The sequence below is a fragment of the Acinonyx jubatus genome, chromosome D3 (assembly GCF_027475565.1).
Source record: "Acinonyx jubatus isolate Ajub_Pintada_27869175 chromosome D3, VMU_Ajub_asm_v1.0, whole genome shotgun sequence".
NCBI lineage: Eukaryota > Metazoa > Chordata > Mammalia > Carnivora > Felidae > Acinonyx > Acinonyx jubatus.
The window spans coordinates 47,011,993-47,300,350 of record NC_069392.1 but is presented as its reverse complement, the minus strand read 5'-3'; the positions used below and the strand labels follow the sequence as shown (position 1 = coordinate 47,300,350).

At 36.9% G+C, this 288,358-nt stretch overlaps 3 protein-coding genes and 2 pseudogenes across 9 annotated transcripts in view; 2 read left to right on the top strand and 3 right to left on the bottom strand.

The window, feature by feature from the left end:
- The window catches only part of TAF4B (TATA-box binding protein associated factor 4b), a 162,156-nt gene extending 81,660 nt beyond the window's left edge, over positions 1-80,496 (bottom strand). Inside the window, exons 1-14 of one of the 3 annotated variants that reach the window (XM_053206431.1) lie at positions 79,717-79,855; positions 67,738-67,872; positions 66,350-66,495; positions 64,152-64,259; positions 60,159-60,323; positions 59,934-60,056; positions 56,628-56,717; positions 52,254-52,868; positions 41,087-41,222; positions 40,317-40,422; positions 20,677-20,846; positions 15,794-15,924; positions 10,828-10,953; positions 4,155-4,211 (exon numbers count right to left, since the gene is read on the bottom strand). In XM_053206431.1, coding sequence (XP_053062406.1) covers positions 4,155-4,211; positions 10,828-10,953; positions 15,794-15,924; positions 20,677-20,846; positions 40,317-40,422; positions 41,087-41,222; positions 52,254-52,868; positions 56,628-56,717; positions 59,934-60,056; positions 60,159-60,323; positions 64,152-64,259; positions 66,350-66,460 — 1,938 coding nt within the window. In that variant the 5' untranslated portion in view covers positions 66,461-66,495; positions 67,738-67,872; positions 79,717-79,855. Of the gene's footprint in view, positions 1-4,154; positions 4,212-10,827; positions 10,954-15,793; positions 15,925-20,676; positions 20,847-40,316; positions 40,423-41,086; positions 41,223-52,253; positions 52,869-56,627; positions 56,718-59,933; positions 60,057-60,158; positions 60,324-64,151; positions 64,260-66,349; positions 66,496-67,737; positions 67,873-79,716 lie in introns of all 3 variants that reach the window. The other 2 variants (XR_008291818.1, XM_027068680.2) reach the window with 2 other exon arrangements.
- A 26,266-nt stretch (positions 80,497-106,762) lies between these two features.
- On the bottom strand, positions 106,763-155,794 carry PSMA8 (proteasome 20S subunit alpha 8). Its single transcript, XM_015076158.3, has 7 exons — positions 155,594-155,794; positions 141,492-141,618; positions 122,233-122,357; positions 119,503-119,625; positions 110,930-111,049; positions 110,754-110,816; positions 106,763-107,224 (listed from the first exon to the last, which is right to left on the bottom strand). Exons 1-7 carry the CDS (start codon positions 155,693-155,695, stop codon positions 107,132-107,134), a joined length of 753 nt encoding a protein of 250 aa, XP_014931644.3. The 5' UTR covers positions 155,696-155,794; the 3' UTR covers positions 106,763-107,131.
- Positions 137,679-139,893, top strand: LOC106978461 (protein FAM178B-like; annotated as a pseudogene).
- Positions 155,795-173,632: 17,838 nt separating the features above from the next.
- SS18 (SS18 subunit of BAF chromatin remodeling complex) lies at positions 173,633-261,105 on the top strand. Of its 5 annotated transcripts, none has more exons than XM_027068676.2 (11): positions 173,633-173,805; positions 176,913-176,989; positions 185,237-185,321; positions 213,358-213,511; positions 217,339-217,560; positions 232,923-233,090; positions 233,753-233,857; positions 236,660-236,752; positions 237,465-237,587; positions 240,384-240,517; positions 259,330-261,105. In XM_027068676.2, the coding sequence occupies exons 2-11, from the start codon at positions 176,913-176,915 to the stop codon at positions 259,354-259,356; spliced, it is 1,188 nt and encodes a 395-aa protein (XP_026924477.1). In that variant the 5' UTR covers positions 173,633-173,805; the 3' UTR covers positions 259,357-261,105. The 5 variants fall into 5 exon arrangements, with proteins under 5 accessions (XP_026924477.1, XP_014931633.1, XP_014931635.1 ...); XM_015076147.3 differs by lacking the exon at positions 173,633-173,805 and adding an exon at positions 174,016-174,313; XM_053206385.1 differs by lacking the exon at positions 173,633-173,805 and adding an exon at positions 174,854-175,098.
- Positions 261,106-283,696: 22,591 nt separating this feature from the next.
- Positions 283,697-284,625, bottom strand: LOC106978468 (ferritin light chain-like; annotated as a pseudogene).
- Positions 284,626-288,358: the final 3,733 nt, after the last annotated feature.

Here is a 288,358-nt window from a genome sequence, read left to right as displayed (position 1 = left end):
TTACAACTTGTCATTTTACAAATGTCTTCTCCATACTAAATTAACTGGATTGCTAAAATAGATTCTTAATGACCAAAAAAAATGTATATGTACACACACACACACACACACACACATATTTAAAATGACAAGTTTCATTTTGTCCTGTCCAGTGTTCCATGAGTTTTCACTCATGCAGACCTAGGATAAGTTTAAACACAAATTGCTATAATTTAACAGCCTTAACTATCACATTTCACAGATGCCGTATCTTTAAATTTTTCATCTAATGGGGCTTCCTGGGTGGCTCAATTGATGAAGTGTCGGACCCTTGGTTTTGACTCAGGTCATGATCTCAGTTTGTGGGATCTAGCCCCGTATCGGGCTCTGTGCTGACAGCACAGAGCCTGCTTGGGATTCTCTCCCTCTCTGTCCTTTTTCTGCTCAAGTGCAAGCACTTTCTTGCAATAAATAAACATAGAAAAAATTAAAAAAAAAAAAATCTTTTGTATTTTTCATACCAAAATAACAGTTTCTACTGGTTGCACTGTGAAGCTAAGTGCCAGCAGGTACAGGTCTTGCATTCCTTTTTCTTTCCTCTATTGTCTGGTAACAAATGAAAGTGGGAATGCTAGGAGTTGTTAAAAGGAAGTAAATGAATTCTTTGTCTCATTCTGCACAGATGTGCTGAATTCACATTTCCCAAAGGAGAAAAAGGATATATTCAAAAGGAAAGAAGGGTCACAGTATATATAACAAATGTTTAAGGAATCAGGATGTATGAACTCCAAGGTCGGGTGGCTTGCTCCTCAGAATTCTGGATGATGTGGTAAGAACGGAAAACATCGAAGGCTAGATGATAATCTAGGACACACAGCACGTATTTCAACAAGCCTACAGCTGCATTAAACAAAGATGTACCTACCTGCTTGAAGTTAGAATTTGGCAATTAGTAATCCATCTAAAACTTTTCACAAATAGAGGGTAAAATATAAGAATGTCAGTACTTCGATTTTAGGAAACATACGTAGGAAAAAATTTTTAAACCAGAATTTAAAAGTATTGATATTTAAAATGTAAAGTTACAATAGAGTGCTTACTCTCTAAAATATTGTTGGTTTTTTCCTCAGGCAAAAATAGAAAAAGGGAGGAGGGGGGCAGGAAACAGCCCCAAAGTTGAGACTAAGATGTCTGAATTACAAGGATATCCATAGACATTTTAGCCAGACAACAATAAGGTTTTCAAACAGACAGATAACCTGTCAGGTCAATAAGAACAGTATGCAGAAGGAGCCACTTCAATGGACTGAGACTAGAATGGAGGCAAATCCCAAGGGCAGCCTATTTTTTTTAAGCTCCAAATAAGAATGTCAAAATTGGAAGTCGATGGGAAGGATGAAAAAAAAAATTATTAGACACGTTTATAAAAACCTGCCTGATTTACCACAGTTTGTCCTTATACCCAGAATGCAAGAAAGGAATGAACAGACTCAAAAATGGTATTAATAGAGAAGAAAACACCCAGGAGAAATGATCAAGATCAAAACTCTATCCTTAACGGTTGAAACCACCATAGATTATAAAATTATGTATGAAGGGGATTCAAGTTATTTAATATTTACGTGAGAAACATTGCTGAAACATTTCTCAGGATCAACAAAGCCTACAACTTCTCTAAATAGTTATCTGGAGTTCTGCATTCATAAGGTATTCTCCTTAATCTACTTCCTATGACTAGATTGGTAGGTAGCTAGTTACCTGGAAAAAGAAAGCAAACAAATTTTAAATTGAGCAACTGAAAGGAATCCATACTAATTTTCACAGTTGAACAAAGAAAACTTCCCAGACAGACCAAATACCAAAAAATCACAAATGAAAGCTTTATAGTTTATACTAGTGTGATAACAATTAGCACATCCCAAGTGATAACCTTACAAATTACCACACAAGAGAACAGTTCAACTATATTAAGATAGAGTCAATGACTTTTGCAACGAAACACAATATGGTATCCCTGTGAGTTTGATTCTAAATTAGAGGCCCTTAGAATACTAAAGTTATTAAAAGCTCTAGGGGGCAAAGGAAATGTCACAAAAATGACAATATTGCAGTTTCATCAAACGTTTGCAACTAATACAAAGTGGCTCTGTTCTTGGAATGAGGCCAGTGTATTTGATTTTTTTTTTTTTAATTGAAAGATTTAGGATAGTATGCAACTAGAAAACTTTCAAAATATTTTGGAAAGAAATTATACAGTCCTTTAAATCTTGGTAGGAAAAAAAATAAATGGAGGTGCAAAAAGAGGGGAAAAAACAGGTTTGCTACCACCTGCTCTCATAAGAGGTACTTTTTTTTTCTTTTTTTTTTTGCATATTTACTTTTACAATTTTCTTTGAAAAAGACTGTCCACCTATTCATCCCTCAGGGAACAATTAAACACAATATTAAAAGAAAAACCAACCAAACAAAACCATCCCATACAAACCTGAAGGAAAAATTAATCAATCCAGATGTTAATGAAGGTTTTTGAAAAAGGAAAAGATGGGATAAGATTTTTAAAGATAAAAGGGCAAGCTTTCTGATATGTGTTTTCCCAAAAGGGGGTGGAATCACAAGAAAGTAAGATAAGCATCTAATCGGTCCTTAATTGAAACAAAGAGGAATGCTTGTGTTTCAGAACAATAGGTTGTCCATTCCCAAATACCTATGAAGCCAGGCTTGCTTAAAGAGGGTAATGGGTATAGTTCTCATACTAATTTTTTCAGATAGCATCTTTAGATAAATTTTCTGCTGAACAGAAATGAGTATTAGAAGTGTTCTGTTGTTGAAATGTGTCTGACTTCAATCCTTTCTAATGTTCTCCCTTTCCAGTTCTCCTCATCTCAATCCAGAAGAAACCTCTCCATCCAGAGTTCATGCATTTTCCTTCTCTATTTTAGTGAAAACATACCACACTGATTGTAAGAATCTTACTAGATTTCCATTTGTTTTGCCTCAGCTCCTACATTAATCCAAACAATAAGGGCCTTGAAAACATTCATAAATAACCTGCTGCTGCTGGCACCTAGGAGCCGAGTGCTGCAATGTTAAGCAACAACAAATTTCATAGTTCAAGAGGCACAGTTAAGGAAAAAGGTTGCTCAGGAAATCACTCTTATTTAGCACAAAGATCCTTAAAAATTGCATGAAATCAGTCAAGTAACTATAGAAACCAATTTCTTCAGCTCCATATCACACGTCTCACACCTCAATTGTCTTTATTATCGTCTGCTGTCAGATCCTTAATCAGAAATGTGAACAGGCTTGATGATTTATTCAGCAGGGAAAAGAATCTGTAGGTCAAGTGAAAAATTTCACACACACCCAAACACACACCACATCTTCAACCTTAGGTACTTTCATTTCCTTCTGTTCTCAGCAGCTCTGGGGGCAACTCCAGTGAGATCCAATATTAAGGCTCAATTAAAATAAGCTCCAATTAGTGGAGCTTTTTTCTCTGGGGCTAGAAAAGTCAGGAAATGGATATTGGGAAATGTAAAAAGTCAGCTACTGAGAGGAGGCTGCAGACATAAATGAACTTATTTGTTGATTTCTACAGTTGCTATGCAGAGGCCTCTGGGAGTAAAAGCTTAACCAGTCTAAGCTATAAACTAAAACCCCTGCAGCTAAACATGAACTGTGTGAAACAAGGGCTCCATTCCAGAACAGAAAACTGCTGGGCCCAGAAAATTAAAAGCCAGAGGCGTTTTCCATTTAAAACTAAATCCCAGTACCACCTCCCAGCCAAAGAATTATAAGCAGTATCAGATTTACAAAACGAACAATTACCCTGGAAAAATGTAGCCTATTGTACAGTCCCAGATGCTAAATCTCAGAAGTTTCTTTTTTTTTTTTCTTTTTTTAATCCCACATTATATTCCTCCAAGTACACCACTGTAGTTTACAAAGAGCCATTTCTAGACAGGCCTAAGCCTTGAAAATAAATTTTAAAAAGAGAGCACATAACTCATTGACCTCATTTGAAGTACTGCCCTTGCCTTGAGCAGTTCCTGTCCTTCCCCAAGGCTTCTGCAAATGGTATGCAACAGCAAAATAAACCCTGACCTAATTGCCAGGAGAGAGCTGCCAACCTTCCCTCCAACACAAAGACAAGCATGGTAACTTGAAAGTCCTACCTCTTTGGCTTTCTGCTTTAATCTCAGCTGTTCTGGATCTTCTTTATTGGAACGACTCTATCAAAGGAAAAGAAAATTTTAATAGAAATTACTAGCATCTAAACACCATAGTTGCCGTTAAATATTTAATAAATGACAATTTTCTCTTGTGATTGAAAACCTTAGCTCCGGGGGAAAATGCCTCAATCCAGTCTGGTGCACTCCCTCCGTTACGCCCCCTCCCTCCCATCATCTGGGCCGGCTGCTGCGGCTCTAGCCCCAAGGAAGCTTATACTGAAAATGATGCTAACGATGTCAGTCAGGTCCAGTTGAGGCATGACGCTGTTCTTGTTAGAACACTAAAAATTAAAAAACGGATGGTACAGATGAAGGAAAAGAATAGAAGGATAATTGTTGGCTCAAATGAAGGAAAGCAATCAACACTGGCTAATCTTCAGGTGAAGCCATTTTGGAAAAACCTATGGTATTTCAAGGACTATTAAAACCAAGACTATTAAAATCAATGTATAAAACTGTTGAATCAGTATACCGGATGCCTGATTAACTGGCATATAACTTAATATTAACACTGTATGCTAATTAATTGGAATTAAAATAAAAACTTAAAAATAAATCACATAAAATCAGGAACCTGATGGACTTTGAACCAAATCACTATCTCTTTCAAAGTAGAATTTTAAAAAATTAAGTAGGAAATACACCCCAGTGTTTTCATTAGAGTATCTTGTCATCTCTGGGTCCTCCAAAGCACTTACTTGAATGCTGTGCACAATTAAATGCCCAATAAATGTTTATTAAATATTGCTTTCCATACTGATTCAGTTCAACATTCCAAAAATGAATAATCTTACAGGATTGCTGTAAGGAGAAAACTATCTTCTGTATGCAATACTATGATGAAACCAACAGTAGGGAACTTCATTTCTGAAACTATGAACATTTGTCCACTGAAAAATATGCTGCAGAGTATTCTTTTTTCTGTAACAAAGTTATCTAACTCCTTATAAATATGTGTTCTATGAAATGAAACATCAGCTACCTAAAGGTAGCTAACAAAATAAAAGCTAAAGGTATTTTCTTATTTACTAAATTTACTGGATACATTTTACTGATTTATTGGTATTTTTGTTAAGGAAAGAAAGAAACCGTTTAGATTTAAAAGTGCCTTGTAATTTTAAACACTTTAATTAAATACCTACATAAGACTCCACCAAAGCTAATAATTTTCTTCTTCATTTTGTCCCCTTTCTATTAAACTTTTTAAAAAATGATTATATATTTTTGAGAGACAGAGACAGTATATGAGCAGAAGGGCAGAGAGAGAGAGGGAGACACAGAATCTGAAGCAGGCTCCAGGCTCTGAGCTGTCAGCACAGAACCCATTGAGGGGCCCGAACCCATGCACTATGAGATCATGACCTGATCTGAAGTCAGACGCCCAACCGACTGAGCTACCCAGGCACCCCGTCCCCTATCTGTTAAAGCAACTTCACTTCAGCCCAAACTAAGATAAAATCCTTATTATTCCACTTATATTAAGAGACAAGCAGTGAGTATATATGCACTTATATAAAAATGTGTGTCTGTACATATATATGTGTATATATATTTGTGAGTATATAATTTTTGCCCCAGTATGAAATGGGTACATTTGAGTAGCAAGTCTTTGTCAGTCAAACAGTATTTAATGATTATTCATAGTATAAATTCTACTCTATGTGCCTATTTTGAGCCTGGAGATACAGAAATGAAATAACAAGATGAAGTCCTGCTTTCAAGAGACTTATATTTTAAGAAAATAATAAAACAATAAATTTTATAAAAATTAAATACAGTTATGATTTGTAAAGCATTTATGATGGGGAAAATAAAAAAACAATTACTGATAGTGATAAGTTATAGTAAAGAAAATAAAATTGGGGGCACCTGCACAGCTCAGTCAGGTGGGCATCCAACTCTTGATTTTGGCTCAGGTCATGATCCCAGGGTCATGGGGTCAAGTTCTGCATCAGGCTCTGTGATGAGCATGGAGCCTGCTTAACATTCTCTCTCTCCCCCACCTCCTCTACCCTGCCCTCTCTCTCAAATAAAAATAAAAATAAAATAAAATATGTAATAGAGGAAGGAGTATGTGTGGGGGGGTAGTACTTCTTTAGCTAGGAAGGGAGAAAAGACATCTGAAAGAAGTGATATTTGAGTAGAGATCTGAATGACAAGAAGGAGGCGGCCATGCAAAGATATGGGGGAAGAATACGCCAAGCAAAAGGCACAGTCATTGCAAAAGACTTAAAATGGAATAAGCTTGGTGAAAGAGGAGTGCCTGGGTGGCTCAGTCAGTTGAGCATCCGACTCTTGATTTTGTCTCAGGTCATGATCTCATGAGCTCTATGTCAGGCTTAGAGCTGACAATGTGGAGCCTGCTTGAGATTCCCTCTCTCCCTCTCTCTGCCCCTCCCCTACTCACAAACTCGTGCATTGTGTGCTCTCTTTCTCAAAATAAATAAACAAACTTTAAAAATTAAGTAAAGAAAGAAGGCCCAGGTAGCTAGAACATAGAGAAAAGTTGAAAGAGATGGATTGGAGACCACATAGGCCATGATAAGGAGTTGGGGTTTAATTCTAGTTATAAGAAAAAGCCACTATAGGGCTTGGAGCACAGGAGTGAGATGCCACTGATACAACACCTTAGATCACTCGGGCTGCTATGCAGTGGATGCAGAACTGTAGGGACCCAAGATTGGAGGTACAGGCACACAGAACAATGGAGGAGACTACTCTAAAACAACCATTGTTTTATTTTTTTAGGTTTATTTATTTATTGAGAGAGACAGAGACTGAGGGAGTCGGGGAGGGGCAGAGAGAGAGAGAGAGAGAGAGAGAGAGAGAGAGAGAGAGAGAATCCCAAGCAGGCTCTGTGCTGATCAGCACAGAGCCCGATGTGGGGCTTGAACTCACAAAACTGTGAGATCATGACCTGAGACAAAACCAAGAGTTGGACATTCAACCAAATGAGCCACCAAGGTGCCCCTAAAACAACCATTGTTTTAGAAAAAGAGAAGGGCAGCTTGGACTAGTGTCATAACAGAGAAGATGATGATAAATGATCAGGTTGAAATATATTTGAGGCAGATTTATTGATGAACTGGATATAGGGTGTGAAGTAAAGAGAATTAAGGATGATTTCCTAGGATTCTAGTCTAAGCAACTGGAAGGGTGAGAATTCCAACTTTCTGAGAGGATGAAGACCAGAGCAGATGTAGGACACAGGAACTCAACTTTCAGGTTTAGATGCCTAATTAGCTAAGATGCACACTTGCACCCTCAAAGAAGGTCAGCAAGACTGGAGCAAAACGAGTGAAGAAGGGAGGGATAGAATGAGCTCAGAGAGGGAGGTGGGTACCTTTTAAGATCTGGTAAGAAGTTTGGATTTTATTTTAAATGCAAGAGGAAGTCACTGAGGTTTTCAAGTAATAGAGGCACACATGATTTGTTATGAAAACACTATTCTGACAAGAGTATGAAAAACGGATTGTAAAAGGAAAACAAGATCAGTTAGGAGACATTACAAAAGTCCAAGTGAAAGATGACTTAGACCAGAGAGGTGACACTGGTGATAAAGAGACGATGAAGACTACATCTGGGAAACAGAACAGGAAGTAAACTGGATGTAGGGAGAGGAAAAGGAGTTAAAGGTGATTCCTAAGTTTTCTGGTTTGAACATCAAGGAAAACAATTGTGTTGTTTACTAAGTTAGGAAAACCTATTAAGAGTAAAAGGTATTTTGAGTGCGGAGGAAAATCATAAAACCTGGGATACTCTAATATTTAGAAGTCTGGCAAAGGAAGAAAAACCAAGAGAGAATGAGACTATATTATATCCAATAATAACTAAACAAGTATTCAATAGTTTATGACTTTGTTTACAGCACAGTAATTGGAAATAAAATATGCATAAACCACCTCATCACATTGACTGTGTGCTTGCTTATAATACTTGACAGCTCAAGGAAGAGCATCTTCCTGCCCCAGCTGTCCTTCCCAGCTCAAGAGGGGTCAGCATGGGGACTGAGGCAGTGAGAAACAGCACAGTGATAAGGTTGTGGTGCACCACTTCCTTGTGAGGGTTGGGGACATGAAGTTATAGACCAGTGGCCAAGAATGCGGGGTGATGAAGGGCTGGGGAGACCGACCAAGGCATGGCCAGTGAGTATGGCTACTAATTACACAGGCAATGAAATGAAGGCAGGGGAAACAGTGGTAGCAGACAGAGAAGGCAGCCAGCATGGCTGTTTTGGAGATTAGTTACACGGAGCAAGTAAGTAAATTGAGCACATAAGAAAATAAATTGAGGATAACAAGAGTCAAGTATCTGACTAAGGAGAAAGTATTTATAAACATGGAAAGGTTTAGGCTAGAAAAAGTCCTAGGATATTGGAGTCGGAGGTATCCATATAAATTATGGTTTTAGAACATATACACACAAATAGTTACAAATGTATGTTTGTGTATATATAGATACATGGGTACATACATATACACCATACGTATGTTTCCTAGATGTGTCCACTTGACAGGGCCTACATGTGATGACACCCCATTAGCAATGAGCACACTGTAAGCTCTACTCTTGGTTTCTGGACAACATCCTCAACTAAAAAGACACAAGATTCTTTAGGGGAAATGGCTGATTCCAGGGCTGAGGAAGGACAAGCAAAAGCTGGGCCTGGAACATCTTGTGTCAGAAAGTAAGGACAAGCTCAGGGAATGATGGGAAACATGAGTAACAGAGAAAAGTGCCAGCTGGAAGGGTCTCCCACTCAGGAGGAATTTGAGCATCAAAATAATAATTAATAGTAATGGATTACAACCTGTTGAATCACACAGAAATCCAAGAGGCCATACAGATATCAATGAATGCATGCATGAATAAATGAATAAAAGAGAAAGGAAAGCTCTTCCACATAGAATGCTAATAAACGTAGAAGAGGATGAGAATTTAAAAATCACTATTTGCGTATTTATAAGTGGTGCCCATCATAGAAGTGACTGATTCAGGTAGACACCATCTGTGGGTGCTAAAGTGGATACACAGAGGTTTGATGAGGAAGGGGATACTGATATAATCCTGGAATGTCTTCCTATGAAAAACTGATTAGAAAAGGGAAAGTGGCAAATTTAAAATGAAGAGAATTGACAGGCACCCACACAACTGGGTGATCAAGGTTGCCTTTTGATATAATCAGCTGGGAAGAATGTATATATTCCTGCCAAGAATTCATGACCTAAGACATGAGGAAATATCAGATGAACCCAGGAATTATTAGTCACCCTATAGATGGTAAGGCCTATACTCCTGAAACTTGTCAAAGACATGAGGGAGAAAGTCAGAAATCTAACTGAAGGAGTCTGAAAAAGAGAGGGCAACAAATAAAACACATATTGCTGAATGGAAGAATAAACCATGGAGGAAAAGGAGAATGAGCCGAGACAGCTGGTGAAATCTGAATGGGGTCTGTGGATTACATGGCAGTGTTATATTGTTCACAGCCTGATTTGGAGGGTTATACAGCAGAATGTCCTGTTTTCACAAATACATGCTAGAATGTTTAGCAGTGATGGGACATCATGGCTGAAGCCTGCTTTCAAAAGGTTCAGAGAAAGGCTAATTAGAGATGATAATTGCACTACTTGTAAATACTAAAAAAAAAAACAAAACAAAAAAACACCTCTGAATTCAAAGAAAGAACAACAAAGGAATGAAAGAGAATAATGATAGTGTGTGTGTGTGTGTGTGTGTGTGTGTGTGTGTGCAGAAAGGATAGAGATGGAGAAAATGCGGTAAAATGTTAAAAATGGGGGGCATCTGAGAAAAGGAGAGGAGGATTCTTTGTACAGTACAGCAACTTTCCTGGTAAGTATGAAATACTTCAAAATAAATTAATTTTTAAACAGGTGATTCGTATGTGATTAGGAACAAATACTCTGATATGGGAGACTGACAATAACACTAAAAATTAAAACTAAGGTGTTTAAAACAAAAAATAAGTCTAGTGCCCAACCTTTATGACTACATGCAAAGGCCCTAGGACTACAAGGAAATGTGAAGCAACAAAATGCAAACCATGGTAGAACCAGCTTTCAGGCCATCAGGCACTAACAGTTCAGGAAAATGTTTCAATAAAGAAGAAAGGAAATAAATATAGTTATATATATTTATAAGATAAATACTTTTCTTCTTACCTGTTCTTTCATTCTCTAACCCATTTCTGCCCATGCTATATTTTGCTCCATATAATCCTAATTAATCCTAATTTTACCCATAAATTTCCAAATTTTCCTCTCTCAGATTCAACTTGGCACATATCAAATTATATCCCTAAAAAGACCTTGAGCATTTTTAAAAAACATTTTTACTTAAGGGTAGTAGGTATGATCCTAGGCACACAGGAATTGAGAATGAGGAGATAAAAGATTATATCTCATTAAGCTAAATTAGCTGACAGTCACTGTATGACACTATCCTGGCTGTGAGAGACTTTGTTAGTAATCTCATTTCAAGAAATCCTTCAGAGAAATCTCAAAGCTTAATAAAAACAAGACAGTCAACCAACAATAAAGCCAATTCTGACCTCCTTGCCAGGCCACGTTCAATCATAAATCATGGAGGCTCTTACCTTGGCTACCCTAAGTAGCATTTCTCTTTCTTCTAAATCCTTTCTCTGCTTCTCCAATTGATCTAGCTTTTCAAGAAATTTGAGCTGTGATCTGGTATCACTAGACAGGATGTAATTTTCACTTGCCTGGAAAAAAAGAAAAAAAAAGATTCCTAATGATCCTTAGGCAACACATTCTACATGAGGTTTAATAAATCAGCTAAAGACAATAATACCAACATACATAGGGAGCTAAATTTTCAAGATGTAATATTTGTATTTCTGATAATACAAACAACAACAAAAAAACCTTAATCATCCTTGAAAGTTGAGAGGTTATTAAGCATTCAAATTTCAGAGCTTTCCTAGAAAGCCACAAGGGGGAAGAAAAGAGAATTAAGCCAAGCAAATCCTAACAATAGGAAGTAGAAAGCAAGAAGTAGAAAGCATGTACCTATAATCTAAAATCTGTTTAGTTAAATTATTGTCCCATCTCTGCAGACCTTACTATGTTTAATGAAATCTCAGGCCTGTCAAAGACAAAATCAAAACCAAACAAAAAAATCCCAAACAAAAAAACAATCACTTCACTAAAAAATACATCAAAGATGAAAGTTACCACCCCCATTTCCATTGCTGGATTGGTCTAACCTTGACAAGTGAGTACAACTTCAATCAAAATAGAACATAAGATGAAATGGCAAACATTTAATATCCTAAACCTTGTTTTGAGGACTCTTTTAAGCTATGAACTTGGACAGAAACTAAAGTCAAAGAAAGTAAGTAGATAATTTATAAATGAGAGCCATAACAGAGAAGTATAATTATTTGTCTTAATTTGCTCCATAAAATGATAAAATTTACACTGCTTTATTTATTTTGATATTCTAGAGTGTAAGACAGTGCTTTCCAATCTAAATATTTTTAAAATTTTCTTCATCTATCTTTCTAATACACCTAAGATGGGGATTGGCGGATGCAATCTTCCCAATCAGCATTTAAGATATCCTGCCATCTAGTCATCTCAGTAAATCAGACACCCAAAATATGGGACAGAGCCTGTGGGAGACTGTATAACAGGAAAACTTAAAGTTTTTAAACATTTAGTGTAACAGTCAGTGCCTGGCTTGGAAATCATAGGTATAGCACCAAGCCCATCTTTGTTTTATCCCATGCTTATGGTTGATTCAATTAACTGGGACCAAGAGATTTCATATGCCCAAGATTCTTTCTAAATTAAATTTTTATTGTTGGTATTTAACTAGATCAAAAGAGTATTACCGTAGTATAACAAACAAGGATGTATTAGTGCTACTTATTTTAGTTCATGTTTAATACAAAATGAATTCTCAAATGCTTTTAAAGTTAAATAATACAAGATAGAATATGGAATACATTATAGGCCAACCATGAGGCATAAACATAATAACCAGTGGTTTCTTAAATACTTCATCTTTACCATTTGTGTGCTCAGATACTCTGGGGATAGTTTACTGACTTAATTTAATTTTAAAAGGACAACAAACACTAAATTAAAAAGAAACACAGACTTTCTAAAATTTAACCCAATCTCATCCCCATGCTAAGACCCCTTCTTCTTCTCCCAATTTAGATACAACTGCCTCTGGTTTAATGCATCCTTCCTTTATTCTTACAGATGCTAAGCAAATGAGTGTCTCCCCTATTCCTAGTGATTCCCCAAACTTATTTAAACAACAGTAACCCCATCTTACCACGTTGCTTCCTGTCTACCACACAGGCCTAACCCAAGTCTTTATGTTACGTTGAATAGGGTGGTTTAACAATGAAAATATAAGGACTCAGACCAAATGATAAAACCATTATTATTATCCCATCTAAAGGAAGCACAAAGCCCCTTTCAACTAGAAAACACTGAAGCTTCTCCATGACCACTGGCGTGCAGAAGACTATCTTCGGCTGGAAAACACCTGGCAGCAAGATCAAAAGCTCTGTGTCACATGTGTCACTTTCTACTTCTTTACTTAAATCTCAGTTTATGGACTATGATTAATTAGATAATTATATCTAAACATGTGAAAGATTACCAAAAGTAGATGGATGTCAAATGAAAAGAGATGGTGGGATTTTGCTTTTAATAAAAGTAAGCTTGTTTTTGTGAAATTCATAGGGTAAAAATTCCCACACTGTACAGATAAAAATAAATCCTATCAGGGATGAACTAAAATGTAAGGACAGAGCTAAATCTGTGACAATGATTATTATAAGATCAAAGTCTACAAAACAAATATAATTTTGAACTAGATCCAAATGTAACTAAATGATTATTACTTCTGTTTAAAGAAGGATGATAATGTAGTACAAATTCTGACAGTGGCATTAGTTGCACTAAGTAATGAGTGTGGGGAAAGGCAAGCAGGGGAAAATCAATTAGGTTATGGTTAAGGAAGTGTTAGCTTTAAGCTAAGTTACTGAGGTTCCAGGTGGGGTAGATATTATCCATTGTGCCTTGGGCAACAAAATCCTTAGAACATATGCTATTAATATACAACAGAAGAATTCTATCTGAAGACTGGAACACACAACAGTGACTTGGATGACAGAATAATAAACATTACATGGAAATATTCTATTCCATACTAAATTATACCATTATGTTTTATATAGAAACTGCCCACTATAAATAAAAGTGTACTCATATATCTCTGAAACAGTTCAGTGACTGAGGTGGGAATAGGGGATAATCCAGGCTGGAAAAATTTTGAAGACTTTTAAAAGTTACAGTAAAAAGCCAAAAAGAAAGACTATTGTCCCCACATCCCAGTATTAAAGGTAAACTGATATAGGTCAAATTAGATTATTACAAATTTAGGATGTTAATTGTAATAACGAAGGTAGCCGTCAATAAAATATCTAAAAATACATACACAACAGGAAACGAGAAGGGTATCAAAATAGTACACAACAACAACAAAAATCAAACCAAAGAGGTAGTAATAACAGATAAGGGATTTAAAAAAAGCTACAATGCACACAGAAAAATAGTCAAATATCATAAGTTCCTCCTTATGAGTAATCACTTTAAATGTAAACGGATTAAACTCCCCAATCAAAAGGTAGAGACTAACATTATCCAAACCAACAAGCTGCCTTACAAGAGATTCACTTTAGATGAAAGCATATGAACAGACTGAAAGCGAAAAGATGGAAAAAAGATTTCATGCAAATAATAACCAAAGAAAGCAGGTGTGGCTATACTGATACCAGGTAAGATAAACTTTAAGTCAACAATTGTTAAAAGACATAAACAAGGACATGATATGTTGACAAAAGAGTCAATTCATCAAGAAGATATACATACCAGACAACAGAGTCCCTAAATTTATGAAGCAAATGACAGAACTAAAAACAGAAATAGGGGTCTACAATAACAACTGAAGTCTTCAATACCTCCCTTTCAATAATGGGTAGAATTCCTAGACAAAGATCAATAAGGAAATAGAGGACTTAACATTATAAACCAACTAGATCTACCAGACATTTATGAATACTCCCCCCAAAAACAGAATACGCATTCTGCTCAAGTGTGCGTCGAATATTCTCTAAGACAGATCCTACGTTAGGCCACACAATAAGCCTAAATAAATTTTAAATGATTGACTCACACAATCTCCTCTGCCCATACGGAATGAAGCTAGAAATCAACAATAAAACAGAAATTAAAAATTTCACAAATATGTGGCAACTCAACAGCATACTCTCAAACAACCATCTGATCAAAGAAATCTCAAAGGAAATCAGAAAATACTTAGAGATAAATGAAAACAAAAACACAATGTTCCAACATTGGAACATTACACTTACAGAATGCAGTGAAAGCAGTGCTCAGAGGGAAATTTATAGCAGTAAATGCCCACATTAAAAAAAGGAAGATCTCAAACCAATAACCTATTTTATATTTTAAGGAAATAAAATTAAAAAATGAAAGTGGGATCATTACTGCTGACCTTACAGAAGTAAAAAGGATTATAAGAGAACACTATAAAAAACTATATGCTAACAAATTAGGCCCAAGAAGAAATGGACAAATTCTAAAAACACACAAAAATAGTGAAAGTGTTTTTTTTCCCCACAGCTTTTTCTCCTCGTGATCACATATTTTTAAGCCAGTCCAGCAAATTCTCACAAAGATTTATACAACTATAAATAGTTCTTCCAAAGTTCTAAATAAAGCAGAAAGGAGAGAAAATAGAATGATTCCTCCAGGGAACTTACCAGTGATGTGGTAACTGATATTTCCCTGAGCTCCTTTTAACCCATGGCAAAGACATTGTGACAATGACCATTCTCACAAACTCAAGACCTCATAAGGTAACCCACATGCTGCACAAAATCTAGCCAACATTTCTTGATATAGGAGGAAAAGGTTATCTTTTTCTTTTTCATCCGTCACCACCCAATAAATTTGCTCTCCACCAAAACCATAATGCAAATAAATCAAGTGCTTTCATCTTCATGATGGCAAGCGATTTGGTTCATACCACAAGGGACAAGACAGGCTATCCTTGCATTTAATTTGTTTAAAAAGCAGCCAATAATGATAATGAGCGGCACCAGCATTAGCACTCAATGCAATTATTTAACTTATTAAAAAGGAACAACAATGCTAGCAGATTACAGATCACTGAAGAGAACACAGCTATCCAATATTCCATTCTAACACATTCTCCCTCCTAATCAAAAGCTGTAGAAGTCTGAGGCAGAACAGATGCATATCTCAATCTACACTGACACAAAAGCTTTGGACACAATTTTAAACTCTATTTGTCATGTAAGCACATCTAAATCAGGCAAATTAGGAATGAAACTTTGTCTACCAGTATGAACTACATCTTGACCATTTCCTTTATAAAAATATACTTAGAATATGAGTCCACACCAAAAAACTATCTTTAACACAACAAAGAGGAAAGAGGAGAGTCTGTATTTCTTTAATGATTTCCTTTACCTTGTATGTTGTCATTCGATGCTGAGCAATTGTAGTCAGTTTTTCTAGAAGGCCTCGTAATCGCTCCTGTGTTGCATGGGAGATCAAGTTCACAGCATCAGAGTTAAGTTCTGTAATGTCATGCTTTTTACCTGTGGAAGCAGAGAAAATCCATTACGTGTTTTAGTAGTGGCTGATAATTGAAATAATTAGCACAGCAGGTATTCTGTTCCCCCTGGAAGTCATACCCATTATGAATAAAGGTTTGGAGATTATGATTTTCCTGGTAAAGTCACAACTTCAAAGATCTTAGACATTACATTAATAAAACCTAGCCTGAAGCCTCAGAAAATATAGACATTGTTTCACTTAGCCTCTAGAATCATTCTCCTTGCAAGGTCATTTATAGGACAAAGTTAATAAGAACACAAATCAAGTCTAGTGTTCAGGGAGGAAAATGGTAACTGCAGAAATTAGTGCCGTATTCTGTTAATTTCAGTAATTAAAAAAATAGAAAATTACATTTTGCCCTGTTTGACACTGTTAACAATTTACGACATTTATTTCAATGAATTCAGATTGTGGGTCTCTGTTACTGCCTTGTCTACAAGACATACCTACATTCCTTTTGTCCATTACCAAACATGCTTATTTTGCTTTAACTCATGTTCTGATAAACTGGCCTGGTAATTAATTTATAAGTTGAAATAGATTCAAAACCTCATCATTTCACTCCTCCATTTGAATAATTTCTCTCTCACTATATCTCATTCCATAAATAAACCAAACTTCTATTCTTCTTTCTGCTAACTAGGAAGAAAGATTCAAGAAAACAACTTGGACCACATACCCAAAGGCAGAAGGCTCATTTATAAATCAATCTTATCAGTTTTTGAGTAATAATTCCTCAGCTCAGTGAACCACCTGTATCAACAGAGACCTAATTCTAAAGATATAGCCAATTAGGTTGGCTAATTTAAATGAGTTTTTAATAGTACTATTGTGTTTATTTTTAACAAACATAAGAGTTTGCTTTTGCACTCTCATCTGAAACATACTCTTAAATACTCCCAGTGTGAATGAGTACAGCAAAATAGCAAAGATAGGCTTTAATTAAAAGCCAACAAATCTTATATTCATTCTTTAACACTATTTCATAATAAATGTTAAACTTAAACTTCACAGTATAGGCTATAGGATGTGAGGGCTACCTGGCTGTGACATCTGATCACCAGGGTGGGTGTGGCTGATCTGGCTGCCAAGGTGCAGTACCTTTCCTCTCTCAGTGTTCCTTGTTCATCCCTCCCAAAGCTACATGTTCCTTGAACTGACAGAACTGGATAGAGGAGGGCCATTCTTTGGTCAGGGGTATGTGAGTAGCTGCATTCCCTTACTAGAACCTCCAAAAAAGCGCTCAAGGTCCAAAATGCAGGCTATAGCAAAGCAGACAGGAAGAAGATATAAAACTATTTAGCCTCTCCTAAGCCAAACCTTCAAAATGTGGTTCGTTGCTATCTAGCAAAACTGAATTCATCGCCAATTTTAGATTCAAGCAGGGAAAAAACACTACAAAGCCAAAGCTACTCTACTAAAACTGTCAGCATACATAAATAGCAGAGGTCTTCTACATAAAGGACACAACTTCAAAATCATCCAATGATTAAAGTTACAACTAAACATAAGTAGATGGGTGATGACATGTCAGTTCATGACTAAGGGAAAGGAAATGAACACATAGAAATATGTAGTGTTTTGGAGGGAAACTTCAAAAATAATTTTATATGTATTTATAAAATCGTTTATCCTATGTAAAAAAAAAATTCATGTTTTAGAGTATTAGAAATAAACAAGTGAGGGGATTTGCAGACAATTCCAGGGTTTAACGAACACTCAAATGTTCTAATATCTTTACTCCACTGATAATAAAACATGACAAAGTTACCAAGTTACAACACCTGGGTGGCTCAGTTGGTTGAGCGTCCAACTCTTGATTTCAGCTCAGATCACGATCCCAGAGTTGTGGGACCGAGCCCTGTGTCAGACTCTGCACTGAGCATGTGGAGCCTTGCTTAAGATTCCCTCTCTTCCTCCCTCCCTCCCTCTCTCTCCCCCTCAACCCCTCTCCCCCACTTGTGCTCACTCTCTAAAATTAAAAAAAAAAAAAAAAAATTCCCACTTTTAAATATAACACTCTCTTTAAATCAACATAGTTGATTAAAAAAATCTAGCTGGTACTTGAAAGCTTGTTATGTGATTTTATAGAATGTCTGTAATTTAATTTAGGTAATTAACAAAAAAAGGAAAAACATTGGCATGTTTACTATCCTAACATTTAAGTAGAAAAACCTTCCAAAAAAAATTCTCTGGAACTTTGGACTATTAAGGAATAGCCCTGGTTCTGATCTGTTCTGTAAAGATGGAATTTTACTATAAATGGAAAACATTCCTAGAAATACATAATTCCACTCACTCTATAGTTTTATTGTTTTTTAAAAAGCTTAGGTAATTCAGAAGTAAGAAGTTTTGCAATTTTCTATCCTAGTAAGTGACACATTTGTGATTATTAAGGACTGAAAATACAAATAGCTGTTCCCAGAATTCTTCTTGAAAACAGAGGCTGGCAAATTAAATTTGATCTCTTTTTGTATATGAAGTTCGATAGGGATACAGTCTTGCCTATTTGTTTACATATTCTCTAAGGCTGCTCTTGCAATGTAATAGCAGAGTTGAGCAGCCGTGATACAAACCACATGGCCCACAAAGTGGCAAATATTTACTATCTGACCCTTTGTAGAGAAAAATTGCCCATCCCTGTCCTAAATGATCAAACTGTTCTTGCAATGCCAAAGACTTTCCTATCATATAATCAAAGTTTAAGTCAAATTAAAAACAAAATTTGTTAGGGGGTGGGGTGGGAACGAATAAAACTAAGTATCTACTTCTACTCTACCAAAGCTCTAGATAATTATATAGTTACATGGAGTCATTACCAGTAAGTTTCCTAAGCCATCACAGGATGGTAAAATGTGTCTTCCAAAATTAAGGAACTGGCTCCTATACCGTACACAACACTTAGGCAAAGAAGAAATTGAAACGGTAAGAAAGGAAAACGCGGCATCTGGGTGGCTCAGTCAGCTGAGTGTCGGACTCTTGATTTCAACTCAGGTCACGATCCCAGGGACATGGGATTAAGCCCTGCTTAGGTCTCTGAGCTTCACACTGAGCACTGAGCTTGGAGTACACTTAAGATTTTCTTTCTCTCTTTCTGAATCTTGCCCCCTTCCCACCTGTCTCATGCTCTGTCTCTAAAGTTAAAAAATAAATAAAAATAAAAATAAAAATAAAAATAAAGGAAAGGGAAGAAAGAAGGAAAAGGAGAAGGAGAGGGCACGGAGAAAAGTCAAACAAAATGCAAGCAAACACCAAACATTTTAACAAGAGCTCTTCTGAATTCCTATACTTTTGGACTGCTTATAAATTCTAGTTTTTCATAATAAAAGAAAGATAACATACCCAAGTTACATTAGAGATTTAAAAAAAAAGGTGCAGGAGATCAAACATTTATTATTTTGCAAAACAGATTTAAAATATGTAATAGTAATGTACTTTGTAGTCTTTAAAAATACCATGGTGGCTCAGTTGGTTGAGCATCTTTTGATTTCAGCTCAGGTCATGATCCCAGGGTCATGGGATGCAGTCCCACACTGGGCTCCGTGCTGAGCATGGAGCCTGCTTAAGATTCTCTCCCTCTCTCTCTCCCTCTTTCCTACTCGTTCTGTCTCCCTCAAAAAAAAAAAAAAAAAAAAATACCATGGGTATAATCAGAAATCTTCAGATTTTTGTGTTAGGGCTTCAATATAAAATATAAAGATTCTTGGGGTGCCTTAGTGGCTCAGTCTGTTAAGCATCCAACTTCAGCTGGGGTCATGGTCCTGCAGTTCATGGGATGGAGCCCCACCCACATCAGGCTGTCTGCTGTCAGCACAGAGCCTGCTTTGGATCCTCTGCCTCTCTCTCTCTCTTTCTCTCTCAAGTATAAACATTTAATAATTATAATAATAACAAAAATAATAATAATAAAGATTCTTACTAAAGTATACTCAAAGGTCACTAGTATTGACCTCCCAAATTTGATATGGGAGAAGGGACTCCAAAAAGTCCCAGGGTTAGGACACAAGAAATGAGATAACTCACAGGCAATATTCTCTCTCCAAACTGTCTCATTTCTCAGTCAATATGGGGAGAGTGCAGTCTCTCACATTACTACAAGTTTGGTATTAAAGAACAACAAAAAAGCTGTGTGGCTCCAGAACAAAACTGGTACATTTTTTCCACTTCCTTCTACACACTGCAGCCATCTAATAGCTACTTTTGGACCCAGAAAGACACCTAGTATTTTAATTTAGTTCTTTTAGGGCAACAAGTTTAATTTCAGGGTTGAGATTTAAAAAAAAAAAAAAAAAAAGGGACTTACTCTCAACTTCTGTATTTCTGTTCCACAATATTTGGCAGTTTCTGTATTTCATAAACATCAACTTGTAATGTATGCATGCACATGTATACATATGTACTTAAGTCCAAGCAAGAAAGGAACAGGACAGAAAAAAAATTGTATGTCATGTGTACAAATTCACATAAAAATACACACATCTTTTTCTAAGAAATATAAATAAAATATTAACTTCTATTATCTAAACCCAAAACAGTAGGTTATGATTTAAGTTACATTAGTAGTTCTTAAAATGAAACGCCTCTTTCTAGAACACCCATGAAATCCTGATTCTTTCCACAGCCTTATTTAAGCCTTAGAGTTCCAGGAACACCAACCCAGGCTGTCTCTTTTGATAATACTTTCCCTGGAACAGACAGTACTCTCAGGTCAACAATCATAAGTCTGCACTTACCAATGTCTAAAATTCTCTTTTGTAGAGCTCCAATGAAAAGAAATGGTTCATCTTTACATGACTGAACAAGTGTGCCAACCAAGTCAGAGTTTGTTGCTAAGATGCAAGCATTTTCTTCACTGAGGTTGACCCCTGCCATGGAAGCCACATCATTGATGTCATCTTCATCTCTAAGAGGAAAAAAAGATAGCTTTTTGGTGGTGGTGGTGGTTGGTGATCTGTACATGAATGATTTAAGAGAGCAAAGAATTACAGATCTTTCCTTATAACTACAGACATTAATTTCTCAATTCATCCAAGCAAGAGAACTGAACAATAGCTATCTTTCCCTGGAAGCTTTTAAAATTAATTGATATGTCTAACCATTAGTGTATATTTAATCAGAAAGATGATTCAGAAGCAACTGTGTCTCCTAGTGTCCATCTCTCTGTCTTTCAGTTTAGTCAATGAGGGACTTGGGAGTTAAACTAAGTTATCCACAAATACCCTGAAATGAAGAGACAAAGAAATGAAAACAGACTTCTTTGTTTTCATCCAAGATGATTAAATGCCCTCTGATTTCCCCAGTGTACTCTACTGTTCCACTGAGGAACAGGAGAAATCCCCTGGTCCTCAAAGGTCCGTACCCACATAAAGACCCTTGAAAAGAAGCTTTCTTGACTAACTATTCTGAAACCAAATGGTTAAAACTAGTTATGATTTTCTGCCTGAGACTTTTGGTGTGCTCCATCTGTACCAACTGAATTCATTAAACCACATCCTCGAGCAAATGGCTGCAAAGGTCTACATACAAGATATAAAATTATACACACACACACATACTAACATGACATATATATAAAACACAAAATATGTTTGAGCTCCTTGCATCGCACCAGCAAAATTAAATAGTTGTTTTTATCTAACAGGATTGCTACATGGCTACAGTGCTAAGATGAGCGTATCTGTTTAAGGGTAGAGAAGAGAGAAAAGAAATACAAAAATTCCCTCACAGCATCCTTATCACCGTATGTAATAACAAGCAGGTTACCGATCATAACTCACCTATCAACGCATAACATAATTTACACAAACATGATTATATAAAAAAGATGTTGCTTCTCTTTATTGCATGGGCCAAATGGTATATCATGTGGTCTCATGTCAATAGATTTAAATTATGAAACTCCCTGTGGTAATGCATTTGTGCATGGGAAAGGGAAATAAATTATAATTGTCAAGTACTCAAGAAATGAAGGCCTCTGGTGTTCCACTTTAAAAAGCAGTGTTTAGGGGTGAGGGGGAAAGAGACGATGCTCAAACATATATGAGAGATTAAAAAAAAAACAAAAACAAATAAATAAAAGAAAGCTAGACACGGCAGTTGAAAGTGAGAGATAGAACAATAGTCTCATAATCTGAACAGATTTAAAACCCTAACATTCAGAGGTGAGTCTTTACAAAGGGAAAAATAAAACATGCAATACAAAGAAACTATACAAAAATGCTTGCAGTCCGCCTTATCAAATGTCACAGAGGTACTGTCAGAAGTATGAATGCCAAAAATGGTTCTAAGAATTATTTTGCCACCTACATAGTGTTTCCAGAAACATCTAAACATGTAAACATCTTAAGTGTAAGAATGGCACACACCATAAACCCAAAGATGGACCAAGATCCAAATAAAAAAATAAAAGGTCTGAGTGAAAAATATTTCTAAAAACCCCAGGTCTCAAGAGGCACCTGGCTGGCTCAGTCAGTAGAGCATGTGGTTCTTGATCTTGGGGTTGTGAGTTTGAGCCTCACGTTGAGGGTAAAGATTACCTTAAAGTGCAAAAAACAAACAAAAAACCCGATATATCAAGGGAATGAAAAGACAAGCTAAACAAACTGGGAGAAAATATTTGTAAAAGGCATCAGATAAAGGACTGTTATCCAAAATACACAAAGAACTCCTAAAACTCAGCAATAATAAAACAAACCAATTAAAAAATGGGCCAAAGACCTAACAGATGCCTCACCAAAGATGTACGGATAGCAAAGAAGCATATGAAAAGATGCTCCACATCCTTTCACCAGAGAAATATACATTAAAATGAGATAACACTAAACATCTGTTTGAAAAGGCAAAATCCTAAACACTGACATCAAATGCTGGTGAGGATGTGGAGCAACAGGAACTCGCATTCACTGCTGGTGGGAATGCCAAATGGTAGTCACCCTGGAAGACAATTTGGCAGTGTATTACAGAACTAAACATACTTTTACTGTACAATCCAACAACCACACTTCTATTTACCCAAAGGAGTTGGAAACTTATGTCCACACAAAAACTTGTACACAGATGTTTAGAGCAGCTTCAAAGATAACAGATAAAACTTGGAAATAATCATGATGTCCTTCAGTAACTAAATGTATAAATAAATTGTGGCATATCCAGACAATGGAGTTTTAAGTGCTAAAAAAAAAAAAAAAAATTGAGATGTCACACCATGAAAAGACATACAGGGAAACTTAAATGCATATTACTAAGTGAAAAAAGTCAATCTGAAAAGGCTACATAATGTACGATACCAACCATATGACATTCTGGAAAAGGCAAACTAAAAAGACCGGCAGTTGCCAGAGATTTAGCGAGGAGAGAGATGAATAGCCAGAACACAGAATTTTTAGGGCAGTGAAAGTACTCTGTATGATACTATAATGTTGGATACACATCATTATACATTTGTTAAAACCCATAGGATGTACTACACCAACAGCAAACTGTAATGTAAATTTTGGACTTTGAGGGATACTGATGGCCAATGCAGGTTTGTCAACTGTGACAAATGATCACTATGGTGGGAGATGTTGATAATGAGGGAGGTGATGCATGTGTGGGATTAGGGGAATTCTCTGTATCTTCCGAACAATTTTGCTGTGAACCTAAACCTGCTTTAATAAACAATATCTATTTTTTTTAAGAAAGGCCAACTACACATTAATGAAGAGCTAGTTCACTCTAAAATTGAAACCTAACCAGTTATTTACCATCTCTAGGACTCAAATTTCCTTTAAAAATGAGTAACTTAGGGGTGCCTGGGTGGCTCAGTCGGTTGAGCATCCGACTTCAGCTCAGGTCATCATCTCACAGCTTGTGGGTTCAAGCCCCTTGTCAGGCTCTGTGCTGATGGCTCAGAACCTGGAGCCTGCTTTGGATTCTGTGTCTCCCTCTCTCTCTGCCCCTCCCCAGCTCATGCTCTGTCTCTGCCTCTGCCTCTCAAAAATAAATAAAAATTAAAAAATAAAAATTAATAAAAAAAATTTTTTTAAATGAGTAACTTAGATTAGGTGTTTTCAAAGGTCCCTCTCAGCCACTTAAAAGAATGAGGCAGTCCTCTTTGACCTGATACAGAGCAACTGCCAAGGAGTACTATGGAGCAGGAAAAAAAAAAAAAAGAGGTAGAGAAGAAACTGTCCCTTGGGAAACAAACAGACACGCAGACACACACACACACACACACACACACACACATACACATATGGGTATAACCTCACATATCTCTGGAAAGATAAATGAGAAATTCTCTGGAGAGGAAAACAGGGAAGTAGGGATAGGAAAGACTTACTTTATACCACAGTATACTCTTTTCTACCTTTTGATGCTGTACTATGTACATGAATTACCCAATAAAAATTATTAGTGATATTTAAAAAATAGTAAATAAACATGTAGGAAAAGAAACCTGGAAATAGAAAACATGAAGTTTAGACATATAACATCAATCTTCCCTTAAAAAGAAAATCAGAATTGCTTAAGGTAGGGGGGCCTGGGTGGCTCAGTCTGTTAAGCATCCAACTTCGGCTCAAGTCATGATCTCACAGTTCCTGAGTTCAAGCCCCACATCGGGCTCTGTGCTAACAGCTCAGAGTCTGGAGCCTGCTTCGGATTCTGTGTCTCCTTCTCTCCCTCTCTGCACCCCCTCCCCCCGCACACCATTCACACTGTCTCTGTCTCTCTCAAAAATAACATTTAAAAAAGTAGAATTGTTTAAGGTATATAAAACATGGTCTTTACACACATGTACACAACACCAAATGCTTACAATCTCAGATGTTTGTCAGGTACACAGGCCCTATAAACTGCAATTTGCTTCCAAGGGGTTTCTGCATACTCCCTGTTGAAATCTCACACACAGGCTGCAGAGAACAGTACCAGGCATACTTACTACCAGTACTTACTAGTACTTACTACCAGAGTACTAAAAATGAACAGAATTCATCAATGAGGAGACAGTCCCATGTTTTTAAGAATCTTCTTGCAGCCCTCCTCTGAAATAAGCAAGGAACTAACTGCCCAATAAGATTTGTTCGTGCCTGCCTTTCCTCCTCCTATTTGGCCCCAAGCTGAACACAGCTCCCTCTAGTACAGCTGTCAGTTGCTATGGTTACCGAGGGCGGCAGCAATAGAGAGGAAGACCCCTACTGAGGCAAGAGGAAAAGGTGCCACAGTAAATAGCACCCAAGCCATTTAACACTTCCTCTAAGACAGGAGGCAGACTGATGGAAAGAAAAGACAACACAATGCTGTAACAGCATTATCAATAAAGCTAAGATAGGCCAGGACAGTATTAAAGGCTTTGATGTTGAAGCAAAGTTGTGATTTCGGTTTGGTTTTAATTCTGAAGAAGAAAATGAGACTCTCTGAACTATATCTTCAAGTCTTCTGATCTAATGCAGTGTCTTTTTATGAAGGTACTATGAAAAATAATCTGTTCTGTTTTCTTTTTAAGATATGCAAAAAGGAAATTTAATAATGCCTTAATAGAAAAAGCTTTCCAATTCAAGATTCTGTGGGTTGTAATGAGTTACTATGTAAAAATTAAAGAAGCATTACCCAATTATCATTAATGTCTTGCAATCTGGCTTCTAAAACGGATCTAATTCTTTAGCTTTTGATAAAGTTATCCACTGCTTATGCCTGACTTCTTAAATCTCTTCCACCCTCTTAAGATCTATACCAGCACCAGACTGATTCTTCTAAAGTAGAGAGAATCATATTACTCTCCTGTTTAAAAATCTCTCACGCTGCCAATAACTTAACTTGATATTCAAGGTTTTCCAGGTAATGACCTTAACTTAGCACTCTTACCTCCCATTACTATCACACAGCTCATACTGATTCTGGCCTTGCTCAGAACATTCCCTACTTCCAGTTCTAGTCTTCAAACTCCTCTTTGATTATCTTTCAGTTGTCAAAAGTCTTAGCTATATCCCAGTCCTTTTCAAACGCGTAGTTTAGAAATGCCACTTTAATTTGTTTTAAACTTTTGTTTTTATGTTTTTACTTTGTTTTTATGCTAATAAAATACTAATACTGATACTTTAAAAAAAAGCATGTGCCCAATTGCTCCAACTTTTTAACTTCTGAGAGCATGTTTTGTCTCTGTTATGGTAGGTTTTACTCTGCTTCCTATTCTAAAAATCAGCATATTTCAAGGGATAACCTGTATTAAGCCCCCCCCCAACACACACACACTAATAACTTTACTGAAATGCAATACAGCACGTCCCCACTTGTCTGGGAGGGGGACTTGGATATTCCAAGGTAGTCTTTACATACTCCACCACAGCACTTACTCTACCATATTTTAAGCACTGGATTACTTGCTTATCTCCCATATTAACCTATGAATGAGGGCAGAAAGTGTCTTTCATTTCCAGGATTATGCTTCATATAGTAAATATTCAATAAATGGTAAATAAATGAACATATGGTTATTTTGTAAATACAAAAAAAATCAGCCTATTTCTCTTAAACTCCTACTAGACTAACTGTATTGATTATATTCAACAAATATATTAAGTATAATAAATATATTATTTTTATCACCTCTCTCATTCTTAGCAGAGTAGTATGTAAATGGTAAATAGTTGAGGAAACTTCCATGCATTCAGAACAGTGTGCTATTTATCTATTACAATATACTGAGAAGAACAGTGGGTAAAAATGAGAAGTCGAACTGCCCATAGTGTAATCCTCACTGCCAGTTATTATCTGTATGAAATAAAGCAAATCAATCCTTCTAGACCTGCACTGTCAGTAAAATGGAGACAATAACAATCCCTACATATTAGACTGAAGATTGAAGGAAGTAATTCATATCATGGGAAAAGGAATTAGTTTAATATACAAAGAGCTCCTACAAATAACTAAGGAAAGAACCTATGATCCAATGGAAAAATGGACAAACCACAAGAATTTTCAGTTAACAGAAAGTTTAAAATGACTCAAAAATAAGATGTTTGACTCATAAGAGAAATATAAGATATAACCTTTCACCTGTTAGACTGGCAAAAACTTGTTAATAAAGTTCATCAGAACATGTGAAAATATGCTATTGTAAGCTTTGCTGCTCAGCGTAATTTGTAAATCTAACCTCTGTGGAGATTTACTTGATATTATCTGACAATTTAAAATGAATAAGCACTTCTTTCTAGAAATTATGTGAAATGATAGCCACTGCAGCTTTGTTTTCCTAGCACAAAACACTGGAAATAGCTTAACTATCATTATTATGTAACCATCATTATGTAACTGATAAAAATCTCAAATCACAATGAATATACACTGGGATAGCACAATCTCCAAGATTTATTACTACTAAGTTGTAAAAAACAAAATGTAAAACATGATGTATTGTATACTACCATCTATTTTGAGAAAATTACATCCAGAAAAATACACAAGAATTTGCTAACAGTGGTTGGCTCTAGAATGGAAACCTGGGTAGCAGAGTGAAAAAGAAGCAAGGGAGAACCATATTTTTCCATTGTGTATCCTTTTTTCCTTTTGAATATTGTACAAAATATATATATTACTTAGTAGAATAAATTTGTTTAGAAAGTATAAAGAAAAAATTTACTTTAAGATCAAATTTTTCCCTTAGATTACTAATCTCTGGTAAAATAATTTTGCCTTCAATCCTTTTTTTTTTTTTTAACCACCCTCAAGCATAACCTCTATACCATAGCCAGCACATAAACTCACACAACACCCCATTCATTCCTCTTTCATGCCTCTGTGAAGTTATTTTTCTCATGGGAAATCCCTTTTGTCTTTCCTTTTGACTCAAATGTAGTGTAACATACTGAAGGATTTCCCAAACCTTAGTGATTTTAAGAACCACCCAGGAGTATGTTCAAAATGCAGGTCTCACAATCAAATACACACCCATTCAGCACCCACAATTCATGTTCAGTGGGTCTATTATAGAGGGGTTTTTTTTGTTTGTTTGTTTGTTTTTAAACAAACATACTTAGGTGTCTGTGAGGTACACACTCTGTGGACCACACTTGGAAAACTACGGAGTTATAAAATTAAGAGCACTGGGGCACCTGGGTGGCTCAGCCAGTAAAGCGTCCAACTCTTGATTTTGGTTAAGGTCATGATCTGACAGTCAGATTCAGAGACTGAGCCCAGTGTCAGCCTCCACGCTCCATGGAGCCTGCTTTGAGATTCTCTACCCCCCTCCCCCACCCATCTCTCCCCTGCTCTTGCTGGCTCTTGTGCTCTTTCTCAAGATAATTAATTAATTGATTAATTAATTAACTAACTAACTGTACCAGTTCTAGAGTCAGAGACCAAGGTTTCAGTCCCTGTTCTGACAGTTATTAAAAGGATGACCTTGAACAAATTTGTTCACATCTCTATTCATCAATTCCCTTATCTAGCTTGGGTGAAAACTGTAGCTGTTATAAGATTTTGAATGAAAACTGTATTAGAAACTAGAACCATATTAGAAATCAAAAATGAGTATGTAGAAGCACCTGGTTGGCTCAGCTGGTGGAACATATGACTCTTGATCCCAGGGTTGTAAGTTTGAGCCCCACATCAGGTGCAGAGATTAGTTAAAAATAAAATATTTTGGGGGGCACCTGGGTGGCTCAGTTGGTTAAGCATCCAACTCTTGATTTTGGCTCAGGTCATGATCTCACAATTTGTGGGTTCAAGCCCCACGTCAGGATCTGTGCTGACAGCGCGGAGCTTTCTTAGAATTCCCTTTCTCCCCCTCTCTCTGCCCCTCCCCTGCTCTATCTCTCTCTCTCTCTCAAAATAAATAAATAAAATCTTTTTTTTTAATGAGTATTTATTCATTGAAAAGTAATGAAACCATCACATATTAACATAAGTACCATTTTAATGCTAACAATGCCAAAATTAAAAACTAATCACTCAGAAGAACAGCATTGTGCTCTATTTTTCCAATCTCTTTAAAAATCCATTGACCCTCTTCACTTTGGATGAACCTTTAACTAATGCATGGTTTTGTAACATCATGTGTTGGTAATCTGAAAAATATTGTGTCACTGAGTTTATAAAGATCTTCCAAATTTAGATTCACCATACGCAATCCAAAATCACATGTTAATATCTGCACTAATCTTATCAGAAAATCTAAGTATTGAGAAGATGTTAAGCTCATGGTAGTGGATACAAAGTCTGCAAATTTTTAATATTTGCTTAAAAAGCTCAAACTTTATCACTGGCAAATAAATGCTGTCAGTTGTTTTCCCTGAAGTGACAGGCTCCGTTTTTTCATTTTCACAAAAATATCTGACAAATTCCCAAGTCTAAATAACCACCATTTGTTTTTCAGTTGCTCTTTGTTCTTTCAAGTAAAAGTGGTGCTCCATGAAAAGTGGTTAGTTTAGCTCACAATTGAAACACAAGCGCAAGCACTTGTCCTTGAGACAACCGTGAGACCCCCAAAATGCAGAAGAGCTTTATGCAAACCTCCTATTTTGTCACACAGAATACTAATAAAAATAATAATGCATGACATCTCATTAAAAACAAACCTAATAAAGGGTTGAGACCTAATAAAAATAATAATGCATGACATCTCATTAAAAACAAACAAACAAACAAAACACCTAGGTTCTTTTCATTTTCTGTGAGTGTGTGAGGGTAAAGAATGAATGGCTACCAGCATAGTTTTGTGTCCCTGCCTTGAATAATACTAAGGTGCCAGAGGTTTTGCCACTGTAGTTTTTGAACCACTAATCAAATAATATACTGAAAAGGGCAAATAACATTAGTAGTAGTAGTAGTAGTAGTATTAAAATTAAAATTGTTTTAACTTCACAAATTCCCTGAAAAAGTCCTCATTTTCAAAACTATTTTCTATAGATCATATTTGGAAACCTGATGGTTATACTTACAGTCCCAAACTTATAATGAGCAGCAGAAATACTATGAGGATTTTTAAAATACAGACTCTTGCCAAGGTTCAGCCTCCAGAGATTTTATTCTGGGTAAGCCCACAAATCCATAATCTCAGTAAGTTCATGGGTAGTTTTGAAATTGTTGACCTGTGCTATACTAGCAATTGTTTATTTATAAATTGTTCTGAAACTATCTACCACCCACTTCCTATATTTAATATATTTTCCATTATTAATACTGTTAAGAAATTTTTATTATAAATAATACCATACAATTGTCACTATCTCTTGGCTTTGATCCTTCTTGAGGATGCCCATGACATATAAAAGAGACATGTCCTATTTCCTGCCCATGTAACTTCGACCTTTGCTTCATCTACCTCTAATACCTTTTCTTCCAGTTCATTCTGCACCTAAGTACAAACATTTTTCCTAAACAGCATTTTACTATGACAAAATCTGGCCAAAAACTTTGAAAGACTTCATATCTTTTCTCCCAAGTCTTTATTCATATAATTTTCCTGCGAAGAATGTTTAAGAGCTTAATTTCTATTGAGATCTAGTATAAGGCAACTCCTCCAAGAAGACTGTTTTGTTGAATTTTAACTCTAGATTTAGAGCTAATCTGGGCATAGCTCACTCTGATGCTTTATCTTTCCAAGATGAGAGGTTTCTTTTGTCACTAGAGGCTCTCCAAAGTCCTGCTTTGGAAAGATTAACTATATGTATTATTTCATAGGTTATATAACAATATGTATTATGGCTATACCTGTACCTATAAGGAAAAGCAGACTCTTTAATAAATACATGATGAAAAAACTACATATGAAGCAAGGTGAACATATGTTTAATCTATATTAGAGAATCTGATTCTTACAATATAAGAAAAGAAAGGATATCCAATCTAATGAAGTAATACTGTCTATGCAAATAGCATGTAACGTGTCCTATGCTATTTTCCTAAAAGTGTCTTTTAAAGCAAAAGTTTAAAAATAACACATTAAACCCCTACTAACAGAGGTAATATGTATATGCATTATCCATCCATGAATATTTTACTATTTTTTCCTATAAGAACTCTTAAAAAAAACCTTAACCTTAAAGCATTACCATATCTTCAAAAAAATCAATAATAATTCCTTATTATCATTAAATAGCCACTCAGTTTAAGTAGGGTTAACTAAACAAACATGCAAAGGTACAGTCATATTTGTCACTTCTAATGCTGAAATAAGAATAAAACATGAATCTCTGGCTCCCTCTGGTGTTTAAGTACTGGTGTTAAGTGCCTGGTGAATAAGTTCCCTTATTCATCCCAGGTACGATGACAAGCAGAATAGAAAATAGAATTCTCTTAGTGGAAAAAGTCATGAACAAAAAAAATTTTTTATTCAGTTAAACAAGTAGTTTTGAAAAAATAGGCAGATATAATCCTATGTTATTAAACCTCATCCAGTTAAAGTCAAAACAAGATCTAATGGCATACACTATTATCTCCTCTTATTTTACAAAAGAGTCAACATCAAGGGTCTTTTTTAAGCTTCATTTTAACAACTGAAGTGACATTAAGTACCCAAAATAAACCAAACATAAGTTTAAAAAAATGTAACTTTAAAAAGATATGCATAAACCATGAATAACCCAAATTACTATAAAGCATTACACAAAACAAAAAATGTATCTTACTGCAAAAATAAAAGATATCTTTACAAATAGCTATGATTATAGAAACTTCTATTCTCTTTTCAAAATTCATTACTTCAGCAACTATTTGAATGTTTATTATGGACCAGGCCTTGTTCTAAACATGCAGTATACAATGGTAAATAAAAGTGACTATAAACACCCAGAGAGTCTAAAAGGAGTGGGAAACACAAGGAATGGTAAACAAACAGGATATTTTCTGATGAGTCCTTCACAAGACAGCAAGTGTGAATGAAGAAACTACTTTCCATTGGCTGGCTAAGCAAAGACTGTCTAAAGACTTAACTTCTAAACTAAAATGAGGACCAAGCCAAATGAAGACCGGAGGAAAGAGAGTCCAGGGAATATTACATCTACTATATGCCCACGTACAGTGGGAACATGAGTAGTGTGTCTAAAGAACAAAAAGGAAGTGAATAAGAAACCCGGGTCTCTTACACCATGCAACATTATATCTGCAATGATCTGCTTACTTTCAGTTTTCCCAAATGTAAGACAATCTTCGGTCTGACTCATGCCACTGTTTTTTAGTATGCTTGTTATCTACAGCCTTACTGAATTCCAACAAACAGAACTACAGTTCAAGATAGCTGACATCATAAAAAAATATCAATTGTTGGGCCATCTGTGTGGCTCAGTCTGTTAAGCATCCAACTTTGGCTCAGGTCACGATCTCACAGTTTTTGAGTTTGAGCCTAGCATCAGGATCTCTGCTGTCAGCACGGGCCTGCTTCAGAACCTCTGTCCCCTTCTCTCTCTACCCCTCCCCTGTTCGCGCTTGCTCTCTCTTAAAAATGAATTAAAAAACATTTTTAAAAAAGTCAATTCTGGGGCGCCTGGGTGGCTCAGTCGGTTAAGCAGCCAACTTCGGCTCAGGTCATGATCTCGCGGTCCATGAGTTCGAGCCCCGCGTTGGACTCTGTGCTGACAACTCGGAGCCTGGAGCCTGTTTCAGATTCTGTGTCTCCCTCTCTCTGACCCTCCCCCGTTCATGCTCTGTCTCTCTCTGTCTCAAAAATAAATAAACGTTAAAAAAAAATTAAAAAAAAAGTCAATTCTCCTTAAACTAATCTAATCACATGACCTCAATAAAAAATGGTTCATATATTCTAAATTTCTAAAATTCACATGCAGTAGAAAAATAAAGCAAAGATACCTTTGATAAAAAAAAGGAATAAACAGAGGATTTACCTTGTCAGATCAGATATAAAAACAAATAATGAAAGAATCATAATAGAAAATGCAAAAATGTTAACACAGAAATAAAATAAAAACACTGCACTAAAATGAAATTCTAGAAATGTGCCCTTATATAAGTGATAATTTATTATCAGGTAAAGGTGACATCTCAAGTCAGAAAGGTAAGGATAATGAATTCTTTAGTAACTACTGTTGAGACAGGCATTCCAACTGGGAAAAAGGTAATTTCTGCTGCAGACATTTACAAAGATAAAATCAAGAATTATTGAAAAGGTAAAGGTATATGTACATATACAAGATGTGTATACATATCTTGGAAGAAAATATGGAAGCACATATGAGCTTGGGATGAAGAAGGATTTCTTAGAAAATGGTAACATTCAAAAGCCATAAAGCATGAGTGATAAATCGAATATTGTGGTTTAAAATCTTCTAAAACAAAAGACACTAAAAACAAAGTTGCCAGTTAAACAAAAGACTGGGAGAAAAATATTTACAACATATGTAACAAAGAATTACTCTCCAATATATATATGTATAAGTCTAGAAAGCAATAAGCACTCAACAGATAAATGAGCAAAAGTAATAAGCTAGAAATTTCCCAGAGAAAATACTAATGGTGACATTTTTGCTTCAGGCAGTAAGTGGACTAGATTTACTGAGGAGAAATTACACTGCATTCTAACTAGACCAGCATAAGACATTTTCATTCTAATGTTGGGTGCACAGAAGTTGTCAAAAAAGTTGTCAGTAAAAATAAGCAATAACCACACTCTAACGGTAAAACTACCTCAGTGACAAATGCCTGTGGCTGGCACTAGTTCTCAGACCCCTTATAAAGTGGAGAAATTGTATCTGAGACTGCTGGGTTCAGTCAGGTTCCCTAGAACAGGTGCTAAAGTGGTCCCAAGTCAACAGTCACCCTGGTTCCTACAAGAAAGTCACAAATCCTCTCTGGAGTAAAGCAAATTCATTTTAGGTCCTCAGGTTTAATCTGATTTACACATCCAACAAGGTTTTAAATTCAGCAATTATATTTTTCACTTCTAAATGTCCTTTTTCATCACTGTATTTATTTTTTAATATTTATTTATTTTTGAAGGTGCAAGCAGGGGAGGGGTAGAGAGGGGGACAGAAGATCCGAAGCAGGCTCTGCACTGACAGCAGCAAGCTGGATGTGGGTCTCGAACTCCCGAACCATGAGATCATGACCTGAATTGAAGTCGGATGCTCAAATGACTGAGCTACCCAGGTGTCCCATATTCATTTTTTTAATAGAAAATTATTACTTGCTCATGTTTATGATTCCACATTTTGTTTTTAACCATTTTATAATAATTTCTAACAATGAATATTTGATTGTCCAATGTTTGATGTTAGTAGGGTTTCAAATGTGCTGCTGTTTCACTGTAGTTTAACTCGGTGATTTTTCCCTGTCTGTTTTACCTTTGAAAAGTGAATATATACACATACACACAAAACTATGGGAACAACATTTTTAAAGTGTTGAAAACAAAAAGTCAACCCATAATTCTAGTATCACTCCTGACATCACTTTCTACATAAATAGCCCAAAATAAACTAAAAATTATCAGAAATAAGAACTTAACAAGGCAGTTGGCATAGGATTAAAAAAAAAAAAAAAAGCAATGTGCATTCCTATGTAGTAACAGAAAAGGCAATTACCAAAAATATATTTATAATAGCAGTAAAAAAAGAGGCACCTAGGAATAAATTCAACAAACTGTGTATACCTATAGATGAAATTTAACACTTTATCGAAAGATGTTTAAGAAAGCATGCATAAATGAAGATATAAATCATGTTTATAGACAGAAGACTAAAAATTATAAAGAAATCAGCTGAAGGACAATAGACTCAAGGCCATGCCATTAAAAATTCCAGCAGACATTTCTGGTGGAATTCAAATACTTAAATTTATATGGAACAGCAAAATCCCAAGAACAGACATGAAAATCAGTAAGAGTGGAGAGGTGGGATATGAAAGTAAAGGAAGGAAAATAAATAAGGAGAGGTAGGTAGAGGAGGTACCTTAACAGATTCAAAATTTATTTTGAAGTTATGGTAAATTGAGAAGCATCCTACTGGAAATAAACAAATTAACCAAAAAGATGAAGCAGAGATGAAAAGATTAACTAAAATGGATAGACAGCCTAGAAAAGATCCATGTGTATATGACATAGGAGGCATTGCAGATCATTGAGTCTTCATTAATGTTGTTGGAACAAATGATTATGCATATGAGAAAGAGTGAAGTAGGATCCCTACCCCACGTCATAGAAACAAACAAATCCAAAATTAAACCCTTTTGGGGTGCCTGGGTGGCTAGGTTGATTAAGCATCTGACTTCAGCTCAGGTCATGATCTCATGGTTTGAGTTTGAGCCCTGTATCAGGCTCTGTGCTGACAGAGTGGAGCCTGCTTCAGATCTCTGTTTCCCTCTCTCTGCTTCTCTCTCAAAAATAAATAAACATTTAAAAAAATTCGAAATTAAACCCTGTTGACCAAGATTTAAATATGAAAAGTAAATCTTTAAAATTTTTAGAATATCATAAAGGTATCTTTATGATACCAAGGAGGGTAAGACATCAATAAGTAATTCAATATATAAGAAATTGCTAAATTCAACTACTTTAAAATACACCATAAAGTGTACTGAAAACACTAACTCCAATAGATATTTGCAATACACAAAAGTGTAAAGAATTACACTAGGACTTCTGCTTCTGCTGTAGACTATCACTTACAACAGACAAATTGTTCTGATTAAACAAAACTAACAAAGCCCATTTTTTTTTAAAGTTTCTTTGAAGGCAGATAAATGCTGGGAAAACCAGGTCTTGAGGAACCAGAATTCCAAGAGAAGAGAACCTCATGATAGGAGGTTCCTCATGATAACACAATTCTCTCCATGCTGTTTTTTCCTTTGGGCATGTGCAAATTCTTGATAGGGAATAAGACACTAAGGAGCCATGGAGAGGGCAGCTACTAAGTAGAAAAGCCAAAAGAGCATTAGGCAAACTCATGAGGATAGAGAGACAGGAAAAAGTTCAAGGCTGCCAAGGCTGCCAAGACTCAGAGTGTAGGCCATGATCCTATAAAAGAATTGGGGCACAAAGAAACAGACCTGACATTGTGTGATGATTTTTCACTTAAGGAATGGAGCACTAAAACTCTGCAAAAGGGGGCACCCGGGCGGCTCAGTTGGTCAAGCATCCAACTTCAGTTGAGATCATGATCTCAAGGCTCGTGAGCTGAGCTCTGCATTGGACTCTGTGCTAACAGTTCAGAGCCTGGAGCCTGCTTTGGATTCTGCCTGTCTCTCGCCGACCCTCTTGCCGTTCACATTCTGTCTCTCTCTCCCTCTCAAATATAAATAAACATTTTTTTAAAAATGCAATTCACTTAAAAAAAAAAAAAACTGCAAAATAAAAGTCAAAGAAGCCAGGCAAAAAGCTTTATGAAAAGCACTCTGAGAAGGATTCTGGGAGATGGCAAAAGAGCATCAGGAATCTGTCTAATGTAACTATTTTGGATCTTCTGAATCTTTTGAAGGCTTCCAACTTCCAAGGGGATGGTAAGGTAAACTGTGGTTATTTGGGTCAATTTCAGCTGTTAGTTTGGCAGAAGCTCCCCATCCCCCAGGCTGCAGCCCTGGAGCAGACAACTATGCATATGTATTGGAGCAGTCTGCACAAAGCTTGTTGCAACTAGGATGAGGAAAAAAACTGTCCTCCAAATATCAGGAGTATATGCTAGGATTACTGATTGTTGCTTCTGATCATAAAGATGTAGACAATGAAGTGAGTGGCCCATTGTTGCTGCAACTCCTCCCTCTGTTGCAAGGTCCTCACCCTCTAGCCATAGGGACAGCCAAGGCATTTAAAGGGCCAGTCTCCATTTTTCCTCATGCCCTCATTTTCCTCTTTTGGAAGCCCAACATGAAAGACTAGGACATTCAAAGGCAACAGAATGTATGGGGGCAATTAGAATGTCATCAAACATGCCTAGGGAAAAGCAAAGGCTAAAGATGATCTAAGATCTAAAGTGTATACCTCAGGTTGATCCTTCAACAACAAAACACACACAAAACAAAAAAACAGCAAGCCCTGGGGAATGCGAAGAACCTAATTTCCAGAGATGCCACATTATTAGATTTAAACGTCCAGTTTTCAACAAAAAAATCATGACACATACAAAGAAACATGAAAGTATGACCAATTAAAAGAAAAATAAAATCCACAGAAAACTATCCCTGAAAAAGACCCAGGGACAGATGTACTAGACTGAGACTTTTAAACAGCTGTTTTAAAGATGTTCAGCGGTGCCTGGGTGACTCAGTTGGTTGAGCATATGACTCTTGATTTCAGCTCAGGTTATGATCCTAGAGTCCTGGGACAGAGCCCCACATCAGGCTCCATGCTGAGCATGGAATCTGCTTAAGAGAATCTTAAGTAAGCATGGAGTCTGCTTAAGATTCTCTGTCTTTCCCTCTGCCCCTCGGCCCTCTCCCTGACTCATACTCTCCAAAAAATAAAAAAAAAAATTTAATTAAAAAATAAAAAAACAAGCATTGAAGAGAGACATAAAAAACAAAGGAATGAAAAGGAGATAAATAAAAGATCAGAGACAAAATAGTGGAAATTAAGGGAGGTAAACAGAATAAAATCCATACTACTGCATCCCCTGAAGAGTGAAACATAAAACAATGGACTAGAACTAATATTTCAAATTATAATCCAAGAAAACTTTATAGGCATCTCAAGAGAGCAGAATCTGCATATTAAACATGCCAATTGGGAACCTAGTCAGAATGGGCAATGTTTCACAGCATATCCTGATACAAAAATATTACATTTCAAAGATGAAGAATAAAATTCAAGGCCTTCAGATGAGAATATCAAATACATAAAAACAACATAAATATCAAGCAACAGTGGAGAAGCATTTTTTAAAACGCAATACAAAAATGTTACAAAAATGTTAATTTCATATCCAGCCAGATGTCCTTCATGTATCAAGGACACTGCAGCAGTTTTTTGGTTTTTTTTAACATACAAGAACTTAGGGAATTCTACACTAATCAGCCTTTCTTGAGTAGAGGAACTCAAGTAGAATTGGTTCATTCCAACGAAGAGATAACTAAGAAAACGTCAGAGAAAGGGCTGATGATGATCATTTTAATATAAAAGTAGACCTACAACTAAAATGCAGATGGAGACAAGGAAGAAAAACTACTGCAGAAATTATTTTAAATTATGACAAAGAAATAATGCAACTAAAAATGGAAGAAAGTTGAGGAAGAAGAAAATAAAATATCCACACACTAATTTTTATACAGGAAATAGGCAGGAATTTTAGAATATCAATATAAGAACAAACCTAAAATTATAATACTTCTAGAACAAAGCATAGAAGATAATCTCCGTAAGCTAGGATTACACAAATACTTCTTAGGTAAAACATGAAAAATATAATTTACAAGGAAAAATGTAATGAACTGAACTTCAGCAAAATTAAATGTTTGCTCTGTGAGAAACACTGGCAAATGATAGAACATACCATAAAGAAAATATTTCCAAATTACTTATGTGGTAAAAAGCTTAGATCTTGAATACACAAAGAACTCTAAAAACTCAACCATTAGAGGGGCTCTTGGGTGGCTCAGTTAAGCGTCTGACTCTTGGTTTCAGCTCAGGTCATGATCTCACAGTTCATGGGTTCGAGCCCCATGTTGGGCTCCACCCTGACAGTGAGGAGCCTGTTTGGGATTCTCTCTCCCTCTCCCCCACTCATGCTGGCTGTCTCTCTCTCTCTCTCTCAAAATAAATGAACCATAAAAAAAAAAAAAATCAACCATAAGAAATCAATTCAGTAAGAAAAAATGGGCAAAGGATTTGAACACACACTTCATCAAAAGAATATATGTAGATAGCAAATAAATACAAGAACAGATGTTCAATATCTTTAGTCATTAGGGAAATGCAAATTAAAACTACACAATAATAACCATAATACACCTATTAGAATGGTAAAGATCAAAAGACCTGACGATACCAAGAGGTGACAAAGTAGAAGAGCAAATCAACTCTTATTATTGCTAGCGGAAATACAAAATGGTACAGTTCCTTTGGTAAAGTTTGGCAGTTTCTTTTTTTTTTTTAACATTTATTTATTTTGGAGAGTGCGTGCGCATGGACACAAGAGGGGGAGGGGCAGAGAGAGAGGGAGACAAAATCTAAAGCTGGCTCCAGGCTCCAAGCTGTCAACACAGAGCCCGACGTGCGGCTCAAACTCATGAACCATAAGATCATGATCTGAAGTCAGTCGCTTAACCAACTGAACCACCCAGGTGGCCCAGTTTGGTAGTTTCTTTTTTTTTTTTTTTTTTTAATTTTTTTTTTTTAATGTTTTATTTACTTTTGAGACAGAGACAGAGCATGAATGGGGGGAGGGTCAGAGAGAGAGAGGGAGACACAGAATCTGAAACAGGCTCCAGGCTCTGAGCTGTCAGCACAGAGCCCGACGCAGGGCTCGAACTCACGGACCGGGAGATCATGACCTGAGCCAAAGTCGGAGGCTTAACCAACCAAGCCACCCAGGCGCCCCGGTAGTTTCTTAAATAAACACACACTCACCTACTGATCCAGCAATCAAACTCCTAGATATTTACTACAAAGAAATGAAGACCTATGTTCACATAAAAATCTGTATATAAATGTGATTTTTTTTAAATGCAGGTGCCCCTGTATATAAATGTTTATAGCAACTTTACATATTACTGTAAAAAAACTGGAAACAGCCCAATGTCCATCAACAGGAGACTACAAAGGTTATTTCTCACCAATACAAAAGAACAATCTTTTAATACTCAAAATGATATGGATGAATCTCAAAAACATGCCGAGAGGAAAAAGATGCAAAAAGGTTAATGCAATTTGTCATTTATGTAAAGTTCAAGAATAAACAAAAATGATCTGTGGGGATGGACATAAGAATAGCAGCTGCTGGGGGCGCCTGGGTGGCTCAGTCAATTAAGTGCCCAACTCTTGGTTTCGGCTCAGGTACGTGATCTTGCAGTTTGTGAGTTCAAGCCCTTCGTTGGGCTCCGCGCTGTCAGTGCAGAGCCTGCTTCTCTTTCCCTCTCTCTCTGCCCCTTACCTCTCTCTCTGGACCCCTTCCCTGGTCATGTGTGTGCGTGCACTCTCTCTCTCTCTCTCTCTAAATTTTAAAAAACAAATTAAAGAATAGAGGTTGCTGGAGGCAAGGGTTAGAAGGTAATTGATTTGAAAATAGCATGAAGGTAAAGGATATGTTCAGCATCTTGATTATACAGGCATGTATATTTATCAAAATTCATTGAACTATACACTTAAGATTTATACACTTGTTTATAAATTATACTCAATAAAGTACTGTCGGCTTTTTAAAAAGGCATCAAGATATTTATTTTATAAGTACTATTCTGCCATTTTTTGTTAATACTACTTCCTTAAACCAGACCAAATTTTAACTATTTTCTTTACCTGAAAGATGTTATTCCATTCTCTTTTACTTTATTTTTCTGAATAGGAGATGCTTGGAGGGACAGAATTTTATTTCCTGGTAGGGTAATTTGCTTTAAAATGGAAGCTATAAAACCAAAAGAAGAAAAAAGAATTTTAAAAAAATCAGTCATGCCATATTAGGAGAAATGCAGGACAGCAGCTTTTAATATACCCAGAATAACCAAAAGAAATTTCAAGCTGTCCTAGAACTATGTTTAAACTCAAAAATGACAATGAATTTATTCCCTGCATGAAATCATCTTAGAAAAATCAAAATTTCTTTTCATACAGTCTTCAGCCTATAGGATTACCAGCATTATGAAAATATGCATAAATAGTGACAAGTGATGTTAATATATCATTTATATTTGCATATTTTAAAAATACATGAAACTTCTTTTGTGTTAAGACTGATTTCCAAATGTAGAAAAAGTACATTTCAAAAAGAAATAAAGCTATAGCAATTTTTGAAAATTAAAAAAAGTGCTTTATTCACTAATACATTGTTTTATCTAATTACAAAATACCATGAGTAGTTGCTTCTTCTACTCTAAAATATATATCCCCAAAAAGTAGCTATGTATATACAAAGAATGTACTAGTGATTTTTCAGTCCTCTCTCCTAGGTCCTACTTTTAAAAGAGTACCTTTTCTTAATATAACAAATAAAAAAGAGAACACAAAACCCCATCATGTTCCAAACCCAGCATTATGGGGCCAGGGATGCGGGGGTGGGGGTTGGGGTCTACCTGGAGGAAACTGACTGGCAGGTATTGCAGTGCTCACTGGCATCTTCTTCTGTCCAGATTTCTGAATGGTCAATGCTGAGGAATGGGGAAGTGTGGTCACTTGTTTTGCAACACCTCCTGAAGGCTGCTGAACTACCTGAAACAATGAGAGTTATTAATACACTCATTCAACTAAACCTGCTTTAGGAAAGAACAAGCTTTCAGTTGTAACAGAACAAATGATTGTGCTCACCTAACTGTAAATATACCTTTATGTTAGCATAACAAGAAAGTCTACCTAAAATTTATATCTGTATGTAGCAAAATTATCTTGTTCAAAAGTGAAAAATAGGACTTTCTCACACAACGTACAGTAAAACCTTGGTTTGTGAGCATAATTCGTTCTGGAAACATTTTGCTTGTAATCCAAAGCATGTGTATATTCAAGTGAATTTCCCCATCAGAAATAGTGGGAACTCAATTTGTTCCACAACCCAAAAACATTCATATAAAAATGATTACAATACTATAATACAAAATAAAGAAAATACAGCATATAAAGAAAAATAAACAGGGGCATCTAAGTGGCTCAGTAGGTTAAGCATCCAACTTCAGCTCAGGTCCTGATCTCACCGTTTGTGAGTTCAAGTCCCACATGGGGCTCTGTGCTGACAGCTCAGAGCCTGGAGCCTGCTTTGGATTCTGTATCTCCCTCTCTCTCTGCCCCTCCCCCACTCACAATCTGTCTCTGTCTCTCAAAAATAAATAAATGTTTAAAAAAAATTTTTTTAAAAGAAAAATAAACAAATTAACCTGTACTTACCTTTGAAAACCTTTGTGGCTGGTGTGAGGGAGATAAGAGAAACGAGGATTATTGTGTAGGACGACTTGCACTATCACTAACAGAATCACTGCTATTTACTGGCTCAATGGAATCTTTTTCTTTTTGTGCAACTTTAACAAGGAACCTATCCAATGACACTTGCTTTTGCCTCCTTTTGAGGATTTTGTGGAAATGTGACGTTGCTTTGTCATTAAACAGATTCATCCCTCACACTGCTACAGCAGTATTCAGGTGGTGCTTTTCTACAAAATTTTGCAGTTTCCCACATTGTACACATCTCCCTAATCTCATTTGAAGTGGGGGACTCCTCCACCTTTTTTTCCTCCTCCTCTGCATAGGAGATCTCCTCCATAACCTCTTGTTGTTGCTCACAATGCAACAGTTGGATCCAATGGTAGGATGCCAGTTGTGGGCACCTTCCAACATTCTGAAAAATCAGATTTCTGCCAAACGCTGTGGCCTGAGACCAAGTATCTGAGTATGGGACACGATCACCCACAATCCCACATTGAAGAGAGACAGAGAAGAACCACTGGCTCAGCTGTGATCATGTGATGTTTGGCATCACATACTACTTGTATTGTAAGGCATCACTCATTGATCAGGTTAAAATTTATTAGAAATGTTTGCTCGTCTTGCAGAACACTCGCAGAACAAGATACTCGCAATCCAAGGTTTTACTGTGTTTTATTTTTAGAGTGTAATTCAAATTTACACTATCCACTGCCCAATTTAACTCTCCATTTGGATATTTTAATTTTTTTTTTTTTTTAGTTTATTTATTTTGAGAGAGTGCAAGTGGGAGAGGGGCAGAGATAGAGGGAGAAAGAGAGAATCCAACCCCACAGAACTGTGAGATCATGCCCTGAGCCAAAACCAAGAGTTAGAGGCCTGACTGGGCCACCCAGGTACCCCTTTTTTCCTTTTAATTATTTATTTCATTTATTTTGAGAGTATGCACATGAGCAGGGGAGGGGCAGAGAGAGAGGGAGGGAATCCAAAGCAGGCTGCACTGTCAGGCGCATGAGATCAGGACCCGAGCCAAAATCAAGAGTTGGACACTTAACTGACTGAGCCACCTGGAGAGTATGCACATGAGCAGGGGAGGGGCAGAGAGAGAGGGAGGGAATCCAAAGCAGGCTGCACTGTCAGGCGCATGAGATCAGGACCTGAGCCAAAATCAAGAGTTGGACACTTAACTGACTGAGCCACCTGGATGCTGTGTATTTCTTTATTATATATTTTATATATACTTTATAGGTATCTGCATTATTTGCTTTTTTATGATTAGCATATACTACATTTATAATTAGAAAAATGAAGTTGAGTTTTCAAACTAATATTACTAGAAAAATAATAAATTCTACAATGAAATATGCATTCACAGTTACATTTATGCATTCAGACTGAATCTTAACAGAAACAATCCTAACAATTCTGGCCTCTTTCCCCATTCACTCACATCTTCTTCCTTAATAACCTTTACTAAGTATCCTTTTTCAGTATTTTAATTTTGAAAAACAGTAATAAAATATTATTAGAGGGTGCCTGGGTGGCTCAGTGGTTAAGCATCTGACTTCAGCTCAGGTCATGATCTCACCTTTTGAGAGTTCAAGTCCCACATCAGGTAAGCATGAGCCCTGCTTCCGATGTAAAAACAAAACAAACAACAACAACAAAACGACAAGCCCTGCTTCCGGTGAGCTCTGCTTCTCTCTGTCCCTCGTGAGATTCTCTCTCTCTCTGTCCCTTGCTCACTTGCATCCTTCTCTTTCTTAAGGGGAAAAAAAAAAAAAATATATATATATATATATATACACATATATATATATACACACACACGTATACATATATATACATATACATACACACACACACACACACACACACACACACACACACACACACACACGTGTTTGAGTTAGTCTTCATACCATTCTGATAGGTATTCACGTAATAGCCCGAAGCTCTGTCCCTGAGGTGGATGCGGGCCCTACACAGCCTGGCTGTATGCAACTTGGACTATAAGGAGTGGAGGTGGGGCAGACAGGGATAGCACCCATGGGACCGAGGCACCACTATGTGGCCCTGACAAGAACAAGCTGGGGAAAGCAAGCCTCAGTGCCCACCTGTAGGATCCCAGGTGTGCCTGGCCCTGCCTACAGCCCCACATGGGATCAAGATCATACACGTGGGGGGAGACAAATATGCCAGTTAAAAACATATAAATATATCTTTATAAATGTTTATAATTATTATATATATTATGAATATACAAATATTTATATAAATGTATATGATACGTGGTATTTATACATATCACAAAGTTCTGAGCTGGGATTTAAATAACCCTGGATCCCTATTATTCCTCATCTTAATGATTATGACACTTGGGGCAGCATGTACAGCACACTGCACGCTTGCTGAACAAAATAAAATACAATGAGTGAGAAAGAAGAGCATTCATTAGCGTTCTTTCAAAGTACCACTTAAAACCACAATATTAGGCATCTTATGGAGATTGAGAAATTATTGCAGAGAGATGGAAATTTACCTGAAGAGAGATTTATTCCTACTTGGCAAGCAAAAGAAAGCTGTATTATATTTTTGCAAACTTAAGTCCTTTATTTAATTTCCCTCCAAAAAACCACTAGCAAGGAAAATCACTAAGTAGCACATACCTTAGCCTTTTCTCTTGGCATGTCAAATTCTGATGTTTTATTTGAATCTTAAAATAAATTAATGTTCTAATAGTTCATAGAAATATAGGTCTAGGGCTACATAACATTACTTTTTTGATTGAATTTACATTTTTTTTTAATTATGATTTTTACATTATGCTCTGGGATATGTGACAAGGAACTATTGCTTTCTCTGTATTTCAACCCTCACCTACTCCCCTATTCATAAATACACAGCAATCAAATGTTTATCTGTAAATAACTCAAGTAGTACATGCACACACAGCTACTGGATTCAATCACTTACTATCTCCTCTAATTTCTATACATTATTCAATATGTGATTACCGGAATGAACTCAGTAAGGTTGAGTTCCAGAAAATAGAAGACCCTAACTAAACAAAAGCTGCAGTATAAAAGTAAGTTAGTTAGTTGCCAACCATTTTTCAGGAACAGCTAATACATGGTTCTTGTACCACAATTCCTTACCTTCTGGGACAATGGCATACACCACTAAACACTTCTATATGCCCACATTCAGCCTCAGAATCTTAACACAGAGCTCCAGTCAAATCCTACAATGAAAGTTGAAACTTATTTGCCATGCCCAATCTAAATTAAAACTCAATCTTGGTAAACCTTTGAACATGCTGTTTCTTTAATTTAATGGGCCATCTAAACTCTTAAAAATGTGCTCAGGGGCACCTGGGTGGCTCAGTCAGTTAAGCGTCAGACTTCAGCTCCCAGTCATGATCTCGTGGTTTGTGAGTTGGAGCCCCGCATCAGGCTCTGGGCTGACAGCATGGGGCCTGCTTCACATTCTCTGTCTCCCTCTCTCTCTGCCCCTCCCCTGCTTGCTCTCTCTCTCTAAAATAAAAAAACATTTTAAAAAATGTGCTCAAATGAATTCTTAATTATGCCACCAGCTTTTATAGGAATCTGTAAATGCTGCTTAAAATTGAGAACCTATAGGGGTGACTGGGTGGCTCAGTCAGTTGAGCATCCGACTTCGGCTCATGTCATGATCTTGCAGGTCGTGAGTTTGAGCCTTGTGCCAGGCTCTGTGCTGAGAGCTCAGAGCCTGGAGTCTGCTTCAGATTCTGTGTTTTCCTTTTTCTCTGCTCCTCACCCACTCATGCTCTATCTCTCTGTCTCTCAATAATGAACATTAAAAAAAAATTTTTAATTTTTGTTAAATTTTAAATGTGCTTATCGTAAGATTTGATTCATATGAAATTCTAGAACAAGCAAAAGTAATCTGTGGGAGAAAATTATCAAAAGAGTTGTTGCTTCTGGGGATGTTGGGGTGGGGACTGAGAAGGAACACAAGGGTACTTCAAGATGATGTTAACATACTATAACTTGGTAGGGGATCTGAGTTACACAGAAGTATACGCTAACTGCCAGAACTTATCCAATGGTACATTTAAAATTTGTGTACGTTACTGTATGTAGATTTTAGCTAAAAAGAAAAAGAACAGGAAATATTGAACTGTAGTTAATAATATGCATGTTTAACTATTTAGGAAGAAGTCTTTGAAACCATCAAATAAGATGATTGAAGGCTGGATAAATACATGATAAATCAAGTATAGTAATTATAAACAGAATCTGGGTGGTTGCTATACAGGTGTTCACTATGAACTTCAACACTGCTATGTTTCAAAATTTCCATAATAAAACATTTTCTTTGATAAAGCAAAAATAAGATGACCTAATACTGTAAACACTGTTTCTAAATAGTTTATTGTCCATCAATTCTAATGTATCCTTGCCAATTAAAAGAAAAAAAACTCAAGTAAATTTAAATGAACTAGCATTAATCAATCTATATACTATTATATAAACTCTGATTAAATGTGGCATGTGGAGAATCTTCTATGCAACCCTAATTACACATGGTAAATAAAGGTACCTTACTTGAATTCAATCTCTTTCTTCACCAAAACTTTCCTCAGTCCCATTTAAGTGGGACTACAACCATCAACTGGAATTCTACCTCTCTTCTCACACTTAACAGAATGCAAAAAAAGAAAGAAAAAAATACAAACTGCTTAAATCTGGATCCTTAGGTCAGTCCAATATGAAACTGAGAGTGAACTACCTGAGCCAATAAAACAATTAATGATCCTTGTTTTGTTTTTTTCCTACTCAATTTTTACTTTAACTTCTCTAATAAATATAGTGGCCACCAGCATACTCAGAAACTAAAATTTATACCCTTGAAAATACTTCTCCATGTCCAATGAAAACTGGTCAGAGTCAGTCAGCAGAGTTACATCTCATATAGTATTTCATATAAAGATATATTTGTTTAAAATTCTTTAATGGGTCCCTTACTTCAAAATAATTAGGTACCAGAGGAAAATACAATGCAACAAGAATAAATCTTTTCTAATATTCTAGATCAATTTGTTTTAAGAAATCAGCTTTACTTCAATGGAATGAAATGGAAAATTACCACATTTAATAATGTACTAGTACTTGTTTTCATCTGAGGTCCACAAAACAGTAATATTTGGAGAATGACTATTGGACATACTTGGCCACTATTTATCAAATGTCTACAATTCTGTTAAGGAAGAAATGCAGATAAAAGAGTCATATATATGTATGTCTTGTGTGTGTGTGTATATATATGTATATATACACACACACAGAGACATATATACATATTTTCTACAGAGAGAGAGAGAAAGCGCATGCACATGCCCATGTGCAAGCAAGGGAGAGGGGACAGAGGGAGAGAGGGAGGGAATGAGGGAGGGAGAGAGAACCTTAAGTAGGTTCCATGACACAGGGCTCAATTCCATAAACCTGCGATCAGGACCTGAACCAAAATCCAGAGTCAGATGCTCAACAGACTGAGCCACCCCAGGTGCTCGGGGAAATATATATTTGAAATAAGAAAAATATCCAAGATAATATAAAAGCTTCCTGCCCTATCTCCAAGTATAAACTGTTTTTAAAGATATTGAACTAACAACATATAATACAATATTACTACTAAGAGTGGCAACATTCAGTTTGCTCTCTAAAATCATCAGCATTTTTCTTTTCCCTAAAAATACAGACCAGGAATTTTGAATTAACTTTCTCATTCGTGAATTTTATTCATACATGTTGTGGACTTTAGAGACATTGTTTAATTTTTATATGGTAAAATTAGTTATTAAAATATATCAAATTTAATTTTTAAAATGACCAAACTGAAATTAAAATTTAGTTCTCTATTAAACTACCTTTTGTTAATTAAGTTTAAATTTAATTTAAATTATACTTTAAATTAAATTTAGCTTTTGCTCAATTATGAGTAAAACAGTTTTTTCACAAATATCCTAAGAAAACTGTTTAAGTGCTGAAACTTCTGAAAGCTTCTACTTATTACGTATCCATCATCAGTAGACTATACTACGTATCATCCACTCTCTTTCACTAACTTTAAAGGTAAAAACGTTAAGCTTAACATTTAGTCAGAGTGTGTAACATCATATAACACCTGCTATGCTAGAATTAATAGATAATAACATTAACATTTATAAAAACTAGATTCTCAGATGAAATCAAAAGAACTACTGATTAGGTCCACATTTCAATAATTCAAGCATTTGAGGACTAAAATATACAAAGCAATGAACTACTGGCACAAAATGAAAAACTTACATCTATGGAAGCTGTGAACAAGTCAATTCTTCTGATGAGAACTTTAAGCAGATCCCCAGAGGTTAACATACAATAATCAATGAGATAGAAAAGATAACATATAGTAATAAATCTAAATTTAAAAAAAAAATGGGGAAGGGCCTCTTTAATCTGGGATAAAAATGTGTAATTTCATAAAGCAATAATTCTATAAAATTTAAACCCTGCAATGGGAGATTAAGAGAATTCTTATAGCTCAAAAGCATGGATATAGAAAACATCTAGAAAGCAGGAAACCTATACAATTTCCAGAAAAATTAGTAGAAATGCTAGAAACAGATAAAGTATAAAGGAATTTTAAAATTCACAATCAATTATTAAAGGGAATAAACAAATTTAAAAACTAACATTGAACAGTAATACTTGCATTCAGCTCATTTTTAATTTTTTTAACGTTTATTTATATATTTTTAAAATTTCTTTTGATGTTTAATTAATTTTTGAGAGAGAGACAGAGTGCAAACAGGGGAGGAGCAGACAGAGAGGGAGACACAAATTCCGAAGCAGGCTCTAGGCTCTGAGATATTAGTACAGAGCTTGACATGGGACTCAAACTCACGAACCATGAGATCATGACCTGAGCCAGTGTCGGACGCTTAACCGACTGAGCCACCCAGGTGCCCCTAATGTTTATTATTTTTGAGAGAAAGAGAAAGAGAAAGAGACAGAGCATGAGCATGAATATGAGAAGAGGAGGGGCAGAGAGAGAGAGACACAGAACCTGAAGAAGGCTCCAGGCTCTGCACAGTGAGCACAGAGCCTCAAGCAGGGCTCAAACTCACAAACTGTGAGATCATGACCCAAGATGAAGTCTGATGCCTAACAAACTGAGCTACCCAGGTGCCCCATTCTTCAGCTCATTTTTAGAGACTACATCCTGAGTTGCCCAGACCACAGATTTGATCCAGTATGGCAATTCTCATATCTTAAATTATTATTTGCCATCTTTCTTATAAGCTGCACTGAATACTTTCTTATGTTTCTAGCATCCTATTTTCCTTCTCACCTAACTGGGATTAAATTGGACAATGGTTTAAAATGGGCTCACCTAATACTAATAAACACTTTAGTAAATATTAATTTTCCACATTAATTTGAAAAAATATCCTAGTTCAGTCCTCTCTGTGGCATTACCATACAGAATGGCTTATCTTGTTTTGTGCCCCAGGTAAAAATGTGTTACAAAACAGATTACAATGCATCTTCAGTGTCTAGTTGCTCTAGTGTTTGTCATTTTTAAATATGAAGGTATGAATACTGACATCAAATGTGTTGAGTAAAATTAAAACAAAGGCCAAACGGGGTGCCTGGCTGGCTCAGTAGGTAGAGCATGCAACCCTCAATCTCAGGGTCCTAAGTTTAAGCCCCACCATTGGGCATGGAGCCTACTTAAAAAAAAAAAAAAATGTAAACAAACAAAGGCTAAAACAAGAAAGCAGAATTCACAAGAAAAATTAAAATACTCCACATTATACAAATGAAAGTAGTAAGTCAAAAAATCCCTAACATTTACCATTGGATTCATTCATTCTTTTTCTCTCTCTTTCTTTCTTAGATTTTGTTTTTAAGTAATCTCTGTATCCAACGTGGGGCTCCAACTCACAACCCTGAGATCCAGAGCTGCATACTCGAAGTACTGGGCTAGCCAGGCACCATCCACTGGATTTTCTGTTACATTTTTTCTTTACTGAAATTGTTCCTAATGTATAACAAGTCAAACCTACAAAACATAAATGCTATCAAGATATTATTACCACATAACTTTTCTGTTTCAGGACACTCTAAAAACCTAGAAGTTCTTGCCATGAGTACCATACTCTAATGGGAAAGACACTAGGTTCTAGTCTGAGATCCAATACTTGTTGAGTGCCAGTGGATGGGTCACTTAATGTTTCCAGAGTCTTAGTTTTCTCACTGCCTTTTCTTTATCACAAAATTATTTTAAAACCCATAGTTAATACATGACATGCTTTTAAAATTCTACATAGCTATAAAGTGTTATTTCAATTCAGGAACTAATAATAGTATAAATGTTCAATAAAGATTAGCACTGATTCAAGAATCACTTATGACCTGTAAAGAGGATTTCAATTCTGTTCAGTGCTACCAAAAACAGGCCTTTCCTTGAGGCAATTACTCTGTTTCAGTGGTTCCCAAAGCTGGCTGCTCAGACTGATGTTTAAGAATCACTGCTTCTAAAAAGGTTTCAAGTCTGAGATTAAATTCAGACAACCCAAGAGAAACCCTGCAAGGCAGGCACATTTCTTTATTTGAAAATCAGACCCTGAGTAGGAAGGGATGAAAAAAAGATTAGCACCCAGGAAATGGCTATTACTTCCTACCTACTCAGGAGTTTGATTGTCCATATTGATCTTCCTTCTTTCATCTTACACCCATTGCTACCTTCTGCCTCAAAGACAATCATCCACAGATACTAACCTCTGCTCCTGATCACACAAACAAGGCTAGTAAGTTTACTTGGATTTTATTATTCCTAGAAGCAGAATAAAAACTAAAACAAAGAGATTCAACACACAGCCTTTAACAAAAAGATTTATAAAAGAAAACAAGGGCAATTACCAAAACTATACTAGAACAGCTAGTGTAACAGGTATTACAGTATAAGGTAAGCAAAAAGAAAAATAATTTTTATTTTATTTATTTTTTTAATGTTTATTTTAGAAAGAGAGAGACATAAAGAGCATGAGTGGGGGAGGGGCAGAGAGAGAGGAGACACACAATCTGAAACAGGATCCAGGCTCTGAGCTGTCAGCACAGAGCCCAATGTGGGGCTCAAACTCACAAGCCTTGAGATCACAACCTGAGCCGAAGTCAGACGCTCAACCGGCTGAGCCACCCAGGCACCCCAAGAAACGTGATTCTTAACTCACCATGTACTATCTCCCACAGGTTATTAACAATACTCTCACCATCTGTCTTGAATCAACTAAAATGTTCTAAACACTGAAAATAAGGAGAAGCCCCATGAAAATGAGCCAGGAAGCCAAAAGGGGAACCTCTCACACCCTACAACTAGTCATCAGCTGCAGACCCCAACACAAAGAGAGGTACCTTGCATTCTGAACAGGAAGAAACCTATCCTTTACTACGACTGCAGGAGGAAGAAAGATTTTCATCTTGCCCAGCAACAGCCCAGCCGATGAGAGAGACTGTCACAACTCCGCCAAGGAGAAGCTACTACACATCGAACTGTGTTTACTCCAAAGGACTTTTGATTATAACAGCCTTTTCCAACTTCCTCCTTTCCTCTATACAAGGCCATTCTCTTCTGTTCTCTAGATATGCCTGTGATTTTGCCACAGCTTGCTTGTCCTGAATCTAATACTCTGCTCTTCCCAAATAAACTGGTAAAATAACTGACAGTTTTATTTCTAAGTGTTAACAACACTAATTGATAAATAGCTAAGGTTTCTTTCATCCAAGAACCTCCTAACCTACCAAGTTTAGGAAAAAACACAGCTTCATACTCATCTATTCCCCTCACCGTTTCCCTCCCCTCTTAGCATATTTTTCTTGAGAACTGTTACCATAACATTACCTCTGTAACAACCTTGTCAAAAAGATTTAGTCTGAATCTTAACTTGAGGAAACAATTAGACATAACAAAGGACATTCTGCAAAACAACTAGCCTGGGCACTTAAACTATTACAAGATAATGAGCAACCATGAAAGGCTGGGGAGCTGTTCTGGATTAAAGGAGCCTAAAGAGAAAAGACAGGTGAATGTAACAGGCAGTTCTCTATCAGAAAAAAAGTAGCTGTAAAGGACACTGTTGGCACAACTAGGAAAATAACTGTACCAATACTAACTTTCCACATACGGTAATAAGTGTGAGGCCAGTCAAGGATACTCAGGGGCTTGTTTTACTAGCCTTGCCAGTTTTCTGAATGTTTGAAATTTTCAAAAGAAGAAACTGAGGAAGAAATGAACTTTACTCACTAGTTGTTTGACTTTAACTGCCTGTGGAATACCAGCCGGCTGAGAAAGGACAGGGCCTGGTGGTGCAAGTTTTATCTGGACTGGAGCAATGACAGGCTTGTCAGATGTGGTCCCAGCAGAGGTCATGACAGGTTTCACAGACGGAAGACAGACAGCTGCTGCCGAAGGTTCTCCGAAAGTCACCGCAGGGAGAGCCAGCGTGACTGCTGCCCCAGAGACAGCTGGCTTCTCAGGTGGGAGGGAGACTGTTGTGACTGTGTTCTGTATAGATGTCACCAGTGGTTTTGGAGTCTGAAGCAAAACCGTTCCAGCTGCTGTTCCTCCTGGTGCAGCAGGTGGACCCAGAGAATGAAGTGTCACAACTCCTGGTTTTGCTCCCCCTGGGCCAGCAAGTGGATTCAGAGCTGGCACTGACACGGTGCTGGCTGTTGTTGTTCCAGAAACAATGATGGGTTTTTCAGGCTGGATGGAGCAAACTGTTGTTGTCACCACGGGAGAAGTGGCTGCTGTTGTGGTACAGGTAGCAATGACAACCTCACTACAGGTCTGCTGAACACACTGTTGAATAAAGCTCTGAGAGTTGGGCATGAGTTGTCGTAAGGCAATCACACTTTTCTAGCAACGGGAGAAAAAAGAACCTGATTAAATAAATCAACTGCTACTAAAACTAAAGGATTTAGTACTTCATAGCTTTGTATTTTTCATAGCTTTACAACATAAAACAAATCAAAAGTATATCAGGTGTTTCAGTTGAGGAAATCTGGTAACACTTCATATTCATATCCTGTCAAAATCCAGGATACAGTCAATTTAAAGCCCCAAAGTGCTTTATTTTTCAACAGGAAATTATCTCCCAATATTAAACTTATTTTGTATACCTCAATATCAATTTAGTAAAATAAAAACACTGTGTATACTTGTTTATATTTACCTATACCCCATAATAGATCACTAATAATCTTAGTATCTATAAGTTTGTTTTATAACAATAGAATCTATCCAAAAAAAGGTTTTGGTAAACAACTTTCAAGCTTTGGATAGACAGTCTTAAATCAAAATAAAAGTAATACAAGAAAAAACAAAAATAAAACTAATACAAACAAGGTCAATTTCCTTAATTGAGCTAGAATATTTTCATTTATTTATTTAACTATTTGTCTGTTTATTCATTTGTGTTATTTATTTGAGATAGAATGCGAGTGCATGCATGCGGGGGGGGGGGGGGGAAGCAGAGGGAGAGGGAGGGAGAGAGTCTTTTGGGGGGATGTGGGGGAGAGAGAATCTTAAGCAGGCTCCACACTCAGCATGGAGCCCAACTCAGGGCTCAATCTCATGATCTGAGCCAAAATCAAAAGTGGGACACTTAACTGACTGAGCCCCTTAGGTTCCCCAAGCTAGAATATTTTGACAGGATTTTACATTGGTGTCCCTTACACCCTTCTAAAAGAGTAAAGGGTGTTCAAACTAAAAAGTAGAACATTCTTTTTGTCCCTGGGGATTTTGTTTTTAAGAAAGAAAAAAAAAATGGAAAAGGAGGCAAGATAGTAGGTTATCTTTTGGTGAATTCAAGGGCTGTTTGGAAGGTTTCCTTGTTTTGACATTTAAATTCAGTCAGACTGCCTTTATTTAAGAAGCAAATGAGAACCATTGTTCTTCCTTTTCTTATAGTTACTTCCTTTACTTTTTTTTTTATTAAAAAGGATTGAAAAGCTCTCTGAAGGTTTTCAAATATGTATATAAATGGTAACAAAAGAAAGTAAGAAACAATCTCTCATAATCTTTTTCCAAACTTTAAAAGCAAGCTGCTTTGGAAACACATGAACAGATGAAGTGATCTGATTAAATTTAAGCTAGAATTCTAACATGAGGGGATCCTGAGAAAAACACAATTGAAAAAAAAATGTTAAAATAATGAGACTCAGGGGCACCTGGGTGGCCCAATCAGTTGAGCGTCCAACTTCAGCTCAGGTCACAATCTCACAGTTCGTGACTTGGAGCCCAGCGTCAGGCTCTGTGCCTGGACAGCTCAGAGCCTGGAGCCTGCTTCAGATTCTGTCTCCCTCTCTCTGCCCCTCCCCCACTCATGCTCTGTCTCGGAAAACTGAATAAACATTAAAAAAAATTTTTTTAATAAATAAATTAATTAATGAGACTCAAAGAGATAATAAAAATATATGTCTAAATTATCTCTTGATCAGCTGGCCAGAGTTAAGTTTAAATGTGGCATCTCTATGCCACATTCAATGTCCAAAAGCTTTCAAAAATGAGAAAAAAATTCTCACCAAAAAAAAAAAAAAAAAAATCACAAAGCTTAATAGATCCTTAAAAAACACATAAAGGGATGCCTGGGTGATTCAATTGGTTAAGCTTCTGGCCCTTGATTTCAGCTCAGGTCCCAATCTCACCGTTTGTGAGATTGAGTCCCATGCTGGGCTCTGTGCTGACAGCATGGAGCCTTCTTGTGGTTCTGTCTCCCTCTCTCTCTCTGCCCTTCCCTCTGCTCATGCACACACATGCACATGCTCACACTCTCTCTCTGTCAAAAATAAATAAACTTGGGGCGCCTGGGTGGCTCAGTCAGTTGGGCGTCCAACTTCCGCTCAGGTCATGACCTCGCGGTCCGTGAGTTCGAGCCCCCCCTCGGGCTGTGTGCTGACAGCTCAGAGCCTGGAGCCTGTTTCAGATTCTGTGTCTCCCTCTCTCTCTCTGACCCTCCCCCGTTTGTCCTCTGTCTCTCTCTGAATCAAAAATAAAAAATAAGTGTTAAAAAAAATTTTTTTTAATAAATAAATAAACTTAAAAAAAATACATACAAAGCACAAATACTTCCTAGTGTAACATTTGGCAACTTAGTGTTAGTATTATCAAACAGTCAGGTAGAATAAATTCTGGACTTGTGAGCTTGATAAAAAAATTAGTCAATTTAAAGTTTTTTTCATCTCCAAAATGGAAATCTACTATAAAATCTAGCACCTAGTATTCTCAAAAGACTGATATGAAAATTAAGCGCAAACAATGCAAATTTAAAAAGCATCTAGCATGGGCGCCTGGGTGGTTCAGTCGGTTAAGCGTCTGACTTCGGCTCAGGTCATGATCTCACGGTCCGTGAGTTTGAGCCCCGCATCGGGCTCTGTGCTGACAGCTCAGAGCCTGGAGGCTGCTTCGGATTCTGTGTCTCCCTCTCTCTCTGACCCTCCCCTGTTCATGCTCTGTCTCTGTCTCAAAAATAAATATTAAAAATCAAAAAATAAAAATAAAATAAGAAATAAAAATAAAAAGTATCTAGCAAAGCATAGGATACATAATAGAAGCCTACTGATTATCTTCCTTCTCCCCCATGGTGTCTCCAGGAAGTATGAAATACAGATAAATTCAAGAGTTGTCAGTGTCATATAGACACCTATAGCTCACAGAACTTTAGGCATTGAAAGGGACCCAAGGAAGAACTGCCTCTAACTTCTCAATCAAGAAGGTCATCCAAAAAGCAGGGCAGTAGTTATTTGATATTATTAGGTATTTTGCTGAACCTGCAACTTGCCTTTCCCCAGACCAAGTCTCCTTTAGCTAAAACATTCTGTTGCTATAGCCACAATTCATATCACATGATTGGCATCCTCCTAATCAATGTGCTCACCCTTCTAGTGACAGTTTCCACTATTTTAATATCCTTATGAAGAGGTGCCCCATTTTCCTTCCAACTCTTCTTGTATGAGGCAACCAAAAGGAGTCTTCCACTGTGGCACCTCTTTCATCTCCCTACACAATTAAGTCAAATTGTCTTCCATTATTTCAAAATTTATGGGATGACTCTGTGGTTCACTATAATCCCAGGTCTTTAATAACTGTATAAATTTCAATTCGATTCCTCTTCAGCTTCTGAATATCCAAAAAAAATAATTTTTATAGTCTCTTGTTATCAAAGTTACTGTTCTACATCAAAATTCTATTTAATTCAACAAATCGTCAAAAGGAGTATGCCTAGTAACAGTTTTTTAAAAATAACAGCTCTCCCACTAAATTTGTCACGATGAGATTTTTTTTATTTCTAAGACAATATGAGTTATTAGGACAAAGCAGAAGGCCCTATTTTAATGGAAAAGTCAAGATATTTGAGGATATAAGCTTTAACAATATAATCATTAAGTTTTGTTCATGAATGAGGTGTTACTTCTGTTTTCTCAAAGTGTTCCAATCCAAAGAATATGGACTATGAATGTTAACAGATGACAACATTTGAGAGCCCTCTCCTACATTGCTAGTATTTTCACATTAAACTGCTCTCATATTGAAATATTCAGGTTTTCAATTATTTTTTAAAAATTATTTTAAATAATCTAATCCAAATAATTTCTTCAAAGTAACAGACAACTTTACCTTAAGAAAAGGAACTAGGTGAGGCTGAGGTGAAGACTTGAGTTCAACATACAGTTGTCTAGTAAATTCTTCTGCTTCAATTTTTGCATCCTGAGGAAGAGAAGAAAGAAGAATACTTTTATGTTTACAAAGATTTTAAAAGAGAAAAGGTATGTAATTCATGATTGATGTAAGGAGGTAAAAGACCTACCTGTATTCTGAAAACTAGAAGATGTTAATGAAAGAAATTGAAGAGGACACAAAAAAATGGAAACATATACCATGCTCATGGGATTGGAAGAATTAATATTGTTAACATGTTTATACTACCCAAAGCAATCTACAGATTGAATACAATTCCTATCAAAATACCAACAGCATTTTTCATAGAACTAGAACAAATAATCCTAAAATCTGTGTAGAACCACAAAAGACCCTGAACAGCCAATTTTAAGAAAGAAAAAAGCTGGAGGTTATCACAATCCCAAATTTCAAACTATCCTACAAAACTATAGTAATCCAAACAGTATGGTATTGACACAAAAACAGACGTACAGATCAATGGAATAGAGTAGACAGCCAAGAAATAAACCTATGTGTATATGGTCAATTAATCTATGACAATGAGGTGAAAATATACAATGGGGAAAAGACAGTCTCTTCAATAGTGTTGGGAAAACTGGACAGCTACATACAAAAGAATGAAACTGGACCATTTTGTTAAACCATATACAAAAATAAATTCAAAATGGATTAAAGACCTAAATGTGAGACCTAGAACCATAAAACTCCAGAAGAAAACACAGGCAGTAAACTCTTGGACATCAGCTTTAGCAATATTTTTCTGTATATGTCTTCTGAGGCAAAGGAAATAAAAGCACAAATAAACTACTGAGACTATATCAAACTAAAAAGCTTTTGCAGAGCAAAGGAAACCATTAACAAAACAAAAAGGCAACTTCCTGAATAGGGAGAAGATAATGTGCAAATGACATACCGGATAAGTGGTTAATATCCAAAATATATAAAGAATTCATACAACTTAATACCAAAAAAATAAAAAAAAAAAACTCATCTGATTAAAAATAGACAAGAGGACCTAAATAGACATTTTTCCAAAGAAGACTTAGGATGGCAAACAGACATATGAATAGATGGTCAATATCACTAATCATCAGGGAAATGCAAATCAAAAACACAATGAGATATTACCTCACACCAATCAAAATGGCTAATATCAAAAAAACAAGAAGTAATAAGTGTTGGCAAGGATGTGGAGAAAAGGAAACCCTTATGCACTATTGGAAGGAATGTAAATTGGTACAGTTGTTATGGAAAACAGTATGAAGATTTCTCAAAAATTTAAAAATTAAAATAACACATGATCCACTTCTGGGTATTTACCCAAAGAAAACAAAAACACTACTCTGAAAAATATATGCACCACTGTGTTTACTGCAGCACTGTTTACAATATCCAAGATATAAAAGCAACCTAAATGTCCATCATTAGACAGATGATTGGATAAAAAAGATGCGGTATATACATACAATGGAATATTACTCAGCCATAAAACAGAATGAGATCTTGCCATTCACAACATGGATGGACCTAGAGGGTATTATGCTAACTGAAGTAAGTCAGGAGAAAGACAAATACTGTAAGATTTCACTTATATGTGAAATCTAAAAAATAATACAAAGAGAAACAAACTCAAATACAGAGAAGAAACTAGGGAGGCGAAAATGGGCAAAATAGCTGAAGGGACTTAGGAAGGGCAAACTTCCAGTTATAAAATAAGCAAGTCAGAGGGATGGAAAGTACAGCACAGGAAATATAACGAATAATACTGCAATAACTTTCTGGTGACAGATGGTAACCACACTTACTGTGGTAAACATTCTGTAATGTATGTAATTGTCAACTCACTATGCTGTATACTTGAAAATAATATGTCAACTACATTTAAATCAAAAATTAAAAATTTAAGTTAATTTTAATTTTTAAAAATGCTTGAAAGTTAAGTTAAAAATTTGTTTGTAGGACTTACAATTTTAAGTATCTAAAATAGTTTTCCCAAGCAGAAAACTAACCGTTTCAAATGTGCTCTATTTCTAACAAATTATAGGTAGCATAAAAAAGAGTAGTAAAGGAGGTATTCTAATATTTATAAAATATACTTGTTTTCCTGTAATATTTGAAACATAAACATCTTCTGCTAGGAAAAAGTGACCATTTTTATACAAAAAATACACAAAATTCTCATTGTATGGTCAGAGAAACCTGTAGATTTTAGTAGTTCAAAAAATTCAAAATTGTATTTGCCTGTTATATCATCAGCATATTTCTTAAGCATATAATATGTAATATTTGCTTATTTCCACTTTCATCTGCTTTAATGTATGTAAGCATTTTATCTGAAAGATATAAAAATGAATGACATATAGTTTGACAGCTAAAAAATACAGCATCTTGGAACTTGTAAGTCAAACATCATCACATTTTGTTTAAATGTTTACTTATTTATTTTGAGAGAGAGAGAAAGAGAGTGCACACAAGTTGGGGAGGGGCAAGAGAGAGAGAGGAGACAAAGAATCCCAAGCAGGCTCCCCACTGTTAGCACAGAGCCCAACGTAGAGCTCGATCTCACGAACTGTGAGATCATGACCTGAACTGAAATCAAGAGTTGGACACCCAACTGACTGAGCCACCCAGGCGCCCTAAAGGTCATCACATTTATTACTCTTCTCATTTTAAGAGAAGGAAAGGCAGACTTAAGAAGATTAACTTACTTCCATAGGTTACAAAGTTTGTTGTTTGAACTTACAGACTGGCTTTCTGACATTTGCAATTCTAGTAACAATTTTTTACTTGGCCAAATAGTCAACCTTCTCTCCAAGGTCTTTTTTTAGGTTAAGGCATACAGAAAATAATATACAATAGATTTACTTGTCTTAGAATTATTATCATTATAAAGCTCTTAAAAAGCAAAAGCAGAAGCACCTGGCGGGTTCAGTTCATTAAACATCTGGCTCTTGACTTTGGCTCAGGTCATGATCTCACAGTTCATGGGTTCGAGTCCCACCTTGAGCTCTGTGGTCTGCTTGAGATTCTCTCTCTCTCTCTCTCTCTCTCTCTCTGTCCCTAACCCCTGCGTGCTTTCTTTCTCCCAAAATAAACTTAAAAAAAAAAACAAAAAAACAAAAAACAAACCATAGCTTGTCAAAAAAATTCATCTAACATAAACCTCACTTAAAGATACATCCCATTTAAAACATGTTCTAAGAATTCTCACAGAATTTTCACGTTTTCATAATACTAACTTACCAAAAGTTGTTCCACCAGTTTCTTCACATTCTGCCCCATTTCTGGGGACTGTGATCCACTACACGCTAGTTTTATTAACATGGCAAGGAAGTTCTTACACTTCTTCACATTTTCTAGCATCGCCTAAGTAAAGAAATATACATAAAACACAAATGTTAGCTAAAAACAGAATTCAAGAAAATCTGTAAAGAGCTGTACTCACATAAGGTGGAAGTGAGAGCTTACCGGAGAAAGATTTGCCTGAGCAGCTGCTGAGTTCTCTGCTTTGAGACTGGGATCATTTGAGAGGGCAGGTGATGCTCCCAAATTTGAAGGCTTCAGGGTAGTTACAGAATTCAAGGGCTTTCCAGGAGTAACTGTGACAACACTGGCTGTTGGCACAGCCACAGACTGAAATTAAGAGTAGTGTATACTTAGATACATTTACTATAATATATATATCACAGCTGGTGCCTCATTTCACACTTATGAGACTACAAATGGATCTTGACATCTTTGCTTTCATGTTATGTTCTACTAGTGTAAGGCAATGGCACACTGCTGTAAGAGCTCTGGACTTTAACAGATCTGGGTTTCATTCTCATCTACCTACCTACTTTTCATTGACATCTACTGAGTGTTGTCCTCAAGCAAGTAATCCCTTGACTCCTGTCTATAAAAAAATAGACACCTACCTACTCTCCTAGGGTTGTTTGTGAAAAATAGTACCAAGCATATGGTCCTCAAAAAACATTAATACTTCTCTAAAAAGAATTCGAAATAGTCTTTATATGAAAATATAGGATTTCCTATTCTATTATTTTCTGCTTAAGTATAGAGAGATCTATTGATCATCTTGTATTCAGATAAGCTACTTTTATTAGACTATTAAACATAATAAATATTACAAACTGTGATATCTTACTTTCACAGTGAAAAGAATTTTGGTTATTCTACCCTCTATTGAAATGAGGTGTGATTCTAGCGCCACCTGCAGGATAAAAAGTTTAATACAAGAAATCACAAGTCAGGCAGTTAAAAACTTAGACAACTATATTGAGATAAAGCAACAATCTTATTTTAAAACAAACACTGAAAGTAACAGAACAGGAGTCAAGTTTAGGGGGATCAGAAGACAAGAGTATTTATAATTCATGCAGAAAACTGAACAATGCACCATCGCTTTAGTTGAAATACTTGTATACTAAGGCATACAACACAAAAAGTTCAGGTTGCAATCTCCTTCAAGAAAATTCCTTTGGTAACAGTCCCAATAAGTGAATTAAAATGTACACCAAAATTTCCCACTTTAGAAAGACTGGAGCATATATTAGACAAGCATATATTAGAAAAGACAAGGGTAAAAAAATGGGAAAGAAATTAAAAACCCTGATTAATGATGAAGACTAGAATGATGAAATGTTAAAAAAAGTTAAATTAAAAATTGCAGCTAAATCTTCAACTTTTATATACCCCTTTGTAAAAAGAGTGCAGATAAAATCTCATTTGCTGAAAATTACACAGATAAAGTGTTTATTATTCTTACTGATATTGTAATTCTCAAGGGTTAAAATTTCAAATTGCCCCATCCAAAGCAATAAAGAATAATGCTTAAGAACATAGAGGCTGGAAGAATGAAATCCTGCCATTCTCAATGATGTGAATGCAGCTAGAGAGGATGGATGCTAAGTGAAATAAGTCAGTCAGAGAAAGACAGATACCATTAGATTTCACTCATGTGGATTTAAGAAACAAAATAAGTGAGCTTATGGGAAGGGAAAAAAAAAGAGGGAAGCAAACCACAAGAGACTCAATGGTAGAGAACAAACCGAGAGTTGTTGGAGGGGAGGTGGGTGGGGGGATGAGCTAAATGGGTAATGGGTATTAAGGAGGGCACTTGTTGTATTGAGCACTGGGTGTTATATGTAAGTGATAAATCACTAAATTCTACTAAAACAGATATTACACTGTGTGTTAACTAACTAGAATTTAAATAAAAATTTGGGGGAAAAAATTGCAGCTACGTTAGTAAAATTTTATTAAATATAAGCAGATCTCAAAGGCAACAATAAAAATGAATCCCCCTCCTATTCCTAGCCTTAGTCTTGCTCTTCAAGGACAACTACCGTGCAGTTCCTCTGAATCTTTTTGGAGACTGTCTAAAAACTTTTCCAGGTCAATATACAATAATGAAATACTCTTCCTTCAGCTGATTCTATATTCAGTTGAGTCTAGATTTATACTCTGCCCTTAATTCCTTATACTACTTGATTTAAGAACATATAATCTAAAACTTTAGCTGGTAATTATGATTATTTTCCAGGACCAATGGGAAGTGTTCATTGGGGAACCTCAGGGTTCCTCTCCCTCATGAAGCAAAATAAGGCTCAATGAAATGTGAGCTCAGAAAAAGCATACTATTTTTTGTGAACAGATGAAGGATTTATGGCATTTCCACTTTCCTTGTCAATGTTTAATGGTCTCTAGTACAAAATCTGTCTTTCATAATTCTTTCTAATATAGTTACTAGCTGTACCTTACCAGATATCTGCACCTTCCATGCCAATTCTAACTCTTAAAAGGCATAGAGAGGTACACAATCCCAGTCTTACTCTATCTACACAATCCCACTGCAGTAATGGATGGACCATCTCAAACTCAACCATAACTTCTGATATTCTAGACCAGCCCATGGTATTTCCATGCTTTGCAAGACTGCTTTGCAATCACTGGCACTGATTATGATTGTCTGGGGGGGGCATGACCTAAAAGCTGGCATCCTAGTAAAGTATTAGAACAGCCTGCAGAAGGCACAGGTGAAGTGCAAACTCAGAGGCAATACTCAATGATGATCGAATTCCATCCCCCAAGACTAACTGTACTAACTGTATCAAGAAATCCTTTATGGTACTATGTCTCCAATAGGACAAATACATGAAAATCAAGGAATCAAGGAGTAAAGGGATGAATGGAACCACTTATGACTCCCAAAGACATGCTGGGGGACCATGTGCTTCCCATTTTTGCCCACAGGGGGCACACTTTCACCAGAGGACACAACAAGAGTTCCCATAAACTAGACACCATGCCTGCCTCCTGGGCACCTCAGGTTCCTTACGTCCAGGGAACATCAGTAAAGAGCTTATCATGACAAGGGTAAGTGACCTGACATCTGGAATAGGTAGGGTTGTTATCTTACAATGCAGACTGAGAGGAGTATGTGTGGTGAATCCAAGGGATCTACTTAAGTGCCTGTTGGTATTTCCTTGCCCAATTGTAATGATAAATGGACAAGTACAGCAACTCTTGCCTCAAAAGAGCATAGTGATTAAGACCTCAGATCCCTCAGGGATGAAAATCTGGTCCCACTACCAGTTAAGCTACCAAGACCAGTAGAGTTATTAGTTGAGAATGAAGGGAATCTAGAATGGATAGGATAGTAAAGGAGGGAGATGATGAGTATCAGCCACAGCAGTGAGGACTGTAGTTCATCCTATAACCTCCTCTTCTTTGTTTCCCCAAGGAAGAAACCCAATGGAATTCCAAAAGATCTGGTCTCTAACAATGTATAAGGAAGTAGATACCAGTGATACAAGGAGTAAACTTTGCAATACCATCACAAGGACATCTGTGTTGTCCCAGCTGTTGGGAATGCTATTACATAGGCTACAGCTGTCAGTTCTTTCAGGGTTTGCCTCAACTACAGATAATTATCTTGCCCAATAGCACAACTCTCCCTGTGGAACTGACATCCAATGACTGATCACAGAGTGGGAATTAAGGCCCAGCTGACCAAAGCTGGCACATAGTAGGACAACTCTGACAAGCCATATTTGCTCCAATGTTCCCCACCTGATTGATGGAGTCTTTACTGGGCCTACATCTAGTTCAAAGTCTTATTCTCCTTCCCTTCCACAAGTATCAATAACTAATAAGTATCCCCTACACCAAAGGGGATGTCCTAGCTCCTGCTTCTAAACACTATCACACATGGCTATTGGGTGCATTTGTATTAATTTAATACATTCAAGTAAAATTAATATTCCAAGAGCACACGCCATGTTTATCCTGTGTTTCTACACCTCCAACCGTTCCCACCCACTTTGGTGTCACCAAATATCACTGAATTGCTCAAGGTTACATGGTTGTTGTGACAACCTACATATCTAGCAGGAAACAACTAAATAAAGATGAGAGAATAAGCAGTGCACACATGGTCACAAGTCAGTCACAACTTACCTGTACTGAGGAAGGCTTTGGAACCGTGGTTACCACAGTAGTTCCTATTTGTGCCAACTTTTTAACAGGTGCCACTGCCACTTTCTTAACTAACTGTGAACCAGAATTCTAAGGGGGTGAGAGGGGGAGGGGAGAGAGATAACAGAATCATCAGCATTAGTAATTTTAAATCAATCAGTACTATGGTGAACATTAAACATTAAACCACTTCAGAGTGCCTGGATGGCTCAGTCAGTTAAATGTCCAACTTTGGCTCAGGTCGTGATCTCACGGTTCAGGAGTTTCAGCCCCACGTCGGGCTCTGTGCTGACAACTCAGAGCCTGCTTTGGATCTTCTGCCCTGTGTCTCTGGCTCTTCCCCACTTGTGCGCACACATGCTCTCTCTCTCTCAAATAAATAAATATTTAAAAAAAATTAAAACACTTCACCACAGCAAACTCCGTTGTTATAACTGGCTTTATATAGCCTTATAGGTTTTAAGCATATTCTCCACTGCGAACCTAACTGGTCAACTGGCCAACTGACACTACTTCATACTCCTTAAGGAGGCAACTGATTTAGCAATATCAGTTTTTTAGCATTAAAATCTTAAACTTTACTCTTTGGCTCATACAGAAAACATAGAGTTGCTTTTTTTGTTTTTTTTTTAAGAGAGAACACAAGTTGGGAAGGGGCAGAAAGAAAGAATCTTTTTTTTTTTTTTAATTTTTAATGTTTATTTATTTTTGAGAGAGACAGACAGAGAGCAAGGGAGGGGCAAAGAGAGAGAAACAGAACCTAAAGCAGGCTCCAGGCTCTGAGCTGTCAGCACAGAGCCTGATACGGGACTCAAACTCACAAACCATGACATCATGACCTGAGCCGAAGTCGGACACTTAACGGCCTTAGCCACCCAGGTGCCCCAAAAGAAAGAATCTTAAGCAGCCTCCACGCCCAGTGGGGAGCCTAGCACTGGGCTCTGGGCTCAATTTCATGACCCTGAGATCAATTTCCTGACCTGCGTCGGAACTGAGAGTTGGATGCTTAACCAACAGAGCAGAGCCACTCAGGCACCCCAAAAACACATGGATTCTTATTTAACATTATTAAAATAGTCTGCTAATCTATCTTCTCAACTCACAGCACTTAGATAAAGCAAACTAGAAAAGAAAGGAGCAGGGGCACCTAGGTGGCTCAGTAGGTTAAGCATTTGACTTCTGCTCAGGTTATGATCTCACAGTTTGTGAATTCAAGGCCCACGTTGGGCTCTGTGCTGACAGACTGGAGCCTGGAGCCTGATTCAGATTTTGTTTCTCCCTCTCTCTGCCCTTTCCCCACTTGTGCTCTGTCTCTTTCTCAAAAAAAAAAAAAGAACGGAAAGGAAAGGAAAGGAAAGGAAAGGAAAGGAAAGGAAAGGAAAGGAAAGGAAAGGAAAGGAAAAGAAAGAAAAGAAAAGAAAAGAAAAGAAAAGAAAAGAGAAGAGGGAAGGAGCAGCTATCATTGAAAGATACAGTAACATAGAAAATCAGAACCTAGAATCAAATATTAGAGGAGAGCACAAAATGGGGGGGTGAGGGTGGCAGACAGACTGCCAGAGGATATTACCACAGAACACTATGCGATCTTTCATTAGGATGAACCTGACTCATCAAGAAAATGCTATACTACATTCAGCACTTTTTATTTTACCAGAGAAAGATGCTATGATACATATATAAATATATATATATATATTTTTTTTTTTTTTACTTCTGCCACACAAGATAAGCTTCAGTTAGTTACCTAAAAAGATTACCATGTATGTAAAATAAACCATTTTCGAACAACGCTAAATTAATGAACTATTTCGGACTTCTTAAGAAGTCATTCCTATAAGATACAGATACAAATGAATAGTATAAAACTGTACTGTTAATGTCTTACCACAAATTAAAATTGAAACATATTTTCTTTCCATTTAAACATGCAAAAAGCCCTTTTAACATTCCCCTGAGAAATAAAAATCTTTGAGTATGAAGACTGAATCTTTATTATTTTAGCAATTATCAAGTGACAAAACCAAACATCTTGATTAACACAAAGAAAGTGGCTCAATTCAAAAAGTTGAGCAGAATCATCTATTATTTTTATTCACAAATACACATATATTTACATGAAGATACCAGCTAGAAAACCAAGAATAAAAAAAAAAAAAAAAAAAAACCCTAAGGTATATTACCGGCACTGTACAGATTTTGACTGTATGAGTATTCGTTGGTATAGCTGGCCTTGAAGTTATGTTAGTAGTGGTCTCTGCTCTTGTCACAGCTTGCTGAGGAGATACCAACATCAACTGGCCACTGTTACTTTTGATTAAAACTGTTCCTAGAATTAAAAGAAAAAAACCATGACCTCTAAGCTAATAAATAAAACATAAGCATCATATATTTTGTGTTCTGACCATTTCTTTCGATATTGTAAAATGTCTGAACAAATGATTAGTACACACTAAATTCTATGTACACTAATTACCATAAATAATATGGAAAAATGTTTTCACTCAAAGCTACTTAAAATATTACAAGTCGAAGCCTATGGCCCATACTCTTGAAGAAGCCAAAACACTTTTTCTTCATGACTTCAAACTGTAAAACTACAGTAAGTAAGATGATATGGTAATGGCACCAGACTACACAAAGTGACCAATGGAATAAATTAGAGAATTCCAAAATAGGCTCAGGCAGATATGTCATATCAAATTTTCCTAAGAGGCACTGCAGATTAGTGAGGAAAAGAGCGGACCACTCAATAAGCAAGGTTGGGTCAATTAGTTATTTACATGGAAAAGATTAAAAGTGTCATACCGCACACAAAACCCCTAGGGCATTAAGAATACAAAGGCAAAAAGTAAAACCTTTGAAACTCTTAGATAATATACAAAATTATCTTTCTGAACTTGGGATAGGGAGACTTTCTTAAATAAATGTGACACATTCTACTATACCAAAAAAAACTTTTGTTTACCAAAAGACACTACCAAGCAAAAAAACAAACTACCAAATGGAAAAAAAAATTTTTAGTTCACTTATGTTTGAAGAATGAATATCAAAAATGAACAAAACACAGATGCCAATGACAGGGAAAGGTAAATTAAGACCACAGTGAGAGATCACTTTATATCTACCTAGATGGGCAAAAATTAAGAAGTCCAAAGACAACATTAAGTGTTAGATGTGCAGCAACAAGAATTCTAACATCCTGATGATGGTAATGTAACATGGTAGAATTGCTTTGTTCAACTTTACATGATTGTGCCAAACTGATTCCCATTTGTACTCTCTAACCCAGTAGTATTTCTAATCTAAAGAAATTCTTGTCCATGTCAGTAGGAGGCACAAACGAGAATATTCACAGCTGATGTTCCATTTCTGGAATGGGAGCATCAAGAGCTCAACAAACCTGCCCCCTAGCAAAGCAAGCATAACTGGTGAAAATTATTTTTTAAAACATCATTTAGAGTCTTTGGAAATTGCCTGAAGGCATACAGAAAATGACTACACCATTACTAAAGACGATTTACTAAAACTCAGTAAGAACAGCAAGAATCTGTGACATCTGAACCATGACCTGCTCCCTTTTCCTTCTCACATCAGGCAGTGTGGTCAACACAGGGCCTCTTCCTCTCCCAAGCTCCCAGTTGAGGCTATGGTATCTTCCTGGAAGGAGCAGGCCACCAGCATTTCTGATCTCCCCCACAATGAGCTGCATACAACAGAGGACAAATTTGAGATAAGTGTATCCAAAAGTTTCCAGGCTTCTTCTTTTACTCGTCTCTACTCATAAAAGGAAGGCTCTACACCTCAGGGATGGAACACTAAAAATATCTGGACCCCAGTGTCCTTCACCCTAGTTATTTTGTAGGAGTTATTCCATGCTGGGAGAGGTAAGCAGGTAAGATCAAAGGCTACCACCCATGCCTAGTACCCCACTCCTAAAGCAGGGATATTGCCCAGAGAGAAGTATGCCACAGTCCTGGTCCCCACTCCAAATATCTCCCCAGAGAAGCTGACTTTATTTCAACACAGCATGGGCAAACTCAAAGGTAAGAGCACTCTCAAATACAATAAACAATTAAAAGAAGGATGGTAGCTTCATGACCCATACAAGATAGGCAACAGGCCTAGCTCTAGTTTACCAGAGAGAACCAGATAAAGAGATAACTAAGAAGGGTCTTCCTGATGTCAGAACAAACGTGTAACAATAAACCTAAAAAATTAACCAGTAAAGGAGCCTAAATTTAATTGGATCAGACTGTGGAGCAAGCTAGGCTCTAGGGCATTGTTGAAAAAAATAGGGCAATTGGCTGGCAACCAATAGACCTTAATAGCTAGGTATGGTTATCAACAGAGAGGCACAGCTAAACAGGATTCAGAGAAAGTCAGAGAGAGCCCTGCTACAACCAAGGCTGTGCCCTCTGAGGTGCAACATCAGAGGCTTCCCATTGTAGGGAAAATAGATTTCACTAAAATAATCTAGCCAAACAACAATAATACACTCAAGGGAATAGGGGACAGTACCCAGAGTTGCTACAATATATTACTTTTGAATAGCAAATTACAGTACATGCAAAGAAAAAGAAAAGTGTGACACACAGGAAAAAAAGGCAAAGCAACAGAAACCACCCACGAGAGAGACTAGATGTTAGATCTAACAACAGAAACTTCAAAGTAAACATTATATATTTGTTCAAAAGACAAAAGGAAACCATCTTAAAAAAGCAAAGGAAGGGGGCGCCTGGGTGGCGCAGTCAGTTGGGCGTCCGACTTGAGCCAGGTCATGATCTCGCGGTCCGTGAGTTCAAGCCCCGCGTCAGGCTCTGGGCTGATGGCTCGGAGCCTGGAGCCTGTTTCCGATTCTGTGTCTCCCTCTCTCTCTGCCCCTCCCCCGTTCATGCTCTGTCTCTCTCTGTCCCCAAAAAAAAAAAAAAAAGTTGGAAAAAAAAAAAGAAGCAAAGGAAGGTATGATGAGATCACCAAATAGAGACTATCCCTAGAGAGATAGGTACCATAAAAAATAACTTCTGTAGTTAAAAAACACAATAACAAAAAATTCACTAGAGGGGTTTGACAGTGAAACTGAGTAAGTAGAAGAAAGATCAGTGAACTTGAAGATAGATCAACAGATTATTAAATCCAAAGAAAGGAGAGGAAAAAAGAATAAAGAAAAATGAACAGAGCCTCAGAGAAATGTGGAACACTGATAGGCACCACAACATGGGCATAATATGAGTACCAGAGAGGGAGAACAAGAGAAACATAAAGAGAGAGAGGTAAAGAAAGAGAAAAACATTCAAAGAAATAGTGGCTGACTGAGCCACCCAGGAGCCCAGACATTTTTGCCTTTTGATTGAATTATTTAGACCATTCACATTGCATGATATATAGTTGGGTTTAGGTGTGCCATTTATTTTTGTTTCTGTATATTTCCTCTCCTTTTTGTTTCTCTCTTTTTTTCCCCTGATTTCATCTGCATTAAGTGAATATTTTCTAGTGTAACACTTAAATTTCTTTATAATCTTTCAATACATATATTTAGAGGTTCTATAGGCTACAATAGAGTTTGCAATATATATCGTATTAGAATTTATTTCATGTCTGTATTAACTTACTTGGGTGAGATATAGAAACATTTCTCCTATTTAGCTCATTTTCCTCTCACTTTTATTTTTGTGCTATTATTGTTCTATATATTGTATCTAGATATATTAGAAACCCAACAATACCTTGTTATTATCACATAATGTAACTGTATGGTTTTTAAAGAAACTGACAGAAGAAAGGAGCAAAGGATGTATTTGTAGCATTTGTTTCATTACTTTTGCATTCGCCATTTCTGGTTTTCTTCATTTGTTCCTATGGATTTGAGATTTCATCTAAGGTAATTTCCTTAGTGCAATACAACTTTACTCCTACTCACTTTCTGTTGTTATTCACAAATATATTATTTTAATGGTATAGGCCCAACAATATAATTATATACATACTGTTCTATACAACTGGTTTTTAAACAATTTTTTAAATTAAGAGAAGAAAGCAGAATTAACATACATTTATATTGTCATGATTTCGGCTCAAGTCATGACCTCATGGTTCATGAGTTCGAGTCCCATATCAGGCTCTGCACGGATAGTGGAATTCTTGGAATTCTCTCTCTCTCTCTCTCTCTCTCTCTCTCTCTCTCTCTCTGCTCCTCCCCTGCTCATATTCTCTTTCTCAAAATAAATAAACTTAAGAAAAAAAAAAGATATACAACAGCAACCATAAGAAAACTAGAGTGGTCAGACCAATATTAGACAAAATAGACTAAGTATGTTACTAGAGATAAAGAGGAGCATTTTATAACTGATGTAACACCCAATGGGTCAGGAATATTAATATGTACCCAAAAACAAAGCCCAAAATATACAAAGCAAAAACTGACGTAAGTGAAGTGAAAAACAGAAATTCAATGATAATAGTTGAGAGATTTCAATACCCCACTGTCCACATCAGACAGACAACTATATAGAAATCAACAAGGAAATCAAACACTTGATCAATACTACAAACCAACCAACCAAACACATCCATAGAATACTCCACCCAACAACAGCATTCTCCATAAGTGCACATGGAACATTCTCAATGTTAGGACATAAAATAAGCTCCAATAAATTTAAAAAGACTAAAATCATACAATGTATAGTCTCCAACTACAATGGAATGAAATTTGAAATCAGTAACAAAAAGAAATTGAGGGAATTCACAAATATTTAGAAATTAATTACTTCTAAGTAATCAGTTGGTCAATGAAGAAATCACAAGGGAAATTGGAAAATACTTTGAAAGGAGTAAAAATGAAGACATAATATACCAAAATTTATAGAATGCAGCTAAAGCAGGGTTTAGTGGGACATTTATAGTTATAAATGATGGTATTTAAAAAGAAAAAAGATTCAAATCAATAACTTAAACTTCCATCTTAAGATACAGGGTTGGGGGGGCAGCAAAATAAAAACTAAAGCAAGCAGATGAAAAGAAAACAATGAAGATTAAAGCAGAATTAAATAGAGTATAAAAACAAAGGAGAAAAAGAAAAGCAAAAGTTGGTTCTGGGAAAAGACCAACAAAACTGAAAAACCTTTACCAGACTGCTCAAACTACTAAAACCAAGAATGGAAAAAAAAAAAAAAAAGAGGATATTACTATTAGTCTTATAGAAAGATGGATAAAGGAATACTGTAAGCAACTGTAAATCCATAAATTAGATGACATACATGAAATAGTCAAATTCCTAAAAACAAAAACTATTATAACTGACTTAAGAAAATAGGCAACCTGAATAGGTCCAACAAATGAATTTAATTATTAATCAAAAAGTGTCCACAAGATACGCCCAGGTCCAGATGGCTTCACTGGTGAAGTCTATCAAAAATCCAAGGACAACTTGATACAAATCATTCACAAACTTCCAAAAAAGTAGAAAAGAACGAAGCACGTCTCAACTCATTCTGCAAGGTCAGTATTACCATGATACCAAAACTAGACAAGGACATCACAAGAAAACAGAGACCAATATGTCTTATGAATATAGATACAAAAATTTCCAACAAAGTACTAGCAAACTGAATCCAGTAGCACAAAAAAGTAATATCACGTAATATCTATCTCACTGCATAAGGCTGGTCTAACATAAAAAAGTTACTACAAAACAACCTATCAAAATAGGACAAAACCACATGATCATCTCAACAGATGCAGAAAAAGCATTTGACAAAATCTAACACCCCTTTTATCATGATGAAAACACTCAATAAAATAGGCATAAAAGCAAACCTCCTCAAACTGATAAAGGAGATCTCTAAAAGACTCACACCTAACATCATACGTCATGGTGAAGGACTAAATGATTTCCCTTTAAGATTAGGAACAAGACAAAGATTACTGATGAGGAATGAGACAAGGATACCTGCAATCACTGCTTCTATTCCACATTGTATTCAGAGTTCTAACCAGGGCAATTAAGCAAGAAAATGAAATAAAAGGCATCCAAAGAAAGAAGTAAAATTATCCATTCACAGATAATACAATCTTATATACAGATATCCTATAAATCCATGAAAAAATATTAAAACCAATAAACAAGTTCAGCTAGGCAGCAGGACACAGAATATATAAAAATCAGCTGTATTTTTATATACATTTGCAATGAATGACTAAACGGAACAAAGAAAACAATTTCATTTACAACAGCACCAAAAAGAATAATATACTGGCAAGTTTAACAAAGTAAGTATAACACCAATACTCTGGAAACTACACAAAGCTATTTAAATTTTTTCTGAGAGAGAAATAGAGGGCGTTGACACGTGAGCAGGGGATGGGTGGAGAGAGACTCTTCAGCAGTATCTACACTTATTGGTGGAGCCTGGAGCAGGGGTGGGGGGTTGGATCTTATGACCCTGAGATCATGATCTGAGGTGAAATAAAGAGTGGGACACTTAACCAACTGAGCCACCCAGGTGCCCCTAGAAACTACAAAATGCTGTTGAAGGAAATTAAAGACCTAAATAAATCAAGTGGCTCAGTCGGTTAAGTGTCCCACTTCGGCTCAGGTCATGATATCACGGTTCGTGAGTTCAAGCCCCTCATTGGTCTCTGTGCTGAGAGCTCGAGCCTGGAGCCTGCTTCTGATTCTGTGTCTCCCTCTCTCTCTGCTCCTCCCTCACTCATTTTCTCTCTCAAATAAATACACATTAAAAAAAAAAAAGACCTAAATAAATGGACACTTCATATTTGTGGATCAAGAGACTTACTACTTACCTTGTAGGATCATTAAAGGGGATTAAATAAGACAATACTTTTGAGCAGACTTTTGAATTTTAAAGTTATCAATTGTAGTAGTTGTTATTAATGTCAAAAGGTCTACAATACAAACTTTTCTTCTAGTAAGTACTCAAAACAGCAGTAGGAAGTAATATTAGAATAGTTGCAGACAGACAATACTGAGAATAAAATAACAAGAGCTCATCTAAAGTCAATGCTCTTCTGACTGAAGTGTTTATCCCAAAAGTCCAATTCCAATGAGCAACAACCTAGTGAAACGCACTTAAAAACATACAAAGGAAACTGAACATTAGTCTCTTTTGTGAAAACCACCTACCAAGCCTCTGAATCAAATCCTAATAAATGATTCATTTCCCAAACATAAAAGGATACACAGTTTTGCCTACTTATCCTACAGAAATGTTAAAAAATTTAATTACACATTAGGTTACAGAGCACCTTTCCTCTAAAAATATTAAGATATTAAAGTGTAGGGGCACCTGGGTGGCTCAGTTGGTTAAGTGATTAACTTCAGCTCAGGTCATGATCTCGCAGTTTGTGAGTTCAAACCCTGCGTCAGGCTCTGTGCTGACAGCTCAGAGCCTAGAGCCTACTTCGGATTCTGTGTCTCCCCCTCTCTCCACCCCTCCCCTGCTCACGCTCTGTGTCTGCCTGTCAATAATAAATAAACGCTAAAAAAAAAAAAAAAATTAAAAAAAAAAAGTGTAAAGTGGTCTGGTATCCACCTTCTACCTGGTACATAATTTAACATACTCTATTCATCTGCCCAGTGAACTATTATATGCCAAGTTGCCTTTCCTATTTTGTCTTGGTTGCAAGTTGATCCAGATGGTGGTTCTAATTTGTCCATATTCCCAGCAATGGTAAATAAATACTGAAAGAATAGCAGGCCCATCCAAATCTAAGAATCAGAAAAACTTTAGAATTCATCTATTATAACTTCACATCTATACATAACTGCCTGACTGGTGACCTTCTAGTCTCTATTGAAATAAGTCCAGAATTAGGAAGGTAGAGAGGTATAAATGCCCCTGCTTCACAAGTAGATTAGAAATACAAAGTTATTCCTTAATATGGAATCAAAATATTCTTCCCATTAATATTCAGAGATAGGATGTTCCCTTGTGCAATCTCACAAAATAAGCTTACTTTCATTACCATAGGACAGTACTTTGAACACTTAAAGGCAGCTAAACATACCCAAAGTTGTATTCTTGCTCAGGCACCATGGCCCCAATTCCTTTAATTTTTCAAATCAGTTTCCCTTATTGAGCTTAAAGTCACTTAAATTTCTCTCTCAGTCTAATAATTCTTTGAGTAAAAGAAAAAATTAAAATCAATCAGTAAGTTTTTATCCCAGATTCTACTATCAGTTATGGCACATCTCCTCTATCCTCCATTTACACCGTTGATTTGTCAAAACAGAACTTCTATTTACCTTTACTAAATTTCACCTTTTAAAAGTAGGATGTTGCCAGGTGATTTTACTTTTTTTTTAACTTGTCATATTTGTTTTTATATGTGCATGTATTAGTTTACAAAAATAATACTGTTGGAGAAAAATTAAGCCCGGAATTATCTATGGAAATTCTCAGAATCTATTTGATTTTCAGGAGAGGAACTGTGTCTACCTTATTTACCACTGCATTCATGGTAATGAGCATAGAACCTAGCATATACTTAACACTGACATATATAAGTTAAAAAAACATATGAATAACTTTAAAGCACTCTTATTTCCTTGATCCAGAAATTCCGAAGTTCTTATTATCTGTCCCAAGAAAATAATCAACACACACACCACAATCTAAATACAGAACATTTGATATACTTTTATTTGTAAGTAATTTTCTTTTTTTAATGTTTCTTTTTAGTTTTTTTTAATGTTTATTTATTTTTGAGAGAGAGAGAGAGAACGAACAAGTGGGAGAGGGGTAGACAGAAAGGGAGACACAGAATCAGAAGTTGGCTCCAGGCTCTGAGCTGTCAGCACAGAGCTCGATGCAGTGCTTGAACCCATGATTGGAAGATTATGACCTGAGCTGAAGTCAGATGCTTAACCAACTAAGCCACCCAGGTGCCCCTATAAGTAACTTTTTAAACAAAAAAAGCATAAGCAACCTAAATGAATAGAGAAAATGTTAAATAATGGATTACACACCCATTAAAATTAAGTTTTTGAGGTTATAAAATACAAATAGTCACTATATAATGGTAAGTGAAAAGCAGGATATAAAAATTATACAATAGAATCCCAATTATGTAAAATTAGAGGAAGCACACATACATTTTTTTCTCAAAGAAACTAAAAGCTTTAGGGGAGTGAAATGTTCTATATCTTGGAATGGTGGCTATACCTTTGTCAAATTTTTCAAAACTTACTGTAAATGGTTTCCATTTTAAAATAAATGTACATGTAAAAAACTGTAGCTCCATAAAGTTTACATAAAAAAAGGAGAGACTAAAAGATACACTTAAAATATCTGAGGATAAATTTTCAGTATTTTCCAAATTGTCTATAACAAACATATAAAAATGGGGACACATAGACATTGAGGTTATTTCAAAATCCATCTTTTTGCATGGAGACCAATGCAGGGCTTGAACTCCTGACTCTGAGATCAATATCTGAGTTGAGATTAAGAGTCGGATGCTTAACCAACTGAGCCACCCAGAAATCCAACCTCTTAAATTACAGTGAATTTGGTGGATGTCATACGTATTAGATCAACAGTGCCCAGAGTACCTATAGCCAACTGCTATACAGGTACCTTAAATACTCCAGACATGCCTGCTATGCAACTCTGTATTCCACACAAATGGTGTTCCCTAGAGTTCTGCAACATGTAGACCTATATACTTATCTTAGTTAATCCATATGATATTTCTGTGAAGAAGGTATGATCCAATTTTAGACATAAGAAAACTGATATTGAGGATGAGGTTAATAAACTTGCCCAAGATCACAAAGCTAATAGGTGATAGAGCTGGGATTCAAATCCAGGTCTGATTCCAAGGCCAATGTCCTGCCCTATATTGCTACACTTCACTACTTTCCACAAAGGCTAACTCTCCAAGCCCCTTGTTATCTACAAATTTGATCAGCACACTTATTCCTTACTCTGTGGCCCTGAACTACACCTTCCCAGCTATCGTATACTATATACTTACTTTACTTCACAAAAACAAGAGCCCTCTTGGGCACAGTTATTCAGTTAGTAAAAAAATCTATAACATTATCATCCAGCCACATTTTTCTACATTTAAAGTCTATCTCTCTCCACTCAATTATAGGGCTCATCTTTTATTAACGTTAATTAAAGTTAAGTCCAGAAAATCACTATTGGATTCCATAGGTACCCTTTTAAAATTAAGTATTAACATTGTTGATTACGCATTTGAACAATTTTCTGGGGATAAAAATTTGGTAATCCTATTAAAAGATTACCTTTTGAACCAGCAATTCCACTTCTAGCAATTTATTCTTTAAAATACACATTTATAGAACTGCGCAAAAATACACCAAGATGTTTATTATAACATCATTTATAATAACAGAAAGTAGTGCAAACAATATCGATGTCTAGGAACAGGAGAGTGGTCAAAAAATGATGGTACTTTGATACAATGGACTACTAAGGAATTTTTTTAAAAATGAGGAAGATTTATACGTACTAACATGAAAAGGATAACAAATTGTTAATAGTAATACTCTGGTGAAGGGTGTATTACACTTCAGTATTGTTTTTCTGTTTTTTTTTTTTTTTTTACAAGAACATATGTCACTTTTATAAGCAGAATAAGCAAAGCAATCAAGAATAAAATACACTGATATGTGTAATGGCCCTTGGAACCCCTTAGGGGTTGCAGCCCTATTGCCCTCTGATCTCTCCACATATACTAATATGTGCATTCAAATTCTCCAGCCTCCTCTGAGCAAGGAACTTAGCTAGGTGCTGGATAATAAAGTCAGGGTCCCTACCGTCATGCAATACCCTGGATAATAAAGCCAAGAGTCCCTACCCTCATGTAATATCCTTTTGATGAAGCCAGGGTAGAAACAAGAAGCACTTGCTTTTCCAGTAACTGGTTCAGGAATCTAAGATCCAAATCCTATGCCATGTCTCAGCATGAAGGAGGTGATGAAAAAAGACCTGAAGCATTTTACAAGTTACTTTCACTAACTTCTGTACAGTACGACCGTCAAACAGAATCTACCACAGTTTATGACCTAACAGAAGCAACCAAATCCTTGATCATTCTCAAACAAGTGACAGAAGAGACACAGAATACCAAAAACAGAAAGAGCCACAGTCTGGCCTAAAATCCCACATGTTCAAAAAAGAGAAGACCAAGAAGACCAAAGAAATTACCAAAAACATTCAACAGAATAATTTTCAGAGCTTTGCTACAGCTTCTTTCATTTCCTCACAATGCCTCCCCTTTTTATTTCCAGCCCCTGCTCCCTAGAAAAACTTGTGGTGCATACGTATATTTTTAAAAACCAGTTCTGTTCATTGAGAAAATGCTGAAGTAAACAGAAATGAAATACTTAAAGTATTCATTATCTTGGAAAAAGAAGAGTGGACTTCTATATGTCTTAAGCATCCCTGAGTAATCAATTGCTAATCCTCAGGATATAAAAGAAATAGTACAAGACTCATAACTTTTACTGTGTTTTCATTTCATTCCTCAACTATTGGTTATCTTACTGTGCACTAACGAGAGCACAAATGTTAGTATGCTTTTCTGCCACCCACCAGCTGAAATTCCCAAAAGCTGCTCTTCAAAGCATCTTCCCACCTCCTCTGTAAATAACAATTCCTAAAGGCAGTTTATGTCCTCTGTAGTGGAAGTTTCTCCATGGTCAATAGCCTAAAGTGTTTTTACTGTAGTGCACACCTAGGTTGTGGTCTTGGTTTATGGCTATGCAGCTCTGGTAAGTTTCAGTTTTGGTTTCTTTGTGTACAAAAGATTAGGCTCTAAAATTCTGTCACTCTTAGCTCTGATACTCAATTAGGCATAGTCTACACACACACCAAGTGGTAAGCATAGTGTGTAAAGAGTAAACAGACCCAGGGGCGCTGGGTGGCTCAGTCGGTTAAGCGGCCGACTTCAGCTCAGGTCATGATCTCACAGTCTGTGAGTTCGAGCCCCGCATCGGGCTCTGTGCTGATGGCTCAGAGCCTGGAGCCTGCTTCTGATTCTGTGTCTCCCTCTCTCTCTGACCCTCCCCCGCTCATGCTCTGTCTCTGTCTCAAAAATAAATAAACGTTAAAAAAAAAAAGTAAACAGACCTGGATTCAAATTCCCTCTGACACCCATGAGATGTCTGGCATTGGACAAATTATTTACGCTTAGAAATCTTTCCTTATTTGCTACCTATTATGACCAACAAAAAGAATATAAATATGAAAGTGTGTATAGCACGTATACCAGTGATTACTGATTAGTTTCCAGTTACCAGCAAGTTTCACTCTTGACAGTTCCTCTATTTTAATACTTTTTTGACTGTTTCTAAACAATCTTCACTGACAAGAATTTAGTTTTTAACAAATTAGGAGGTGATTTCATTCAAACACATTCATTAAGTACTTTACAAGTATATGCAGGATGACAATTTAGAACCGGCAGAAAATGTATCCAGTGGCATACACGCCATAGCCTTAAATATATGTATATATCTTGTAGAATACAAAACTGAAACAGAACTTCATCAAAAGTGAAGAACATGATCTTTCCACAACATTCTTTATCAAATAGAACATTGGCTACAAAAGAGCCCCTATCATTTTGCTAGGGGATACTGAAATTTTGAATCAAATGCTTCACTCCTATACCATCTTTGCAGGTCTGAGATCCAAATACTACTAATAAAATAAACAGAAGACAATATAATTACGAGAAGAGTTCACTCCAAAGAATGTGAGATGTGCCTTTTTTCCCGACTGAAAACTCCAAGACACCTTCAGTTGAGGAAAGAAAGCAGAACACTCAAATTTACAATATGCTGAAGAGTCACAAAGCAAAATCTTTACGTAAATCATGAAAAACAGCCCAAACATGTAGACCCTTCCATAAAAAGTGGTCACAGGCTAACTGCAGCATTCACACACTGCTTCAGATTTAAGAATCGCATGCCTCTGATCAGTCAACTCTGGCATTTGCTGGGAACGAGTGGTAATCTTCTAACTGAAAACTACAACCATCACACATCTAAAGATTGTGAGGGAAGAAGCATTACTCATTTCTGGTACCAGAAAAGCAGTGAACTTATTTTAGCTAGCTTAAATTTAAAATCCTCTTTTAGTCTTAACACACAAGAACTTAAACTTAAAAAAAAAAAAAAAGATATGGTTATCTAAGCATGTAGATATATAAATTGGTCTCTTCTGCATATGAAAATAAACTTTAGTTATATTCTATCTTCCCCCACCTAGGAGCTAGTGCCTCAAAGGTCCTCCTGAATATACTGTTCCAGCTTTCACTGTGTCACTTAGGTGAAAAGATTCTTTCCTTAAATATGGAAAGAAAAACTGTGCAGTAATGACTCAAAGAGGCTATATCAGTTGTAAAGCCAAATCACTGCCCTGCAAAGTCGATTATGAAAGGTTCTCTTAGCTGAGTTTTTTAAAGCTAACAGCATGAAGGCACAATCCGGAGCTGCGACGTTTCCCGTGTCACCACTGGCTGGAAAGGCTGGAAAAGGTGATCGACATACCTGGAGGAAGCTGCAAATTAGCAGGCAACTGGATTGTTGTGGTGTTGGGGGCTTTCACAGCGACTATCTGAGGAGCAGGCAGCGGAGGACCGCTGCTGAGTTTAGGAAGAGCGCTGACAGAAGCCACTTTGGTCACCAGGGTCCCCACGGGGGGCCGCAGGGGCTGGGACACCGTGGACTCCACACAGACACTGACAGGAGCCTTAGTCACGGCGCCCAAGGCCACCGGAGTGCTCTCCACCCGCACAGGGAGAGTCCCAGCGGGGGCCATGGTCACGGTCCCGGAGGCGCTCACACCGGCGGGAGGAGCGGCGCCGGCCGGTTCCGTGAGACCCGCGGGCATCCCCCAGGTGGATCAGCGGCAGCTGCGACGCTGCCGTTCCGGGAGCAGAGGCGAAGGGAGGCTCGACAAGCTGCAGCCGACTCCAGAGCAGTTCCGGCTCCACAGCATCGCTAGGGAGAGGCGCAGGGGCCGCGACACAGAAGTCAGTGACGGACGCCGGCTGGACACAGACCCGCGCGTCCCAGACCTCCCTCCGGTTAGTGCGGCCCCGGCTGCAGCAACATCTGCCCGGCCGCTCGCCGCTTCCTCCCGGGAGCTCACACGTGCGCCGGCTCAGCCCGGCGCCTCAGCCTCGGGTCCCGCTACAGCGGAGCCCGGCTGCGCGGTTCCCGGAAGGGCGTCACTTCGGCTCCCACCACCCAGAAAAACTCTGCGCCCCAGTTCCCCCGCCAGAAATTTAAAAACTACAAACCCGGAGCGCCCCAAAGCCCCCTACACACACTCGGCGTGGCCCCAGCGCGCGGCCACGCCAGCCATGTTTATATAGCCACGCGGAGACCTCGCGCACGCGCACAGGCCGCCGCCGCCGCCCCGGGCTTCCCCCGGAATCCGGCTCTGTGATTGGCCACATACTGGAATCGCGCTCGTGACGTCACTAGGGACGCCTCCAGAGGGCGTTAGAATCTTCCCCCAGAATCAGGAGGAAGGTGGGTCAAGTTGCCAAAAATCTACCGTGTGGGAGGGGCGGGCCGCACTTGGAGAACTGCGACATTCGCGTTCCTCTTCTTGGTATTCCCAGTTGTATGTTCCTTTAAAAGCCAGGAGTGTAATTTCTACACGCTTCTACTTTTTTAAGGAAAAATGTGGCGGACTGGTTTCGGAGAGCGGTTTAACTCAGTAAGACTTAATCACGCTTCCTCTGTTTTTCTGCGGGCTTTGCCCTACAGCGTCGCCAAACGAGAGTTACAGTTGACATTGTGAAAAATTGTCCTTTTCTTTCTTTTAAATATGTAAGAATGGCGTCTAATTTTATAGTCTGTAAAATATGTCTATTTTCATATGACTTTAGAGCTGAACTGCCCCAAGGGAAAATCTTTTTCTTCCTTTGTGCGGCTATTGATGTCTGTCACCTCTAAACGTATTTAAATTGTTATACACACGTAAATATTTTCTCCTTGAAAACTGGGACAATGTCTTATGATTACCACATCCTCAGATTCGAGCAATTAGATCTTAACTGCAATCTTAGATATTATTTGAAAAAGTGTAGAGTGTTTGTTAAATGAATCAATAAAGCCCAATATACAGAGAAACTTGCTTTTTAGAGATCTAGTCAGAGAAGATGCCTTGATTTCAGGCTTTTGTCATAATACTACGTTTGTAGGACCCAACACTATACGGAAGGAGATTTTGCAAGTAGGCAGGCAACCTGACCTTTACAGCTTCTGGTTTTCTCTCTCCCTGTGTACTCCAGTGGACAGGATCTACTCACAGCCCTCACACTTCACTACATTTGCTGTTTCTGCCATCTCAACCAGTCCAAATCAAGAACCCATCTTATGATTCAAATCATTTACGAACTTCCCCATTCCATGAAGACTTACTTGATCACATAGCTTCCAGAAAATTTATAGTGGAATTGGGGAGAGGAAAACTAAATTTATCGAGGGCCTCTTGTGTGCTGGTCACTAATAGATACATTTTCTTGTTTCTTTCTCTTTTTTTTTTTCTTTTTTGAAACAACCACTTCAATGTCCTAACTTAAAAACTGCAGTTAAAAGACTAATTTTCCAAGAATCTGGGATTCAAAACAGTCTGTATGAAAGCAAAGTACATCTCTTTCTATATCTCCACAAATATCTGATTCATCATATATATGCACTCTGCCCTTGCAAAATGCCTTGCACATAAAAGGTGTTTAGTAAATATTAAATAGATCTATGCAACATTTTCAGTGAAGCAAAATGGTCTCATGGATTCGAATCTTAGATCTGCTTTTTTACTAGCTGGGCAAATTGTTTAGCCTTGTTTTTTCTCCTTACGGTATAATTCAGTAAATACTCGCAGAAGACTCAGAGTTTGCTCTAATGACTCTCCCTTTCCATACTTTCATTAGACCCCACCCCCAACTCACATACTTTGTTTAGATATGTAAATAACCTCAATCAAGTTACAAAGAAGCTTGGCTGAGGAAGTACACTTTCTCTTTAAGTGACCTTGAACATTTTGTTATACTTGTTTATATTTGCTTCATTATTTGTGTCATTGATGGGAACTCTAATATTCTAGTTACAAAGAATATACTTCTTACCCAGCACAGGTAACTACCGTCCTGAATCTGGAGTTTAGTAATAATTATGTTTACTACATTTCCTTTCTATAGAAACTTCTATTAATGCAGCATACATAGGAAGCAAAATGCATTTTATCTATTTATGTAAGAAAAGAAAAAAATGCAGGGGAGGATTATACCTTGATTTTATTTTGTCTATCTGTTAAAATATTTGTAAAATTAAGGCTGTTGAAAATACTTATTCATTTACCTTCTGTCTTAGTCCATTCAGGCTGCTGTAACAAAATATCACAGACTGGTGGCTTTTTTTTTTAATTGACTTAAAGTTGATACATAATATTATATTAGTTTCAGGTATATGACATAGCGATTTAGTATCTTTATACATTATGAAATGATCACCTAGATAGGTCTAGTTATTGTCACTATACAAAGTTATTGTAACATTATTGACTGTTCCCTATGCTGTATATTACATCCCTATGACTTATGATTTATTTATTTTGTAACTGGATGTTTGTACCTTTTTATTTATTTATTTTGAGAGAGAGAGAGAGCATGGCAGAGAGAGAGAGAGAGAAAGAAAGAATCCCAAGCAGGCTCCATGCTGTCAGTGCAGAGCCCGACAAAGGGCTCAAACTCACAAACTGTGAGATCACGACCTGAGCTGAAAGAGTTCAACACTTAACAGACTGAACTAACGAGGCACCCCTGGATATTTGTACCTCTTAATCTCCTTCACATAGGGGGATTAGGTGATGGGTGGCTTACAAACGGCAGAAACTTATTGCTCATTGTTTTGGAAGCTGGAAATCTCAGATCAGGGTGCCAGGATGGTCGGGTGAGGGCTCTCTTCCAGATCACAGACTTCTCCCTACATCCTCACATCCAGGAAGGAACAAAGACTCTCTCTGGAGCCTCTTACATAAGGTACAAATCCCATTCATGAGGGTCCCACCTTCATGATTTAAGCAACTCCCAAAGGCCCCACCTAGTTAATACCATCACATTTGGGAATTGGGCTTTCAACATATGAATTTTGGGGAGACACAAACATTCAGACCACCTTGTAAATGAGGGACTAAGTCAATTGTCCAGATACTCTGATCATCAATTCAGGTAATGAAACAAAACTGTGAACAAATACAGAATTTAAATTTCCATTATTTCACTATTTTACACACATATACCCACACACTTAAATTTGGGCAAAACCAAAGGCTAAGGGTATGATTATTGGGTGGACAATGAAAATTACTCTTATTATCCTTCTGATTTTCCATATGCCTACAGTCTCTTCCAAAAATGCAACTCTTGGGGCACCTGGGCAGTTCAGTCGGTTAGATGGTAGGCGTCTGACTTTTGATTTTGGCCCAGGTCATGACCTTACGGTTTGTGAGTTCAAGCCCCACATTGGCTCTGTGCTGACAGTGTGGAGCCTGCTTGGGATCCTCTCTCTCTCCCTCTTTCTCTACTCCTTTCCTGCTCTGTCTCTCTCTCTCTCTCAAAAAATAAATAAACTTCTAAAAAGCTAAAAAAAAAAAAAAAAGGAAAATGCAACTCTTAATCTTGGGGTTGTGAGTTTGAGCCCCATGTTGAGTACAGAGATTACTTAAAATTAAATCTTAAAAAAAAAAAGCTTACTACTCTGTAGATTTTAAACAGGAAGCCTTTATCTGTGAAATGAAATCAGCTGAAAAATCTGCCTGAGAAAACCTAACTATTTGGCTAAGATGGTGATGGCCTCAGCTTCAAACTGAGTCAGAAACAAATGGCCTCAAGTTCTGAACCTTGAATCAGGTCCAGTATCTGTGCTTTTACATAAAAAAACATTTAAATACTTTTCTGCAGTAGAACACATTCCTATAACACCATTCTGTCATTTCTTTCGTCTTAAAGGAATGCACCTTAAACGCTTAAGTTTGTCTTCATTAATGACTTCCATTTTTAATGCCTTCACTAAAGGTTTAATGAAGTTTCAGACACTTTTAATGCTCCTACAAAAAATGGATATGATTGAAAGATTCTATCGTAAGAGATGTATCACACTATGGAATACGAATCAGTCATTCAGTTTATACTTGTACATTTATGGAAAAAGGATCATGGTATATTGTTAAATGAAAAAAGGAGGTTATACAATAGTATATAAAGTAGGATTCTATTTTTTGTAAGTTAAAAAAAAATTTGGGGAGTGGGCACCTGGGTGGTTCAGACGGTTAAGCGTCCAACTCTTGATTTCAGTTCAGGTCATGGTCTGACAGTGTATGGGATGGAGCCCCATGTTGGGCTCTCCCTCTCTCTCTGCCCTTCCCCCACTCATTTGCACACTGTCTTTCTCTTTCTCTCTCTCTCTCTGTCTGTCTCTGTCTCTGTCTCTCTCAAAATAAATACATAAACTTAAAAAAATTTTAAACTAATAAGCGGGTAGATATACGCTCAGAGGAAAATCTAGATTATACAACCAAACTGTTAACAGAGGACATCTATTTGGAGACATTCTAATGATCATTTTCTCTTTATATTTGTTTATTTTCTAATTTATTTGCATAATCAGAAGTTAATACAAGCTTTTTCTTAAAATATATGTTCTTAGCGACAACTGAAATCTTTTAAGTACAGCTAAGTCCTCCCTGGTCTCCACCCGCCATAGCACTCAGGAAACCACTGAAACTGGGCAACTATATTAGCCTGCTTAAGCTATGCCAGGCAGAAGCTTATTATAAACACTGCCTTAACCTGGGAAGATGGGCATTTTTAAAAGTGTGAGTACTCCCTTCCTTTGATTTCATAATTCAGTATAGAAAACGTAATGACGGCCTAAGAAGCCATAATCTCACAAATGATCTTTTATTTTCTAGAAGATTCTGCAGTCACAGAACTTTTCACTCGTATTGTCTATTTTAGCACTCATTCTCTTGAATTATACCTTCTTAGAAGATCCTCCTCCCGGCTCCCTTCAGTCATTCATTCACATAACCAGTGTTCATTGTATGCTTACTCTGTGCTTGACAGTAAAGAGTATATCAATGAAAAAAATAAAAGATAGAAATCCCTGTCCCTGTGAAGTATACATTCCAGGGGAAAGAGACCATAGAAAAAGAAGCCAATAAGGGGAAGGATAGAAGAGGAAAGACCGGAGAATTAGGGAAAGGAGTTTTGTCTTGTGTGTGTATTCTCCACACAGTAATAGGAAGTCCATATTTCAGCTCTCTGTTCTTAGTCTGTACTTGCCTTGGGTGAAAACATTTAATTTGATGGTTTAATTTCCATCTATCTATATATTTATGATTTTCAGACCTATCTATCTATCTTTGGCCCAGATTTCTCTGCTGGCCTCCAGTCTTATACAGACAGCTGCCTACTTCTGTCTGGATGTTTCACAAGTTCAAACTAAATTTATTATCCCACCTTCAAACCTGCTTCTCCTGTGATTCCCTATCTCAGTGAAACAATCAAATGTTTTACATATGCCTAGGATATAAAATTAGTGATTGACCTTGACTCTTCCCTCTTTTTCACTCATTTCAGTGAGTCATTAAATCCTGTCAATCCTGGCATCATATCTGTAATATCTCTGGAACCAATCAACTTCTCTCATTACCACTGTTACTCTTAGTTCAAGCCCAAGTACACTCACTTAAATTATGCTAACTGGGCGCTCTCAATAACTCCTGCATTGCCCCTCCTTTGTTCTGTTCTCTACTCTGCAATCAGATTTTTATTCAATATGTTCCTTTAAGCATTAACATTGCAATTATTTTCATTATTCTTTGATTTAGGATTATTGTTCTTTCTTACTGAAAGGAGCCTAAAAAGAAAACTATTACTATTTTTAACTATTTATAATTCCATCATTCCACCTGAATTCTTATTTTGCATATTACTTTCTAATCCTTGCCCATTATAGTCTTACCACTATGTGAAGTATACATATGGTTTTCTATATCATTTAGAATCAACTGTACTTAAGTAATTTTCCATGCCTAAACTAAACATTTAAATCAGGTCATGTGCATAATTTCATACTTCTAAATGTCTTCGTAATTGTCATTTTATGCGTAATATTTATTAAACAAGAACACATAAATGTTTGCATATATAATTACAAATTATGATGAATGCTACAAAGGAAAAGAAGAAGGTACTTTGAAAGAAGATAATGGACAGGATCTAATTTAGCTAGGGAGTTAGGGAAGTGTTCCAGGACTTAAAAGAATGCCAGAGAGACTGGTGCAGAACAAACCAGAGGAAGAGTTGCCTAAATGAGATTGGAGAGTGGGGTCATGTGATGTGCAAATGAAAGCATCCACTCTCTCTTTCTGTATGTATGTGTGTGTGAGTGTATGTATGTATATATACATACATACATACACATATATTCAATCCTCATTACTCACAGATTCCACATTTGCAAATTCACCTACTTCCTAAAACTTAAATAAATAGTGCTCTCCAAATCAATACTTATGGTACTCTAGAGGTCTTTTGCAGGCATGTGCAGAGCAGCCAAAAATTTGAGTTGCCAAATGCACATGTTCCCAGGTGAGGTCAAACAGGATGATGCTGTGCCTTCTTGTTTCAGCTCTCATGCTGTAACCAGTTGTCCTTTTTGCTGACTATTTAGTGTCATACTTTTCATATTTTTGTGCTTTTTGTTGGTGATGTCTCTGCTTAAAATAACCCCCAGGCATAGTGCTGAAGTGTTGCCTTGAGTTTCTAAGAGCAGCAAGGCTGTGACGTGAAAATATATATGTTAGATAAGCATCTTTCAGGCATGAGTTACAGTGCTATTGGTTGTGAGTTCAGTGTTACTGAATCAACAACATATATTAAATAAGGTTCTTTAAACAGAAATACACAAAGGGGCACCTGGGTGGCTCATTTGGTTGACAGTCTGACTCAATTTTGGCTGAGGTCATGATTCCCAGGTCATGGGATTGAGCCCTGTGTTGGGCTCCATGCTGAGTGTGAAGACTACTTGGGATTCTCTCTCTCTCTCTGCACCCCCCCCCCAGGCTCTCTCCCCACTTATGTGTTCTCTCTCTCTCTCTCAAATAAAATTTTTTTTTAATTTTAAAAAAGGAAACACATAAAACAAGGTTGTGTTCTGATGGGTAGAAGAAAATGTTATGACTAAAGGCTTACAGGAACCTAACACTGTGCTTCCCCTTGAAGTGATGATTGAGTATTGGCTAATGTCGGGTTCTGTAACTTAATAGAACATAACTACCATGGATCATGAGAATCAACTCTACACACACTTTTTTCCCTGAACTACCTAAAAGTAAGTTGCAGACTTGCCCCCTTCTTCCAAATACTTCATTGTCTATTTCTTAAAACCAAGGACATGCATTTGCATTACCAAAATACAATGAACATTAGGAAATTTAACATTAATATAATCATTTAGTCAATAGATCTTAAATCAACAGCTCTTTTTCAGTTTTGCCAAGTGTCTCAATAATGTCCTTGATCACATTTTTTTTCTAGTCCAGGGTCCAATCCAGATCATTCATTGCACACAGTTTTGTATCTCTTTAGTCTCCTTTAATCTAGAGCAGCTCCTCTGCCTTTCTTTGTTTTTCACAATATTGCCATTTTTGAAGAGAATAGGCCATTTATCTTATAAAATGTCCTCAACTTGGACTTGTCTATTGTTTCCTCATGATCATATTCAGGTTAGCATTTTGACAGAAATAGTGCATGAGTGATGCTGTATTCTCTATATCACATTAAGAGATACATGATGATGTAAGTTGGTGTTATTATTATTTACCTTAAATTTGGCCGCTTGTTTATGTTGGTATATTTAAGGTTTGTCACTGTAAAGTTACTATTTTTCATCTTGTAATTAATAAGTTCTTCACAAACTTTGACCTGTTAATTTTAGCATCACTTATTGGCTCTTGACTGAATCAATTCTTACTATGATGGCTGCAAAATGGTGATGTTTTAAAACTCATTTCTTCTACATTATCATTTGACATTCTACTGGCAGAAGTAGTTTTCCCATTTCTCTTATGTATGTATTGGTGTGGATATTTATGCAGTCTTTTTCAGTCAGTGGGCTATGGCCAGTTACCATCATGATTATCTTGATTCTCAAATTATCCCAGATTTGGACAGTAGGATCTCCTTTATGGTATCTCCTGTATCCTTTTGATGAATCTCCATCAATTTCTTTTTTTTATTTTTATTTTTTTAATGTCTATTTATTTTTGAGAGAGAGGGAGAGACAGAGTGCCAGTTGGGGAGGGACAGAGAGAGAGAGAGGGAGACACAGAATCTGAAGCAGGCTCCAGGCTGTGAGCTCTCAGCACAGAGCCTGATGTGGAACTCAAACCCACGATCCATGAGAGGATGACCTGAGCCAAAGTCGTGTGCTCAACCAACTGGGCCACCCAGGTGCCCCCCCATCAACTTTTGAGTAACTTACATTCTTCAAAGATCATTCTAGTTATTATATGGAGAATGGACTTGGGGAAGGCACAAGAAGAAACAAACAAGTTAGATGGCTTTTGCAGCAGGCCACAAGAGAGATGAGGGTGGCTTGAAACGGGGTGTTAGCAGTGGACAGATTTGAAGGTAAAAATCTATGGATTTTTGTGGTAAATTGAATAAAGTAGCCAATACTGAGAAATGTTAAGGACTTTCACATTTCTAGCTTGAGAAACTGGATAGATGGTGATTTCATTCACAGTGATGGGGAAGATTGGAGATGGACCAGCTCTGATGGAAAAACTCGAGAGTTCAAGTTCAAAAAGGATCAAATGGAACATGAAAGTGAAACATAGGCTAGGTGTTATATTACCTTTCTGCCTGTACTTCCTGACAAAGTAGAGATTATTGAAGTAATGGGACTGGATGTTATCACCGAGGGAGAGAAGGTACAATAAAGAGAGAAGAATCCACTTCAGACCTCAACATTTAGTGGGAGCCTAGAAAAAGAAGCCAATAAGGGGAAGGATAGAAGAGGAAAGACTGGAGAAGTAGGGAAAAGAACCCAAAATGGTTAAGTCAGGAAGCCAAGATAAAAGTTTTCACTAAATGAAATGCTGAGAGGTCATTAAGACTTTACTCTGTCTCTTTTGGAATGCTACTCTAGGAAAACAGGGATCTTTTACTGTTGTTCACTGCTCTATCCCTGTAGCCTGGAACACTGGCTGACCCAAAGTAGGTGTTTCATAAATATTTGTTGCCTGACTGAATGAATTTGTAGATTATATATTTTTGTGGTACTATTGCACTGATTAGACATAATCTCCAGAAAAATACTGAATAATTACAATGATATGCTTCCTCGTCTTCTTGATATACTATTTCTTCAGGTGGTTTAGTTGTCTTAATGTTTGCCTCTCTAAAGCAAAAATTTGAGGTCCTTCCATACTTAAAAACTTTCCATGGCCCACCTCAACTGTCATCACCCTCTCCTCCCTCAGTGCCTCAAGAATAAAACCCAAATGTAGAATAGAAGTCCTATCACGGTGTGACTCCTGGTTGGCGTTCCTTCTAGCGACCTTCCTTTCCCAAACCTGTCTTATGATGCTGTGCTCCTCTGGCCAGGCAAAGAGGTGGGGGACGAGCTTTCCCCAAGGAAGTCTTCTTCAACCCTCCCTAGCAAATACCCTCCAGTGTGTTTCTCTTCCTCTTGGTAGATCCTCTTGATATAACCCTTACTTTCCTAACTCCCAGTAGACTCTAGGTTCCATTCAGAAGGGCCTGTGGGAGCGCCTGGCTGGCTCAGTCAGTGGAGCATGCGACTCTTGATCTTGGGATTGTGGGTTTGAGCCCCATGTTGGGTGTCGAGATTACTTAAAAATAAACTCAAAAAAATAAAAAAGAAGAAGAAGAACCTGTGTTATTTTCTTGTTTAAACTGCAGTTTGGGGCACAGTACCATGAGGTTTAATGGTAGGAAGGTAGGTCAAAGTCCCAGGAAAAACTTCCCACCTACCGTCACCTCTCTGTTTCCAGGTATTTCTTCCAGAGACTCTTCTCTGTCTTCTTCTTCTTTTTTTAATGCTTATTTATTTTTGAAAGAGTGCAAGCAGGGGAAGGGCAGAGAGAGGGGGAAGGGCAGAGGTGGGGGACAGAAGATCCTAAGCAGGCTCTGTGCTGACAGCAGCGAGCCCAATATGGGGCTCGAATTCATGAACCCCAAGATCGTGACCTGAGCCCAAGTCTGATGCTCAACTGACTGAGCCACCCAAGTGCCCCAGCTCTTCTCTGTCTTTCACGTTCCAACAAGTTTTGTTTTATATCTTCCCTGCACTGTCAAGTAATCCCAGTCCATGCATTTCATTTTGGTTACATTGTTTGGTGATAAGGTGTGATCTCCTCTTCTCTTGTTTTATTTTCAAAGGAACTTCTGCATGAGAAAAAAAGATTTTAAGGTTTTTTTTTCAAGTTTTTAAGACCTAAAAATTGTCGGCCTTACTGTCTCCTACAGCTTTTGTATATGTTAATCTGGGTTTAAATTCAGATTTGCAAAGTACATCAGTATATCAAAAGCTCTGAGAAGACTTGCAATAAAGCAGCTGTTTTCAAACTTTTACATTTTGGCAACTTTTACACTATTAAAACTTATTGGGGACCCCAAAAATCTTTTGTTTATATGGATTATATCTATCAATGTTTACCACATTAGAAATTAAAACTGAGAAAATTAAATTATTGATTTATGAGTCCATTTAAAAAATAGCAATAAAAGCCTCATTATATGTTATATTAGCCAAGGGTCCAGTCAAGGGACAGATATCACACCAGTTATTTGAAGAGGGAAAATGTAATAGAAAGAATTATTAATTAGTAGAAGAACTGCCAAAGTGGGTAGAAGAGGACTCTAAGGCATACAGAAGTAGAAGGTGCAAAAAAAATGCATTTAGTCCCTTCAGCTAGAGGGAGAGTGAACATTAAAAGAACCAGGATTAGGAGAGGGACTTCTCTATGGCTGAGATTCAGGCTTCCTCAAAGAGAGTAGAGCCCACAGTCCAACAGTGAAGCAGAAACTTGCTGCAGGGAATTGGGCCATTGCTGATCTATGAAGCCACTGAAGGTGGGAAAATCATGGCCTGAGGGTAAAGCTGGAATTCATCTGCACTGAATAATAATAATAACAGAGTACCAGAATCCAGAAGTCAAAGGTTTACCTGCCGTTATGGCTTGGCAGTATCACTTCGGTGCCCTCTATTGACGAAGTGTAGCATGGCATCAGCTGGCAAAGGAAAAAGTGCTTTCAGGGTCCAGCTCTGTTACCACAAAAGAGGGCAAAGAAAGGTGGATTTGTAGCTGAGAAATAAGAAAGTAGCATCCATATTACCATAAACATTTTAAACAAAAAAACAACTATTTTTAAAAACAGTGAAAGTATATGTTTTATATTTTTGCAAATATCTTTAAGGTGTGGCTTAATAGAAAACAGCTGGATTTTATATTTACTTTGCATTCAGTTTGCTGCAACTGGTTATTTTGGTTCAAGTCTATGAAGAAAGTCTGGCCTCACGCAGAGTTAGAAAAGGGGAGAGTATTTTAATAGCCTTTTCAGATTGTCGGGAATATTCTTTGCTGCTGCATCAAACTTAACAAGTAGCAGTTTTTTAAAGTTTAGTTGCAAAGTGGAAGTTGAAATCATATCAGTTAAATTTTCATACTTTATAATATTGGATTGCATTGGTTGCATTGGATGTCTTTGAACAGATCTTTTACCTGTGCGTGATTTCATTGTATTGAGCATGCCTTTGGAGAATATTGATTCACTGAGTTACTCAGATCTTCCAAATGTTGACATATTGCATTATACCGTATCGAAAAGTCATATTTCTCAATAACACCACCAATCTCATCAGCTTTATGTATTGGGAAACTGTCAATCTCACAATAGTATATACAGGTCTTCCAAAATTCTAATTATTGCTTGAAAGTTGAACTTTGTCATTGGCAATAAACGCTTTCAGTTGTTTTTGTTGAAATGACAGGTTTACTATTCTCATTTTTGAGAAAATGGTTGCTAAATAATCTGAAAAAAAAATCGTTTGTATGTTTCAGAGAAAACACTGTAAAACATAGTTTCCTCCTTGAAAGACATGATGGTCCATGGGGAAGAAAAAAGTGGTTATTCAGCTGGCAATTCAGACAATCACAGAAGTGTTTTTTCTCAAGTCAATCATCTTACTTTGGTAAATAGCAGAAGTACTTTATGTGTAATTCTTACTTTATTACACAGAATAGTCAAAAGACATGCAATTTTTACTGCTTCATCAAGGACATTCATAAGGGAAATTGCCTTGAAAAAAATAAAAACAAAATGTGAGCGTCTGGCAGTGAAGAATACAATGACTAGGTCCAGGTTTACCCATCACTACTTTTGCACCATCAGCAGAAATGTCCACACTGTGAAAAAAGCAATTATTTTAGTATTAGTATGATATAAAAACAACTAAGACCCCCATGTACCTTGTGAAATGGTTTCAGATACCCAGGAGTAGACAGAACATATTTTGATAACCACTGCAGTAAAAAGACTGCTTTATTCTGTTAAGCCAGGCTTTCACCAATTTTTCCAACCAGGAACACTTGGATCACCTGACACCCATCAACATGGTACAAAGGAAGTTTATGTGGAATACGTTTTGGGAAACTGCTGAGGCTCCTCTGCCCAATAGAACACACCTTCCCACCAGAGCCAGTTTTTAAGGAGGGTGACTCCTCTAACCAATAATCTGCTTAACTTTTCCATCAAAGAGAATCCCTCCTGGGGTGTCTGGGTGTCTCAGTTAAGCATCCAACTCTTGATTTTGGCTCAGGTCATGATCTCACAGTTTGTGGGATTCTGTCTCTTCTTCTCCCCTCCCTAACTTGTGCTGTCTCACTCTCTCAAAATGAATAAATTAATTTAAAAAAAAAAAGGCTTTCAGTCCCTCTTCTTTTTCAGGAATTGAATAATAGATTTTGCCCACTACTTCAATAAAGTTAAAGCCTTTTTAAAGCCTTTAATTAGTAAACATTAAATTGAGGCCCCAAATGTTAAGGTTACAGTTCTTAGCCAGAGATGCTCACACTCTAGAAGGAGATATAAGTAGGAAATGATTAGTAGACAGTATGAGACAGGTTGAAATAAAAAGCTATGGAAACACAGAGGTCAGGTCTCTAATCAAGCCTTAGGAAAGCCTTCTTGGAGAAGACTGTCTGTTGTGAGTCATAAGAAATTTCCAGAGTTAGCTCAATCAATGAAAAGGAGGAGGACAAAGTCTTTCAGTGAGCAGAAGCCTGTGTATGCTACCCAGGCTCATGGTGGTGAGCTGGTCCAAACACATTTGTGAGCAGAAGCCTGTGTATGCTACCCAGGCTCATGGTGGTGAGCTGGTCCAAACACATTTACTCTTTGCAGAATTGAATTTGGGAACCTTGGAAGGAGAAGGGAAGTTAACTATGGAAGCTAAAACTACATGATTGTAATTGAAACAGAAGCTGGAAAGGCCATAATGCTCATGTAAAAGCTAGATGCTTATATAAGGGAAAAGGAACCATGAGTTAACATAAGCAATGAGTTAAAGAACTAAAATAAGGCTGAGAGACAATAGAGGGAGAAGAACAAAACAGATGTGTGGAAAAGAACTGGTCCACTTACTGCTTTAACATTAGAGTTAAGATCCAAAAGTTCTTGATGTGGACGTTTTTAACGCTGCCATTCCTAGTAGGCAAAGTGATGCTATTGTTCTGAGTTTGGTACTTCCCTTCAAAAGCCCTTATTTCCTTGTATCCTTCTGGAGTGAATCTTCGCTTCTTTAACCAAAATATCTCAACTGAAATGGGCATAGAGGAAACATGACAAAATCAGCAAAATCCAAGTACAGGTAACATGTTCGAATAAGGTGCCCTTGAATTGTCACTGAATTTCAATGTACCTGGCTGGGCCAGTGGAAAGTGCATGATACTCGCATGATATGTGCATTTCAAAGACAGAATTATAATTCACAAATAAACACATCATTTGGAGAACTTTTCAAAATCTCTTTCCTGTTGTTTTATCCATTATCAGTAAATATAACATTATGCTAGAATAAGATAATTAAAAAATATACCATCTTAGCGAGTAGTTTCATATATCTTTTAAATAGGAAACGTTGAAACAACTAGTATTTGACTTAGGATTTAAAAGTTTTAATCTAAATGGATGGCTCTTGACTATTAAGCATTTATTAAGTATCTACTATATACCCAGATGTTCTAGGTCCTGGCCATTTACCAATGGATAAAACAAACATGGAACTTAGAATTCTAATGGGGAGAGGCTTTCAGTAAACACATGGGGCACCTGGGTGGCTCAGTTGGTAGAGCGTTTGACTTTGGCTCAGTTCATGATCTCACAGTTTGTGATTTCAAGCCTCACATCAGACTAGCTGCTGTCAGCGCAGAGCCTGCTTTGCATCCTCTGTCCCCCTCTCTCTCTGCCCCTCCCCTGCTCATACTCTGTCTCTCTGTCTCTCAAAAATAAACATTAAAAAAAATTTTAATGTTTATTCATTTTTGAGAGAGAGAGCATGAGCGGGAGAGAGAGGGAGACACAGAATCAGAAGCAGGCTCCAGGCTCTGAGCTGTCAGCACAGAGCCCAATGTGGGCTCAAACTCACGAACTGTGAGATCATGACCTGGGCCGAAGTCAGATGCTTAACCAACTGAGCCACCCAGGTACCTCAAAAATGAATAAACATTTTAAAAAACATAGAAATACGTATTTCATGTGTTGGGTGTTGGGGGATGGGTGTTCTGTTTTATATATGGTGGTCAGAGAAAGCCTTTCTGATAAGGTGACATTTGTGCAACAAGTGAAAGGAAGTACAGAAGCATGCCCACAAAGGTAGAGTGATCCAGGCAGGAGATCCACTTAGTGGCAAGGCCTGGGTCAAGAGCCTGCTTAGGGTATATGAGGAACAGTAAGGAGGCCACTATCACTGTAGCTGAAGGAGACAGGGCACCAATGGCCTGAATGGCAAGGGATGAAGCAGAGAGGTGTGTGTAATGGGGGAGGGGGAGCGGTGAGGAGGGAGATCACATAGATTGCATGCAGTTTTTTCCTAGGTACTTAGCTGATGAGATCTAACAAGTTCCTGGGTGATGCCAGTGCATCCTAGACATCGCCTGGGAGCTTGGCAGAAAACACTCTTGGGCTTCACCCCAAACCTATTGAATCAGAGCCTATGTGTGTATGTACATACACATGCACACACACACACACACACACTCACACACACACACACACACACACATACACGTCCAAGTATAAAAGTATAAGAAACACTGATTCAGATTATGTAACTTTACTTTCCTCCATAGGAAGAAATAGAAGAAATAACCCACAATGAGCACTTTTTCTTTTTTTTTCTTTAAAAAAATTGTTTTAATGTTTATTTTTGAGAGAGAGAGGGAGGCAGTGTGAGCAGGGGAGGGGCAGAGAGAGAGGGAGATGCAGAATCCAAAGCAGGCTCCAGGCTCTGAGCGGTCAGCACAGAGTCCAACGCGGGGCTCAAACCCACGAACTGTGACAGCCTGACTTGAGCCGAAGGCAGACACTTAACTGACTGAGCCACTCAGGTGCACCAGCACTTTTTCATTACTTTTCAGATTAGGATGAATTTTTCTATTTCTGCAAAAACATCATTAGGATGGTGATACATGTTGCATTGAATCTGTAGATAGCGTTGTGTGGTATTGGTATCTTAGCAGTAGTAAGTCTTCCAGTCTATGAATGCAGATGACTTTACATTTGTGACTTCTTTGATTTTTTTTCAGCAATGTTTTGTAGTTCGCAGTGTGTAAGCCTTTCACTGCCTTGGTTAAATTTATTCCTAAGTATTCTTTTTGATGTTATTGCAAATTTCTTAATTTTCTTTCTGGATTGTTTTAGTATATAAAACTCAACTAAATTTGTGTGTTGATTTCTTTATTCTGTAACTTTCTTTGGTACTCTAAATATTATATAAGAAAAAAAAAAACAAAACTGTTAGAATAAATAAATACCTGCAAACAGATCATTTTACTTCTTTTATTTTTTCCAATTGGGATGTTTTGTTTTGTTTTGTTTTGTTTTGTTTTGTTTTGTTTTGTTTTTACCGATTGCTTTGGCTAAGACTGCCAATACTCAATACTGTGTTAAATGCAAATGGTGAAAGTGAGCATCCTTGTCTTTGTCCTGACCTTAAGGTGAAAGCTTTCACCACCGTGTGTGACATTAGCTTTGAGTTTGTCTAAAATGCTCTTCATCATGTTAAGGTAGTTCCTTTTTATTTCTAGTTTACTGAGTGTTTTGTTTTTTTTTAATCACAATCGATGCTCCAAACTCCCCATTTGGTAGCTTCATGCAGATGGACACAGAAATCTTGGGAATGTTTGACAATGGAATGTTGGGGTACCTGGCTGGCTCAGTGGGAAGAGCATGCGACTCTTGACCTTGGGGCTGAGTTCAAATCCCATGTTGGGTGTAGAAATTACTTAAATAAAGGTTAAAAAAATAAGAAGAAAGTAAATGGCATGTTGAAGACGGCAGAGCCAGAAAATGGGGAAAGAGGAGTCCTAGATTTTTGCTTGGAGGATTGCTATCAGCAATGGGATTTGTTGAGAGATAAACGTTTACTGTGGATTCATCTATTATAGTAGCTGGCATTGCCCTAGCACATATGCAAAAGGGTAATTTCCCAAATATATACAAAGCTGTTACAAAGCAATGAGGAAAAACACACACACACACACACACAAAATCCATTGGAAAAAGTAGGTAACAGGGATGAGCAATCAATGGAAGGAAAATTCAAAAGGCCTTTATTTATTTTTATTTTTTTTAAGATTTTATTATTTATATATTTTTTAACTGTTTGAGTGGGGTGCCTGGGTAGTGCAGTCGGTTAAGCGTCCATCCCTTGATTTTGGCCCAGGTCCTGATCTCAGGGCGGTGAGATCGAGCCATGTGTTGGGCTCCACATGGAGCCTGCTTAAGATTCTCTCCTCTCTGTGCCCCTCCACCACTTTCTCTTTTTCTGTATCTCTCTAAAAATTTTTTTAAAAAATTTTTGAGAGAGAGAGAGAGGGAGAGAGAGACGAGCACACATGGGTGGGGGGAGGGGCAGAGAGAGTGGTGAGAGAGAATCCCAAGCAGGCTCCGCACTTAGCACAGAGCCCAATGGGGGGCTCAATCTCATGACTGTGAGGTCGTGACTGGAGCTGAAATTAAGAGTTGCTCAACGAACTGAGCCACCCAGATGCCCCTCTAGATTTTAGATTTTAAGCAATCTCTACACCCAACATGAGGCTCAAACTCACAACTTCAAGATCAAGAATTGCATGCTCTACTAACAGAGCCAGCCAGGCATTTAAACAAACATAAAGACATTTAAACAAACATAAAGATGTTCAATATCATTCATAATAAGAAAAATGCAAATTGAATATTGGGAATTTTTTTAAAAAGTAAAAATGCAAAAACGATTGTAATTTCACCTATTTAGTGGCAAAAAATGTTTGAAGCACTATTGTATCAGTCTGGGTTCAATTAAAGAAGTGAAATCACTATGATGCAGAATTGGCAATTTTCTAGGTAAATTATATCCCTCCCAATTGTGGGAGTTGATGGAGAAGTCTCCTTAAGGCTGTCCCTCTGTTACACTGATCCGCTGAGTCTGGTGGTAGTCAGGAAGGAAAGGTGGATACAAGTGGGGAGGGTGAAGAATAAACTGTAACCCATGAGGACAAATTGTAACCACATGTATCTTTTACCACCTGGGGATGCTTGTGACCTGATATAAAAGTTGGTGTCCTTTGTCATGAAGCTGCTTGCATGCCTGGCCCAGTTCCCAGAGTCTGAAGGAAAAGATCCAGCAGAATGTGGAGGAACTAGTGTAGCTATGGTTCTGGAGGCCTTCCCACACTAACCAACTGGGCCAGTAAACCAGCATTTTTTGTGAGCTGCCTTCTTACCCTGAGCTGCTTCCCTTCTGCCTTTCAAATCTTATGCGAATTTCTCTTGTGCCCAACTCAAACTCAGAACTGTACAGGAAAGAGAATTCTGGAAAACAGTTTCAGGTTAGCTGAGCTGACACCATACAAAGCCAGCACAACTACAATGGGAAGGTGTAGAAAGGGAGAGATTCTCGCTCACTGTTAGGAGAAACATAAAAGTGTGTAACATACCTTTGAGCCTGCAGTTCTACTTCTAGTGGTTTATCCTATCTACTTCCACATTTGTGAAATGACTAAAGGTTATTCACTGCAGCAACACTATCAACATGTTCATCAATAGACGACTGATGATTTAGTGTTACATCTATACATTGGAAAGAATGATCCTCCCATGAGAAGATCCTCAAATATATGTTGAGTGAAAAAAGCAAGATACAGAACAGTATACAGTATGGTACCATTTACACCAAAAGATATATTTACATGTGTTTGTTTCTATAGGTATAATATATCAGTAGGAGATATTGAAAACATCAGTGGAAACATCCTGATAATATGGTTGCCTCTCAGAAGAGGAACTTAAGTCACTGGGGGACAAAAATGAGATGGAATATTTGACGATACAATTTAAAAAATTAGGGTCGCCTGGGCGGCTCATTGGGTTATGCATCTGACTCTTGATTTCAGCTCTGGTCATGATCTCATGGTTTGTGGGTTCAAGCCCTGTGTGGAGCTCTGCAACAGTGTGAAGCCTGCTTGGGATTCTCTCTTCCCTTCTCTCTCTGCCCCTTTCCCTTCATGCATGCGCTCTCTCAAAAAGAAAAAAAAAACTTAAAAAAAGTTATGTACTATTTGAATGTATTATTAAAAGAGTAATACTATAAAAATTCTTTCAATGAGATTATTACATACATTTTTTCATGTTGTTTCTAATACATACCTCTTGCAATCATGATCTTAAATGTATCTTTATAACCCTCTATTAAAAAATCTGTGTAAAAAACCTAGTGAAAAACCTTGTAGCTTTTAATCAGATTGGGCATCTTTATAACCACTCAATAACCACTGAAAATGTATGTGGAGTTAATGAGAAAGTACCTGCTGGCACCAACCAGCTCCTGTGGATCGTTCTCCCTGGCTCCAACCCAAGTACTGTCCTCACTGTCCTGAACTTTCCAACAAGCATTCCCTTGTTTTTCTTCAGTCTTACCTTAAACACTGTATCTTTTAAACACTATATTTAGTTTTGTAGGTTTTGAAGCTTTCTATAAACACGTCGTGTGTACTTTCTCACAACTGGCTTTAGTTTTTACTCAATATGATGGGTTTTTTTTAATTTATTATTGTTTTTTAATTTTTAAGTAGGCTCCATGCTCCATGCTCTGATATCAAGAGTTCCATGCTCTACAGACTGAGTCAGCCAGGCGCCCCACTCAATATGATATTTTTGAGATATATCTATATTGATGCATGTAGCTGTAGTGACTTCTTTTCCCCTGCTATATGGTATGCTACTGTATGAATACACCATAATATATTCAGTCAATTCAGTCAGTGGACAAACATTAGGTTACTTCATATATATGTCTGTATATGTTGCTATCACAAACAATGTGTGATTATTTTTATGCACGTATGTTAGAGTTTCTGTAGGCTGTATGCCCTGGAGTGGCATTGCTGGTAAAAGGGCACATGCCTCTCTGACTTTACTAGATCTAACTTGCTGCCCAAAGCAGTTGGCCTAGTCTACAGTCCTAAGAGCAGTAGATAAGAGTTCTTATGCAACTCTTTTATACATTTCATGTAAATTTTATGTTTTATACATACATTTTATGTATATACATACATATATACATTTTATATAAATTTTATACATTTTATACATATGCAACATTTTATACATTTAAAAGTTTTGCCAGTCTGATGGCTGTAAAATAGTGTCTCCGCATCATTTTAACATGCATTTCCTGGATTAGTCTGGTAGAACATCATTTAGTAAGTTTTTCATAGAGAAAATAATTCAACTTTCCTGTTCTGTGAACTGCCTGTTTATTTTTTATTTATTTATTTTTTCAATATATGAAGTTTATTGTCAAATTGGTTTCCATACAACACCCAGTGCTCATCCCAAAAGGTGCCCTCCTCAATACCCATCACCCACCCTCCCCTCCCTCCCACCCCCCATCAACCCTCAGTTTGTTCTCAGTTTGTTTTTTTTTTAATTTTTTTTAACGTTTATTTATTTTTGAGACACAGAGAGAGCATGAACAGGGGAGGGTCAGAGAGAGGGAGACACAGAATCTGAAACAGGCTCCAGGTTCTGAGCTGTCAGCACAGAGCCCGACGCGGGGCTCGAACCCACAGACCGCGAGATCATGACCTGAGCCAAAGTCGGCCGCTTAACCGACTGAGCCACCCAGGCGCCCCTGTTCTCAGTTTTTAAGAGTCTCTTATGCTTTGGCTCTCTCCCACTCTAACCTCCTTTTTTTTCTTTTTTTTTTTTTTCCCTTCCCCTCCCCCATGGGTTTCTGTTAAGTTTCTCAGGATACACATAAGAGTGAAAACATATGGTATCTGTCTTTCTCTGTATGGCTTATTTCACTTAGCATCACACTCTCCAGTTCCATCCACGTTGCTACAAAGGGCCATATTTCGTTCTTTCTCATTGCCCTGTAGTACTCCATTGCGTATATAAACCACAATTTCTTTATCCATTCATCAGTTGATGGACATTTAGGCTCTTTCCATAATTTGGCTATTGTTGAGAGTGCTGCTATAAACATTGGGGTACAAGTGCCCCTATGCATCGGTACTGCTGTATCCCTTGGGTAAATTCCTAGCAGTGCTATTGCTGGGTCATAGGGTAGGTCTATTTTTAATTTTTTGAGGAACCTCCAGACTGTTTTCCAGAGTGGCTGCACCAATTTGCATTCCCACCAACAGTGCAAGAGGGTTCCCGTTTCTCCACATCCTCGCCAGCATCTATAGTCTCCTGATTTGTTCATTTTGGCGACTCTGACTGGCATGAGGTGATATCTGAGTGTGGTTTTGATTTGTATTTCCCTGATGAGGAGTGACGTTGAGCATCTTTTCATGTGCCTGTTGGCCATCCAGATGTCTTCTTTAGAGAAGTGTCTATTCATGTTTTCTGCCCATTTCTTCACTGGGTTATTTGTTTTTCGGGTGTGGAGTTTGGTGAGCTCTTCATAGATTTTGGACACTAGCCCTTTGTCCGATATGTCATTTGCAAATATCTTTTCCCATTCCGTTGGTTGCCTTTTAGTTTTGTTGGTTGTTTCCTTTGCTGTGCAGAAGCTTTTTATCTTCATAAGGTCCCAGTAGTTCATTTTTGCTTTTAATTCCCTTGCCTTTGGGGATGTGTCAAGTAAGACATTGCTACGGCTGAGGTCAGAGAGGTCTTTTCCTGCTTTCTCCTCTAGGGTTTTGATGGTTTCCTGTCTCACATTCAGGTCCTTTATCCATTTTGAGTTTATTTTTGTGAATGGTGTGAGAAAGTGGTCTAGTTTCAATCTTCTGCATGTTGCTGTCCAGTTCTCCCAGCACCATTTGTTAAAGAGACTGTCTTTTTTCCATTGGATATTCTTTCCTGCTTTGTCAAAGATTAGTTGGCCATACGTTTGTGGGTCTGGTTCCGGCGTTTCTATTCTATTCCATTGGTCTATGTGTCTGTTTTTGTGCCAGTGAACTGCCTGTTTAAATGTTCCACCTGGGGCTCCTGCGTGGCTCACTCGGTTGAGCGTCCCATTTCGGCTCAGGTCATGATCTCACAGCTCATGAGTTCGAGACCCATGTCAGGCTCTGTGCTGACAGCTCAGAGCCTGGAGCCTGCTTCTGATTCTGTGTCTCCCTCTCTCTCTGCCCCTAACCCACTTGCATTCTGTCTCTCTCTCTCAAAAATAAATAATAAAAAAACATTAAAAAATTTTTTTAAATGTTCCACCCATTTTTCTGTTGCACTGTACTTTTTATTTCTTTGAATCAACAGTTCTTTATAAATTCCAGATGCATGCCTTTCATCATTTGAATGTGCTGCAAATGTCTTCTCTCATTTGGGGCCTGTCTTTTCACTTTATCTTTCTATGTAGAGGTAGCTGAATTATCAGTCTTTTCCTTGTTAGCAGTGTTCGCATCTTGTTTAGAAAATCTATCCTTATCTCCAAGGTCTTAAAGATCTTTATTTTCCTTCTAAAAGTTTTGTTTTTTATGTCTAGGTGTTTAATTCATCTGGAATTGATTTTAATAGAATGAAGTAGAGGTCCGATTTTTTCAAATGGATAACCAGTTGTCCTGTCACCATTTATTGAATAACTTAATCCTTTATCCACTGATATGAAATACTAGCTGCCATAAACCAAGTACCCCGGTAAGGGTGGAGATGTTCCTAGGTGCTCTGTTGCCTGACTCTTAGCGTTTATTCCTTGTGCCAATACAAACAGGGCAGCACTCGCATCTGATCAAAATGCGTTCTCAGATTTTCAAATCCTTTTGTTTTTGGCCTCTAGGGATTTCCCTTGTTGTCAGCTAAGCTATGCATTTAAAAGGATGTTTGTTAGAAAGTGTTTCTATGCCTGTAGTGAGGGATTTTCAGACTGTCTAGTTAACCATACCCAATGATGTAAAGCGCAGTTGTTTAGCTGATTCTTAAAACCAAATGTTTGTGATTATCTCACCTTGAGGATACGATGCAGAAAAAACATAAAGCGCTTCCATATCGGGGATTATCTCTTAGTAAAAGAAGTAAAAATGATTATTTTAAGTAACAAGCGTGTTAAGAGTATGTTTTGGTTAAAACCTCATGTTAAACAAAAAAATTACTTTGTGCATATCAGTGAAACTTGGCCAAAATAACAGATTTCCAAAGTAAAACAAAGCAAATGAGCCAAAAACAATCAGACCCTCATGCCTGTTACAGGAAGAATACAGCCGTGAAATAAATAAATATGTCCTGTCATGAAACAGCTTTGTGGGGGAGGGATGTGGGTGTCCATTTTGATGGACAGCTGTGGTGGCAAAGCACTATAAGGTCAGCACTATGGACATCAATTACATGTGTCTCATGAGAGCTGTGAAGACACTTAAATGAGTTAATGTTTGTAAAGAATGCAAAAGTGTCTGGTATGTAACAAGTACTGTATGAGTACTCCTTAAGTAAAAACAAGGGGTGGGGTGCCTGGGTGGCTCAGTTGGTTAAGTGGCTGACTCTTGGTTTTGGCTCGGGTCATGATCTCAGGGTTCCTGAGTTCGAGCCTCACATTGGGCTCTGTGCTGACCATGTGGAGACTTCTTGGGATTTTCTCTCTCCCCCTTCCCTGCTCCTATGTGCTTGCTGTCTCTCTCTCTCTAAATAAATAAACAAATAGGGGCGCCTGGGTGGCTCAGTCGGTTGAACTGCCGACTTCAGCTCAGGTCACGATCTCACGGTCTGTGAGTTCGAGCCCCGCGTCGGGCTCTGGGCTGATGGCTCAGAGCCTGGAGCTTGCTTCCGATTCTGTGTCTCCCTCTCTCTCTGCCCCTCCCCCGTTCATGCTCTGTCTCTCTCTGTCTCAAAAATAAATAAACGTTAAAAAAATTTTTAAAAAATACATAAATAAATAAAACTTAAAAATAAAAACAAGCGGTGGAATTATAACCATAGCATTTGGATAATGTATCCCTATTATTCCCAGATAGGAAGCATGGAAGCCACACAGCTCAGCAGTGGTTCAGAGAAGAGTCATTAACATTATATCTATGGCCAGATGTATTTGGCAGTATAGACCGTCCTGTCCTCAGATCGGAAGTTGAAACTGGGAGACAGGGAGGTATTACCACCTTCTTCATTTTAACACACAAAATAGGTCTAATTTCCCTTTTAAAAGATCCGGTGTTGTGTGCGACATTTACTAGCAAAGATTTAAATAAATCACTCCAGAACCATCAGCAAGCAATGCTGTATATTAAATTCAGATTATAAGGGAAATACACTTTTCGTTATTCCAATAACGTGTCAGAATGGGCTCAACTATTTGGCACTATGACCTTTTCAACACAAGGACCGTATCTTGTTCATCTCTGGTACCCAGCACAAAGGTAATGTTCAATCAGGCATGAGTGATTGGGGAATGTGACTTCAAGTTACTGCACCCTTAGAAGGCTTTCCAGGGCCATAACAATATATTCTTCTCTTCCTCAAGTCCTCTCATTTTTATTTCACCCGGGGTGGAATCCACTTTCAGGGGCCCTGCCTGCACTATTCATTGACCATGTGATATCTTCCCATTACTGTGATGTTCAACAAGGTCCAAAAGAAATCAGGAAACTGACTTCTACACTAAGTGAGAGATTAGATGATTCCTCTCCCCACTCTCAATTTCTGATATTTGCAACAATCTGCATAGGTCAACACAGCCCAACAAGCATGCATTAAGTCTTAATGATAGGCAACCTGTGGAAACAAAGATGAAAGAGATGTAAATCCCAGTCCAACTTCCTGAAGGACTTCTAGTTCAGAAGGGAAAACAGACACAGAGCTTCACAGAGTTAATCCCAATTTGGGTTTCATACTCACCTTTTCACTACACAGTAATGGGGACAAATTGGGAGTCTGCTCCTTACCACTATATCCCTAGCATCTAATAGTGTCTGCCACTGAAAACACTCAATATTTGTCAAATGTTTACTATCAAATAATGTATCAAGAGTATTAAGAATTCATAATGGGCTCATTGCAGTACAGCAGGGTAATGTGAACATCCTGCCCTTTACATTGTATGTTAGGTGTGCATGTGTGTTGAGATACCTCCAGAGAGAGCTGATCACTGATTTTCAAAGTGGTGAGGTTCTTTTTCCAAAAGGCTAATATTTTATTTAGCAGGCCTTCCACTTGGGAAGCATCTTTGCTTATGGAAAGCTAAGAGGGGCCAGAAGTGACAGGGAACAAATACTTATCTTTGATTCTAAGTTCTAAAGAAGAAAGGTATACAGTATGACTCAAAGCAAAGAATCATAGTATCCAAAACAAAACAGAGGACAGATAGAGGAAGCTGCAAAATTCCATGGTTCCTATGAAACCAGAAAGGCAGTCAGAGTGACATAAGTCAGAGTAGAATAAGAGTGGCCTGAAGTAGAGTAGAATACAAATTGTACATTCTACCTTAGAAAATGCCCTGCAGTGCTTCTGAGGAAGTGAAATGCATCAGCAGCAGGCCACAGGAATTTGGCCCAAGATGAATACCAGTGAGGTAGCCTTGTTAAGGTCTTTATCTCTTGCTCCCTTTTTAAAAAAAAAAAAACCTAAATTTTGTTTTATTTATTTAAGCAGGCTCCACTTTCAGCGCAGAGCCTGACACAGGGCTTGATCCCACGACCCTGGGATCGTCACCTGAGCCAAAATCAAGAGTTGGATGCTTAACCAACCGAGCTACCCAGATGCCCCAGTGTCTTTGTATCTCTTATGTATATATTTTTTTAAGGTAGGCTCCACACCCATAGGGCTTGAACTCAAGATCAAGACCTAAGCTGAGATCAAGAGTCAGATGCCTAACTAACCAAGCCACCCAGGTACGCCTATATCTCTGAAAATTCTGACTCTGCTCTTTCTTTTCCCCTTGCTTCAGAGCACTACAACCACCAATGGCTTAGATCGTCTTATGGCCGTTGTTCCCCCAAACGGATTCTTTTCTGTTAACATCTATTCTGAGCTTTTCATTCCTCTGCAAAAACTCAACCTCTCTCCTCTCCGTTTTCAAAAAGAACATTAAAAAGAAGAAAAAGGGGGTACCTGGGTGGCTCAGTCGGTTAAGTGTCTGACACTTGGTTTGGCTCAGGTCATCATCTTAGGTTATGATCCCAGCCCTGTGCTGGGTTCTGCACTGAGAATGGAGCCTGCTGGAGATTCTCTGTCTTCCTACTCCTTACCCTCTCCCCTGATCACATGCTCTCTAAAATTAAGAGAGAGAGAGAGAGAGACAGAGAGAGAGAGAGAGAGAGAGAGAGAAGACAAAGCTCTAAAATAGTAAGATATATAGGCTATTGTTTTTATGCCTATTAATATCCTTTGTCTTCAAAAATATAACCTCATACAGGAATTAAGCACATTTTTTTTGTGGGCCCTCTGTGGACAGGGATCACTTTTTATATTTTTTTATTACTCCTAATAAGCCTAGCTCAAGGCCAAGCACATAGTAAGCACTCAGATGGCTGATGGAACATGTAACAAACCTAACATACTGGACACTAAGATAAAATAAAAACTGAAACTAAGAATTTTATATGTATCCATTTCTCTCCTTGTTTTCCTATATATAGTACCTCATTCAGATGCTCTTATAAGCTCCTACCACACTTTAACTGCCTATCTAGATTAGGTCTTTAATACTTGTTCTGTGGAAAAAAATAATGTACTGCAACTTATAAAATGACAAAGGTAAAATAAATATGATAAAATGCTTAAAAATGAAGAAGGCTCTGACAAAATTTTGGCAATTTACCAACACAAAGATGTTTTTATCATTCGTGAAGTATGACTCAGTATTCAGTTTATTTTGAAATAGCTATCTCTTTACCTGATAGTCAATACTCAAACATCAACAAATTATTAATTCTTAAAAATTAAAGTTTTTTCTTAGGTTTGCATAAATAAGGCTCAGGCTTATATGGAATTATGACTGCTTTCAACAATTACTGAAATTTCTTTTCAAAGAATATCTTCATACTAAGGTAAGTCTGTCTATGTAACAGTCTGAAGACAGCCACAGATGTGGCATTCTCAAAACAGCATATAATTATTCAATGGAATGCTGCAAACCAACTTATTTCCTTTAAAACTTCACTAAGTAATTCCAAGGAGTAAAACAAAACACTAAAGGCTCCTAATGTTCATCCTAAGAATTAGGTAGTCTTCTTGGATTTTTTCTTCTCTGCTTCTTCCTTTTCCTTTTCTATTTCAGCTACTTGTAATTCAATTTCTTTGGCACTAAACATCTGAAAAGAAAAAAAATTTAAAAGCAAATTTCAATTACACCAGTAATTTCTAAATATTTCCAATATAAATTATATTTTATACATTTATATCTTATTTTTTGAAGTGTTTATTTATTTATTTTTGAGAGAGAGAAAGAGAGAGAGAGGGAGGTGCAGAGAGAGAGAGAAAGAGAATCTCAAGCAGGCTCCAAACTGTTAGGCAGAGCCTGATGTGGGGCTCAAACTCACAAACCATGAGATCATAACCTGAGCCAAAATCAAGGGTCAGATGCTTAACGACTTGACCCACCCAGCAGGTGCCCCTATCCATTCATATTTACTCTTTCTTTCTGTTTCTTTTTTCTTTCTTTCTTTCTTTCTTTCTTTCTTTCTTTCTTTCTTTCTGAGACAGTGCAAGTGAGTGAGGGACAGAGAGAAATGCAAGAGAGAGGGAGAGAGGCAGAGAGAGAGGGAGACAGAGAGGGAGAGAGACAGAGAGGGAGAGAGAGGCAGGGATCACCTGAAATGGAGCCTGTGTTTTTTGGGTTTTTTTTAAACCCGCAACAGGGCTCATGGTCAACCAAAGTGGAGCTCAAGCTCACCCAAAGTGGGGGCTTGTGCTCACCTGAAATGGGTATTTATATTTTCTATTTAAACTTTAACTTTGTATCTTCAAATATATAATATGTATGTAAGCAACATATTTATAACAAATATGGACAAAACTTAACTCCATGACATTTCCACTATCATTGTGTTAAAAAAGAAAGAAGGGCAGAATGTTATATTGCATTACATATCATATATATGACTATAACTCTGAAAACATTTAAATGCAGACTCATTCTGTTTATGGGCAAGTAACTCATTGCCGAACCCCCCCTTCCTCTCCACTCCACTGTCTGACTCTCTAATAGGGTTGGCCTGTTTTACCAGCCACGAGAATAGCCAAAGCGGCAGGGAGAAGGAGACTTACACTGCTGTGTTTACAGCTCCCTCACTACAGTGTAAAGCAAAAACAGCTTTTATTTTATACAAATCAATTTTATTGTATTGAAAAGTAAAGAGGGGAGCAACTCGCTCAAGGTCACGCTACTAAATATATCAGTGTGCTGGAACTTAGGTCTCTGTAACTCTAAACTTAAACCCAGGTCTATCCAATTCCAAAGCACATGCCCTGTGTGTTACACAGCGTATCGTGAAACAGCGTGTGGAGAGGCGGTGTAACTTTGCTGCCAGTGCACCATCCTAGCACTCCTAAGTAAAAATATATGCACGCCTGGGTGTGTCTCTCCGTGTGGGCAGACATGTACGTGATGGAGCTGGAGAGGCGAGTCTGGCCTCAGTGCTTTTGTGTCCTTGTGCTGTTGGTGCATCTGTCCTGAGACCCTCGACAGCAGGGATGACAGCACGGCCCGGTTCCCATCTCTACACTCCATCTCAGCACCGTGGTTATTTTTGGGGGCCGTGCAGAGGCAGGACCTCCACCCATTTCCCCATTTCTCTTAGTCATTGAAGCTTTGCCGCTGCCGTATCCTCACCTCCCCGTCTTCTGGCTGACGACCGGTACGAGGTGCGAATGTTGTGTCAGAACAAACAACAACAACACAACTCAAAAAACAAAAGGCCCACTGCTCCACCCAATGCTGACTTTAATACTGTATCCCCTTGAAATACTTCCTTCAAAACAGAAAGTATATGTAAAATAATCCTTCTTAGTATACTTTTCATATGGTTTCCCATGCTTGACGTGCTTTTTACACTCTCGGCTAGAGAGCTGGCAAACTGTACCGTGTACAGTTCTACCTAAGGAACAGCGGTGAACCGAATTTCAAATGTTCTTTAGCCAGTGAGTCCTCCATCACAATACTCTGGACAATTTATTTTGTGCCTCTGCAGTTTTAACCCATAATGGTTAACAAAAGGTACAGACTTGCCTCAAAGAAATACGGAAAGGTTGTCACACCAGGTATTAAAATTTATGTCTCAAGGCACTTCTAACTGAAAAGGAGAGACAATAGATAAAAACCAGTAGACAATTAAGAGGAGTAGAGGGTTTCTGACATAATGAAGGATAATATTACGTTAGAAGCCTGGAGGGCCAACAGCTATACTAACGGTAGCTGAATGACACTGGCTGGAAGCATATCTTGATTTTCAGAAGATCTAAAAAGACAGGAAGAATAACTGCTTTCTACAGAATACCTTGTTTTATTGTGCATCGCAAATACTACATTTTTAATAAATTGTTGGGGTTTTAATTTCTTTTAAGTAAGCTCTACATCCAATGTGGGGCTTAAATTCACAACCCCAAGATCAAGAGTCACATGCTCGACCAACCAAGCCAGCCAGACACCCCTGCATTTTTTACAAATTGAAGGTGTGCGGCAACCCTCCATCAAGCAAGTTTATTGACACCACTTCTCCAACAGTATTTGCTCACTTTGTGTCTGGGTCACATTTTGGTAATTCTCAGGTTTCAAATTTTTTCATTACTATTATATTTGTTATGGTGATCTGTAATCAGAAATTATGACTCACTGAAAGCTCAAATACTGGCTCGCATTTTTTAGCACTGTAATTTTTTAACATTCAATTTTTGAAAGAGAGAGCATGCAGGGGAGGGGCAGGAGGCAGGGAACAGACGATCTGAAGTGGGCTCCATGCTGACAGCAGCAAGCCCAATGCGGGGCTTGAACTCATGAACTGCGAGATCATGACCTGAGCCGAAGTCTAATGCTCAACCAACTGAGCCACCCAGGCACCGCAGCATTGTATTTTTTAATTAGGTACATTGTTTTTGTTTTTTTAGACAAAATGCACACTTAAAGAGACTACAGTATAGTGTAAATATAACTTTTACGTGCATTGGGAAACCAAAAAATTCATTTGACTTGTTTTGTGGCAATATTGGCTTTTTTTTTTCTTTCTTTCTCTCTCTTTTTTTTTTTTTTTTTTAGAGAATGTGTGTGTACGTGCAAGAGTCGGGGAGGGTCGAGGGAGAGAGAAAATCTCAAGCAGACTCCACGTCCATGGCACAGAGCCTGACTCGAGGCTCAGTCTCACAACTGTGACATCACCACCTGAGCTGAAATCAACAGTCGGATGCTCAACCAACTGAGCCAACCAGGTGGCCCTGCAATACTGGCTTTACGGCAGTGGTTGGAACTGAATCCTCAGCATCTCCGAGGTGTGCTTGTTTATGGTGCTGGGAATAAATATCCATAGGCAATGTTCTATACCAACCCCATATATGACTGGCTCAGTAGGGGTTCCTGCCTAGAAGAATACATACTAAATGGGGTAGGACTACATACAGATCTCAGCACCTCTAAGTCTTCACAAAGGTAAGTGCTCACAATAAGCACATGCGAATTAGTGAACATTAGGCTACAGAAACAAAACAGAAGTCATCATGTTGCCAGTGGATGCTAATGGAGTTTTCAGGCATTTAATGAAGATTCACAGGCGTCAACATTTTGACAAGATTCAACTGTTGTCAAATTACTTTATACTACATATGTTTTTTCCTCTTTGGTTAATGACTTACCTTCAAAGGCTGGTTTCTTCTTATTATAGCAAGTTCAACGTTTTTTCCACCAGACTGGACAACCTAATGTAGAATAAGCACAATAGTAGAATTACTTCAGCAAATTTTACTTTTTGAAGCAAATAGATAAAGGAAAAAAACATGTTTTCCTGAATATGCTTTATTAGATCACTTACTTCTAGCAAAGCTCTTATTGCTAATTTGATAGCTTCATTGTCGTTTGCTATAGCATCTTCTGTGTAATTCTTTTCTAGAAATTCTTGGACAGTTTTAGCACTTCGGCCTATTGCATTTGCCTTGAAAAATAAGATAATTATTAATATCATTACAGTATGAATGAATTTATGGTTACTCAGTGAAGTGTAGAGTTTACTACCACATTTCTTAGTGTAATTACTACACGAAAATTGTAGTTTTGAAAAATTAGCTAACATTTCAGCAGCTCATTTTGTTACTACATGAATAATCTGTAATGGTGGTATGACTTATCTTCAAACATACCACTGACTTGTCCTGGTCAATGCTTTCTACTACTTTAATGGCTTTCAACTCCTTGATAAGCAGAAAAGATTGAAACAGTTGAAATTCCAAAAGAGGTAGAGAGGAAAGGAGGTATATAACTTTGTAATACAGTACAAAAGGAAAAAAGAAAAAAGGAAAAAAGGACATTGGCACGAAGAAGAAACTGTTTATATGAATAGGACCATGCGTACCATTTTCTTAGAACTTAGAATAGAATGGTCACCTAATTACTGATTCATTATCTTTGATTCTGTAAATGAGAGAAGATTCTTCTGTTCCATTCCCCATTTTTCTTTGTTCCTTCGAAATTTTCTTCAGATGAAGGAAAGAGGTGAACGACTGCCCTGGCTGCATGGCCACGCGTAATATATATATTTAGTTCAGTCTAAATATCTAGACAAGGGGCGCCTGGGTGGCTCAGTCAGTTAAGCGTCCGACTTCAGCTCAGGTCATGATCTCGTGGTCCGTGAGTTTGAGCCCCGCGTCGGGCTCTGGGCTGACAGCTCAGAGCCTGGAGCCTGTTTCGGATTCTGTGTCTCCCTCTCTCTCTGACCGTCCCCCATTCATTCTCTGTCTCTCTCTGTCTCAAAAATAAATAAACGGTAAAAAAAAAATTATAAAAAAAATAAATATCTAGACGAGTATTAGTGATGATAATGAGGATGATAACAGTAGTTCATATTAACAGAGCACTTACGTGCCAGGCACTATGCTGAGCATTTTGCATGGATTATCTCATTCAACCATCACAAAAACAATTAAATAATTACTAACCCCAATTCACAAATGAAGAAATGGGAGGTTGGAAGTGTCAAAACGAGCTTTCTCATCCTCAGCACTATTAACATTTTGAGTTGGATAATTCTTTGCTTGGGTGCTGCCCTGTGCATTGTAGGATGTGTAGCAGCCTCTACCCACTAGGTGCCAGTAACATCCCCCACCCCAGTTGTGACAACCAAACAGGTCTCTAGATATTGCCAAATGTCTCTCAGTGGGTACAAAATCACCCCAATTTGTGAACCAGTGCCTTAAGTAATTTTACCCAAGATCTTGGAAGACCGGGTAAGTAGAAGAGCTGAGCTTTGAAACCAAGTAGTTTGAAGTGACAGTCCAAGCTCTGAACTTTATACACTGTGCTGCCACCTGACCCTTCGCTTTGATGATTTTAGAGAGTGAGAGGAACCAGCAGAAAAGTCCACCCTTTCAATGAAGGATACTGGCAGTGAATGAGGGAAGTCTTAGTTCTAAGTGGTTATGGTTAGTTTTGATTATAAGAAAGAGATCTCAAAAGAGATTTTAGGAAGTGAGCATGAAAGCCTACCTTTTGTACTGCCTGACAGTGTATTGTTCCTGTTAGCAGAAGATTATTTTTATTTCACAGAACTTTTTCTATGCCTTTATATTTCAGAGGACTAAAATAAATAGTTGTGAAATTTTAAATTGAATCTTGTGGCTTTGAAATTTCACTAAGATCAAAGGTAAAGACTGGTATGACTTTGGAGTATTATTAGCTACTAGTTTTGGGGGGGGGTAACTAGGTGTTGCTATGAGAGGAAGAACATAAGGTAGTGGTTTATCCAAAAAACCTCACTGAGCCCTTAAAGGTCACCTTATAAATTCCTGGTGACTTTCCTGTCCAATTCTCCTAATTGCTAACATAAAAATTCTTTAATTCTTTATTTTATTTTTTTATTTTATTTATTTTTAATTTTTTTTTTTTTTACTGTTTATTTATTTTTGAGACAGAGAGAGACAGAGCATGAATAGGGGAGGGGCAGAGAGAGAGGGAGACACAGAATCTGAAACAGGCTCCAGGCTCTGAGCTGTCAGCCCAGAGCCCGACGCGGGGCTCGAACTCACGGACTGTGAGATCATGACCTGAGCCGAAGTCGGACACTTAACCGACTGAGCCACCCAGGCGCCCCCAAAATTCTTTAATTCTTATCTACTTGACTGGTTTCTTAAGATCTTCTTGCCATGCTCAAGTCCCCACCCTTTCTCCCAACCCATCACCCACCCCTCCCCTAGCCCACTTCAGAAGACTCTGATAGTCTTGCAGTATTTTTTCCTGCCTATAATGATTAATGATGATTTCTATATATAGCAAAGATCATTAGCAGCCAATGCCAATATCCATTCTTCCTTTGTGACAGAACTCTAGGCAATGTGCCTGCTGAAAAGTAGGATTTCCTAGCCCCAGCCACCAGTAGGAATAGATAAGTGGAAATAAATGGGTGGAATTTCTAGAAACCTTTGGTACCTGGAATGCAGACAGGTTGGCTGGAGATCTAGCAGCCACTTTGAGAGCATGGGCAAAGACTATGATAATAAAAGAGACAAATACCAGTGACCATCTATCCTCAAACTTCTAAGTATATGAGAAAAATAAACCCTTATGTGTTAAGAATCATCACATCCCTGTTGTTAAGAGCCAAAACAATACCTTGCAGATGTATCTTGGTATATCTTAAAGATATACAGAATAAAGATTGATAAACAAGGTCATTTTGGCAGCAATACTTTATTTACTATTAGAATTTCTTAGCTGATGAGTAACAGAACAATGTTATCCTTTGTGTGGTCTCATACGGAATGTATGAAAGCTTGATGACTCTTGGAACTTTCTCCCTTTCTTTTAAGTCCACTCTCATCAGTCTCTCGTCACTATGAGAAGTTCCTGTCAAGGTCACCAATGACCTGCCCGTTGCCAAATCCAGTCATTTCACTTTTCATCTGACTCAGTGGCACTGACTCAGCTGATCAACTCTTCTTGGAATGGTGTTTTCACTTGTGATCCAGGATGCCACTCTCTGGGTACTCTTCCTTTACAGACTATGCTGGCTCCTTCCCCATCTTCCACTGGTCCAATGCCCCTAACCTAGATTATTATTGGACATAGCCTTCTAACTTGTTTGCCTGCTTCGACCTTACTATACAGTCTATTTCAATACAGCAGCCACACAGATACTTTAAAAATATAAAAGTCAGATCATGTTATTCTATTATGCAAAAAAATCAAATGGCTCTCTACATCACCCTATTTACTTACTTATTTATTTATTTATTTATTTATTTATTTATTTATTTTTAAAGATTTTTAACGTTTATTTATTTTTGAGACAGAGAGAGACAGAGCATGAACAGGGGAGGGGCAGAGAGAGAGGGAGACACAGAATCTGAAGCAGGCTCCAGGCTCTGAGCTATCAGCACAGAGCCCGACGCGGGGCTCGAACTCACGGACCATGAGATCATGACCTGAGCCGAAGTCGGACGCCCAACCGACCAAGCCACCCAGGCGCCCCATACATCACCCTATTTAATATGCAAGTCCTACAATGGCCTTTTTGACCCTGTAAGATCAGTCCCCTCCTGCTTCTTACTTCATCCTTCATCACTATCTTTCTGTAGTCACCACAGCACAGTCATATGCTCTGCATACAGCTTGATGTCTCACAGATATGGAACATACTGCTGCCTTATTGGTTCCTGTTTGGAATACCACAGAAATAACTACCTGGCTCGCTCCTTTACTTTCTTCAGGCCTCTGTTCACATATCACTTTTTCAAAGGTACTTTCCCTGACTACCTTACCTACCAATCACATTCTCTCCTCCCAACCTGTTCTTTTTCCCCAAAGGATTTATGTTACATGTATACCATCAGTACATATTTTTGTTATCTCTGTATCCCCAGAACCTAGAACAATATTTGATATGCAATTCAAATATTTATAGATGGAATATTTTTTAAGTTTTTTTTTTTTTGAGAGAGTGTGAGCATGCATGTGAGTGATGGAGGGGCAGAGAGAGAGGGAGAGAGACAATCCTAAGCAGGTTCTGCACTGTTAATGTAGAGCCCAATGTGGGGCTTGATCTCATGAACTGTGAGATCACAATATGAGCCCAAATCAACAGTCAGACACTTAACCGATTGAGCTCCCCAGGCACCCCTAGAGGGAATATTTGTTAAATGATGGACTCTTTACATATTTTACTTTGTAACTTTTGATAGTGAATTATCTTTGGGAATCCTACACTACAATAGCCCTAGCACAGAGGTATCTTCAACTCACAGGATTATTGCTCTGGTACTCAATTTCTTCTTTATTTCTGGCCCCTTAGGATTTTGTCCTCTTTGTAAGTTCAGCTATGCATTAAAAACATGTTAATGACCATTCTAGTATTCTATGTGGTTGCAGGAGGATTTCTGATTAATATAATTTAATGTAATGTGCCAAACCCCAGAACCCCATTACTCCAAGTAAAAATAATATTTTCTGCAATATGAAAACATAAAGAAGAAGAAAAATATTTCAAAAAGGGTGTTTCCACTGATCTGGATACTGCCAGAACTACACAGCTAACTGATTTCTTAAGACTCTTCTGTCATGGAAGGGGCAGCTATATGTCTTTATTGGAAGAGAAACTTACTCCGGATAGGAGTTTTATTTCCCTGTAACAAATGCCTCACTTTCTGTGAACTTCCTGAATGTTTTCTTCACCATGATGGTATCCTACAAAACACTGCTGGTGACCAAGGAGGAACTGAGAGAATATACTTGTGCCCATAGGATTCACTGGTCTTATGTTCTGTAATCCTAAAGAAGCCAGCCTAGTAAAAATAGGGAATAGCCAACTGAAGACTCAGTTGTAGCTCAGTTATAGCACCAGGGGTGTGTGTGTGTGTGGGGTGGGGGGGGACAGCATCTTCTGAAGCCAGGTTTATGTTCGACAAGATCCTCTTGTGTGCCTGGAAACAGGATCATAGCCACAAATCTAGGAGTCAAGGGATAGATGTCTCATTAAACCCCTGATAGCCCACTAATAAAATTTTTGCTTCTAAGGTTGTTTCAGTTTATTTAAAAAAAAATTTTTTTTAATGTTTATTTATTTTTGAGACAGAGACAGACAGAGCATGAACAGGGGAGGGTCAGAGAGAGAAGGAGGCACAGAATCTGAAACAGGCTCCAGGCTCTGAGCTGTCAGCACACAGCCCGACACGGGATTCGAACTCACGGACTGTGAGATCATGACCTGAGCCAAAGTCAGCCACTTAACCGACTGAGCCACCCAGGTGCCCCAGGTTGTTTCAGTTTAAAGGTCCTAGTTCCCAAGTTGGCAGTGTGGTAGGGGAGGGAGAAGAGGCAATGTTCTACTAGGGGATATAACAATAATTTCACTGAACTAGAAGCTGAGACTTCCACTTGGCAATTTTGGACTCCTCATGCCGTTGAACCAGTAGGCAAATAATGGGTTACTGTGAGGATGGTATGATTTATTCTGATTATCAAGGGAAATAAAGTTACTATTAGACAATGGGACCAGGGGGATGTCTTGTACTCAAGGGATTTTCTGGAGATCTCTCTTATTATTCCCATATAAAGCGAAAAAAGTTAACTCAAGGCTCTATAATCCATTAACGCAGGATCACTAATGGACCATAATCTTAAAAAAACAAAAGTCTGTGTTAACATGCCAGATAAAGAACCTCAACAAACTGACCAAAGTGCTGGTAACAGTTATTTCTGTTCTCATTTCTGCAACAGGTCAGGTGGCCAGAGTTTATATTTTTAACTTCCCATTTCCATAATTCATTTCATGCGTCCTCTCTCTGCGCCTTGTAAAAAACTACATCCTAGCACTGTGAAAGTGTTGGCTCCACATGGTACCACAGCCATGTCCTCAACAGCCCATTGTATCACTTTATCAGGCTACTTGGTAAAAAACAAACCATAGAAATGAAAAAAACAAAAAAAACCCACCTGATCTCATGGCTAAATTGCTATATATAGTTTCCCCAAAACAGAAATAAAGCCAGAAGATTTTATTCTACCTTTCAAGACTGGATATCAGAATTTATATAACACACATAAAGAATCATTTGGCCTAAGCATGATGTAGTGGAAGGAACACTGTACTAATAAGGCAGAAGACCCTAAGTTCTAATGACAGTTTTGTCATTAACTAGTGGTGTGGCTTTTTAAAAAAATCACTTGACTCCTGAGTCTCACTGACCAAATACGTAAAATGAAAAAGTTTCCAAATGTTTTTTTGTTATCATTTTTTTAAGTTGCATTTGATTTCAACCAAAATCCTACAAGAAAGTACAATGTGTGAAATCAGTAAAATGGTTATGGGGTATACATGTGTGCAGGTGTATGCACACACCTGTTCACACCCTCCACCTCTACTACATGTTCTTCACACACCACAGCAAAGCATAGTTTCAGACCTAATGATAAATGAAATCCCCCAAATTAAAAAAAATTCCATAATTTTCCTAACTAGTTGACTTTGCAATAAAAGTGTTTCTCTGTATGACCCTAGGGAGCAAACAGATTAAAATGAAAAATTATGTAAACTTGGAAATTATTATGTTATGATATTGAAATGAAATGTAATGATGTAATAATTAATACAAACAGAAGATGGCAGACTTCAAAATATTTTGAGAAAGGCTGTAATAACTTGTTGAAAGTATAGATTTGGGAAACATAAGAAATCTAGTACATGTAAAAGATTTCTTAAATTGGCAGAAAAAAGTCTGGTATTTGCAGCAAGTAAATTCACAGTTTCTGATTACCAATTAGTTTGTCCAGGTAACTTAAAAGAAGGTGTGTAGCTTACACAAATATTCAGATCTTTGTGGCAAGAATATAATCCACTGTTTTACTGGCCTGGTTAATTGGTTTATAAAACAGAATGAGTGTGATTAGCCCAAAAAACTCCTTTAGTTCATACAAACATAAAGACCAAGGTAATATTTCCCCATTAATTTATTTGGCTTTTATTTTTATATTTAATTTTAATTTAATTATTTTTTTTTTTTTAGAGAGAGAGTGTGTGCACAAGTGAGCAAAGGGCAGAGAAACAGAGAGAGAGAATCCCAGGAGGGGCAGAGAGAGAGGGAGGGGATGGGAGAGAGAGAGAGAGAGAGAGAGAGAGAGAGAGAGAGAGAGAGAAGCGAGGCTCACCTGAAATGGGGCTCGTGTTTACCCGAAGCAGGGCTTGAGCTCACCTGATATGGGACTTGAACTCATGAACTGTGAGATCATGACCTGAGCCGAAGTCAGATACTTAATGACTAAGCCACCCAGATGCCCTATTTGACTTTTAATAACAGTAAGATAAACTCTTCATGAAAATTTTTTTAAGCTTATTTGAGAGAGAGAGAGCGAGCGTGCAAGTGTGTGTGAGTAGGGGAGGGGCAGAGAGGGAGAAAAAGAATCCCAAGCAGGCTCCCTGATGTCAGTGCAGAGCCCAATGTGGGAATCTATCTCATGAACCATGAGATCATGACCTGAGCCAAAATCAAGAATCAGATGCTTAACTGACTGAGCCACCCAGGCGCCCTCACGAAATTATTTAAAGCTTGGGTGTTTAAACTTTAATAATATAAAAAATTATTTAGATTTTATGGGGTACTTCTATATTTATATATGAGAATATACAAAAACTTATTTCTGGAAACTGTCACTAGTTTCCCTAGGCCCTGGACTTTTGTATTAGATTTGAATGTACCATTAAGCAAAGTTAGTATTTAGGTACTGAAACAGGAATGACAACTTATCCAGAAAACAAACTATATTCCAAGATTTATGTGGAGAAAATTGTAATGTACTGCCATATAAATTGTACCCCAAACCGATTCATAGTTTGGGGTACTCTAAGTCTCGAATAAAGGATGCGTTAAATACTTCACTATGGGGCTTAAATGCTCATTCAATTGTGTGTTAACAGCAACTGGATATATCTTTTATTTGGCCATTTATATATACTTAGGTTTGTCACATCTTTTCAAAAGGAAAAGACCTTATGATTAATAAAACAAAGTGTTTCTCTATCCATCAAAAACCATCGTAGTTGCTGACTAGCTAAATGGTTACATAAAGTTTGTACCACCATCAGTATTTTAATGCAACAAGGGGCGCCTGGTTAAGCGTCCGACTTCGGTTCAGGTCATGATCTTGCGGTCCATGAGTTCAGGCCCAGAGTCAGGCTCTGTGCGGACAGCTCAGAGCCTGGAGCCTGTTTCAGATTCTGTGTCTCCCTCTCTCTCTGCCCCTCCCCCACTCATGCTCTCTCTCTGAGAAATGAATAAACCTTAAAAAAATTAAGAAAAATATTTTAATGCAACATAATTTTTGTCATGTCCCTGAAAACGATAAAACTTTACTGTGAATACATTTACTCAACTTCTAAACTATATTAACAAATTCATGACTTACCTTCCAAGCATGGTAAGTACCAGAGGGATCAGTCTGATATAATCTTGGGATACCATCATCATCAAAACCTACAATTAAGGCAGAAATGCCAAAAGGTCTTCGCCCATTGCTTTGTGTATATTTCTGAAAAATAAAGTGTTTTTCAACTACTTTTTCTATGAGGCCATACAAAGAACAGCACTATTACTTACCAACTAAGAAATTCTAATAGTATTCTGTATTTCTTTAAGATCCTCTTTCTGACTTCTTCTGGAGTAACTTCAATCCATGATGAAATTTTAATGAAATTAATGCATACAGTATGTAAAATTAAATAAGAGTGCTTATATATGGTCTTAAAACTATTTTCTCATTGCTTTATATGCTTTTTGGTAACATAACTAGACTATAATCTTGTTAATATAGCAGAGAACCGTATATGTCACACCATTTTGGTTCCCACCTAGTAAAGCTGATTTTAGTGAGCTGTGCTTTAGAAGGAAGTCCTTGGGGTTTACTCTGAGAGATATTACAGTTGTCACTACTATAATCAGTACTTTTACTTGATACTATTATCAAGGATATTCTGTTCACTCTATACTAAGTTATCTCTACAGAAAACCCAACTAAGAGATTTCTTTCAGTTCCCAAACAAGGAAACCTTTATCTCTCTGGAAGAAAAAGCATTTTTTTTCCCTCCCAGACAACAGGGCACTGGAAACCAATTGTATTTCTTTTTACTTTAGTGCCAGGAACTTCCTGAGAGTGGAATTCCCACTAATTCTGAGACTGGTGCCCCTAGAAGTCGTGCACAGGGCAGCCCTGACAGAAAGCTCAAGTCCACACCTTTTTTTCATTTTATTATTATATATTTTTATTAGCCACTTCAAATTTTGAATGCAAATAGTTGTGCTACAAATATAAATAAACTCTTAATGAGCAGGGTTTGTGTCTTTATTCTCCTGTATTTCTTAATATTCCTAGTTCACACAGAGGTATAAAGTAAATGTTTTGTAAATATACCTCAGAGGAGAGACCCTCTTATTTGCTTAAACAACCATGTTTTTTTTTTTTAATGAAAAAGTAGTACTTGCACAGGTTTAAAATAATTTAAAAGTACAAAAGGAGTACATAAAAGATCTCTTTTGTCTCACAGCCCCAGGCCCCTTCCCAGTAGCAACCCCACTATTACAGGTTTACAATGTATATTAAATGTTCTGTGTATAGCCTTTATATATCTAGAAGAAAAACTAAAGCCACAATTGGGAACCTTGTATATACAATGCTCTACATCTTGTTTTTTAGTGGGTACCTTTTTAACGACTGAGAAAATCAAGCCAAAATAAAGTAGAAAAATATAAAAATGTTGGACTTCCTTGAGACATGAATTAAAAAAAAAACAAAATAGGGTAATTTTTTATAAGTATATAGTCTAAAAGTTTAGTATCTAGAATATATAGTCTATAAAGAAATCTCTACATGGACAATGACAAAATCCATGCCAGAAAATATTCTAAATGCTTTAGATGTATTAATCATTTAATTCACAATGCAGCTCAACGAACTAGGTATTATTGTAATGTTTATTCCATAAAGAAGAAAATTACAAAAAAACAGACTAAATAGTGTGCTCACGGCATTAACTAGAAAGTAGCAAAGCCAGGATTCAAACCCCCAATGTGCTCCTGGAGGCGCATTCTTAACCACCAAGAGGGCCTGTCAAAAGGAAAGATAGTTTACACTAGAAGAAATGAAAATAGCAAATGAACATGTGGGAAAAAAATCAACCTCACTACTAATTATAAAATACAAATTAAAACAACTATTACAGTACTATGTTATACTTATTTGCGAAATAAAAGAAAAATGGAAACCCAAGGCTGATGATCCTTCAGGGATACATTTATGCATTGCTGGTTGCACAATAAAAATTGGTTCAATCTTTTTACCAAGCAATTTAGCTACATATAACAAGAGTCTTAAAACCAATTACAATCTCTAATCTAGTAATCTCATACTGAAAATTAATTTAACAATATAATTCAAAAAAGAAAACTAAAAGCTATGACAATGATAGAGTAATGCTATTAAAGTACTAAATTGAGAAAGGGAATGAGAAAGGGAAAGAAACTGGAAACAATCTAAATAATTTCCAATGAGCAACTGGAAACAGTATTACACAGTTAGTAAGAATGGTAAGTATGCATAAGGACTATGCTGGCATACATAAAGGGCACATAAAATGAGAGTAAGAGAATACTTCTATACATGGTGATTATATGTAATGTCAACCTGTGTATCTATGTATGGATTCAGAAGTCAAATTCAAACATGATCAGTTTTGTTTAGGTTTGCAGGTGAAAGAATCATGGGTATTTCTTTAGTAAACTTAAAAGAAAAGAAAAAGGTTTTCGTTACTGTATCACGAGAAGTACAGAAATCCTCTTAAAATACGAGATTTATTGCTCTTTTAAATTTTAATAGAATTCCCAGAATTGATAGTGACTGAGGTTTCTAACGATCAAATCAATCCAGTCCACTGGAATAAGAGTGTGAATATGAAGTAAATGTGAGAAGGAATAAGGAGTTTAGTAGATTTAATGGATTAAATGAAGTAAATGTGAGGAGGAATAAGGAGTTTAGTAGATTTAATGGATTAAATGACTGGAGTGCTTATAGTATTCCCATGACAGGAACAATAATGATGCAAAAGAAGAAAGCCTGAAGAAATCTGTGGGAATACTGGCTTACCTGCTTCAAGGTTGCTATGAAGCGAGTTATATATTCTACAGTTACTGGATCCTCAACTGTAAGCTTATGACTCTGACACTCCACACGGGCTCTTTTTATTACCACTCTAGCATCAGCAGTCAGTCCTATAAAAGTAGGCAATGCGTTATTTAAAAAATGGCTTTTTTCTTATCAAAAGGTTTTTTTTAAAGCTACTATGAAATCTTTCTTGTAATGTCCATTTTTATCAATATATGTCCATTATAAACAATTTGTAATTCTTGTAAAATAGAGTATCACTTGTCTGACATTCAACACTTAAACTGATTCATTCTTATTTGCTTTCAAAAAAAATCTTATTTGTTTTGATTCAGCATGGGCCCGACATGGGGCTTCATCCCATGACCAAGAGATCATGACCTGAGCCAATATCAGGAATCAGATGCTTAACTGTCTTAGTTACCCAGGCACCCCTTATTTACTTTTTAAAGAAAATGGTTTATTTTTAATTTTTTAAAATTTATTTATTTATTTTGAGAGAGAATGAGAGAGTGAGCAGGGGAGGGGCAGAGAGAGAGGGAGAGAGAGAGAATCCCAAGCAGGCTCCACACCATCAGCATGGAGCCTGATGTGGGGCTTGAACTCATGAATCATGAGATCATGACCTGAGCCAAAACCAAGTGTCAAGCACTTAACTGACTAAGCCACCCAGGCACCCCAAGAAAATGGTTTTAAAGAATAGTAGTTAGACACTAGCATTAAGTAAACTATTTCTCAAAGATCAAAATGGTTTAATTCACAGTAGCTGAGCTGGTTATTAGGTTTTACTAACCATTTTCTAAAAATCTCTGTAGTTATAGTTTTTAAAAATGTTTAAGTTTATTTATTTAGAAAGAAAGAATTCAAGCAGGCTCCACGTTGTCAGTGCAGAACCGGACCTGGGGCTAGATCACATGAACCATGAGATCATGTCCTGAGCTGAAGTCAAGAGTCAGACACTTAACCAGCCAAGCCACCTAGGTGCCCCTGTGGTTGTTTTTTAAAACCTATTTTTGGAGAAGATATCAGTGGCAGACTGTTCAAAGGCTGAGGGTTTATCCTGGTTCCAAAATCAATATATTTATTACCTAAATTATGAAGTAAGCTGGATTTCTCCTTATGAAAACAATATTACTTCATTATCAAAAATCCATCCATTGCCTTCAAAATGCATTCAGTATAACTGTGACATACCACTTCTCAGCTTTTTGTCTAAAATTAAGGGTTTGAAAATCAAGAATTTTAAAACAGAAAAAGAAAACACTGTCTTCCTTTTGCCATACCAAAACATCACGTAATTGATTCTCAATACTTTATAAGGAAATAAAATGTTTCTATAAAAAACTGACCTAAAACTTAAATGCAACAGTTGCAACATTTCATTCATTCATTTGTTTATTTATTATTTTTAAAAATTTAAATCCAAATTAGTTAACATATAGTGTAATAATAATTTTAGGAGTAGAATTTAGTGATTCATCACTTACATATAACACCCAGCGCTCATCCCAACAATGTGATATCCTCCTTAATGCCCCTCACCCCTGTAGCCCTTCCCCCCCACCCAACACTGCGCTAGCAATGCTCAGTTTGTTCTCTGTATTTAAGAGTCTCTTATAGTTTATCTGTGTTTTCATAATAGTTTTGCCTTCCTTCCCTTATGTTCATCTGTTTTGTTTCTTAAATCACATGAATGAAATCATATATTTGTCTTTCTCTGACTTATTTCTCTTAGCATAATATAATCTAGTTCCATCCACATTGTCGCAAATGGCAAGATTTCATTCTTCTTGATTGTCGAGTAATATTCCATCGTGTATAAATATACACCACTTCTTCTTTATCCATTCATCAGTTGATGGACATTTTGGCTCTTTCCATACTTTGGCTATGGTTAATAGTGCTGCTACAAACACTGGGGTGCACGTGCCCCTTTGAATCAGCATTTTGTATGCTTTGGATAGACACCTAGTAGTGCAATTGCTGGGTCATAGGGTAGTTCTATTTTTAACTTTTTGAGGAACCTCCATACTATTTCCCAGAGTGGCTACATCAGTTTGCATTCCCACCAGCAGTGCAAAAGGGTGGTTCTTTCTCTGCATCCTTGCCAACATTTGTTGTTTCTGAAGTTGTTAATTTTAGCCATTCTGACAAGTGTGAGTGGTATCTCATTGTGGCTTTATTTATTTAATTTTTAAAAACGTTTGTTTATTTTTGAGAGAGAGAGAGAGAGAGCGAGCGCACATGAGCGGGGAGGGGCAGAGAGAGAGGAAGACACAGATTCCAAAGCAGGCGCCAGGCTCTGAGCTGTCAGCACAGACCCTGACACGGGGCTTGAATCCACGAACCAGGAGATCACGACCTCAGCCAAAGTCAGATGCTTAACCAACTGAGCCACCATAGCGCCCCCTCATTGTGATTTTGATTTGTATTTCCTTGATGATGAGTGATGTTGAGCATCTTTTCATGTGTCTGTTAGCAATCTGGATGTCTTCTTTGAAGTGTCTATTCATGTCTTTTGACCATTTCTTCACTGGATTAATGTTTTTTGGATGCTGAGTTTGATAAGTTTTTTGGATGTTGAGTTTGATAAGTTCTTCACAGATTTTGGATACTGATCCTTTAACTGATATGTCATTTGCAAATATCTTCTCCAATTCTGTCGGTTGCCTTTTAGTTTTGTTGATTTGTTTCCTTTGCTATGCAGGAAGTTTTTATCTTAATGAGGTCCCAATAGTTCATTTTTGCTTTTGTTTCCCTTGCTTTTGGAGACATGTCAAGTAAGAAGTTGCTGTGGCCCAAGTCAAAGTGGTTGTTGCATGTTTTCTCCTCAGGATTAAAAAAAAAATTTTTTTTTAATGTTTATTTTTGAGAGAGAGAGTGTGAGCAGGGAAGGAGAGCAGACACAGAGGGAGATATAGAATCCAAAGCAGGCTCCAGGCTCTGAGCTGTCAGCATAGAGCCCTACACAGGGCTCAAACCCACAAATGGTGAGATCATGACCTGAGCCAAAGTCAGATGATTAACTGAGCCACCCAGGTGCCCCTCTCCTCTAGGATTTTGATGGCTTCCTGTCTTATGTTCAGGTCTTTCATCCATTTTGAGTTTATTTTTGTGTTTGGTGTAAGAAAGTGGTCCAGGTTCATTCTTCTGCTTGTCGCTGCCCAGTTTTCCTAATACCATTTGCTGAAGAGACTGTCTTTTTTCCATTGGATATTCTTTCCTGCTTTGTCAAAGATTAGTTGGCTATACAGTTGTAGGTCCATTTCTGGGTTCTCTATTCTGTTCCATTGACGTATATGTCTGTTGCTGTGCCAGTACCATACTGTCTTGATGACTACAGTTTTGTTTGGTTTTCTTTTTCAGGATTGCTTTGGCTATTTGGGGTCTTTTCTGGTTCCATACAAATTTTTAGGATTGTGTGTTCTAGCTCTGTGAAGAATGATGGTGTTATTTTGATAAGGATTACATTGAATATGTAGATTGCTTTGGGTAGTGTAGACATTTTAACAATATTTGTTCTTCCAATCCAGGAGCATGGAATGTTTCTCCATTTTTTTGTGTCTTCTTCAATTTATTTCATAAGTTTTCTATAGTTTTCAGTGTATACATTTTTCACCTCTTTGGTTAGGTTTATTCCTAGATATGCCTATTCCAGACTTCTTTTGATGACCATTAGCATGATAGATGGTTTTCCACCCCCTTACTTTCAATCTGTCAGTGTCTTTGGGTCTAAAATGAGTATCTTGTAAGCAGAATATAGATGGGTCTTGTTTTCTTATCCATTCTGATACTCTATGTCTTTTGATTGGAGTGTTTAGTCCATTGACATTTACAGTGTGTACTGAAAGATATGAATTTAGTGCCATTGTGTTGCCTGTAGTGTTGGGGTTTCTGACGATGTTCTCTGGTCCTTTCTAGTCTTTGTTGCTTTTGGTCTTTTTTGTTTTTTGTCTTTTCTCCACTCAAACAGTCCCCATTAAAATTTCTTGCAAGGCTGGTTTAGCAGTCATGAACTTTAGTTTTTGTTTGTGGGAAACTCTTTATCTCTCCTATTTTTGAATGACAGCCTGGCTGGATAAAAAATTCTTGGCTGCATATTTTTCCGATTCAGCACATTGAATATATCCTGCCACTCCTTTCTGGCCTGCCAAGTTTTTGTGGATAGGTCTGCTGCAAACCTGATCTGTCTTCCCTTATAGGTTGACTTTTTCCCTTTGCTGCTTTCACAATTCTTTCCTTGTCTGTGTAGTTTGTGAATTTGACTATGAGATGCCTTAGTGATGGTCAGTTTTGGTTGAATCTAATGGGAGCTCTCTGTACTTCTTGGACTTTGAGGTCTATGTCCTTCCCAGCTTAGGAAAGTTTTCTGCTATAATTTGCTCACACATAAACCAGATTCTGCCCCTTTTTCTCTCTCTTCATCTTCTGGGACACCTATGATTCAGTGTTATTCCTTTTTAATAAGTCACTGAGTTCTCTAAGTCTTATAATCATGATCTTTTGCCTTTGTTTCCCCCTTTTTTTCTGCTTCATTATTGTCTATAAATCTGATCTTCTAAATCACTGATTCCTTGCTATGCTTCATCCATTCTTGCCATCGTTGCATCCATTTAAGATTGCATCTCGGTTACAGCATTTTTAATTTCATCCTGACTAGATTTTATTTCTTTTATTTCCACAGAAAGGGATTCTATGCTTTTTTCAACCCCAGCTAGTATTCTTATTATCGTGGTTCTAAATTCTAGTTTAGACATCTTGCTTGTATCTGTGTTACGCCCCTGGCTGTCAATTCTTCCTGTTCTTTCTTTTGGGGTGAATTCCTTCATTTTGCCATTTTAGAGGAAGAAAAAAATAAAAAAAATTAAATTAAAAACAAAAAAAAATCAAATAAAGGAAGCTAGATCATAGGTGTGCTTTTGTCTGCTTACTGAAAAAGCTTGATAGAGAAAAAAGGAAAAGAAATGAAAAAAAGAAAAAAAATAAAAATTAAAAAACTTATAATAAAATAGAATGAAATAAAGAAAATGAAGTAGAGTAAAAAATTTAAAAAGTAATGTAAAAAAAATATTTATCTTTCTGTATCCAAGAATGAGGAAAAAAGAAGAAAAAAGAAAACTAATATTTAAGCAAAAATAGAAGCAAAGAAAACGAACAAGACAATTGAACCAGCAAACAGAATGAAACCCAAATGAAGTTACATCCCGTTTCCCCTACGACTGAAACTATGAAGCCTTCTATAGTCCGTATACTAAGCAGGTGACATGACCTGTACCGATCTTCTAGGGGATGTGCTTGGAGGGTGCAGTTGGGCAGGGCTTAGTGTAAAGGCTCCTTGCTCCACTAGGTGGTGCTGCGTAGCTTACTGGGTGGATCAGTGTTGTGTGGCCATGGTGCATGCATGCCTGTGTGTGGGAGAGGCAGAGATGGCTTCACCCAACTCCCTAGTCTCTGGCACAGAAACTTCAGGCTCTCACCGACTCAGGATCAAACACCCCTCCTTTGTTTCAGGCCTCCATCCATTCCCTGCTTCTATTTTATCCATGTCCAAGTTGTCTGCCTGTCAGGTGGCACCTCCCTCCAGAGTTTTCACTCAGATGGGGTTGTGTTTCAAAACACCACAGTTCAGAGACTCCTGCAGCTTGGACCTGCACTGACTCTCTGCGGGAGGGTATCACTGAGCAGTGGCCATGTGCCAGTTTGCCCCAGAAAACTTCTGTACAATCACATGGGAGCACAGGTTCAGAGTTTATGGCAAACCACATCACGCAGCTGGTGCCAGGCTTTACCTCATCCTGGCGTCTTTGTTCCAGTGTCAGCAAAAATGGCTGCTCTCTGGGGTCTGCTGGGACCTTTGCCTGTGGGGAGGCCGTATGGCTCCTACCAAATGCACTCTGAGCAGGAGAACTGCTTCTCCTCATGTGGCACATGGACCCTTCAGGCCACACTGCCTGTTTCTGGGGATTTGCCTTGCTTCCTCACCAGAGCACTGCCAGGTACTGACCTCCAAAAGTTAAGATTCTGTGCTGCACTGTTTATAGAATTCTGGTGGTATTGAAACCCTCTCCTTTCCTCCTGTCAATGGTTTTGGGGAACAAATTTCTGGTTCAGTCCCCTGCAAGTGTTTTCACGCTCTCTCCTTCTCTCCAGCTACTTTCGGGAGAGTGCTTTTCTTGCATGATCCCAATGTGCTGTACTCTTCTCCTTTCTTTCTCTGTCTTCTCTCCGCAAAAACAGCTCCCTAGCCTCTGCAGCTTTTCTCTCCCCCAGTTCACCTCTCTGCACTGCGTAGCCACTGAGTTCTGTGGCTAAAGTTATGCAGATTGTTGTGTTAATCCTCAGAACAATCTCCTAGGTGTTCAAATTGGTTTGGTACTAATCTAGCTGTGTTTCAGAGATGAGACAAGTTCAGGGTCTTCATTCTTCTCTGCCATCTTAACCACCTTCCCTGCAAACATTTCTATTAAAGACTTTTGGCATTTGACCTTCACATGGCCGGTTTCTTTCCCACTCTCTTAATACCATACTGCCCAGAAAATGCATTCACAAAATCTCTGAAACTGTCATTTCTCACATAACCATCAGTCTTTTGCAGTCACAAACTCATGTTCCACTTCCCCGCCATTTCAAATTGTGTTTCTACAAACCTAGATGAATTATCAGTCCCTGAAGATAGATAATAGTAGTCAACAATGAAGAACCTGTCACAATGTGCCACTAAGAATCACCCTAACCCTCATGGGTAGGGTACAAATTTTAATCAGATAGTTAAGGGAAAAACCAATTTTCTTCTCTTGTAAATGTTATATGAGAGAGGTGGCTGGCTGGCTTAGTCGGTAGAGCATGTGACTCTGGATCTTGGGGTGGGTGAGATCAAGCCCCACATTGGGAATAGAGCTTATTTTTAAAAATGTTAAAAACCTATAAAGGAACTTCTCTATTGGGTTTTCACATACATGTCATAGAGTGTTCTCCATTAAAAAAAAAAAAAGATGAGGGGCATCTAGCTGGCTCAATCAGTAGAGCATGCAACTCTTGATTTTGGGGTCATGAGTTCAAGCCCCATGTTGGGGGTAGAGTTCACTTAAAAAGTTAAAACATGTTTTATAAAATTTGTTATATAAGAGAAAGAAATGAGAGGAGATTGACTTGCCTATTCTATGGATTAAAAGCTTTGTTCAATCACAAAATGTAATGAGAGAGGAGATTTCTATGTTATTTCCCCTTTACAATGTAAATATGATCCAAAACCATAGAAACATAGAAGTATATTTAGGAAGCAGTGACATAACTGACACAAGAAAAAAAAATTAGTAATAAATTTGCCAAACCATATGAGTAATACAGTTATTTAACGTAGGAAACAGAAGTTACACTAATCAATACTAAATGGCTAAGAAAAAGAGAACACATTTTACTTAAAGATACAACTGAAAATTGCAATTTCACATTCTATGGGTTACCTTTTAGTTTGCTGATTGTTTCTTTCACTGTGCAGAAGCTTTTTATTTTGATAAAGTCCCAATAGTTTATTTTTGTTTTTGTCTCCCTTGCCTCAGGCGACTTATCTAAAAAGAAGTTGCTAAGGCTGATGTCAAAGAAATTACTATGCTCTCTTCTAGAAGAGTTATGATTTCATGTCTCACAGTTAGGTCTTTAATCCCTTTTGAATTTACCTTCGTGTAGGGTATAAGAAAGTGGTCCAGTTTCAGTCTTTTGCATGTTGCTATCTAGTTTTTCCAACACCACTTGTTGAGGAGACTGTCTTTTTCATTGGATATTCCTTCCTGCTTTGTAAAAGATTGAACACATATTTGTGGGTTCATTTCTGGGTTTTCTATTCTGTTCCATTGACCTATGTGTCTATGTTTGTGCCAGTACCATACTATTTTGATCACTACAGCTTTGTAATATAACTTGAAGTCTGGAATTGTGATGCCTCTGGCTTTGCTTTTCTTTTTCAAGGCTGCTTTGGCTATTCAGGGTCTTTTGTGGTTCCATACAAATTTTAAAATTGTTTGTCCTAGATTCTGTGAAAAATGCTGTTGGTATTTTGACAGGGATAGCATTAAATGTGTAGATTGTAGAATCGACATTGTAACAATATTTGTTCTCCTTATGGAATGGGAGAAGATATGCCATATCTGATAAAGGGTTAGTATCTAAAATATGTAAAGAACTTCTAAAACAACACCCTAAAACCAAACAATTCAATTTAAAAATGGGCAGAAGACATAAACAGACATCTTTTCAAAAAAAACATACAGATAACCAACAGACACATGAAAGGATGCGCAACATCACTCATCATTAGGGAAATACTATAATGAGGTATCACCTCACACCTGTCAGAATGGCTAAAATCAACACCAGAAGAAACAACAGGTGTTGGCCAGGATGTGGAGAAAAAGGAACTCTCTTGCACTGTTAGCCGAAATGCAAACTAGTGCAGCCACTCTAGAAAACAGTACGGCAGTTCCTCAAAAAGTTAAAAATACCACCACTCTGCAATCCAGCAATCACACTACTAGGTATTTACCCAAAGAATACAAAAATACTAATTCAAAGGGATACATGCACCTCGATGTTTATAGCAGCATTATCTAGAATAGCCAAATTATGGAAACAGCCTAAGTGTCACTGATTGAAGAATGTATAAAGAAAATGTCGGGGTGGGGGGCGGTGAGTGCCTCGGTGGCTCAGTCGACTCATCCAACGTCGGCTCAGGTCATGATCTCATGGTTCATGAGTTTGAGCCCCTTGTCAGGCTCTGTGCTGATAGCTCAGAGCCTGGAACCTGCTTTGGATTCTGTGTCTCACTCTCTCTCTCCCCCTCCCCCACTCACACTTTCTATTTCTCAAAAAGAAACAGTAAAAAAAGTTTTTAAAAAGATGTGGTGTATATACATACACACACACACACACACACACACACACACCCCAGAATACAACTCAGCCATAAAAAGAACACAATCTTGCCATTTGCAACACTGTGTATAGAGCTAGAGATAGCTGCTAAGTGAAATAAGTCAGTCAGAGAAAGACAAATACCATATGATTTCACTTATATGCGGAATTTAAGAAACGAAACAAATGAGCAAAGGGAGAAAAAAAGAGGAAACCAAGGAACAGACTCTTAATTATAGGGATCAAATTGATGGTTACAATAGGAGAGGTGGAGGGGTATAAGTTAAGTAGGTGATAGGAATTAAGGAGTGCACTTGTGATGATCACTGGGTGATCAGGAAGTGTTGACTCACTGTACTGTGCACCTGAAACTAATATTACACTGTATGTTAACGGACCAGAATTTTTTATTTTTATCTTTTATTTCAGAGAGAAAGAGTATGTGAGTGGAGGAGAGGGGCAGAGGGAGAGACTCTTAAGCCGGCCCCATGCTCAGTGAGGAGCCCAATGGTGGGCTCAATCTCACGACTCTGAGATCACGGCCTGAACCGAAATCAAGAGTTGGACACTCAACCGACTGAGCTACCCAGGTGCCCCTACTAATTGGAATTTAAATAAAAACTTAAAAAAAAAAAAGAAAACTACAATTTTACTGTCTCTATAAATAAGCACTCTAGAGAAGAAATAAGTCTTCTGTCTAGTGCTTTTAAATTCACACCACAACTTTATCTTGAAGATACTATCACACTGTAAAATTTCTACTTTTAAATGAAATTCTACATGGTACATGAATTATTTTTTCAAAGTCTTTGATTTTTTTCCTAAAAGCTATTTTTTAAACATTAAAAGTACAATGTAATAACAATACTGACAAAAGAATGTGATTTTTTTTCAAGATGGAACTATTTTTTTCTGATATGTACTCAACACAACATATTCCAACAGCAGGAATAAAAGCTACCATACAAATTATACGTATTATTCAGTAACCCACTATTACTAATATATATTGTGGATACTTCTCATGTCAATATGGACAGATCCTGTGGCCTCCTTTTTTAACTGCTACTAAATAATAAGAATGATAACACGGTAGTAGTAGTAATTGTAGTGTAATAGTAATAATATATGCCAGACTTTGTTCTAAATGTTTTTTATGTATTAATTCATTTAATTCTTGTAACAAATCAGTAAGGTACACACTATCCTTAACCTCACATTAAAGAAGACTAAACTGAGGCAAGCAGCAATAGTTAAGTACCTTGCCCACAATTATAGATGTAGTGGGCAGTGGAGTTTGGCTAAGAATCCAGTTGGTATGGTTCCGGAGCCCGTACTTTTAAGCAACTCCTTGGATATGCAATGGCTAATTATACTACTTCCCAGTAACAGCCATTTAGGTGTTTTCCGACTACAAAGGTCAATTAACATGTGGGGAAGAATATTACTAAATGCTTATTTAACTCTGCTAAAAAGTCAAATTCATATTAAAATTATTTTTATATTATAGTCAGAAAATTATGCATATCAGAAGTTAAAGCATTCCATATCTTTTATACTATGATTTCTTTTTAAATTTTTTTTCTTTTATTGAAGTAAAATATATATCATAAAATTTACCATTTTAACCATTTCTAAGCTTACAGTTCAGTGGAGTTAAGAATATTTGCAGTGTTTGGGGTGCCTGGGTGGCTCAGTCAGTTAAGCATCCGACTTTGGCTCAGGTCATGATCTCACAGTTCATGAGTTCGAGCCCCGCATCGGGCTCTGTGCTGACAGCTCAGAGCCTGGAGCCTGCTTCGGATTCTGTCTCCCTCTCTCTGCTCCTCCCCCGCTCATGCTGTCTCTCTTTCTCCTAAAATAAATAAATAACATTAAAAACAATTAAAAAAAAGGGGGGGGCACCTGGGTGGCTGAGTCGGTTGAGTGTCCAACTTCAGCTCAGGTCATGATCTCATGCTCCGTGAGTTGGAGCCCCGCCTCGGGCTCTGTGCTGACAGCTCAGAGCCTGGAGCCCACTTCAGATTCTGTGTCTCCCCCTCTCTCTGCCCCTCCCCTGCTCATGCTCTGTCTCTGTCTCAAAAATAAATTAAAACATTTTTTTAAAAAAAGAATATTTTCAGTGTTTGGGAAATCATCACCACCCATCTCTGGGAATTTTTATCTTCTCAAACTGAAACTCTGAGCCCATGAAATAACCTCCCATTTCCCCTCCCCGACAGACCCTGGCAACCACCATTCTATTCTCTGTGTCTATGAATTTGACAAATAGTATTCTCATATAAATGGAACCATATAGTAATTAGCCTATTATGACTGCTTATTTCACTTACTATAAGGTCTTTAAGATTCTTCCACGTAGTAGTATGTTTCAGAATTTCTTTCTTTTTTTAGGGCTGAATTATATTCCACTGTATACATATAGCACATTATGTTTACCCATTCATCCATTGATGGACACCTGGGTTGTTTCCATCTTTTAGCTACTGTGATTAATACTGTTATGAATATGGGTATACAAATATCTCTTTGAGTCACTGCTCTCAGTTCTTTTAGATATACATCCAGAAGTGGAACGGTTGGATCACACAGTAATTCAATATTTACTTTTTTATGAATTCGCCATATTGTTTTCAATAGTGACTACACCATTTTACATTCTCACCAACAGTGCATAAGGGAATTCTCCACATTCTTGTTATTTATTTCTTTATTTATTTCTTATAATAGCCATCCTAATGGATGTGAAGTGGTGATTCATTGTGGTTTTGATTTTCATTTTCTCTAATGATTAGTTATGTTGAGCATTTTTTCATGTGTTTATTGGCCATTTGTATCTCTTCTTTGGAGACATATCTTTTAAGTCTTTGCTTATTTTTGAATTGGGGTGTCTGCTTCTTTGTTGTGTTCTAAGTATTCTTTATATATTCTGGTTATCAATCCTTTCAGACATATAATTTTGCAAATATTTTCTCCCATTTCATAGACTGCCTTTTCACTGTCGACTTTGTCCTTTGATGCATTACAAGTTTTGATTATGAGGTAGTCCAATTTACATTTTTTTAATCCAAAAAATCACTGTCAAATCCAATTTCACGAAACTTTTCTCCTATGTATTCCTCTGAGTTTTAAAGCATTAGGTTTTATGCATAGTTAATTCATTTAAAAAATTTTATTTTTAGTGTTTATTTATTTTTGAGACAGAGGGAGACACAGCATGAGTGGGGAAGGGGCAGAGAGAGAGGGAGACACAGAATCCGATGCAGGCTCCAGGCTCTGAGATGTCAGTACAGAGCCAGACATGGGGCGCGAACTCATGGACCACGAGATCATGACCTGAGCCAAGTTGGATGCTTAACTGACTGAGCCACCCAAGTACCCCATTAGTTAATTCATTTTGAGTTAATTTTTGCATATAATGTTAGCTAAGGTTTTAGTCTTTAACATTTAGATATTCAGTTTCCCCAGAACCATTTGTTGAAAAGACTATCTTTTCCCCATTAAATACTCTTGACAATCTTGTCAAAAATCATTTGGCCATGTATATGAAGATTATTTCTGGGCTGCCCATTATATTCTATTGGTCTGTATGTCCATATGTTTTTGTTTTAGGTTTAGTTATTTATTTGGGGGGTGAGGGGGAGAGAGAGAGAGATCACTCTCAGAGAGAGAGAGAGAAGCTCTCAGAGAGAACCTTGAGATTATGACCTGAGCTGAAATCAAGAGTCAGCCGCTTAAAGCACTGAGTCATCCAGGAGCCCCTATATGTCCATCTTTATGTTAGTACTGCAGTGGTTTGACAAGTTTTGAAATCAGGAAGCATGAGTTGTCCAGATTTGTAATTTTCCAAGACTGTTTCAAGGTTCCATATGAATTTTAGTTTTTTCTGTTTCTGAAAAAAACTCATTGGAAATTTGACAGGGATATACCGAATCATTGCTTTGGGTAGTACTGATATCTTAACAATATTAATCTTCTAATCCATGATCAGGGGATGTCTTTCCATTTATTTGTGTCTTCTTAAATTTCTTTCAGTAATGTTTTATAGTTTTCAACGTACAAGTCTTTTGTCTCCTTAGTTAAATTTCTAAGTATTTTAGTATTTTTTATACCATTGTAAATAGAATTATTTCTCTTAATTTTCCTTTTCAGATTGTTCATTGTCAGTATATAGATAAGCAACTAATTTTTGTGTGTGTTGACATTGTTTCCTGCAACTTTTTTCAATTCATTTATTTCAATTTCAATTTCATTTATTACCTCTGACAATGTTGTGTTTTTTTTTTTTTTTTAATCCTTAGGGTTTTCTATATAGAAGATCACGTCATCCATAAACAAAGCTAATTTTATTCCTTTTCAATTTAGATGCCTTTTTCTTTTCTTGCCTAATTCCTCACACTAGGACTTTCCTTATTATGTTAAATAGAAGTGGCAAAAGCAGACATCCTTGACTTATTCCTGATCTTAGAGGAAAAACTTTCAGTCTTTTGTAACTGGGTATGATGTTTGCTGTGAGTTTTTCATAAATGGCTTTTGTTATGTTGAGGTCTTTTCCTTCTATTCCTAGTTTGTTGAGTGTTTTCATCATGAAAGGGTATGGAATTTTGTCAAATGCTTTTTCAGAATCGATTGAGATGATCATGCTGTTTTTCTCTTCATTTTGTTGATGTAGTATAGTACGTTGATTGATTTTCAAGTGTTGAACTATCTTGGCACTCCAGGAATAAAGGCCGCTTGGTTACAACACATAAATCCTTTAATTTGCTGAATTTGGTTTGCTGGTATTTTGGTGAGGATTTTTACATCAATATTTATACGTGTAGTTTTCTTTTCTGGTAGTGTCTTTGTCTGGTTTTGGTATCATGGTAAGGCTGGCCTCATAGAATATTGAGTTTGGAAGTGTTCTTTCTTCTTCAATTTTTTGGAAGAGTTTGAGAGTGACTGGTATTAATTCTTTTTTAAATGTTTGGTAGAATTCACCAGGGAAACCATCAGGTCATGTTTTTTGTTGTTTGTGTTTGTTTCTTTTAATTGGGTTTTTGATCACTGGTTGACTCTTACTATACATCTGTTGAGATTTTCTATTTCATCTTGAGTAACTTCAGGTAATTTGTATGTTTCAAGAAATACGTCAATTTCTTCTAGATTATCTCATTTGTTGGTATATGATTGCTCATAGTACTCTCTGATAATCCTTTTTATTTCTGTAAAATTATTAGTAATGTTCCCTTTTTCATTTCTACTTTTAATTAGGTCTTCTTTTATTCTTAGTCTACCTAGTTAATGGTTTGTCAATAGTATTGATCTTTTCAAAGAACCAAGTATTGGGTTTATTGATTTTTCTCTCTTGCTTTCCTATTCTCTGTTTTATATACCTTTTTTTCTTATAATCTTTTATTTTCCCTATCTTCCTTTATTATTTCCTTCCTGGTGGTAGCCTTAGGGTTAGTTCTTCTTTTTCTAGTTCTTAAGGTGTAAGAATAGGCTACTGAATTGAAATCTTTTTTTTTTTTAAAGTAAATAGTTATAGCCACACATTTTCCTCTTAGCACTGCTTTTGTTGCATTCCATAAGTCTGACATGTTGTGTTTTCATTTTCATTTGTCTCAAGATATTTTCTGATTTCTCTTGTGATTTCTTCTTTGGTCAATGGATTTTTTAGGAGTACAGTTGACCCTTGAACAATGTGAGCATTGGGGCACTAACTGACCCCCCCAAGCGAAATCTGCACATAACTTTTGACTCCTCAAAAAACTTAACTACTAATAGCCTACTGTTGCCTGAAAGCCTTATTGATAACATAGTCAATTAACATATATTTTGTATGTTATATGTATTATATGCTGTATTATTAAAACACAGTAAGCTAGAGAAAAAGGTTATTAAGAAAATCATAAGGAAAATACATTTACAATGCTGTATGTAAAAAAATCTACATATATGTGGACCTGTGTAGTTCAAACCTGTGTCATTCAAGGGTCAACTATATTGTTTAATTCCCACACATCTGTGGAATTTTTCAGCTTTCCTGCTGTTGATTTCTAGTTTTATTTCATTTTGATTGGAAATGATACTTTGTATGATTTCGATCTTTCAAAAATTTATCAAAATTTGTTTTGTGGCAAGGTGGCTGTTTTTAAAGGTGTTTGATATTCTTTTTAAATTTTTATTTATTTATTTTGAGAGAGAGAGAGAAAGAGAACGATCACACACATGAGGGAGGGGTAGAAAGAGGGAGAGAGAGAATCCCAAGCAGGTTCTGCCATGTGAAGCTGGATCCCATGAACCTCAAGATCATGACCTGAGCCAAAATCAAGAGTTGGACGCTTAACCGACTGAGCCACCCAGGTGCCCCAAGATGATTACTTTTTTAAGACAGAAAGATAAAGGCTATTTTTTTGCTTAATAATCAATATAAAATCCTGGTTTGAAAAAGCATCATTAGAAAATGGGTGCATGTGGCCGTGTGCCCGTGTCCGAGTGGTAGGCGGCTGTTGCCTGCCCAGGCACAACCTGTCCATATGCAACACTGGGGCCATGGGGAGGCCTGGCAGCCCTGGAGGAAAAAACGTCCTGCTGTCTGCAGACGGCCAGGCCCCAGAAAACACCACTAGCCCTTCCTCAGAGAGAAGGGGTCCAGACAGCTGCGGTGATGTCCATCCTGTTTCTCAACGTGAAGGGCGGCTGCTTCGAGCACCTCTGTACCAGAGAATTCTCTACCCTGCCCGGTGTTGCTGCAGTCCCACCTCAGCTCCAACTCCCACGTTGTCATGGAAGCCCAAGGTGCAGGCGGCTGAGGATATGTTCCCCAATGACTGAAACCCATTGCCTGTAGAGTTCCTGGACCTGAGGGTACCACAGGCTGGCAGGGGGGCTCCAGCCCAAAGGTGCGTGGCCATGGCAGGGCCTCAGAGCTGGAGGACGTGGGCCCACAAGCTGCCTGAAGAGTTAGAGCAAGACCCCAGGACTCAGACCTCCAGGGAAGCCTGGCCTCACTGGAGGAGCTGTTCTCGAACATGGCAGTCCCAAGCCCGAAGACTCTGGCTCCAGTGGTGGACACCCACACCTTGTTCCAGTTCACCTCTGTGGCCTCACAGACCTACGTCAATAGCTTAGATCACTCAGTGCAGGAGAAGGAAGAACATGCCCTGGAGCAAGGGCAAGAGGAGCTGCTTCTGCACAACTATCCCAACCTGACTCCCTGGTCTGGATGAAGATGAAGTGCCTGCCACACTTGGGCACAGGATGCTGGTGGAGAGATTTTTCACGTCACTGCAGGTCATTCCACCAGCACATCCTGGACAGACTGTTTCTACCTAGCTGTCCCCCCTGTGTTGCATCCTGGATTGTTTATACCTGAAGTCACACAGCCACCTGGAAGGGCTGTTCCTCACTGCCTGTCAGCCCAGCAGCTCTCCTTCCTGTGCGGCCTCTACCTGCACACCCCTGACTACCTGGTGCTCCTGCTCCAGTGGCTCTTCCAGCTGCTGACACAGTCTCCAGAAACTTCTTCAGGAGTCTTTGGCCTCCTATGGGATCTCAACATGGACGGCTCTTCCAGCAGTCTGATGGAGACAAGCACTGGTGGTGCCCCTTTGCTGCAAGAGGTCATGAAGGCATTTCACATCCTGGGAGCCCGCAACCCTGCTCTGGGCCTGCAGGGGCCCTGTTGGCACAGTGGGAGAGTGCTTAAAAATGACAGTGGCCATGGGGCACCTGGGTGGCTCAGTCAGTCAAACATCTGACTCTTGACCTCAGCTCAGACCATGATCTCATTAACTGTGAGATTAAGCCCTGCGTTGGGCTCTGTGCTGACAGCGTGGACCCTGCTTGGGAGTTTCTCTCTTACTCTCTGCCCTTCTCCTGCTCTCTCTCTCTCTCAAAATAAAATAATAAATTTTTTAAAAAACCACTAAAAAACAATAACAGTAGCCTGAGCTGAAGTGAGCAGCAGGACACTCCCCCAGAGACTGCCTTGGACATCAGCCCGAGCTACATCCGTAAGTTCCTGACACTGTGTGCCCCGGCCCAGCCAGGGACCTCTTGGGCCTGATGGAGCCGCTGTGCTGAGTCAGCCTAGACGTGGGGCTCCACCTGCTGCCCAAGCCTGATCGCCATCAGTCTCTGCCTTCTGCTGGTCGAGAATTTCCAGGGGTGGCCAGGGAAGCTCCAGCAGCTGTGCTGCACCCCGAGCAAGGTGTCAGAGTACCGCCACAATCTGCTGGTACTTGCATAGTTCTTTCTGACCTCCCAGACTAGGCAGCTTCAAAGCCAGCTCAGCCTTGTGGTTGTTGCACAGATGCTGGACCAGCAAGAGACACTACTCCCTCTCTGGCAAGAGAAGGCCCAGCTGTCTTTGCTCAGCCAGCTCCTGAGCCTCAGGAGGCCATCATCCCTCAGGCAGTACCTGGGCTCTGAGACCTTGCCACCGTGCCAGGAGCAATAGCAAAAGGCCAGCACCAAACAAGCCCATAATGTTTGCTCCCTGTGTCCCACTCTTCTGACACTCGCTGGGGTGGTGGTCAGCTGCAGGACATTACTCCAGACCAATGGGGAGGGATGCAGCAGCCATGCATGCAGTTGGACCGCCTCTCAGCAACCATACCCGGGAGGGCCCCCAGGCCATGCACCCGACCAGACTCAAGGACCTAGCTGCCCAGACCGATATCTGCTGGAAGGTGCTGCTGGCCCCACTGCTGGCCGCAGGCCCAGTACTTCAGCCCCTGGAAAGACTAAAGGAGCAGGGCAGGGATGGCCCCAGGCTCTAGGCTCTGGCAGGAAGTGAACAGGGCTCAGACGACAGAAGGAAGTGAAGAACGGAGGCCAGAGGAAGGCCACTGTGATGAAGTAAGAGCCTGCCTCCACACTGCCCCTGACTCCCACCAGGCAAGGATGCAGCCTGGCCCTGCCTGGCCCACCCCTCTGCTCTCCTTCCCTCCCAGCCACTTCCTCTGCCCCATGGCCTTTGTCTCCACACTCCAGTTTCCTTGGGCTTCCTGGGACCTCCTCACCCTCCTTCCTCTCTCTGTCACTAACGTGAACTTTCTTTGTGCACATTAAAGTCTTATTTCAAACAAAAAAAGAAAGAAAGTAAAAAAGAAAATGGGTGCGTGCACAAGCACACATGACAAGAAAAACGTCTCATTTGCTATACGGAGGCAAATAAGCACAGGAAAATTATGTTCAACATCATTAGCCATGAGTCAAATGCACATTAAACCCACAATGATATATCACGACACACATAAAAATATCTAAAATTTAAAGAAGTAACAACACCAAAGGCTGCTGAGGATGCAGAGAAAATGAATCATTCATATACTGCTAGTAGGAATGTAAAATAGTTCAACCACTCTGGAAAACAATTTGCCTTTTTTTTATAAAACTAAGCATGCATTACCATATGACCCAGCAATTGTACTCTTGACCATTTACTGCAAAAAAGGAAAACCCATGTTCACACAAAAACATGTACACAAATGTTCACCAGCTTTCTCTGTAGCAGGCAAAAACTAGAAATAATCCAAATGTCCTTCAATCAGTGAGTTGTTAACAAAGTGTGGTAGATCCATATCATGGGACACTATTCAGCAATAAAAAGCAAGTGACTATTGACATATGCAACAACTTGGATGAACTGTAGGGGAATTATGCTGAACGAGAAAAGCCAAGATTAAATGATTATATATCACAGGATTCTATTCATATAACATTCTCAAAATGACAAAATTATAGAGATGGAGAAGAGAGAGGATTATTGTTGCCAGAGGTTAGAGATGAGGAGGACTAGCATGAAGTGGTCTCGTGTTAATGAAGAGTTGTGTATCTTGATTGCAGTGATGGTTACATGAACTTACACACATGATACGTCTAATAAAACTACAAAACACACACACATATACATGCAAATGAGTGCAAGTAAAACTGTTTAAATAAACTCTGTGGCTTGTAACAATCTCAAATTATCAGTTTTTGAAGATGTTACTATTGGGGGAAACTCAGTAAAGGAAACTTCCTTGTGTTTTTTTTACGACTTCCTATCTATAATTTAAAAATAAAAAGTTTGAAAAGAAAACAGTTACCTACAGTCATAATTAGGATACTATAATATGTATTGTTTAACATTTATGTTTGATCAAAGCTAACTATTAGAAATCCATTTTTATAGAAGTGTAATTTTCCAGAAAAGGTAGGGTATGCTGTTTGTGTCAAAGTAAGAAATGGGGCATATCTCTATATGTTGTGTAAATATAGCATGACAGCTGTAGGGGGGGCCCAACTGTGTTACCCTACTACACTAAGATACTCTATCGCTACTGTAGGTCCATAAGTACCTGCAAAAGCCATGCAAACGTGGTCATCAAGGGCACAAATTTTCCTCACAGTTCTTTCATCTTGAAGCTTGGCAACAGATTTCTTTTCTACTCCAAGCACAACTATATCAGTACCTCGGATTCCAACCTATCAAGTGATTAAAAAAATACAATTAGTTGTTAGTTTTGACATTAAAATGAAGTTATCCTACCACATGACTTGTAGGAAAAGTCTTTTTCTTTTTTTTTTTTAATGTTTATTTTTGAGAGAGAGTGCACGAGCAGGGGAGGGGCAGAGAGACAGGGAGACAGAGGATCAGAAGAGGGCTCTGTATTGATAACAGAGATGTGGGGGCTCGAACCCACAAACTGCAGGATTATGACCTGAGTTGAAGATGGACGCTTAACTGACTGAGCCACTCAGGCGCCCCGGAAAAGGCTTTCTCTAAACCATTCAATAAAAATGAGAAAAGCTGACTTCTGAGAAAACAGCTGCACAGGTACAGGATTACTCCATTCTCCAAACCCAAAAGTACAGAACACAAACAGGTCGAGATTGGAAGAATATACCACCAATGCTATAACTACACGAGTGTCCTAAACTCACGCAATACACCTGAAGAAGTGCTAAGCAGATATAGAACAATTTTAACCAAAATGAAAGAAAATGCTGGGAATCCATGTGGATTCCTTGTAGAGTGGGCAATACCAGTAGTGGAGTAGAAGTAGTTTAGAAAATTAAGTAGATAAAATTCTGAAAGCTCTCCCATGTATCTCACAATTTGGAGAGATAATGCTTGGGGAACATAAGCAGCCAAGAGAAAGACCAAATGCCTTCACTCTAATTCACTGATCAACAAAACCTCAATTCTAACATGAATTCAACAAGAAGAATCCCATTGTTCCTCTCTCCACCTCTTCCCTTGAGAGTGAAGTGGGAAAAAGTCTAAAGAATAATGTGTAAGGATAGTAGTTCTCAAACTGGGTCTTCTGTGGAAACATGCCCATATTCTCAGGGGCTCAAGAGTAATCTATAAGAAGTTTAATTTTGTAACAATGGTAACCTAAATATTTTGATAATTGGTATTTGTGTTTATGATTGCCTTGCGGCCAAGGGTGATATTAGTACTAACTATGCAGATAGGTGTCCTCTCAATTAGTATCATTGAAACAGAAATATAGAATAGGTTAAATACAGAACTAGACCTGAGATTACATCTTTCAATTAAACAAAACTTAAGACAATTTAGCAAGGCTTTTGCTCTTATTGTTCCCTCACTTCATTCCAGTCTGTCAATTTATCTAACAGGCCTTTCTCTAATCATGCTATCTAAAACGACAACCCTCCCTCTACATCCCACCCTCATCTAATAGACTCATGTTGAACTTTATATCTTATAGGGAAAAGCCATGGGACTTTCTAACAATGTAACATAAATTATGGCTCAAGAAAATCTCAATATTTCCCCCAAATTTTAATAAATTAAATTAATTGATCACCACATACGATAATTTTTATGATTCTCACCTAAACAATTCTGACTTAAAGCAATTAAAACTTCCAACACAAACTAGAAAATGTTTACAATGAAAATCCTAATATCAAAGTCTTTTGGATGAGGGTAAAATTATTCTCAGAAGAAAATTCCTAATCTCATTGTAAAATAATAAGTTACTCAAGAAGTTAAAAAAGGAATACAAATATTTAAGCTAAGCTTAATGGGAAAAATAAGAAAAAAAGCAGAAATTAATGATTAGGGAGAAAACAATATAATTGACAAGTAATACCAAGAGATAGCTTTTAAAGGAATAATTAAGAGATATCTCAGTTAATCTAGCCAAGAGGAGCAAAACATAAAAAATATATACAAGTGTGAAAAAGCAAGAATTTAAAAATTATAACCCTAAGTTAATCAACATGAAAACCTTAGTGAAAAGGATGACAGACTAGAAAAATTAAAAAACTGCCCATACTGACTCAAGAAAATAATAGACAACACAGTCTCTAACAAACATGGGATAATTTCAAAAACAAGTGTCATACCTAGAAGGTTCATGGATGAATTTTTCCTAATCTGCTGTTATGGGTAATTCCTGTGTTATTTAAATTATTCCATGGCACAGATCAAAATAAAAATGTTCCTGACTCTTTTTTTGGAAAGCTACATAACAATGTTAAAATCTGGCAAATATAACATTTTCTAAATAAAGAAAGGTACCAGTGATTTTCATTTAGGAAAGCTGATGTTAAAAATTCTAAACAAGGGGCGCCTGGGTGGCTCAGTTGGTTTAGCATCCTACTTGGGCTCAGGTCATGATCTCGCGGTTGTTGAGTTGGAGCCCCACATCAGGCTCTGTGCTGACAGCTCAGAGCCTGGAGCCTGCTTCGGATTCTGTGTCTCCCTCTCTCTCTCTGCCCCTCCCCTCACTCATGCTCTGTCTGTCTGTCTGTCTGTCTCTCTCTCTGTGAAAAATAAATAAAACATTAAAAAAATTTTTTTTTTAAATTCTAAACAAGATTTTCACAAATGGAATCTACAAACACAGAAAAATAGTAACATACTATAAACAATTATGGTTCATTCCAGGAATTTTAGGAGTTACAATGAAAGCAAATCTTTTAATATAAATGTTACAGGGGAGAATGAAGATCTGGTTTTTTTGCCCTTCTGATAACAAGAGCTCTTCAATTGTTCTTGGAAAAATAAGGAGTCTTTAGGTGGAGCTGTAATGCAACCCAGCCTAGTCAAACAGTAAATCCTTACAGTTTTACTGAAAGTGTTTGGAAGACAGGATAATTCTTTACCTATAGCTAGGAGCCTGGAGCCTAGGACTATTTAGGAGCTACTCTTAGGGAGGTCATGTCTGAGGGTGAAAGTAATATAAAGAGCAAGTAAGAGATGGACATAGAGACGGAAGAGAAGAGGAAAAGAAGGAAAAAGAAACAGAGACACACCAGTTCTAGGGCTTTTCAAGAAGACCGTAGTAGCCATGTAACTGAGCCTGAAAGGAAGGTTTCCCCCTGCTCCCTTTGGGTACTTGATTCAGTACAGTTGACCCTTGAACAATGCAGGGGTTAGGGGTGCCAACCCTACCACCTCATGCAGTTGAAAATCCATGTATAACTTTTGACTTCCCCCAAATTTAACTACTAATTGCCTATTGTTAACTGGCAGCCTTACTGATAATATAAACAGTTGATTAACACACATTTTGCATGTTATATATGTCATATGCTCTATTCTCACGATAAAGTAAGCCAGAGAAAAGAAAACATTAAGAAAATCATAAGGAATGGGGCCCCTGAGTGGCTCAGCTGGTTGAGCATCCTACTTCAACTCAGGTCATGATCTCGAGGTTGGTGAGTTCGAACACTGCACCAGGCACGCTGCTGTCAGTGCAGAGTCTGCTTTGGATCCTCTGCCCCCCTCTTTTTCTCTCCCCCTGCCCCGCTGGTGCTCCCTCTCTCTCTCTCTCAAAAATAAATAAACATTAAAAAAATTGTAAGTAAGAGATATACATTTACAGTACTGTAAAAAGTTCAAGTGGACCCATGCTGTTCAAATCCATCCTAATTTTTTGCTTAAATCAGTTTGAGTTGGATTTCTTTTATTAAAAAAGAATTTTTTAAAAATATTTATTTATTTTTGAAAGAGAGAGAGAGCGGGGGTGGGGGGTGGCAAAGAGAGAGGGAGACAGAATCCAAAGCAGGGTCCAGGCTCTGAGCTGTCAGCACAGAGCCCAATGCAGGGCTGCAACTCACAAACGATGAGATCAGGACCTGAACCAAAGTCAGACGCTCGGTGGACTGAGCCACCCAGGTGCCCCGAGTTGGGTTTCTCATGCTTGCAACTGAAAGAGTCCTAACTAAAACAATTAAATAGTATAAACGATAAAAGCTACAAAACATTTGATAAAATTCAATATCCATACCTAGTTTAAAAACACTAGAAAAGCAGGAAGACTATCTGTGAAGACTATTTCATAACTTGTTAAAAAAGCATCACAAACTGGCAGCCAGAGTCATGTGAAGAAATGAGTCACCATCCATTCCACCGTTCAAGCCCAAGCCCCAGTTGTTATCCTTTATAGTTCCTCCTCTCACACTATCCATTTCCAATCAATTACCTTGTTTTTGTCCATTTCACTTACAAAAGCTAACCAGTTCCCCATCACCATTCTAGTACAAGCAACCATCATTTCTTGCCTGGATCACATACAACTACATAGCCTAATAGTTTTCCCCTTTCTACCTTTGCTCTCCATCTTCCCACCCCCACCCTGCACTCCCATCTAGACTCCACAAAGCTGCCAAGGTGAGCATTAAAAACCTTAATAGGGTCAAGATTACTCTCTAGGTGAATGTCCTTCCACAGCACTCCATTGCACTTAGAAAATCTTTTCAAACTCTTTAGTCTTGCCTATAAAGCTGAACATGATCTGGCTCCTGCCTACTTATCCAACAGTATGTAATTGTTATTCACCAAGCTCCAGCCACATTACCTTTTTTCAAGACTTTTTCAAGTCCCTCTGCCTGGAATGCTTCTTTTCCTATTTCAAGTCTCCATTTCAATTTCACCTCAAGGAGTCCTTCTCTATTATCCTTTATAATAACTTGTTCTTTCAGTCAACACATTTACAATTACTTATTTATTCATTAGACTCTTCTCTCCAAATAGTAAAATCTCTGACAGCAAGGAAGCAATCAGATAAATCTAGAAAGTGGGATGCTCTACTGAACAATTAACCCAGTCTCTTCAAGAAGTCAAAGCCAGGAAAAAAAGAAGAGATGATGTTCATGACTAAAACAGATGCCTAAGGGTAAGCAATGCATGGACTTTAGATTCAGACCTAAACAACACAATTACAAAAAGATATTTTGTGAGCAACAAGGAAAACCAGAATGTAGAGGATTACAAAATATTAAGGAGTTTTTGTCAATTTCGTTAGGAGTGATAATGGTTTTAAGAAACTATTTTTTAGAGATGTATACTGAAATATTTACTTATTTGTGAAATATCTGAGATTTCAAAATACTCCACTGAAAAATGATTTTCAACCTATACCTCACACTATATACAAAAATTAACTCTAAATAGATCATAGATTTAAACGTAAAATGCAAAACTATAAACTTTCAGGAAAAAACACAGGAGAAAAATTTTGGGAACTAGGGAAAGGGTTCTTAGACTTGGCACCAAGAAATATGAACCGTAAGAGGAAAAACTGTTAAATTGGGCCTCATCAAAATTATAAACTTTTGTTTTATGAAAGTCCATATGAAGAGGATGAAAAGACAAGCTACAGACAGGGAGAAAATATTTGCAAACCCTACATCTGATGAAGGGCTAGATCTAGAATACATAAAGAACTATCAAAACTCAACAGTGGAAAAGCCAATCTGGTTAGAAAATGGATAAAATTGAAAAACATTCCATGTTTATGGATTGGAAGAAGAAATACTGTCGAAATGTCTATACTACCCAAACCAATTTACACATTTAATGCAATCCCTATCAAAATACCAACAGCATTTTTCACAGAGCTAGAACAATCCTAAAATTTGTACGGAATCACAAAAGACCCTGAACAGCCAAAGCAACCTTGAAAAAGAAAAGCAAAGGTGGGGGCATCACAATTCTCGACTTCAAGTTATATTACAAAGCTGTGCTGATCAAGGCAGTATAGCAGTGGCACAAAAACAGAGACCTAGTCCATGGAACAGAATAGAAAAACCAGAAATGGACCCACAACTATATGGTATCTTCCATGAAGCAGGAAAGACTATCCAATGGAAAAAAGACAGTCTCTTCAACAAATGGTGTTGGAAAAACTGGACAGCAAAAGAACGAAACTGGACCACTTTCTTATGCCGCATACAAAAATAAGTTCAAAATGGACTGAAGACCTAAATGTGAGACAGGTAACCATCAAAATCCTAGAGGAGAAAATAGGCAGTTACCTCTCTGACATAGGCTATAGCAACTTCTTACTAGATACGTTTCCTGAGGCATGGGAAACACAAGCAAAAATAAACTATTGGGGCTTCATCAAGATATGAAGGCAAGGAAACAATCAACAAAACTGAAAGGCAACCTTCAGAGTGGGAGAAGATATTTGCAAATGACATATGTGATAAAGGGTTGGTATCCAAAATATATAAAGAACTTAAAAAATTCAACACCCCCAAAATAAATAATCCCATTAAAAATGGGCAGAAGACACAAATAGCCATTTTTCCAAAGAAGACACATGAAAAGATGCTCAACATCACTCATCATCAGGGAAAGATAAAATCAAAACTATGAGATATCACCTTACACCTGTCAAAATGGCTAAAATTAACAACACAAGAAACAACAGATGTTACCAAGGATGCAAAGAAAAGGAAACTCTCTTACACTGTTGGTGGGAATGCAAACTGGTACAGCCACTGTGGTAAACAGTATGGAGATTGCTCAGAAAGTTAAAAATACAACTACCCTATGATCTAGCAATAGCACTACTAGGTATTTACCCAAAGAATAAAAGAAAACTAATTCAAATAGATACATGTGCCCCAATGTTTATAACAGCATTATCTATAATAGCCAAAATATGGAAACAGCCCGAGTGTCCATTGACTGATGACCAGATAAAGAAATTGTGGCATACACACACACACACACACACACAATCGGATATTACTCAGCCATAAAAAAAGAATGAAATCTTGACATTTGCAATGATATGGATGGAGCTAGAGAGTATTATGCTAAGCAAAGTAAGTCAAAGAAAGACAAATACTGTATCATTTCACTTATATGTGTAATTTAAGAAACAAAACAGAAAAACATAGGGATAAAAAAAAGAGAGGGAAACTATAAAACATACTCATAACTATACAGAACAAACTGAGGGTTGCTGGAGGGGAGGTTGGGGGATGTTAAATAGGCAATGGGGATTAAGGAGCGCACTTGTGATGAGCACTGGGTATTCCAGGTAAGTGATAAATCCTACACCTGAAACTAATACTACAATGTATGTTAACTGGATGGAATTTAATAAAAATGTGACAGAAGAAAAAGAAAATGGATAAAAGACATGAAGGACATTTCACTGAAGAAGATATACAAATGGCAAATGAGCACATACAAATGTGTTTGATATCATTAGCCATTTAACTGCTAATTTAAAACTACAAAGAGGGATCATTATACGCTTATCAGAATGAACAAAATGAAAAATAATAACACCAAATGCTGGCAAGGATGTGTAGAAGCTGGATTACTCTTACACTGTTGGTGAGGATGTAAAATGATACAGCTACTCTGGGAAACAATTTGGCAGTTTCTTATAAAACCAAACATGCAATTACCATATAATCTAGTAATTGCACAGTTGGAGATTTATACCAGAGACATAAAAACTTATATTAACACAAAAAACTGCTATAAATGTTCATAGCATATCTATAAATAACAGCTCCAAACTGTAAACGACCCAAATATTTTTCAACAAGTGAATAAACACCGTGGTACATCCATACCATGGAATACAACTGAGCAATAAAATGTTGATATATGCGACAACTTAGATCAAGGGGAAAAAGGGGAAACAAGCAAATCCCAAAAGATTTCATATTATAGAATAGCATTTACATAATGAAAAAGTGAAATGAAAAAATTTTAGAAACGGAGGGCAGATGACTGCTGCCAAGGATGAGGGCCATGGATACAAGGCTGTGTAGGGCAGGCAGGGTAAGGAGGTGGGTGTGGTTATATAAGAGCATCATGAGGAATCCTTGTGGAGTTGGCACTATTCAGAATCTTGACTGTATTGGGGAGGCTGGGTGGCTCAGTTGGTTAAGCATCTAACCCTTGGTTTCAGCTCAGGTCATGATCTCACGGTTTATGGGATTGAGCCCCACATTGGGCTGTGTGCTGACAGTGCAGAGCCTGCTTGGGATTCTCTTTCTCTACCCCTCTTCCCCCCGCCAACCCCGCCCTGCCTCTCTCTCAGAAAAAAAAAAAAAAAAAAAAAAAAAAAAAAAAAAAAAGAATCTTGACTGTGGATATAAGAAAGTTCACAGGCAATAAAATCTGATACAACTTAATATACACACAAATGCACACAAGTGATACCAGAAATCTGAATAAAATAGGTGGCTTTTATCAATGTCAACAACCTGGTTATGATATTGAGCTATAGTTTTGCAAATGCTACCATTGGCAGAAAATGAGCAAAGTACACAAGGAATCCCTATGTATTCTTTCTTTCTTTCTTTCCTTCCTTTTTTTCCTTTTTAGGTTAATTTATTTAAGTAATCTCTCCACCTAACATGTGGCTCGGACTCATGACCCCAAGACTAAGAGCTGCATGCTCTACTAACTGAGTCAGCCAGGTGCCCCCAAATCCCTGTGTATTATTTCTTACAACTGCATGTGAGTCTACAATTATCTCAATAAAAAATTCAATTAAAATCACTCCATTGGAAAGAGGGAAAAGTTGGGGAAAGATAAAACAGGTTGGTAAAATGTTGATAACTGTTGGAGCTGGGTAATGGGTATACAGAGGTTCATTATGGTATTCCCTTTATATCTTTGTGTGTTCCAAATATTCAATAATAAAAAGTTAAAAAAATAAATAAAATAAACATAAAAACAAACAAACCTTGAATTTCTCTACAGGCTTTGTTCTCACCAGCAATTTAAACATATGCTAAAGTCTCTCTTAAAATCTTAAAGACCACTTAATTTCATTCCCACCTCTCTCTCAACCCCTTCAAACCCAAATAGTGTCATCATCCCTCAGCTGATGGCAACATGGTTTCTACCCCCGACTCCTCTCAGAGTTTAGCCAGGGTGGATTACACACAAATCATTAAGGTCCCTCATGGTTGTAGATTATCCTCTACATAGTGCATTAGTCTACAGTCTATACTTCATCTTCTCGAGTGAAGACAGAACTCAAGAATACTCATTCGCTTGACCTTCAACATCGCTTGACCTTCAACATACATGTTAAGTAGGGGAGAGAAGTAATGCCCTTCAAAATTACTATCTCTACCGCAGATCAATCTCCTGAGTTCCAAACAGAGACTCATGCCTCAGTCTCTGTGGGTCAGGAATCTGGACACAGTTTACCTTCTGACTTAGGGTCTCTCACAAGCCTGTGATCAAGTTTGTCCTCCAGGGCTGTACTCATCTCAAGGCTCATAGGGGAGGCTCCATTTCCACACTCACTCACATGGTTGTTAGCAAGATTCAGTTCCCCAGGGATTGTAGGGCTACAGATTTCAGTTCCTTACTGTGTTTTGAACAGAAGCTTCTCTCAATTCCTTGCTACATAGGACAACTCAAAATGGCAACTGCATGCTAGAAGAACAAGCAAGTGAAAGTGAAAGAGGATGCTCAAGACATAAGTCACCATCTCTTTGTAACTTACCCTCTGAAGTGACATCCCATCACTTTTGCCTATCCTATTCCCTAGAAGAGAGTTACTAGATTCAGCCCACACCCAAGGGAAGAAGATTACACAAGGGCATGAACATCTGAAAGTGGGGATCACTGGAGGCCATTTTAGAGGTTGCCTACTATAGTTCCATAAGCATTTCAACCTCAACAAGTCCCAAACCTCAATGGTTCAAACTTCAGTCAAGTTTCATATTCCTTAAGAAAATGGCAGGGCCATTTACCCAGAGGCTAAATCCAGAAACAGAGGTGCCATCTTTGACTCCTCCCTCTGCAGTACCTCCTTCTCTCCTCTTCCTCTCCCCCAATACTACCCAAATAATAATCAAATTGTATCAACTATGCCACTAAAGTTTCTCTAAAATCTGCCTTATTCCCATTTCTGCCCCAACCCTAGTGAAAACTATCATATTTCATCTGGATTACTTCATAGACTCCTTTGTGGTTTCCCTGCTTCCAGCCTTGATATCATCCAATCCACTGACCACATTAAACTCTGAGAAATCTTTGAAAAATAAAAACATGAAAAAAAAAAAAGAAAATCTGAATGTGTCATTCCTCTACTTAAAAACTTGTACTAGTAAGGACCATTTCTCACTAAGCAAACTGAGACAGCACAGAACTGGACCTGGAACCATAAAATGTAGGGATTGTAATATTTACTCTTTACATATCAGCCTTTTGCTCTCTTAATGCACAGAAACTTTCTCTGTTACAGAAAAAGAAAGATGGCCACTGGCAATCTTGGACACACGTCCCAACAGATGCCCCAGAGTAAAAAAGCTACCTCTATTTCTAGTGTGAAAAAAGTCCTAAGGATGGACTTACATTGGCTAGATTTGAGTCACATGCTTATCACTGTGTACAGGAGGATAGAGACTATGAATGAATCTATGTGAGTCGTGTGAGTGCCTCTGTGGTTGGACAAATGCAGTCTGTTACTAGAAGGAGAGATCAGTAATAATCCAGAGAATGACAATAGCCACATTAAAATCCTTCAAGGCCTCTTACTTTCTTAAAGTCATTCTATGATCCAGCCCTTCTTTCTAGTTTTATCTCTCTCTCTCTCTCTGCATCTCTCTTTTTTTTTTTTACATTGCTTCAGTGATCTGGAAGGCCTTCCAATTCATAGAACATAGTTGTCTTTTGCTGCTTGGTCTTCCACATGCTATTTCCTTTGTCTAAAATACCCCTCCCCCTTCCCACCTTTTAACCTGGCTACCGTTCATCTTTCAGGTGCTTACTTAAATATCACCTCCTCAGGAGAATCTCCCTAACATCTAGAGTTCCCATACTGTACCATATTCTCCCCATTATAATACTCATTTAGGCCTAGTTAGGACCATTCACTTAATCATTTAATGTTCTTGCAAGATAGTAAACTCTCTAAGAACAGGGATTTTTCTCATTGTGAAACCCCAGAACCCAGCACCATGTTTGGAATATGTAAGTGCTCAACAAAAATGAACGTGCTAGAAGAACCACAGACAAAAGTGAAGGGAAAAGAGAAAGCAAAGGGAGAGTAAATAATAATAGCAACCATTTATTAAATAGCTGCTGTGAACCAGACACTGTGCAAGATGCTTAACATGTATTATTACCTATTTAACTCATATCAGCTCTATGAAGCAGGCGCTAGTTTGCTGCCTGTTTTACTATTAAAGAAACTGCAGTTTAGAGAAGTTGGTTGCCTTACCTGATGCATACTTGCCTTCCAAATTCATGATAGTGATAGCCAATTAATATTCAAATATTTATTGAACAAATTTCATGGTACAATGCAAAGAGCAGAGGTTTTGGAAGTAGAAAAAATTAGGTGTGAATATGGGCTCCCTCATTTTCTAGCTGAGTACCTTCAGGAAGCTATCACAGCCATGAATCAGTTTCCACACATAAAAAAAAAGGGAGTTAAATACTGTCCTTAACATTACAAAATGTGCATAAAATACTTGGTACAAAAGAAATATTACTTAAATGCTTACTTCTTACCTAGCCCCCTCACTGTAGTATATCATGTGGTATATATATAAATACAAGAGGAATTAGGCTACCTAGCTTCTTCAAGATCCTACTATCCAGTTGGTGTGAGAAGCCTATTAAATAGACCTGAAATTAAAGTGAATATGAGGCCATGGGCCACCTGGGTAGCTCAGTCGGTCGGGCGTCTGACTCTTGATTTTGGCTCAGGTCATGATCTTGGGGTTCGTGAGATCGAGCCCTGCATCAGGCTCTGAGCTGACATCGCAAAACCTGCTTGAGTTTCTCTCTCTCTCCCTCTCTCTCTGCTTCTCTCCTGCGTGTGCTCTCTCTCAAAATAAATAACCATTTAAAAAATTTAACAATAAAGTGAATATGAGGCCAAATAGTTGGTACAGATTATAAATGCCGGAAAGGAGAGCCATGATGGCTGGAGTGGATCAGAGAAGGCTTCATCAAGGAGAAGCAATGTGAGGCGATTCCCAAAGGATAAATAAGAGGGAGTGTGGCAGAAATAAAGGTGTTTTCTCCTCCAACCACCTACGAGGGCACAAACACATATGGGTAAACCAATGAAGCTGCCCCTTTAATTAAAGAGGGTTGATAAGGATTATGGAAGAATTTGACGGCCAGAATGTGAAGCTAAGATTTGAAAAAGTAGGAAACGTGGAGCCAGTTCCATGGAGCCAGTTCGGGGTCAGAGAAAGGACAGTGTAAGGAATGGTAATAAATCTTACCTTTTTCATGGGAATACTGTAAAGGATTCATGACTTTTTTTCCTAAGAAGAAAGGTATTACCTCTCCAAGATGTTATTCAAACATGTTTTTCATTTATAAAAGAAGGAAGTAAAGCAAAAAGAAAACAGACCTCTTGCCTCATTTCATGCTATAAGATAATCAATAAGAAGGAAGTGGAGGCCAAGACTCTAACTGTGGTCCCCATAACTTCCTGTATTACTAAATAATACTGCATCCACATGCTGGTCAAAACTGGTCAGCCCTGGCTTATTTATAAGTCCTCACAGCAACTACTGTTTACAGACAGAGTATTTTGTGGCGTATTTTAATAAATGCCATTATAAACTTTACCCCCCATAAAAGGTCATAGCACCCTCAAGGAAACGCAATGAACAACTCCATGCAAAGATGCAAATTATAATTTCAGAATCCTGAGACGAAACTGTCTCATCCTTCCAATGTATGTTTAAAAATGCCCACTATAGGTATTTTTATATCTTTACCCTTTTACAGCTCATTACAAAGGAACTATCAATCAGTTCTATAGCATTCTTAAAACATTTTAAATGAGCCAATGTGGCTTCTTATTACACCCCAGTCTTCCACCATTACTTCCTTTATTTTAGGCTCTAAAACTTGGGCATTATTTTCTAACCATATGCTTCATGCCTTGTTGGGGATTATATAACTTTTTGTTTTTATCAAAATGGTACCCTTTTGGTTTAAGCTACATCAGGCTTTTCTTAAATTTACAATTCTAAAAAAATTACTTATAAAACAGAAGCAAAACTAGAGGGCCCAATTAAATAGAAAAATACTTTAAAAATGATAAGATTCTTTCTAGTGTTATTTTTTTTTACCACTTTACATTTGATAGATTTATAATAAAAGTGAATTATTTCCTTCCATAACTAAATTGCTTTGGAAAGTGAGGGAAAATACAGACACTGCTACACTTAGAAATGCATGGCGTAGTCTCATAGCTAGTGTCTCAATTTCCAAAATACAAAACAAACATGCTCATGAAATTTGAGAGATTTAAAAAAAAATTGGATCCTTCTGAATTCATAGGTTAGGACTTAGAAGATTCGGGGTAATAGATCTTTGGTTACCAGGGCAATGTTGTCCTTTTTAATTTTTATAAAACACTAATATTATTAGATATAATTAAAACTTGGCAGGAATAGTACTGCTACCCTGAGCATTTAAAAGTTTTTCAGAAATGTGGATACATACATATAATGTAGGGTATAATCTCTCAAGGAATTACAGCATTATTTGAACAACAACCAAAAAGTGGCAAAAGATCGGAGTTTCTTGGGGCTTAGAGGCTCTAAAAGGCTGCCAAATATTCAGGTGAAAACTTTAGGACAATTACTTTTAACAGGTGGAAATGTATGATAACTGGCTTGGCGTTTTTGACCAACTTCTCAACAAGAGATTCAATTTTACTTTAATCGTTCCTATTTCAGGGGCAGGCATGGTCTATTTTTAATGTAATTACTGCTAAACAACAGTACCCACACAAAGTAACTGCTACTTTTCCACGCATCTGTGAATTCCCGCGGAAGTGGCTTATGTGCATTCAGGATGGCTGTTACTGGCTAGAAGTCTTTTCTTCTCTTATTGTCAGACACGGCATTCATATTGCTTCTAAAATCAAGGCTTCAACTGACACCCTAGTTTGGGGTCTGGAGCTATCCTTCGAAAGCGGCTGCACACCTATGAAATCTACCTCTTGCTGCCTCTTGCTCAAATTTCAGAAAGGGCATCTCCATCAATTAAAAGAACGCAGCAATTTTCACAAGTGGGAGGCTCTCCTTTCCTGACCCCCTCCCCCCCCCCCCCCCCCCCCACACACACACCGGAGCCTTGGGCTGGGGCAGCTGGGTAAGGAAGGCATGACACCAGGCACGGTGGGCGGGGTGGGGGGCGGTGGTGAAGTTGGCTGCTCACCGCTGTGGATCCTTTCTTCACCGCTTCCTGGGCATATTCCACTTGGAAAAGGTGTCCGTCTGGGGAGAAGACAGTGATTGCCCGGTCATACCGAGACGCCATGGCATAAGCCTACGCCGATTCCTGTGGCGGGGACGACGCTACTACAGGTGAGACGTGCGAAAGAGCAGCCCCGCTGCCACGTGCCACCCGGAAGTGCTTGCCCGGCCTCAAAGTGCCTCCAGGAAGTGTTTGGGCACGCACTTCTTGTCGCCATGGGGAAGCCCTGGCGTCTGGGGGCCAGGTGCCCCTCAGAAGTCCTCCTGCCGGCCTGCCTGGGCACGGCTGTGCTTGCGAGTTGGCAGAGTTCCTCTGCTACCCTCGGTGTTTGGTGCAGGCTTCCCAGTTTTCCCAGCACGCTGTAGCTCCAGCAGTGGTGTCAGATCACTCCAGTTACAAAGATGACAGCAAAGACTAGAGCTTAACTGAGAGAAATTTGAAGGTCAGATATTTTTATTTTTGCAAACCTGTCAGAGCACCAGGGGTGAGTTAAATCTCAACCTCTTCATTTTAGCTTCAAATTGTAAATTTCATTTCACTGTCTCTCACATATTTTACATCGGTTTAAAGCAAGGGAAGACATGATAATTTTCAAAATAGTGTTTCTTTTTTGCACTGAAGATGATGTGGTATATATATACAATGGAGTATTACTTGGCAATAAAAAGAAGGAAATCTTGTCATTTGTAACAACTTGCATGGAACTAGAGGGTATTATGCTAAGTGAAATCAGTCAGAGAGAGGCAAATATATGACTTCACTTGTATGTGGAATTTAAGATACAAAACACATGACCATAAGGGAAGGGAAGCAAAAATAATCACAGGGAGGGGGACAAAACATAAGAGACTCTTAAATACAGAGAACAAACTGAGGGTTGCTGGAGGGGTTGTGGGTGAGGGGATGGGCTAAATGTGTAGAGGCATTAAGGAAGACACTTGTTGGGATGAGCACTGGGTGTAATACATAGGGGATGAATCATTGGAATCTACTGAAATTATTATTGCACTATATGCTAACTAATTTGGATGTAAATTAAAAATAAATAAAAATAAATAAATAAAATTTTTAATTTTTGTTTTTCTATTTTAGAGACATTGGGCATGTAGGGGTTGGGCATGGGGGATGGGCATAGGAGAGAGAGAGAGAGAAACCCAAGCAGGTTCCGTGCTCAGCACTGGATACCACCACACTGGGATCATAACCTGAACTACAATCAAGAGTCCCATGCCCAACCAAGTGAGCCACCCAGGTGCCTGGAAATAGTGTTTCTTTTCATTTTCTGCCTTGTGAACAAAATAGAGTAAATGGGCAGATAATCCACTAAATAGAGCAAATAGTACATCAAACTATTGCTAATGACAGCAATTAAGATAATACTATTTTAATCAAAGAAAAAATTTAAAAGCCCAAAGTACACTGCTTAAGACATTTCTGCAAATATAACTATAGTAGAAAGTCTGTAAAAAGGCACAACATTTATGCCTGTGAAACAGCTCTTGTCTTTTTGTCCTCATCTATAAAATGGGAATATTTTTAAAATCTTTTTAAATTTACATCCAAATTAGCATATAGTGCCATAATGATTTCAGGAGTAGATTCCTTACTGCCCCTTACCCATTTAGCCCATCCCCCCTCCCACAACCCCTCCAGTAACCCTCTGTTTGTTCTCCATATTTAAGAGTCCCTTATGTTTTGTCCCTCTCCCTGTTTTTATATTATTTTTGCTTCCCTTCCCTTGTGTTCATCTGTTCTGTGTCTTAAAGTCCTCATATTGAGTGAAGTCATATGATATTTGTCTTTCTCTAATTTTGCTTAGCATAATACCCCCTAGTTCCATCCACATAGTTGCAAATGGCAAGATTTCATTCTTTTTGATTGCCAAGTAATACTCCAGTGTGTGTGTGTGTGTGTGTGTGTGTGTGTGTGTGTGTGTGTGTCAATGGATGGATGAATGGATACAGAAGATGTGATGTGTATATATATATATATATATATATACATACACACATATATATGTGATGTATATACATCACATCTTCTATATCCATTCATCCATCCGTAGACATTTGGGCTCTTTCCATACTTTGGCTATTGTTGATAGTGCTGCTATAAACAAAGGTGCATGTGCCCCTTTGAAACAGCATACCTGTATCCCTTGGATAAATACCTAGTAGTGCAATTGCTGGGTCATAGGGCAGTTCTTTTTTTAATTTTTTGAGGAGCCTCCGTACTGTTTTCCAGAGTAGCTGCACCAGTTTGCATTCCCACCAGCAGTGCAAAAGAGATCCTCTTTCTCAGCATCCTCGCAAACATCTGTTGTTGCCTGAGTTGTTAATGTTAGCCATTCTGACAGATGTGAGGTGGCATCTCATTGTGGTTTTGGTTTGTATTTCCCTGATGATGAGTGATGTTGAGCATTTTTTCATGTGTTGTTTGGCCCTCTGGATGTCTTCTTTGGAGAAGTGTCTATTCACGTCTTTTGCCCATTTCTTCACTGGATTATTTGTTTTTTGGGTGTTGAGTTTGGTCAGTTCTTTATAGATTTTGGATACTAACCTTTTATCTGATATGCAAATACCAGATATCTGATACTGCAAATATCTTCTCCCATTCCATTGGTTGCCTTTTAGTTTTGCTGATTGTTTCCTTTGCTGTGCAGAGCTTTTTATTTTGATGAGGTCCCAATCGTTCATTTTTGCCTTGGTTTCCCTTACCTTCAGAGGCCTGTTGAGTAAGAAGTTGCTGCAGCCAAGATCAAAGAGATTTTTGCCTGACTTCTCCTCAAGGATTCTGGTGGCTTCCTGTCTTACATTTAGGTCTTTCATCCATTTTGAGTTTATTTTTGTGTATGGTGTAAGAAAGTGGTCCAGGTTCATTCTTCTGCATGTCGCTGTCCAGTTTTCCCAGCACCACTTGCTGAAGAGATTGTTTTTATTCCATTGGATATTCTTTCCTGCTTTGTCAAAGATTAGTTGGCCATATGTTTGTGGGTCTATTTCTGGGTCCTCTATTCTGTTCCATTGATCTGAGTGTCTGTTGTTGTGCCAATATATAAAATGAGAATATTTAAAATCAGTAGTAAAGTGTTATTCTCAGGTTTAAATGTGTTTGTAGGCAGAAGTAATTTATAATGGTATCTGGTAGGTAGTAACAGCCAGGTAAGCTTATTTATTATTATTACTTTCCATGTATTGTTTAATATATGTTGTTTTCCACTGTGGAATATCTTAAGTTTGGTGAAACCAACCTTAACTAAAAGAAGACAAAAGAGGGGCACCTGGGTTGCTCAATCCGTTGAGCCTTCAACTTTGATCTTGCGGTTCTTGAGTTCGACCCCACGTCAGGCTCGCTGTTGTCAGCCTGTCAGTGCAGAGCCTACTTTGGATCCTCTGCCCCCCCCCCCACTTGCTTGCCCTCTCTCAAAAATAAAAGAAATGTTAAAAAAATATATAAGAAAAAAGAATAATTACCTATAAAGAGGAAAACTCAATATCCTTAATTCCAAATACTTAATTCAGAATTTTAGTTGACTACTAAAAACAATTTTTATTTACCCCTCATCTTTCTTCTTTCTTTCTTTCTTTTTTTTTTTTACTTTTTTAAAATTTATTTTGAGAGAGAGTATGTGAGTGGGGAAGGGTCAGAGAGAGAGAGAATCCCAAGCAGGGGACTAGCCCGATGCAGGGCTGAAACTCACAAAACGTGAGATCATGACCTGAACTGAAACTAACAGTCAGACACTTAACCGAATGAGCCACCCAAGTGCCCCCATCTTTTTTGTTTAATATTAGAAACTATTGAAAAGCTTGGTGCTTCTCAAAAACAAACGAACAAAGAAACCAGTAATTCTAACCAAAACAACTCACTCTAACTTTTCAAGAATTTCTGAAGTTTTACAATGAATGTTATGTTAAACCAACATTTACAAGAAGCTTTTATATAAGAAGTGTTTTAGTGTTTTGTTACATAACTGTAATTTTTTTTCTTTTGAAATATAGATCACAGGAAATTTCAAAAATGTGCAGAGGGTCCCCTGTACCCTTCCCCCACTTTCCCTCAATGGTAATATTATACATTCCTATAGTACATTAACAAAACTAGGAAATGACATTGGTAAATATCCACAGAGTTTATTCAGATCTTGCCAGGTTACATGTATTCATTTGTGTATGTGTGTGTAGTTATTTGCAATTTATCATGTATAGATTGGTATAACCTCTGCCACAATCAAGATACACAACTGTTCCATGACTATAATAAGATTCCTTGTGTTGCCCACTAACAGTCATACCCATCTCTCCACGCTCCCAACCTTTGGAAACCACGAATCTGTTCTTAATCTCTATAATTTTGTCATTTTAAAAATTTTACATAGGGGTGCCTGGGTGGCTCAGTCGGTTGAGCGTTGGACTTTAGCTCAGGTCATGATCTCGCAGTTGATGAGTTTGATCAAGCCCGGCTTGGGGCTCTGTGCTTACAGCTCAGAGCCTGGAGCCTGCTTTGGATTCTGTGTCTCCCTCTCTCTCTGCCCGCCCCCCCCCCCCACCCGCTCATGCTCTGTTTCTCTCTGTCTCAAAAATAAATATAAACATTAAAAAATATTTAAAAAAATTTTTACATGAATGGAATCATACAGTATGTAAATTTTTAAGTAACTTTTAAAAATGATTATTTATTTTTGAGAGAGAGCGAGAGAACGAGTGGGGGAGGAGCAGAGACAGAGGGAGACAGAATCTGAAGCAGGCTCCAGGCTCTGAGCTCTCAGCACAGAGCCAGATGCATGGCTCAAACTCACCAGCCCTGAGATCAGGACCTGAGCTGAAGTCTCACCTTTAACTGACTAGCCACCCAGATGCCCCTTAAGTAACTTAATTTTAAGATAATTATAGCTTCACAGGAAGTTACAATCATGGTAACAAGAGTCCCTTGTACCTTTCACTTAGTTTACTCAGTTTGTTACATCTTACATACAAGAACCAGGAAATTGACATCAATGGAAAATATGTGTATAGCTTTCATTGAAACACATCTCGAAAGTGTTATAGTGTATTATAGATATATTTCAGAAATGAGATAGTATTTAAATCTTGACAAGGATTACTTTACACATTCAGGACTCACACTGACACTACAACTTAACAGTGTGACTTTGGGTAGGCATATTTCACTTCCCTAGAACTTACTTTCCTGAGCTGTAAAAGGAGGATAATAATGCAGACTTCAAAAGGTTGGGAAGGGCAGATGAAATAATGTATTAGTATATGAAGGCATTACCTAACACAGATAAGCACTTGAAAAATGCTAACTGTTGTTATTAATTATTGAGCCAACTAAAAAGTTAAGATTGTTCTGTAAGAGGGAAATTAGGAAGAGTAAAAATGTAGCACGAGCCCACTTATATATTATTTTAAATGTATGTACAACAATATATTTCTACATCTATAGAGAAAAGAGGGAAAGGACATACATCAAGTTGACAAGAGTGATTTTCTTTGCAGGAGTCCAGGGATTGGAAAGAGTTGAGACATGGTGAGAAGAGAGAAGTTACTGTTCTAAAGTTTGTATTTTAAAATGTTTAAAGCGAGCATAGTCTACCTTTATACTTTATAAAAAGGGCATCAAGTAGCAGTTCAATGCCTAGAGACTTCCAACAATGGCAGTCTTGACGATTTGATCCAGATCTCCTATTGAGAACAACTAGAAATAATGGACACATTTTTTTCAAATATATAATCTGACTCCAAATAGCTAACAAGGAATGAAGTTATGGTGCGAAGATTCAGAAGAGAAGGAAAACTCACAGGGGTAAGCCTAGAATTTTCCCCTTAAGGTATTTGTCTATTCCTAAAGCTTAGGTGATTAGTGAAGCAGGCTTTTGGTAGACAAAAATTGGAGTTCAAAGCCTGTCAAAGTATAGGGGTCATGGTAAACACCTAAGTTTTTGTTTGGGACCCAAAGGACCACGACTCAGAAGTAAGAATGAACCAAAAATAGACCTTTTCTCACAAGGACTAACACTAAGTTTTGCATCATCTCAGTTAATGATTGGAATAAGGCCGTTGATGAGGAGAGCAAAGGAAAGAGAAATGTAGCTAAAATTAAGTGTTACGACTAGGAGCCCACTGATAATTACCTGAGACATGAAGAGTGTGACATTCCTCTAGGAACTCATGGCTACTTTAATGTCGATGTTTTATTACAGACTAAAAGCAACCTTATCTTAACAATAGGACCCTCCAAGGTCTTGAAGACCTTGCTTTCAATATGCACAAATTCCTTAGGGACTTATGTTACCCCCCCCCCCCCCAACCCCCACTAACTCTTCAGAATATAAGCATTCACTCTTCATAATCCTAGTGCAGCTCTTTCTGCCCACAGGTCCTGTCCCTGAAGTATAATAAAAGCAGCTTTTTGCACCAAAAATGCCTCAAGAATTCTTTCTTGAGCATTCACTTGGCAGCCCCACATCAGCAGTGTTTCTCAAACTGTGGTCCACAGATCTTTGGAAGTACCCAAAATACTTTCAAGGGATTTACAATGTGAAAACTGTAGTGATCATCTTAGAACAGTATTTATCCTTTCATTGTATGAATATTTACATTTGCAGTGCAAAAGAAATGGGTACAATTGCTGGAGCCTTAGTATGAATCAAGACAGTAGCACCAGACTATACTAGTATACATTGTATTCTTTACCACTGAGCAGTCATTTGAAAAAATGCCAGTTTCATTTAGGAATGTCATTGAATAAGGGGGCGCCTGGGTGGCCCTGTTGGTCAGATGTCCAGCTTCGGCTCAGGTCATGATCTCATGGTTCATGAATTCAAGCCCCGCGTTGGGCTCTGTGCTGACAGTTCAGAGCCTGAAGCCTGCTAGATCTTTGTCTCCCTCTTTTTCTGTCCCTCCACCACTCGTGCTCCATCTCTTTCTCTCTCTCAAAAATAAACATTAACAAAAATTTTAAAAAGAATGTCTTTGAAGAAGCAATAAATTACTAATTTTATCAAATCTTGAGTCATGAATACTTATATTTTTAATGTACAGAATGGGAAGTACAAATAAGGTACTTCTACTACCTTCAAAGCAAGGTGGTTAGTTTGAGAAAAAGCACTTTAAACAAATTTTTTTAATGTCTATTTACTTTTGAGAGAGAGACAAAGTGTCAGTGGGGGCAGGGCAGAGAGAGGGAGACACAGAATCTGAAGCAGGCTTCAGGCTCTGAGCCAGCACAGAGCCTAATGTGAGGCTCAAACTTGAAAACTGTGAGATCATGACCTGAGGCGAACAAACTCGGATGCGTTACAACTGAGCCACCCCAGTGCCCTAAGAAAAAGCACTTTTGTAAATCTCTGAGTTGCTAGCTGACCCAGCCCCCTTTCTCATGGAACATCATTTATATCTAAAGAGAGGCTGACACACTGTGGTTATTCAGAGTTAGATATTTGGGCAGATATTTCTGAAAAGGAACAAAATTTGTCACTTCGAGAAAAAGAACACACAGTATGTGTTTCCAAAGATAAAAGTCAAGTTTTTAAAGCAAAAATTAGAATTTTTAAAAGTTTATTTATTTTGAGAGAGAAAGAGAGTGTGTGTGTGAGCAGGAGAAGGGCAGAGAGAGAGAGAGAGAGAGAGAGAGAGAGAGAGAATCCCAAGCAGGCTCCGTGCTATCAGCACAGAGCCCAATGTGGAGCTTGATCTCATGAACCATGAGATCATGATCTGAACCAAATCAAGTTGGAAGCTCAACTAACTGAGCCACCCAGGTGCCCCAAGAACTATTAATGAAGCACCTATTGGAAAGTATAGAAATGACAGCTATGTTGATTGAGATTAAGTGCTCAAAAATTGGACTGAAAATGAGACCTAGTTGAAGAGAAAAGTAGGGAATTAGAAGATAGTTATATATATATATATAAAATCTCCATATCAAAGCAGAGAGAGATAAAAAGAGAACACTGAAAAATAATCTAAAACATGATATGTTGAAAAACTGAATGTATGTATAGTTAGAGTACCAGATAATAGGAGGTAAAAAAAACAGGGCAGAAACAACATATGAAGATATTTTGTTTAGAAATTTTCAAACTGGCCAAAGAATCAAGCAACAGATTTAAGAAAAACTATTAACAATAAGCAGGATAAATAAAAGAAATTCACACTTAGAAAAAACACAATAAATCTGCTGTAAACCAAAGACACTGAGAAAACCTTAAAAATATCTAAAGAAAAACATAGGTATATTACAAAAAAGAAGATAATAACACTATCAGCTGACTTCTACACTAACATGGAATGTTACCTTCAACATGCTAAAAGAAAATACCTATAAAGCTGGTATGATAATATATTTCTAATGAAAATAACCTTTAAAATTGAAGGCAAAATTAAGGTTTTTTTTTTTCATGCAAAACCAGAAAGGATTAGTCACTAGCAAACACTCACTGAGGGAAATACTGAAGAATGTTCTTTAGGCAGAAGAAAATTATCGTAAATGGAAATTTGGAGATGGAGGAAGAAATAAAGACCATCAAGAGTAAACATATGCATAAGATAAAAAAAAATTAACTGAATAAAATAGTCCCTAGGGGCTTATAAATAGTATTAAAATATTGAAAAAACAATATATAATTTGAGTAGGACAAATGAAGTTGAATATTCTAACTTCCCTTCATTGTTTCAGAAAGTAGTAGAATTTCTAATTTATATTAGACTGATGGATCCAAAATGCATAATCTCTGGGGTTTTCTTAGAGAACCATATAAAAATATGTAACCATGTATATTATAATACTTTATTATAATAAGGTAATAACAAAAAAGAACACTAAAAAGAAAGAAAAAGAAACATATAACAACATGGAAAATAGAAAGCAAATAGTATTTTAGTAGCCTTCAAGATAACTACATTAATACTTATAATCTCTGAGAGCTCGGAGCCTGCTTGGGATTATTTTCTCTGCCTCTCTCTCTCTGCCCCTCCTACTGCTTGCACATGCTCTCTCTCCCTCAAAATAAATAAATAAACTTAAAAAAAAAAGAAATTGCACCTATATGCAACATGAGATAAACGTTAAACTAAGAGGTAAAAAAAAATTGAAAGTAAAAGGGTGAGAAAGATATCATGCAAATACTAAGCAAAAAGAGCTAGTATATGGGGTGACTGGGTGGCTCAGTCAGTTAAGTGTCTGACTTTGGCTCAGGTCATGATCTCACAGTTTGTGGGTTCGAGCCCCGTATCGGGCTCTGTGCTGACCGCTTGCTCAGAGCCTGGAGCCTGCTTCAGATTCTGTGTCTGCTTCTCTGTCTGCTCCTCCTCTGCTCACACTCTGTCTCACTCTGTCTCTCAAAAATAAATAAATGTAAAAAAAAAAAAAAAAGAGCCAGTATATAGTAAAACAAAGTATACTTCAGGTCAAGATGGATAGCAAGAGATATTGAGGGATATCTTGTAATGATAAAAGGTTTAATTTCCTGGAATTAAGTATTCCTAGTAACATAATTAAGTATTCCTAGTAACATAATTAGAAAACACCCATGTATTTGAAAATTAAGAAATGTATTTTTTAAAAGTTTGTTTATTTATTGGGAGAAAGTGCAAGGAAGGGAGGGACTGAGAGAGAAGAGAGAACAAGAACCCCAAGAGGCTCTATGCTGCCAGTGTGGAGCCCGATGCAGGGCTTGAACTCATGAACCAGGAGATCATGACCTGAGCCAGAGTCAGATTAGGCTCTGTGCTGGCAGCTTAGAGCCTGGAGCCTACTTCAGATTCTGTCTCTGTCTCTCTCTGTCCCTCCCGCACACACACACACACACACACACACACTCTCTCTCTCTCTCTCTCTCTCTCTCTCTCTCTTTCTTTTTCTCTCACTCCTTCAAATATAAATAAACATTATATATGTATATATATAAAACAAAAGGAGAAAGACTAAGAATCATTACCTTAAGATGTTACATTAAAAAACAGCTTATTAAACCCAAAGAATGTAGAAGAAAGAAAATAATAAAGAACAGAAATCAATGAAATACACAATATATAATGGGGAATGTAAAGAAAACTGTAAGTTATACCATTAAAAAAGCTAATAAAATTGATAAATGGCTGGCAGGAGTAATCAAGAAAAAAGAGAAGACACAATATGAAAAATGAAAAGAGGGCCTTGTAGATCTTAATGACATTAACAAGTTATAAGTAACTTCATGCCAATAAATTGGAAAATTTAGAGTAAAAGTACAGGTTTATAGAAAAACATAATAAAACTAATGCAAGAAAAAAGAGAAATGTCTCAGCGGTCCCAAATCTGTTAAAGAAATTAAATCCAGAAACAAAACATTACCACAAAGACACTTGGCCCAGGGGTATCACTAGTGAATTCTATGGAAAAGTTAAGAAGGAAATAACACCTGTCTTACATAAAGTCATCACAGAAATAGCAAAAGGGAGACTGCTTCCGTACATGTTTTATGAAACAGTATAACTTTTTTTTTTCACGTTTATTTATTTTTGAGACAGAGAGAGACAGAGCATGAACAGGGGAGGGGCAGAGAAAGAGGGAGACACAGAATCTGAAACAGGCTCCAGGCTCTGAGCTGTCAGCACAGAGCCCGACGTGGGGCTCGAACTCACGGACCGTGAGATCATGACCTGAGCCAAAGTCGGATGCTTAACCGACCGAGCCACCCAGGCACCCCTAACTTTTTTTTTTTTTTAAGTAAGCTGCATGCCTAACATGGGGCTCAAACTCATGACCCTGAGATCAGAGTCACATGCTCCACTGACCGAGCCAGCCAGATGCCCATGAAACTGCATAATCTTAATAGCAAAACCTGAGGATAGTACAAGAAAGGAAAATTGCAGGTCATTTTCACACATGAACATGTATATAAAAATCCTAAGCAAAGAATAAACAGAAACAAGCAATATACAAAAAAATATACATCACATGTACATCACAACTAAGTTGAGTTATTCTAGCAAGCAATCAGTGTAATTCACCACATTAACAGAATAAAACAGGAGTTATCAAACTACTGCCCAGGAACCAAATCTGGCTGGCCACTATACCTATTTTTGTAAATATAGCTTTACTAGAAAACAACTAGCATATTCTTTTCTATATTGTCTATTATTGTTTCCTGCTAAAATGACAGAGTTGTATAATTGCAACAGAGCCAAAGCGACTTGCAAAACCTGAAATATTTACTACCTGGTCTTTTATAGAAAAAGTTTGCTGACTCTTGAAATGGGAGTAAACCCTACCTCGATAAATGCCGAAGAGCCGAAATCCACTGTCTCATACAATCTTATTGACTCATAATTTAAACATTGAAAGGAATTTCCTTAATCTGCTAAGGGGATCTACAAGAAACCTCCAGAAAACATCATTTCTGATGGTTAAATATTGGAACTTTTTTTAAATTTGAGATCAGCAACATACCTGAGAGTACCTGCTCTTGTCACTTCTATATAACTTTGTAACTGGAGTTCTTTTTAAGAAACATAAGGCAAGAAAAAAGAAAAACTTTGAGTATTGGAAAGGAAGAAATGAAAATCATATCATTTTTACATGACCTAATTGTGTATGTAATAAAGAGTCCAAAATAAATTATAGATAAATCGCTAATATTAGTGAATTTAGGAAGCTTGATGGACACATGATTGACATAAAACAAATCAACTATATTTCTGTGAAGCAAAAGCAGATAATTAGGGAAATGAAATAAGATTTTAAGTGGGGCGCCTGGGTTGCTCAGTTGGTTAAGCGTCCAACTCTTCATCTCAGCTCAGGTCCATGATCTCACGATTCATGAGACTGAGCCCCATGTTGGGCTCCACACTGACAATGCGGAGTCTGCTTGAGATTCTTTCTCTCCCTCTCCTTTTGTCCCTCCCCTGGTCTCTCTTTCTCTCTCTCTCTCTCTCTAAATAAATAAATAAATAAACTTAAAAAAAAAAGATATCATGTGTATAGTATATTTCCAGGAAATACATATAGACCTCTACACAGAAAAAACTAAAATATTATTGGAAGAATCTAATGAAGATCTAAGTAAGGGGAGGTATATATCAGATTCATGAATTGGCAAACTCAAATTGATTTAGGTATTCAGTGCAATATCAACAAGAATTTAAAGATGAATTTTTAACAATGGATACACCCATGTAATTATGATCACAATAAAAATATAGATTATTTTCATCATCTCAAAACATTCCGTTTTGCTCCTTTGCAGTCACCATATCCCCCATCCTCATTCCTAGTCAACTACTGACCTACTTTGTCACTATAAATTGACTTTGCCTTATTTAGATTCTTATATAGATGGAACCGACAGTACCCTTTTGTGTGACTTTTTCTATGCAAACTATGTTTTTGAGATTCATCCATTTTGCTGTGTATATTAATATTTCAGCCCTTTTTATTCCTGAGTAGTATTCTATTACATAAATATGTCATAATTTATTTATCTGTTCACATGTGTTGAATATTTGGGTTGTTTCTAACTTTACGGTATTTTTATCAAAGGTGCTATGAATACTCATGTACCAGTCTTGGTGTGGGCAATACGTTTTCATTTCTTTTGGGTAAGGAATAAATACCCGAGGGTGCAATTGCTGGATCATACGATAGCTGCATGTTAAACTTTATAATAATCACTAGTTGTTTTTCTATGTAGTTGTATCATTTGTACTCCCACAGGCAATATATGAATGTTTCTAGTTGTTCCACATACTTTTCGAAGTGTTATGATGTCACTCTTTAATTCTGGAAGTTTTAGTGGGTATGTAGTGGTTTCTCACTATGGCTTTAATTTGCATTTCCATGATGATTAATGATGGAGAACTACTTTTCATGTGTTTATTGGCCACTCGTAAATCATTTCCAAGTCATGTGTCAAGTCTTGTGTCCATTTTGTTAGTAGGGTTGTTTGTCATATTGAGTTGTAGGGTCCTTTATATATTCTAGATACAAATTCTTTTAATGTTTCATAAATTCATTATCTTTTCTCCCAGATTATGGTTTGCCTTTTCTTTTTTCTTTTTTTTTTTTTTTTACATTTTTTTAAAGTTTATTTATTTTGAGAGGGAGAGGGAGAGAGCATGTATGCAGGGGAGTGGCAGAGAGAGAGAGAGAGAGAGAGAATCCCAAGCAGGCTCTGCTCTATTGGCACAGAGCCCGATGTGGGACTCGATCTCACAAACAGCAAGATGGTGACCTGAGCCAAAACCAAGAGTCAGTTGCTTAACTGACTGAGCTACCTAGGCACCCTAGGCTTGCCTTTTCATTTTCTTATGATATCTTTGAGGAACAGAGTTTTAAATTTAATTTTTAGCTTTCATTTTGTTTAGCAATCTCTGTACACAATGTGGGGCTCTAACTCATGACCTCGAGATCAAGAGTCACATGCTGTACCAACTGACCCAGCCAGGTGTCCCCCAGAGTTTTTAGTTTTAATGAAACTCAATTTATCAAATTTTTCTTTTATGCTTCTTGCCTTTTGTGTCTTATCTAAGAAATGTCTGCTTCACTCAAGGTCATGAGGATTCTCTGCTATTTGTTTTTTTGCAGAAGTTTTATAGTTTTACTTTTAAAACAATTGTTTTTTATTCTTTTAAGTTTATTTATTTTGAGAGGGCGGGGTGGGGGGAAAGAGCAGAGAGAGAAGGAGAGAGAGAGAATCCCAAGCAGGCTCCACCCTGTCAGCACAGAGCCTGATGTGGAGTTTGAACTCACAAACTGTGGGATCATGACTTAAGCCCGACGCCCAACCGACTAAGCCACCCAGGCACCCCCAAATATTTTTTCTTATAATTATATCTACCATTAGTATTGATGGGGTTTTGGAGTGATGGGAGTCTGGAGCTGATTAAAGCAATTAAAGCACAGAGACAGGACCCATGGGCAGAAAGAGCTACCTAGCCAAAACATTTCTTAAGGGTAGACTGCATATTAGGTATTTTAGACCATTTCTTGTCTTGAAGTATGTATTTTTCTCTATTAGATTATTAAGTAGAAATCTTATCCTTGTTTAGTAATTTATAATATCCTATGTGTTTTTACATATTTTATCCATTAAAATTGGGACAATCTTAAAGAGTCTAGTCTAAGATAGTCACTTAGTGGTAGTGCATAATAAATAATAAACACTGTTATTTCTTTTTGTTAATGTTTATTTATTCTTGAGAGAGACAGAGAACAAGTGGGGGAGGGGCAGAGAGAGAGGGAGACAGAATCCAAAGTAGGCTCCAGGCTCTGAGCTGTCTGCACAGAGCCCAATACTGGGCTCAAACCCACAAACTGTGAGATCATGACCTGAGCTGAAGTCTGATGCTCAACTGACTGAGTCACCGTAGTGTCCCTAAACACTTATTTTTAATAGCCTTTTAGACAGGGTGGTTATTTTTCAGGAAGGTGAATGAAATATGAAATGTAGTGTCCGGTGTCATGCCAAAGGTGGAAGAACTGGGGACTCCAAACCTGTGCATTTGTCACAGTGAGTTAAGATTGAATAAAGGTTCACATAAAAGCTTGTTTTAGAAAAGCAATACTTTGTTATAGCATTAACTCCCCAAATATATTTGATTCAGCTCCTCCTTAATTCATTCAATGCTTGATAATGTAAGAAGAGATGGAAATGCTCTGGGTAGTCTTTGTTATAGTCTACTTTGAATGAAACCTTCTGGAGAATTGGAAATAGTCTTTTGAGGAGAATTGGGAAAGGTGATTTGGTTTTGCCTAGCATAATGATTATTTATATAGATATATGCTGTTCTTCTTATAGTCTTGAAATGTGTGGAAGCCACAACTCAAAATAAGTCATCAAATGCCATGGAGACAGTGAGCAGAAATATTTTGAAAGATACTACCTGACAGGTTTTGCTCTGAGCCCAATTATGAGCAAACAGGCTTGGTCTGTGCCCCCTCCCCGTATTCAAGGAATTTATGGCAGCAAAGGGGCTTCAAATATCAGCAAATATGATAGTCTGAATATTATTTTTAATATGAAATTTATTGTCAAATTGGTTCCCATACAACACCCAGTGCTCATCCCAACAGATGCCCTCCTCAGTACCCCTCACCCACCCTCCCCTCCCTCCCACCCCCCATCAACCCTCAGTTTGTTCTGTTTTTAAGAGTCTCTTATAGTTTGCCTCCCGCCCTCTCTAACCTTTTTTTTTCCTTCCTTTCCCCCATGGTCTTCCGTTAAGTTTCTCAGGAGTGAAAACATATGGTATCTGTCTTTCTCTGTATGATTTATTTCACTTAGCTGAATATTATTATAAAACAATATGTATTAAAGAAATGCTTAGATGAAAGTAATCTCAATTATCTATACATGTATGATTTTTTTTGTGAACTAAAATAATTTTTAATGCCATGATAATAGTTTTACTTAAAATTAAGCATATTCTTGGAACACCTCATTTTATCAGTTTGGTGAAATACATTTGAGGAATATAAATTCATGTAACACAAAAAATTGAAACATTTGAAAAATCAAACATGGACAATTTTCTTACATTCATTAAAAGTGTCTATATTCATTGGTATGAATAATCAAGAATGAATAGTTCATGTAGATTATTTTACTTATTCTAAACCACCGTATAGTTCTATTAGGATTATTCTCAGACAAAAAAAAACACAAAAAACCCTTTCACCTCTTTGTTATATGACCTCAATTCTGTCTTCAGATATCTCAGACCAAGATGAATCTAAATAATGGGACTGATTTTTCTGGTTGGGAAAATGGTTGCCTGGGTAGGTCAGTTTTAAGTTCCTAGAGTCATTTCTCAGACTTGGGTCAACTTCCCATCTTCATTTTTTGTTTTCTCCTTAACTAAGTACTGGGTACTCTTTATTCTCCTTTTTCTCCCAAATCTGCTACCACTCAATTTGTACTTTGGGATTCCTTTCTCCCCAAACTAATGGTCAAATGAGACAAGATTTACTCTGTGTCCCAAACTGTCTTTCCCCTAACTCAAGGCTCTTACAGTTATAAAGACTCCAAAATTGTAAAAAGTTTCCTCCAAGTTACAACTTTTATGCTCGATATCTGAATTTTCTACTTTTGCAGTTCAAGCTGACTGACCGTGTTTACCAAGGAAGCTTGAGAGTAAACATAGGGTCCCTTTAAAGTGTCTTCTCTTAGAAGATCATTTGTATTTCTAGCTGGATCTTTACTCCAGTGGCCCCCTATCAATGTCATGTGATGGACATAGAAAATAATGGTATTTTTATGGCACACATGCCATCACAGAGAAGGCTGTGGTTATTTATGCCTAGTACCCTAGAGCCTAACCTGCTACTCTGAAGAAATAAACACCTTCGGCTGACCTGTTACCTATTTTTCATTGATTTTTTCCTGATGTTGGGGAGCTAAAATTTAGACAAAGAAGGTACTTATCTTTGGGTACCTCCTTGGAATGTAAGTCTCCTTGGCACTCTTTTTTTTTCTACTGTAATACAGAAATTCAGACTACTCCCACAGGTTCATGTTAAGATTTTGGTGCTGCCAAGCAGACATAAATGGAGCTGTAAGATTGTTTCATTTTTCCTACTGAAATATTGCTCTTAACAATTTAAAGTACTTTCCTGTAAACATCAAGACATGATGATGAAAGCCAGGTGTTGGACATACTGTGTTGATGGTGGACAAGAAGTAGGTTCTGTTCTAAATTCTAGTTTTTCCAATTTCATGTGATTACAATTAACTCCAAATATAATAGTGGTTTTTTCTTGTTCGTTTGTTTTTTAAGGCTTAGGGTTGTGAAAGATAAAAATTTGTTGACAACACTATTAGGAGTATACGTTCTCTTCCCTTTATTCTTAGGATGGCTTGAGTCTTTTTATCCTTTAGATGTCAGTTTAAAGGCATTCCACCCTAATTCATGTGAGTGCTCATCATTCTTTCAGTCCCTTGTTAGGCTTCTAGTCTTTCTTAGAAGTTTACATATTTACATATTTGTTTCTACTCTGTCAGCCCTATCAGAATATAAACTCCAAGAGAGCAGGTTCCATGTCCACGTTATTCACAGTTGAATCCTAGGTGCCTAGCATAAAGCCTAGCACACAGAATACACCCACATTTGCTTACTCAATGAAATTTAGGACCTTTTGTGAAGAGCATGTATTTGAAACAAATATTTTTTAAAATACACATTTTTCTTAATTTTTCCAGTTTATTAAAAAATTTTTTCTTAACGTTTTTGAGAGAGAGAGAGAGAGAGAGAGAGAGAGCAAGGGGAGGGGCAGAGATAAAGGGAGACACAATCTGAAGCAGGTTCCAGACTCTGAGCTCTCACCGCGGAGCCCTGCGAACCCACAAACTGAGAGATCATGATCTGAGCCAAAGTCAGACGCTTAACCCACTGAGCCACCCAGTGCCCCTCCAGTTTATTTTATATGTAAAGGAAGGGCTTGATATTTGAGCCTCATTAGTGTTGGATGACATTTTACATAAACGTTTCCTTTGTGTTATATGGAAGTCCAAATTTACAGAATTACCTGCCTCGCCCCTCCTCCAGCACATTACCCACATTTGCCTGTGTTCCTGCCATAATTAGAGACCTTTGGGTCCCCCGCCGCCGCACGCATATTTGAAGCCTGGCAATTTGGGCCTAATTTACAAGGCATTAAGTATATAATTGTAAAAGAGTGAAGGTGTCCTATCTCAAAACTTAATCCCAAAGATCCAAGTCAGACGAAATCAACGCACTTTTCTGCTAAGGGCTTGTCCCAAGAGGCGAACTACTCTCCTCTGGCTCTCTAGCCAAGTTGGCCGACTGCCCCTGAGTATTGGACACAGCCCTCGTTTCCCGATTCGGGGTAAGGTTTACTTTCAAATTGTTAGGCATGCTTGTGTGTGCGTGCGAGACTGTGAAGTCCGAGGTGCGCCTTTGGGGCGTAGCCGAGCCGTTTAAACCAGCGAATCCGCGTTCACCTAGACCTTGCACACCTCTGCACATCTCGGCAGATGCTCCACGGGTTTGCACGAACTTGAGGGTCTTGACCTTCCTCCTTTCCTCTCCACCGTGCCCGGACAACCTGGGGCGGCCACTACTTCCCCGGGGGCGCGGGGTTAAGATGAAGTTGGAAAAACTGAACCAGATCTAGAGCCGAGCGCCGAAACGCACTTGGAGGGAGGCTTCAGCGCGCCGGAGAGAGAGGCAAGTTGCACCCGCGCGAAAGGGGCGGGCCGGCTCGGGCCGCTCGCATTTCCTGTGACAGGGTCTGCCCCAGCCTCTCCTTCTCCCGCGGCGGCGGGACCATTTCCTGAATCGCTGAAGCGGAGGGAGGACTGGGGCGCGGCCCTACCACTAGCTCAAAAGGGAGGGGGAGCGGGTCACAAAAGGAGGAAGGATAAGAGGTCTACCTAGAGCAGGGCAGTGCTGCGAGGCAATGCCTCGCTGGTAACGTGCCAAAAGAGGACTTCTATGGTCCGGAGTAACTCCTGTAGGCCAGGCCGGCCGGCTCTTCGTTCGGCGCCGGAGCATCCCCCCTCCCCGCATTCCCGAGGTGGTTCGGCCCGAGAGGCCGGCGTCTCTCCCCCAGTTTGCCGTTCACCCGGAGCGCTCGGGACTTGCCCGTAGTGGTGACGGCGGCAACATGTCTGTTGCGTTCGCAGCCCCGAGGCAGCGAGGCAAGGGGGAGATCACTCCCGCTGCGATTCAGAAGGTGACGCCTTGTGGGGTCGGGGATGCCAGGCCCATCCTGCCCTTGGGAGCGCCACCCGGGGCCGGCCCGGGAGTCGGCCGGGCCAGGGGCGGAGGCGGGCCTGCTGGGAGGCGGTCGTGTGTGGGAACCCGAGCCGCGGGCTGTGCCTGAGTGGGTGGCGGAAGGCGGCGAACCGGTTCTCCCACGGAGTCCTTAGCGCGTTTGGGCTCTTTCCTACAGGCACAAAAGCCCAAGTAACCGCCGCTGGATTTCTCTAGGGATGGGGCGGCGTTCCGGCGGCGGGGCGCGTGCGCCCGGCGGCAGCGGCCGCGCGGGGAACGGCTGTTTGTCGGAGCCGGCGCCCCCCGCGGCCCCGCGCGTCGCTCCGGAGTTACTTAGGCGTCGCCCCGCCCAGCGCGCCGCGGCTGCTTCGCGCACACGATCTTGGGTCGCGGGAGGCCGAGGGCAAGTCGGAGCGCGGGTCGCCGCCCTCCGTTGCGCTGCGCACTCCGGCCGACTTGGGGAGCTCGCTGGAGAACTTGGAGGGGAGGGGGGACGCTGCAAGAGTCCGAGGGGCGGGCGAAGGAGGGCCCCCTGGACTTCGGGGTTACCCTCGGAGTTCTCCTCTCCTTCCCGGATTCACTCCTGTCCGTGTACATCAGGAGATACTCACTGAGCGCCTACTCTAGGTGCTGAGGCTACGGTGGTGAGCCATGGTCCCTGCCTTCATGGAACTTGGAGTCTAGTGGTGGAGACAGTCTGATAATCGTGACCTATTGCAGAAGGCGTGATAAATAGTCGGGGAGGTGCGTCCCTTTTTAGAGGGTAGTGCCTCTGTCGCTGCTGTGTTACTGCCAGTTAGGGACACAAAGGTTCTTTATTGTCCGCTACCCCGTGTTGCCTATGAGCAAGACAGTATTCTCAATTTTAGTCAGCCGGACTTTGAAAAGTTACTTTCTAAATCTAGCAGTTTACCTTAAATATTTCAGTTTTGTTGTATACACGGAGATGAGGACGGAAGTTGAAGAAAAATCAACTTTTCGTACCAGTCAGGGCACCGATGTATGCCTAGTAGATTATGTTAATGGGCTTCTGTTCACTGTCAAGTTCTTTCTGGTGTGGCATTTGACATTTGCCCAACTGTTGCTTTATTTTATGAACAAACCCGCTTGTCAGTGCCTGGAGATGCAGTGCATTCATACAGTGCATTGGGCTAAGTCTGCAGGCTGGCAATCAGCTGCAAGTACATACACGAAAAACAGGTTTCTGGAGGGATTCACTTTTTACTTTTATTTTTGGACTGTAGAAGAGTTCTGAGGTTGGTGGGTGGGTTGGTTTTCCAAAAAGTTTTTCTTCCATACATCTTAAGATGTTTATTGGTGATTAATTCAGGAGATGCAGATCAATTAGTTTTCATTCTCAGATGAGAAGAGAACATGGATTCCAAATTCAGTGCCTTATTTTACAGTGTGAGGGATTGATGTTAGAAATGAGAAGATATATTCTAATGGTGAAGTTTGTTAGGTTGAGGAATCGACTGAGAAGATACGTTGTGAAATCATTAGACTGGACTAATGGATTTTAAAGACACATTTTTTTGGCATCCAGTGATTCTATTTAAGAAATAAGTACACTTTTTGGAAGAGGATGTCAGTATTTTTTTTTCCTTTTTTTTTAGCAAGTGAAAATTATTCGTATGCAGGAAGAAAGTCACAATTAATGTTAAATGGATTTTTGTGTTTTTTTACTTAAAAGAGGTACATTAAATTATTCAGATAGAGTGATTTTGGTATTATGTTATGCTTATTGAATTTGGGAAATGTGGGCCAAGTTCAGGAGGGACATCTACTCCTGTCCCTTGACCTTAAGATAAATCTGAGCCTCTAGAATCATAAGTGCTTTGCAAAGGATTGCAAAGCTGGCACTAAAACTAACTGGCCTTCTCATTGCCACATCAGTATTCTTTCCTCAATGCCACCTTGTTTAGAGGAATTATTTGACCCTTAAATCCAATATTGCTTTGAATTGCTATGAGACTATAGAATGATAAATTGATACGTGCTTTGTTTTTAAACTTTTGGGATGACTTAATTTTAAGGTAAGCTCATAAAGTCTAATAAATATTGTACATGCTTATAAATTGTCTAGTTGATTATTCCATATTTGGAGAATCATAGAACCATACTGTATAACACAGGGAAACTAGCCAGCTATCTCCTCAAGCCTCATGAGCTGGCGTTTTCATGTATTCATTGTGGATAAGACGAAATTTTTCTTTACTACTGCAAAACATAAGAATGATGCAAAGTCAGCTTAGACCCTTACCTTTCAGTCAGGACAGGCTAAGGTTTCTATTACAGGCAGTCGAGGTAATAAAATGTTTGAATACAAAAGAAACCTCTTCTGGGCTTCAGGTAATAATTCAAAAGGTGAATAATTGGAATAGAATTATTTCAAAAATTGTTGATTAAACATATCATTCCAGAGGTGTAGAATAAGATTGAGAAGACTTGAATGGGTTCAGTTCCTATGAATAAACATTTCTAGAAATCTGAAAGATTTTTGAAAATTTAACATGATGCACTGGATTTACAATAAACTTTTTCTAATTTTATTTCAGATGTTGGATGAAAATAACCATCTTATTCAGTGTATAATGGACTATCAGAATAAAGGAAAGACCTCAGAGTGTTCTCAGTAAGAATGATATGAAAAAATTTTTTGTTTTCGTATTTCCGTGTTGGTTAACTTTTTGCTTTTCTTTTTAATAACAGCTTTACTGAGATATAATTCATATACCATGCAATTCACCTGTTTTAAAGTGTACAATTCAAAGCTTGTAGTATCTTCATAGAGTTGTATTATTATTACTTCAGTCAGTTTTAGAGCATTTTCATCATCTCCAAGAGAACCCTATACCCACTAGCAGTAACTTTCCATTTCCACCTAATCCCTCACCACCTGACAACCACTAATCTGCCTTCTGCCTGTGTAAGATTTACCTATTGTGAACATTTCATTTAATGGATGCTACAATATGTGGTCTTTTTTGACTGAGTTCTTTTACTTAGCATGTTTTCCAAGATTCATCCACGTTGAAGTGTACGTGACTACTTCCTTTCTATCACTGAGTAATTATTCATTGTGTGGTTGGTTATACTATGTTTTATTTATCCATCAGTAGTGGACATTTTCATTTCTTGGCTGTTATGAATAATGCTTCTATGAATGTTCATATACACATTTTAATGACTTTTCCTGATTTTTACAAAAGAAAAATTTGTTCTTTGGGATGTAGTGGGTATCTTTCTTTCTCTTTTTAAAGGTATCTTGCATTGTAAAATAATGACTTCAAATTTGTGTGTTGCCTGATCAGTGGAAAAGTTAGATCTTCACATGTATAGAATAGTTACCATCCATATATGTGGTTAAGAAAGCAAAGCAATAGAGAATTGGTTATCATTCATAAGAACCAAACTTGTTATTTTGAAGTGATGTGTTGGAAATAAATGGTATCCTTAATAGAATCTGATGTAGTGGAGCAAGTTGAATATTTTATCAAAAGTCTCTAGAAGGGGCTCCTAGGTGCCTCAGTAGGTTGGGCATCTGACTTTGGCTCAGGTCATGACCTCGTGGTTCTTGAGTTCAAGCCCCTTGTCGGCCTCTGTGCTGACGGTTCAGAGCCTGGAGCCTGCTTCAGATTATGTGTCTCCCTCTCGCTACCCCTCCCCCCCCCCCCCCCCCCTCTCTCTCTCTCTCTCTCTCTCTTTCAAAAATAAATAAACATTAAAAAATTTTTTAAAAAAGTCTCTAGAATACCACTGTCCAGTAGAAATGTATTGCAAACCACAAATGCAATTTTATATTTGCTGGTAAGACACATTAAACAAGTAAGAAGAAACAAGAGAAATTAATTTTAATAACATTTTACTTAACCCATTATTTCCAAAATTCTATCACTTCAGTACATAATCAGTATAAATATATTATTATTATTATTAATTTTTTTAAAGTTTGTTTCTTTTGAGAGAGAGCGAGAGAGCATGAGCAGGGGATGGGCAGAGACAGAGGGGGAAAGAGAATCCCAAGCAGACTTTGTGCTATCAGTGCAGAGCCTGATGAGGGGCTGGAACTCACATGTGAGATCATGACCTGAGCCGAAATTAAGAGTTGGACACTTAACTGATGGAGCTACCCAAGGTACCTGAGCTACCCAATATATACCCAATATATATACCCAGTATATATTGAGATAGTTTACACTCTTGTTTGTATCTAGTTTTTTGAAATCCCTTGTAAGTCTTACTCTAAAATGTCATTTTGAACCAACCACATTTCATTCTACCTAGTGACTGCTTTGTTGGACAACACAGCTCTAGAATATTTTATTCTCACCATAGTTTTGTGACATCTGTCTTTCCTAGAGATCTCACTGGTCTGTTCCCAAGTAGATTTTCCCAACAGCCCTGGCTCTTGGCTCTGCATGGGCCTTCCTGCTGTGTTGGGACTTTTGCTATCCCTTCATTCATGCTTTATCTAATTTTGAGTCTCTCATGGTTGCTTTGTCTTTTTCCTTTTTGTTTAACATTTTTGAAATGAAAAAGTCATGTAAAAAGTCATTGTAGAAAGGACATCATAGGGTGTAAAAGTCTATAGACGTTAAAGCAAGTCACATTTTACTTTTCATTCTTAGGCTTCTCTCCTTTCCACAGGAGTAACTACTTTTAATGGTTTAGTACCTGTCCTTCCAAACATTTTTTGTGCATTTGCACAAAGTGCACTATTTTTTTTTTTAACGTTTATTTATTTTTGAGAGAAAGACAGGGCATGAACAGGGAGGGGCAGAGAGAGAGGGAGACACAGAATCTGAAACAGGCTCCAGGCTCTGAGCTGTCAGCACAGAGCCCCACGCGGGGCTCGAACTCACGGACCGTGAGATCATGACCTGAGCCGAAGTCGGACGCTTAACTGACTGAGCCACCCAGGCGCCCCAAAGTGCACTATTTTTAATGGGTTAGAATTTTCTAAATGGAATGGCTGGGTCAGAGACCATCCCTAATAGCCAAATTACCCTGCAAAAAGATTGTATTCATTTGCTTTCTCCTAGGCAGGTTTCAGAGGCTTGGTTTTCAATACCCTCTGCCAGCACTGGATATTAGTCATCTTTCAAAAAATTTTGCACATCTGATTGGTGAAAAGTGGTATTTTTTTCTAAAAAGTTTTATTTTGAAATAATTTAACTTTTAGAAAAAAAAGTTTTAAAAACAGTGTAAGAAATTCCTTATGCCCATCACTGAAATTCCTTAAATGTTAACATATTATCTTACTTGCCTTATTACTCATTCCCCCCCCCCCATATCAGTCATTTCTTCTCCATATCGTTTCTCTGAAATATTTGAAAATAAGTTGCAGCCATGATTCTCTTATCTTTAACTACCTCAGTGTGTATTTTATAAAAACAGACACAGATACTTAAATAATCAGAGTATAGTCGTTAAAATTAAGAATGCAATACTGTTACCTAAACTTCAGACCTGTTTAAAATTTTGCCGATTGTCCCATTAGTATATATATATTTTTTGGTCTAGGATCCAGTGCAGGATCAGATGTTTAATTTAATTGTCACATGCCTTAAGTATTTGATCTGGAACCAGTCTTCAATCTGTTGTTATTGTTCATGTTGTTGATGTCGTTGAAGCGTACATAGCAGTTATTTTGTGGAATGTCCCTCATTTTGGGTTTGACTGGTGTTTTCCTTGGTTAGATTCATGTTACGCACTTTTGGCAGGAGCATCACAGAAACGATGTTGTGTCCTTTTCAGGGTATTCTTAAGTAGTCATATGAGTGGGAGCCATGGGAATAAGAATTTCCTCCCAGTATTTGTGAGAATTTTAATCAATTAGGATGATACCAGTTTCTCCACTGTGAAATTATTATTTTTTTCTTTATAATTCATATGTGTATCTTGCTGGGGAGATACCTTGAGACACACATAAGCTGTTTTATACTTTCCCTTTCTTTCCTCTCATATTTTCACACATTAATTTTAGCACCCACCATGCAAGGATTCTTGATTGAAACAGTTATTACTGTGGTGGTTGCCAAATGGTGACTAAGTCCATCATTCCTTCTACATTTATTTGAAATCCCATTTTAAGAAAAAAATTTCTCGTTTCCTGCCTCCATTCATTCGTTTATATCTGAATGGACTTATGGGTTCTTAACTGTATTCTTTAGGTTATATGTAATTCTATTTTCTTTCTTAAATTGTTTCTGATGTTGGCCACTAGAACCCCTCAAGATGACCTCTTGGTAAGCATCCATTATTTTTTGAGCATTTTCTTATTTTCTTGCACTACAAAATGTTCTAGGCTCATCTTGTACTTTTTCCTTTCCCAGTTTGGAATCACCCATTTCTTCAAAGCCCTGATTGTATTTTAGAGAATGATATTTAGAAACTTAAGTCTGAGTACTAGGATATTTTATTTTCTAGTCACTTGTACGTTTTGTATTTTATATGACCATTTTCATTACTTTATGTATGTTGTTTCATATCTGTTTATATTTCCAAATATTCTTTTCTTTAAGATTTTATTTTTAATTAATCTCTACACCCAATGTGGGGCTGAAACCTATAACTCCAAGATCAAGGGTCACATGCTTTTCTGACTGATCCAGCCAGGTGCCCTTATTTCAAAATGTTCTTTAAAAAATAATTAGCTGATCTATTTCCTTAGTTTAACTATAGATAGTAATCAGTAGGAAGGAGTTTGCTACCTCAGATCAGCCATGGGATAATAAAAGTTGACAGGTTCTGATTAGAATACTTATTTTCACGTATGGCTTTTTAAACTGCCAGATAGCCAAGGGATTTTGTGGTATAGGACTGACTGAGTTTCTTAAAGGACCCAGCTATACATGACATGGATGGGAAGTGTTGATCTAGAATCAAATTTTCCAACTTGAGTCAGCAAAAGTTTATACTGTTTTGTTCTTTATGTTCTCAGCTTTTTTGTGTATAATGATAATTTCCCCCTTCTTTGCATATTGGAATAGAGCTCATTTTCTCATGTATTTTGTGCAGATGGGGCTTAAATTGATTTAGATAGTCTTATGCTTTGCTCTTCCTGATAGATTTAATTTCATTCTTAGAGTTCTTTAGTCGTTCTTTTTCAATTTGTTAGTGTTGTTTTGTGAGTGAAGAGAAAAAAATTCCTTGTCTCAACCTTAAATGTTCTTTTTTCTTGCATTGGGAAAAGGAAAAGGAAAATGAAGAGGAAATGAATAAATGACAGGCATCTGGGAATTGGTAGTTCAGTTTTAATTAAACAATTCCTTAAGATGTGATAACTTCGCCTGAAACTTTTTAAAATATAAAATAAGTATTTTTATGAAAGCAGCATATGAATTGTAGAAAATTAAAAAACACAGATAACATAAAAATGAGATCTCAAATACTGTATTCTCGCCACCTAAAGATTTTTCACCAGTAATATGTTTGTATATATTGCTGTATTTTTATCTACATACACGCACACACAGTCATGGTACACTGAATAAAATTAGTAAATCACTTATGGAGCTCATATGCACAGGTCCTCTTCTCTTTAAATTCTGATAACATACGTGTGAGAATGTATTAAATGTATTATTATTATTATTGCTCTATGGTAGTGTTTGATTTGAGCATTTTCTATATCAACTTCTATATTTACTTAAATCAGCTCTTATTTTTTTGTATTTTGTCATGGGTGCAACTTTCGGAGGGTCCTGTAAGTGGTTTTCATGCAAAAATTTTGTAATAATCATTATGTAAAAGAGTTTAGTTTTAAATCTCCATTATGGAAGATAACTTTTATTCTATAAATTATATTTCTATTATAAATACTATCTTCATAGTTTCTTGGTGAAGGTTTTTTGTTAAAAATGAGATCTGACTTTCTCGGATTTTTTAATTACATAAATAAATTTAACAGTAGTTATTTTATGTTGTTCAAGATAATTGGTGGAGTGGTTCTTAGTGGAATCTTTGGGAAGTGTAACTGCCTCTCATGGAATAGGTTAACAATTACGGGTGTAATGGAATGTCTGTGAGTGTGTAGTAGGAAGTTACCATCATCCAGTGTAAAATGTTGAAATGTTTTTATCTGCCCTTATCAGCACTCAATTTTCTTTTGTTAATGTAGACTGTTCTAGAGATAATAAGCATGTACATTAAAGTAATACTAATTCAGTGATAAATGTAATAGTGTTTGAAGTTTAGGAAAATGTTTCTTTAGTATTTATAGAAGAATCTGCTTTTTATTATCCTTTCATTGGGGTCAGCTGAAGCCAAATTCTTCTGGAATATTTTTTTTTTTGCTTTTTGGGTGACATATACACAAACTTGTAAGAGAATATGTATATATACTACCTTTTCATTACTGTTCATCTTTGAGTCTTGAATGATCTTAGAAAAAGCTTATTAGATGAATGCTGTAAAAATAATGCAGTTTTACAAAAAAGAAAACCTACTGAATATTGGTAAGATACCTTATATTAAGTAAAAAGATTTAGGGCTATTGGGACAATTGGAGTAATTTGAATGGGTTCTGTGGATTAGATGATATTACTGTCCTAATTAATTAATTAATGTAAATTAATTATCAGTTAATTAATATCAACATTAATTTGTTGTACTGTGGTTGTATATGAGAATTTCCTTGTTTTGGGGAAGTTGACACTGAAGTGTTAGAAGTATTATGTTTGTAATTGATTCTCAGAAGGTTTTGAAAAAAGTATGTGTGTGCTTGCATGTGTGTGTATATTGGTGTGTGTTTAGATATGGAGGAAGACGTGAAATGCCAATGATTGGGGAGTATGGGAGAAAGATATTTGGGAGTTTTTTATACTATTGTTAAAACTGTAAGTTTAAAATGATTTCAAAATTGAACGTTAAAAAGATTTAGGTTGGGGAAATGGCTTAAAAATTAAGGTACTCCATAATAGATGCTCTATTTATAGATATTTAGAACCATAAGGGACTTTGGAGATCTACTTTAACTCTCTCATTATCTTACAAATGAGGCTTTAAGACCTTGGCAGATTGGATTTAACAGTATTTTAACATTGACTTGTTAAAGACTAATCAGCATGACTAACATTTTTCCTTAAAGGGTTAGTTAGAGGAAACCATAGTCCCTTAGTAAGGTTTGTTATTTTTATTTTTGCAGGGTGGTCAGCAAATCTCATATCTGAATATATTAAAGCCATATTAATACTCAGAGAAGAAAAGAAAAACTTCATGGAGTAGACTTTGAAATGGGTTATATGTTCTAATTAAAAATGGCAAGATTTGGGAACCCTGTATCTTAAATTCCATTCAAGAGCTCTACAGAATAATGAAATAGTTCCAGCTAGTGGTGCCTGTTAGTGCTGTTGTAAGAATTTTGACAACATAATTAACCATTGTGAATAGATCAGTACAATTTAATCATTTCTGGTCCTTATAACAAACATGCTTTCTGATTGAGCAACATAGGGTAATATGTGAGGAGAAGCGTTAACAGCCTAAATTATTTTTAAGCAAGAATAACAAAAACAAAAGGAAACAAAGGAACTTTGGGAAGTGTTGGGTATGTCTATTATCTTGATTTGTGATGATGGTAGTCACAGGTGTTTGTATATGTCCAAATTCATCAAATTGTACAGATTAAATATGTGTTTCTTTGTATTTTAGTTATACCTCAATAAATTAAAAAAAAAAATTAAGAACATAAACTTGTCAGGAAAATTTAAGGTAATTGAGAAATAAGGTTTTTTTTCTCTAATAAGAAAAAAGTAGTGAAACCAGTTCTAATGAAAAAAATAATGCAGCGAAAACTTTACTAGGATTCCTTATATAGCTAGAGAATGACTTCATCTGGGATCTGTATCAGAAGACTTTATTTAGCTGAATAAAGTTCTTTTATCTTATTTTTATTATTTTAACTTATATTTAATGTTTCTCAGTTTCTAAAACAGCCTGACAGTTTGGTATAGGATTTAAGTTTATATTTGGAGGGTTGACGAACACTAGTAACTGGATCATTACTAATTTGCAGAAGGTTAGCAAAACCAATTCATAAGATCACAATGAACATGTTTAACCACTTCATTGCAGTAGTGAGAATTTGCTGTATTTTTAAAAGTAAATTCTTAATGGTATTGGTGTCCTGTTATTTTGTTTCATATATATATATGTAATTATTTTGTCTCATACATACATATATGAATATGTATATATGTAATTGAAGACACCTGTTCATTGTCTTCTCTATATGCTGAGCCCCAATAGATGGGCAGTATAACTGTAGCAGGCATAAACTATTGGTCACTGCTGCAGGAGAAGAAAAAATTGTGTGGTTCCTACCTCTTTTTTGACATTTTTAGCAGAGCGTGTTGCCTGTACTTGGCTTTGAAGTTTTTGGCAACATGAAAATGGCAGAGGGAAGGGAATAAACATACCAGTTTTGTTGAATTCTTTCATTCTAGGTCTCTTTTTTAAAAGCACATGTACTATGTATAGAGCCAGTACATTTCTCAGTAATTCCATTTACTAAGCTGTACAACATTAATATTGTACGTTACTGACTTTTCTGAACCTCAGTTGCCTCACCTGTGAAATGGAGAAAATATGAAATTTTACCTTATAGTGTTAGTTTAAGGATTAGATAAAATATATAGGTATATAAGACAACTATAACAGTATCTAGCAAATGGTAAGATCTGTGTTTATTATTATCTTTGAATGTATTTATTATTTGGAATTATTTTGCAGAGGAACTAGGAAAAATTGAAGTGCTATTGATGTTCAGGTAACATAAATCTTTTATTAAACTCGAGAAATAATTAGAATGCTATTTGTATTTAAGCAGATAGGAAGAAAATTATTTTTAATATTGATATTTGTTTTGTTTTAATAGGTATCAGCAAATGTTGCATACGAACTTGGTCTACCTTGCTACAATAGCAGATTCTAATCAAAATATGCAGTCTCTTTTACCAGCAGTAAGTACCTTTAAAATAGTGTAATGTAGACCATCTTTATAGAGTTATGTATAGTATAACACATTTTTGTTTAGTGATTTTTAAGTATTGTTTAGTAAATCCTGCCCTCTGAGAACATGAGGGTATTCTTCTATTTGTTCTAAAAGCTTTATTGTTTTGCTTTCGTATTTAATTTGAATTAATTCACCTGGAATTGATTCCCTCCCTGAAAAAGTTATACCCATCCATCCATTCACCCACATACCCACTTGCCTACCAATTTATTTATTTATTTTAATTTGTAATTGCACAAATAATTTATGAATAAGTTTATGGTATTTCAAAGCAAATCCCAGGCATCCTATGCTTTCGCTGGTAAATACTTCAGTATGCATCTATGGCAGAGAAGAACCCTTGTTCCACCCAACAAGATTAATCAAAATTCCTTACTTCTTATTATAGCCGGCCTATCTTCAAGTTTCACTGATTATCTTAAAAACATCCAAATGTTTTTATCTTAATTTATTTAATTTTTTATTTTTTAAAATTTACATCCAAATTAGCATATAGTGCAACAATGATTTTAGGAGTAGATTCCTTAGTGCCCCTTACCCATTTAGCCCATCCGCCCTCCCACAACCCCTCCAGTAACCTTCTGTTTGTTTTCCGTATTTATGAATCTCTTCTGTTTTGTCCCCCTCCCTCTTTTTATTTTATGTTTGTTTCCCATCCTTTATGTTCATCTGTTCTGTCTCTTAAAGTCCTCATATAAGTGAAGTCATATGATTTTTGTCTGACTGACTAATTTCACTTAGCATAATACCCTCCAGTTCCATCCACGTAGTTGCAAATGGCAAGATTTCCTTCTTTTTGATTGCCGAGTAATACTCCATTGTATATATATACCACCTCTTCTTTATCCATTCATCCATCGATGGACATTTGGGCTCTTTCCATACTTTGGCTATTGTTGATAGTGCTGCTATAAACATGGGGGTGCATGTGTCCCTTCGAAACAGCACACCTGTATCCCGTGGATAAATGCCTAGTAGTGCAATTGCTGGGTCGTGGGGTAGTTCTATTTTTAGTTTTTTGAGGAACCACCATACTGTTTTCCAGAGTGGCTGCACCAGCTTGCATTCCCCAAAACATCCAAATGTTTTAGTGATTGTTTGCTGCAGAATCCAAACAAGGTCCACGTGTTGCATTGGTTTGATATGTGTCCTAAGTCTCTTTTAATCTGTATCAGTTTATCTTTTTTATTCTCCATTTATTTGTTGAGGAAACTGGGTCGCATATTTTGTAGCTTCTCACATTCTGGATTTGGCTGATTGTATCCTCATGGTCCTTTAACATGTTCTTCCATTTCATCTCTTATTTCCTACAAACTGAAAATTGGGTAGGGAGGCTTGATGAGGGTTAGGTTTAGTTTTGTGTTAGGAATATTTCATTGATGGTGCTGTGTATTGTCTATTGTATCACATCAGGAGGAACATTTTGGTTGTTCCATTTTTAGTAATGTTAAGATTGATCGATGAGTACAGCCTGATCAATCTATTATAAAGTTCTCCATCAACTATTCCCTTAATGGTTTTAGCTGTCATTGGTGCTTGTTGATCAGATCTGTTATTTTATTTTGGGATCACAAAATGATGAATTTCTAATTGTACAGTTCCTCTTACATTTGTTAGCTGTACTTCTTTTAGAAAGAAAAACTTCCTTTCATTAAGTATTTGATTATCCTGAAATAGTCCCTATATGAGAATCATGATAAAGGCTGGTTTCTATCCTCTTATCAATTTTTAGAATAACCAGTTGGCCCCTGACAATTGGTGAAAGTGACCAGTGATTTTTTTTTTTTATTATTGTCATCTAAACGTACAGGTTTTTATATTTTTAATGGGTTTAAGTCCATTGCAGTCATTCTTTATGACACTTCAAGTTATCTCATCTTTGGTCAGTGATCCCCTCTTCGTTTGGCTCTTGTGTCCTTCTGACATGATTCTGGTATTCTTGTATAGCTTCTTTTCTTTTAGGAATTGGGAGAGCTATCAGGCTGACTATTTCTGCCCCAGAGCTATTCTGCCTCAGCCATTTATTCAAGCAGTACTTTTTCAATGGGAACTGATATTTAGAGACCACAATTTAGATGTTTGGGACATTCATTATTACTGGGTTTTTGTTGTTTCTAGGTATTTTTGGTGGACAGAACTAGTAAACACGTTTTTTAGAAAAAGAAATAAAGTATTGAATTAGTGATATTTCCCTTCAGGAAAGGTTTTTTTAGTTAGCTTTGATTTTATGTATTATCTTTTCTGTCTTATTCTAAAAATCTTGGTACCTTAATGATATTATTATAGTTATTTGGTTTATGCTACTACACATATAAAGTAATTTCGGTATAACAATACCAAGGTTGCCACTAACAATAAGGTGCTCATCCTCAAGATATATTCCACTAGGAATATATAATCAATAAATTTCTTTTTGAATCAGAAGTAATTTATGTGATTATTATTATGGACTTGATTACCAGCTAGGTAGAATTTATTTTTGTGAATGGTATGAGGAATGGGTTTTATTTCATTTGTTTCCATTTGGATAGATCTCTGTCCCAGCATTATCTATTGGAAAAACAAAACAAAATAACCTTTCTCTATTTTGTTATGCCACCTATATCATATATCAGGTGTCCATATATGTGTGGGTCTTGGATCTCTATTCCATCCCATTGGTCTGTTTTTATAAAGTCCACTATCTTGTCACACTTGTCATAGTCTAATAAATCTTGATGTATGTTAGAAAACTTCTTACTCCTTGTGTTTTTCAAGAATACCTTGGCTGTTGGTCCTTTGCATTTCCATATATGCTTAAACATCAACATGTTCAACATAATCCTGTTGTGATTTTCACTGAGATTACCTTGACTCTAAATTAATTTGGGGAGAATTTATATCTTTACAATATTGAGGCTTTCAAATCATGATCGTTGCACGTATTTTTATTTATTTTGTCCTTTAAATATCTTTCAGTGGAGTTTTAAGATTTTCTCTGCAGAGGATTTGCATATCTCTCATTGGACTTACTGCTAGGCACTTCATATTTTTTGAAGCTATTTTAAGAGTCTTTGTTTTTTAAGTTTTCTAACTGCATTTGCTATTTACATGGAAATGCAATTGATGCTGAATTTCACAGTCTTGTTCAGTTCTTATTTCTAGCAGTTTTTCTGTAGATGCCTTCTGTTTTCTGTATTCACGAACATATTTGTGAATAATGAGTTTTGTTTCTTTCTTGCCAATCCTTACACCTTTTATTTCTTTCTCTTGCCTTACTTCTCTGGCTAGGACCTCCACTACATTCCTGAATAGAAGTGGTGATAGAGGACATCCTTATCTTGTTCCTGATCACAAAGGGAAAGCTTTCACTGTTTGACCATTAAGTATGATGTTTGCTGTAGTTTTTTTGTAGATGCCTATCATCAGATTAAGGAAGTTCCCTTCTGTTTCTGTTGTACTGAGTTATATGTTGAATGGATGTTAAATTTTATTAAATACTTTTATTGTACCTAATGAGATGGTCATAAATTTTTTCTTCTTTAATCTGTTAATGTGGTGAATTACATTGATTTACTTTTTAATGTGTAGTGAATCTTGCCTTCTTGTAATTAACCTGCTTTTCATGACCCACTTGGTAATAATGGTCTTTGGTTTGGTTTGGTTTGGTCCTGGTCTCTTAAAAAAAATTGCTGTATTCAGTTTGTTAAAATTTTGATCAAGATTTTTATGTCTTTGTTCTTGAGTGTAATTGATCTTTAATTTTCCTTTCTTATAATGCATTTGTCTGGGTTTTATTTTGAGGTTATGTTGGCTTTATAAAATGAGCTGGAGAATTTTCCTACTTTTTCTTATCTGGGATATTTTGCATGATAGAGCTACTGTTTCTTAAATGATTGGTGTAATTTAGAAAAACCATCTGGATCTGGAGTTTTCTTTGCGAGAAAGCTTTTGTTTACTAACTCAATTTCTTTGTTGGTTATAGGACAGTTGATAACTTCCATATTTTATGAGTTGCCTATTTTGGTAAATTGTGCTGTTTAGCATTTACTAAGTTTCAAATTTATTGGCATAAAGTTCATGAAATAATCTTATCTTTCCAATATCCTCAGGGTCTGTGGTGATATTTTCTTTTTTATTTTTAACATAATTTATTAATGCTTTCTCTTTTAAAATGTTTTTGATCACGCTTGCCAGTTGTTTTTACCTTTCTTTTTGTTTTTAAGTCTTTTCAAAGAATCACTTTTTTGTTCTCAACCCCATTATACTTAAAAATTATTGAGGACTCTGAAGAACTTTATATAGGTTATATATGTTGATATATTTGTAAATTTTCCTCAGTTTTTTAATTAAGACAAATTAAAAAATTTTTTATGTTTTATTTTATTTTTGAGAGAGAGAGAGAGACAGAATGTGAGCGGGGGAGGGGCAGAGAGAGAGAGGGAGACACAGAATCCGAAGCAGGCTCCAGGGTCTGAGCTGTCAGCACAGAGCTGGATGTGGGGCTCAGACTCATGACACACTAGATTATGAGCTGAGCCAAAGTCAGGTGCTTAATCGACTGAGCCACCCGCGCAGCCCAGGAAATTTTTTTTTTTAACATTTATTTATTTATTTTGAGAGAGAGAGAGCGCGCGCATGCGCATGTGTGAGAAAGAGCAAATAGAGTAGGGGCAGAAAGAGGGAGAGAGAGAGAGAATCCCAAGCAGGCTTTGTACTGATAGCTGGGAGCCCGATGTGGGGCTTGGTCTCATAAAGTATGAGATCATGACCTGAGCTGAAATCAAGAGTGGGACGCTTAACCTACTGAGCTACCCAAGTGCCCCAAGACAGAAACATTTTTAATTTTAGGAGTTCATTTAAATTGAATAACAATAAACCCACTGCATGTTAATACAAATAACATTCTTTAAAGGAAAAATAACTATATCTTTTAGAACAGATTTAGTGAGCTATGAATAGCATTGTTTAATAATGTTGCAAATTTCTTTTAAATGTTTGACTTAACAGAAAATAGCTGTATTCTCTTCACTACTTTTTCTTTAAGTTTTTTTTAAATGTTTATTTATTTTGAGAGAGAGAGAGAGAGAGAGAGAGATCATGTGCACTCTCTATGGAGAGGCAGAGAGGGAGAGAGAGTATTCCAAGCAGGCTCCACACCACCAGTGCAGAGCCCGATGCGGGGCTCGAACTCACAAAGCTGTGAGATTATGACCTGAGCTGAGATCAAGAGTCTGATGCTTAACTGAGTGAGCCACCCAGACACCCCTCTTACCTATTTCTGAATTCCATCTAGTGTAATATGTTTTGGTTGAAATAAAATAAAATTTAATCTCTCACTCAGATAAAGAATCAGAAAAGGGAAGACTGTTTTAATAGCCTTTTCAGATTGTTGTACAATAATCTTCTTTGATAGTATGGATCTCAACAAGTGTTTTTTCTAAAGGTTGTTTGCAGTATGGAATCTGAAACCGTATCAATAGAATTTTCTTATTCTGGTACATTAAAGTTATGGGTCTGCCCTGCATTTTGCATTTTGGATGTATCTTCTAATCATGCATAATTTTGTAATATGCTTTGGTCATTTGGAAAATGTAAGTGCATTGAGTTATGTACAACTTCTAAATATTGACATATTATATGATACCAAAACCCACATTTGGTATCTCCACCAGTCTCATCAAAAGTAAGCATTGGGAAGCTGTCAAACTGAAGACAGTAGATACAAGTTTGCCAAATTCCCATTTCTTTTTTTGTTTTAATTTTTTTTTTAATGTTTATTTATTTTTGGAGGGCCTGGGTGGCTCAGTCGGTTGAGCGTCCATCTTCAGCTCAGGTCATGATCTCATAGTTCGTGAGTTCAAGTCCCTTGTCGGGCTCTGTGCTGATGGCTCAGAGCCTGGAGCCTGCTTCAGATTCTGTGTCTCCCTCTCTCTCTGCCCCTCCCCCACTTGTGCTCTGTCTCTGAAAAATAAATAAATGTAAAAAAAATAAATAAAATGTTTATTTTTGAGAGAGAGAGAGAGCATGAGCAGGGGAGGGACAGAGAGAGGGAGACAGAATCCGAAGTAGGCTCCAGGCTCTGAGCCGTCAGCACAAAGCCTGACACGGGTCTCGAATCCACGAGCTGTGAGATCATGACCTGAGCTGAAGTCAGATGCCTAACTGACTGAGCCACTCAGGCGCCCCACCAAGTTCTCATTTCTTGCTTGAAAAGTCGAGTTTATCATTGGCAGCAAATGCTGTCAGTTGCTTTCCAGGCTCACTGTTGATTTTTGAGCAAATGTCTGCCAGATACCAAGCCTGGATAAGTATAGTTTAAACGTCCAGCAGTTTTTCTTTCAAGTAAAAATGGTACTCCATGAAAATGCCTGTATCAGCAAGCAACTCAGTGACAGGGTGCTTTTATCTTACTTTGATTTGCAGCAGATATATTTAGATATATTTATTATTTTTTCATTTTGTCACAGAATATTTAACTGACATGGAGAATTTAATAAATGAGTACTTTTTACTTCTTCATCAAGGACACTCTTAAGTGAAAATGACTTTTTCTTTTTTATTTTAACTGTTAGTCTGTGGTAATCAATAATACAGTGATTTACTGTAGAGTTTGGTGCCTTGATTCATTCTAAGGCTCTTGCAGTTACGTCCACTTTTTTACTTTTGCACCATTGTTGTAAATATCAGCATAGCATAAAAATATTGTTATGGAAATCGTTTTGACCTTTTAGACTCTAAAAGAGTCTGGAGAACCACATTTTGTGAACTGTTGCTCTTTTGTATATTTTTGATTATGATTAATTTCTGATCTTTATTTCCTTTTACTTTTGCTGTATTTTGCTTTTCTTATTTCTGAGTTTTGAGGTGAATGCCTACTTTATCAGTTTTCATTTTTTAATGCTAATAATATGCATTTAAGGGCATACATTTCTCTCTAATAGTGTGAATATGTAGTATATTCATATTTATTCGGTTTCAAATATCTTCTAATTTCCAGTGTTATTTCTTCTTTAAACATGGGTTGACAAATACATTTTTTTAGTTTTGAGACATAATGGCATTTTATCATTTTCTTTTTATTAATGATTTCTGGCTTTGTTGCATTGTGGTTATGTAACATTTTGTATGATTTAGTTCTCTGGAATTCTTTGAGATTTGTTTTATGGTGCAGTGTATGGTCAGTTTTTGTAAGTGTTCCATGTGTAGTTAAAAAGGATGTGTGGTCCCTTGTCCCTGAATGCAGAGGCCTGTATATGTTTACTGGGTCAAATGTGGTGCTCTTGTTTGAATCTTCTATAGCCTTAGTGATTTTTTTTTTTTAACTTTTCTGATACTTCGTTTATTCTGTCAGTTATTGAGAGATGTATGCTTAAAATGTATAATTGTGGATTGTTCTTTTTTCTTTGTAACTCTTCCAAGTTTTTGTTTAACACAACATTTTGAGGCATTGGTAGCAAGTGCATATATATTAAAATGTTACAGCTGTGTGGTTCTTTGTAACATATCATTATGAAATAATTTCCTTCTTTATGTCTAATAATGCATCTTGCCTTAATGTCTGCTTATCTGAGATTCATGTAGCTCAGTTGGTTTTCTTTAGTGTTTGCATAGTATATTCACCTTTCCATTCCCTTGTGTTAGAGATAATGTGTTTTATGAACGGCATGTAGATTTTAAAAAATGGTTCATTCTAGCAATCTTTTAATTTGGAACATTAAATCCACCCGTTTATATTGAATGGGATCACTCACGTTTCTGAGTTCAAAGCTATCATCATTCAGTGTACTTTCTGTTTGTCTCCTTTGTTGTATATTCCTTTTTTTCTTTTCTTTTGTCTTCTAATTACTTTTTTTTATTCCTTTTTTTCTCTTCTAAGTTGGAAATCATACATATATATACTTAATATTCCTTCGGTGGTTACTATACAGCTTGTAGTGTGCATCCCAGATCACGGACCCTTGGATGTTTTATTTCTGTTCATTCCTCATGACTCATTCATTGTTGTCATGCACTTTAAATCTCTACATGATTACTCACAAGTGATTCTTACTACTGTTTTTATTTTTAGTTAGTATTCAGAGTTATCATCATTGTTACCATTTCTGATACTTTTTATTTCTCCCTTCATTTACAACCTTTTTTCTCTGATCATTCTCTTTTTCCTCCCTAAAGCACATATTTTAGTATTTTCATTTGGACTGGTTTGCTGGCGACAAATACCTTCAGGTTTGTTGTTGTTTGAAAATGCCTTTATTTCAATTTCCCCATCATTTTTAAGCAGTGTTTTTGCCAGGACAGATTATTGTTTTCTGGCTTGTATGTATTGGAAATTTAGTTGTTAGTGTTACTATTTTGAAGGGAATCTATTTTCTCTCTGTTGAAGATTTTTTGCTTCATCTGGAGTTTTCTGAAGTTTTACTGTCCTATCTGTAGGTGTGGATTTCTTTTATTTATCCTGCTTGCTGTGTGTTGAGATTTCTGAAATCTGTGAATTGCTATCTTTTATCATTTTTAGGAAATTATCAGTTGGCTTTGTAGATTGCGAACGTGCCTGTGGCAAATGAACCCCTCCTAAGTTTGGGCCCACTTCTCTGGATTTCCTTTCTTCTTCTGAACTTGGCCTGATCATTTTTTACTACCTTGTCTGCTCTTCTATATCTTCAAACATATTATTTTTTTTTTAAATTTTTTTTAAACGTTTATTTATTTTTGAGACAGAGAGAGACAGAGCATGAACGGGGAAGGGGCAGAGAGAGAGGGAGACACAGAATCGGCAGCAGGCTCCAGGCTCTGGGCCATCAGCCCAGAGCCCGACGCGGGGCTCGAACTCACAGACCGCGAGATCGTGACCTGAGCTGAAGTCGGACGCTTAACTGACTGAGCCACCCAGGCGCCCCTCAAACATATTTTTAAAGTATCTTTCCAGTTTTTTTTCATTGTTCTCAGTGGAGTTGTTTGAATGTCCTAGTTTTTCATTACCTTAGATCAGTCCTTTAAGTATTAGAATTGTATTCTGTTTTGCTGTCCATAGAATAACTAATAGAATATTAGTTACTTTTATGGCTACTCAAATATAACTGTTTGGAGAGAGAACAGACACTTGCAGAATGACTACTATGCATTGAGTCCTTCAGAACTTTTATTTCATCTTCAGAAGGCTTTTGGATATTAGTCCCATTCTACAGGTGAGGAAACAGTCTCAGATAGGTTAATTAACATGCCAAGGGACTCATAGTTGGTAAACGGTAGCATGGGATTTGAACACAGGCCTTACTGAAAGCAATTTGTGCATTATGGTACCATATCTTGTTGCTACTAGGATGGAATGGAAATAAAATCTTGCATTTGCTCTTGTTGGTGTATCAGTGTAGGATTCGTCCAGGTCTTCACAGAGCTTGAATCTGAATTTTATAACCTGCGATGTCTTGATTATTTTCTTGTGTTATTATGGAAGTGAATGCAGTGATCATTTTCATGGTTTTTTTTTTTTTTTTTGGTCTAGCATTATTCTTATAATTAGGTATTAATTTTTAAAAAATGTTATGTGACTGGGTCTGCTTATAGTTTATGGACTAAATGATTGGTTAAAGTGGCAGGTTAAGAATTTAGCTTATCATCATCATGGTGACCTGTAATTAAGTAATTCTTAACCTTGTTTCCCTGTTCTGGCACATCTGAAGATAGGACAGATTCTCAATATGTTCTCATCACTGACAACAATCATGGCAGGGATTCAAGTGTCAGGGTATTGAGGGTGGAAGGGGGGACATTTCCCTTTAGATAGTCTTACTAGAATCTTGTGGGTGGTTGGGAAGTGGTAGTTTGCAAAATGTCCTCTGCTGTTTCTGTATCCCTTCTACTTCCCTTCTACCCACCAATTGCAATTCTTTTTGCAACTTACGATCCTGTGCAAACTGTGGATTTTGTGAGTTTGTCTTGATTTGAAATATTGTCTCCATAAAATGTGGAAATGTCTTAAAGTCTTAAACATTACAGCCTCTTGGATATGTCCCATATACTCTCTAGCTACTATAAAAATAAAACATAAAAATGTTTGGTCAGATCATGTGTCTTGAGATTCAGTCACTCATCTTTTGCCCTTCTTGAGGAAACTCTTTGATTCTTGAGATGCCAATGTGGTAAAAGTGAGCTTATCATAGAAATGCATTATGGTACAACAAAATCTCTTAGAATTTACTGTTCTGTTGTCACCTGTTAAGTTATAAACTCTTAAGTGAATTTTTGCATTTGTTTTTTTATAGAATTTTCATTTTTCCTTATAGATTAAATAGTACAATAAAAATCATTACCATTGTGTTCAGGGACAATATTATGTTATTTGACACCATCTGGTTAGGAACCATCACAAAGGAAAGAGACACGTTTCATTCCTAACCATCTACCATTATTTCACTCCTTTAATATGGAGTCACCATTTTATATCCTCTTTTACTAACACGTGGAAATACTACCATTTGTAGGGGCGCCTGGGTGGCTCAGTCAGTTAAGTGTCTGACTTCAGCTCAGGTCATGATCTCGCAGTTTGTGAGTTCGAGCCCCGTGTTGGGCTCTGTGCTGACAGCTTAGAGCCTGCAGTCTGCTTCTGATTCTGTGTCTCTCTATCTCTCTGCTCCTCCCCTGTTCACGCTCTGTCTCTCTCTCTCAAACATAAATAAACATTAAAAAAAAAATTAAAAAATACTTAAAAAAATAAAAAAAAGAAATGCTATCATTTGTATATTTTGAAATAAAATTTTTGCCTCCTAATATTGGTCAAAGTTTAATTTAAAATACATGGTCAAATTTTCATAAAAAATTCAAGTATTTTTAAGGTCAAATTGCTTGAGAAGTTGAGTTAACAAAGGAGGAGGAGTTTTTGAAAAAAATAGAAATAAATATATTCTCATAGTAGGAGGTATTAATAAGAGAGACTTGAGGTAGTAAAGAAGAGTGGGGCTAGAGAGAGGGAAAAAATCAGCTAAAAGGTAAGTAATTGGATTGGAGGTGAAATAGGAAGTAAGGTAAATTTGGGAAAACCAGAATAATGGAAAAATAATGAATACAACCAGTCTGACAAAAGGGAGAATACTAGTCTGAGAAATTCTGACTCAGAAAAAAAGCTGTATGTTTTGGGGTAAAAAAGTTTTCCAGAATGGAGTTTTTCACTTTACTTCATTAACTAGTTGTTGGAATTGGAAATGTGCTTATAATTATATATAGGTTCAACTTTCAGGTTTTTTATGTCCCCCCAAAAGAAGAATTATGTATTTATAGTACTAGTCATGTATCTAGGACTAGTCTCCATCTAGCAAACTTCTCCTGTTTGAAAGAAAGTCAGGAATTCAAAAACCAGAAATAAATGTAAAAAGATTTACAAGGAGAAATATAAATTATAAAGCCAGTGCACTATGACTTAGGCATTTTACTTTTTGTTGGGCCCTATGTATTCTTTTCTTTAAAATTTTTTTTACATTTATTTGTTTTTGATAGAGACAGAGCACAAGTGGGGGAGGGGCAGAGAGAAAAGGAGACACAGAATCTGAAACAGGTTCCAGGCTCCGAGCTGTCAGCACAGAGCCCGACACGGGGCTCGAACTCACAAACCACAAGATGATGACATGAGTGAAGTCAGACGCTTAACCACCTGAGCCACCCAGGCACCCCTGTATTCTTTTCTTATGACAAAAGCATTATAAGTTTGTAACAGAAGCTATTTATTCTTAACCTTATACATATTTTAATAAGTTTGGCTCTTTAATTTTAAGCCCATAGCTGGGAAGCAGCAAGTCAGAAATGGGAGAATAGGTTCTGTAGGCAGACATACATACAAGCAATGTAACCAGACAGCAGACGTGGCGTGGAAAGAGACTGAATATTTATAAAAAGCTGACATAACTGAGTATATACACTACTCTGGCTTCGTTAGTATATGTGGGGCCCTATTTACCTTGGTAAACCTTGGAGGCATCATTTGAATATTAGTTCTCATGTTGGTTTTTACTTTCTGAAATAGCATAAATCATTGACATAATTATTTTCATCATGTGGACCAGGAACATTTTGTCAGTAGAAAATATGACTGTGCTATGTGTAAGTCTTTGCTTTCCTTCTCAAATGTACTTCGAAGAAATTGCATTTTTAACTATTAGCCTAATGTTAGTTATTGTTCACTTATTTTTGTCGTCTGCCGGTTTTAGTACATATGAAGTGGTGGGCACCATCAGTTTTAGGAAAGACTTATGAGAGAAAACTTTAAATCAAGGGAAGTTTTTGTTAATTTTTATTGGGGAAAAACTTGGGGGAGACAAGAATCTTTTTATTGTAGTTCATTTTAAGGCATACAGTTTGGAAATATTTCTCAGTATTGAAAATTTTAGAGATGGAAAGAACCTGGACAGTCATAGTCTCGTGTTTCTCTGCCTCGGCTGCATATTTTAAAAGCTTCTTAGGTGATTCTACTGTGCATATAAGAATTGAAGACCTTATATTTCCATGCTTTTTAAATGAAGTATCCGGTGACATTCTGGGGATACACAAAATTTAGGAAAACATTCCTATTCCTGTACTGGCAACTTCATTTGATGTTGTAGACCACAAACCATTTTTGCGATACGAGGAAGATAATCCTTATTCTATAATGTTGTTATGAGGATTAAATAAAACAATTCATGGTGTGCAGCATGGAGGGAGCTACACAGGAAATAGTGATGATGAAGATGAAGGTAGTACACAGCTAGAAAGTATAAATTGGAAGAAAAGTCAGATTCAGGAGTATTTGAAGTAAGACTGGCAGGATTCAATCACTCAATACATATGAAGGGTAAGGGAGAGAGTGGAGACTCGACCTGCCTTGACATTCACTGAGATTGAGTATATCAGCATGTCTGTTAATTTTAAAAGAAGATTGAAGGCTGTTAGGAATTACTTATCTTGCTTTTCACTGAATTCATTATGAGTATTAAGTTTTTAAAAATTCCTAATTTAACTAGATGTACTTCTTGAATTTTAAGCTTTTTAAAGATAACTTTTGTTTGTCAGGTATTCTGTACAAAGAATAAAAGTCTGGACTATTAATAAAAATTGATTTAGGGTAAGTACAGTCGTCTTACATTTCGTATTTCCTAAGTTGCCTTTTTTTTTGGTGAGGCACACTCAATGTTCTCAGCAGCCCTCAGGCAGCACTTGCTGAACCTTTCATTCCACATGCTTCAGGAAAAGTGGTCACACAGAGTCTTCAGATGCGGTGACTGTGCTGGCAGAGCATTTATGTGCTATGGTAATTCATTGGCTGAAATTCGGTATTCCAGAATTCATTGCTTACAGGTTTGACCCACCCGAAGTGAAGGAACACGTGGTCAGAGCTGTGGAACATCTTACATGTGAGCAGAGTGTACATCATGTGTAAATTTTACCTTAACTTTTAGCATAGGTGATACTTTGATGTGGTTAGAACATCAAAAACTACAAAAAGTCATACAAAATTCTACTCTCATCTTTATCTTACACCTTTTTATGCAAAGAAAAGCCGATATAAACACATGCTTTTCCTTTTTTCTATGCATGTAGAACCTTGCCATAGCACACTGTTTTATTTTTTTAGTTACATTTTTTAAAAATGAAAGTGTTTACAGGGCACCTGGGTGGCTCAGTCGGTTAAGTGTCCAACTCTTGGTTTCGGCTCTGGTTTGTGAGTTCCTGGGATTGTTTCTCTGCCTCTCTCTCTGCCCCTCCTCTCTCTGTCTCTCAAAATAAATAAACTTAAAAAAAATAGTGAAAGTGTTTAAATTCTTACTTAGAAGTATGGAAAGAACTTTCTTAAATATTGACATCATTTGAAGGATTTTTAAGTTTTGACTGTTTGATAAACATCATAATGTGTGTTTAGTCATTATGATACTGTCTTTTTTCTCTTTTGAAACTTTTGTTGTTTGACTTTGTGATAGTTTTTTTTTTTTTTTATTTTACCTTTCTAGCTATTCAGCTTCTTTAACATTCCCATCAAATGTTGACATTCTGTTCTTGAACATCTCTTTACCATATATACTCTTTTGGGGAGATTTCATCCATACTCCTGGTTTCTTACATTCCTGACTTTAGGTTCCATGTATACATCAATGACTTCCAAATATGTATCTTCTTGCCTGAGTGGGAAACATGAATACATCTTCCAGTAGACCTATCCATTTGGATATTCCACAGGTCTCCCAACACAGTGTGGGCAAGACTCCATTTCCCTCAGCTCACCCTCTGTTGTTTCCTGCTGCTAAAAGAAAAAAAGCCCACAAGCTTGACTTTTTATACTTCCTATCTCAAGTGAGTAGCATAAACACTGAGTTCTTTTACTCAGAAATGTTGTGGTCATCTGTGATTTACTCACCTGCTACAGCTAGTTTCCAAGTCTTCCTCTTGTGCATAGTATGGTGCTGCACAATAAGAAGCGTCTAATTAAAACATTTTAGTTTTAAAAACAGAAGCACGACCACAAGTGAAATGTCTTTTTAATTCTGTATTTGTATGAGATTTAGTATAAAGACATCAATTATATGTCTGATTTTGAGGTGGGGAAGACTTCATTGAGAATAAAAACAAAGGAGGAAACTATAAAGAAGATACTTAATTTCATCCTTTTAAAAATATTTAAAATCTTTTATGTGCCAGAAAGTTCTGTAAATGAAATTAAAGACAACTCTCAACCGATGGTAATACTACAGTGTAATATATGTTATTTTAGAAGTACTGGACATTAAAAAAAAAAAAAAAAAGAAGTACTGGACATTTAAAGTACATTTTCCATAGTAGAAGTGATAGGTTTTGCTGTTGAGTGTTAGGAAACGTTTCACAAAGGAGGTGACCCTGTATTTTGTGGAGAACCGAATTATGGAAGCACGTTCTCTGGATTAGTATAGGGAGTATTTTGCCAATATTATTGCCTATCCTGTCATTTCAGAATCTTAGCAAAAATCATGTTAACTCTTTGCTGGATAGTATATATGAAATTCAAGCACTGTCTAGTTGAGTCTAGATATGTATAGCAATTGGCTATATCTTGCTGTGAGGAATATAAATATTTGTGTGTATGTGTGCATAAATACATTTTTTTTGGCAGAACTGTATTGTTAAATCAGTAAAAGTGGTTTCCATATGTACTAAGTAAGGAACTTAAAGATTGTCTCTTCATCATAATTGAAAACAATGTATCTAGCTCACTTCTCTAAGGAGAAACATTTCTTTGCCATATAATTAAGAAAGAAAAGAACCTAAATGTTGGAAATTAAGTAATTCACTCTTATTTACATGGAATAAGTACAGAAAAGTATTTGTACAGGGCTCTTAATTTAAGCATTGTTTATACTGGCAAAATAAAAACAAACTAGGGAGCTAGTCTCAGTATTGGGAGTAGGTAAAAATATAGCTTATGGGGTGCCTGCATGACTCAGTTGTTAAGCATCTGACTTCAGCTCGGGTCATGATCTCATAGTTCGTGAGTTCAAGTCCCACATCAGGTGAGCTCATGCCCTGCTTCGGGGGAGTACGAATCCTGCTTTGGGTGAGCCCTGCTTCCCTCTCTCTCTTTCTCTGCCCCTCCTGGGATTTTCTGTCTCTCTTTTGCTCTCTCTGCCCCTCGGTCACTTGTGCTGTCTCTCTCTTTCAAAAAAAAAAAGTAAATGTGTGTGTGTGTGTATATATATATGTATATGTGTATATATATATACACACATAAAATATAAAATAAAATAAAAATTAAAATAAAATGTAAAGTAAGTTTGTGTGTGTGTATATGTATATGTGTATATATACGTATGTGTGTATATGTGTATATGTATATGTATGTGTGTGTATATATATATGTGTATATATATATGTGTATATATATATGGCTTATATAGTTGAATTCGTCCCTCTTGAAGGAGATTGAATTGTATGTTGATCAAGAATAATTCCTAAAGAAGAATGAAAGAAATCAGAGAATAGTGTAATTCTACTTGTAAAAACTGAAAATACATATATATGAATTTTTAATAAGTTTCTGGAAGTATGCATATCAATTTTTAGCAATGTTTCTTATTTGCATGGTTTCTTAGTGATTACACATTAGTTTTGTAATTTATCCAGATTGGTATAAATGTAAAAATAATAAATTCAAGATTAAACAAATACATACACTCTTGTTTCTTAACGGATGGTATTATTACAACCTTAGGAAAGGCTTAGAGTCCTATACTCCCATGTTTTGGGAGTGGATTAGTTGTTTTTTGAAGTATATTGTAGAGAATTCTGGTCTGGGAAGAAGGAAATTATTCTCTAAGATTCTGGACTGTTTAGTAATTAACCTCATTAAAGTTAGATGGGCTTAGTTTTCCATAGTGGAGATAGTCTAATGTTCTATTTGTTATGGTGGAGGTGTTTGCTGTTTCATAAAATAAAGGTTGAATTTCTGGGGAACCTGTTACTAACTGGGGAGTATATTGTTAGTGAGTGAGTCATTCTGGGGTTTAACTCCTTTAGGAAGTTTGGAGAATCATCATGCTATGAAAATCAGTGGAAGGCATTATTAGTTATGAAAGTTCAATTGGTCAGATTTTATAGTGGGACTAAATTCTGTATTAGCTCTCTTACTTGAAGGACAAGATACTGTGACAACATGATAAGATTATTAAATTGAAGAAATCATTTAATAAGTTCAAAAGCCTGCATCATTTCAAGGCTACCCATGATGGCATGCTGACATTTCTTATGGGAATGAATGAGAAATCAGGGAGATCTTTGTGAACTGTTTCAGTTATGTTTAGAGCTCATTTTTGGTGAGACTTACATAGGACTAGGAAGTAAGGCAAATATAATACTGATGAGGGTTTTGGATCCATTCTTGGTTGACCAGTCCAACACTTTCATTTGTATATGTATTGGTCATCAATCAGCTTTTGGCAGTATTTTATACATATGTTTCCTGTTTTGCTTAATAATTATTTTTAGATCTCCTATTTGTGTCATTTTACTGTCTCCTTGTGGGGAACCATACTAATGACAGTTATACAAATGATAGTTACACAGATGAAGGATTATTAAACTAAAAATTATATTTTACAGTGATATGTTTATATTTTAAAGACACATAGAACATAATTTATAGTCAGAATTGTTTTTAATTTTATAGTAGATCATTTAAGTTTGAGAGTTCATTTATTTACTAAATATTAAGTGGCTACTATGTGTCAGGCAATAGGTATTTTTTGAAACATCAGTTAACAAAATAGACAAATACTCCCATTTTCTTGAGTTTTACATTCTAGCAAGCAAGGCAGGCATAATAAATGATTAAATCATATAGCTTATTAGAAGATAATAAGAACTATGGAAAAGGAAAACATAGGGCAGGGAGAGATGCGTTAGGAATGCTGGAGGTGGAGGATGGAATTTGCAGTATGAGGCAGAGTGGTCAGGAGGACCTCATTGAGAAAGTGACATTTGAGCAAAGACTTGATGAAGAATGTTTTAGGCAGAGAAAACAAACAGTGGAAAGGTCCTGAAGTGAAACTCGGCCTGGCTTGTTCAGGGAACAACATGAAGCTTATGGCTATGACAGGAAAAAGTAAGGAAGTTGTATGGACAAATCCTGTCTTGTAAACTGTTGTAAGGACTTTAGTTTTTTTTCCTTGAAATTGGAAGCTCTTGGAGGATTTTGAGCAGAAGAGTGAACAGCCATGTTTTAATAAGTTCATTCTGTTTCCTTTGTGGAAAATTTATGATAGAGGAGCATGGATCAAAACATGGCATCCAGTTAGGAGGCTGTTGCAGTAATCAACATGAGAGATGTGATGGTGGCTCGTACCAGGGTGGTAACAGAAGGGGAGGTGGTAGAAATGGAAAAATTGTAGGTATATTTTAGAGGTAGAGTCTAAAAGATATCTAAAAATCGAATGTGGGGGGCAAAGGATGAGAATAAGAGAGGTGTAAGGGATGACTCCATGGTTTTCAGCAGAGCAACTGGAATGAGGGAATTGTAATCAACTGAGACTCCTGGGTAAAGGGATTTGGGTGAACGGTTGTAGTGGAGATACCAGGGATTCGGTGTTGTAGATTTCAGGTTTGAAATATCTGATAGACTTCCAAATGGAGATGAGGAATGTAGAGAATTAGGCAGTGTTGACAATAAAAATCATTATGAAAGTTACCACAAAAATATTGGTCCCTAATCAAATTTGAAATGTTGCTTGTATTTCAAAGTAACTTTTTCATTTAGTAAATATTCTTGAGTACCTTTGTTTGATACTAGATGATTGGGGCCTACAGCAATACGCAAGTATAATCATGGACCCAATCCCTACAGAACTTAACATATGATGCAAAAATCAGACGTTAAGTAATTGCACAGACATTTTATTTTTTTAATTTATTTTGTAAGTGTTTTTATTTATTTTTTGAAAGAGAGTGCAAGCAGGGAAAGGGCAGAGAGAGTGAGAGAGGATCTGAATCAGGTTCAGCACTGACAGCAGAGAGCCTGATGCAGGGCTCAAACTCACTAACTGTGATCATGACCTGAGCCAAAGTCTTGACGCTTAACTGACTGAGACAATACAGGTGCCCCCACAAACATTTTAAATGACAGTTGTAGTGAATGCTATGAAGGAAGGGCACCTAGGACTATGGGAGCAGATAATGAAGCCTGACTATTCTGATAGTCAGGGAAGGCTTTCTTGAAAAAGTGACATTTGAGGTGTAATTCACATAAAATAAGATTGACTCATTTTAATTGTATAGATGAATTTTTACAAATCTGTGTAATTATCACTACAGTTAAGATATAGAACAGGTGTGTCTGGGTGGCTCAGTTGGTTAAGCGTCAAACTTTGGCTCAGGTCATGATCTTGTAGTTCATGAGTTAGAGCCCTACATCTGGCTCTACACTGACAGTGCAGAACCTGCTTGGGATTCTCCCTCTCTCTCTCTCTCCCCCTGCCCCTCTCCCACTTGTGATCCCTTTTTCTCTCAAAATAAATAAAAAGGCTTTTTTTTTTTTTTTTAAAGATATATTGGGGCACGTGGGTGGCTCAGTCGGTTAAGCGTTCAGCTTCAGCTCAGGTCATGATCTCATGGCTCATGAGTTCGAGCCCTACATCGGGTTCTGTGCTGACAGCTCAGAGCCTGGAGCCTGCTTCAGATTCCGTGTCTCCCTCTCTCTCTGCCCCTCCCCTGCTCACATTCTGTTTCTCTCTCTCAAAAATAAATAAACATAAACAAAAAAATTTTTTTTAATATATAGAACAGTGTTGTCATCGCAAAAAAGTTTCCTGATGCCCCTTTCTGTCCATTTTTTATTGGGTTGACTTTTTTTATTATTATTATTGATTTATAGGAGTTCTTTATATGTTCTGGATATAAATCTTCTGTTGGCTATGTAATATTTTTTCCCTTTTTTAAAGTGTTTATTTTATTTTTACTTTTATTTGAAATTTTTTAACATTATTCATTTTCGAGAGACACAGAGAGACAGAGCATGAGTGGGGGAGGGGCAAAGAGAGAGGGAGACACGGAATCTGAAGCAGGCTCCAGGCTCTGAGCTGTCAGCACAGAGCCCGATGCAGGGCTTGAACCTGTGGGCCGTGAAATCATGACCTGAGCTGCAGTCAGATGCTTAACCAACAGAGCCACCCAGCTGCCTCTTAAGGTTTTAATTCCAGTTAGTTAACATACAGTGTAGTAGTAGTTTCAGGTATACAATACAGTGATTCCATGATTCCATACAACACCCGGTGCTCACTACGAGTGCAGTCCTTAATCCTCATCACCTATTTAACCCATCCTCTCACTCACCTCTCTCTGATAACCATCACTTCTCTGTAGTTAAGAGTCTGTTTCTTGGTTTGTTTTCTTTTTCCCCCTGTGCTCATTTGTTTTTGTTTCTTAAATTCCACATATGAGTGAAATCATATGGTATTTGTCTTTATCTGACTGACTTACCTTGCTTAGCATTATGGTCTCCAGCTCTACCTATGTCTTTGCAGCTGGCAAGATTTCATTTTTTTTTTTTTTTTACGGCTGAATAATATTTCATTATATGTATACACGGCATCTTCTTTATCCATGCATCAGTTGATGGACACTTGTGCTGCTTCTGTATCTTGGCTATGGTAAATAATGCTGCTGTAAACATCAGGGTGCATGTATCCCTTTGAATTCGTGTTTTTGTTTTTGTTTTTTTTAATATATGAAATTTATTGTCAAATTGGTTTCCATACAACACCTAGTGCTCATCCCAAAAGATGCCCTCTTCAGTACCCATCACCTACCCTCACCTCCCTCCCACCCCCCATCAACCCTCAGTTTGTTTTCAGTTTTTAAGAGTCTCTTAAGCTTTGGCTCTCTTCCACTCTAACCTCTTTTTTTTTTTTTTTTTCCTTCCCCTCCCCATGGGTTTCTGTTTGTTTTTGTATTCTTAGGGTAAATACCCAGTAGTATTGCTAGGTCTAGGGTAGTTCTATTTTTAACCTTTTGAGCAACCTCCATATTGTTTTCCAAAGTGGCTGCACCAGTTTGCATTCCCACCAACAGTGCAGGAGGGTTCATTTTCCTCCACATCCTTGCCAACACCTCATTGTTGTTGATTTTAGCCATTCTGACAGGTGTGAGGTGGTACTGCATTGTAGTTTTGATTTGTATTTTCCTCATGATGAGTGATGTTGAGCACCTTTTCGTGTGTGTTGGCCATCTGTGTATCTTGTTTGGAGAAATGTTTGTTCATGTCTTCTACTCATTTTTTAATTGGATTATTTGCTTTTTGGGTGTTGAGGTTTGTAAGTTGTTTATGTATTTTGGATACTAAACCTTTATCGGATATGTCATTTGCAAATGTTTTCTCATTCCATAGGTTGCCTTTTTTCTAAATTCTGTTAATTGTTTTCTTCACTTTGCTATCTTCTCTCATTTTGAAAATTGTCTTTTTATTCTCTTTATGGTGTGTTTATATGAAGAGGGTTTCTAACTGAAATGAAATCCAATTTATCAATCTTTGTTTTCTTTCTGTATCTTGAGAAATAGTTTGTTGTATCAAGGTCATGAAGATATGCTTCTGTTTTCTTCGAAACGTTTTTTTCTTAATCCATGATCCATTGCAAATTAAATTTGTGTATGATCTGAGTCTAGGAGTCAAGGTTCATTTTTGTTCATATAATATTCAACTGATACAGTACCATTGATTGAAAATAGCATTTTTTACCCATTGAATATAAGTTGTTTTATTATAAGTACGGTGACTGTATGTGTGGATCTATTTCTCACTACTGTTGGTGTGTTTATTTATCCTTATGCTAACAACATATCTCAAATTAGTATAGCAGTTTGTGGTGGTCTTTTTCAAGAGCATCCTGGCTATTCTAATTTCTGTGCATTTCCATATAAATTCTAGAATAAGCTTGTGAATTTTCTTCAAAAAGCCTCCTGGGATTGTGATTGAGATTGCATGGAATTTCTAGGTCAGCATTGGGGAAACTGGTATCTTCACTATATTGAGCCTTCTAGTCAATAAAAATGGTATATCCCTCCTTTTAGTAAGCGTTTAATTTCTTTCAGCAGTGTTGCATTGTAGAGCTATTGCACATCTTTCTAGATTCATTCCTAGTTATTGAATTTTTCGATGTTATTATGTATGCTGTTATTATTAAAAGTTCATTTTCTAGTTTGTTGGAAATACATAGAAAATACAGTTGATTTTCATATATTGATCTTGTGTACAATTATTCTAATAATTTGTTACAGATTCTCTTGGCTTTCTGTGCACTCAGTCATGTCAAATGTGAATAATGACAATTATGTGTCTTTCCCAATTTTTTTTTACTTTTTTTAACTTTATTCTTAATGCTATTGATTTGTTTATGGGTTTATTTATTATGTTGAATAGATATGGTGTTAATGGATACTCTTATTCCTGAATTCAAAGACTCCAATATTTCATCAATAAGATAATAAATTTTTGTAAATTAGATTTATTGGATTAGGAATGCTCCTCTAGTCTTAATTTTTAAAAGTTTGTATTATGAGTAGGTATTGAATTTTATCAAATAATATTCCTTTATATATTGAGATAATTATATGGATTTTATTTTGGTAATTTTGCAAGTTACAAGGATTAATTTCCAGAAGTTAAATCAGCTTGCATTCTTATATAACCAAGTCCATTGGTTATATAATGCATCATCTTTTTAATACAGTCTGAGTTTCATGGTTTGCTAAAATTTTGTTAGGATTTTTGTTCATGAGAAAGTTTGGCTTGTAGATGTCTTTCTAGTAATGTCCCTGTTAGGTTTTGATATCATAGGTTTGGTGACCTCATAAAAGAATTGGGAATTGTTCTCCTTTTTGTGTTCTCTGGAAGAATTCATATGATTTGCTTAGTTTTGTATCCATCTATGTTACTTCCTTCATTGTATACTTTGGGTTTGGTATGCTGTCTTTTCCTAGCTGCTTGAAATGGAAGCTTTTATCATTATTTTTTTTTACTTTTCTTAAACATGCATTATAAATATGCATTTTAAAGCTACAAATTGTCTTTTTAGCATAGCTTTAACTGCATCTCACAGATTTTGATGTTTCATTTTCATTATCATTCAGTTAATAATATTTTTAAATTTTTTTTGTGATTTCTTCATTTCTGTTATTGATTTCTAGTTCAATTCCACTGTGCTCAGAAAACATACTCTATATTATTTCAATCTTTTGTTATTTGTTGACTTGCTCTATGGCCCTTTATATGGTCTAGTTTGGTCTATGTCATGAGTACTTGGGAAGAATGTATATTATGCAGGTGCTGTGTATAGTATTTTACATATACTAATTGAGTTAATAGCCGTGATTTCACATCTTTTATAGTCTTAGGGTTTTTCATTTTTGTTTTGGTCTCATTATTCTACCAGTTACTAGAAGAAGTGTGTTAAAATGAAGCCATTATTATGGGTTTTTCTGTTTTTCCTTTTGGTTCTGTTAACTTTTGCTTTATAGACTTTGAAGTGGTGTTACAGGATGTATAGAAATTTATGATTGTTACGTATTCCTGTTGAACTGATCCTTTTATCATAATGAAGTATTCCTCTAGTATTTCAAGTAGTGTTTTTTGATTTAAGTCAACTGATATAAATATAATGATATCACCATACTTTTGTTAGTGTTTGCATACTATCTTTTTCTTTTAACATGTGTATGTCCTTAAAGTGGATCTTTTGTAAACAGAATATAGTTGGGTGTTTTAAAAATCCAATCTGATAATATTTGTTATCTAAGTGAAATGTTGGGTCCAGATACATTTAACGCAGAACATGATATAATAGGATTTGAGAATATCAGCCTGGTATTAGTTTTCTATTGGTCTCTTCCTTGCCTTTCTTTGAACTAATCAAGCATTATTTTTTCCTCTCTACTAGTTTTTTAGCTGTACATTTTTATATGTGTATGCATTTTTAAGTAGTTGCATGTGAAATTACAGTGTACATTTTGGATTCATAAAGATTCCAGTCTAAATTTGTACTTCTAGCCCTTGCTGAAAAATACAAGAGACTTAGAACAGTGTACTTAACTTATTCCTTTTTGTGTTTGTCTTTTGTGTTAGTTCTGTCATATATTTTATACTTTTATGTCTGTTTAAACCATATAAGCCTTTGTTACAATTATTCTAAATATCAATATTAATTTGTATTTGTCTAAACACTTACCTTTCCATTTCTCTGTATTAAGTCCTCTACTTCTGTGCTGCCATCTGGGGTTATTTTCCTTTAGCTTGATGAATTTCCTTCATCTGTAACAAGTTCTCTCAGCTTTTGTTTATTTGAAGCTCTTACTAATGCATCTTCATGTCACTTGAAGATATTTTCTCTTATAGAACTCCAGATTGGTTGGTTTATTTTATTTTCTTGTTTTGTCTTAGCATTTTAAAGATGTCATTTTATTGTCTTCTATTTCATTTATTTCTGACAAAAAAAAATGTCGTTAGTCTTGTCCTTCTCCTGAAGATAATGTGTCTTATTTTTTCTGACTACTTTTAAGATTTTTTCTGACTTTGGTTTTTAAGACTTTGACTTGGGTATCGTTTTCTTCATATTCTGGTGAGGTTTATAGAACTTCGCATGTCTGCTTAGAGACTTGTGTTAGCTTTGGAAAATTTTTGACTGGTATTTTTCAAATATTGCCTATGATTCATTTACTCTGCTTTTCTAACTCCCGTTAGATGTGTGTTAAACCATTGTAGCATGTTGTACATGTCTTTATGCTTTTATTTTTTTAATGTTCGTGCCTTTATGTTTCTTGGTGTGTCATATTTTTTATACATTTTTTTCAGCTTACCAATCTTCTATTTTGCTCTTTCTAAACTAGTGAGTTCTTAATTTCATTGATTGTATATTCCAGTTCTGGAATTTCCATTTGACTTTTCTAAGAATTCTAGTACTTTGCTGAAATTCTCCATCTATCCTTTTTTTTTTTTTTTAACCACTGAGCATATTGGTCAGTTATTTTAAGGTCTCTCAGATAACTCCAAAATATGAATGACCTGAGTGTCTTTTTCTGTGTTCTGTTATTTCTTTTAGTTGTTCATCTATTCTTTTTTTTTTTTACAAAAATTTGAGATAAAATTCACATAACATGAAATTCACCATTTTAACTTTTTGAAGAATACAATTCATTGGTTTTTAGTATATTCGTAGTGCTATCCGACCATCACCACTGTCTAATTCCAAAACATTTTCATCAACTCAAAAAGAAACCTCATAAATGTGGGCATTCAATCCCAGTTTTCCCTCTGTCCATTCCCTGGTAACATCTAATTAGTCTACATTCTTTCTTGCTGGATTTACCTATTTTGGATATTTCATACAAATGGAATTATACAAATGTGTGGCCTTTTGAGTCTGACTTCTTTCACTTAGCATAATGTTTTCAAGATTCATCTATGTTGTATGTTGAAGTATTGATACTTCATTTCATTTGTGGCTGAATAGTATTCCATTGTATGAATGTTTTTGTTTATCTATCATTTAATAGACATTTGAATTGTTTCTGAGTTTTTTTGTTTTTTTGGCTATTATGAATAATGCTACCATGACATTTGTGTGCAAGTTTTGTGTGACTCTGTGTCGTCAGTTCTCTTGGGTCTGTACCAGAAGTGGGGTTGCTGTGTCATATGGTAACTCTGTGTTTAACTTTTTGAGGAATTGCCAAATTGTTTTCCATAGTGGCTGCACCCCTTACAATCCTGCCAGCATGTATGAGTTTCATTTTTTCCACATTCTTGCCAACCCTTGTTACTTTCTGTAGTTTTTAAAAAAAAATTATAGCCATCCTAATGAGTATTGTCCGTTTATTCTTGTTTTTGGAATGCTTTGTAACTTTTCATTGAATGCCAGACTTATGAATGAACAATTGTGGAGCTCTACTTGGTGTTATCTAATTCCAAAGAGAGTTAAGTTTTCCTTTGGAAGGTGAAGTACTTAGAGTACCTTGAGTACTGAGCGTTGTCTCTAAGAGTTGTTAGGGCTGATATAGTTGTTTTGACCTTAATCTAAGAAGAGCCTTTTTTGAAGTCTCAACAGAGAGCTTGCGTTGTTTACAAAGGCCTTTCTGACTTGGTAGGGACTACTGCCAGTCTTTTGTTTCCCTAGCCCTGGGCAGAAGCTGAAATTTCTGCTCAGCTCTTTAGCCTCTTAACTGCTATTCTATGCTAGTTTTTGTGAATTTTCATCCTGTTTGTGGTTCTTCCACTCTGGGATTTTGTTCTTCAGGTTCTAGCTTTCTGATAGTCCAGAATTCCTCCTCCTTCTCAGTCCAGTAGGGCTGCCACCTCTGCTCGGGCTCTGTTTTCTTGTTACACAGCAAAGTTAGGGAAAAAGCCAAGGTGTTTGGAGGAGCTGATCTTCTGTGCTTCCCTTCTTTCAAGAGTTGTAGCCCCTCCTGTTTCTCTCCGTGTAGATTGCTCTTCAGTGCCTTCAAACAATTTTTACATTTGTGTAGATTATGTAACTTTTATTGGCAGATGGGTTAGTTTGATAGAAGCTACTCTATTACGATGGGAGCCATGAATACTGATGTTTCATTAAATGTGTTGCAAGAAAATGAAAAAGCTCTTACCTATTGAGAGTGGGAACATAACATTTTCAGCAGAGAATTTGGGCAAGAATATAGAAGGCAGGATTTTTATTTTCAAATGAGAAGAAGGTCACAGTCAGCCATATTTGAAGGATAGTAAAGGATCATTTCAAAGTAAGATATGTGACACTGAGTTGATGTTTGGTAATTTTTTAAAATTCTGAACAACGTTATTAAGTGTTTAAAGAATCTGAAGTGGATGAAGAATTTAAAATGAGAATTGAAGAAAAAATATTTAATAAAGAGCAGTTATTTTCTAGATTTAGTAGTAAAGGAACTAAGACTCTGAATTCTATTTATTTACTTATTTGTTTTTAAATTTGTTTTTGAATTTTATTTATTTTAGAAAGAGAGCATGAGTGGGAGAGAGGGGCAGAGGGAAAGAGAGAATCTTATATAGGCTCCATGCTCAGTACAAAGCCTGATGTGGGGCCCCCTCCTGGGCCCGATCCCACAGCCCTAGGATCATGACCTGAGCTGAAATTAAGAGTTGGATGCTCAACTGACTGAGCCATCCAGGCACTCCAAGACTGTGAATTTTAAATGGGTGATATTAGAGTTGTACTTGGTTATTTGTGTAAATGTTGGTGATGTTAAATGGTTGGCGATTGGAGTATTTACGTGTGATGACTACAAGACAGTGTTTTATCGGTTAAGGGTATCAGAGAGGATTGTGTTCACAAAATCGAGATGGTACAGAAACAGTAACTAAGTAGCCACGTAAAAATGTGGGAGAAGGACACCCGAGTGGCTTAGTTGTTGAGTGTCCAACTTTTGGTTTTGGCTCAGGTCATGATCTCACGGTTTGTGGGATTGAGCCCTGTGTTGGGCTCTGTGCTAGCAGCACGCGGAGCCCTGCCTGGGATTCTCTGTCTCCCTCTCTCTGCCCCTCCCCACTTGCACTCTTTATCAAATTAAATAAATAAACATAAAAAAATGTGGGAGGAAGAGAATGACAAGTATGGGAGCCAACATTGTTTTTAGAACATAGAGAGGTAGAGAAAGAAGGCAGAAATAGATCTGTAAATAATAGCTCCTTCTCCTCCTGTAGTCTTAAAAATGGGGATTTGGAAAGAAACTAACCATTTGCTTTCTTCACCAAAATATCCCCAAGAAGGGAACCAGGTGTTGCAGACCACCTTGTATCTGTGTTTTTCCTTTCGCCCTTTTGTGAACTTTCAAGGTTAGTCAGTGATTTTCTTCACACTTTCATTAGGAAATTTGCCAAAGGCATCCTTTTGAGGCAGCTGTCTCTGTACCCTTGGAGGCCATCAGTAATGTTTCCGATCTATAGGAGTTGTCGGCACAAAAATGTTGGACTGAACTGAGTCTTCGTGGTTTAAAACATTCCCTTGCCAAAATTTATTTCCCCCTCAAACAGTACAAAGTATATCATATTTAGGGGCTTCCTGTCCTTTCATAAATTTTTGTTACAGTGACTTTTCAGGTAAAATCCATCATTAATAGTAAATATGTCTAAATATATTAATAATGAAAGGAAACTTAATTTTTAAAACATAATTTAAGTAACAACAGTGAACACATTAAAATCCTAGTATATAAACAAATGTGAATTTTGGTATAGAATATTTAAAAAACTTATTTTCACTATCGAGATTTTATAACGTAAAATATACTTTAATTGTGTTCTTTTGGTCTGAGGTGGTCAGAAGATATCTTCACACTAATGATCTTGTTAAGTTTGGGGGTCATATTAAATTTGATGTAAATAATTGTTATTAAAATGCATTAGAATAAGTTGAAATGTATTTGTGTTTTTGTTCCTATTTAGTTTAATAGTACAGGCAACTGTTACATGCATCTTTAATATATTAGTCTAACTGTTTCTCTTGTTTTACTAAACTGTCTTCTTTCAGCCACCCACACAGAATATGCCTATGGGTCCTGGAGGGATGAATCAGAGCGGCCCTCCCCCACCTCCACGCTCTCACAACATGCCTTCAGATGGAATGGTAGGTGGGGGTCCTCCTGCACCACACATGCAGAACCAGATGAACGGCCAGATGCCTGGTAAGTTTTTCTCCTCTAAGACATTAACACCAGAGTTGCTTAGCAACTGAAACGACATGGGGGCTCAAGGGATACTAGATTGTTGATGACAAAACTGCTTTGAATGCCCCCGAGTACAAGCTCTCTTAGAGTTTGTTAGCTACAGAGCTACGTGACCTGTATTCAGTGTTTATCAGGCTGCCCTTGGGCTTTGATGTAGCTGACACACAGCATTCCTCTGATGAACAGAACTGGCTAAATTTAGTCTGTCTGAAACTATGCAATAACAGCTGGCTTTAGAAGCTTTTTGGAAAAAAAGGCATTGCGCCATGACTTAAGAATTAAAATCTCTTTATAGATTATAAAGGTATTATAACATTTCCTTGGGTTTTGTATTTACTTAAAAATTTACTGGTCTCAGAAACAGTATTGCTGGAAAAAACACATGAGGAAAAGAAAGAAAACAATCTGTAAAGTGCTAATGAATTATATTTAGTATTTCCACATTGATACTATTGAAGCTGAGTATAAATTTTTACAAATATATATGTTTATGGCATAATATAAATATGGAAATTGATATTAAAGCAAATTTAAAGGAAAAATAATTTCAGATGTTTTAGATAATGAGTTATTCCTTTTACTATTTTTCCGTTCTAAGTTTGGAGCCATTTAGAGTATCTTCCAGGCCCTTGGATGCTTAATTAGTTACCTTTTGCTGATTTGAACTTTTAATCTGAAAAGTATCATTAAACTCTTTTGTTTTTGCAACAATAGCTACAACCCATACCCATAATTCTTGGTGGGTTGTTTTCTTCATTTAATGTGAGAATATTTTTACTTTCTAAAGACAAAGGCTATTTTCATTAACAAAGTATTATACAGATAGCAATAATGAAAGTAAATGAAATAACAAAGCAATTCATTTGTAAAATTAGTAATTAGCATCTTTAGGATAGTCTTGTCTTAGCTGATTGTGTTGGTTGGTAGCATTGGTATCCAGGGACAGTGGGTGTAGAAAATGAAGTAAAGGAGAACACAGAGCAAAAGAAGCCAGATAGCCCGGTTTATAAAAGATGGGTGTGCGATTGATGGTGTAGAAGGGTGATGCTGTTTCAGTGGCTGTCTTCTGTTTCCTTTGGGGGCTTGCCACAGTCCATGGCCCCCGTGACCCACACCCTGGGAGGGGAGAAATAGGAATAAAGACCTCTAACTACTTGTTATGTTGTAGTCAAGAGGAAACTTCTGGTGAGTCCACATTTAGCTCATCAGGACCTGTTGCTTTTAGGACTGGAAGGGTAGTGCGAGTTAGGAGTTTTGTGACTTTTTATGGTCGTACTGTTAATTAGAATTTTGACTTCTCCATATAAATTCAAGCTTAAGGCCAGAGAAACACTTGAGCAGCAATGTAATTATTGTTAACGTGACATTTGGGTTTTTGTATAAGGCCATCTGGAGTAGTTACATTCTTTATAAACCAGAGATTTTTCAACTAGTTATGACATAGGTTGTCCAGAACACTGTAGAGCTTCCAAAATAGTCTCTTATAGAGTGTTCTAGTTAGGTGTAGGAGAAATTGGTCCAGTTACTTATGTTTCCTTTATTTAAAACCTCCTTAATAGAGCTTAGCCAACTTTTTTGCGCACACAAATTTGTATCTAGTCTTTCAGTTTCCTATTTTTGTGTTGTTTTTTATTATTTTGTAAATCTAAGTCATAGAGCTACTTATATCTTCTTTGATCTTGGTCAGATAACATCAGTTTCAGATTCCTTTTTAAAAATGTTTAACTGATTTGAAAAAAAATAAGATAATGTATGTCTCTGGTACCAAAATCAAAAGGTACCAAAGGGTATACAGCCCTTACCTCCAGATACTTTGTTCCAGAGAGTCATTGGTGTCTGGGTATCCTTCAAGAGATAATTCTCTGTATCTAAAACATACGCATATTCACATTCCTTTTTCTTTTGTCTTACTCTTAAAAAAAAATACAAGTGGTGGCATATATTATGTAGTATTATGTTTAATATTTTTCCCTCTTAAAGATATATCTTAGAGAACATAAGTATATAAAAATATATTTTGGAGACCACTCAGTACATAAAGAGCTGCCTTATGCTTTTGGTGGCTGTATTTCATTCTTTTTCATGGATGCCCCTAATTTATTTGAACTATTCCCTTATAATGAAATACAGGTCATGTCTAATCTTCCGGTATTAAAAACTATGCTGATGTGAATATGCCTGTAAAATAAAAGCAAGTAAACAAATAAATACGTATGCAGTTTTGCATTCATGGACATATGCACACGAAGACCTGTATATTTATAGGATAAAGTCCTAGAACTGCAACTGCTGTGTGAAAGATATATACATTTTAAAATATGGTAGTTATTGCGAGGGCACCTGGGTGGTTCAGTCGGTTGAGCATCCGACTTTGGCTCGGGTCATGATCCCATGGCTTGTGAGTTCGAGCCCACGTCGGGCTCTGTGCTGACAGCTCAGAGCCTGGAGCCTGCTTCAGATTCTGTTTCCTTCTCTCTCTGCCCCTCCCCTGCTCACAATCTGTCTGTCTCTTTCAAAACTAAATAAACATTAAAAAAATTAAATAAAATATGGTAGTTATTGCCAAATTGCTCTACATAAAAATAGTACTTATTTATATACTTATATACCTCAACAATGTATGAAATTACTTTTCTTCAGAGATCAAAACTTTGGGTCTTTAGAATCTGAAAAATGAAAAAAGGATCTCATAATTTTAATTGGCCTTTTTATTATAAATGAAGCAGGCAGTCCTCTCATATTTATGTCTCTTTGGTAGTTTTTGTGTGAACTAATCATTCCTGTCCCTTGCCATTTTTTTTTTTTTTTTTTTTTTTTTTACTGCTGGTGGTCTTTTACTTACTTTATATGTTCACGTAATTAGTTCAGTCTGTGATATGTCTTGTAAAAAATTTTTTCCTACTTTTTAATACTTAGTTTCGTTTTGTCTGGTTTGGTCATACTTACATTTTTTTATTTTTATGTAGTCTAGTCTAGTTTATCAGTTTTTTATGGCTCTGGGTTTTCTGGCATGCAAGAAGGCTGTTCCACTTCAAGAATATTTTAAAAGTTCTTTTTAAAATTCTCTTTTATGGTTTCTTTTCCTCATTTTCTTTTTTAATGTTTAATATTTTATTCATCTAGAACTATTTTTGGTGGAAGGAATGTGGTAGGACTTTTTCCAGATGGCTACTCATTTGTCACACTATTTATTGAATTTCACCACTATTATCATTTACAGAATTAGAAATTTGGGTGTGTTTTTAGACTCTGCTCTGGGTCCATTGATCTGTTAATTCATTTATATGCTAGTACTACACACTTTTCATTACTTCAGCTTTAGAGGCACCTGGGTAGTTCAGTCCATTAAGTGTCGAGCTCTGTGTCGAGCTCTGTGCTCTTCGGGCAGAGTCTGCCTGGGGTTCCCTCTCTCTCTGCCCCTACCCCATTCATGCACACATGCTCTCTCTCAAACTTAAAAATAAATAAATAAAAATAAAAAATTACTTCCGCTTTATATGTTTGCTCTCTTATAAAGCTAGTTGATCATTGCTTTTCTTTTTCAGAATGTTGCTGGTTTCTAAAAGCATTAGTTTCTTAATCTATAAAATGGGAATAAGTTCTCTCTCACAGTATTTGCTCTCATTCATGTAATGCATTTACTTTGCTTGCTGTTGATTAAATACTCAAGTTATTGTTTGCTATTGTTATGGTATGCAAAAGAAAATAAAAAGCTCTTTAAAGTACTTTTTAATAGACCATGTGTTTTAACTTTCATATTTGGTTCTGACCACTTTTCTTCAAAGGGCCTAACCATATGCCTATTCAGGGACCGGGACCCAATCAACTCAATATGACAAACAGTTCCATGAACATGCCTTCAAGTAGCCACGGATCCATGGGAGGTTACAACCATTCTGTGCCATCATCACAGAGCGTGCCAGTACAGAATCAGATGACGATGAGTCAAGGGCAGCCAATAGGAAGCTATGGCCCCAGACCAAATATGAATATGCAACCAAACCAAGGTAAATAAGCTTGATATCGTTCTCCACTAGAATGCTATGTTAGCCATCGAAAGTAAAACAGTTATTTCAAGTTGGTAGCTGATTCTTGAAAATACAGTTTAAAGTAAGTAATGGTCATTCCTATAAAAAAGGAACATTGAACTTGACACTAGTTTAATTGTTTTTGCATTTAGAAGTTAAATTGCTTAATTTAGCTTTTAAGCTTATTTACTTTCATGTCTTTTAGACAGTTCATTTGAGATTGTTGTATTTTTATTAAAAAAAATTTTTTTAATAGATGAATAGCCAAACATTTGTTTAGAGCTAGAAGGTTGAGAAAATATAATTTTATCTTAGCAAGTATAAGCTATTAAACTTTTACTCGATGGTTTTGTTTTGTTTTTTTTTTACTTATTAAGTATTTATTAATTTATATGAATTTCCCTTGATTTTTATGAATGTTTTCTGATGTTGTGTTTCAGCATTAAGAGGTAATTTTAACGTAATTTGTTATTAGAGTTTTCAGTAGAGATGCTGCTGTATTCTTCTATTCTTAGAATGGGGTGAAGTCTATTAAAGTTTGTTACCAATCTCAGAGAATGAAATTATCGTGTTTCTTTTTTAAATATTCATGTGAATAATAACTAAAAACCAGTAAGTGGCGCTCTGTTCTGCTAATTGCCTGCTAAAACATTTGGCATATTGCCAGCCTAAAGCTATGTCAGTTGCAAAATGTGAGGTTAAGTGTAAGATAGAATTTATATTTGCAAAAATTTTTCTAGATTTTGATTTTGAAAAACAAAGCACAAAAGTGCACCCAGATAAAGGGAGTTAAGGTTAATTTGTTGATAATTACTTATGATGAAATAATATATTCTAACACTTAAATAGTAATACAGAAGCTTTTGTATTTTTGATGAGATACACTGAAAACAAAGAGAGCCAATATAATAAATTATCAGTGTAGCTTCACAAAAGTGGCACTTGCTCCATTTCTCCCCTCCCACTCAAGTTGTTTAGTGCCCATGATGGAATTTCTTTTTTTTTATAAAATTAGGTCAATTAAAGGTTTAGAATAACAGCAAGATCCAGTCAGTGGCAGGTCAGAGGGGAGTTCGGAGGTTTCTCCATACAGTTGGGTTACCAGGAGAGAGAGAGCAAGAAATTTGGTAATGATTCTCACAGCATCTACAGTAATGATGGCACACTATTTAGAAACTGTAATTAAGAAAATGATAGGGTGTTTACAAGAATGGATGTTGCTATAAGATTTGGAGAACAAAAAAATAATGCATATAGCAATGTGCATGTAGAAAATAGTAACTGATTTTTGGAGAAAGGAATTGAGGTTTTTATAGGAATTTTTTGTTCTAAACGTAGGGACTAACTGTTCTTTTTATTTGTTATTTATTTAAAAAATTTTTGTAATGTGTTTTTATTTTTGAGAGAGAGACAGCGTGCGAGTGGGGGAGGGGTAGAGAGAGAGGGAGACACAGAATCTGAAGCAGGCTCCAGACTGAGTTCTGAGCACAGAGCCTGATATGGGACTCGAACCCATGAACCGCGAGATCATGACCTGAGCTGAAGTTGGATGCTGAGCCATTCAGGCGCCCCTTTTATTTATTTTTTTGAGACAGAGAAGGCACAAGTGAGCAAGGGGCAGAGAGAGAGAGAAAGAGAAAAAAAGAAAGAAAGAAAGAAACAAACAAACAAACAAACAAACGCGGCTTGCCCGGAGCTCATGTTTTACTCGAAGCAGGGCTGGAGGTCACCCCAACTCATGAACTGTGAGATCATGACCTGAGCCAAAGTCAGATGCTTAACGACTGAGCCTCCCAGGCATCTGGGACCAACTATTTTTAAAAATGTCGCGTTTTGTATTTGTATTACTAATGTATAGTTTTTCTTTCTACTATAGTAGTTCTATTGCTTTTTGCTTTGTTTGCATAATTTATGAATTTCTTACTAGTCATTTTCTGTATAGTCTGTTTTCTGTGTAGGGATCTGACTTAAAGAAATAAAAGTTATTTTTCAAAAAACAATACGATGGAAATCTGTGAGGAACTTTTCAGTATTTTAAAAGTCTCTTCAGGACAAATAAACTTATCAGTTAAATTTTGATATTTCATATACAAAGAATACCAAAGAAAATTACAGTTGCCAAAAAAAGAGAGAAAGTTATATGAGCTTGCAGGAATATCTACTTTCTTAATTATGAGTTCCTTGTACAACATTTTAATTCCATGATATCTATTGGATGAAAAAAAATTTTATATGAGTTTTATTTAAAGTTTTAATATTCATTGCATATAAAACATTTTCTTAGCTTTAAAAGTAGGCTTCATGTTTTACATTAAAAGTTTTGTTTTGATAAATAGGTGGAAGAAATCAGAGGGGACCACTTTTTAAACAGTTCTTTGAGAAATGCTTAGAAAACATCAAAATCCTATAAAAGGAAACAATTTAACTTTCAGAACTCTTTAACATTTGTTGAGATATTACTAGCTGTTCTTTGAGTTAAAATCAAAATATTGAAATCTTTTGACTATCCCTGTATTTCTACATACATATTTCTGTATCAAGAGATCTTAGAAAAACTGTTAAATCTACTTACCATTTTTTAAATAATGGGGTTAATTAGTCAAGGAAAAGAAACATTTGTGGGATTTCTTACATTAAACTTCTGTCAAATGACAAAAAAATGGAAAAAGACTAATGAGGAGAATTTTTATTTTAAAACAATAATTAAAAGGCAATTATTATTACATTAATTATTATTTAAGTGACATATTTGGGAGCTTTAACTGATAATGTGGTAGTAGTTTTCTAAACAGAACGTTACAGATCAAAGTCTAGATGCATTTATTCTGATAGTTTTGAAGTGACTTTTGTTTTTCCCTTTTTCTTCCCTTCCTTCTTTCTCTCTCAGCTTTGAAAATGAAATTAAGGGGGGGGGAAGTAACTTGTCTAAAAATGTTGTCATTGTAATTTAGGAGTCTGATGGAAATTAATACAAAGAACAGATAGACATTTACAATTTATCGTTGTGATTGTTTAGAAAAGCAGAGAAGTATTCTGTTAATTTATACTATTAGCTCTAGTATAATAAGGCACATTGTGTACTAGTGTTACAATAAAAGTACTATCTCTAGGAATGAAATTGTAGAATCTTTTGAGCTTCATTAGTTCTTTAAAAGCTGTTTTTAGCTTTTAAATGTTTTACTGAAAAATTAAATCAAATCAGCACAAAGACTGTTATAACTAAAACTTGCAGACCAACCACACAAAATATGTCTTTTCAAAAAGCTACACAAAAAGTTGACCCCATTAAATTTACTAATCGTATATTACTGTGTTCATGGTTAGTAAAAGAAAATTCAGCAGTTAATGTTTTTTTTTTTACTTAAAAAAATGCATGTGTAATAATGGCATTGGTATTGATGATTTGTAGTTGATTTGTAGTTTTATACATATCTGTGAATTGAGAAGACTGAAATATTTTTTAATTTAGCAACTAAGTTTATTACTATAGCACAGTATTTTTCTCCATGTTCTCTTAGAGGGTCTACTACTTCCAGATAAAATGAAAAGTTTAGGAACTTTTTAAGTTGTTTCTTATACTGGTGGCAAAATGTTGTAGTCAATCCAGCATAAACTTTCCTGTGTTATTTTCACTATTATTCAGATAAAAGTTCAGGGATTATTACTTTGAACTTTAAGAATAAGACTTATATTCAAAGTAAATCACCATCCTCTTACATAATTAGATCTGCTTACTCCTATATACAGCATAAACTTCACTGGAATTCAAATACTTGAATTCACTAGAATTAAAAAAAAAAAAATGGAGGAAGTGTATCTGTTTTGTTCTAGTTCCTAGAACAATGCCTCAAAGTAGGCATGCAAGATCTGTTTCTTCAGTGAATAGGAAGTAAACCCAAATGTTACATGCTGACCTGGAAATACAGAGTTAGTACTTTAAAGATATTTCTTTAATAAAACAAGTGGTACGTTCATTAGAGTATTAAAAGTCAAGTTAGAATAACAAGGCTTTCTGAAAGTGACCAACAGTTACATTTGATAGAATCTGCAGTTTTTATTCCCAGGCATTAATATTTGTAGTTTTTCTCATTTAACATCATTTTAGTAATTACACATTCAAATATAAAGAGTTTTCACAGATTACTTTTTGCTAAAACATGTATTTCACAAGTTCTGTGTGTATAATTCTTTAGACTTGGATCCAAATCTTGGCCCAGTAGATTATTGTATGTGGGACCTTTGACGAAATTACTTAATAAGGAAGGTGAAGTGAAATGATGCATATACAAATTCTGATTCAGAATTGTTTGCATAATTTGTATGAAATTAGTTGGTCAGAATAAAAAGCTTTTTAAAAAAATACTTATTTTGAGAGAGAGAGGGAAAGTGTGAGTGGGGGAGGGGCAGAGAGAGAGGGAGAGAGAAAGAATCACAAGCAGGCTCCGTGCTGTCAAAGGCAGCGCCTGACACGGGCTCGAAATCACAAACTGTGAGATCATGAAATCAAGAGTTGGATGCTTAACTGACTGAGCCACCCAGGTGCCCCTAAAAAGTATTTTTTTAATAACAACAACAAAAAAATTGAGATAAGTTTATCAGTTGTCTCTTTTAGGCACATCAATTTATTTCTGGTTTTAGTTTTGTTTGAATAATATTAAGAAAGTCCTGATTCACTTAGGTAATAAGTTACAAATGATAATGGTCTAATCTGGAGGCTTGATGTTAGAGTAGTGGGAAATTTTTATCTCAGTACTTTTATTATGTAAATATGAAGGACAAAGAATATGTATTATCATAGCTGGGAGTGTTATATTTATCTTATTATATTGTGGATTATTGTCTGATAAGAGCTATACCAAGCAGATGTGCTTGAGATGAGCCTAGCACTTAATTGTATATGTGATCATAGTAGTATATTTCTTTGCACCTCTTTATTATCAGTATTTGTAGATCTACCTCATTTTAAAAATAGCATTCATGATATGGATCTAACAGTTTAATTAAACCATATCCCCCCCCCTTTTTTAAAATATGGATGGTTTTATTGGTTGATTTTTTTTTTTAATTAATTATTTGAGAGAAAGTGCAAGTTGGGAAGGGGCAGAGAGAGGGAAAGAGAGAATCCCAAGCAGTCTCCATGCTGTCAGTGCAGAGCCCTGCGACGTGCGGCTCAATCTCATAAACCATGAGATCATGACTTGAACCAAAACCAGGAGTTAGATGCTTAATTGACTGAGCCACCTAGTCGCCCCACCGTATACCCTTTTGATAATGCTTCTAGTCTTTTACTATTATAACTACTTCTGGAACAAACATTTTTGTATATAGATCTTTGTGTACTTAAACAAGAATTTAGTAGAATGAAGTTTAGAAATAAAATTGTTAGGTAAGATACATAAATACTTAAAATATTTGAGAGGCACATATATTCAGCCCATAGCATTTGCTATTTGCCTTTTTTCTGTGAATTGCCTATTGTGTTCTATATTCTGTGATTTGTCTACTTATTACTAATTTGAAGGAGTTCTTTATAGATTAAGGCTAGTCACCCTTTATTTAGTATATATAAAACATTTTGGAAGTTTTAGAACACTAGGAATTTAACTTTTTAAAATGACTTGTTCTAGTAATAGGATTCTGAAATGGTAATGTTACTTTTGTGGAAATATGTAGTTATTTATTAATTATGTCAGGCCTTTTGTTCAGCATTTGTTAAATTCTGGTCCAGATAGACTTAGGTAATAATTATTGCTAAAATGCTTTGGAGGACTCTGCCTGCTTGCTAGTGTGTTAAAACGTCTCAGAAGTCCTACAGTAAAGAAACTGATTTGATTTTGGTTAACACAAGTGTTTCACAAGTATAACACAAGTGGTAACACGAGTATTTTTTTTGGGGGGGGCGTTTATTACTGATCAAAAATAGGAACTAATATTCAGCGAGTGCCAGGTATGTATGTATCCAATTTAATCCTCACAATACCCTTGAGGTAGTAGTACTATGATTATCTTCAGTCCCTGCATGAGAAAACACGTCCTGTAGAAATCTAGGCAGGCCTCGTTTGTGCAGTTCTGGTATGCATGAATTTGAGTTATCACAGTTTGGTTAAATGACACCTTTTACCCAACAGCATGGTTCAGATTTCAGTTTTGGTAGATGAACTGTGAGCCCTTGTATGAAGTACAAACTTAGCTTCTGTCTCTTCAGTTTACGAATCACTGCATAAATAACAGATGACTGTCATAATCAGTGACTATTCATGTCACTTTTAGATGCTGCCAGTAATTGATCGCTGTGTATTTATCAGTTTATGCACATAAAGCAGAGTATATAGCTGTATTGCTTCCTTGGTTTCGAGTTATAAACCTTCATGATATTTTATGAAAGATAGAAGTGTAGTAGGGAAATGAGAAGTCATACTGCTGGAAATGAAATCCAAATCCTTTGTAAATAAAGTTAGAGAAGAAATTGCTGACTGGGAATGTTGACACTACTGCCATTTGAGAGACTCTAGATGTGCACTGCAAGTACTTTAGTGAAGGTGAACTCATTGATAACGTGAGAGTACTGGTTGTGATGAATAGAACGAAGCTGTCCCAAAGAAGGTAAGACTGACAAAATACTTCCTGTTGAAATTCTTGGAGACATTTCATAACATTGAAAATAGAAAGGATAAAATGTTGGAAGCTGACCTGGACTTAGAAAGGAAGATGACAGTTGGCCAAGTTGTAAAAAAGATGCTAGCTCTGAGAAGTTAGCCGACTGCAAAGTTATAGGGAATGGTTCCTAAGACTGGCCTCACTTGTGACACTGACTGCAAGTTCTGGGGTTCCCTTAAGCACTCTCGGGTTCAGAAATTTACTGGAAAGATGCACAATACTCACTGAAAACTGTTACACTGAAGAATTATGATTTATTATTATTAACATCAACCAAGGGAAAAAGTGCATAGGGAAAAGTCCAGAAGAGGTACCAAACATGGAGTGTCTCTTTCCATGGGAGTCAGGATGCATTGCTCTCCTGGTCCCAATGTGTAACAATATGCACAGAGTATTGCCAGCCAGGGGAGTTCACTTAAGCCTCAGTGTTCAGAGGTTATATTGGGGCTGCATTATGTAGATTTGATTACCCAAGTTATTAATCTTAGTCTACAGTATGTAGTTCTTCTGAGTATGACCCGAAGTCCCTACCCAGGTTCAGGAGCTGTACAAATCCCCAAAATGTAACAAATATAATAAATCTTCAATATGAAAAAACGCTACAACTTTTTTCCTTCCAAATGCAACACAGAAAATTTACAAATGAAGACATTATTTCAAATATTGTATCCCATGGAAATGGCATGTTTGACTTCTAGTTGATTTGAATATGTGAGAATTGTGTGTACACTCATCTCTCTTCACTGTTAAAATTGGTAAATCTATGTAATATTGCTTAATATTGCAGGCTTCTGTTCCGTTTCAGGTGTATGCAGCAATTATATCATAGTTCAGATTATATTAGATATTTGTTTATAATTTGATCACTATTGCTGTCTTGGATGAGTTTTTCAAGGTTGTAATTTTTTCCTCAATGATGACATTTTTCTGGTTATGAAAATAACTAATATTTAATATGAAATATCTGGAAAATACAGAAAAGAGTAAAGTCTAAAAATCACCTACAGTCTTACTCTACAAGTTTTAAGTTACTTTATAGACAAGGTACACTCCACCTAGGTATAGTAGGTAGACTGTACTTAGGCTCTTTGTAGCAGACGTTTGTTTGAGTACTTGTAATTACATAATTATTTGTAGTATCTGTTTAATAATTTTTTCCTAGACTCTTAAGTTCTATGAAGTCAGGAGCGTGTCTTGTTCACTACTTCGTCCTATTTGTTGACCGATAGATAAGCTAGGTTTCCTCATGTCATAACAAATTAGAAAGCTAGCATTCTTCTCTGTGCTATTGTCATCCATCAACTGTCATTCCAGAAATGAACCAAATAAAGAAGTGTCAGTTACTGTCAGATAAAACAGATGACCATCAGTTTACTGAAACCTTTTGGGTTTAGGGGACAAAATCCAGATGAGTTTCTTCAATAGATTATAAACTCAGTTTCATTACATTTTTTATTTAAAGTTTTTTTTTTTTTTAATGTTTATTTACTTTTGAGAGAGCATGTGTGAGGAGCAAAGAGGGAGGGGGAGAGAGAGAATCCCAAGTGGTCTCCCTGCAGTCAGCACAGAGCCGGACATGGGGCTCAATCCCATGAACCAGGAGATCATGACCTGTGCTGAAATTAAGAGTCGAACGCTTAACTGACTGATCTACCCAGGCGCCCCAATGATGCATTTTTTTAAACTTTATTTTGAATTAATTACAGGTTTATAGGAAGTTACAAAGGTAATACAGAGAGAGCCTATGTGTCTTACCCCAAGCCATCTCTAATCCCTTGCAACCACTGTTACGCTTTCATTTTTATACTTTTGTCATTTTCAGAATGTTATATAAATGGAATCACACAGTATGAGGCCTTTAGAGATTAACTTTTTTCACTCAACCTAATTAATATTTTTCCAAGTTGTTGTATGTATCAGTTGTTCATATGTTGGTATTGCTGAGTTAGGCTTCCATGGTATGGATATACTGGTTTGTTTAACCCTTGAGGGATATTTTAGTAGTTTCCAATTTTTGGCTTTTTACGTAAAGGTGCGATGTACAATTGTGTACAATTTCGTGTTTTTATTTGCACAAAAGTTTTCCCTTTTTTGGGATAGATATCAGCAGTGCAGTTGCTGGGTCATATAGGTATACGTTTAGTTTTTTTCAGAAACTGCCAAACAGATCACTAAAGTAGCTGTACCATTTTTAACGTTGCCCCCCCAGCAACGTATAAGAGGTCTGCTTCTTCTTTTTTCTTTCTTTCATTTTTATTTTTTATTTTTGAGAGAGAGGGAGCATATGTGTATGCACAAGTGAGGAAGGGGCAGAAGGAGAGGGAGGGAGAGAATCCCAAGCAGGCTCCACACCCAGCACAGAGCCCGGCACTGGGCTCAATCCCAGGACCCTAGGATCATGACTTGAACTGAAACCAAGAGTCGGATGCTTAACTAACTGAGCCACCTAAGTGCCCCGAGAGATCTGCTTTCTCCGAATTCTTGTCAACATTTGGTATTGTCAACATATATTTTTTTTAATCTTAGCTGTTCTAAAAATGTGAAGTGATATCTCATTGTGGTCTTAATTTGCATTTCCCTAACGGCTGCTGATACTGAACATCTTTTTTGTGTGCTAATTTGCCATCTGTATGTCCTCTTCAGTGAAGTCTCTTCATGTCTTTTGCCTATGTTCTAGTTGGATTGTTTGGTTTTTTACTGCTGAATTTTGAGAAGTCTTTATATATTCTCCTAGGATTAATTTTTAAATTTTCTCCCAATATTTTTTTACATAAAATTCAAACATGCAGGACACTTGAAGGATTGTATCTGTATAGTTGCCACCTGCATTCTACAGTTAGTATTTTACTAAATTTGTTTATTGTCTGTCCATCTACTAATCCATCAATTGTGTCTTATTTTTCAAAATGCATTTCACAGTAATCTGCAGATATCAGTATACTTTACTCGTGAACACTTTAGTCTGCATATCATTAGGACTTAACATTGTAAAATTTTATTTATTTTTAAAATAGTCTTTTTAAGGTAACATGTATGTGCAGTGAAATGCATAGATCTTAACTGTATCATTTGATGAGTTTTGATGTATTTATAACACGAATTCCTTATGATTCTTTTTATAGCTAACACCTTAAGTACCCTATGAGATGCAATCTTACTCCAATTTAAACATTAAAAAAAATTTTTTTTAATGTTTGTTTATTTTTGAGACAGAGAGAGACAGAGCATGAACGGGGGAGGGTCAGAGAGAGAGGGAGACACAGAATCTGAAACAGGCTTCAGGCTCTGAGCTGTCAGCACAGAGCCCGACGCGGGGCTCGAACTCACAGACCGTAAGATCATGACCTGAGCCGAAGTTGGACGCCCAACTGACTGAACCACCCAGGCGCCCCCCAATTTAAGCATTTTATATGAACCATAATCCAGCTTCTTTTATGGTCGAAGTGGATGATTGGTTATTCTTTCTCTTAGAACTGTATCTCATCATGTGGTCCTAAGACTACATGGATTGGAATCACCTGGGGTAGTTGTTAAAAAAAAAAGATTTGTGTGCCCTATCCCATGCCTGCTAAACCAGAATCTCTAGGAATAAATTTTAGAGATTAAATTTTAACAGATATTCTAAGTCATGCTTATTTATTCCCTCAGAATTTTTCTGGGCAGAATAATCTCATATGTGCCAAATGGTTTGTAATTTTCCAACTTTCATGCTAAGTGACACAAAACTATATGTTCTAATGTAGCGCATCTCCATGGCTTTCTACTTGGGCTTATTAGAGTTCCTTTCAGTCGATTATGATAGATGTTTAGCACTGACTTTGTTTTTGAATTAATTTTATTTATAGTAAAGTCAAAACTATGTATGAGGTCCAACTCTTAAGAAATTGCCTAATGTTTTATTTTTCTGGATTTATTAAGCAACAATACATCCCTTTTCTAACTTTCAATCACCAGAAAGCTAAATGCATACTCTCATTCCCAGACTAGTTTGTAGAGATGCCTATGATTTACAATTATGCTCTTGAGAATCCAGGGTTTCTTGACTCCACACTGTTGACATTTTGAGCTGCATAATTTGTGTGGAGGCGTATCCTATGCCTTGTTGCGATATTTAGCAGTAGATCTGTCCTGTCTCCACTAGGTGGCAGGAGCACCACCACTCATAGCAGTTGTGACCACCTAAAATGTCTCCTGGGGGACAAAATCACGCATGGTCGAAAATCACAGCTTTAAGAAATGGTTAATATGAGGATCTGCATATAAGGATGGTCTGTGTTAACTAAGGAAACAGCAACAAAAGTTATTGATACTAGTATGTTTTAATACTTTCATGACAATTTCTAAAAATTTCATGTTATGGAAAAGTTTATATCTCTTAGTGAACTTTTTTTACTAGCTGATATCTATCATGCTTCTGTTTTTTTTCATTGGCTGCTAGGAAACTCAGCTAAGTTTGTATTAGTTACAGTGACTTTACTAAGTTTGGAGGATTTTATTAGTTACTTGCCTGTTCTTTTGTCTTTGATATTATATCTAAATGCCTTATGAACTATTGAAAACTTGATGAGGACAGATGTACATTGTAGGTATGTAAAAAATTCCGTTCATTTTAAATGGCTATTTAATAGATAGTGGGTTAGCTAATTGAGTTTGCTAGAATACTGGAATTTTTTTCTTGTAAATAAACTGTTAGTAATACCTTCAAATGAGAGCTACAAATGGTTTAGTTTGAGATTGAAAAGTTAAGAACAGTAGTAAAATGTGGTGAAATATGAATAGGAAAATATGCTTGGAGGGCATTACTTAAGCAATTTCATAGTCTAATTCTTATTACAGCATATAGATAGAGGTGGGGTAAAGAAACTTCTTGCATTTTAGGATTTTTATATTACAGTATATCAGTACATGTGATACACTATTAGTGTATTATTAGTATAGTAACATCTATAAACTATAGTGTGTGTGTATATATAGATATAGTATATTATGGATAATGTTACCTAGAACTGTTATCCTGGGATATATTACATGGGAGAAGTATGATTTGACTTTGGAGAGGAGATATACATAGTGGCTTTAAAGTTGTCATCATTTACTAGCTGTGCAACTCTAGGTAAGATTCTAAATGCTTGTAAACCTTAAATTAAATTTTCTTACCTGTAAAGTGAAGTTGATGATAGTATTACCTGTTTCATAGAGTTTGGGAAAATAAATAGTATACATAAAGCTCTTAGCTTAGTACCTGGCCTGTACTAAGTTCTCATTAACTGTTAGCTGACATTTAACCTTTATTTAAAATCGTTCATAGGTTAATTATATGATTTATAGAGTTTTAGTGTATTGGTTTCCATTTGAAGATGTGAATATATGTGTGTGTATACAGAATTTTTTAAAAAATTACATAATCTTAAATTTTTCACAGATTAATGAAAACCTAATGTTATTTTTATAGTTGACTCTAAAAAAATTTTTGACCAGTAACTTAAGATAAAACTAAGTATTAATCATCTCATTGGAACAAAGAATTCCAATGACATAAAATGTGGTGATTTGGGAATATTTTACATATGTTTAAGATATAGCACATTATTTCCATAGAATATCTGTTACATATGAAACTCAGAATGGAAAGAAATAATATTGTGATGAACATTTATTATATGTTCTCTTAAAACACTTTTACAAAACATATGGTAGATAATTAAGACATTAAGATCTTTGTGTATGTAATATCACACTTTGTTGCGCATCTTAGCGTCAAAATGATTTATTTAAAAGATGAAGAACAACTTTTAAGCCATATAGTAATGTGTGATGTCATTGTTTGTAGAAAATGGTTATAATGGACTCATTTTGTAATCTTCCTTCTGTAGTACAGATTTTTACAAGTAATTTTGGTGTAAACTTTTGAGATTCAACTCTCATTTCCATTACTGTCTCAAAGGGTGATAGACATTTGCCAATGTAGCATATTTCATTATCACATGGAAAATAATACTATTCTTAAACAATCAAAGTTGAAGTCCTAATTTTTTTTTTTAATGGGTAAGGCTTCAAGGAAAAAGATGAAAAACAACATGTTTTAGCAATGCTATCCTCCTCCATTCTCTGTGGTTTTAGGTTTGATCCTGACTGATGTGGAGGATCCTCGGAGGGAGGGAAGTGACAAAGAATAAAACGGTGGTGGTAATTGAGCTCTTTGGGATTGGAACTGCTGACAGTCCCAAAAGATAAAGCACAAGTGCCATGGTCTTTTCTGTTTGGGGCTTAAGCTGGATTACTTTTCTCCTTTAGAGCAAAGCTTAGAATTTTTTTGTTATTATATCCTTTTGGATTTCCCCCCAGCTATGATGTTTCTGCTTTCTTCCTCCTCTATTTGAAGTTCTGGTTCCAATGCATACTATATGCATTAGTTTTATAGTTGCCTTCTGTGAGACAGGAAGCCTTTAATCAGTGTTGGAGAAGAGAGTCAAAGCAAAACCTTCATTTACTGAAAATGAGTTACAGAAATGCCTAATCATACTGCCTATTAGATTATACCTGCTAGTGTTCAATACTTTATTATATACAAAATATATTTTAAAAATTACAACTTCAGTTAAACTAGTTTCAAGCTTGTGTTTTGTCTGGTTCCCAGTTGGTTATCTTGATCTGTGGATTCCTTAGCTAAAAACTAGAAAATTAGGATCCTTACCTCTGTTAGTTGTTGGTGGTTTACATGAAATAAATATGAAAGTATGTCTGGCAGTGTTAAGTGCATTTAGTGTTAAGTTCTCTTCCCTTCCATTCTCCACTGAGCCATCTTATCCCTACTATAAAGAGTTTATTTCCTTGTTGAAAGAAAAGTCCTAGCGTAACCTTTGAAAGACTTATATTTATGATAAAATTAGAGGGAAAGAGGAATTTGAAATGAAGTAGAAGAACAAAAGATGGCAAATAGGAGAAAAAGAGCTCTGATAAATTACTTTAGATAATACAGGTCTTCAAAGTGGAAGAGAGTTAAATTCTTTTTGCTAATGTTGTTGCTGCTTTTGTAGGCTAGTAATATGTTTAAAGAGGTAATTGTGTTTTGTTTTTAACTTTTATTTAAATAAACGATGAACTTTTGGCTGTTCTGCGTAATTTCTACTGTACAAGTTTTCTCAGGCCTCTAATCCTTTACTTTTGTCCTTAAATTGTCCGTGAGTCAGTAAAGGAGGAGTACGTAGCTGTTTAAGCAGTAAACTGGGGGATGACTCATATGTACTTCTGAGACAGTAATGGTTATGATAGTAGAATGATGAGTTCTCCATACCATCACTTGACCCAGTGAACCTCTGAGGAGCTGTTTACATTGTTAGGTGGCAACACAGAACTTTATGGCCATTGTTGATTATTTCATGTGATATATTTTTAGTGTTGCCAATGTGATACTATAGCAGTGGTAGTGTGGCTACCTGGATATTGCTTGCTTTGGAGGCTGTAGTTCTTTTTTTTGTTGTTTTGATTTTTTTTCATGTTTATTATTTATTTTTGAGAGAGAGGGTAAGAGAGCACGAGTAGGGGAGGGGCAAAGAGAGAGGGAGTTACCTCCTAATCCAAAGGAGGCTCCAGGCTCTGAGCTGTCAGCACAGAGCCCAACGTGGGGCTCACACTCCCTATCCATGAGATCATGATTTGAACCAAAGTTGGATGCTTAACCTACTGAGCCACCCAGGTGCCCCTGGGCACTCTAATTCTGATACCCGACTCTATGGCTTATTACAGTTTTCTGCCTAGGTATTTTTGATTGTGTGTGTGTTAGTACTTACTAAGAAGCACTACAACCCTTTGGTTTCAGGAAGACCTTTTTCATTTATAAATCTTATAGATGGAAAAAGGAAAGAAGACCCTTTAAAAAATTAATCCTAAAATTAAAGTTTATGAAATCCGCCAAAATAAATGTATTTATAAATGTGTCGTTTCCCTATCTACCATTATATAATGAAATGAGTGGGAATTGAAAAGGGGGGAAAAAGGGATGTCCAGAGATTAGGTTTCTTTCCTAATCTGGTTTGACCCTGCTTTGCTGTGTGATTTTGTGAAGTTTGTTGTGGTATATTTTCTTATATAGCTTAAAGATTTGGGGCGCCTGGGTGGCTCAGTCGGTTGAGCGTCTGACTTCGGCTCAGGTCATGATCTCACAGTTCGTGGGTTCGGGCCCCACATCAGGCTCTGTGCTGACGGCTTAGAGCCTGGAGCCTGCTTCAAATTCTGTGTCTCCCTCTCTCTCTGCTCCTCCCCCGCTCATGCTCTGTCTCTCTCTCCTTCAAAAGTAAATAAAAACATTGAAAAAAAAATTAAAAAAAAAAAGATTCTTTTTTTCCCAGGAGAATTGTGTAGATAAATATTATGTAGCATATCTTAAAAAATGCATATATTCAGGATGTTTACATATTATATTCACTTTGTTTTTTAAAGAAATTACTAGAACACTCCTTCAGTGGATTTCAGATGAACTACCATGTATTAGTTGTTTTCCCTCGTTTGCAGATTATTTTTGGCATGTGTACTTCAACTGAAAGATTTATTTTTATTGAAGTCAGTTTTCATTATAATACCTTACATATTTTGGGGGTTATATGATAAAATACTTTTGTATTTCTCTTAAGGTATTAAAGTTATATGTAAAAAAATTGTGTGCATAATATTTTGTCTCTTTTCAGCTCCAATGATGCATCAGCAGCCTCCTTCTCAACAATACAATATGCCACAGGGAGGTGGGCAGCATTATCAAGGCCAGCAGCCTCCTATGGGAATGATGGGTCAAGTTAACCAAGGCAATCATATGATGGGTCAGAGACAGATTCCTCCTTATAGACCACCTCAACAGGGTAAGATTACATTTGGGAAATTTCCTGCTTAATATAAATAAAAGTGTAGTTGAAAGGCTTTACATTTTAATTAACATTTCATATAGGCAAATTCAGGGCTTTGTGTTTCTTGATTTTTAGTATTATTATTATTATTATTATTACATATTTTTTTCTAAAAGGTAATGGATATAGTGGGTACAAAGGTTCATGGAGTGGATAGGAACTTCCTGCTACACAGCTTCCTTTTATTTTTTTCTGGGAAGAGGTTATATCATAAAATTTTATATCAAAAGCTCACTAATGTATAGCAGAAAATACAATTTTAATTTTGAGAAGTTACTTAATATGTGGTCAGAAACAAACCCTAGTTTATTCCAAACTGCTCTAACATCAAAAAGAAAATTAATTTTCTACTAGTTTGAACCTTTTTTAAAGAAGTTAGTGTTTGTTTTTTTAAGTTGGTATTGTTAGGTCCTGTATGTATGGTCGTAATAATTTTTGTGAAACGTGGTGTTGCTGTGTGTTTATGGATGTGTGTGTATAAAAATAGTTCAAAGTATCTCAATTGCCAGAGCATCTACAGGTGAGAAATAATCTCTTACAATATCAGATTAGAAAAGAAAGCCTTTGATGACATAGAAAACAAATTATTTATGTCTTGACTGGTTGTGGTTTTTCAGGCCCACCACAGCAGTACTCAGGCCAGGAAGACTATTATGGGGACCAATACAGTCATGGTGGACAAGGTCCTCCAGAAGGCATGAACCAGCAATATTACCCTGATGGTAAACTCTCCTAATGTTAACTTTCCCATTTTCTATTCCCTCCCCAATATTAATGCAGATAGCTGTTCAAAACATTTTAATGAGGATGAAGAAACTAACAATATGTTTCTTCTAAATTTAGAAACACTTTAATAATCTAAAGCACCAGTGATTGCATTAGTGTATAATCTCTATCAAAGTGTATTTTGTTTAAATAGTCCATATTAGTACCATCAGGAATGACATTCTGTCATTGGAATCGTTTCTTATATAAAAGAAGATTGAACCAAAGCAAATGTTACTGATTTCACTTTTTTTAATAGCAGCTTTATTGAGATAATTCACACACTGCAAAGTTCACCCATTGGTTTACTTTTATGCATTGTATAAATACATAGAAGATAATAGTTCTTGAGTCTGTTTCCAAGTTTTATCATTTTAGTTAACGTTAAATACTTCTCAAAGAACTGTGGTTTGTATACATTAGCATTTACATTTGAAAATTTTGGAGGCTAAATTATACCCATAATATAACTGTGTATAGAGTTAGTAGAATAGGAAAAGCATATGGAAACCAGATTTTAATTTTAATTATTTAGCTTAATGGTATTTTTTTTTAGTGGGAAGGGGCTTGTGAAAAGGTGGTCACTGAAGATGTGTTGCATTTAGTAATGATCCAAGCAGAAGTAGGCTTTCTCACTGTACAGGGCTTTCCATTTTTCTGTATGTTTGAAATTTTATGATACAGTGTTGAGGAAAAAATAATCCAAACATACAAAACTGTGGTAAATTGGAGGTAGCTGTTCACGTTACAGTATGATTTGTCTTGTTATGAAAGGATTTGTCAAAATCTTCATTTATCCAGGAAGCTCCCCTGGTATATTTAAGTAAACTATTTAACAGAGAAACTTGGAGAAACTAAAAATTAAAAGCTAAAGTGTTGGGACTGGCGATTTGAAGCTAATGTAAACTAGTAAGAAGATAGAATGTGGTGTATTTAAAAAATCATTTAGCTGCCAGTTTTGGGTTCATATGTAAAGCATAAAGGTACATCAGTATAAGGATGCTGGTTTTTACTGCAGAGGCAGAGCAAACACTCACCTGTGGAATTTTGCATATGATAAATGTTTGCCAGTGATAGTGAGGATGTGTACGAATATTTCTTATAAGAAAATGACATATTTTTTTAAGTCTCAGGTTTTCTTGCCCTGAATATTCAGAATGCTGGATTTTTTTTGTTGTTTCACATGTAGACATTATATTAAGATTTTTTTCAGTGAAAAACTTCAGAATGTTTATATACTGTGGATATTTTAAAGAAGTGAAATCTAGTTTGTTAAATTTATTTATTAGGAAGTCTGAAAGTAAACAATTGTTTTAATTTGTAAAATGCGTTTTATATAACTGAGTTGAATTTGACACTATTATTTTGGTCCTGTGTATTTCCTGAAATGTGAAATGTATGTTGTTATAAATATGACCTTTCTATTCAGAATAGATAGACATATTATTTTTGTATATATCAGAACTTTAAGGTTACTGTAAATTACTTATTACATCAGGGAATTAAAAAATCTAAATGGTATCATTTTTGCATAGGTGTGTATTAATATCTTTTTCTCACATTTATGTAGAGTATTCCATTCATAACAACAGTTTTCTGAAACAGCATTGGATATTTTCTTACCAGATATTTATGCCAGTAAATATATAGATTAGGAGTTGGCAAACTTCTTTCTGTAAAGAGGCAGAGAGTAAGTATTTTAGTCTTTGTGGGCCATATGGTCTTAGTCTTAACTACTGAACCCTTGTTGTAGCATGAAAATAGCTGTAGGAAATGTGAATGGGCATGCCTGTGTTCCAGTAAAACTTTATTTACAGAAACAAGCCACTGGCCATATTTATACTGCAGGCCATAGTTTGCCAACCCTTAATGTAGATATTTCTGAGGTAGTTTGGGAATGTTGGAATCCTAGAACACTGAGTATAACATTTATTCATAACTGTATTCCTTCTTAATTAGGCATTCTTTGAAAATTTAGTTTAGATTTTAGCTAACTGAAGTGTTATTTCCTCTATTTTCTTAGTACTACTTAGTTAAAAGAACTAGACTATTGATTTTCATTAAAGTCCAGTCATAAAATTTATCGAGCCTTAATACTAAAGGGGTACTCTAGCACTTAACACAGTATTAATTTTATGTAGGTATATGTTTATGATACTCTAGAAATACTTTCTAAAGACTTCTAGAATGGCAGCGTTAAGCAATAATGTTCTTATATCTGAAAATAACTTTATGAGATACATTATGCAAGTAAATAGAATGTGAAAAATTTGTTTCAGTTTCTTTCAGGGGAAAAAAACTTATGGAGCTTTTTTATATTTTGCATTGTTTTAGCATATGCTGTGGAATTGGCGACCAGCAGAACAGGTGTTTGACAAAATATGATAATTGCTTCCTTTGTTCATTCTAATTTAATTCAAGTTATTTACATGTGAAAGGCCTAAATGCTTTCATTCTCTCTTTTTTTAAAAAAATTGAAGATAAAGTTTTTCTCCCCCCCCCCCCTTGATGAGGATGATCAGTTAAGACTAAGTGTAATGTTTCTAAAACTACTGTTTTTGCTTTTAAAAAATTTGCACGTTATCTCAATATGGAAACAATCACATTGGTAAATATTTGGCTAATGCAATTGAAATTATTTTTTATGTATTTCCATTTCTTTTTCTTTTTTTCAATTTTATCTGAAAGTTTAAATATATTTAGGGTTTTCACTCAGTGGCCATTAACGTTTCTTCCTGTCTCTTGTCGAATTGATGTAGGTCATAATGATTACGGTTATCAGCAACCGTCGTATCCTGAACAAGGCTACGATAGGCCTTATGAGGATTCCTCACAACATTACTACGAAGGAGGTATCTATATACCTTCACACACATACACATATATATCCCCTTCTACAGGAATGAAAATTCTTGCATAAGACAACTTCTACCCATGCAAAGCTCTTGTAGAATACTAGTTGCTGGCTGTCTTGAAAGTTACAGGGAGTCCAGAACAATTAAAATAATTTCCTTACAAATATTTAAAATGTGTAACCATGACTTGCCATTTCTAACAACAATAAAAAGACTAAAACATTTAAAAATAATTTTTTCCTCAGTGGAAATTTTCTATTTGAACATAAATCCATCAATCCAATTTTTTTTTCTTGTGTGTGTTTACATATGTATAATTTTACATATAAGTATAGTGCCTTTAGGAAACAGCTTGCTGATCTTGTGTAGCTAGTGTGTGCTCTTGTAGCTGTCTTTAATTTTGTCTTTTTTATTTTATTTAGCATAGTCATGATCTTATGACTGTGATGTTCCAGTAAATGTAATGCTCGTATGGCAGAGACGCTGAAAATGCTGCAGTTCAACCTTGCAAAATTGGCTTTAACTGCAGTTTGTTTGGCCGAAATCCTTCTGTTTGGTTTGAGTTTTTTCTTTGTTTTGTTAACTTTCAAAAATCAATATGGCATTTCATTTTGTTCTTGTGTTGTTGGCTATGCATCTTAGAGTAAAAAAGTTAATTAAGCAAACTTCTCAGTTTTTTTTCTTTTTCTCTTCTCCAATTATCCTGTAGGAAATTCACAATATGGCCAACAGCAAGATGCTTACCAAGGACCACCTCCCCAACAGGGATATCCACCCCAGCAACAGCAGTACCCAGGGCAGCAGGGCTATCCAGGACAGCAGCAGGGCTACGGTAATAGTTTTTTGCAGTTTTGTTTTGAAATATTGAAGGACATATTTAATGTTTATTTCTCTAAGAATTCTTCTTTTCAAAAATACGATTTTAGCTCAGTCTATTACTGACTGAGTAATTGAAAAAATGTTTTTTCTCCAGTAAACTGGTAATCCATTTAAAAAGAAACATAAGCTAGAGGGGGTTCATTGACCAAAGGTAAGGTATGTAATCATTTAAAATGAGTTCTTAAACCTCGTTGGCATTCATGCCCAGCCAGTAGCTTTGTGTGTGCTTGGAAAACCGATGAATTGGGTGATTATTGACCATATCTATGTAATTCACTTAGCAAACTTATTTCTAAAACTAATGACTGTTACTATGAAAAATAACAGTGACTTTTGGAGTACAAATGAGATTTACTTGGAATGCATAAAGAAAATGTTTTGTCATTCTTTGGTTAAATAGCAATATACGCATCCATAGAGGTGTATTTATTGCTGTTATGTATCTTACAGAGTTTGGGGAAGTATAGCTGTATTTTCTTATTATAAACTCACTATAAGAGTTATAGTAGCTGGATATCTAGCTTTAAATAACTTTATTAGACAGGGAGTGGGAATGATAAAGACCTGATCTCTCATTCATAAATTTTAGGCCACTGTCACTACTCTCTATATATGAAAATACGGTTCTAATGCTAGAGAAGTAACTGCTTATTAATCTGACATCATCTCTTGCTAACATAGTCTCTTTTTTTACATCAGTAATATTTTATTATTTTTATTCATTAGTTTAAGCTCTGAGATTACTCTGGGCACCTCTTTCTACTCGTTATAGCAAGTCTCAGAACCAAAATCAGATTGAAATTCTCTTGTGTCTTCCACTTATGCATTGAAATTTGGTCAGGTGTTAGGAGCCAGGCATTTCCCCCCAAACTGATAAGTTCTAGTTCTTTAATTTGAGATATGACTTTAGAAATACTCCATGGATGGGGGCGCCTGGGTGGCTCAGTTGGTTAAGTGTCCGACTTCGGCTCAGGTCATGATCCCACAGTTCGTGGGTTCGAGCCCTACATCGGACTCTGTGCTGACAGCTCAGAGCCTGGAGTCTGCTTTGGATTCTGTGTCTCCCTCTCTCTCTGCCTCTCTCTCGCTTGTGCTCTCTTTCTCTCAAAAATAAACATTAAACAAATTTTTTTAGAAATATTCCATGGATTTCTTGTTTGTTTTTGTTATTTGTTTTGTCTTTTTAAGTGAGCTCCAGCATGGCTTAAACTCACGACTCTGGGATCAAGACCTAAGCCGAGATTAAGAGTTGGACACTTAACCAACTGAGCCACCCAAGCATCCCGGGATTTCTTGTTTTTACAAAGGAATTCTTGCTCTTCTCAAATGGCATTTTCATTTCCTGACCATTGAATATTTGTATTTTGAATAAGTATTCTGGTTTTACTGTGTTTACGTGAAAACAAATATGATGTGGTTAAATCAGGTAAATTCATTTATTTAAGATAAATATTATTTTCAGTGGGAAGAGGGAGTAAATGAAATGTATTTTTGGTTAGAGTAGTTAACTGCTGTTTTGTTCGACCTTGGGAATCCCAAAGGAGAAGTTCCCATTTTGCTTATTTGTAGGCTTCTGTTGTCATACTTTCTTCTAATAGAAGAGTTAGGCTTTTAATAATTGAGTGTATAATAATTAAATAAATAATAGACCGATGGAATTTATTTAAGCTTGAACATTTATTCTCTTTGACACTTTCCTCTGCCATCAGTGTTTTTTTTATGGCAGATTTTGAATGGCTATGATAGAAAACATTTAAGTGTCAAAGCTTTGCGGCTTATGCTTTATAAAGCATTCTTTACAATAGGCAGTAGTAGAATTTATGAAACAGACATATTTGTTTGGCAAGCCAAATTAGTCCCTTGCCATCTCTGGAATTGGAAATCATTCATTTTTATGGGTTAAGTATTAAAGGTGATTGGTACACAGAGTGTAACTTTTGAATCAAGTTCTTTTACATGCAACCTGTGGCTTTTCAAGTCTTTGGTTTTGGTTTGAAAATATTGTGGTAGTAAACTTATTAATGCAGAGCATAAAGCATTCTTTTGGTGATTGCAAATATCAATCTAGAATTTCATGGAAAATTATTCTTTATGATTCTCTGGTGATTGCAAGTGTAAATCTAGAGTCATACAGCTGTAAATATCATTGATTCTCAAACTTTATTTAGAAATTATTTCAGTATTTTAATTTGAATCTGCTTCTTGCTTTTTCTTGTATTTACTTTTTACTTTTATTTTTAAAGTTTGTTTATTTTGAGAGAGCGAGAGAGGAGAGAGCCTGAAGCTGGGCCCGTGAGGGACTCAGACTCATGAACCATAAGATCATGACCTGAGCTGAAACCAAGAGTTGACACTTAACTGACTGAACCACCCAGGGCCCTTGTTGCTTTTTCTTTTACCTGTTGCTTACAGTGGTTAACTTTCTAGTAGTGGTATAGATGAATTTTCTTGATACCATGGAATTAACCTGCTTAACATCTCCTGAGTCGCTTTTACGTATTTGGAAAAAAATTCATGACTAACACATATCTTACTGGTTACACCGAATCAAAACATTTTGTACATGGCACTATCCTTATAATATTTTCATTCTTACAACCTTTGGAATTTATTTCAAAAAGCATTTGAGAAGATCAAGATACCAACTATCTTTTTTGTTTAGATATAAAAATGTGATAACACCTGGTTCTAAACCCTTTCAAGAATTCTGTTTTTATCTGGGCTTTTGTTTATGTTAATTATTTTGCAGGTCCTTCACAGGGTGGTCCAGGTCCTCAGTATCCTAACTACCCACAAGGACAAGGTCAGCAGTATGGGGGTTATAGACCAACGCAGCCTGGACCACCACAGCCGCCACAGCAGAGGCCTTATGGATATGACCAGGTAAATTATTTGGCCAACTGTGTGATTGCCCCATTATTTGCTCACCCTTGATAAGGTTGTTTTTCACTTGAGGCTTGTTTTTCCCTCCTCCTGTTCATAGTATATGAGTTAACAAAAAAATTTACTTTTAAGTCTTTTTCATAGAATGCTAGCACAGCTGACCATAGTTACTGTCACATGTAAAACATGTCTTATCTCTGAGACCCAGCATCCATTCATATTCATATTCTCTTTCTCTTTCTCTCTCTCTGGTCTTTACCGGGGCATTCCAGACATCATTCCCTCTTCTAAAGCCCCTGATTTCTCTCATCTCCCTCACATTTATTGCTGAAGACTGTGCATTGACACATAGAGACACGGAATCCATCTGTGTCAACTCTCTTAGTAGCTCTTGTCTTCGTTTCAGCATATCCATTACCTTCTGCCACATTGGTGATGTCCTGTCTCTTTAAATCCATAGTTACTTCTGCCTCTGTTGCCTGCCTTCATATCCCTTATTTCAAGTATTAAAAATGTTTATCTCGGGGCGCCTGGGTGGCTCAGTCAGTCGTTGAGCGTCTGACTTCAGCTCAGGTCATGATCTCATGGCTCGTGAGTTCGAGACCCACGTCAGGCTCTGTGCTTACAGCTCAGAGCCTGGAGCCTGTTTCGGATTCTGTCTCTCTCTCACTCTCTTTCTCTCAAAAATAAATAAACGTTAAAAAAAAAATTTTTTTTTTTTTAACGTTTATCCCGTTATCTTTCCTTCTGCTTTCACATATGTAGAGATGTAGCTCATTCTAAGATGACTGTATCCTCTTGAACCTAGTATTTATTTAAGTTCCTTCTTTTCACCAGTAAACTTTTCAGACTTAACTAATCTGTGCCACAGTCATTGTTTTCTGAATCTTGCTGTTATGCATACTCTAAATTATAATGAAAATGATGTATTATGTTGGCAGTTTCCTTAGATTGATTTCAGATTTGTCTAATGACCTTCTAGTGAGGAAAATCTGGTCTGCTCACTACTTAAGCTACCTAAAACAGCTTATTTTTTTTGTAAGTTATGGTTCCAGGGCCAGTGTTGGCGATCTGGTTTGAGGAACAACACAGTGCAGTACTAATCAGAACTTGAGGTATGAGCAATTTTTTTATCAGTGCTCTCTCAAGCCTACAACGCCTTGTACTGACACGTCCTATTTAAGTGATAAAAGAGATAAAAGAGACTTAAAAGGGTAAGGACAAATGAGTCATATATTTAAAAATACACTATTACTCAATCAAAGGGTTAGGCAGAAATTTTATTTAGATTTTAAAAGTAAAAAAAGTCTTGGCTAATGAGTGCTTAAGGGCAAGATTCCTGAGCACAAGATTTAGGCTCATTCTAGTCCACAAGTTAACTTTTTAATTTTTATCTATTTATAATTAATTAATTGATTGATTGATATTTTGAAGTAGGCTCCACGCCTGATGTGGGGCTTGAACTCACGACCCTAAGATCAAAGAGTCCCATGCTCCACTGACTGAGCCACCCAAGCACCCCCACAAGTTAACTTTTTAAAAAATGAGCTTCTGATCATTTATTCTTTCAGTCAACAAATGTTTATTAATTATCTTCATGTGCTGGGCACTATTTTAGGTCCTATGCTCCCTACAGCTGGTGGAACAGCTAGCTATTTTGGTCTCTCTAACTTCACTTTTGAATGTTTATTGTTTATTTTGAGAGAGAGAGTGCCTGTGCACGAGCAGGTGAGGCACAGGGAGAGGGAGAGAGAGGATCCCGAGCAGGCTCCACCCTCAGTGTGGAGCCCCATGCGGGGCTCAGTCCTACGACCGTGAGGTCATGACCTGAGCCAAAAATAAGAGTTGGACCCTCAACCAACTGAGCCACCCAGGTGCCCCTCTTGCCTTCACTTTTGACACATTTGACACATGTTCCTATTTTCATTCCTGAATGGTCTTCTTTGCTTCTAATTACTGTGCTTCTTTACTTCTCTTAGATTTCTAGTGATTCCTTCTTTATTGTTTCATTTTCTTGTCTCACTTGTTTCTTGTCTTTCTTTTAAGTAAAAATGTTTGGGTCAGTGTTTTTCTTGGTCTCTCTACTCACCCTGCCTTATATTTTCAGTATCCTTAGCCCACCCTCTGCAAACCAACTTCAGCTCCATTTTTTCAACTTGTACAGAACATCTCTATTTGGATGTCTTGCCATTTCCATCAACTTCAGCATGTTGTGGACTAAACTAACCGTTTTCTCTCTAAATGACGTATTTCTAAATCCCCTAAACTTAACATCAGTCATTAAGTAAATGTTTCTTGAGCAACATTTATATGCCAAGTATCTACAATTGGGGTACATTGGGAAATAAAGATAGACATAAACTCTACCTTTATGAGCTTAAATTTAGATAAATCTAGATGAGATCCAGAAGAATAAACAGATGGTATAATATAGTATGAGAAGTCCTTGAAGTCAAGACTTTTGTGGAAGGGGGATACTAATCTAGATCACAGAAAAAATGTTCTTTGGGAAGTATTATAATAGTGTGAGGGCCCAAGGACGAGTAGGTATTAGACAAGTAGACATAGAAGAGGGAAGTGTATTCTAGTCAGAAAGAGGTGCATTCACAAAGGACTACTAGTGTTAAGGGGTGTGGTTGAGTAAAGTAGAAGCATGGGGAGGGAGAGGCAAGATTGGAAAGAGAAGTTAGGTTTAGATTGGGAAGACTCTCACAAGCCATGTTACGGGACTTGGACTGTATCCTGACATCATTTGAAGCCTTTATAAGACATTTTAAATGATGTATATAATATATTAGCTGTGCGTGGCACTTGGTGAACATGATATGTGAAAGATTATGTGTTGTGATATATAGCATATATGATAGATACGTGATACACTACCTCTTTCATTATAATTATTCCACTCCATAAAGTTCCTAGGAATTTGGGATGGTACTATAGAAAAAGACCCGTGACGTTTGGCTAGATGCCAGCCACCTCTCCTTCCCCACTAGAAAAGGCTATGAAGAGGGGACCATTTTAGCTACTTCAGTGTTAGTAGTCTGCCCATATTTATCAGAGATTTCACCTTATCTGTATCCCCCAATCCAAACACTTGTTGGTCTTTTCATTTTAGGGAAAGTAGTTCACCTCTTCAAGATAATGAAGGGAACAGAAAACTAATACAGATTCTTAAATCCAATAGTAATATAATTATAGTGGTGGTTTAGGCAGATGACTCTTCTAGCAGTGTGCACAGTGAATTCAAAGGGGGGAAATTGAGAGATAAGCCTTGCTAGGGGCTGTTGTTTCTCCATCATTTCTTCCCATATCACTAAACAGCAGCTTGATTCTTTCAGTTCCTCAGGCCAAGAACCTGGAGTCACCTTGGCTCCCCTCTTTTTTGCAAATCAAGCATCTTGTCAACCAGCAAATTTCATCACCTCTCCCTTCAAAATATATCCAGTATCTGCCATTTTTACAACCTTCTGCTCTTACCCAAGTCAGAGTTACAACTGTCATTCACCTGAACTGGTCTTCTGCTTTTGTCCTAGCTCTGCTATAGGATATGCTCCACATAGGACCCAGAATGATCTTTTAAAAACATTAGATTATGCCACCCCACTGTGCAAAGCCCTGTGGTGACTTCAGTCTTACTTAAAGTAAAAGCAAGACCTTAGAATAACCTACAAAGTCCTACATGACTTGTGCCCCCACTACCTGTCCCACCACTTCATCTCTGTATTTTTAGAATTTTTTAAATATTTATTTATTTATTTTTGAGAGAGAGAGAGAGAGAGAGAGAGAAAGAGCGAGCACACAAGAGGGGGAGGGGCAGAGAGAGAGAGGGAGGCACAGAATCTGAAGCAGGCTCCAGGCTCTGAGCTGTCAGCACAGAAACTGATGTGGGGCTCAAGCTCAGTGAGCTTTGAGATCATGATCTGAGCCAAAGTTGGACGCTTAATCGACTGAGCCACTCAGGCACCCCTCACTTCATCCCTGTATTTATAGCTGCCCTCATTCACTTTGCTGCAGTCACTTTACTGTTCCTTAAACACATCAAGCATATTTCTACCTCAGAACCTTTGTATTTGCTGCACCCTTTATTGCCAGAACTCTTCCCCGAGACGTATAGTTGGCTTCCTCCCTTTCTTCAAATCTCTGCTCTGTTCTGTCACCGTATCATATCAAGGAGTCCTTCTACCTATGTAAAATAGTAACATCTTGCATTGCCTCACTTTATAGTAGCCCCCCTTTACCCACAGAGGATATGTTCTAAGACTCTTAAAAACCACAGATAGTACTGAACCCTGTATATACTATGTTTTACCTATGTAAATACACCTATGGTAAGGTATAATTTTAAATTAGGCACAGGAAGAGATTAACAGTAAAGAATAGAAAAATAATTGTAACAATATACTGTAATAAAAGTTATACAAATATGGTCTTTCTCTCTCAAAATATCTTATTGTACTGTACTCACCCTTGTGATGATGTGAGCTGATAAAATGCCTACACGATAAGGTGAAGTGAGGTGATGATGTATGCATGTGACATGGTGTTGGGCTGCTATTGACCTGACAATATGTCAGGAGGATCATCTGCTACTGAACCGCAGTTGACCACAGGTCACTGAAATTGTAGAAAGCAAAACTGTGGGTAAGGGGGGACTACTGTATTTTCCTACCCTTCTGTATTTAAACAACTTTTTTGAAGTATTATTGACATTCCATAAACTGCATATATTAAAAGTACACAATTTGATACTTTTCAATGAGTCAGTCTTTTCAATTTTACCTATTCTGGTGTATGTCTGGTGATAGCTTATTGTGCTTTTCATTTTCGTGTCCTAAAGGACAAGTGATAATGACTTATCTTCTCATGTGCTTATTTTTCCATCTATGTATCTTCTCTGAAATGTCTGTTCAAATCTTTTGCTTATTAAAAAAAAAATTCAGTCCCTTATTTTCTTATTGAATATTGAGAGGTCTCTATATATTGTACATACAAATCCTTTATCAGATATGTAATTTGCAAATATTTTTCTCCAGTCTGTTGCTTCTCTTTTCATTGTTTCAACATTGTTTTTTGAAGACAGGAACTTTAACATTTTTATGAAGTCGAATTTATCAACTTTGTCTTTTATGGATCATGCTTTTGGTTTTATGTGTGGGAAATCTTCACTTAACCCAGAGTCACAAATATTTTCTCTTAATGCTTTCTTCTAGAAGCCTTATATTTTTTAAAAATTTAATTTAATTTTATACTTTATTTTCGGCAGGGGCGGGGGGGAACATGAGCAGGGGAGGGGCAGAGAGAGAGGGAGAGAGAGAATCCCAAGCAGGCTCTGTCTGCACTGTCAGCGCAGAGTCCAACACGGAACTTGATCTCGCAGATCAGGACCTGAGCTGCAATCAAGAGTTGGGTGCTTAACCGATTGAGCCACCCAGGCATCCCTAGAAGCCTTATATTTTTAGGCTTTACATTTAAGTCTATAATCCATTTTGAGTTAATTTTTCTATGAAGCACGAATTGAAGTTTGCATCTTATTTTTTCAAATGGATAGCTAATTTTCTCAGCACTATTTGTTGAAAAGATTAGCCTTTCTTTCTGAGTTGTCTTTGAACCTTTGCTGAAAATCATAAAATGTCAATTTCTGGACTGACCTATTTCTCTGTCTTTATGTCAATACCATGCTGTCTTTATTACTATAGTTTTACAGTAAGTTTTGAAATCGGGTGTTGTTAGTTTTTCAGCTTTAACCTTTGCAAAATTGTTTAGGCATTTGGGTTTTTGCATTTCCATATGATTTTTATAATCAGCTTGTCAATTTCTACAAAAAGCCTACAGATATTTTGATGGGAATTGCTTTACACGTATAGATTCTCAGAGAGTTGTATCTTAACATGAAGTCAGTGAGTATCCATCCTATGAGCATGGCATATGTCCCTTTAAATTTTTTTTTCAGCAGTGTTATATAGTTTTCAGCATACAGGTCTTAACATAGGTTTTGTCAGATTTGTCTCTAGGTATTTTTATATCCTTGATACTATTGTAAATTTTTAAAATTTTAATTTACAATTGTTAATTGCTGGTTGTATAAAAGTAGTTTGTTTTTTTATATTGATATTTTACCAGAACTGTAATATTAACTCACTTATTATTTCTAGTAGTTTTTTTTGTAGATTGTCAGAATTTCTACATAGAAATCATGTGTGTGGAAAAAGACTTATTTTTTCCTTTACAATCTGAATGCTCCGCTTTTCTCCCCCTTAATCTAACCTCACCTTAAAACCTTTAACACAATGTTGAATATAAATAGTGAGAGTGGACATCTTTTGTCTTACTCCTGCTCTTAGGGGGTTAACAGTTGGCCTTTCAGCCTTACATGAGATGTGTAGGGTTTGTGTGGTTATCCTTTATCAGATAGAACTTGTTGCTTGTATTCCTAGTTGGCTGAGAATTTTTATCAGGAATGAATACTGAAATTTGTCAAATGATTTTTCCATATCTTTTGAAGGAATCATAGCTTTCCTTTTTAAATTTAGTGTGTTAAATAATATTCTTTGATTTTCAAGTTTTAAATCAATCTTGCGTAGCTAGGATAAACTATGTATTACCCTTTTTATATGTTATTAGAGCTGATCACCTAAAATTTTGTTAACAGTTTTTGCATCTATGAGGGATATTGGACTCTAGTTTTCTTTTAATGCCTTTATCTGGTTTTGTTATCAAAATAGCACAGGCTTCATAAAGTGAGTTGGGAAGAAATGATCCCTTTTCAGTTTTCTTGAAGGATGTGGATGAAATCAGTATTATTCCTTCTAAAATGTTTGGTGCAATTCACTAGTGAAGCTGTTTGGACCTGGATTTTCTTTGCAGGAAGGTTTTTAATTACAAATTTATTTTCTTTATTAGACGTAAGGTATTCAGGTTATCTATTTCTTCTTGAAGAGATGTTTCTATTTGTTAAGGGATTTGTCCATTTCATTTGTTTTGTTGATTTCTTTTTTATCCTTTTAGTATCTCTAGTATCAGTAGTGATACTACCTCTTTCATTTCTGATATTGGGAATGTGTATCTTCTCTTCTTTTTTTCCCCCAGTTAATCTGCCTAGCAGTTTTTATGTACTTTATTGATCTTCTCAGAGAGCCAGCTTTTGGTTTTATAGATTCCCTCCCCCCTGCCCCACCCCCATTTGTTTTTCTGTTTCCTTGATTTCTGCCCTCTTATTATTTCTTTACTTCTGCTTGCTTTGGGTTTCATTTGCTCTTCTTTTCTGGTTTCTTGAGGTAATAGCTGAATTCTCATTGATTTAAGAACTGCCCCGCTTCCTAATATAGATGTTTATTGCTATAAATTCCCCTCTAAGTACTTCTTACGTTGCAGCCCACAAATTTGTGTATATTATGTTCTTATTTTCAGTCAGTTGAAAATATTTCCTGAGTTTGCTTCTGATTTCTCCTTTGATCCAAGTGTTATTTAAAAATATATAATTTACTTTTTAAATATTTGGAGATTTTCCAGATATTTTTCTGTAACTTATTTCTCATTTAATTCCATCCTCATAATAGAACATACTTAATGTGACTTGAATTCTCCCACATTTATTGAGACTTACTTTATGGCCCAGAATCTGGTCTGTGAGGATGTTCTGTAAATGTCAGATCAAGTTGGTTGATAGTGTTATTCAAGTCCCCTATATCTTCACTGATTTTCTTTCTACTGTATTAGTTATTGGGAAGAATATTTTAAATCTCTGGCTATAATTTGTGTTTGTCTATTTTTCCTTGCAGTTCTTTCCATTTTGCTTTATGTATCTTTTTTTTTTTTTTTTGAGAGAGAGCAAGCATGAGTTGAGGAGGGGCAGAGGAGAGGGAGAGAGAATCCAAAGCAGGCTCTACGCCCAGTGTGGAACCTGACACAGGGCTCTAACTCACAACCCTGAGACCTTGACCTGAGTCAAAATCAAGAGTCAGATGCTTAACTGACTGAGCCACCCAGGTGCCTCTGCTTCATATATCTGAATGCTACCTTCTTAAGGTTTACACATTTTTAGGATTTTTATGTGTTGATTAATGTACTCCTTTTACTATTATGAAAAAACTTCCTTTATCCTTGATAGTATTCTTTTCTCTGAGGTCTTTTTGTCTGATATTAATATAGCCACACCAACTTCCTTTGGATTAGTGATAGAATTATAAATCTTTTTTATCCTTTAATTTCTTTTTTAAAGATTTTATTTTTAAGTAATGTCTACATCCAACATGGGGCTAGAACTTAACAACCCTGAGATCAAGAGTTGCATGCGCTACCAACTGAGCTAGGCAGGCACTCCTTATCCCTTTTTTTTGAACATATTTGTGTTTTTATGTTTGAGTTGTATTTCATGAAGGCAGCATTTGTCAGGTCCTTCTTTTTTATCCAATCTGACAATCTCTGCCTTTTAATGGAGGGGCTTTGAACGTTATGTTTTATGTAATTATGAATATGGTTGTATCTGTCATCTTGATTTTTTTTTTTTATTGTTCTTTATTCTCCGTTTCTTTTTCTGTCTTATTTTGAACAATTTTTTTCTGCTTTTAAAAAACATTTTTTAATAGATTTTATTTATGTATTTATTTATTTATTTATTTATTTAAGTTTATTTTGAGAGTGTGAGTGGAGGAGGGGGAGGGGAGAGAATCCCAAGCAGGCTCTGTGCTGTCATTCCATAGCCCATTGCGGGACTCAATCCCACGAACCATGGGATTATGACTTGAGCCAAAACCAAGAGTCAGACTCTTAACCAATCGAGCCACCCAGGCTCCCCAGAAAACCATCTTTATTGATTAATTCATGAACTTCAATTCACTTAACATGTTAGAGTGTACCATTAAATGGGATTTCTTTTTCCAGTATAGTCATTTATCTCTAAACACCCAGCCCTGGGAAACAGGTAGTTTACTTTCAGTCTGTATAGATTTTCCTATTCTGAATGTTTCACATAAATGGAATCATGCAACATGTGATGTTTTGTGATTGGCTCTTTTTACTTAGCATAATGTTTTTAAGGTTCATCCATTTTGTAACATATTTTAAGTGATGTTATACCACCTTATGTATAGTATGAACCATTTCAATAGTTTACTTTCATTTTTTCCTTTTCAACTTTCTGTTAATATTATAAATTTTACTTGTACATATGTTATAAACTATATGGTACATGGAATTTTTTTGTTTTTTAAAAAGCAGTTATCCTTTAAAGATATTTCAGTAATAAGAAAAAAATCTTACATATTTACTCATGTAGTTACTATGTCTGGTGCTCTTCACTCCTATGGTGGATTCATTTCCCTCCTATGATGGATTCATAGTTCCATCTGGTATCAGTTTCCTTTTCCTGAAAGACTTTGTTTTAATGTTTATTGTAATGCAGGTCTTCAGCTTATGTATGTTCAAGAAGGTGTTTATTTCTCTTCCATTATTGGAAAATATTTATTCTAGGTATAGAATCCTAGGTTGACAGGATTTTTTTTTTTTTTTTTTTTTTTTTTTTTTTTACTTTCAGCACTTTAAAAATGTGGCTCTACTGTTTTCTTGCTTATATTATTTCCAAGAAGGCATCTGCTGTTATCTTTCTTTTCTGGTAGTTAGTGTACTTTTTTTTTTTTTTTTTTTTTTTGGCTGTTTTTTACGATTTTCCCTTTGTGAAATTATCTGTTTTTTATGCTTGGGGTTCATATAGCTTCTTGGATTTATGGCTTCATGGTTTTGATCAAATTTGGAAACATTCTGACCAAGTAGTTTTCCTGTCTCTTACCTCTATATCCCTTTCTGTCCTTTTCAGTGTGTATATTTGATTGCTTAAAGTTGTGCCATAGTACACTGATCCTCTATTTTTTATTTTCCCTTTTTTTCTATTTTTTTTTGGGTAGTTTCTCTTGCTATATCTTAAAGTTCATTGATGTTTTCCTATTCATTTTTTATCTGCTTTTAATCCATTCCTGGGTATTTTTCATCTCAGACATTGTATTTTTCATCTCTAGAATTTCAAGTTGGGTTTTTTAAATAGGATTTCAGTTTAGGGCCTTTTTATATCTTCCATGTCTCTGCCTAAATTTTTGAACATATGGAATACAAGTATGATAACTATTTTAATATCCTTCTCTGATAATTCTTAACATCTGGGTCTCTTTTGATTAATTGTTTGTTTTTTTTCCTTCTCATTATGGGTCATTTTCCTCATCCTCTGCATGCATGATTATGTTTCATTGTATGTCAGAAACTGTGACTAACACTTTTACGTCGTTGGGTGATAGATAAGGTATGTCTTCTTAGAAATATACTGGAGCTTTGTTTTAGGATACAGGTAAGTAACTTAGACACAGCTTGATCTTATGAGGATTGCTTTTAAGGTTTGTTAGGCAGGACCAGAGCAGTGTTTAGTCCTGGGCTAAGTATTTCTACTACTGAGGTAAAATCTTTTTGAATACTCCACCCAGACCCTTGAATTGTAAGGTGTTTCACTCTGGCTGGTGGGAATAAGCACTATTTCTTTATGAATGCCAAGTATTGTTTCCCCTAATCCTTGCGGTTGGTATTTTTCCTTGCATACATTTGCATGTCAGTACTATGCTGAATACTCAAGAGAATTCCTCTTCAGATTTCCACAGTTCTCTCTCTCTGCATTTCTTTCCTTTCTGGTACTTGATCCTGTGAACTCTAGCTCCTGTTCTCTTTCCAGACTCTAAGCTTTATTTCTCTAACTCAGAGTCAGCCTTAGTTTCACTCCACACACTGCAGTGTAGAGACTCTCAGTGCAGTAAAACATACAGAGGGCTCACCTCATTTGTTCCTAGTTTCTCAGATTGGTGTCCTTTGTTACCTTGTGTCCTGAATAGGATTATTTCATATGTGTTGAGTGGTTTTTGGTTGTTTCATGCTGGAGGTCCATCTTGACTGGAAACATATTTTAATTCTTGTTTTAAATTTATTTTGAGAGACAGAGAAGATCATGTGTGTGTGCGCATGCTTGAGCTGGGGAGGGGCAGAAAGAGAGGGAGAGAGAATCCCAAGCAGGCTCTGTGCTGTCAGCGCAGAGCCTGATGCAGGGCTTGATCCCGTGAACTGTGAGATCATGACCTGAGCTGACATCAGAGTTGGACACTTAACTGACTTAGCCACCCAGGCTCCCCATGTTTTAATTTTTTTTTTAAATAGACTTTCTTTTTTTGAGGAGTTTTAGGTTCACAGCAAAATGCAGCAGAAAGTACAGAGAGTTTTCATATATGGGCATAACCTATATATGTATAGCCTCTCCTGCTGTCAATATCCCACACCAAAGTGCTCTATTTGTTATAGTCAGTGAACCTACATCAAGAGATCTTTATCACCCCAAGCCCATAGTGTACATTAGAGTTCACTCTTGGTGTTGTACATTATATGGGTTTTGATAAATGTATAATGACATGTATCCACCATTATAGTATCATACAGAATAGTTTCATTGCCCTAAAATTTCTCTGCTCCCTCTATTCATCTCTCTTTCCTCCCTAACCCCTGGCAACCAGTGATCTCTTCATATTTTTACCTTTTCCAGAATGTCATGTACTTGGAATGAGGTAGTATGTAGCCTTTTCATTTCACTGGCATTTCACTTAATAATACGCATTTAAGGACTTTTTGTGGCTTGATAGCATATTTCTTTTTAGGGCTGAGTAATATTCCATTGTCTGGGTGTACCACAGTTTGTTTATCCATCCATTTACTCAGAGACATCTTGGTTGCTTCTAAATTTTGGCAATTATGAATAAAACTGTAAACTTCCGTATGCAGGTTTTTGTGTGGGCATAAATTTCAACTCATTTCGATAAATACCAAGGAGCATGGTTGCTGGATTATATGGTAAGAGTCTTTTCGTTTTGTGAGAAACTGCCAAACTGTCTTCCATAGTGACTACCATTTTGTATTCTTAGCAGCATTTATTGAGAGTTTCTGTCTTTCCACATCCTTGCCAGTATTTGGTGGTGTTAGTGTTCAGGATCTTGGCGATTTGAATAGGTGTGTAGTGGTATCTCATTATTAGAATTTGTGTTTCTGTAAATGACATGATGTGGACATCTTTTCGTATCCGCTTATTTGCCACCTTTATATCTTTAGCCAGGTGTCAGTTCAGGTCTTGGACCATTTTTTAATTGGGTTGTTTGTTTTCTTATTGTTGAATTTTAAGAATTCTTTGTATATTTTGGGGAACAGTCCTTATTAGATGTGTCATTTGCAAATATTGTCTTCATGGCTTGCCTTCTCATTCTCTTGCTCTGTCTTCTGTAGAGTCGAATATTTTACTTTTAATGAAGTCCATCTTACCAGTTATTTTTTTCATGGATTGTGCCTTTGGTGTTGTATCTGGAAAGTCATTACCAAATTCCAGAGTCATCTAAGTTTTCATCTATGTTATCTTCTAGGAGTTTTACTCTTTTGTATTTTACATTTAGGTCTAGGATCCAATTTGAGTTCATTTTTGTGAAGGGTGTAAGATCTGTGTCTTGAGTCATGCACGTGGATGTCCAGTTATTCTAACACTGTTGAGAAGACTATCTTTGCTCCATTGTATTATTACCTTTGCTTCTTTGTCAAAGATCAGTTTATTATATTTATGTGGGTTGATATCTGGGCTCTCTGTAATGTTTCATTGATCTACTTTTCTGTTCTTTCACCAATACCACACTGTCTTGGTTGCTGTGACTTTATAGTAAGTCTTGAAGTCGGAAGTATCAGTCCTCTGGCTTTGTTCTTCTTTAATACTGTGTGGCTGTTTTCTTTTCTGGGTCTTATACTTCTTGTACTGTAAACTTTAGGATCAATGTGTCAGTAACCACAAATAACACTGGAATTTTGATTGGGATTTTGTTGAATCTTTAGATCAAGTGAGGAAGAATTGACATTTTAATAATATTGATTTTCCTATCCATAAATGTGGGACATTTCTTCATTTGTTTAGTTTTTTTTTGATTTTTTGCATCACTTTCTTAGTTTACCTCATATGTATCTTACACATATTTTGTTAGATTTGTATCTGATTTTCATTTTTGGGGGTGCTGACATAAATGGTACTGTTTTTAATTTCAAATTCCACTTGTTCATTGCTGGTATATAGGTAAATGATTGATTTTTATATATTAACCTTGTATCCTATGATCCTTGCTTATTAGTTTCAGAAGATTTTTTTTGTTGATTCTTTGGGGTTTTCTACTTAGATGATCATGTCATCTGCATATCTTTATTTCTCTCCCTTATTGCATAACCCAGGAATTCCAGTATAGTGTTGTAAAAGTGTGGTGAGAGGGGACATCCTTGCCTTGTTCCTCATTTTAGTCGGGAAGTTTCATTAATTATGTTATATGTTTCAATTTTTCAACATAGCATATATCTCCATTGACAGATTATATATTACGTATTTCATGCTCCCTTCCCCTAGAATGTCGGTCCTTTAAAGACAGCACCATGTCTATTTTTTATCACTTTTGAGTTTCCATCACCTAGTAGAACATCTCAAGTAGTCAGTAGATACTGATAAATAAAGTATAAGTAAGTGAATAAATAAGGCCTTTACTTCCTAAACATGGACGGTGATCATAAGAATACAGAAAGAGAGCACCTGGGTGGCTCAGTGGATTAAGGATCCCACTCATGGTCTCAGGGTCATGAGTTTATTAAGCCCTGTGTTGGACTCCTTGCTGGGCGTGAAGCCTACTGAAAGAAAGAAATGGAAGGAAAGAGAGAGAGAAGAGGGAGGGATCCCTAAAAAGTACTGTGACAGAATAATTTTAAGATTTATTTGATTTGATGAATAAAAGAAATTTTGGGGCGCCTGGGTGGCTCAGTCGGTTGAGCGTCCCAACTTCAGCTCAGGTTATGATCTCACCATTTGTGGATTGGAGCCCTGCATTGGGCTCTGTACTCACAGCTCGGAGCCTGGAGCCTACTTCAGATTCTGTGTCTCCCTCTCTCTCTGTCCCTGCCCTGCTCACACTCTTGTTTGTCACTCTCTCAAAAATAAATAAGCATTCAAAAATATTTAAAAGGAAGAAATTTAAAGATGATTGGTATTGTTCAGGTTTCTAGCCTAGAGACTCTTCATTCAATATACTCTCCCTAGATAATCTCATTTACTCACATGGTTTCAGTTTACCATGCCGTTGACTCCTAGATCTCTATTTCCAGTCTGACTCTTGCTTCTCAAAATCAGATGCCTACTGGACATCTCCACTTAGATGTATCATAAGTATATCAATGTAGCATAACCAAAACAAATTCATAATTTTTCTACCCAAACTTAACTCCTCCTTTCTATATTCTCTATCAAAGAAGAGAGGTATTATCATTAAGTTAGAATGTCAGGTGCCATATTTGATATTTAAGTCTTCCTCCCTCTCTCCATCTTATACATGACAGAATCTTGTTAATCCTCCTTCCTAAATCCATCCAGTTCTCTGTAACCACTGCCTTATCTTAGTTGAGACCATCAACATCTCCTACCTTCATCACGGCAGGATCCTTCCACTCTGTTGTCTTTCTTTCTCATTATTTCTTTACACTCTAATCAGAGGAATTTTGTAATTAAAAAAAAAAAATTGAAAAAGCAGACATAGAGAAACTGAGGTTTAGAGAGTTGTAGTGACTTACCCAAGATGACAGAGCCAAGAAGTGGTACAGCTGGGTGGCAAATTCTGAGTGACTAGAACCTGTACTGACTAGAACTCACTTTCATAGGCTGTCTCCAGCAATGTCAGTTCTTGAGTAATCCAAAGAGCATTTTCAGGTTTTTCTTCCGTAATAACTTTTTCAGGTGGAGAGTATGATCACTCTTCCTTGTCAGGTGAGAAAATCGAGGAAAGGAGAATAGGTAACTTTCTCAAGGGCAAGAAGCTGTTAAGTAGTGGAGTTCATACTAGTTCATGTTAAGTAGTGGAAATTGGTTTCTGGCTCCCAAACCCATACTTTTAACCCTAGAATTTGCTAATGGTTGCAGATATACAGTATACTTTTTTTGGCCTTGCTTGTGGTTTGATTTGATTCCAGCAGTGGGATCAAGTGTGGGTCAACTTACTTAATTTCTCAGTGCAACTTCTTCATTTATAAAGTGGAGATAATATTTACTGTATAGGTTATAGATGGACACAAAGCATTTATTAGTGTCTGACACACCAAGGTGTGTATAAGGTGTTAGTTATTGAGATATATTAAGAGTTAGCTATTATTATTAGCCAGACTTATTTTGTTACTCCACGTTCTGTATTACCAAGTAATTACTAGCTTCTGCTTCTCATTATTTTATATTCCTTTTTTACTCCCTACTTGCCTCAGCATTCTTTACCCGTTTTTCCATCATACCTTTGCTTTAGCTACTCCTTTATTTGAAATACCCCTTTTTCTTTTCTCTGCTATTCATATTTTTACTATTTTCTTAACGTTTCTACATTCTCTGAAATGTTTTTCTAATTATTTTAGCTGTGTTAACCTTTTCATTTCTTTTTTTTTCTTTTAGTTTATTTATTTTGAGAGAGAGAACATGAGTGGAGGAGGGGCAGAGAGAGAGAGAGGGAGAGAGAGGAGAATCCCAAGCAGGCTCCGCGCATCAGCACAGAGCCTGATACAGGGCTTGAACTCACGAACTGTGAGATCATGACCTGAGCTGAAATCAAGAGTTGGATGTTTAACCAGCTGAGCCACCCAGGCGCCCCTAATCTTTTCGTTTCTGAACTCTATAGAACTTCTATCATTGTACTTTATTTATTTCCAAGTTTTACCTTCCCTGTTTTTCAAATTTATTATGGTGATGAGCATATAATAGTTGCTCAGTAAATGTTTGTAATTGGTTGAATAAAGTATTTGGCATACATTATTGAAGAAGTGTTATAAATTAGTGTCAGGCACTCTTCAGTACTTGGGGTATAAGGATGGCTAAGACTTCACTACTGTCAAGTAATTCATAATATAGTAGATAAATTATAGCTTATATTTATATAGCTTATATATAAGAACTTATATATAAGTTCTTAACTTCTCTTCTGCTTTCACATGATTCATAATATGTGCAATCACTTTCATCATTAATATTTCATTACACACATTGACTAGGGGAGCTCTTCCCTCCAGCATTGAGGCTTGCTTATTTATGATACCTTATAATTTTTAAAATGTCCTCTCTTATTTAAGTGCCCTAACAAACTGATGAGGTAGGAATTAATGTCACCATGAATGGAAAGAAAATTAAGATCTAGAGATGGAGATGTTAGTGGTCTTACCTTTTAAGTGAAGAAACTGAGTCTCAAAGAGCATTTTTAGACTCAGAAAGTTAACAATAGAGTCTAACAATAGACTTAGATTATCTAAATACTATGCTGAGTTAAGCAATTGAATAAGACGTTCCTAGATGCTAAGCATTGACTGCCTACTTCGTATTCTAAACTTTGTATTATAGGAATCTTTATACAAATACAAAAGAGAGGATATCATGGATCCCTATATACCTACCAACCAATTTCAGCAATTATCAACATTTTGCTAATGTTGCTTTTTATACCTCCCATGCTACCTTTTTCTTTTAAGAGTTTTTTTTTTTTTATTTTTTTTTAAATGTTTATTTATTTTTGAGACAGAGAGAGACAGTGCATGAACGGGGGAGGGCCTGAGAGAGAGGGAGACACAGAATCCGAAGCAGTCTCCAAGTTCTGAGCTGTCAGCACAGAGCCTGACATGGGGCTCAAACTCACGGACCGTGAGATCATGACCTGAACCGAAGTCGGACGCTTAACTGACTGAGCCATCCAGGCGCCCCTCTTTTAAGAGTATTTTGAAACAAATTCTAGATTTGATATTCTACCCATAAATATTTCAAGATGAGCACTAACTTTAAATTTTGCTGAATATAACTATAGGAAGTACATTAATATTTTTAAAATACTTAACTCTCTTTATAGTACATGATTCCATTAGATACAGAGTGGCATTCAAGAGATTTTCAAATATATCTTCTTCTTTAGAAACATGAACTTTTAGGGTACTATCCTAAGGTATAGAAGTAGTTTAATTCTAGAATACATTCTTTTTTTTTTAATTTTTTAAAAACATTTTATTTATTTTTTATTTTTTTAAATTTACATCCAAGTTAGCATATAGTACAATAATGATTTCAGGAGTAGATTCCAGTGATTCATCCCCTATATAACACCCAGTGCTCATCCCAGCAAGTGTCTTCTTCAGTGCCCCTCACCCATTTAGCCCATCCCCCTATCCACAACCCCTCCAGAAACCCTCAGTTTGTTCTCTGTATTTAAGAGTCTCTTATGTTTTGTCCCTGTTTTTATGTTGTATTTTATATACATTATATTTTGCTTCCCTTCCCTTGTGTTTGGTATCTTACATTCTACGTACGAGTGAAGTCATAGGATATTTGTCTTTCCCTGACTAAGTTTGCTTAGCATAACACCCTCTAGTTCCATCCATTTTTAATTTATTTATTTTGAGAGAGAGCAGCATGAGTGGGAGAGGGACAGAGAGAAAAGGAGAGCGAGAATCCCAAGCAGGCTCTGAGCTGTCAGCGCACGGAGCCTGACACGGGGCTCTGTCTCTTGAAACCGTGAGATCATGACTTGAGCTGAAATCAAGAGTCAGACTGAGCCCCTAGAATACTTTCTTGAAATAAAATAATTAATGTGACTTGGAAGGGGAAATTTAGCCAAAGGAAACAATTAGCTGATTATGTGCTTCCTATGAGTACTGTTTTTGGAGAATAGGTGCTTTTATGAGCATCTCTTTTAAACACAGTTAAGAAATCTTTTTAAAGTAGGTTCTCTTCTACCTTTCTTCTTCCTTTTCAAGGAGGAGATGTTCCTTCTCTTCTCCAAAATCTAACCCTACCGTGTTTTTTTACCTCCCTTATAGAATTCTACCTCATTTATCACTTCTTTTTATCTGTACTCTTTTTTCTCTTCTGTCCTGTCAGCCCACAGGCTCAAGTTTACCTTATTAAAAGCAACAAAAACAAGGGGCACCTGGGTGGCTCAATCGGTTAAGCGTCTGTCTTTGGCTCAGGTCATGATCTCACTGTTGTGTGGGTTTGAGCCCTGTGTCAGGCTCTGTGCTGACAGCTCAGAGCCTGGAGCCTGCTTCTAATTCTGTGTCTCCCTCTCTCTCTGTCCCTCCCTCACCCCTACTCTCTGTCTCTCAAATATAAATAAACATTAAAAAAAATTTAAAAAAAAATGAACACACTTCTCTTGACCTTATGTACCAGCTGCCTGTCTGAATGCCTTTGCTGACATTTTGTTGGCCTCAGGGAAAAGCCAAGCTTCTTCAGTATGGATGGAAGGTTCTTTTCCCTTTATCTCCCAGGTGCCTTTCCATCCCTGCTACTTATTACAGGTGCCATTGATGTTAATTCATAATAGTAATTATAGTAAGGTAAACAGTCACAAAGTTGTTACACTAACACATAATTAATACACAATACATAACCACACCAGGATTCAGAACCAGAACTTCTCATTCATTCTTGCTCAGTAGAGTTCCAACAAAATTCACTAAACATTTAAATTCCTACTATGTGACAGGTACTATTCTAGGTTCAAAGGCTCTGAAATCCATTTGCAATTGAACGTAATATCAGGAGCAATTACAGAGATACTGTGTACTAAATATATAACAATTTCTGTTTGTTGTTGATAAAGTTGCTTTTGTAGTATGACAGTGTTAAGATTTATTTATAATTTTCTATGCTAAACTGTTATGGTCAAATTATGGTCACATCATTATCTAATTGCATTTTTAAATTTATCTTTTAGGGACAGTATGGAAATTACCAGCAGTGAAAAAGTACTTACATTCCAATAGCCAGTATCTATTAGCAGCCATATTGTCACCTCAGCACTGTGGACACCTCTGTGTGAAGAGATCCTTCCATTCCATCTAGTTTTTGGAAAAACCTTGTGGATAAGTGGCTGTTTCATCAGTAAGCAGCCTTTGTGGCTTAGTTGTAACAAGGCTTTAGTAGCTAAAAAATACTCTTGATTTCACATTTCTACTCTAGATGGCAACATTGGACAGAAAATACAATGACATAACCAATTTGCAATGATTTGGGAACTGTGTTTCAAATGGACTGTTACAGACTGAAAGGTGTGAACAGCTTTGTATGTTTATGAAGGTTAAGGGAATTTAATACTTTTCCACAGATTCTTTTGTAAGGGGATGAGGGAAATGTACACTTTTTACAGCAGCAATATTTTGTATATTATGTTTATTTCATGTGAATATGCAAGGCGGTACACTACGCATTGGACAGAATCAGAAATCCTCTGTTGATGTGGATTGGAGCATGGTGGATGCTTGATTGTGTGGGTCTCAAAATGGTGTACTATAAAAGATAAAGGTGAGGGAGAAGACAAAGCACACCATATGTCCACTGTTATGTTCTTTAGAGGAAATTCAGATCCCTTTTATCTGTGAGATAATCAAGGGCACTGTGATAGTTTTGAGTAAAAAGACATTTTTTAAAAGCTTTCCAGTTTTGTGGATTAAAACGTTTTTATAAAGATCATTTATAATACAGTTTTAAAATGTGAGGCAATAAGAATTACTTCATGTGGGATCTAAGGAATCTAGGTAGCAGTTTCATGTAAATGAAGTGGTAATTCTCTCCTAAAATAGCAATAACTGAAAATGGAAGTGTTAATTTTACTTTCTTTGAATAATCAGGGAACTTAGTGAATAATATCAAAGCATTTTTTAAATGATATCAAAGAAGAGTCAACACTGATCCAGTAAGTTTATTTTTTAACATTAGAAGGATAATTGGTTTATAAAATAGAATAGTTCAGAAGACTTTACAAACCTTTATTTCAACTTTCTTCACTGGAAATAATGCCATTTATAAAAGGACACATTTAAGTTTTTCCCTTTTTTATGTTGGTTCATATAACACAAAGAGATGTTTAGGAAAATGCTTATTGATGAGGTTTATTCTGATCTGTATTAAAAGCATAAAGGTTGCAGTCTAGATCACTTTGTTAGCATGGCATATTTAATCATATTTGAGACTGTCCTGTGCCTGATTATTTTAGGTAAATTAAGGGATATTGCATTGGGCAGGAAATCATGCATTGTGAAGTTTATAACCACAATTATTTAAGCATAATCTGAAAACATCTAGCCCAAAGGTAAGTTGCTATTTTCATCACAGTTGCCTATGCCCAGGGAATAAGATGTATTCTTTATAATTGAATTGGTTTTTCCCACTTCTAACTGGAAACAAAACAGAAGGGGTGCCATAAATTTGAATAAGCAAAATGTACTGTTCTCAATATACTGTAATCAAAAGGAATTTTAATGTGTTTCTGTGTGTGTATGAGAGAGAGCGTGTGTGTTTTAAGGTCAGAATAGAATTTTTTCAACTTGGTTAGTAGAAAATGGACATCAAGTTTGAACAGATAAAGCATGGACAGCCTTATTGTGATTGAAAATGCTTATAGGTTCTGTGCCAATTTTCCACCACTGTGTACTTTGTTGCTATTTAAAACTGTATCAACTCTAACGGAAGAATAAATTATTTGTGATTTTAATTTTCTCATTTGTTTCTTTAAATTAGATCTCTTTGACTCTCTTGTTTTGTCTGGAGACTTTGCTGTGGGTTTTTTATATAAGTTAGTCTAGTATAAGCAGACTATATTTGTATTCTAGGACTTTATCAAAATTCTCTTGCCATGCCCAAGTTAATTAGAATTAACTGTTCAGTAATCAGCATGTTGTGTGGGCTGTTTGTTATAGAATTCTTTCTCTGAAAATGAAGTCCATGAGGCTATAATCAAGATGACTGAATTAGATAAATGAGTTGAGGAGACAAAATTGTACTGAACCCAACCTGGTGTAGATCTGTTATCTCATTGGAAATAAGCTCAACTGACATTAAGAAATAATTTGTCTTGCCAACCCATCTTCTGTTGTCTTATTCTCCTTTTAATGGAAACTAAAATTGCAATTTTAATAAGCAGAATTTCCTCCAGGACTTTCTTCCTAGAGACTAGTGCATTTGCAAGGTTTAATTGTTTTATAACAGTCCTATTTCATAAAAGTTTTTAATTGGTGGTGACAAAAATTACCGTACTCCTTCGATGCCTAGTAAGAAGAGTAACTTTACCAGGAGTTTTCTACCAAATTTGACATCTCCATATAGACTATATTCCCTAAAACTGAAGTTATTATTTTAGCGAAATGTATTATAATGAAGAAATATCATACCATCCTATAAAATTCTAGAAACAAAATTTTGCTAAGTAAGGAGCATGGTGATCATTGATCAACATTTAAAAATATTCAGTTATACTAGTTTAGTTGTTTAAGAATATCTTATTATTCTGTAGAGTTGTGATGGTACATTGTTTTTGGCACATGTTTTTAACTTTTTTAATGGAATATTCAAACATATGCCAAAGTAGAGAGTATGTTATGACAAGTCCCATGGACCAGTGACTTAACTTAGGTTACTGGCTAACTTAGGAAGCCATGGCTAATCTTGTGTTGTCTCTACTTCAACTCAGAAATGGAAGCAAATACTACATCCTTGAATTATTTCACTAAGTACCTCTAAATAAGGAACAGCTCACCCTTGAGCAACATGGGTTTGAACTGCATGAGTCCATCTACTTACATGTGGATTCTTTTATCATGCTATAAATCTATTTTCTCTTCTTTATGATTTTCTTAACATTTTCTCTAGCTTCCTTTATTGTAAGAATATAGTATATAATACATACACAGAATATAATCAACTGTTCATGTTATTGGTAAGGCTTCTGGTCAACAGTAGGCTATTAGTAGTTAAGTTGTTGGTGAGTCAAAAGTTATACATGGATCTTTGACTATGTTAGGGGGTTGGTGCCCTTAACCCCTTTGTTGTTCAAGGGTCAACTGTACTCTTTTAAAAAACACCTTGCTACTAGAACTCTTCCTGCTCTTGAAATTTTTTAATTTCACTATTAATTAGAAACCATCTCAAAACTTGTATTAATAAATCACTGCTTTTTCTTTCATTTAAAAAAATCATTTGTGGGGTGCCTGAGCCTGACCAGCTCAGGTCATGATCTCATGGATTGTGGATTCGAGCCCCACATTGGGCTCTGTGCTGACAGCTCAGAGCCTGGATCCTGCTTTAGATTTGGTGTCTCCCTCTCTCTCTGGCCCTCCCCCACACTCTTTCTCCCCCACTAGAAAAAAAAATGAAAGCTCTAAACCTTACAGTGTACAGTCAATTTTAGAAAAATGGAAGCAAAAAAACTCACATTTTTAAAATAAATTTGCAAGTTAGGGAAGTTGCAAGAAGCTATGAAATTCAATATGTAAAATCTTAAACCTTTAATACAGTGAAAGACATCATAACCTAAGTTAAAAAAAGACTGAAGATGTGTAATATATAGAAGACATAGGATTAATATTTGGATATGGAGCTATATATCTTTCTCAAACATAAACATTTAAAAAATAAAATTTTTTAATAAAAAAATTATGTTAAATAATTAAGTCAGCAAAAATAGATTACACAAAAGCAAACATGCTCCATAATTTAATCTTTTAAAGGTAATAGCTGTAAAAAGTTTGATATATTTCTTCCAGCTTGATTATACACACATAAGCCAACATCTGTTAATTGTTTTGTCTCTTTCAACAAAAAATGGAATTATATACTACCTATACTATATTGTAACTTCCTTTTTTAAAATAGTTTTAGAAATATCTCAAATGCTTCCTATTCTGTGTTGTGCCTAATTTTTTACTATTAGGAAAACAAAGCTTTCATAATCGATCTGGTAAGGGTTTGGGTTTTGGTTTTTTGTATGTTTATTGAGATATTTCTATACGGTAAATTTTGAATATGTTAGGTGTAAGGCTATGTACATTTTTAAAAGTGTCCTCCTAAAAGAGAAAGCCTTGCCAGCAACAGATTATTAGCCTTATTAATTTTTACAATTTTAATAGGCTTTAAAAAGTGTTCTCTCGGGGCGTGCCTGAGTGGCTCAGTCAGTTAAGCGTCTGACTTTGGCTCAGGTCATGATCTCACGTTTCATGAGTTCGAGCCCCGCATCGGGCTCTGGGCTGACAGCCCAGAGCCTGGAGCCCACTTCAGATTCCTTGTCTCTCTCTGTCTGCCCCTCCGCTGCTTGCACTCCGTCTCTCGCGTTGTCTCAAAAATAAATAATCATTAAAAATTTAAAAAGTGTTATCTCAGGATCTAATTTGAATTACATCTGGTTTGTTAAGTTTGAGTATCTTTTCAAATGCTTAAAGACACTTTATTATTTTGTGCTGTGAAATGCTTCTTAATGTCCCTTCTTCATTTTTCTATTGGGATGTTTATTGTGTAAGAGAGAGGAAATAATATAAACACATGTGCACAAATATGTATAATTATATATAGCTCTCTATCCAATATATTAATCCTATGTCTTCTATATATTACACGTCTTCAGGCTGTTCATTATTTAAAAAAATTTTTTTAATGTTTTATGATTTATTTTTGAGAGAGAGAGAGAGAGACAAAGCATCAGGGAGGGGTAGAGATAGAGCGAGACACAGATTCTGAAACAGGCTCCAGGCTCTGAGCTGTCAGCACAGAGTGTGACGTGGGGCTTGAACTCAATGAACTGCAAGATCATGACCTGAGCCAAAGTCGGACTCTTAACTGACTGAGCCATCCAGGTGCCCCTGTTCATTATTTTTTAACTTAGGTTATGATGTCTTTCACAGTCTTAAAGGTTTTAGATTTTACATATTCAATTTCATAGCTTCTTGCAACCTTCCCTAACTTGTAAATTTATTAAAAAAAAAAAGTTTTATTTTTTGCTTCTGATTTTCAAAAATTGATTGTACATTGTAAAGTTTAGAGCTTTCATTTTTTTCTCTGGATAACTGGTCATTTTAACGTTATGTATCGAATAAACCAACTGATTTGAGATGTCACCATATTCTATTTCCTTAAACACTAATTATAACTAAGCCATGTTTGATTTAATGCCATTTCAAAGACTAGTTAGATTCACTTAAGTACATTTTCATTGGCACAAAGTTGTGGGTTCTTCCCCCCCTAGCAAGCTATGTTTTATTGGATAAGAGTTAACTGCAAGAGCATAAACAACAACTGGCTTCTTAACAGTAAGAGAGTTACTGAAATGTGATTTTATATAGAATGACTAGAACCTCCTGGAGAGTTTTGCTTGTTGGAAGTTTTCAAGGTTTTTTGTACCCTACTCATTAATTACCTTCATAGCTGCCCCAAAGTATTTCAGTATTTCAAAAAAGAAATCACTATAAAATCTCGTTTATTTTTAAAACCCCAACTCCCAGAAATAGACAATGCAATATAATTTTCATTAACTCAATAAAGACGTATACATACAATTTATTAATCTGGGAAACTTTTGATAATGAAGGGAGGATATTATATACACACACATTTATGTACATGTATATACATTGTGCACAGGCATAAAGGTGTGTGTATGTGTGGGTTATATACTTGTACATATGTGGATAAACGTGTATATTTTGTATTTTGTCTTTTTCCTGATAGAGATCTATAGTTTAAGACCTTAGATACGTGAATGATACATTTGTTTAGGCTATAATGTTTAACTGTGATAACCTACCAAGAAGTTTCTCATGAAACAGTGTATTAAAAATAATTATTTAATTTTAAAATAGGTGAATAAAAAATCCTGAATATTCTGAGAGGCTTTTACCATTTTTGATCTGTATTAGAGAATATGGCTTATTCCCTAATATTCTTCTCTCTCTTAAAAAAAGTAATCCCCAAGTTTTGGGTGGGCACATAACTACCCGACCAGTGACTGCATTTAGTAGCTTCCATTGCAACTAGGTATGGACAGTGACTGTAAGTTCAGCCAGTGGAATGTGAGGTGGAGTGATGTGTTCAGCTTCTAGGTCACATCGTTAAAAATGCGCTCCATTTTCTCTTTCCCATTTCCGAAAGGCTGGAACATGACCTATTAGTGGGGAGTTTTGGCCTTATAGGTAAGAAAAATAATCTGGTAGCACAACAGAAATCCCCTGAATGGCCTCATGAAGCCCATTCTATTGCCTATTGGTGTGGACTCTGACACGAGAGAATTAACCTTTCTGTTTCACTAAGCTATTTTGTGATGGCATCAAAGCCTGTAGTCTAATGTAAGGTCCTGTAGTAGAAGGCCAGTTCACACCACCATATAGCATGTTCTGTTTGGAGTCATAATTTTTAGGAATGACAAGCCTAGTATACTGTGTGTATGGTGTACTTCACAATCGTTCAGTGACTAATCATTTTTTTAAGTTTATTTATTTATTTTGGAGTCAGGGTGGGGGGGAGGGACCGAGGGAGAGGGAGAGAGAGAATCTTAAGCAGACTCTATTTCCAGCCTGGAGTCCTCTGTGGGGCTCAGTCTCACAACTGTGAGATAATGACCTGAGCCAAAATCAAGAGTCGGACACTTAACCAGCTGAGCCACCCGGGTACCCCAGTGACTAATCATTCTTGACTGATGAAGTAGGGCAAACTATAATTCCTTTAAGATCATCGTCTGTTTTCCATCACTTGAATGAACTGAATTCTATATTTGGTAACAAGAGGTTTAGTTAATTTTAAGGTACTGGTAAAAATATACATCATGTATATCATTTTGGCATGTGTGTTGTAATAATTTTATAAATAGTATGTTTTCTAAGTACTTACATTGAGAATTTTGTTAGGTAGGACTTCGTAAAAATCTCTTAGGTTTTTAACTTTATTTTGGCTTCTGCTTCAATTTGTTCTTTGGACTTTTTTCTCTAATGCTTTTCTGTGGTTTCCTTAGTCTTCCGACTTTCACTATATGAAGTATATACTTTGATTCTAGTTTCCCTGCCAATTTTCTTTTGGAAAAAAAGAAAAAAAGATGTACCAAAAACATTGTATTTTTACATTTATTGTGGCTCTCATTATTCAGCTTAGATCAAATATGAAGAATTTTATATCTGTAAGAGATATAATTCTATTACCTGTGGAAGGAGATTTTGGAATAATGGTTAATTTTCATATACTATTTCATACAGATCATCAAATTTTTTAACTTTCAGACTCCTGATTTTAGTAGATTAAAATACTGTTTGTATGTATGAAGGATTTTATCTTCTATCAATATGACTATACTAGGGAATTATTTCTGTTAATGCTTAGTAAATTAAGAGCAAGGAAGTGTGGCTGTGGCTTTCTTTTCAGTACTAATATTATTCTATCCATAGAAATCCTATTTTCTGTTCATTAATTTCAGTATTCCATTCTTTCCCAAGATCTCACTTCACAGCAAGCTTTCAACTTCAAGCTCAACATGTTAGTGCTCAGTCCTCATTCCCACATAAACACAACCATTTTGAGAACGTGAACTGATATTAATTACCCCCTTGGCACCAAAAAGTCAGGATTTCCTGATGCGGCTCGCTAATGTAAAATGCATTAGTGCAAACGCTGGCTCCAAGGGGTAATACTCTCTAAATAAACACAGCAATGTTTTTCTTTATTCACGACTCTCAGGCTATTCTGAAAGTCATTCATCTCCATACCCCCCCAAAAGCATTTTGAGTTTTAATAAGTTATAACTGGATTTTCATAAGAAGAAATTGAATTCCACGCTGCAAATCCATGGCATTTAACTCTGGTTCTTTGGAATAAAATCTACTTAAATGTTCCAATGATTAAATAGCATTGAACCATAACTTGCAGTAGTTTGTTGGAAGATAACAGTTCATGTTTATTGATTTCGTGCCACTAAAAATGTGTCATTTTGACCTAAAGAATGTCACTTAAGGCCAGAAATGATATGTATGGGGTTTTTTTGTTGTTGTTGTTGTTAGTTTTGGTGTGGGTGTGAGTGTATATGTGAGTTTGAACATTCAGTGTAGACTTCTAGTCAAGTAGAAATTATTTCATCTTTGATGTACCCTCTCCAAACATACTATTGCTACTACTGTCATTACTACTACTGGGTAAAACAAGTGAGCCGAACCAAAGATGGCCAGGCTCAAATAAGCGAAGATCTAATATGGAACAAAGTGGAGTAAAAATGTAAATTGGTGAGCAAGGCCAAAACCATGGACCTCCCACGTTTGGAGTCTGGAAGCCGGTAGTAGTGTCATTCGACAAATTGGCTCCCATGAAATTGAGATTAAAAGTATTATAAGATCAGATCCTGGGGCAAGGTTAACTGCTTGACCTCAGAGGCTAGGATGTGACTCCTCCCTGTTGCTCCCACTTAACAAAAAGTGACTTAAAAAAGCTTGCTGCTATTGACTATTACGTAGATCCTTGTTCCGAGGAAGCTGAGCATAATGATGCTGAAAACTACGTATTTAGCTTCTTGATCTGGAGCTAAACTAAGATATTCTGAAGTGTGGTAATTAGGTCTAAAATATTCCTAAAATAATCTTTGTAGGGAAGAGTTCTCAAATGGTTGATCTTGGACTTGGTGCAGGGGCCTCTAGGTATAAGTGGAAGTACAGAAAAAAGGAGGGAAAGAGAAAATTAAAAGACAAAAACCTTCTACTTTAAGCCCATGAAACTAAAATTCTGAAATTTGTCCACAAATCTCTTGGCAGAACATGTATTCCCACCCCACATAAAGTTAACTTTATAGGAGAGTCTGACATTTAAAAAAAAAAGAATGTTAAAGACACTTGAGGAAATAAATCCATTTGCATAGATCCTCAGATATGAAATTATAACATAAAACTTGGACAAATTAAGAGGTATATTTAAAGACAAACCTTATAAGCAAAGAAATATATACATATAGCCATTGAGATAAGCACAATTGGCATAAACTGTAGGCTGGACACAGTTGAAGAAATTTGTGAATTAGATAATAGTGAACAAATTGTTCCATATTTAAAGAGATATGGAAGGGAATGCAGAGTTTTAATAAGGTAGATTAAGAAGGAAATAGAGGGTTGGTAGAAAATCTATATGTAAGAAAATAGAAGTTGGCAGTGTTCCACAATTAAATCTATAAATACTCAGATTATAAATCCACCCTAAGTCCAATCAGGGCAAAAAAAAAAAAAAAAAAAAAATGAATCCATGTCCAGAAACAACATGATGGTATTCAGAAAGAAAAAAAAATTCATTAACATAAAAGGCACAATTAGACTGGAAAACTCTCAGCAACAGTCAAAAGATAGAGGTGTCAAGTGCTGAGGGAAAATAAGGCAGCCTAAATGTTATACCCAGCTAAACTATAATTCTGTAATGAGGGTAAAATAAATGTTCAGACTTAAAAAGACCAAGAGAGTTTATCATTCAAGTTGTACTTGAGCGAAAAAGAAAACCCAAAAGAAGGTATGGGATTAAAAAAAATTACCTAAAATTTGTCAAATGTAGTTATTTATGGAAAACATAACTTCTCTTTTGGGTGCAAAGAAAAGGTAAAGTTAAGTATGATAGGTTGATTGCATTCATGACCTCAATTCTTTACCCTTCTCTGAATTCATGCCCCTTTGCCATGTGACTTTGCAGTTCCTCTCACTGAAGAGGTGCAGTAAAACTTCTTGTCCCCTTGATTCTGAGATTGGCTGTGTGACTTGATGTGGCTGGTAGGATATTAGCTGATATGATTCAAAGAGCCTTGTAGAAGCACTGATGCAGTTCTGCTTCCACTCTGTACCTCTGTCTTTGCCATGGAAATTTGCCCAGGCTAACCTGCTAAGGAATGTGAGAAACATATGAGGCAAAACCAAGTCAACACTAGCCAACCCCCAGCCAAGATCAGCAGAGCCACCCAGCCAGCCAGCCAACTGACCACAGGTGCATAAGCAAGTCTAGCCCAGATCAACTAGACTCTGCAGCCTCTTTAGCTAAGTAAATGTTTATTGTGTGTTAACTGATTTGTGTGTGTGTGTGTGTGTGTGTGTGTGTGTGTGTGTGTGTGTGTCTTTGTTATGCAACACTGTAGCAATAGATAGTTGATATAATAGCAAGATACAAGATAGGAAACATGATGAATGAATTTATAAAGCCCACAAAGGGGCTTTCATGTTCAGGAGAATAATAGAAAGACTGAAAAGCCTTAGGCCTTGTTGGAAAGTTTTCAGGTAAAACTATAAGAGTAATGTTTAAAGTATTAATACAAAAAAATGTACGAGTCATGATTTTAAGAAGAAAATACAATTCAGAAATTTAGGAGCCAGAAAAGAGGAAGAAAAAGAAGGAGCAAGAGAAATAGAGAATATGTACTAATCCAATGGAAGGAAGGAATAAAGGAGTAAAAAGGGGAAAGATAGCAAGAAACTCAAAAAATAATAGGATAGGATTATATCTAAACATAGCAGTAACAGTAAATATAAACTTATTTATTAAAAGACGTTAAATTGGGGAGAGGACCCAGCTATATTATTTTTATTAAGGGATATTACTAAAAATAAAAAAAATGGAAAATAGATACAGGTGTGTAAATACCAAAGTAAAGTTTAAAGCAAAAGCATTAGTAAACAACGAAGGATCCTAAGTAATAATAAATAGAAAAAACATTTAAGATATAATAACTTGGGAATATACAAAGCAAAAACAATTGAAAGCAAAAATATAAAACTTAAAACCATAGTGGAAAGATTTCAATCTACTTAGAGCAGAAACTTGGCTCAGATAAATAATAAGGGTATAGAACGGTTCTATCTAATTGAAATATAATGTCAGCCCCATATGTAAGTTAAAATTTTCTAGTGGCTACATTAAAAAATGAAAAAACAGGGAAACTTTTAATATATTTTATTTAGCCCAATTTATCCAAAATATTTCAGCATAAATAAAATTCATGAAACACTTTAATGTTTGTTTACTTTTGAGAGAGAGATGGAGCACAAAGCAGGGGAGGGGCAGAGAGAGAGGGAGACACAATCCAAAGCAGGCTCCAGGCTCTGAGCTGTCAGCACAGAGACCAAAGTGGGGCTCAAACTCATGAACCATGAGATCATGACCTGAACCGGAGTTGGATGCTTAACCAACTGAGCCACCCAGACACCCCCACGAGACATTTTATATTCTTCTTTTCATAGAAAGTCTTAGAATTTAACTTATATTTCAACTTACAGTACATCGCTAGTCACATTTCAAGTGCTCAGTGAGAGGCTACTGGTCTGAGGCTACTGTATTGGATAGTCTTGCTGCAGAAAACCTAATAGGGAAATCTCAGATCCTGTACCTGACGGTATACATTTTTCAAGTACATGCAATATATACAAAACTTGACCTTATGCTAATTTACAAAAGAAGTCTGATCAAATTTTTAAAAAATCAATATTATATAAATCACTTTTTCTGGAAACAGTACACTTGTTATGAACTTTCAAATTTTATTAATAACTTGTGGTTAAAGAGAAAATTGCAGTGGAAATTTAAAAAATTTTTAGAACTAAGCTACAATAAAAGTTGTCAGTAGCAAAACTTGTGAGATACTGATAAAACAGTTCTCAAGAGTAAACTGACAGCCTTAAATGCCTTTATGTAAAAACAAAAGACATGGAAAATAAATTCAACTCAGGAATATAGATGAAGCTGAAATTAAATGCAAATCAAACAATAACAAAGGGTTTTGAAGGGAATAATAAAGATAAGAGCAAAAATAAATGAAATAAGAACAACAAAAGGATCACCAAAAAGAACCAAATATCTTTTTGAAAAATAATAAAAGCTATAAATTGACAAAAAAAAAATTAAGGCACAAGTATACAGTTTTAGAGGAAGAGGAATGTGGCTACAAATGTGCTATATATTCCAAATATTTGCTAAAAGTGTACCATAAAAGGGCTGTTTAGCAAGCCTGGTTTGAACTTCTTACATCTGACAATATCACAAAATATAAATAGGTGTGACATAGGATGTGGTCTCTGGCACCTTTAGGAATCATGACTAGATTTAGGAATCAAACAATTGTTTAATCACTATAGGCCATTTATGAATTTTCTCATTGCCCAAAGGGAGTCACTGTCAGCTCCCTGAAGGCAGGGACTTTGTTTTTGTCTACTGCTGGTCATTTAGTACCTGGAATAATTTCTAATATGTAATGGATGGAAGTTTCATAAGTATTGGTTGAAAGAGGGTATTGGCAATGTTGGTTATGAATTGGGATGTATGCAGAAATTTAGAATTCATGCATTGTAAATGAAGTAATAAAACAGGTGGGTTAAAAGCCAGGGCCTTAACACAGTGCCTATAACACACTGTCTGTGATGCCTTCTCCACTGTTCACAGTCCTGGCTTATCCTGAGGTATCTGGCTACAAACCCTGGCCTGACCTCTGGTGAGGTTATTTATAGTCTGTCTGTATCAGACTCACATTCCCCTGGAGGTACCATGTACTGTACTGTATATGAACGCATCTGGTCCTAAGAATTTTGGATAAGGGAACATGAACTTGTGTAAATACCTATCCTTCAGCCATATAATAGAAGGATGCATTTCATTTTTAAATAGGCCTGGTCGTACTGGTGATTTATTAATGAATTAGAGCATCGCAATCTTTTTATAAATGGTTACAAATTGGTAAGCACAGTGATTTTCTTCTGTTTCCCCTTGTTAATAATAATAAAAAAGTCTCCTTGGAGGAGTATATTCTTGTGGGAATGCAGGTGGAAGAAAAGTGGCATTGATGATAGCATTCCTTTAGTTCGGTCTCTGTTATCCTCTGATCTGTGCCCGGAGCTAAAGAAACCACAGGGTTCTGCAACTTGCTAGGAAAACGTGCTGTTTTGCTCCTGCAGCAGTGTAGCCAACTATATGATACATATAATGACCTTACCATCGTGAGCTTCCTTGGGCCTCTCCTCTTCCCATCTCCTGGCCTTGGCCGTATGCCCGTTCTGCCTTAACAATGCTCCTTCTGTTTCCCAGGGTTTGTCCGGTTCTCTTCATTACCCTCCCGAACATTCCATCACATTCCAAGTGGCTTTCCTTACTGCATAATATTCACTCAACCATGTTCAAGTTGCCTGTTAAACCTGTTTCTTTTATTAACATTTTCTGGCTTCTTGCATTTCCAAGTTCCTCTCGAAGACAGTTGGCTTACATGAGGGGTGATGGGCTTCTGGCCTGGCATGCTTAGTTAGTAGTAATAACTTCTCTTCTGTGAAAATGAGATAGCAAGAGCTCCTTGGTAAGCATGTGTGGGATCTGTACACTCATCTCCAGGCTGACACATCAATAAGTTTGCCACAAAGGAAGATGAATGAAAATTCAGGCTGAAAAGGATAAGAAGCCGTATCATATCACTTGTATTTGGAAACTCAGATATAAAATTATCTTCAAAAAGAAATACTACCTCCTCATTTGAACTGAATATACTGTGTTTCATCTAATCTAAGACCCATTTAGTTCACATTGTAGTGTCACTAAAATAGAAATTTTTTTTCCTCTCTTGATAATACATAAAATAATGATGTGTCTTACAATTAACAGTGTTATATGCTACACGAATTACAATATAAACGGTTTTTTTTTTTTTTTTTTGAGAGAGAGAGAGAAAGAGTATGAGTGGAGGAGAGGGACAGAGGTAGAAGAGAGAATCCTAAGCAGGCTCCACACTTAGCGTGGAGCCTGATGCAGAGCTTGATCTCACGACCCGGGGATCATGACCTGAGCCTAAATCAAGAGTTGGATGCTCAACTGACCCAGCCACCCAGGTGCCCCACAATATAAATGTTTTTAAAAGTACGCCACTTATTTTCATCTTTTTCATTTTCTTAATAGACTAAAGTTTCTTAGAACCTATAAAAAGCCATAATAGAAAACCCATATCTTAAAAAAAAAAAAAAAAAAGCATACATTATCTGTGCTATCTTTTGCTTAATCATTTGTCCTATTGTAAAAGATTTGGCTTTCCTTATGAAAATGCCTATTATCATTATTGCTGGGGTAAACATCTTTGTATGTATGCTTGTTCACTAAAGAGGCAAGATAGCAGAGTGGTTGAGTACATAGAATTTGGAGTCAGACTGCCTTGTTTTGAGTCTTGGTTCCTTCACTTACGAGTTATGAAAACTTGGGCAATGACTGAACCTTTCTGAGCGGCAGGTGCTGCATCCCTAAACTAGAGATAATAGTATACCTACTTCAGGGTTGTTGTAAGAATTAAATGAGTTAATATATACATTATTCAAACTTCCTAATGTCATTACATATTAATAGAGTAGTGCCTGGCACATAGTAAGTACTATATAAGTGCAAATTGTTATTATTTGGGATTATTTCTTTAGGATAGATTCCAAAATGGGCATAAACATTTTCTAAGGCTCTGGGTAAATACTGTGACTTTTCTTTCCAATTAGATTATATTAAGTTACATTCCTGGAATGGATTGAGTATATATTATCCCAATTTTGCCAATTTTTAGCATTTTTAAAGATAAATCTTTGCTAATATCATAGATGAACATGACAGTTTATTCTAATATTTATTTCTTCAGTTATTAGCCTGGTTGAATTGAATATTGGCCATTTGTATTTCCTTACTTTTTAAAAATCTAAGCCTTTATTTATTACTTAATGATTTTAAACGACTTATATATTTGGATAAGTTCAACAGGTAATAAGTTGTACTTTTATAATCTATTTGAATAAGTTATGTAGTGAGTTATACTTTTTTACTAGTCTGTTTTTTGATGGCCTTTTGTTTTTATTTATTTATTTATTAATATTATTATTTTTACATTTTATTTGTTTTTGAAAGAGAGAGAGAGAGAGACAGAGCACAAGTGGGGGAGAGGCAGAGAGATGAAGGAGACACAGAATCCGAAGCAGGCTCCAGGCTCCAAGCTGTCAGCACAGAGCCTGATGCGGGGCTCAAACCCACAAACCGTGAGATCATGACCTGAGCTGACGCCAGACACTTAACTGACTGAACCACCCAGGCGCCCCTCATTTTGGCCTTTTATACATATATAATTTTGATTTTGTGTAGGAAATATATTTTGTTGCTTGAAAGCTTGGAAAAATCCTTTTTTTCTTTGTTTTATGATGTTTAGGTTTATTTTTTACAAGTAACTTTAATTTGTAATATTTTTCAAATATTTTTCCAAAAGTAGCTACTAGTTTCTCCAACACGTTTATTGATTAATTCGCTCCTCTTAAAATACGTTTTGAAGTAACACATGCTAATTTTAAAACAATTAGAAAATACATAAAAGCTTATAAGGAAGAAAACTAAAATTGTCTATAACTCTACTATTTAGTAATAACCATTATTAATATTTTGGAGTTCTTCCCTCCTTTTTTCCCCTCTGCATGATGTAACGTTGTTATTCTTGCGGTTTCCTTTACTGTATATTAGAGTCTTTGTGGGGGGGGGGGTCTCTTTATCTTGTTTCATTGTTCTATCCTTGCCTTAAACCCCACCACTTTAACTGTTTTAGCTTTACAGTCTGTTTTAATGTCTCACTTCACTACTGTTTTTGAACATGCCGATCACACTTCTGTCTCAGGACCTTTGCTTTTGCTTTTCCCTCAGATAATCACATGGCTCACTCCATACTCATTTCTTTAGCTACACAATGTCACTTTATTAGTATGGTCTTCTCTTCCACCCATTTTATTTTATTTTATTGTCACTATTTTTAAAAATATAATTTATGGTCAAGTTGGCTAACATACAGTGTATACAGTGTGCTCTTGGTTTCAGGGGTAGATTCCCATGATTCATTGTTTACATACAACACCCAGTGCTCATACCAACAAGTGCCCTCCTCAATGCCCATCACCCACTTTCCCATCTCTCCCTGTATCAACCCTCAGTTGGTTCTCTGTATTTAAGGGTTTCTTATGGGTTTGCCTCCATCTCTATTTGAAAGTGTTTTTCCCCTTCTCTTCTTCCATGGTCTTCTGTCAAGTTTCTCAAGTTCCACATATGAGTGAAAACATATGATATCTGTCTTTCTCTGACTGACTTATTTCACTTAGCATAACACTCTCTGGTTCCACCCACGTTGCTGCAAATGGCAGGATTTCATTCTTTCTCATTGCCAAGTAGTATTCCATTGTATATATAAACCACATCTTCTTTATCCATTCATCAGTTGATGGACATTTAGGCTCTTTCCATAATTTGGCTATTGTTGAAAGAGCTGCTATAAACGTTGGGGTACAAGTGCCCCTATGAATCAGCACTCCTGTATCCTTTGGATAAATTCCTAGTAGTGCTATTGCTGGGTCGTAGGGTAGTTCTATTTTTAATTTTTTGAGGAACCTCCACACTGCTTTCCAGAGTGGCTGCACCAGTTTGCATTCCCACCAATAGTGCAAGAGGATTCCTGTTTCTCCACATCCTCACCAGCATCTGTTGTTTCCTGAGTTGTTAATTTTAACCACCCTGACCAGTATGAGGTGGTATCTCAATGTGGTTTTGATTTGTATTCCTCTGATGATGAGTGATGTTGAGCATCTTTTCATGTGTCCGTTAGCCATCTGGATGTTTTCTTCGGAGAAGTATTTATTCATGTCTTCTGCCCATTTCTTCACTGGATTATTTGTTTTTTGGGTGTTAAGTTTTGTAAGTTCTTTTTGGATTTTGGATACTAACCTTTTATCCAATATATTATTTGCAAATATCTTCTCCCATTCTTTGGTTTCCTTTTTGTTTTGTTGATTGTTTCCTTTTCAGTGCAGAAGCTTTTTATGTTGATGAGGTCCCAAAGGTTCATTTTTGCTTTTATTTCCCTTGACTTCAGAGACATATTGAGTAAGAAGTTGCTGCAGCTGAAGTCAAAGAGGTTTTTGCCTGTTTTCTCCTCTAGGATTTTGATGGTTTCCTGTTTCACATTTAGGTCTTTAATCTGTTTTCCACCCATTTTGAAATAGCAACCTCTTATCCCTGGGTACCTCCTATTCTCCTTCTTTATTTTTATTCCATGTTTATGTCATTAAATCACATACTATGTATACTACTTCTCAAAATAAAAGATTCCTTTCAAAATATTACTGCTCATTGACAATGCCTCTGGTCACCCAAGAGGTCTGATGGAGATCTACAATGAGATTAATCTTGTTTTCATTCCTGCTAACACAGCATCTGTTCTGCAGCCAATGGATCAAGGAGTAATTTTGACTTTCAAGTCTTATTATTGAAGAAATATATTTCATAAGGCCATAGATGCCATAGACAGTGATTTATGATTCCTTAGATGGATCTGGGCAAGTGAATTGAAAACCTTCTGGAAAGGGTTCACCACTCTAGATGCCATTAAGAACATTCGTGATTCATGATAAGAGGTCAAAATATCAACACTTACAGGAGTTTGGAAGAAGTTAATTCCAACCCTCACGGATGACTTTGAGGGGTTCAAGACTTCAGTGGAGGAAGTCACTGCAGATGTGGTGGAAATAGCAAGAGAACCAGAATTAGAAGTAGAGCTTGAAGGTGTAACTGAATTGCTACAATCTCATGCTAAAATCTGAACCAGTGAAGAGATGCTTCTTGTGAATGAGCACAAGAAGTTATTTCTTAAGACGAAATTTACTCCTGGTGAAGATGCTGTGAAGATCTTTGAAATGACAACAAAGGATTTAGAATATTCCAAAAAACTTAGTTGAGAAAGTAGTGGCAGGGTTTGAGAGGATTGACTGCAGTTTGGAAAGAAGTTCTGCTGTGGGTAAAATGCTATCAATTGCATCACATGCTACAAAGAAATCCTTTATGAAAGGAAGAGTCAATTGATGTGGCAAACTTAATTGTCCTGTTTTAAGAAATTGCCACAGCCACCCCAACCTTCAACAGTCACCACTCTGATCAGTTAGCAGCCATCAAAACAAAGGAAAAACCCTCACCAGCAAAGATTATAATTTGCTGAAAGCTCAGATGATGGTTAGTTTTTTTTTTTTTTCAACGTTTATTTATTTTTGGGACAGAGAGAGACAGAGCATGAACGGGGGAGGGGCAGAGAGAGAGGGAGACACAGAATCGGAAACAGGCTCCAGGCTCTGAGCCATCAGCCCAGAGCCCGACGCGGGGCTCGAACTCACGGACGGCGAGATCGTGACCTGGCTGAAGTCGGACGCTTAACCGACTGCGCCACCCAGGCGCCCCGATGGTTAGTTTTTTTAAGCAGTATTTTTAAATCTGTCTTCTCTCTCTCTTTTACAGTGAAATATTAATAGAAGTCTGGGGTAGACTGCTCAATGAGTTTTGGTAAATTCATACAGTTGAGGAGCCATCAACATAATCCAGTTTTAGAACACTTCCGTTACTCCAAAATATTTCTCATACCCATTTGTAGATAATGTCTGTTCTTATCCCTGATCCAGCAACCACTGTTCTGCCTCTGTTGCTATAATTTTGCCTTTTCTAGAAATCTCATGTAACTGTAGTCATATAGTATGCTATCTTTTATTTCTAATTTTTTTCATTTGACCTGTTGATTTTGAGATTCATTCTGGTTGTGCATATCAGTAGTTTTCTCTCTTTTGATTGTTGAGTAGTAAGTATTCTATTGTATGGATATACCACATTTTGCTTTTTCATTCATCAGTTGATGGCCATTTGCATCGTTCCCAGTTGTAGGCACTTATGAATAATGCTGCTATAAGCATGTGTGTTAACAAAGTCTTTATGTGTCCGTTTATTTTCACTTCTTTTTGATACATATTTTGGAATGAAATTTCTGGGTTTTATGGTAAATGTATTCTTACATTTTTAAGAAACTCCCAAACATGCACAAAGACTTGAGAGAGACCATGAAGGGTTTAAGTTTGAACTAACGTGTTGCTGCTAATAGATGATTGCAAATCTAAATACAGAACCAAGGAGACAGGGTGGGGCTAGAGCTAGAGACTCAAGAGTCATAAAGCACAGGGGTGGTGTTGATGCCATGGAGTGGATGAGATGACCTGAGGAGTTCATGTAATATAAGGAGGACTGAACTCCAGTGACATAAGCATTTGTGAGATCAAGAGCATTAGGGAGACAATGTGAGAAATCAGGAAGTAAGAGAACCAGGAGAAATTATGTCACAGAAACTAAGGGAAGAAAAGTTTATACAGTAAGTGTGATCTCTGCATCCAAACACACATCTCCAGCCTTTCTGCAGAGGGTGACTAGGTCTCTGGCAGAACCCTTTTAGTCAGGGTATGTTTCAAATAAATACCCCGGGCTGAGGTTCCTGTTAGAGACAGTATTTCTCAAACATAGTCTCCTACTCCGTGGCTGCAGACCACTTCTCCCTGCCTTTCAGATGTACCCTTTCTTCTGGAGTGAGTTAGCCACCAGTCTGCTGTGTTCCCCAAGCCCCAGGAACCTCAGGTGATACATTCATCCCACAGCCGTTGCGAAGGGCATCCTGGGCTTTAAGTGAGGGGAATATGTATGGGGTTATCACTCACAGTCCTTTGAAAACCTCTCTTCAGAGAAATTTCCATCCTCACATCACTGTAACTTTATACCTTTTGTGCTCTTACATTACGTGTCGAGAAAAAAAGCCTTAGCTACCTCCTTAGCAAAATCCTTTCTAGGTGGGCTAGGACCTTATTTGGAGTGGGTTTTGGACTTCAGCCTAAGGTAAGACTGAAAGGTCCACTTTAGTACACTGGATTTCTAACCACTTGAGAGTGCTCCAAAAACAATTAAAATAAATGTTGAATGCAGGGACAGATGATTCCATAAATGATAATTTTCATTCCTTGTGATCGCCTCTTGGGTGTCATTTATACTGTTGGCCACTCCCTGATCCTTGACCGCCTAACTGCCCTCTGCTGCCTCCATTTCTACTTTATCAGCTATTTCTCATCTTTTCCCATGCTTACCTTTTAATGCCTACCCTTTAAATCTTGGTTTCCTCCAGAGTTTCATCCTTACTACCTCCCCTTACCTTTTTATTAAATATATTTTCCCTGAGAGAATTCCATCCGTATCCCTGGTTTGACTACTACATATATGACTTTCTGTCCTCGACCAGGTTACTCCACTTCACTTTAAACTAATGGTGTGTTGCAGCTGGCTTGTACCAGGTCATGAGAGCCAACTGTTAACTTTTCCAGAATTTTGTGAGCCAGTTGCTAAACCCAGCCATTATTAAAATTACATAAACTTACAATTAAGTTATATTAAGAATAAAGGTAATAAATATTCCTGCTGTTATGCCCAGAATTCGTGATCTTCAAAGACCACCATGGAGCCAAGTCTGATGCAAAAGCAAAAGAGCCTTTATTCGAGCTAGCTCGAGCTCAATCCCCTACCTGCACCGACGCAGCGGTGAGATACCAGAGAGAGAGCGAGTTTCAAAAGCACAAAGGTTTTATAGGGGTCTTGGGGCAGTTGGTGAGGTAATGGCTGTGGCCTCAGCCGATTGGCTGGGGAAGGGTCGTGGCCTCGGCCAATTGGCTGGGGAAGGGTGGGAGTCTTGTTACGCAGGTCGCCAGGCGTGTTTTGATGGGAAGTTTGAACGGGTGAGCAGGAGGTTACTCAAGGGGAGGAGGCGTGGTCTGAGGTTTCTGCGATTTTCCCGGAAAGGGGGCATGTCGGGGACATAGTCACTCAAGGTGGAGGACACAGAACAAGATGGAGTCGGCCGGCGTAGGTCCACTCTTTCACCTGCTACTTTTTAGTATCGATGCTTTTGAGATTTTGTATGTCTATGGTATCTTTGGAAATCCTTGATAATGGTGTGCTACAGTGCCTCACTTCCAATTCTGCATTTGGCGATGTCATGTTGGTCCCTTGAAAATGGCCATAGTGGGAGTGTTTCCACCATGGACATCAGGAAATGCTGCACCTAGGGGCTCAGTCTATTGTTTTGTTGATTGTCGAGGCTTAAACGACCAAGAAAATGTTAATAATGTAGATTAACCTAAGGGCTCAGTCTAACCACCAAGAAAATGTTAATAATGTAGATTAAGCTTAATAGTGTGTTGCTCTACAGCTGTTAGGTTGTGAGTACACAAAGAATTGAAGGAATATTCTAATAGTTTAAAACTATTATCCAATTTAGCAAAAAAAAAAAAAAAGTGCTCATCTCATTGGTGAGCAAGAGAAGTTTTCACTCATGTTTTCAGTGTTTCACTTTCTCTCACTTCCTAATGTCAACATAAATAACAGCCATATTTATGCCCTGAGTGCACTCATTCACCAGCTGCAATCACGGGTTGCAAGAGTTGGGCAATAGTCAACAAAAACATTCTGCAAGAATTGATTGGTGATTAGAAATTTATGCTAAAGAGTATTCCATGCTCTATTATTATTTGTAAATTAGGAACTACACAGCCTCCCTATCAGTAAATTGTATAAAATGTATGTACATATATATGCATGCATTCCCCCTGTCTGCACGAGAGCCAGTTAAATATTTACCGTCACATCACTTCTTGAAACCCTCAGTATCAATTGCTTATTAGACATTTTAAGTTTACTATGATAGGCATCGCAGACTTAACATGTCAGAAGTGGAATTCATTTGCCTTCTAATGTCTTTTCCTCTTCTGATACTCTGTATCTTAGAGAGTTACCCTACACTAGGAGGTAAAAAAAAAAAAAAAAGTGAAAACAGTGGCTGTAGATTGCTTAAAAAGGAGATAAAGGCTTGGTGGAGTTTTTTTGTTTAGTATAGTTTAGTTGTAAGAAAGAATGATCTTGAACATATTCATATGGGAATGAGACAATGGAGAGGGGAGAACTGGAAGCTCCAGGAAAGAGAAGGAACGGATAACAGGACAGTCTGGGATAAGGAAGGAGAGGGCAGGGTCCAGAGCACATTGGCCTTGGACAGAAGAGAGTCACCTCTTCCACACTGACAGGAGGAAAAGAGATAGGGATCAGGGTGTGTCTTAGGTTGGGTTCTCTGGGAGCAGAGCCTGAGACAGGGATTCTTGTTCAAATGATTTGGGTGAGGGGTGCTCTTAGGAGAAGGAATGAGAGAGGTATGAGAGGGTAGGAGAAGCAGGCTAAGCGAGAGTGTGATCTTGACTGGATACTAACGTCAGCTTACTCACCTTGAGGCCCGGGACTGGCCTTTTCCCCCTGTGCCAGTCACTCATTGGTTGAGGTCTGCTCATCAGAGGAATGGGGATTAACCTTCCAGACCATGTGGGCTCTGTCTGGCTGAGGGCAATTCTTCAAGGAAGGCAGTAGCTGTGAATTTTAAACAACCAGCCCTTGGAGCAGCTGAAGGACAAGAATACCTACCACAAAAGGGGATCTGAGTGGGGCACCAAGAGCATCCACTGTAGTGTGGATACATAGGCATAGATGGGGGACAGATGCAAGTGGAGAAGAGACTGTGACAGTTCCTCGTGAGTGGTCTCTCTCTAAAATAGTAATCCAAATTACCTGCTGAGGGTGGGGAGGAATCTGGTGGGCACAGACAGCTTGAGTAGGGTGGGAAGATTTTGAGCAACTGCTATATGTAAGCAGTGGGGGAGGGGCAGCCCTGGGCGGTACTCAGAGTCCAGGGACTGTTGGAGACATGGAGCGAGTAGTGACAGCACTTTGCATTGTTACTTACATTCTTCTGCAGTCTCCGTGTGGGAGTGCAAAAGGCAGGTGGTTGGCTTACCCAGTGTTGACATTTTGCTGGGTAAGTATAATGCAGGCAGAAAAGGGTAAGTAAAAGGCATGAGGATGATGGTGAGAGAGTTACTGAAGGCTCTTACTACCTTTTGGGAAGGCAGAAATGTACACAATAAATTACAGGGGCAAGAGAGTGTGTTCACAGTGCATGGATAGAAGTACAAAGTAGCGGGTAAGATCACAGAAGAAAGTGAAGCGTTTTCTGGGTTGAGGATGCAAATTTCTATGGCTTCACATAAAGGGGACTGCATTTGAACTGCCTCTTGAAGGGCCAGTGGGAGAAAAAAAGTCTCCTTGGGAGGATATGGAAGGGAAGGGTGTAGAGAAAGCCTGGAAAAAACGCATGAAAGCAATCTGGTTAGAGACTGATGATTTAACAGTATGTGTGCTAAAGCCTGCAACAAGGCACCTGCAGTAAGTAAAGTCAGAGTGGTTGGCATTGGCTCTTGTTCTTAGCCCCATTCTCAAACAGGAGCAGGCTAAGTTTCTTATACTGGAGGTAAGAGGGTGGCAGTGGGTTTGGATAGAGGCCTGGCTAGGAGAGTAGCTTGCGACGCCATCTTTGGAAGCAGGGAGGCAAAGAGTGTGTTGCCACATCTCGGTACTCTCTTAGACTTATTTCCATGGCTGTGAAATGGGTACCAATTAACAAGGAGATAACTGGATTGTTGGCACTGCCTTTGAAATCTCGGCCAGCTATGAGCCCAGAGTTGCCCCTATTGATGTTTAAACCAGAGTAGACATTGCAACTGGTAGGCAAACCAGACCTCATCCAAACCATATTTGGACCCAGCACCTGACCCAGGACTACTGGCACCTAGCTGTGCCGGCTCCCTTAAACTTTCATTAACTTTATAATAACACATTGTACTCAATCAGTATTTTGGTTTCTGCACATGTGGGATTTTGATGGGGTTTTATCATGTAGAGGTGGTAGGGCAGACAAAGTGAAAAGAAAAGGTGTTTTTGAAGACAGAAAGTGAAAATAGTTAAAAAGCTATTTTTTATTGAAAAAATGAAAGTAATACGTATTCTTTATAAATCAAATAATGTAGTATAAGAAGAAAAATCAAAAGTAACCATCCCCTCAATCCACCAAAAAACCCTTTCTTCCTAGAGATAATCATTAACAGTTTGGTATATAGCTTTTCATGCATACATAAACACATAAGGCACTTACATTTACATATAATATATTATACACAATATTCTGGTATTTAACCTAATACTTTTCAGTCAAAATATATCTTGGGGTGTTTTAATATGATTAGTGTTGCTTGTTTTCATAGCTACCTAATATTCCACGGTATTTGAACAAATTCTCCATTGATGAGAATTTAAGTAGGTTCTACTTTTTTATTATAAACAATAGAACAACGAACATCTTACGTATTCTTCTTTTTGTTCGTAATTACTTTAGATCAATTCCTAGAAGAGGGATTGTTGGGTCAAAGGGTATGATGGTTTCACGTATCGGTTAACTACCTGATCTACATTGCCGGACTGCCTTCCAAAAATTTGCATAAATTTACTCCCAGAGAACAGTGTAGAATAGTGCTTATTTCTTTACCAACACAGAACATTATCAATATTTCTATACGATGGGTTAGTTTTATATGTATGTAAATATATTAGTATAAATATATTCGCTACAAAAACCTTTATTGTTTCCATTCGGTCTACGGCTTGGGAGAGGGCTCGAAGGTGGTTAAAAAGCTGCCTAGTGGCTGCAGGGAGAAGCTCAGGCACAAGCCGTGCAAAAGGGGGATGCCAGCGGGCCCCCACCAAGGCTGCTGGGCTCCAGAGGCTCCTAGTTGTGCTTGTGGGTGAGCTTTTCCAAGAGACACTCGTGCAGCCCAGCCTGGAGGCGGCCAGCCCGCCTAGGTGAGTCAGGAGGTCGCCATCTTCTCGGTGAGTTTCACTTGTTCACCCAGGAAGTCAGGAAGTGGAACTCCAGGAAGTCACAGAGATCCGGGTCTGCGCGGGCAGAACCCGGAGTATGCAGACCCAAACAGGTGTGGTTCAGGTTCTTCTCCAGAACCAGCGTGGCTTCCATGGCGTCCGGGGTTTTACCCACTCATCTTCCCGTGGCTTCTGCACGTCCTGGAGGAGGGCGTCGCAGCCGCGCTGTTTTTGCCTTTTCAAGAGACGCTCAGCACAGCACGCTCGCGCTTCTCAGCCAACCGGCGGAAGAAGTGGCTCACGCCCTCCGGCTCAACGCAGTCCTGGTTGAAACAGAAGCCGAGAGAGAGGTAGGTGTAGGAGGCCTGCAGAGGCATGTTGACCAGGTGGTTGACGGCGGCCCTCCACCGCCGTGGAATAATTCTGACGAATCTGGGAGTTCATTGTTGACCGGTTATGAGGAGCTAAGCTCCAAATAGGGTGTTGGCTGGTCCCGGAGGCAGAGGGTGGCGGAGGAGATGGCTCAGAAGGTTGCGACCGGAAAGAGGTTAGAGGGTGGCCTGAGGCTGATAGAAGGGGCGTCCCTGGGTCTGTTCTGGCCAAACACTGTAGACAGATCCGCCGGGCCGCCAGGTGCACGCCAGGAGCTCCCGGATTAAGGTTACGTTTTAAGAAGGTTTTTTTAAAAATAGTCGTAGTGGTAAAAGGTCAGCTTCCACCAGGAGAGCTGATACTGCAGATGGAAAATACTCTCTGGGTAGTTGAGTTCAAAAGTATGTTTAATAGTTAAGGTTACTGAGGTTCTGTTATAAATTTACTGAGTCAATGAAGATGGTATAGAAATCCTGGGACTGCTGATTTAAGTCCTCATTAGTTTGAAATTCTACCCAAAATTCATGGAGATGGAATTCACCTCTGTGGTTAGAGATGGCAACTTAGTAGAATGTCTTTTATTAAGAGTTTACTTGTGGGGCGCCTGGGAGGCTCAGTCGGTTAAGCATCAGAATCCTGATCTCAACTAAGGTCTTGATCTCTGGGTCATGAATTAAAGCACCACCAAAGAGCCTACTTAAAAAAAAAAAAAAAGTTTATTTGTTATATGCAGAAATGACATGATCAGAAACTTTCAGTATGTGGGGAATGCTTCTCAAACCTAAGCTTTCTGTATTACATGGTCATTTAAAAACTATTTAAAAAGAAAAATTTCTTAGATTATTTTATCAGTAAGAGGAGAATAAGTTAATGTCAGCCATTAGAATTATTGTATTTATAATATATTTTGCTTATGCATACTATGAAAATATACACATAGATGGAAAGGAAATTAAAAACATCATTATTATAACAAAGGTTTTGTTGTGAAAGCTTGTTTCTGTATCTCCATCTTGATCTCACTCTCTGGACCATTTTTCCAGACTTTTTTTGATAGGTAAGTTTGGAACAAAATGTGATTGGAATTCTTGGGCTCACTCTTCACCCTTCCTTGCATTCACATCCTTGCTAGATCCTCATGACATGGATGGAGTGACTTTCCTGCACCTTGACTTTGGGCTTGTCAATATTCCTTGCATTGGCTAAAAGAATGGAAGTTTTAGTTTTCAGTCTAGAACCTTGAGGTGAGCACGCCTTGGCTAGCTGACTGGTTCAAGGAAGACGGGAGACATGAGCAGATTCAGTGTCGTATGTGAGGCAGAACCACACCAAACGATTGATAGAACCATGAGAACAAGGGCTTATTGTTGTATGCCACTAGTTTTTGTGGTTGTTATGCAGCATCGTTTTGGCAATAGCTAACTGGTATACATTTTTTTTTTTTTATGTTCTTAATGCTCCTGTAATATTTCCACTGATTTTTAAGTTCAGTACTTAAAGTACTAAAAAGTACTTACCTCTAATATGTTTTGAATTTGATGCTTATGATCTTATGATCTTTATTTTGTACAAGGATTTCTTAGTCAAGTCACAGCCCAAGAGAAAATTCACCCAACTTTTTTCCCCTCATAAACTCATAAATATAAAAAAGCAAACTCAATTTTACTTTTCTCAAATCCCTATTTAATTCTAAATAAACCTTGCCTGTTCTTTTAAAGTTTTTGCCAGGGTCACAACAATGAGAAATGATATCAAAGTTCTTTAAATGTTTACTTTTTGCATTCCGTTTTCAGAATTCTCTTCATGTCAAGCAGGTCTGAAAAGTTAAAAATAACTACCTCCAGAGATTTCTTCTTGGGCTGTATTCTTCCTTGGGAACCTCTAAGCTTTTCCCATACAAACTGGGTCATCATCCTTGCCTAATTTAAAAATCTCCCAGATCCAATGCTCTACAAAAATCAATGAGATCTTTCCCACCAGATAATCCCTGCAGCCACACGTTATATTCTCTGGTCTGATTCTGCATGAGTTTGATTTTATGTACTCTATTGTAATAATTTATTAACTTGATAAAATCTGCTGACTCCTCATGGAAAATATTCTGTTTATATTTTATATTTCCTGTGGCTTTCTTTCCATAGCTTTTATTATTGAGTATTTACATGAGAATAGGGCCTTTGTTTTTTAAAAGTTCATCTGTGCCTGCTGTTTCTTGTCTCCCCTGAAGTCAACAGCCCTCTGTTTGTGACATACATCGTGCTTTTCATATTGAAAGCACTCAGTGAATCCCGAATAATTAATCTTCCTACCATGTCTCTGAATTACCTACCTGGGTGAGTTGAATCAGCCCCATTTTACAGCAGGGCAACACACAGAGAGATACAAGGTAGTCACTTGATCATGTCCGAGTTCAAGTGTAAAGCCCTTCTATCTCTTGTACTAGATGAAACCCCTCTCCTTGCTTACAGTTAGTTCTGCTGGGTTATTATCATGTGTATCTTATTATGCTTACTTTTTCTCTGCACATTTCCGAAGGAAAGATATGTCAGTGGGAAGGGAAAGGTGAACACTCAGTGATGAAACTTCACAAATAGTCATTCCAGATAATTCTCAGGGGAGTGGTTGCTGGATCATCTGTTGGTAAAGTTGAGGCAGTAGCCTTGTGTAACAACACCATGTTTGCATGGACTGAGGGACAAGTTCTAATTTTGAACTCTCCTTACACATTGTCTATTCGTTGTCAAAGACCGCAACTTTGGGGTCAACTGACAGATAGCAAAATGAATCCTGAATAGAAGATCCAGCATATTCACATTAGCTATTAAATTAGCTTGACTTATGCAGATTCTTTTGATTGTTAAGCCCAGATAAATAACATCAAGAATTTGCTTACTGATTGGCGATCAACAGCTGTGATGATTAAAACAAAAATTTAAAAAATCTGTGGTGCAGTTTTAATAATTGATATATATATATGTATATATATATATATATATATATATTTTTTTTTTTTTTTTTCCTTCAGAAAAAGAGAGGTCATGCAGTTCTTACAGATTAGTGTTCCGAACCAGGGGTAGTAGGGTGGGAGTGTCCCACACTTTCCTGCCTTCTGAGATGTCCGCCACTCTACAACTTTCCATTCCTCTTTGCTGCCTTGATATATTCCTGTTAAGATGTTTCAGGAACCTCAAATGCATCAATCTCTATCTCTCAACCCATCCTTTTCTTTTGAATCCACATTGTATTTTCTTGAAGCTCTCTTACGTGAGCCTACTGTTTTATCCTCCCACTAGATTATAAACTTCTTGGGGGCAAGGACTAAAATTAATTCATTTTTATATTCTCTGAAGGTTTAGGATTCCAGTGATATTCTTCTTTTCTTACTATTTGAATAGCGTTAAATTCTACAATATAGTAACTAATGAAATGTAATACCTAACAGATATATATATATCTGTATCTCCCCTTCCCCATTTGGGTTAGACTTGGACAGAGAACCTACTCTCAGAAGTAAACACCACGCGGAAAAACAAACGTTAACAAATACTTTGTTATAGTTGTTATTAGGAGCTTATCTAAATCAAATCCAGGATCACAGTTTTGGTGAATTTCAGTTTTTGTAGCATTCATAAAGGGAAACTCCAAAATCTCTTAGTTACAATTTTCAAAATCACGGACTACAAATCGAAGCTCTGTTTGTGTGTCATCTGTAAGAAAAAAACCACGATGGGCTACAGATAGGAGAAGAGCATGTTTTCATATGTCCTCAAGAATTAATTCCACTGCTATTCACCAACCTTTAGGAATGTGGAAATTATATGCCTGTTGGCTATTTGTGTTAGAACAGATGTAGCATTAATCGGTCTAGCTAACAGTACCAGGTCTGCAGTTGGCCAGTGTAAGACTTTAAAGTTATTCTCCTAAAACGAGAATCATAAGAAAGTCCTCCAAATCGCATTGTTAGTAGGCCCAAACATTGTCATTGTCTC

Excerpts from the sequence above, each read along its gene's own strand:
- SS18 (XM_015076147.3), top strand. The coding sequence starts at position 174,245 with ATGTCTGTTGCGTTCGCAGCCCCGAGGCAGCGAGGCAAGGGGGAGATC. Across the intron at positions 185,322-213,357 it reads TGCAGTCTCTTTTACCAGCA|CCACCCACACAGAATATGCC; the intron begins GTAAGTACCTTT and ends GTCTTCTTTCAG. Across the intron at positions 213,512-217,338 it reads GATGAACGGCCAGATGCCTG|GGCCTAACCATATGCCTATT; the intron begins GTAAGTTTTTCT and ends TTTTCTTCAAAG.
- PSMA8 (XM_015076158.3), bottom strand. The coding sequence starts at position 155,695 with ATGGCGTCTCGGTATGACCGGGCAATCACTGTCTTCTCCCCAGACGGA. Across the intron at positions 111,050-119,502 it reads GTACTTACCATGCTTGGAAG|GCAAATGCAATAGGCCGAAG; the intron begins GTAAGTCATGAA and ends TTATTTTTCAAG. Across the intron at positions 107,225-110,753 it reads GAAGAAACCAGCCTTTGAAG|ATGTTTAGTGCCAAAGAAAT; the intron begins GTAAGTCATTAA and ends TTTTCTTTTCAG.